Source organism: Emydura macquarii, unplaced genomic scaffold (genome assembly GCF_026122565.2).
Source record: "Emydura macquarii macquarii isolate MOO-44397 ecotype Brisbane River unplaced genomic scaffold, CSIRO-AGI_Emac_v2 contig_1363, whole genome shotgun sequence".
NCBI classification, from domain to species: domain Eukaryota; kingdom Metazoa; phylum Chordata; order Testudines; family Chelidae; genus Emydura; species Emydura macquarii.
The window spans coordinates 19,486,342-19,774,699 of NW_027131500.1; the positions used below are offsets into that span (position 1 = coordinate 19,486,342).

General features: G+C 40.0%; 1 protein-coding gene and 1 long non-coding RNA gene across 2 annotated transcripts; both read left to right on the forward strand.

Annotated features, from left to right (window-relative positions):
• Positions 1 to 8,140: 8,140 nt before the first annotated feature.
• DCHS2 (dachsous cadherin-related 2) lies at positions 8,141 to 176,114 on the forward strand. Its single transcript, XM_067551865.1, has 20 exons — positions 8,141 to 10,105; positions 80,361 to 80,552; positions 90,511 to 90,742; positions 107,294 to 107,530; positions 109,443 to 110,459; positions 111,829 to 112,016; positions 112,839 to 112,938; positions 121,449 to 121,606; positions 123,368 to 124,208; positions 127,035 to 127,274; positions 133,622 to 133,756; positions 134,827 to 135,051; positions 138,230 to 139,087; positions 145,065 to 145,175; positions 154,843 to 155,054; positions 156,599 to 156,750; positions 160,072 to 160,202; positions 161,771 to 162,057; positions 163,534 to 163,672; positions 169,666 to 176,114. The coding sequence occupies exons 1-20, from the start codon at positions 8,225 to 8,227 to the stop codon at positions 172,293 to 172,295; spliced, it is 9,966 nt and encodes a 3,321-aa protein (XP_067407966.1). The 5' UTR covers positions 8,141 to 8,224; the 3' UTR covers positions 172,296 to 176,114.
• An 82,589-nt stretch (positions 176,115 to 258,703) lies between these two features.
• On the forward strand, positions 258,704 to 260,845 carry LOC137155615 (uncharacterized). The gene is made up of 3 exons (XR_010920578.1): positions 258,704 to 258,865; positions 260,240 to 260,371; positions 260,722 to 260,845. It is a non-coding gene; the product is annotated as an uncharacterized lncRNA (long non-coding RNA).
• The last annotated feature ends 27,513 nt before the right edge of the window (positions 260,846 to 288,358 follow it).

Consider the following 288,358-nt stretch of genomic DNA (forward strand, 5'->3'; position numbering starts at 1 on the left):
GATTTAATGACTCCAAGTGACAGAGAATTTATCACATCCCTCAGTAATCTGTTCCTGTGGCCCATTATTCACACTGTTTGCATCTTTTTCCAGTCTGAACTCTGCTGACTACATTTTGATGTCCTGGCACCAATGGCACTGCACACAACATCGATCAAAAGTCAATATTGGCTATTCTAAATGGTGGCCGTAGGAGGGCCTGGGATGGTCCAAGCTTGTTGCTTCCAGGAGTTATTTTCCCAGCAAAGCATCTCCTCGGCTTTAGGATTATGGTGTGGATTTATCTGGGTCAGAAGGAAGAATGATCAGAAAAATCCATACATTATGCATTTGATAGCTTCTGCTTGTACTCAAGTATTCATACAGAGCTAGGTGGAAATTTTCTGATGAAATTTAGTTATGTCAGAAAACGCTGATTTGCTGGAGTGAAAAGTTTTGCTGAATCTAGCAGATTTCCAATAGAGATCTGCCAGTGGGCTGGGGGTGACAGTTTGCAGCAGAGAGCCTGGCAGCTCCTGGCTCCTCCTGGAGCCAGGTCTCTAGGACTGATCAACTTGCAGCAGTGCTGTGGGGAGCCTGCTAGCCCCTCACTGGAGGCTGCTTGGCTCCCAGCTCCAATCATGGCTCTCAGAACCTCCGGTCCTGCTCAGCAGTAGGTCAGCTCCAGCAGCCAGCTGGCCTGGGAGCGTCTGAGCACTAGGGTCCCCAGTCTAAAGCAGTACTCAGGCAAGGCTGGTCCTAGGACGTCTCGTCTCCCAGCTCTGTGGCAGGAATCCTGGAAGCCCTGAGAGCTCCGGCTCAAGTGGGGAGCCTAGCAGCCCGCAGAGCCTGCGGCTCCAGCAGGATCCCTGCCGCACAGCAACTGAAGGTCGATTTCACGCATGTCATTTCAAGAACACCGTCTTTTGGTGTTTCCAAAATGAAATGTTCAGGGATCTCCAGTTTGCTGAAATTTCAGTAATTTTGCTTTCCTTCCAAACTGGAATGAAAGCGAATTGGGAAATACTGAAATTTCTCCCAAACCCAAAACTCCTGCGTTTTGGCCAGCTCTGTATTCAAATTTGGAAGGACCAATTTTGTCAGCACAATGTTTACTCTCACTAGAATCTTGCTTTATGAGGCTTCACGATGATGACTGTCTGAAACTGAGTTTTTTGAAGTGTACCAATGTACTTCATGGTCTACCATTCTATAGATGTGTACTGAGCTCCCGGTCCTCAACTCACTTAACTGAATTGAGGGAAGGCATAAGGATGAAGAATGCTTACCACCTTTTGAGCCAAATTGTCATTGGCCATATGTAAAATTTCTTTGGAAATCAATAGGAGTTGCATGCATTTCCAAAGGCAGAATTTCACCCGAGTTTATTTCTTGACTTGTACCTTCTTCCCCCTTCCATCCCATTCTATCTCATGCATGCACAAATAAAACACAACAGAGCTCTGAATGGGCACAAGTGCACGAGTTAATCTGATTGGACCAGTAAGGGATAAGTCAAAACAAATTGAACAATCCCTTATCTAGGAATAGTAACAGCTTATCTAGTCACAAATGAACAGTTTTAATGTAGAGGATGAATGAGGTTGTGCTACTAGGACTAGTTCAGGAGAGCTAGTTTCTTAACAGACTTTCTGGTGTCCAAGTCCAACTTCATCAGAGCCACTGTACTTTGATTCCATCAACTGTAGCTAGGTGGCACAAGAGAACTTTGTGTAAAACAGAAATCATGCAGGCAAAGCTTCCTTTGTAGTTACTGCCTGATGACAAAATAAACAGAATATATAAAAACAGTTAACTCTTCTCAGAAAAATCTTAAAGGGATTGTTTTAAACTATCATTAATTTAATCCGTATAATAGGCTGGGGCAGAGAATGAAAAAATCTTCTCAAATGTCTGTCAGAACTTTTCATTGTAAATGATAAAAGGAATTTAATAATTAAATATCAGTGGTTTTGAACATGGTACTTTCTCTCGTTTTGATACTGTACATATCAGAGTGGTATTGTAGTGAACACTACAGTTAAAGTTGAAAAGGGCCTACCATTCTCTACGTTAAATTATGTTGTACTATTCAACATGAGTAAGAGTCTTACTTCATGAATGGCTCTACTCAGTTCTGACTTAAAGGATAAAGAAATATGCAATGTAAGTAAGGTTATCAGAATCTGTCCCTAACTATATCTGAGCACCACCGAATTCCTCTAACATTTATTTTCATATTTCATTTTACTTTAGTTTTCCAGAAGCATATTTTTATCAAAAGAAATCAGAGAGTGTGTATAAGTTATAAATCAAGAATAAACATTGTGATCTTGTTGGGAGAGGAAGGAACATTTTGTGTGAAATTATGAACCTATATTCAAAACACTTGAGCAGTGTATTCTGTCTAAGCTGGTTGTGATGACGAGGGTGAGTGACCATTTATCCTCCCTCTAGTTAATCAAGAAGAGTTCTGAGGAGAATCTAGTAGTTCAAAGGAAGACAGGTAGGAGTAACATAGTTAAGTGAGTGAGGTGATAATGATAGTCCAGATCATAGTGGGAGAAGGTGTGGGGTGAGAAGGTGTGGGGCAAAGAAAGCATGGAACAAGGTCTGCAGAAAAGAGAATAGGAAAGAGACATGAAGAAGGGGAAAAGAGTCTTGTGGCCATGGCTGATAATAGGCGCAGGTGAGCAGGGTGGTCTCCCTAAGGGTGCCATCCTGCTGCATCACTTTTTTCCCCTCTCCCTTGATTGGCCAGTCTTTCCCCTGCCCCACGGCTGCTGTGGGTGGGGTGGCAGGACGAAACAAAAACAGTTTCCACCCTGGCTAGCAAAATGGCTAAGGTCACTCCTGCTTGTAGTAGAACAAAAGGGCCTGCAAAGAAGGAGCAAAGGAGAGGAAAATAAGACTAATGGAGAAAATAATATGACGTAAGTATTCATTTGGGCAACCCTATTTTGACTGTTGTTATCAGAGAGAGGGATTCTGATAATCTTACTCTACAAATAGTCCCATTGACTTAATGAATAGGCTATCAATATCTGATCCTGAATGATCACCACATCCAGATGAATCTAACAGTGAGCTTTCCAAATTGGACGCATGCCTGCAAGGAAAATCTCTCTCTTCTGAGAACAAATTGAGTTCCACTCACATTTTACCTGCAGCCACATGGCATTCAACAAAGGTATAAATCTCCTTCCTGCCTTTGAAAATAAACAAAATCAAAGAAATTACTTCCAATCTGATTCTAACAATGAATTAGGGAGGACCAAACATCAGCTTCAGAAATAAATGAATTGTGCAAAGCAATCTGTGAACAGCGTGGAATGATCACCACCAACAGAATCACTACAGTCATGTTTTATTGTATCCCTCATTCAACCAGTTCAGTAAATAAGTTCCTAATAACATAGTAACTGTGACAACTTTCATTGGTTGCCACAACATCTTTAGTGACACTTCTTTGAAGAAGTCCTGTAAGAGGACCTATAAGTAACCAAACAGCTGAGGCTCTACATAGCTAAGGCATTTTCCATCCATCACAGCTTCCAGGCTGAATATCCATAGTGACTATGGCCACAAAGGGAGGCAGGTTAGGTAGGGAATAACTCTTAGTTGTGTGTGTATTAGAGACCTTCCCCTCTCAGTAATGAACATACTATAGACAAAATGTTCAAAATCTATTAAGAATGAATTGCACCTACTGTCACAGAGTGGTCTCCAAACTCCGCCCGTCATACTAATTTAGGAAGTGAGGCTGATATAATACTCCTCTGCTGCTAGTATGGCATGTCTTCATGGCAAAAGACATGTGTTTCTAACTAGATCAACTAACTTGAGTTAGCTAACTCAGATTAAAAAAGCAGTGATAGCACCTCTGCTTCTAACTCAAGTTAGCAGCTCGATTTCAAGCCTTTAGGGGAGCCTCAGGTTGAACTTGAGTTGCTAACCTAACTTAAATGCCAAGTTGCCATGTCTTCTTTGCTATTTTAATGCAGGAGCTAACCTGAGCTAAGAATACACACCTTTTTTTTTTTTTTTTTTTTTTTGAAGTGAAAACAAACCCTGAGTATCTGTGCTGCTCCTCTTCATATAGTTCTTGTGTCACTCTACAGTGAGTAATCTGAAGAGGTGGCTAAATATATCACACAGGCTTCAAGGATCTGCTCAAGGTTTTAAAACCTTTTACTTGTGCTTTGAGGGAGAAAAAGAAGTGATCATGGGGAAAATAAGCAAAGAGTGATTAAGAAATTGAGAGAGGATGGAAAGCATCAGAGGAAGAAGAGGTGGAGGAAGGCAAGTTTGAAGGAAGGAAGACTGGCAAAGGTGGGGGAGAAAAACTCCATGGGTAACACTTTAATAGCATTTAGATAGAACATTTCTACTGTAATTAGGATGCAGTAAATTTAGAAACATGTAATGCCGCAACAGAAAAATGTATTATTGGCCAGCTGGATTTTGTTCCTTACATAGGCAAGTTTAATGGATAAAAGTAGTGGGGAAACACCCAGCTCCCTGCAAACTTCAGGGATACTCATGCATGCATCAATACTGACAGATCCATGGAAGTTAGGGAAAATTAGATCTCGATGGATCCAGATATAATCCAACCAAACATAGCAATTCAGTGTGTTTCCTCATCAAATTGCTGTACATTCAGGCATTTCCACACTGATTATATCTGAATACAGACTATCTCCATTTATGCAGACTGTGCTTGAAAACAGCAGGTTTTGTTTAGTTCCACAATACTGCCTTGCTTGAACATGATTCATATGTTTCCTTAGTAACTGCATGGAGTGAATAGGACATGGCTTTTTTTCAAAATGTGCTGTGATTCAATAGGATCCAGGCATTTTCGTACTGAACATCTGTGACTTGGGAAGAATCCATGTGTTTTCTCAATGAATATTAGTGGAGCTGGCAAGGCTCTGAATATTTCCTTCTTGCTTCCATGCCTGGAATTATCACTATAATATATATATAATATTACTAGTGTGTTTTCTTGCATCCAGCAAGATGACTTAGACCTAGCTTTTATTCTGCCCCACCTTCTCTCTTCAAAAGACAGCATGCCATGTTATAAAAACATGGAATAAAACTAGGAGTAATTTTCAAATATTCTATTTTCCCCCTCCTCAACTAATTCCCCTGATATACATATTTATATATATATATATATATGTATGTATACATAGAGAGATGTCAGAAATGAAATACCTACCACATCTGGATACGTGGAACTGTAACAACACTGGGGAAAAAAACTCCTCTCTCCTGAAGCTGCTATTTTAAATGATGTTACAGCAATACTAGCCATTCTTAAGAGTAAAGTCATCCCCGGTGTGGTACTTAGGAATGGTGTAAAAAACCCCCCAAAAAAGTAGTTCTTACCATGCTTGAAAAAGAGGCAAGTAGCAAAACAGCCACTCTCCTATGGGCTTAGCAAACACAGAAATTGCATTCTTTCATACCATATGACCTATCTACAATAAGTCCTGCACCTTCTTTTACTCATCCTGTTCTTGTTGATCAATGCCAAATTTGCCTTTTCTGACTGCCAGAAATGGCGAGATTCAGCACAAAGAAGGACTAGTAAGAAGAGCAAGACACCTGGAAATGTTGAAGCATTGTCCTTAGCTTTCATGGAATGATAGATGACACATTACTTAGCATGTATAGAGTGCTGCATGTTCTCAGTGTCACTATAGAAACATTAACTAATTAATCCTCATGAGCTGTCCACTTAGGTAGAGACATGAAGAATGGGAAACAGACAAGGAGTGAAATTCTGGCCCTGTGAAATCAAGGAAAATTTTGTCACTGACTTGAATAGGGCCAGGATTTCACCCACAGGGAGTTTAGACTACTTGCTCAAATTTACTAGATATAATAATAAAAGAGTTCCTGTCTGATACAACTATGCTTAGTTTACTAGGCCTCATTGCTATAAAATTCTAAATGCCATGGTGTTTCAGAATAAACCATCTCTCCAATATAATATTCCTGAAAAAGATGCAGAAATTTCTGGAGACTAATGTGGCTTGTTTTTACCAGGAAAATGAGAAACTATTTTAGCAATAATCAATTCTGACAATTATTTTGTGACATCAGAAACAAGAATAGCTACTGCCAAGAGCAACAGAATTTTAGAAGTTGTGGCAAAAGATAATGTGACAGAAAAAAAGACTATATTGGATCTTAAGTTTCACTTAACTTGGAAGTTATTTTTGGTAAATGCTTCCCTGCAGTGTTTTTCACTATTTACTGAGCTAATGATAGGATAAAGCGCTAGCATGCACTTTATGGAAAATTTGGACCAGAATATTAAAGAGAACAAAAACTTGCTGAATGTAATAAAACTGTTTATTCTTGCAGATTTTTGCATGATTTAAATTCTCTCTCCTGATGAAGCATATTTCTGCATCTAAAAATAATCTGCACTTTATTTACCACTTTCATTGAAAAGCTCTTCCTCCAGCACCCCCCAAAAATCAATCTCCTAAAAGACATCTCTTGGTTCAGCTTTGCTTTTGATTACTGAAGCATGACAAAATTATACAAAATTTAACAATTCACAACAGCAGGACAGATCACTGGAGGATTCACAAAATGTAGTGATTTATTTATATGAGTAGAAAGCCCAGGAAATATATCACCCTTCAAAAGTGTCTGTCCCCTGGGCTTTTAAGGTGCCCTCATAACTTCCTACCTGGGAAATGTATTTTCCTCTTAGGTGGTTTGCACTGTTTTTTTGAGTAAATATAGTTACTCCACATTTACCTCAGAGTGCAATCTCCAGACCTTTGTGTGGTTTCTTTCCCCTTCTAGGAATTTCATAAATAAATTAGTAAAATATTTTTTACATTGATCACTTAAAAGGAGGCTGAGATCCTAACTATAGGGACTATAGCTGCAATTTTACCCATCTAATGGCCTTGTACAATTATATAAAAAAAATTGTGAAGTGCTTTGGGCTCCACTTGGCTGACAGGCTCTATAAAAATGCCAGCTCATTATAATCAATCTAGTCTAGAGTGTTACAATCTGCAAGCAAACCTCATTGCATTGAAATTATTAAGGCATGAGACAGGAACTTCTCCCACATTGTCAAATTTCTACGTTTTAAGGACCTCTAGTCTATCCTTCCCCCTAAATCACTTTCAAATGCAGGTACTGTTGTGACTTTGATGAAAATAAGAGCCCAAAGTCAACCCCCTTAGGCCTCTATCCAGGAGGCTCTGCAAGAAGCTTGTTTCCCATCACATTATTTAATAGCTGCACAAACAGAATTAATGTGGTTTCACACAGGGGTGTTTACTTACTTATTTTATCCTCTGTATTAACTCCACAAGCTAGGCAGTTGTTCTTTTAGCACAATTTGTCCTTCTATTGAGTTTGTCTCACTAGTGATTAGTCCTGTGTCTGATCTATAGGGTTATTCAAGCTAACGTGGCTAGAACCCTATTTCGCTCGGGATCCCAAATCACTACTTTGCATGGATCAATTGATAGAGGGCCTGCCTGCCTCCTCTAAGGTTAGGAGGATCTGGCTGGTGTGCTGTTTTTCTGGCTTACCGGCGGAGAGGAGAAGGGGACAACTCCCTGCTGCAGTGCTTGCTACAGCTACCCATAGGAGCGGATTCTGCCTAGTCTGAGAGCCCAGTCACATGGGAAAGACTGGGAGGGGGTGTGTTTGCAGCTCTGCTACTTCTGAGACGTTGTGGGTAGCAGCCTAAGCAGGAGTCTCAGCTGCTGCAGCAGAGCAGCCAGGGAGCTGTCCCCTCCCTGCCTCCCTCACACACACTTGTTATTCCCCGCACCAACTTCGGAGGGTGTGTGTGTGTGGGTTAGAGGATTTCCTTCAGCCCTGGCAATAGGAATGATGCACCTGACTCCGGCGGGGAGAAGCGGCCAGTCAGGCCCCCGGAGCAAGGCACGGATGCGACAGAAATGAAGGAAGCCAGAGCGAAGGGGAGTCATCCGGCAGAAGGAGCTGTGATTGATCGTGGAGGCGAGGGGCCCCCGGCACAGGGCTGAGCCGCAGGACCGCAGACCCCTCACGATGCTGAATTAGAAGCAATCCTCGTGTCATTGCACTGGGCTGTGAGCTAGGTGCGGCAGCTCCAGGGCGGGGAGGAAGCGGCGGCCAGGGAGCATCCGACACTATCGGATCTTCCAGCTGCGGAGAGACGGGGATCTCGGGTGAGAAGGGACTGGGGGGAAGGAAGCAACGGAGAATGGGGCACCGGCAGCTGCCCCCGGGGGCGAGCAGCACGTGCCAGAGACAGCAGGACCAGCCGACCCCCCAGGGGAGCTGGAGACGCAGGGGCCTGGGGGAGTCTCGGGCCGGGCTGCTGGCGCTCCTCGTGCCCCTGTGGCTGTGCGCGGCGGGGAGCTGCTCGGCCCAGCTGTACAACCTGAGCCTGGCGGTGGATGAGGGGCTCCCGGCGGACACGCTGGTCGGGGACATCCGGGCTGGGCTGCCCCCGGGCGAGGGGCAGCCGGGCGGCTTCTTCTTGTCGGAGGGGAGCGGCGAGTCGGCGGTGCTGGCGGATTTCCACGTGCAGCCGGAGACTGGCATCATCCGCACGGCGCGGCGGCTGGACCGGGAGCGGCGGGCGCGCTACAGCTTCGTGGCGGCCACGCTGCGCGGGGAGATGGTGCAGGTGGAGATCGCGGTGACCGACGTGAACGACCATCCGCCCCGCTTCCCGCGGGACTCGCTGTGGCTCAACGTCTCCGAGCTCAGCCCGCCCGGCACCACCTTCCGCCTGCCGGGCGCCCGGGACCCCGACGCCGGCAGCTTCGGCACCCAGGGCTACACGCTGCTGGCGGAGCCCGCCGGGGAGGAGGAGGAGGACGAGGCGCCGCCGCTCTTCCAGCTGCGCTACGGCTCCCCCCCGGAGCCGCTGGACCTGGTGCTGCTGCGGCGGCTGGACCGGGAGCGGGCGGACTGGCACCGGCTGGTGGTCGAGGCCTGGGACGGGGGCAGCCCGCGGCTGAGCGGCCGCCTGCGGGTGGAGATCCGGGTGCTGGACGAGAACGACAACGCGCCCGCCTTCAGCCAGCGCGAGTACCGGGCCCGGGTGCGGGAGGACGCGGCGCCAGGCACCGCCGTCTGCCGCCTGCTAGCCACCGACCCGGACCTGGGCGCCAACGGGGAGGTGCGCTACCTCATCAGCCGCCGCCAGAGCGACCCCGCCGCCTACTTCGCCGTGGACGAGCGGAGCGGGCTGCTGCGCGTCAATCGCCCGCTGGACCGCGAGGCCCGGGCCCTGCACCGGCTGATCGTGCAGGCGCGGGACGGCGGCGCCGAGCCCGAGGTGGGCAGCGCGCTGGTCTCCGTGGCGGTGCTGGACGTGAACGACAACCGCCCGGCCCTGCAGCTGCTCTACCTGACCGAGGGCGGCGGCGCCCGGCTCTCCGAGGCCGCCCGGCCGGGGGACTACGTGGCGCGCGTCTCCGTCTCGGACCCGGACGAGGCCGGGCAGGAGATCGGCCTGAGCCTGCAGGGCGGGGACGGCACCTTCGCCCTGCGGCCCGGCGGCGCCGCCGGCCTCTATTTCCTCTGCGTGGAGCGGCCCCTGGACCGCGAGAGCCGGGACCTGTACGAGCTGCGCCTGACGGCCACCGACGCCGGCTCCCCGCCGCTCTCCGCCCAGGAGACGCTGCTGCTCCGCATCGCCGACATCAACGACCAGCCGCCCGCCTTCCCGCAGCCCCGCTACCGCGCCGCCGTCTCCGAGGCCGCCTCCCCCGGCACCACCGTGCTGCGGCTCAGCGCCGCGGACGCCGACGAGCCCGGCTCCCCCAACGCCCAGGTGCGCTACGCCCTGGAGGCGGCCCCGGGCCCCGCGGGGCTCCCCTCCGGGCCCGAGCTCTTCCGCATCGACCCGCTGAGCGGCGTGATCAGCACCCGGCGGGGCCTGGACCGCGAGCGGGAGGCGGCGCTGGAGCTGCGGGTGGTGGCCCGGGACCTGGGGGAGCCGCCGCTCTCCGCCTCCTGCCTGGTGAGCGTCCGGGTGGAGGACGCCAACGACAACGAGCCCGTCTTCGAGCAGCAGGTCTACAACGCCAGCCTGGCCGAGCAGGCGGGGCCCGGCCACTGCCTGCTGCAGGTAACGGGGGAGGGCAGCGGGGGGGAGTGATTCGCCTGGGCAGCCCCGGTGGGGCTGGGGCCGGGGGGGAGTTTGGGGGGCTCCTTAGGCATCTTCTGCCCAGACACTTGGGTTCAGGGGTTCTCAGTAGGGTACCGCGGCTCAGGCGCTTTTGAATGGACCCTGAAATCTTTTTATTTACTTATCATTATTGTTGGGGTTTTTAAAAATTGTTTTCCCTGGAGTCTGGGCCTTGAATATGCTTTGCCCAAGACATTGGGACCTTGACAAAAAATAATTGACTACGGGGTCTGGGTTTGTTCCCCTGCTGTGCTCAGGGGCCTGTAGGTAGCAGCCCCTTCTCTGTGTGGGGACAGCTTGGGGAGGGATGGGGGCTGCAAGTCGCCTTGTCAAGGTCTGCATCCGGCTGATGGAAAACCCACCTGTTGTGACCGCTAGGCTTGGCTACCAGAGAGTATCTGAACTGAAATACTGTCAGCCTAACTGTAGTCACCAATTGCAACATCCCCCTCCATGCCCCTCCTTGTTTCAAAACATTGTGTACACACTGACTGCAAGGCGTAACATTTCTCTGCTTCTCTCTCTAGTGATTTGTAAGAAGGAAGCCAAAGAACTAATTTCCTTTTTGCAAACATGATCACATTTTCAAAACTATAAACATTTGGTAAATTATGCTGGTGATTTGGGGGAAAACAAGAAAATTCACTCAACCCTTCCAAAATCCTCCCTTCATGAGCCTCCCTGGAAAACTTCTACAGATCTTTATGCAGGAGGCACAGAAAAAGAGCATCTGCAGCATGGCACACTCTTTCCCCAAGTACCATCGAAGATATGCTATAAGAGTTAGGAAGGTATGCCTGGCCATGTGTTTATGGAGTGTCTGTTATCCTCACTCCTATATAGATTCCATAGCAAAGTTAACCCTGACAGTCAGTATTAACTTCCCTGTGTTTTTTCTGCTTTTCCTTTCATTCAAAGGGGTTTCTGGAGGAGTGGACTGGCTGTAGAAACCCAAGGCAGCACAATTCTATTGAAGTTGGTCTACTGTGGAGCCAAGGAAAGGCACAAGGAGCTCTTGAAGCCATGCAGGAGAACTGTGGGTTTTGCGGTGTGGGCAGAACCCTGTCCCCATTCCCTATGAGTGAGGCAAACTTTTGGCCCTCAGCAGAACAATAGTTTTTGTGCTCCTTGTGGTTTCTCTGGGGGAAAAGTCTTTCTGGTCCCAAACTCTTCTTCTAAACATTCCAGAGACCCATGGGATACATATTGTTCTTTCTCTTCTGCAGTATACTCTGTGCTTTGCATTATCATTTTGCTACATATGGTAGCAAATAGAACAGAACCACTTTTTATCACAGTGGTGGCTTCAAAACCTTTGTGTAGTTCTGGTACAAGGTGAACAAACAGAAAAAGGTGGGGAATGAGTTATTTGTGCACAGTCTTACAAGACTGATGTACAGCATGCAAGCATTTCAGTGTGGTTGCTTTCAAAATTATAATTGTTTTATTAGTTGCCATTCTCAGGATTGACTGTCTGGGTGATCTTGATGATCTAGTTTTACAGAGGATGGTGTAACAGAGTTGGCTAGTTTTTCAACACAGAGATAATAAAATATTAAGGCCTGACCCTGCAAACACTTTTACATGTGAATAACTCCTCACATGGTTTGAATAGGGCTGCTCACATGAGTAAAATAACTCAGACCTGTAAGTGTCTTTATGAGGTAGCCATTAGGATGCAACTAACAACAACAAAAAAATAATGAAGGAAGGAACGCTCACAATAAGTATACTTTTTATGAGCTTCATGTGTTGCAACCAGGATTTATTCACACCATATTTCTGTTAGTGGAATCCTTTTGCTCCAAAGCGTTGTGGGGTTTTTCCTAGTGTTTGGTCTCTTTACCAGGGAATTGTGCTTTCAATTAAATCCTAGTTGTAGCATATGGTTCACATGAGTGATAGATTTTCTCATGTGTGCTTTCTGTCAGCACAGTAATGAAGTATTTTGTATCTGGTCTTTATAGCATTCATTGTGTTCCTTTTAATATGAACTACAACCTTTGGAAAAATTAAAGGAATGTATTATTTGTCTTCAATAGTGCCCACAATGTGCTAGGCACTGCGATTAATTGATGCATTTTGTTTTATGCATGGTGAATACTCTGAATAACAAGGGCAATTTGCTGGCATTCAACACATAACTGACTTGAAACTATACTTATCCTCCAATACTCTTCATTTCAGCTCCTCCATAGTCATGCTGCCTGGCTTCTACTCTGCTGTGATGCCACCAAATACATTATTTTACAATGGCACCAGCATGTTTTTGAGCCCCTATTCAATGATAAGAGCTTGCCCCAAAAGGGCTCAGTGTATTTATTGTATTAAGTTTTGTGTAGTGTTTTAAAAAAGATTTAATTTGTATCTCTTGGCATATAAAAACTCTTTCCAACTGGTACTAGATAATAAACACAGAGCCCTTATGAGCTGGTTCTAATGGTAGTTGTTACTGAAAGATGGACTCTGGATATTTCCTGCAGGGAGGGATCCAGACAGTATGACTCCGTGGGAACTGAAATGCGGGAAAAAGGAGTAGTCAGCTTTGCAATATGATCATAAAATGTATCTGCCAACAAACAGGATCAATTCACTCATCCTTTACCTTGATGATTAATGCTAATTTTAAAAAAAGATGTTTTATGTGCTTGTCAAACAACTACTCCTCTGCAAGTGGGGCTGAGTAGAATTTTGCAAGGCTGCTATTTGCAAAATATCCCTGTCACCATAGTTTTTGGATCGTTTCGGCATATAAAAATTAATACATTAAAATGCGGTTTGTGTCTTAAACTGTTAGCTCATATTAGCATTGAAGTGTGCTGCAACCAGCTCTTTACTGAAGATAGTAACCCTTAAAACAGGTCAAATGATGAGTTTCCTGCTGGGTTCATGCTCTGAGAAGCAAACAGAAAAGTTGACAAAACCATTTCAGGAGTTTATCTGCTGCTAGTCAAGAAGTAGGTTTAGTCAATTTAGGTTTGTGACTGGTAGCATTAGTGAGGAGGATTTTAGCCAGCAGTCCATGGTGCTGAAGGAAAGGTTTTTTAAAAAAAAGTTGATGTGGTCTCTATCTACAGTGAGAATTGATTATTTCTGACATGTAAGATTGATTTTAAGTATGTATGTATTACCATCCTCAAGGAGGTGTGGAAACCAAAAGAAATGTAATACAGTTATTTTTTAAAAATAGGTTTAAATATACTAGTGGAGAATGAGGGTTTTCCAGCAGGTCATGGAGATGTCTAATGTACCGTACAATACACTTTAAGACTATCACTGCACTATTGCAATTTTGAGCAGAGCTTGAAAAAATTGCCAGATAGCTACCTGCTGGAGGACTAAACCTATTAGCCAGAGGTATACCTAAAAGATAAGGGTGGGGCCCAACAGCAATGTGCAGGAGGAATGCCCGATGAAGTCCAAACTGCTAGGAATGGGGAGGGTGCTGGAAGTTCTACGTGGTTCTTGACATTGGATTCTAGTTAAGGGCTACATCCCTCTCATCACCTTGCATATGTCTAATAAATTGTGAAGTTTCAAGCCAATCTAACAACTGGATGGGTAAAGAAACTTTTTTCTTTCTTTTCCCCCCCCACCCCTCCAGGCCCTTCTGGCTGTTGTAAGGAGGATAGGGCCTCTTTGCGCTAACTGCTTTTCCAGAGGTTTCAAGTTGCAGTAAATGGTGGGGAGGGAAAAAGTCCCTATTTTCCCACCCTTCTTCTAGCCATTTTCACAACTGTAGGAGCTAAAAATCTTTTTCAAATGAAAATTTAAATTCTGCAGAAATGAATGGTTTAATTCTTTTTGCTCATCAGGGAAAATTTCCCACTCTGCGGTGATGAGTAGGTTTTTCAACCTAGCTAGGTAAAGTATAGAAGTTCTCTTTCTTTCTCCCAACTAAACTGATAACTTATAATAGATAACTGTGTTCTAAATTTTGCCAATAGTCTCTCTGCTCTGCCATCCTTCTATTAATCTAGTCGGTCAATAAATGCTGGGCATTTTCTCATCTATGTTCCAATGACAAGATGTGGCCAAGAATTTTTGCCTGACAAGAAATTTTACTCCTATTTTGATTGCTATGTAGGTTTCCTTCATTTCTAGTTTTTTCCTGTTTGAAATGATGTCTCATAGACTAGTTGTGTGGATGGTACTGGATCACTGTGCATCTAAATCTGAATTTGATTAATTTCACTGGCTTTACAAATATCCACAGCTTGAGTGAACCAGCGCTGCCCCTCTCATGTAGAAATAACATATGCCTTCTGTGTTGCAGGACCTACCCCATGGGAAAATGTCATCGCCTGTGCTTTAGTGCTTTCTGTGCAGTGTCTGCGGCAATGAGAAAAAATTTAAACTTTGTTCATACTGATTCATTTTATTCAGGCAGGTTTTTCTTGCAAATCCAGCTAATTTAATAAAAGCGGTTGCTCCATCTCTTGGTTTGATATGGCTTTTGACAGAATGTGGTGTTCAGCAAGCACTCTGGTAGTTGACTTGCATCTCTATAACCTATTAACTGCGCAAACACTCAGATCTATCTGAGTTTGCATAGGCTTCTGGAAACATCTAGTTTACACTGGGTGTTCTCAGAGGCTCAGAACAAGCATTAGTATAGGCCATCCCATGCTGGTAACATGATCTGTCCTTACAATATCCCTGCTGCTCAGTGAGAGACAAAGTATTTTCTGCAAACTAAACTGAATTTATATGCAGCAGCTGAAGTAGGAACTTATTAACTCAAAGAAGCTGACAGCATAATGACTGCATCACTGAGAAAAACAACAGGTTGGAATAATTTAGAACCACGACCTGAAATCTAAACAAACAAATAGGAAAAATCCTAATGGGGGAGGGGAGAATCAAACAGAAATGAACGGGTTATTGGATGTTGTGAAGTGGAAGGGAAGAGTATGCATCAAAATGCACAGAATAAATGTGTTAGTTATAAATTTGGTGGATTTACTTAAAATTATGTCATGCATACTACATCCAAGCCATTACGGGGTATAAGCACACTTGTCTTAAACTCACTGTTTACTGGTGGGATGACAAAGCAGAAACAAAATATAGCAACAGACAGATGAGCTCAGTTGGAGAGGAACTCTGGAAACCCAGCGAGGTAACATAAGCAAAAACTGTTACATTAAACAAACAAGCAAAAAACCAACAATCCCAAAATGGTGCTCCTTAGCTTTGCCCTTAGAGCATGAGTAAAAAGGCCTGGCTTTTCCCAATAATACTCTTTCCCTTGTGTGTCTCAAGCAGAGATTTGTATAGACCTTCCTTTTTCACAGGTGTCCAGGAGAAGGACAAGGGAAGCTTGAGTAAACTCTTTTTGTGTACTGGGGACCCCTGCACTTTCTCCCACTCTGCCTAACAAATATGTTGCTCACAAAACAAGTAGCACAAGTCTCTCCTCACCCAGCACGTGAAAATGAATTAACATTCAAGTGTGCTGCAGCCATTTTTATGACACACAGTGAAAGAACAGAGCCAGAGACCAATGAAAGATCCTGGCATCGGTGTCTTCCATGGCTTCTCTCCGATTTGCAAGGGCATTATCAGCAGAACTGGTCAGTAATATATTGACTGTTTTTCCTCAAATGGCAACTGAAACTGGGTTGGGTTCAGCACATTTCCCAAATTATAAAAAATGCTTGGGGGTGGGGGGATGGGGAGCATTTCAAAATCAAACATTATAGTTTTCCAGTTTAAAATGACTTTTTGTTTCAAAATTTAAATTAATTAGACTGAAAGAAGTTTTTAAAAAGCTGCAATCAAAACAAAACATTTCAAAATTATTAAAACAAAATGTGCTGATTGACCAAACACAAAACAAAACAAAAATCAGTTTTTCAGCATGTGTATAATATTGAAAATTTGACTTTTCATCTTGATTCAAGATGGGAAAAAAATTTCAAACTGCCAAAAGTATTGGTGGGGCAGGAAACCTGTTTCCTGTACAGCTCGAAGGGTTAGGGTGGTAAGGGTAAAATGGCTCTGAGGTAGTAATCGCACACGACCCATAGCTCTATTGCCTATTGCATAGGCCTTTTTAGCTATCTCAATATATAATAGATGAGGCAGAATGGTAGGTTGTACTTCCTGCACAGCATGAATCCCCACTCTGGGAATATCCTGTGTATCAGTACACGGGGAGGCTGGGGATGGGGTGAAGCCAGAGGATCTGCCTCTGTACAGTTCCTCACAATTCCTCTCCTCATGGGCTGAAGAGGATCTCATATAAGAGCCTGCAGACCTGTGAGCGGTGGTGAGGATTCCTCCTTGCCTGTGCCCATGTGTCACTCGAGTGCTAGCTTGGTTACTTAAGCTGTGGGCTGGATTTGCCCACTAATGGTTTGTGCTGAATAGCTTTAGATGGTATGATATGTGCTATAGAATTATACCATAAGCATTCCATGTTAACATGAATGGGTAATTTGCAAAATACTCTACTAAAATTCCGTGGGCCTCAGTGTCATGGGTGATGATCCCTGATCACTATGTAGTGCAATGAGGAATGAGTTGGAAGCCTTACCTCTAAATTTTCTTGCCAATGTAGGTTTAAAACAGACTCTTAACTTTATTTTAAAGCTTTTTTGAATGCTTTTCAATATTCACTGTAGTGCTGCTTTTGGCATTCTAGTATTGTATATGTCAGGAATATAGTATTGACTGACATGCCACTATAGTTAAGGATATGTCAGTGTTTCCAGTCTTCACTGAGGGGGGGGCAAATATAACATTTGTCTCTTTCATACATAACAGGCTGAAATTTGGCCTGTGTGCTTTCATTTAATTTAATTCTGTTTAATTCTTCTTCTTCATATCTGAGATTAGAATCCATTTTCTGGACCATTAGGAACATAGTATATTTTGTAACCTAAAATGTAGGTGGTAACTGTTCCTTTGAGTCATTTTGATGCAAAACCTTTTCCTGCCAGGATTTTGCACAGAGAAATTTTTCAGTGTGTAGCAAGACCACTAAATCAAATCCTGACATAAATTTGTCATGGTAAGCTCTTCAGGGCAGAGGTAGTGTTATGTTTTATGTTCTATAAATATTTACAGTGCTATATAAAGGTTTTAGTTTTAATATTAAAATGTATTATTTTAAAATGTGTGTTAGAATGTATAATTATATCAGTAAGTGCTCTGAAAATGTAAAGGTCTATGTAAACATTATTTTATTACTATTATTAATTTTATTATTATTTATTGTATATTATATTGATGCAGTAAAAGCAGTGACTTTGAAAAGGCAGTGCCTAGTGTTGAAGAGTCAGGTTTGAAATACCTAGTCACCTGGAAGCTGATAGGTCAATTCAGCCTATCCTCCTTCTAAAGTAGACCAGTTGGACACTATGAATTTTACTGTGTGAAGATCTTTTTAGTGAGACTTTGAAAAGAGAAGTGTTGTCTGCTCTAAATGGACATTCAAATTCTATGAGACCTTTTTGTTTTTTAAAGCCAGGTGTTTCCCCATTACCTTTGCCCAAATGTCTCCTTCCCTCGGTGTGGTGCAGTATACAGGAAGTGGATTATTTGCCTGGAGGCTGGGTGCTATACAACAGTAGAATACTGTTTTTATTATGCAGTGTATGGATTTTAGTATATGCCATAGATGTATGTCTAGTGTATGATTTTGCGTAAGAGAGAACCTATGTGATGGACAGGTGCATTATATAAAGTTTTGTGTTGTATATTGTATTCTAAACTGTGCCCTGTACAATAACACAAGCACTCTTCCTGATTTTACAAGATGTATTGAGACGTTCTCCTTGATAGCTGAGTGGAGGAGATACTTCTTTGTATACACTGTACAATCTGTCTGCTTGGTAAGTAGTATGTGTTTCATTATCTAGTGTATAATCTTCACACATTCAAATTATATATTTAATGATAAGATTATGGCAATTAAAATACTAAAAATTCAATATATATTAAGTGTGTATTTCAGAAGTGTGTTTCCTATATGCAGTGATATTTTCAAATATATAACACAGTATATGCATTTTTGAGAACAGGAGATTCTGCTTGCTGAATCTTTCTTTCCTTACTCATACTAAATGTCTATTAACTTAAATGGGAGTTTTGTGTGAATAAGGTGAATATGTGTTGGTGCTGTATATATGTTTTCATAATATAGTAGTGTATGTCATTAAGGCCCAGATCCTGGACTGTAACTGACTGCTTAGTGCAACAAAGGAATGGTATATGCAACTGTGATGAGGAGGACTAGGTCCGGAGGCCCCCTGCTGGAGGCCTTGCCCTGTCCCAGAAAAAAGCGGAGGAGAAGTCCTCTCAGCAGCCTAGAGTGGCTTCAGGGGAGCAGCTAATTAGGACCAGAAGGGCCATATAAAAGGAAGCAGTAGAGGCAGAGCAGTCTGTTGCTGCCTGGAGCTTGAAGAGGAAGGACTGGGTGCCTAGTTGGTTGGAAGAGCAGCAGGACCATGGACAGGTCAGTGTGGGCAGGCCGAGTCCAGGGGACTGAGCTCAGAACCTAGCCAGATCAGGCAAGGGTACCATGACAAATAAAGCCCTGCAAAATTTCAGATATCTGCTTTATATCTGGGTATCATTTTTGTGGATCACATATAGGATGCAGATACAAATTTTGTGTCTGCACAGGCTCTAGTGATGGCCCTGCTGGTCTGGTTGAAGACTGAGCTCAGGGAGGGCTGCTGAAAGGACACCAACTGAGGGTACTGAGATGGGTCCCTGTTGGGCTGTTAAAGAAGGCAGTGCCTCTGGGAAGGAAGCCTTGGTGCTATGGCCCCTTCCAGGGCCGTGAGAAAGAACTAGAGATTATATACTCTGGAAAGGGAGACAGTGTGTGTGACGTGGCCGGAGGGCTGAATCACTGAAGACCCGCTGAAAGAATTGTTGGCTGGGGCGAGGAGTGTGTTTGCTTGCGAGTGGCAGGTGCCACCCCATTGTAAGAACTGAAAGAAAAGTAGACTCATACCCAATCAGAAAGAGGGTGCCCACAAAAGGTGGGTGCCGCCCCATTCAAAACTGAGTGATTGCAGGCACTATTGGCCAAAAAGAGGAGCGCTCGTGAGAGGCAGGGGCCAACCCTGTTACAACCACCTTTGCTGGGGTGGCATAAGTTAGAAGCTGCAGGCTGCTCTAATTTGTACCAGGTGCCAATGACCTCAGTGGAACAATATGGCAGTTGGAGACTGCTGGGGTATAGAGATAAACCAGCCATACTCCCTTTTCCCTGGGCTGTGCTTCCTATGTTGGCATCACTTGTAGGGTGGGTGTGGTCTAGGAACCACAACCTCAGCCCTGCACCCCAATGTATGAGAATCCTTCATCCCGCTGTTCAGGGATAGAGTGTGCTGGTGACTGCAACAAAACCCAGGATCTCTACTCGTTGAAGTTCAACATAAAATAACTAATTAGTGTACCTATTTTAGTATATTGTGTTGTACAATATAGCGCACTCTGTGGCTGTTCAGCATATAGGCCCAGATTTTTTTAAGTATTTAGCTGTTGCTGCTTTTAATGTTCCAATGCCTATCTAATTTGGAGCCTAAGGTTAAGTCTTCACTGCCATGGTGGCAGGCATCGATGCAGTGGCATCGATTGAGCGGGTCAGTGTAGACCCGTTCAGTTGATCGGAGGGTGCTCTCTGGTTGACTGAATTAGTTGCCCTCCTTGAAATGAGTAAGGCTGTGTCAGTGGGAGGGTGTCTCCCGTCAATGCAGTGTTGTGAAGACACCGTGCTATATGAACGTAAGTACATTGATGGGAGATTCGCAAGCTCCGTTATGTAGCTTGCATGTCGACCGCCACTGCCGGTGTAGACCTGACCTAAGTCTCATTTTCAAAAGGGAATTAGGCACTTAGGAGCCAAAATCCCATTGACAGCAGCGCCTAAATATCTTTAACTGGGCCATAGTGCCTGAACTTGTTTCCCCTGAAGGATCAGATTGTACTTTATAGTGTAGTTGAACATTGCAAAAAACATGCAGCAGAAAAGGAACTGCACATATTCTTATAATTCATTATACCTTTCATATATCTCTAACCATAGCTTGAAGGGAACAGTGATAAATTACTGTTGAAGGTTGCGTTAAGGTTAAGTCTTCCTGGTGTGATTTCCTTTCCATTAAGGATACTAGTGCGTTAAAATATTGGGAAATGAAAACATAAAACACCAATGGCAAAAATGCAAATGAAAAGCTGGCAGTGTAATTAGTTGTTTATTTTTCTAGAGGTTTATGTAGCGTACATTTTATTTAGCCACCAGTCCATGTTCATCTTCAGTCCCGGACCTCCCGTATTAATGGTTGATGAACACAGGCAAATTGAAAGAAATCCAATTCAGAAATATGTTTTTGATATTCACCTTTATGCTAAGAGATGACTTCCTCAGTTTTCACAATGAGCAAATTATTAATAAGTTGTAAATGTGTAGGTCTGGCTCGTGTGTCCATTTATCAAATATTAACGTCAGTTTATCATCCATGCATAGAGCTATAGACTGAAAAGTCAGCAGACAGTGAAATCTCAGTCTTTGCTGGAAGGTATGAGAGCATACGGGAAAATAAGAACTAGAAATGTTTTAATTTAAAAGACACAAATTAGCTTACCATGGGGGTGGACTGAGATGTCACCAAACAAGTCTTGATTTTCTAAGCTTCTGTAAGAACAATTCATTCTTGAACAAACCATGCTGGAAAGATATCAATGGTTTACAGTGTCTACATTTGACTTTTACAATTTATGAGTTTGATTTAAAACCTATTCACAAGTTTCATAAAGCTCAATTCATTATGCTTGTGGAAAACTAGGAGAAATCTGTGCAGTGCTTCAACTGCACAGCATATTTGGAATAATTCCTACTCTGCATTTGTTACAAAAGAGAGGTAATAAAAGCAGCTGCGAAGTCAGTAGATGGAAGGGATTCGGACTGTTTGAGAGAATAGCCAGCTTCTGCTGTAGGCATCAAAACCAAACAGTCACAGATAGCAGCTCACAAAACATGCTTTGGGCAAAACATAGTGAAATGCAGTAGCTGTGAGTGGGATAGAGTAATTCCATATTGGTGGCTGAAAAAGTATTGGTCCATGTACAGTGGCATATGGCACTTGAACATGAATAAGTGCTGAGATTTGCCAGTGTGGCCAGGGGATGTGTTTTGGTCTTGTTTAATCTATGCGCTGTTAGATGCGTTGCTTCCATACTGCTCAGGGAATTTGGGAGCAATAGAGATGGCAGATTCTGGAGAGAGAGGGGCTAAACATATAATATTGCAGAACAGAGGGTACAGGCACTTTAAGGTGCCACTCTGGATAGCCTGCCTCTTTAACATCTGTTATGGTCACTGGTGTAGTCCTCCTGAAATGACATCCATGGTTTTTCCATTGCTTAGTAAGGGACATAACAGTTTTCTGTGCAGTCCCAGTTACGCTGGGTTTGGTGCCTGGGGAGACTCTCCTGAACCTGAACCTCTGCTGTGCCTCTGTCACCATGGTATGAAATGCAAAGCAGGGGACATCACACCTGGACACTCAACAACTTCGTCTGCTGTTGTGGAAGAGTCCTATAGTATTTATAGAAAATGCTAATCTTCTATGAGGTTTTTTAACCATTATACAGTAGGTAATAGAAAATTCTATCCTTGCTATCCAGTTCTGTGAGTAGTTCAGTAACCTATAGAAAAGATCATTTTCTAGAGATGTTCTAAGTTTTTTAAGTAACTTTTAATAGAACCCTATTGATTTCATCCCTTTTAATTTCTGTAGGACTCTTTGATAAAGTTACCTCTGCAGCCAGGAGTTCTTTTATTGTAGTGGGCCCTACTTAGATGGTTTCACACTCCTGTGGAGAATGTGGAATTGCAAAGATTCTATTTTATATTGGAAAACATGCCCAGAAGCATTTAGCACTGCCCAAGGAGATGTACAAGTACTTTGTATGTCTCCGTATTGAATTGTCTCATAAAAATACATAGTATGTGCAGTAAAAGAAAAATCTAAACTAAATTTTATGCTGCCTAACACACATGGGCAAATTTAGTCCTGTGTGCTTGTAGTATGACCACAGGCACATATTAACTGCATAAAAACAGCATTTATTAGACCCTTATTCTGGCCAGTGACATGTGGGTGTAGAATCTCTGTTCAGCTGCCCTTGCTGATTACTTGGCCAGGATTATGGGGGAGGTGAGTGCTTAGGGTGTAGGAACTGTGTGATAAAATATATGAAATTTACCTCTGTGTGAAATCAGCACAAGGCCTAATAACACTTAAATCGGATTTAAGTTGTGTTAAGGCCTTATTTCTGTAGATGGATGAATTTCATCCCACAACCCAAAGCCTTGCCCTGCTCTGTAGCTTCAGCTATTGAGAACCTCATTGAGTGAATGGTTCAGGATTTTATGGGAAGATACAAAAGTTGCAACTCTTTCTTCCCCCTCCAATGATGCCAGATGCTGTGGTAAGCCTGGACTGAATCAAGCCCCCAAGTTTTGAAATGTCTTTTTGTTTAGAAATAGTTGTTTTAGGATAGTTCTCTAGTTTAAAAATATGGCAACAGACATGCATCTCTAGAATCTCTCTTTTCCATTCTCTCTGTTGGCTTGCCCAAACAAAAACATTTTTATGTCTATACCAGAATTCCCTCTCTCTTAAGATTTCTGTGTATGAACCAAGCCAAGAGGTTAAGATCAAGACAGTCTTAGGCCTATATACTTGGAATCAATGTCTGTACTTTGAAGTCTGGGTTATTTTAAGTATGAAACTGTTAATAATACCAAAAGTTCTCCTTCTACAGAACAAACAAACATACCAACTTCAGCTCTGAAATATGTTTCCTGCATTTACTTTGTTAGACTCTTATGTGGTGTTTTGCTCTCCCTCCTATGCAAAGAATTAGATTGTCATGCTTGTGTCTGCTCCACTTCCACTGACTGTACCTACATCTGGTACTGAGAAAGGGGTGACAGGAAGGGCAATTTTTAAACTAATGTCTGACTAAATACACTTGAAACAAACAACTTGTATATGCTTTATTTTTTTTTTTTTACTAATATAAATAAACACATATGGTTCAGTGTAAGGTCCAAAGTACTGCATGTACATTACCAGTCAGAGAAACTGTTTGGAGTTGTTATACTTTAGCTTGTCTTTTGCTTTTAAGTTCTAACAAATCTCTGAAGAGTAACTCTACAACTTTCATATCACATGGCACATGACTGAAATTCAGTTTCTTAGTGCACACTATAGTTTAATTGAGTAAGTACTTTAGAGTAATAGTTTTAGTTACTAATTCTCTTTGTCCTAGTGCATTTCTGGTTTATAAATTGAAACTTGAACAGACCTATCATTTGTTTGGGAAACAGTTTTTGTTTTCTCTTAATGTTGTTTCATTATCTTCATCATATATACATCCACATTTTTACTTGCTCTTTGTGAAAAAAGGGGTACATTTTCAAAGTGTTGAATAGGATGTTAGCTGAATAATTCTTGGTAGTGGGTAATACAGGACTGAGCTTTATACATCGTTTGAAAATTTACCCCATAGGGTTTTGCAGAATCTTTTTCTTTGGCAGATTTTTTTCTAAATTGGACATCTATGTGTCTAAGCTTGCATATAGATATTTTATTAATTTAGTACCAATGTTCTCCATGCGATGTTGATATGCTATCTTGATGGGAAGATGGACTTGATATACAGGCTTCTGAAACTTCTAATTTCCATGCCTTAAAGAATTTTCATGCAAAATTAAGTTGCTAACAAGTGGAAGAAAACAACCTCTCTGGGACATGGACAATCCCTGGGACATGGATACTAAAGTATCTTGCACAGTAGGATCCTGATCTGTGATTGGGTTTCCTAGGTGCTATAAAAATAATACAGAAAATATTTTTTATCTCAAGATCATTTATTGATGTACATGGGACCAGGGCTAGCCCTAGACCAAATTGCATCCCAAGCGAGGAGCATCTTTAGTGCCCACCCCCACCCCATTTGTTAAACTTTTGAAAACCTTATTTTTGTATTGCATTTGTAGCCCATTTCAGGACTTTGAGGCACGATTTGCATGCATAATTTATCCCTGTTATATAAGACCATAAATTTGCACACTATGATCTGTAAATCTGTATTTATTCATGCCATATATAAGCAAATACAAATATTTGTCTCTAAGCTTATAGAAACCTTTTTTAATTTTAAAAATTACTGAAATGTACTAATATCAAGAAATTGAACTGTGCACCAATATTGGGTGGACCAGTATTAAATAGGGTGACAGCCTTAGAATGTTAACCCTTAGTCCTTTAGTTCAAAAGGTTGCTTTTCTCGCCTTTTACCTCGTGAACTAAAGCACAGCATCAGAGAATCCAAAGACTGGTCAGTGCTGTTTTCAAGCAATATAATAGCAAGTGATGTCAGTCTTTTGTCGACCATCGTGGATCGAAGATATGTTTTAATGAGCCTGAGCTTTGAAAAGCTGCACTCACCACTCACCACTGTGACTGGCAGCATGAGCAGAATCCTCTTCGGAGTACTGCTTGAAAACAGCACTGGAAATAGTGTTCCTTTACCTTGATACAGCCCCTTATATACTCGCAAGGGCATGGCTGACAACGTTCTAGGAGGTCTAAGGAAAATGTAGTTCTCAAAGTCTGGAAGGTTCCACGAGAGTCTACAAAGGTCCAGAACGTTCTAGGAGATTAGTGAAAAATGAATCCACATTTTACTTCAAACATTTTTATTTTCATTTTGTCGCTAACAACAAGTTTCCCAAACTCAGCATCCCAGGCAGTCGCCTGCCCCTAAATCTGGCCGTGAAGATATAAAACTTCAGGACTGCTTGCATGGGAACCAGAAAAGTGGCGTCCCTTATTTGCCAAGTTGTTACTTGGCAAGTTTTACCAGGATACTCAATTTTGACAGGATGGCTCTAGTCTTGACTATATAGTGGACTGAATTAGTTTTTGTTCTTCACCAAGAAACTGAATGAAATTTGATTTTATACTCTTGTTTTTCCATGCATGAAGTCTCCTAAAGCAATTCAAGTTTGTACAGGATAGATTGATGTAACTGGACTAATTTCATTAAGACCTGCACATTATTTTTCTTTTCATTTTGACAAGCAGAACAGTTGTTCTGTTGTCATCAATAGTTTGCCATAGCCATGGATTTTTCAAACCTGTTGTATTAAAAGGGAACATGGGTCAGAGCATGGGGTTATCCTCTGCGCCTTTCAGAAACTGCCAAAGACATTTCAGCTGTCACTTGGGATCAAAGAGAAGCAGAAGGGACTTCAGTTCAACACTTGTGTTTACAAAAATATTTGCAATTTAAAAATGTGAATTAAGTGTAGCTGAAGCTATGCTGGATTCAGTCCACACAATCTGCTGAATAGATACAACATGGGTAGTTGTAGGCCAACCTTTGTTTTACTGTCTCAACCATATCTTTGAGCCGGAGCTGGAGGGACCACTTCTAAAGGAAAGATGGTAATTTAGTATTCAGGCCTTGACTGCTGCTGAGAAAGCTAACTAGAGTGCAGTTGCTGCTAACTGTAATGGTGACTTCTGTGATAAAGAATTGGCTGAAAGTTGGATGTAGCCAGAAAGAAAAGGGGTTAGGTTGGCGAGAAGCAGTTGTGACCACCTTCTCTAGGTATAGGCTAATTTTAAAGTTTTTCAGATATCCAATTTAGGATAACAAGTAGATTCTACTACATTTTACTGAAGAAAAATTAGTAAATATGGAAAGTAAATTAAATTTAAATATTTCTCTTTGTACAGTACTGACCTGATGTGTGTGTGTGTATATGTACCTAAATATCTACATATATAGCCCTGTGTTGCCTGTAACTCACTGATTCTCAGTCAATGGCCTGCAGACCATCAGTGGTCCATTATAGGCTTTCTGTTTTGTAAAGTGAGTCACAGAATGAAAAAGCTGGAAAACCTTCTTTAAGGTTGCAGCTGGAATGGTACTTAACTGGGTCCCTTGCATTCTTTACTGGTGCTTTTTCTTCGCTTGTGAGCTAACTGTAGCCCTTGCATAAACACATGCAGTGTGGTCTTATCTTTTTCTCATTTTTTAAGTTACTGTCTCTTATTAGCTGTGACCAAAAACTAAATTTGTCCTGGTTGTTATGTCTTAGCATGAGAAACTTGAGCCAATTATTTTATTATCATATTCAGTCCTTTTTTGAGGATGGGGTGGAGGATGCTTATGTCTGTCCACCTGTTTTCTCTTCTGCTCATCTTGTGTCTACTTCTGTGGTTCAGTAGAATGGGAAGTCTTCTGCTGATGCTGACCTTGGATTTGTTTCGTTGGGCCATCAGGGATAGAGGGGGATATGGATAGGGTTATGCTTTCCCCATACACAAAGACTAAACATGTATTTCTCAGTTTGAATAATTTATTTCCGATTTAGGAAGAAAGCAATAAAGAACAAAGGAAGTCTCCATATGGGGAGGTAGGGGCACGGGGACAGGGAGAGAGACAGAGAGAACATTGTGAATCTGTAACATCCTGCATTTGAACAGTAACCCAAAGTTGCAGCTGTCCCTACAGCAGGCAGGAACTCTAGATTTTAAAAGTGCACCAAAAGGAATGACAATATCTCATCTTAGGGCTTGTCTAAATAAGCAGTTAGTGAGCGGCAAGCTGGGGTGTAAATATACAGTGCTCCAGTGTGTCACACACTATCTGTCATTGTGCTCTAACGCATATTGTGCTTTTAATGCACAGTCAACATGGACAGTCAAGAGTACAGCATCCTGGAATACTGTAGATTTACACCCAAGCTTGCTGCTCATTAACTGCTCATTTAGACATGCCCTCAGTTATATTGCTACCATATGCCAAAGTAGCTTCCTGTCAGAATTGTTCTCGATATGTAACCTGGTCTGTTTCTTTCCAGTGTGTGTTCTTTCTGCGTGATATATTCAGAGCAATAACTCATGCTATTTCATATAATGAGATTGGTTAAAAAGCAACTCCTAAGACAGGAAAAAAAGAAGTAGATTAGTTAGTGTTTGTCTACATTTGTTCTACAAATAATGACTGAGTTCAGAAAAAATAAAATATTGCCCAAAGGTGAAATAGTTCCTGAGACACTTGAGGGTGCTTGAAGTCTGAACGGCAACGAGCATAGATAGTAAAAATCCCTCTCTGAATTCTTTATTTTTTCCATCTGTGCCCTAGAAACAGTTACTATATTTTTAATGTACTTTCAGATTTTTTTTTTTATGTTCTGATATATTTAAGGTCTTAGGAACATCATTAAGTAAAGTCTCTCTCTTGACTGGAAGATGTAAGGGCTGCTTGCTGGCTCCTCTTCCTTGTAGAACTAATTGGGATGTCCAGTTGGCTCCTCTTGCATAGGAGACACTGGCAAACCATCCAGCTGTTCTCCCTAATGGGAAGTTGTAGGAGAGACTTTTGATTCCTGTCCCCATCCAGAGACATGAGGGGGCTGACTGATATGATGACCAGCCTTTACAATGAACTTAAGTGATGAGCTCACATATAGCCTATTGTCTTCTAATATGTGCTGCTGCCTGTGTAAAAAGAAGCGAAGCCAATCCAGGCAAGTAATTTTTTGAATGAATGAATAAAATATCCACAAGATTTTTCATTCTCATCGGCCATCATAGTTAAGGAGTGAGAGTAGATTTTTGTGTCTGGATGGTAGACTTCCGTGAAAATCTTTTAAGGCTGCCATAGAACAATCCATTTTTCATCATGTGATCAATTTTTTAATGGCTTACCTCAGCTTTGCAGAGCTGAAGTGTCATGTCACCATTCAATGGAATCACATTCACCTTCAGTGAGCTAACTGTGAGGCTTAAAATTATGATGTAGATGCTCAGGCTGGAGCCCAGGCTCTGAGACTAGCTTGAGCCAGAACATCCACACAGCAATTTTATAATCTTTAGGAGCACGAATCTCATTGAAGGTGAATGGGACTCATGCGCCAAGTCTCCAAGGCAGCTCTGAAAATACCATTCTAAGGTCTTGTGTGGTATTCATAACACTAGAGGGAACAAAAGGGCCAAGAAAAATGTGACCTACTTTTCCAAAGTGTGGAAATGTCATTAATGTCCTATGTAAAAACAGCATGCTGGTTCCATCATTAGCAATTTTAGTATAATTGTATCCCTAAAAATTGAATCTGAAAACCAAATCAAACTAACATAACTACTTTGGTGGCTTTTCATTAATCCTGGTTTTACCCTGATATAATTTTAAAAACAGTTTAGAGGAAAATTTTCATGCTAGCTTGAAAAAAAAAATGCAAAAATGTATTTGGTCAGTGTTTTTGTTGGTTCCCTTTTGGTACCATTAAAGCAGAACTCCATTTCCTGCTATAACAATTTTTTTTCTTCAAGTTGTCTTTGATGCCTATAGCAATGGTTTTGGCAGCACTGTAGCCTCATAATGATTTTATGCTTCTACTAGCTCGCTCTCAGCATTCTCTTCATTTGAAAAAAAAAAAAAAAATCTTGCATTTGTTTTTGTAATTATAAAGTAAAGGTTTAAACTGAGTGGTGTTAACTAACAATTTTTTAAAACTCCATTTGAGGGAAAAATTGAGACATTTCAAACACTGTATTTGAAATGATTAAGCATTTTTTAATTTGAAAAAATGTGTCTTTGAAGTTTTTGTGGTTTCCTTTTTGTAGTCGAATAATTTAACTACTGACCCAAAGACTTTTCAGACGAGTTAGGATGTGACAGGTATTGCATTTCTGGAATTGCTATTGTGAAGGGCAAGTAACAAAACAACCTAAGAAATCCTTTCGTTAGAATGTCTTGTTGCTAATATAAAATGGAATCCTAGCACATAAAAATAAAGTCTTTGCTTGTACTGTGAGATTATTTATATATGTCTGATCTTTTTGACAGCCAGTTAGAATATGACAAATTGTTGTTTTGAGATCTTGAATACATGCAATAATATTATTTTTAACTCCTCATATCACAAACCATGTTATATGCCTATGGCCATATGTTAATAATGAGTATTTTTCTCAAGAGTTGAAGGAAGTTAGAAATAACTGCTGTGGCTGACAGGAGCAAATTATACCAGCCAGTATCCCATGAGAATCTCTGTGACATAATTTAACACAATCATCTTCCAGCAGATTTTTGGGAAATAAGGAAGTGTGGTTGTCTGCCTAGAAAAAAGGGGCATTTAGATCAAACTGTAGACTCTTAAGGGTATGTCTGCACTGCACTGTAACCCCAGAGTTAGTAGAACTTGAGTTATCAGACCCTGTGTTTGTTAACTTAGGACTTGAGCACCTACGCTCATTTGCAATCACAGGTTAGGAATTGTTGAACCCTGGGTCCCAACCTGGAGCTTCTCATTACGGGGTGCCTGATTCTGACCACCCATATTCCCAACTTCCTGGCGCCTTCCCACAATGTGACTGCTCTAGCCCTCTGTGGTGCAGTGTGGGGAAAAGAGTTAGCCATAGGATTGCGTGGTGCTTTTGGTGAACTCCCAGAGCATGAGTCCAGTGTGGCTGTGTCTGCACTGTGAAGCGGTAGGGCTTGAACCGTGGGTCCCAGCTGGACTCAGGTTATGGCTACACTGTAGTGTATACTCAGTGTTTGAACTCAGGCTCAGGCCTAACCCCCCTTCAGTCTAAACACAAATGGCACTAACTCATAGTGCAGACCCAGGGTCCCAGAACCCCATGAATATCGAGGGTCCAAGCCTGAGTCAAGCTGTGACCCAGGGTTCAAGTCCTATTGCTTGCCAGTGTAGATGCAGCCCCCCAGGACTTGTGCTCTTGGAGTACATCAGAAGTATCCCACTGTCCCACAGGCTAACTTTTTGTCCTCTGGATAGTCAAATTTTCCCACACTGCACCATGAACAAAGGGCTAGAGCAGCTACATTTTGGGAGAGTGCTAGGAAGGGAGTTGGACATAAGTGGTTGGACTTGGGCCCACATAATGCAGTGTAGACACTGGAGTCCTAGGTTGGGGCCTGGAGTTCAACAATTCCTAACCTGGGATTGCAAATATGTAGATGCTCAAGACTTAGTTTAACAGACTGCTTACTCGAATTCTATTCACTCTGGGTTTACATTGCAGTGTAGACATACTCTCAGGCTTGGCCCCTGCATCCCCATGGGTTCCTGGAACCCTGGGTCTGAGGTTAGTGTGATTTTTGTGTGTTGGAAATGGGGTTAGGTGTGAGACTGAGTTTGAACCCTGGGCTTAAGTTGCAATGTACATATACCCTAATGGTCTCATGAAGTGCCTTCAAGAGTGGGGTGTGGCGTTACAGCCATAAACTGAGGATCATTGGTGTAGAGGCCGTACAGTCTATAATTTATCAAAGTTCATGCAGCTGCTAAAAGCTACTTTAAAAAAATCTTGCTGGAGGAGCAAAAAAAAAACTTGGTGCTGGGGGAAGAAATTAAAAGAAACAAAAAACCTACCAGTGACTTTTAGTACAAAGGTTCCACAACTATTAAAATCTTATCTTCTTAACCGAGACCTACCACCAATCTTTCTTTTGGTTCACAGGCATGCACGTGAAGCCATCCCTATGCTTTATATAATGTCCTGGTTAATGGAACATTACCCTTTTACTGTACTAGATGGAATAAAAAATTCTTAATTGTATGTCATGAGCCCAAATACTACTCTGTCCCCAAGAGGCTTCTTTTGTGTCTCATATGGAAAGCGTCCTAGAGAATTTAATAAGAGAATGGTAACATATATATGTTTTTAATAATCATTAAATCAATCTCCAGCGCTCCACAGAGGGATATAATTCTCTGTTAAAATCCATACTTTTGTTTAAAAATATTATAGAAAAACACACTCTTTAAGTCCTCTAGGATTTTAGAATAATTTCTTTAGATTCTTATTGGTTTCATCCTTATTAGATTCTATAGGATAGGGAACTGTGATTTTGGAGAAAAAATATCTGAATTCAATCTGTGAAGATCTCAAATGCTACTATGCACAGTATGATGATTATGAACTCTTAGGTGGCTATGTATCTGTTATATTTCAGCCTACTCTATTTTTGTGGGCTGGACAGGGAGTGACATTTGCAGGAATTCTGTACTTCTGTGCAGAAGTCTTATAAATCAGAAAGAACTGAAAACATACAAGAATAGAGAAGGCAGGCAGAGGTAAAAAAACCACAAAGGAGACCCCAACATCCATTTCAGGCAAGAGTCCTCTGACATCTCTGGCTAGGCCTGAAAATACGGACAAAAACTAGTAGAGGCATCATATCAAACTCAGTGAGTACCATTCAGCCTTCTCTGGTCTGAATGATAAATTGGAAAAAATGACAACAAGAATTGATAATATAGAGTGGAAAATAGATGCCTCAAAAATAGTTTGGGATGGTAGCCAACACAGCTTGTAAAACAGAAACCAACCTGGAACACTTCACCCAATATCATCAGTGTTAGTGAAAGAAATGTGTTCTGATAATATTTGGAACTCCTTAATAACAAATCAGAAGAGGAATTATGTCCATATGCTGGGACTACAGGAGCCAGAGGAAGGTGAGGGCCGTTATTCTTTGAAAAGTAAATTCCTGCTAGTCGGTAATTTGTCGTGAAGTCTCAGCCACTATATGCTGTGAGTCCCTATTAAATAGTGCAAGGGAAAAATAAAGGAAAAACTCAATGTTCAAGCTGAATGATTGTTTCAGAATGGGGGATTAAAATAGAATCCTACAAATTGCCAAAAAGCAACAGGCGATAAGCTTCCAGAACAAAAAGATTCAGTTTTTTTTTCTTATGTGAGTAATGTAACACAGGCAAAATGGAGGGAACAGTTAGCTGGAAAACATATGTTATAAAGTAAAGGATTTGCTTATGTAATGAGTTGAGGCCACGAGCGCTCAGCATCAGAAACACAGGCCTCTAAAACTTGAGCTAAAGGAAAATTCTCACGCTTAGCTGTGAGATAGTAGCTGACTGCTTAGTTGTGGTAGCCACCCATTATGGAGAGTCATGATCACATGCAGTAGGGCTATATATTTGCTGAATTAAGCAAGCTCTTTTAGAGAGTATGACTCTGGGTGCCATTTTGTAACAAACTGGCCACCTACAGACACTACGGTTGGTAAAAATGACTGAACCTAGGAACTTCAGTGCCAAAAACATGCTTCTGCTACTTGAGCTCAGCATGAACTTCTTACGCCGTGAGGAGTAATAGACTGTTTTGGCTGGGGGAAAGGCGGACAGCCACGAGAGTGAGATAATCTCACAGCACTAGGCCAGTTTATTACACTTTTGGCTGCCGTTGTGTGGCAGGACAAATTTAAGAACAAATCATGTCCTGATGCCATATCCTAAGCTGCTATAAATCAGCATAGCTCCACTGAAGTTAAAATACACTTAGGACACTCTTCTTCCGGTAGGTATGTATATGCTTTTCAGCAAAACATAGCATATAGAAATGTGAGTTAAGTCAGACATGAGTACTACGTCTGTCTTCGAAGCTAACAAAAATGGGATTTAACCAAAAATGGGAAGTGTGCTTATGCGCTAATTATTTGGATACTGTTGTCTGAAATAGGAACTTCAGGAACAAATTTCATGAGTATAATTTATTCCACATGTTTTCTGGAATAATGCACATAGGCCTTCTGAAATGGGTAATCATTTTGGAGCTGTCTGCCTATTGTGCATGGGATTTTACTCATCTTTTAGCTAACTCAGATTTAAATACTGTACAACACTCTAGTCCTCAGGGAAATCATGTAAACTTGTATCATTTATTGGAGAGCTTCAAACAAATGAATCGTTTATTTTTCTACATATATAACTTTTTTTATCTGGGACATTGGTAATATGGATAAGCAATCCAAAACCAATTCCATAAACAACAAATATAAATTAAATATTGGCATTTCCTAAGTTTTGAGTGCTTGACTTTGCAACCTTAATTTTTTTAAATGTAGGCTTTTTAATGTAATTTCCTAATTAAAAAACAAACAGACTGGCAAAACAGAAGTTCAATCAGGTGGAATCATATTTATCCTAACCTGGGTCATCACTAGGGTTCAGAACTTCAGATCCACAGTGCAGTCTCCTCTACTTGAATTAATGAAGTCACTGGTAGCAGCAGGAGGGTCTTATCACACCCCCCAGGCTCCTGTCCCCCACCTGTGCTCCTATCCACTCCTGCAACCTGGGACCTGGCCCTCCCCACCACCCATTCCTCTCTCTTGTACACACCAGCACATGGAGGGTGTGGGCATTGAGAGTAGGGGATTCTCAAGCCAATCTGCTACCTTAGGCAAAACTTCAGTGTGAGTGCCCCTCTCCCCCAGCTCTTGAGAAGCTAGCATAGGGACATGCTCTCCATCTGCCCCCTGCAAATCTCCCCTAGCCGCCTCAGTCTTCTGGGGCCAGGGACTCCAGACCGCAACCTCATTACATTCTGTATCCCTTTCTCTCCCCCCCCCCCCACGCTCCCCCACTTTTCCGGATGAGCTGCTTGCTATTGGGCTTGTAGCATGGGGCAGCCGCATTGCTAACCAAGAGCGGTGGCAGCAGCTGAGGGAGCGGCTGGGGACTGCCTGGTTAGTAAAGCCCACTGGAGCTGAGCGTGGAGTGGCAGCTGCAAGCTGGGGGCTAACATGCAGCCAGGTGGGTCGCTCTGTTTGAAGCTGAATCCCCGACTGCTCATAATGCCCCCAGGTGCAGCCCCCAGCTGCTCAGTGCTTGGTCTTTGACCATGACCTTACCTATGCCAGGAGTGGGGAGTGGTGGAGAAGGGGTGGGAGCGCTAGCCCGGCAGTGGGCTGCTTCCTGCTCCTTGGAGCCTCTGGGGAGGGATGGGAGCCCTTTCCCAGCAGGCGGTTGCTTCCTGCTCCTTGGAGCCCCAGCTGGTGCCTGCCTCCTCCCTCCAGCAGCCCTGCCAGCCTCATACCCCACCACTGCCATGTATGCAAGAAACATGCTCCAGCTGTTCAGCCCTGGCATTTCACCTCAGTGAGACGCACACACAATAGATGCAAGCTTCTATTACAGATGTAATAAAAAAGATATTGCATTGGTGGTCTCTGGTGCTTTCCTTAATATTTTAGCATGGTGTGTCTGATCTAAAGCCTGTTGAAGTCAATAGAAAGACCTCCATTCGTTTCTGTAAGTCTTGAATCAGGCCCAGGATGAGAAATAACCCTTACAGAAAAATCTTATCGAAAGTACCTGGAAACTATTATCTTTCTGTACCATCCAATGGAATTGTAATACAGAAGAATACCCCTGCTATAGAATTCTATAAAATACTGAGAGGACATCATTTTCTGCTACAACCATTAGGCTTTTTCAGTAATTTCTATAGAACCCTTTTACATTTAAAGCCTACTGGTTTCATCCCTGTTAAATTCTCTTGAACTTTTTTCATAAAAGAAGGCACACAATTTATGTATGTTTGGTGGTTGTTTGTGTAGATTGGTTGGACCCTACTATTTCAGCCAATGTGCTTTTTTTAATCTTTTATATAATTTTAGTCAGGGTCACTAATCTAGCAGATAAAAAAATTAATAAAAAGAAATAACCACACCACCACCAAGATGGCACAGTGCTTGGACTAGATGAGCTCATGGATGAAGAACAGCTGGTTGAGGCTGATCCTGAGCAAGACAGATGTTATGTTGGTGGGCATACACCTGCAATTGGTCAATTCAGTCTGTAAATTAGGATTATAGAATCATAGGACTGGAAGGGACCTCAAGAGGACATCTAGTCCAAACAACTGCACTTATGGCAGGACTAAGTATTATCTAGACCAGTCCTGAAAGGAGTTTGTCTAACTTGCTCTTAAAAATCTCCAATAATGGAGAAATTCCACAATCTCCCTAAGTAATTTATGCCAGTACTTAACTACCCTGACACTTAGGAAGTTTTTCCTAATGTCCAACCTAAACCGCTCTTGCTGCAATTTAAGCCCATTGCTTCTTGTCCTATCCTCAGAGGTTAAGGTGAACAGTTTTTTTCCCTCCTTTTTTGTAACAACCTTTTATGTACTTGAAAACTGTTGTTATATCCCCTCTCAGTCTTCTCTTTTCCAGACTAAACAAACCCAGTTTTTTCAATCTTACCTCATAGGTCATGTTTTCTAGACCTTGTAAATATTTTTTGTTGCTCTTCTCTGGACTTTCTCCAGTTTATCCATATCTTTCCTGAAATATGGCATCCATAACTGGCCACAATACTCCATCTGAGCCTTGATCAGCGTGGAGTAGAGTGGAAGAATTACTTCTCCTGTCTTGTTTACAACACTCCTTCAATACATCCCAGAATGATGTTTGCTCTTTAGCAACATTGTTACACTGCTGACTCATATTTAGCTTGTGATCCACTATGACCCCCAGATTCCTTTCTGCAGTACTTTCCTAGGCAGTCATTTCCCATTTTGTATGGGTGCAATTGGTTGTTCCTTCCTAAGTGGAGTACTTTGCATTTGTCCGTATTGAATTTCATCCTGTTCACTTCAGACCATTTCTCCTGTTTGTCCAGATCATTTTGAATTTTAATTCTATCCTCCAAAGCAGTTGCAACCCCTCCCAGCCTGGTATCATCCTCAAACTTTATAAGTGTACTCTCTATGCCATTATCTAAATCATTGATGAAGTTATTGAACAGAACCAGATGCAGAACTGATCCCTATGGGACCCCACTCAATATGCCCTTCCAACTTGACTGTGAACCACTGAAAACTTCTCTGGGAATAGTTTTCCAACCAGTTATGTGCCCACCTTATATTAGATCCATGTAGGTTGTATTTTCCTGATTTGTTTATGAGAAGGTCATTCGAGACAGTAGCAAAAGCCTTAATAAAGTCAAGATATAACACATCTACTGCTTTTTCCCTATCCGCAAGGCTTATTACCCTGTCAAAGAAAGCTATCAGGTTGTTCTTGACAAATCCATGTTGACTCTTACTTATCACTGTATTATCTTCTAGGTGTTTGCAAATTGATTCCTTAATTATTTGCTCCATTATCTTTCTGGGTACTGAAGTTAAGATGACCAGTCTGTAATTTCCTGTATTCTGGATTCTTTGCTGACACTAAAGCAGCATCCACAAGTAATATTTTCTACCATCTCTGGTTGGTTAGGATCTGGTTGTTTAATTTACTATCTCTATCCCATCCTGGTGGATGATAACCTAGCCTCAGTTATTCGTGCTGTTGTCACTTTTCAGCTGGACTATGGACAGTGTGATACATGTGGGCATGAAGCATTCAACCCTTAGGAAACTCCAACTAGTATAGAATGCTGCAGCGCATCTTCTCAGCAGTATGGGCTACCGCAAACACATCAATACATTGGCTTTTCATAGAATATCAAGTCAAGTTCAGGATCTCAGTCCTTATCTTCAGGGTGCTCAATGGCCTTAGCACAGGGTATCTATAAGATCATCTAAAGTTCTAGGATGAAGACATTGAACATCAACTCCACTCCTCTGGCAAAATTAAACTTTCTGCAGTAATGGTAAAACACACCTGTCTGGGAGACAGAGCTTTCTTGAGGGCTGGTCCTAGACTGTGGAATGAATTCCCACAGGAGCCATCTCAAACTTCAGTACCTTCTGTTGTAACTGCAAGGTGCATATTTTTTAAACCTTGCTTTCCCTAATACATAGGAATATGTATATTTAAAAAACCTCAGCGAGAACAATGAAAAACCAACCCCCCACATCAAAATAAAACATTCCATTGCATACTCTTCTTCTGGGGAGAGATTGAGAGAAGAAACAACATGTCACAAATGGTCACATTGCTTAATATGCTCCTGGAAGGAGCATGCTGGAGAAGCATCAAATGCTGTGATGAGCGTGATATAAGAAACTATACAGAACAGAAGAGAAAGTCCACTCTGGTCACTGGGTAGCCAGAATGAGGCACATACTATGTAGAGAGTGACACATAGGTAAAGATCTGTACAGGGTCAGAAGTGCAGATTAAATTCTGACCACAATTTCCAAAAGCACACCCAGATCTGATTTCCCTTCCCACACCCAGATCTGCACACATGGATCTGACAGACTAGAAAGCTAAGTGTAAATGACTAATATGCAAACTCTGCTGCCTTGCCAAAGAGAGAGACTTTCTTTTTCAAATGGAAGTCACACTTTGTTCCCTGTTACATAGGTGTGACCACATTGAAGTAAGTGGGATTGCATGGGTGCAAGTCACATTAGAGTATGACTTTATGCAATCTTTACCCAATCCTGAAAGGACAGAGTTGAAGCCTAAAGACCTAAGAATGAAAATGTTTTCATTATAAACAACCAACCTATCTTGGGAAAAATAGACTATAATATTATCTATTAACACATAATCCAAGAACAAATCCCTTCCACCTCCCTTCCAGACAATATATGAGAAACAGGTGTTCTCCTTGATCTAATTTTAATTTTTCTGAGGGGGGGAAAGACAGAAGTGTCAGATTCCTTCCTCATGTTACCATTTGTTATGCTACAAATAGCACAGGCCTGGTTAAAACATAGATTCTGTTGTATTACCAGAAGCTACTTAGAAATGCCTTTTGGGCCTGATTCTGATCTTATTTATATGAGTTTTACACTGATGTTGCTCCACTGATTTCAGTGGAGTCCTGTGTGGTAAACACCAGTGGGAGATCGGGATTGGCGCCTTTGTCCTATAGAAAATTGTGTGCCTGGTTAGTAGTGTCGTGGTTAAGGTAGGTTCTAAGTATAGGTAGGTAGTGGTTAGTCTAGGCTAATTAGATACCAACTGTATGTCTGAATCTTGCCTTGTGGTGCACTTCCTGCACTAGTGTGTGCAGGGTCTTTGCATACTGTAACCCTAACCAGGCTATTTCCCTGCATAGGATACAGGAGTTTCCTGGCTTTAGTTCCAGAGGAGACATAGTGTGTGGATCAGAAAAAGGTGAAGTTTTGAAGCTAGATAATGTGTGGAATGCCGTTGGCAGCAAAGGCAAGCAGGCCATATGCCAGCTTCGCCCCTGAAAGGCAAAATGCCTCTTGTGTTGGATACGCAGCCAGAAATGTGCCTTTTCCTCTTCTCCCTCATGCTTAGCTAAGACTAGGCATTAACCCCAGTGCATATATATGAAAGACACCATATGGAATAATGGGACATACCCTGATAAGTTTATGATACCGAAGCCAAAATGTAGAATTTGCAGTTCAGAAGGAGCACCACAAAAGAGAAGAAAAAAGTTGGATTGTGCTTCAGAAAAAGAAGAGTGTTGTAATGTTTTCCCTGCCCAGTTACTTCTACTGGCTTCATTCCCTTATCAGCATCTTTGGTACTGGAAGCCTGACTTGCTTCTCTTGCATTTAATTATTTCAACCTTAAGTGCAAGGCAGTGACCATCAGCTGCTGACCTGAGGAAAAGACATGCATTGAAGTTATGGAAATGGAGTACAGATGTGAAAATCTTCAGGAACACTTTCCCCTCCCTGTACATTATGGTAAATCTTTCCAGACACTTGCTTTGGAATGATAACTAGTCACTTCAGTACCTAATTGCCTTGTCCAGATGTTAACAATCTTTAAGGGTACAGCCTCGGTCCTACATACTGTACTGGGACGTAACACTTAGTAAGTTAAATATAACACAGTTCGTTTCTGCACAAGAGAATATTACTGTATTCATTCCTGTTCCCTAGAAGTTTCACCTGTTCTGAATTAATATACCTTACTCCTTCATTTTCCAGGGGTATTATATCTTTGATCTCCATTTCATATTTCATTCCATTCTTTCTCTATTTTAGTATGTATAATAAAACAGAAAAATGGAGAGTTATGAAATAGTGATGTCCAGAAGCTTAAAACTATATATTGAAATTAAAAGTAAGATGACATGAATGACAACTGGAGGCATATTGAGTACCTAATTAATCACAAAGCTATGTGCCCTATTATGGAGGAGTACTGTGTAATGCACGTTTTTGTGATTTCAAATTATATATTCTATTAACTGGGATCATATTTCCATGAATTCTGTTTGACTAGAACCCACTGTTAGACGTGTATAGCCAAAGATGGCAGTAGAAGATTCTGTATCATAAATTGTTAGGCAATTTAAAACAATCAGACCCCAGATTAAGGCTCAGTGCAGCAGGAAACAGTACAGCTTTTAGAGCAATACTACTACAAAATAGGAAGAAGCCAGCTTTTTCCTCTAGAGATTCTGATCAGCTATAGTATTTGGGTTGGAAGTCCCTCTTCTCTCTAAACATCAGATGGGGGAATCTAAGAATCTAGAGGGCAACAGATTCAGCCAGTCCCCCACAAAAGATAATGGGAGAAGAGGGTATTGCAGCAGGCTATCTCCCTTCCAGAAGATGGCTCAAGGTAAGGATAAGCAAATGACCAAGGGACATTGTTTCAGGATTTGGGCCTACACCAAAAGTCTCAGTGCCAAAATTCATCCAGCCTTTATCAACAATGGTTTCACTTTTATTATGAATGTTTTTGCAGATATATGCTATTTATTTCTCTCTCTGTGTATATATTTTGATGTAAACTGATCAGAAAATTTGCACTATAAAATGAAATTGTGATTAAATGAAATTACTTTACAAATGTTTATTCTTTTTCTGTTTTCAGTCAACTCAGATAGTAAATAGCTACTATATTAAAAACCTTTACAAAACCTCTGATGTACATGGCAAGAATTTATAACATCAGAATTGGTAAACTATAGAGACTGGGGCTGGTAGATATGTAATGATAAGCTGACTTCTGCCTAAGGCATTTAATAATTTTTTTTTTAACTGTTGGGAGTTTAAAAAAATACTTTGCCTCACCACATCTTTTTGGGAGCTATCCCAAATGTTTGTGAGGCACTTTGAAAATGGAAAGTATTACATACTTATTAAATGTTAATATCATTTTGATATTACTTAACAAAACTGATGATCTCACATTCAAACACACACTTATATACATGTATACCCTCACGAGTAATAAGACTAGGACTTCACAGCTTGGAAAAGAGACGACTAAAGGGGGATGTGATAGAGGTCTATAAAATGATGACTGGTGTGGAGAAAGTAGTTAAGGAAGTGTTACTTACTCCTTCTCATAACACAAAAAACTCGGGGCCACCAAATGAAATTAATAGGCAGCAGGTTTAAAACAAACAAAAGGAAGTATTTCTTCACACAACGCACAGACAACCTCTGGAACTTCTTGCCAGAGGATGTTATGAAGGCCAAGACTATAACAGGGTTCAAAATAGAACTAGATAAGTTCATGGAGGATAGGTCAATGGCTATTAGCCAGGATGGTCAGGGATTGCTGTTTGCCAAAAGCTGAGAATGAGTGACAGGATGGATCACTTGATGATTACCTGTTCTGTTCATTCCCTCTAAAGCATCTGGCATTGGCCGCTGTTGGAAGACAGGATACTGGGCTAAATGGACCATTGGTCTGATCCAGTATGGCCGTTTTTATGTTCTTATGAGTATTCTTATGTAGACAAACTCAGATGCAAGCCAGCATCGTTAAGCAATGTGCCTAAGGCAATAAATGGGGTGGATGAGGATGGTCACTGTTAGTACTGAGATTACAGTTCAGGAACTCCTGACACCCAGTACTGTACTCAAATTATAAAAGTTCATCTCCCTTTCTTTCGCACTCTCTGTAATATTTCATTTTACAGAGGTTCACACAATTTCTGTTTGTTCAACGTAATCAGTTTACTTTCAATTCACAAATCAAAGAATTGAAATTCCTTGAATTTGTCTTGATGTTTTTCTTCCAGAACTACATCAAGTAGAAAAAGGTACTCTGTCGCTTTCAAAAATGATTCATACAATAGCATATACTGTCACTCTTTTTTTTGTTTCACATGAAACTTTTTCTATTGTAAGCTATAGTATAGGACACCAATAGATATATGAACTGTGAAGACTGGATCAAGCAGTGGTTTAATAGAATAACATTTCCAAATGTACGAAAAGTTTCATTTACATGGAGTTTCTTTTATTGTCCCTGTTAAAATGTTGGGTTTTAATATTCATCAGCTCAATATTTCTAGGTTAGAATATTTAATAGTATAAACTAAAAACCAACTGGTGATTTACTTCTTTGTTTCTAAATCTAAAGAATTTGCTCAAATGAAAAGTGTGCTTTTAATAATGCAGCTGGCTTCGGTGGGCGCTTGAAAAAGCTTTTATGTTTTTTGTCAGCAACATTTGCAGTTTCATGCTTACCAGTCAGGAACACTTAAAGTATGTCATCATGACAAATGCAGAACATTAATCCTGGTGTGATGTATTTTCGATGTGTTGCAGGGTTTTACCTTTTCTAATTAAGTCATCCAAACCTTTTTTTTTCCCCGTCTTTTTGTAACACTGCCCCAAATGCACTCAAGCACAATCTCTTTCTTGCTCTCAATCTCAGACGAGAGTGGTTCAGGTTAAATTTACTATTTTACCTGTTCCTTAAAAAAAAACATTGGCAAGCTTTATTACATTAAACTTTCATACTTTTCCTGTAATTCCTCTCCTGTCATTGTTGATTGCTAAAATACTCATGTGAAAATATGTTAAAATACTTGTATGAAAAGTTTTCTCCTTTCTCATCAACTATCCCCCTTGTGCACCCAAAATGTCTACTGACTTTGTTGGAAGTTTTGGATGGGTGAGATATGCAGGAATTGGCCCTGTGTGATGATTTCCTACCCACAGGATCTTATCACTGTGACCCTTATTGTTCTCTTCCTTCTTCCTCTTAGTGTTAAACCCACTTGTTATGTCTTGTCTTCAGATTAGGAGCTTAAAGATTGCCTGAAGATCTGGGATGAGACACAGTTATCACTTCCATTCCTCAGGCACAATAGAACTTTCTGGCATAAAGGCAAAGCTCATCTAGGCAAGAGACAGAGCTATCTTGGGGTAGGGTGGAGATGAGCTACCACAGTAACTAAGGATCATCTTAACCTTACCACCTGCTGCTGCAAGCATAAGGTGCACTTCTTCAGTCTTGCCTTCTCTAACATAAATACCTAGTGTGTCAATATATCTATATAAAAATTCTACTAAAAACACTATGCTGTACACATAGTTCTCTCCCTGTGGAGAGAATGAGAGAGAATGAACCCCTTTGCTTAATGTATTAGTGGAAGGATCTCAGATACTATGGTAATGAGGGCAGTATAAGAATCTATATAGACAGAAATAGAAGGTTCAACATTTACTGATAAAAATCTATTTCACCAAACACACACAACCCCATGAAAAAATATTTCCATCAATAGTGGAATTTACTGATGGACAAAGAAAGAAAAATGCTGCTTGAAAACTTATTAGACATTGATTTAAGAATATTTACTGTGTATATTTTGACACATGATCTTGATAATTTGTGTTTTAGTTGTTAAAAAGTTGTAACTTTTTGAATCTGTGTCTACTGTCATTAAATAACTATAGTCTGACCCTCCCACTTAATTTTCCACAACTAAAACTTAAAAAAATTGCTTAGAACCCAGAATTTTGTGCAACTGTGAAAATTTAAATTAATAAAAATAGAAAAAACGTTTAAGAATAAACATCGGTATTATCCATCAAAATTATACAAATAGAACTCTTCCCTGCTTAGATCTAGGTAAGAAGAGAGGCATATTCTGGGACCCTTCCTCTAACTGGCTATGACCTTTTTCTCTAAGCAGTCTTTTTAAATTATGGGCAGGTCTACCCTACAATATTACTTCATATAATGATGTCACTCAGGGGTGTGAATAATCCACATCCCTGAGTGATGTAGTTATGCCAACCTAAATGCTGAGGTAGACAGTGCTATGTCGGCGGGAGAGCTTCTCTTCTGCTAACATAGCTACCATCTCTCATTGAGGTGGATGAGCTACAATGAGAGGAGAGCTCTCTTCTGTTGGTGTGGAGCATCTTCATTCAAGTGCTACTGTGGCACAGCTGCACTGATGCAGCCTTTTAAGTGTAGACCTGCCCTCAGTGGGACTTCTTGTGGAATAAGGTGCTGTGACAAATGTGGGAATGCTGGTAATATTTTTTTATTCCTGTTCCCGCCTCAGTTTTCCTCTGGGCTTTGCACTGCTATGCACTGAGTGTAAAAGGAAGGGATGAGGTGTTTGCTTATATAGCTGCCTGGCTGGAGACCAGAGTCATTAACAAATTAAATAAAGTGTACGCATCTGAATGGGAAACTCCAGTGGCTGGGACATTCACACTTAGTGGCCACCAGCCAAGAGAAGGACATTTCCCCTACCTCTCTGCAGGGTAGCAGAGTAAAGGCCCTGAACTGGAGAACAAATGGGAAAGGTGTCAGGTGGCTTTGTTAAAAGATGAGCTCACAGAGATACATGACTCAGCCCTGGGACCGACAGACAAAGGGACAGAGACAGAAAGGGGAAGCAAAGATGGTTCCTACAGCAGCATGGGTCAAGGAAGCCCAGGAATCAGCAAGTCTAGACTCTTGTTTCAACCTTTGCTTCCTGGTGCTAACCTAAAGATTTCCAGATTCTGTGTACGAAGTGACTAATAAATTGTTACAATGCTTTGAAAAGGCTTTCTGGTGTCGCTGCAAATACTGGCTGAGATCGTTATGCTGAGGGATAAAGAACATGCCTCCTGCACAAGTCTGGTTTAGTGGGACTCGCAAGGGGCCACAGACAGAGAGAGGGGTTGCTGGCGCCCAGAGGCCCAGTTTTGGAGTTGTGAAGGTCATGGGACTGTCCCTGTGGAATTGTGTGGATCCTTGGGGTCCTGTACACTAGGGACTTGTTAGAGGCTGTGGCATAGACCAGACCCTGTGAGTCTGTGACAGGTACTAATCAGCATAAGGATTGTAGTCTCAGGCCCTAGATTGTAAGGTCTTCAAAGCAAGGACTACATCTTACCCTTATTGGCATATTACAAAGCACAAAGGTGTCTTAGTCCTGACAGGGGTTTCTAGGTGCTATTGTAACACAGATAATAAATAATAATTGTAATCTTATTAACTAATTCAGGGAGAAGTAGGTTGATTATAAAGGCAGTATCGTCCCTTAATACACAAAGGAATTTGCACTACAGATGTGCCTAAATTGCACCTTCTGGATCTAGCAGTGGTTCTTAACCTTTCCAAACTACTGTACCCCTGAAGCCTGAGTCCCACCCCCACGGGGCTGAGGCATGTAACTTAGTTTCATGGCGCCCCTGTGGCTCCAGGCAATTGCCTTTCTTGCCACCCCCAATACCAGCTCTGCACTTGCGACCCCTCTAAAACCCCAGGTTAAGAAACACTGATCTAGATAATGGGTTTCTACAAGTTGAGGGAAATGAAAATATGAAGTTATGGTTGGGTTCATTTATGTGTTATACACAATGATTAAAAAGGACATAAAAAGAATATGTTTAATGTTTTATTTAAATAAAATAAGCTTTTATGAAGTTGCTAGAATAAAGCAGTGCTTCTTTAATTCTGGACCTCCCCTTTCAGTTTTTCTTCATTCTTCCTTTCCACTACTCCTCACTTTCTTTTTTTGGAAAGAGAGAACCTCTTCTTAACCCTGTATCATCCTCTCCTCTATACTTGACCTGAGTTGGAAGCTCTGAAGAGTTTCCCATTACATATTGTTGTGTTGTTTATTAAACTGCCCATTCAGGAAATATTTGCAGTGTTGTTGTAGCTGTGTTGATACCAGGATATTAGCAAGACAAGTGGGTGAGGAGATATCTTTTGTCCGACCAACTTTTGTTGATGAAAGAGACAAGCTTTTGAACTATTCAGAGCTCTTTAGGTCTTCGTTTGGGAAACAATAAGCATAGTCTAAGATTTTAGCATTCCATCAATGCATCTTGCAGGGTAGTATTGAATACAGTGCACATCTGAAAAATGTGGCAGCATTAAAGGTGACAACTGAGTGTGTTTGAAAATAAGAATAAAATGCAGAGCACTCTGCTTCATGTGGGGAATTTGAGAAGTATATTTACATCTATTCTGCACTGTAGATATTTGTGCCTTTACTTGTGTTGAAGGAGTTGGTTATTTTAATTGGATAGAATCACTCGGTGTGGCACTGACTCAAAAACCTGGGAATTACATGCTAACGGTTTCTGGTCAACCCTCCAGTTTACATTGCAGTGGTTAGATGGGCAGAAAGGCCATTTAGGTGTTCAAAACATTGAAAAGCAAACTTAGTGAGACAAATTTATACAACATGATCACATCAGAAGTTTTTATAGCAACAGAGAAACTGTCTTACTGGAACGGTCCATTAAGCCCAGTATTCTGTCTCTGACAATGGCCAGTGTCAAATGCTCTTGAGGAAGGTACCCTCTAATGCACTTAGTTGTGCAATAGTATACATTGGGGAGAAGTTTCTTCCAAATCCCAGCAAATTATCAGTTCATATGCTGAAATATAAAGATTTTGATCCCTTTTAATTGTATCGATAGTTTAACATATCCTAGTGTAAATGCCATTTTTGTTTTCTTTAAGTCCAGATACTACTCATGTTGGGTAGCATGTTACTCTGCAAGCAGGCCCATTGACTTCAGTGGACTATTCATGGAAGGCAGACTATCAATTTGAGTAAGGTTATCTGAATCTGGTCTTAAGATTTCCTACTCTTCCTCCCGCCTCCCCCCTCAAACTTGCAGAGCTATTTGCCTCAATGTTATGCTGTGGGAATGATTTCCATGTATTGTTTTTGTGTATCTTAAGGGTTTTGGCTTTTTAATTTTTTTGTTGAGGAGTCTTCATATCCATAGTTGTGATTTTTTATGAAGACACAACTTATTTATGAACAAATTAGCTTGAATAGTTTGCAGCATTTCCTCAGATGTGTACGTGCACAAAGTTAATCTCCCTCACTGTCTGAAGCCAAGTCCCATTAATGTGAGAAACAAAGTGTGGAGCCTGAAAGCTTGTATCTCATCAGGACTTGAAAAACATTGTGAGGAGATTTATTTTATCTCACAGTAGCTGTCAGATTTTTCAGGTGTCTATATTGCTGGAAACATTCAGACCCAGCTGTGCAGGCTGTCAGGGTATCTCACAGATGCAATTACTCAGCAGTCGCCCAAATATAAATTTTCAAGTCACACAGTTTATACCTTTAGAACAAGCAAGGGCAGCATTTTATTACAAAATTAAATTTGCTGTCTTCCGGAGCTCAGCAGCTGTAGTGTGTCCAACTGCCTTCATCTGATGAGCTCCAAAACAAACAGGTCAGGTTCTGTAGTGAAAAAGAAACCAACCACCCACTTTCATTATAAAACAGGATACTAAGTCTTCACTGTGAAATCAGGGCTTGAAGGAGACTGAGAAATAACAGCTGCTTTTCAGTTTCTCCTAAGAAGTTTCACATGCCTCTGTGGGGCTAGCGTTCATTGGCCTTAGATACCAAGTAATTTGATCATGTGACAAAAAAATCTTGTTCTCTCTGGATATCTTTTTCTGCACTTTACCTGCATGATGACTGATTATATGGCAGTTGGTGCTCCATTCTGCCTTTGCATAAATTGCAACTGCCGATGTCATAAAAGAGGGGTTTTCACAAGCAATTTTGATACTGAATCTACATGACAAAAGTGAATATGGGTTTCTTTTAAAAACACAGAGGCAGAATTTGAAACAAGCAGCAATAAAGAGTATTTTTTTTGGTCTCTCTAGCATTAGAAACTTGGCAGATGCTATTACAGTAATGATGGAATTCTGCATGCATTATCTTTTTGGACAAAAGCAGTCTGTGTTGGCAAGTTCTTGGGCTAGTGTTACTGACCTGTTTCTTCTCTGGATTAACAAGTGTTTATGTAACATGACAGGCAGAGCTTTGGTGCCACTTTCTTGTTCAGACCATTGTATTGTACGCCTGGTACTACCAGATGACATACACAAAGGAGCTATTAAAGAGTGAAATGAGACACTGCTGTGTAACATTAATGATTAGAGAAGAGCATATTAAGTCTAAGTTACAGAACTAGTCAATGTGCCAGTTTTTATATGGTGATTTAGGAAAAGAATCTGTTTTTCCTAAGCGTCTTGAAAATAAGAATACATTTCTATGAAATGTTTTGTAGGGTTTGGTTTAATTTTTTGTTTGGCTAGTAGAAATCATTACATTGAAAAGATACATTTATTGCTTTTTAGTGTATTAAAGTAGTCATCTAAAAACACTGCACATAAAATTCTTCAAAATAGCATGGACAAAATTCTACCTGCGGTTACACTTGTGTAGTCCTATTAAGTCTATGGGATTGCATGAGTGGACGGTCACGTGAGGGAAGAATTTTTTGGCTCTGTATAGTTCAAGTATGGGAGTCTTTCCACATAATTCATCAACTCCTGTCTTTCTCCTGGGTGGGCCTCAAGAATACCCCACTTCTCCCTCCCTACCATTTGGTGCTCACTTGCAGTGATTATTTGTTGGTCTCTGTGTGTCTCTCTGGACCACAAATCATGGCTCGTGATAGAACATGTCACTGCTAGAGGAAGTTGACTGTTTTAGTGCTTGTAGACCAGCAAAGGACCAAGACAAGTCCTGAACTCAGATGCTTCCACTAAACCATCAGCTTGGTGTTTTCTTATTTTTTTTTAATATTGATATTATGCAAAATCTCAACTGACAATTGTAAAAAGAAAATAAATCCTGTAATCACCTGTGAGGAGCTTAACATTTTTAAAGGGAAGCTCTCTCTCTCTCTCTCTCTCTCTCTCTCTCTCTAAATATCTAGGATTAGATTCTTACACAGTACCTCTTATCATGGTATCTGATTGTATAGGTGTACACACAGATATGTTTCTTTCTCTCTCGGTTGTCAGGAGGGACTGGAATTTTGTGAATACATGTTGTTGGATTTTCATTTGTGGTTTGGGTTTTTTTTGCTATTATAGTAAGAAGAGTAGCTCATGGCAGTGGGTTTTGCGTTTTGTTTGGTAACTCTGAGGTTTATGGACATCCACATTGGGAAGTGTTGCAGGCACTTTAGAGGACTGGATTAGAATTCAGAATGACCTTGACAAAACAGAGAACTGGTCTGAAATGAAGTTAAAATTCAATAAAGACAAGTGCAAAATGCTAAACCTAGGAAGGATAAGTCAAATGCACAACTACAAAACGGGGAATAACTGGCTAAGTGGCAGTGCTGCTAAATAGGATCAGGAGGTTATAATGGATCACAAATTAAACATGTCAACAGAGATTTAGGTTAGATATTGGGAAAATCTTTCTAACTATAAGACATTGCAAAAAAGGCTAATATTCTGGGGTGTATTAACAGAGTGCCATATGTAAGATGTGGGAGTTAATAGCCTGCTCTACTCTTTGCTGGTGAGGCCTCAGCTGGAGTACTGTGCCCAGTTCTGGGCACCACACTTTAGGAAAGATGTGGACTAATTGGAGAGTGTCTAGGGGAAAGCAACAAAAATGATGAAAGGTTTAGAAAATCTGACATCTGAGGGAAGGTTTAAAAAAAAAAAGGGCATGTTTAATCTTGAGAAAAGAAGTCTAAAGGGGGACCTGATAACAGTCTTCAAATGTGTTAAAGGCTCTTATAAAGAAGACGGGGATTAGTTCTCCATTTCCACTGAAGGTAGTACAAGTAGTATTGGGCTCAATCTGCAGAAAGGGAGATTTAGGTTAGGTATTGGGAAAATATTTCTAATTATAAGTTTAGTTAAATTCTGGAATAGGCGGTGGAATCCCTATCATTGTAGGTTTTTAAGAACAGGTTAGACAAATGTCTGTGAGGGATGATCTAGGTATAATTGGGCCTTCCTCAGCACAGAGGGCTGAACTTGATGCTTATTAAGGTCCCTTCCAGCCTATATTTCTGTGATTCTATCGTGATCTCTTTTGGGGGTGAACTCTAGATTTCTGGGCCAGGCATTTGAAAAAGCTCTGTCTCTTGTCCACACAATTTGAGACTGACAGTTTCAGTGTTACAGGGAAGCAGTTCCTTAGATAGTTGAGCCATTTCAAAAGGAGGGTTTTGAAGACAAGGACTGAAATCTAGAATTTGATCCGTTATTCAATGGAGAGCCAGAGAAGAGACTGGATTGCTGGGGTGATGCACTCTGAGTGAACTGTATTGCTGAGCTGATGGGCTGCTATGTTCTGAAATAACTGGAGTTGTTTGGTTTGGAGGTTGGTGGTTTCATACCTAGATACAGTAAATTACAACAATGAAGCCTGACGGTCACATATCTGTGAATCAGTGTGATTAAATCTGTCTGCAAGAGTACCGGTGCTATCTCCTTGCTAGCTGTAGATGGAAAAGGGCATTTTATGTGGCTGTGGCTATGGCTGTTTGAGTATTCAGAAGTAGTGAGGAGTCCATGTGATCCCCGAGGCTGGTGGCTATCTTATGATTTGAGGGTATATATTCTTAATTGAGGGTGATGTTAGAAAAGTGTCGATTTCTTTGAAAAACTCCACTCTTTCCACCAACATCATTTCAGTATTGACAGGATTCAGCCAGTTGACCGAGATGTAGTTGTTGATTTTAACCAGACTACTGGATAACTGGGAAATTGCTCTTTGTATCTGTTGTAGAGCTGGATGTCATCTAAACATCATTGGCATTTCAATCCATGCTGTTTCACAATCTTCTCTAATGGCTTTGTATAGGTGTTGATCAGTGTGAGTGGAGAGGATGGATTCCAGTGATACTCCTCTGATAATGGCTGTGGAAATAGAGGAGCAAGTATTTATCATCATTCTCTGGGTATAGTCTGTAAAGAACATTTGATGCCATCTAAGTGAAATCCCACTAACTCCTGCTATGTCTTTAAAACAGCACAATAGGATTCCTGATTGGGAGGAAACGAGGATATTGTCTTTTCCTGTGTGGACTTGAAGGCGAGTCTTGGCAGGCTTCTCAATTAGCTTTTTTGGGAAATAGGAGGTTAGATACCGGACAGCAGATGGAGGGATTGGTTGTATCAAGTGAAGGTTTAAATATGACATACTTGGGGAGCCGGGGTGTGGAGGAAGAATCTCCCTCAAATGATTTGAAGAGGAAACACAACACAGTTTAAAAATAGGTCTTTCTCTCTTCATCTGTGTATTCTGTGATGATTACTGAGTTGTGAAATCTAACTCCACTGAATATTATTACCATCTGCTCCTTCATCACTTTTCTGGGGTGAACTAGAGGTCTCAAACCACTTACTGATGAGTATATATGTGCACATCACTGAAACCACCATTTAAAAAGCCATTGTTGTTGGTATCTAAGAGAACAAAGATTCAAAGGACCTGGATACTGAATTAGTCTCTCACCCCTAAAAGTGTCCTCTTCACATTAACTGTTGAGGCACATTAGCAGGAACTTGTACTAAGGATAAAGAGAGGGCTTTCATTTTTTGGTACCGTCCAATTGGCACCCTTTATGGGAACTAAATTTACGTTAAGAAAATATCTCCTTGAGAAGTTTCCCATAAAAATTAATAAAGCCCTGATTACATTTGTTTACATGAAAAGATCTAGATGTGGATGTTCACATGATATAGCCTAGTCACACAAAAAATGACTGCCAGGTGACCTTGAAAGTGTGACAAGAACTGTGTAATTGAGTTCAGCTTAACTCAGTAGACAAAAAATAATTAATAGCTATTTTACTCAAAATTAAGTCCTGAGAAAGAGGGAAAGTAGATATACTTACATATGGCCTATCCAAAGTAAATAAGGACCAAGACCTCACAGTAGCTGGGACTTATGGGTTTGTGATGCTAACTGTAAAAAAGAGCTTATATCAAATATACACTAGCTTAAAATTAATTCAACATTTGTAACTTTACATCTATATTTTAACTTTATTTATGTGCTTAAGCATGCTAATATGAGACAGCTGCTAAAGCTTTGTGTGGAGACAAAGTCCACATGATGAACCTTCTTTCATGTGATCTGCAGGATTTAGTGCTATTCATGCTTTAAAAATGCTGTAATGAAATGCTGTTTCGACACAGAACATTAGTTTGACATTAAACTAATACTTAGTTATATCTCATTCAAAAGACTCAAGGTTCTTTTCTCAGTTCCACTAGCTCACGATTAAAAAAGTAATCGATTACCATCTAACATCCAGCAGAGATGGCTTACGCTTCCAAACTAATCACTCCCCCCAAAACCTGTACATGGTTTCAGAAGGAGGTAGTTTCTAAATATGATCAATGTGGCATATGGATGAAATCAAATAATCTTTTGGTATAATATCTATAGCATTAGTCCTTCTAAGGGGAAAAAAGAGTTGTGTCCATTTTTTTTCTATAAAACTACAGTTTACTTTAGTGTCAGTGGGAATTGCACATATGAATAAGGACAGAGTTTGGCCCTCCAGCTGCATCAGTTATCTATCAGACATTGTGACCAACGTTTGTTGTCTTGTACACCAGGCTCATTGAAATGAATGGGTTGCATGCTTGTAACTGTGGGCAAAATTTGTCTCTTTGACTTCTGAGTTGACCTTTTAGCTGAGTCCATCCTGACTTATGCATTGAATGTGATCAGTAAAATCACTCACAAAACGTGTTATTCATTATGGGCCTAATCCTACATTGATTTCAGTGAGCGTTTTCCCTGCCTAAAGAACATGCTACTGAACTTCGATTTACCTCTCAACTGTACTTAATTTCAAGAGATATCACTCATTTTCACCCACAAGTTACATATGTTCCATCCAAAACTGGTGTGCCCTTCACTTTTATTGTTGGAAATTATTTATCTCAGAAATAAAGAACAAGTGAACTGAGGTTATAGAAAGAGAAATACTTTTAAGTTTACTTTAAAGAAATAAATCCAAAAGCATTTTAAAATTCCTCACGTTCATCTTTTTTTTTTTTCTTTCATGCAACATTGAGCTTTGGCAGGTTGAAATGTGGGTGACATTTTTCACCTGTGATACTATCACATTCTCATTTTATATCTGTCTTTTTATTAAAAGTTATCTATGGCTGGATCCTGGACAAATTAATTTATTAAGCTACTCTTTCTGTGTGACGTTGGACAAATCATTTAATCTTTTTGTGCCTCAATTCTCTTTTCTGCAAAATGGATATAATAATACCTACGTCACATATGTGTTGTGAAGATTAATACTTATAAAGCCCATTGGAATTCCTCTATTTTTTTTCTATTTAGGTTCTTCAATCATGGTAATCTCTATGGTTGCTGACACAATCCAGCACATAGTGATGATATAACTTGTCTGTCCTAAATTTATGTCCCTAATTAAGGAGACAGACCAGAGACTTATTTGGTCAGAAAATAAAAAATTGCTTCTGTGGTCAATTTAAAATATTTTGTGAATAAAACCCTCAGATATTAAAGTGCATTTAATTATTTTTAATGAATGAGAATGATGTGCCCCCAAATTAGAAGCAGTATATAATATATCGTATATAAGTAATTATATTATCTGGGGAATCAGTTATACTTTGATACCATTAAGGTTTGAATGGCCTTAGTCTATTCTTCTAGTGCTGGAAATATTATTTTGCTGTACAATATTTTCATGCTTTTATTGAAATTTGATTTGTTAAACCAGCACAAAATGTATGTTTAATAAGATGCTTCAAAAAGGTAAAATATCTCTTTACAAATAGTCCAGTTTTTATTATTTACAGGAAGTGTCAGTGGTTTAGGAAGACTTAGTCAATGTTTCTGTAGAGTTGTTTAGAGTTTGTTGGGGAAGGGTTTGTCTGTGAGTTAGGCAACAAGAATTTAAAAAAAAAATCCAGATGGGGAACCAAATTTTTTAAATCTATTTTCATAGCAACCATTTTGATTTTTTTTCTTATGGTTGGCTATACAGGGCTAATATCTATTCGGGGGTTGGGAGGGAAGGAGGAGTATTGAAGAGGAGCAGGGAAGAAAATCTAAGTCTAATGCAACTGCCTCTGACGTACCTTTCTAATATTTTAGACAGACCTGGTAGAAATAACCTTTAGCCCTGAGACTGTTACACAAGAAAAAATAAGGGTTAATTTGTAGGCAGTAACTTTAGTGTTTATTAAACTCCTAAAATAAAATTGACCAAATTTTCTTGTTGAAGTTGCTGCTGTTTTTATTATTATTAGGAATAATGTTTCTTAATCTAAATAGCTATAATGTGCTCAATGTATTTTAAGATGGAAATGCCTATCTAAGCTAGAAAAGGGCCCCAAAATGTAATATTATGCTGGAGGTTGAGTGATCCCTAGCAAGCTTGTCTTTGAAGCTGTTGGACGTGCTGGCCACTTTCAATTCAGGCTAAGGGACAGAAAAATTAAATATCACCAGCCAAAGACTAAACACAAAGGTAGAAGGGCTGTAGATTGATTTGATTGCAGCTGTGTTTGTGTGTCAGTGAGCAGAAACAGCCAGAAAGCAGAAGAGAGAAGCAGAAAGCCACGGGGACATCCAGGAAAGTACCAGGAGGCTGTGAAAGAGAACCTAAAGAGAGAGTTTTTGGGGCAGAGTGCAGTCTGGAAAGAGGCTTGGAACTGTGAGCAAAGAGACTTGCCTCCTGTTGTTTGATTTCTGTTGTGTTCAGGGAAAGAGGATTTTGTATATATTCTTTGCTAAATAAACAAGATTGCATCAAATAACTACCTGACTCCTTCATCAGTTTCTCCTTCTAAAAGAAACAATCCACAAGATACCAAATATTGGGTGACTGCTTGGATAAAAAGTGTAACAATATTTTATTACCTTGGACCTTCAGTTTAGCTCAACTCCTCACCCCAGGGCACAGCAGCAGTAAATGGACAGTGCACATAGGAAAGGTGCGGGTTTTGAGGGGATGAGATTCTCCCACACAGGCTATGCATTGGCAATGGAGCTATTCTGTGTGTCCTGTTGAAGCGTTGTGGATATAGTAGTGCCAGCATAGAATACTTGCAGAGGCAGGAAAATGAGTTGGTGGAATTATGTAATTGAATTTTCAATAGCTCCACCCGAATCCAAAATCTGGATCACAGAGAGCACATATGTTCCAGTGCATATGATGCATGTGGACTCTGTGGTGTATTGACAGTGTTATAATTGCGAGCAGTCATTTGAAGAGTTTGGGGCAGGGGAGGGCAGAGGGCTGGTCCTCCTTGCAGGCTAGACAGCTCTGTAGAGAGCACTGGCCTCCTAATCCAATCAATCAGTCAGTCAGCGGAGAGCCACTCTAGAAGAAGATGGGGTGAACTTTGCCTCTCTTTTTTAGGGAGCAACTTGCTTTGTTTCTTTCTGTTTTGGGTTCTTGTATGGTGTTGTTCTGAATTCTAAGTAGTGTTCTAAGCAGGAATACATTGTTTTTGTCAGACTTCTGTGTGTGTGTGCAGTGAACATAACAGATTCACTATATAAGCTTCCAGAATTCTCTCCTCCTCCCCTTTTATTCAGCAGATCTACTGCCAGTATTTAATAGTAATTTCTTTCTTTTCTTTCCCTTCCTTTTTTTTTTTTTTTTTTTTTTTTTTTTTTAACATCTTTGGGTAAGAGATTTGTTAGCATTATAGATTCAGTCACAGATACCAGGTGAATGCACACTACTAACTTCTGTCCACATTTTATCATTACCATTATTGTTAGGAGATGCTGTTATTTTCTATACCAGGTGCAGGATAAACCTTGAGAAAGGCATTGAATCTGCATTGATTTTCCTTGTGATATAGAAATAGATTACATTGTTAAAGCTCATTTTCACTGTGCACTAATTTCCCTGGCTGTTTTTAGCATGCTATAAAACTGTGGAGTTCTTTGCTAGGGGAAAAGCTACTAAAGGAAGTTAAATGTGCTGTCATAGCATTTGCCTCATGTTGCCTCTTAAGGTGCAAAGTACATTTTATATTCATTTTATTATAGTAAATAAAGGATCTTAAAAGGCCATTTATTTCTTGTAAATTTTGCTAGGGAGTTTTTCAATTTACTGGGGATTGAACTTGCTTCTACTAGGTTTAAAAGAGGCATTGAATGTGTATAAAGAAATAAGGGAAAATAGTGAGTTTTAATATCATAGTTTATACCTGATCACCAAACCAAACTAAGATACTGTTAGAGATTAGATGGAACTTCAGATGGAATGGCAGAGAAGAACATCTGAAAAGAATGCTGTGAAATAGAGTTTTCTTTTTGTGCTGGTGTAGAGAAGGGATTTTTCTTGTTTGGAAACCCTCTGGGCTTTGAACAGGTGGTGGCAGTGGGGTTAGTAGATTCCAATTGTGTTCAGGCACAGACATATTCAACTCAAATCATTCTCTGAGGCTTTGATATTAGTGAATACTAGGTACCTTGGAGAACTGATTGTGATATAGATTTTTACAAATGTGTGTGCTTGATGTCATGCTCAGATTATTAAAAGACTGAATCCCACACTCTGCAGGATAGTGGAAATTCATACCAGTGTTTTGATGACTTCTATCTTCTAAGCCCAGCTTGTTGTGTTTTTCTTCTTTCTCTCTCTGTGGTGTCATTTTATAGCACCTTGATAATAGGTTGTTGTTTCTTTTTTTGTCCTTTTCCTTAGCTTTGGGTGATTCAGACTCTTTCTCAATGTATTACTCTTCTGTCCTGTCTCATGTTTAAAACTAGTTTTTCCTTTAGGCAATTGCAATATGTTTTCTTTCCTTTCTATCACCTTTTTGGTTTTGGTCTGCTCTTTTGTCCCTTCTTTGTTCTCCTGTGTATTCTCCTGTGTGTTCTCCTCCTAAATGTATTGTTGTGACCATAGCATTTTTAAAAAATATAACCTGAACTTCTTTGTGGGTCTGTCTGTATTCCCTTCTTGTCGAGCTGTGGAACTGCCTTCAAAAACTCTGTTTGTTGGGGAATGCATGAACATTATTACACAATGGTGATGCCAGCCTCCTGCCCTCTGTAAGGGAGTGCACCCCTAATTTGCCTCGGTTCCTTCAAGCACCAATGCAGAGAGAAAATGGGATTTGTCATGTCCCTTTTTGACTAGATCATTCTCTAGCTTTTCTTATAAATAGTTCTTTTAACTTAGTTTAGAATAGTTTATGTAGTTAGTATCCTGTTTCCCCCCCTTTTTTCCCTTGGCTTGGGAGCCCCGAGGTTCCTTCACTGGGGCTATGCTGGGCCTTAAGCATAGTAAAGGCGTCATGAAGTGCACCTCTTACGTGGGCATTATACTGAAATCTGATGCCCATGTTCAGTTCCTGTTATGCCCGAATGAATCATACTCCATCACCCAGTGTAAGATCATTTGCACCTTTACTCCCAGGGCCAGATGGAAAGATAGTTGAGGATCTAGACTCATCTGTCTTCAGAATGCCTACTGTCCAGTGCTTTGTCTAGCGGGTCTGTTGCTGTTGAGGACAGCTTAAGTGCTGAAGTCAGTCTCAGCGCTGCTTTCCAGTGGGGACTTGAGACCAGGATCCTCCTGACTCCATTTACTTTGCCCAAAGCATTTTAGTTCTGCTGAATTTTCCTTTTCTGTTTGTTATGAAATTACACAGTGTATATTTCAGCAGAGTTCATTTATACATTGTACCTCAAGTCAGTTCTGTTCCTTGTGTTGATGTTCTCAGAGCCTGTATTTTTTTAAAAAATAAGTATCATTAATAATAATTTGCACTTGTTTAAGGCTTGGTCCTCCCATTGATGTCAAAGGGTACTCAGATGGTGCAGGAATTGTTCATCGTCAAAGTTGGTTGACTTTTTATTGAACAAAAGATCTTTAGTTAAAAGATGGCCTTTCCCCTCATAATGCAGTTTTCCATTTTTTCACAAAAAATTGTAGCTTTTTCAATATTTTCCCCCAAATGTTGTTATCAAAACATACTATTTGAATCAGCGTGAATTGATTTAATTCGAAGTGATTTTAATCATGATTTCAATCAGGAAGCAGGAAATATTAATTTAAATAATCAATTTTTAATCTTGTTTTGGTTTTGTACATTTTAGTTATTTTCCTAACTGTTAAATCATGTTGATTTGCAACTAAATATAGCTTTTACGCTAAATATGGTACTTCTTTTTGCTAACCAGGAGAATATAGTGTATCTATACACCTTTATTTAAGTTTAACTCACATTTATTCAGATTCTTAATTTTTACATTTTTAATTATGTTAGAAAATGGTGAATGAAGCATTTCTTATTTAGCAGATGATTAATTTTTTACTTGTGATTTGTGTCAAGCTATATTTGGATAGAAATTAAATTCAGTTAAAAGTGTACAAAAATGGTATTATAATTTATTTTTTAATAATAAACCAGTTTTTAATTTAAATTTAAAAAATCTGATTTAAATAACAATTTATTGATTTAAATGTATTGATTTATTGATTTAAAAGTCTTTTTACATTAAGCCCTCCCCCCCAAATTTATCCACCTTAATTTGAATAACAGTTTGGGAACATTTTCAATTTTTTTAAATTAAAAACAAATACATTACAAATGAACAATAGGTTAATTTAATCTCTTACTTAACTTACAGTTTTATACTGATGCCAGTCACCATGGTGACTGAGTGCTTTCATGTAAAATTGATAAAAAATAGCTAAGTCCCTGGTGAATTTTTATGGAGTTTTGGCACATCTGTTTTCAGGATAAAAGGTTTGTTTTAAGAAGGGGCTTTGTTTTCAGTTTTTTCAATTTTTATTAATTAGTTGATTGGATGGTGTGGTGTGTTGGTGTTTATTAGCTAAAAGGTTGCCTCAGTGTTGTGAGCACTATTTCTCTGATGAGAAGGCCGTTTCAAAGAACAAAAAAGGTTTTGCAATGTTATTTAAAAACCGTCAGACCCTGGATTTGTCTGCTTCTCCTCTGAAAGTTTGCTATATAGCCAGGTCTCCCTGATCAACATGAGTTTGATGAGTTGGGGCTGTCAGCCTTTAATGGAAGGTGGAGACAATGTAGTGGCTAGTTCTTAAAAGTGTTATCTCTTTCCAACCAGCGTCTCTTTGGTCTTACTGGATTCATCTTGAGCTAACTGCTTTTCATCCAAGAGCAGAACATTCTGAAGTAAAAACAACTTTGAAATTTGAAAATTTCACAGAAATATTGTTTTTCATTTTTTGACCAGTTCTGTTTAGCACCTTGCAAGATCAAAGGCCATAGTGCCTTTCATACCAAGATGACTTGTCCAAGGTTACAAACTGAATCATTTGGCAGAACTAGCTAGGGCTAGAACCCATCATCCTGTAGGAAAGAAAGATCTCATGTAGCAGAGAAGAAAGCAGGGTTGGTCAGAATAGATGAGGATGCATGTCAGATGGTAAGATACTGATATAGATCGAAAGAAGAGCAGACCACAAGTGACACCCACCTCTTCTCCTTTCCTTCCTGTCTTTGAAGGCAGGTGACCCTAGCAGCCCTTATCTGAAAGTCCTCTAGAATTTAAAAAAGATTCAATAAATAGAAATTATTGTAAAAACCCATCAAATTTAATGTAGAAAGGGATCCTTACATTAGGGTTTTGAACCATTGTAGAATAACAGGAATATAATTGTCTATTAAACTATACAGAATTGATTGAAAAAAAAAACCTAGATAAGACATAATTTTCTACCATGTTCTATAGGACTTTTCCAGAAGAGCAACCAGTTGTGAAATTAAAAAAAAAAAAATGTTATAACTGTTTTTATTCTCTCTTTTAAGTCAAATGTAGTGCAAACAGGCAGACCACAGTACTCTTATTATCGTATGTAACTGTGATTGAAATAATTGGTGACGCACACGGACGTTGTTATAACTAGTGTACCCAAGCAATTAAACATTCTTACCATTTTTCATAAGAAATTAGTAAATTCAATTCTGATAACAGCACAAATAAGCTGGGCTCAGTACTTTGCTGTGCCCTCAGCCATGCAAATTTTAATAACGTAGAGTGCTTTATAATCTATCACCATTAAACTTGACAGCTGTCTTATAACTGCATGCGTGTGTATACACCACCAGTGTAGCCATTGGGAGTTATGCAGACAATGTAATGAACCCCTTCCTCTTAACTGATGTGACTAAACTTGTAAAAGTAAGCTGAGTTCTGTCAGGGGGAAAAGAAAATGAGACTGCAGTTGGTATTTGGACAGAAGAACTTTGAACACTCTCTCCTGTAAAATGGATGGACCTCAGTTAAGAATTAGCTATGTTTAGCTAGAGTGTCTTCAATTGATTTACCCTGAAATTCTCTTTTGTCTCAGCTGGTGAAATAGAATCCAATCTGGAAAAAATCATCCAAACAACTTCCACTAGCAACAGCTCTCTGTGCCCCAAATTGACTCTCAAAGAATTTCCTTTTCAGATATTTTATTTCTGTATTTTACCGTCTGACATTTTGCATGGCAGAGGTTATTATTTACTGCCTTTAAATGCAGCAGTACTTTTATTCTTCTAATGTAAATTGTCAATAATGTTTGCACAGCCATACGATACTAGTAGATTAAATTGTTATAGGAATAGAAAACACAGTTATTACTGTGTACAAGCCTCACAAACATAGGGAAACAAATTCAAAAGGTTACTCCAGGGGGAATGACGACACAAGTACAAACCTTATTGTTTCAAAACATTCTTACTGAAGTGATTTTTTTGAGGGATGATACAGTAGCTTTGAAGAAAGCATGTGTTGCTCTTTGATACAACTTTTGGATGTTTTTGACCATAAATTTCTTTACTTTGCTGGTAGATCTCACTGAGTGTTGCTGTACAGCCCCACAGATAATTCCTATAATCCACAATTTGGCAACGGTGCCTTAGTATTTGGTGATCCTATTTATCTGAGCAGCTGCCAGGGTACAGTGATCTGTAACCTGTTTTCTATGATGCATGCTGCTATTTATATTTAGGCTTGGCAGAATTTGATGGATAATTTTGATGGATAATATTGAAGTTTATTTTTAAGCATTTTAAATTTTTAAAATCTGTTTTCACAGTTGTGGGAAGTTGGGAGGGTCAGGCAAGGGTAGTGTCAGACAATTATTTAATGACACTAGACATTGAGATTCAAAAAGAAAGTTTTATAACTGTTAAAACACCAAGTGTCAACATCATATGTCAAAATATACGAAGTAAATAGCCTTAAATCAAACTCTTAAATTTTCAAGCATCATTTTTCTTGTTTTTTCTATCTGTAAATTTTGGTTATTATTGATGGAAATATTTTTTCATCGGCTTATGTGTGTATGGTGAAATCAACGTATCGACATTTACCAATAAAAATCTAATCCATCCCAGCCTATTTATGTTGATGCATTTGTTATGATAAAAATAGGTCCACCAAAAATGAAGTATTAAGGTCTATAGACATTATCTGTGAACTTTGGCTGCCATAGACATAATGATCACGTTGGGTATTTCCAGATATACTTCAAATCTGTTTTGCATTCACTTAAAAATATGCTTGTGTTATATGACCACACCTGTGCTCTTGTAGATACACCATGTGTCATATAGCAGAATGTTTATGTGCAGACAGAGCTATCCGAGTATTAGGATACAGATGTGAAAGAAGCTCAAGTTACAGAATTCTGAATCTTAAGTAGCCTGGTGACAGAATGGAGATTATATTTCTATTTCCTTTCACAAAAATCTGAGTCTTCAAAGCTCAACAGTGGACAGCTATAGTGTGCAGAGTTCCCTAATTGTGGTGAGATGGAACAATAAAAGTGATCAGATAAATCACATTCACTGTGTGATAGAGCAGGTGTTATTGACTGTGTGTTCCCACCAGAAAATGCCAGCTCCCATGTTATTTATTCTGCCATTTATTTCAGTGAAATAGTTTTCTCTTAACATCTTTTAATGTAAATCAGCTTTGAATTAAAAACTCTTTTTATTAATCTCTGTTACCTTTATTCCCTCTTTTTCCTGTCTCTCACATTTCCTCTGTGTTTTTGCAGTTTCTAGTGCCCTTTCTTTTTCATTGCATTTTCTGTTTCTTTTCTGCCACATTCTAATCTCACTCCTACTTGCACCCAGTTTATTGGCTCCACCTAGACTTTCTCTTCAACAATAATAATTGAAATTAGATATGGAAAGATCTACTGGGTGATTTAGTTCACCTATCTGCCACTGCAGGATTGTTTCCTAATTTCTAGAGCTTAGTGATGTTTAAGTGTAAATGTCAAGCAGTGGGGCTCCCTTGGAGGCTAGTGAACAATTGAACAGATGTAAGAAAATGTGTGTTTGTATTTGGTCTAACATTTTCATCTTGGGTCCATCTCACTGCTCTTAATTGTAGCTGCTTTTACCAACTTAAAATATCTATCTTACTTACATCCTTCCAATATTTGTAGACTCATCTCATGCTTATACTTTTTAACTCTCCCCCCATATTCACCCGACTTTATATCTTGTTTTGCCAAATTATACATATTTAACCCTTTTAAACAAAATATTTTAACCTACTAGGAAATTATGAAGAAGCCATACAGTTCTACTGCATAGATAGAGTAGGCTTCCAAAAATACAGACAATACCCTATATTTAGAAATCCTGGTTATTAATAGTTTCCACATTTTTTCACATTCTTTTTCTAAGGTCAAATGAAGTCAGCATATACCAAGAAAAGAAAAGAAAAATCCTACTGTAGGACTTGCTGTATAAGTTTAAAATTAACCAGCACTTTTAATCAATCAAGTTGTTCGGGAAACCAATTATGTGTCAGCGTCCCCATTTTGGGGAGGAGAAAATACCTGAGCAAAGATTAGAGATACCCCAGAAAAAGATGATGATCTTATTACTCAAATATAACAACTTCTATCAGATGCATTAGAAAGCCTTAATGCAGACTTGCTTGTAAAATATAGCAAAGATGCACTACTTGAAAGAACATTGTGTTGTCAAATACATATAGTGAGGTCTTTTTCAGAAGAAGAAAGGAAACATCCTCAAAGGAATGAGTTACTATCTGTAATGACTCCTAGTTCAGTTCTTATTAGTATCTTTTGGGTCAAAGGCTATATCTCAGAGGATGATTAATTGATGTGGTGGTAAAACCTCTGGAAATTGCTGGAGCCCTGCTTATGTTTAGTAAAATTCCTTAGTGTAGATGAGACCTTGATCGCTACCGTGAACAATGTATTGTTATGTTAATTGATCCCAGAAAAAGAATTCCCATCAATAATTACTTTGAATTTTGTATAGAAAATTCCTTGTTCTTTGAGTGATTGTCCACATGGATTCCATTCTGGGTGCACACATGCATCATGCATGCGAGATCAGATTCTTTTGGCTAGCAGTGTCTGTTGGGACTGAGCCAGTGCTACAGATGTCCTTGTGTCCCCCCACTCCCTGGCAAGGACATAAAGGGTGGAGCACACCCAGCATGCTTCAGTTCCTTCTGACTGCTCATGGTCGCAAATGGAATCCCTGAAGTGTGTGTTAGTTATTAGTATGGCTAATTAGTTTGTTGTTAGCCTTCTTGCTAGTTGTTTAAAAAAAAAAAAAAAGAAAAACCAACCGGAGCGAAATCCCAGGAGTTCAAAATCTGCATCTCATGTGAAAATTCAATGCCACTTAACTGATGGGCATTCCGGGCCTCTCTTGTTTAGGAGAAAGATATGTTCTTGGGCTATGTTCCATGTGTTGCTCCTTTTCTAAGCAAACTCAAAAAGCTAGAGATGATCATCCAAAATTGTTTCTCCTGGAATGCTCTATGCAAGCTTCTATGGACGCTGAAATAAAGCATGTAGGTAGACCTCAGTCCTCTGGTAAGTCCCTCTCTGTGAGTGCCCCAGTGAGCTGAGATTCCATCCTGAGATCCTCTGCTATGTCAACCAAGAAGCCTCCCTATTTGTCTGCATCCGTTCCAGCATCTGACTGGGGAGGGGTGAGCTGGAAGGTAAGAAGGAGCGCTGTTCCAGTGATGAGCTGAGGTGTAGGTCATTCTGTATGGTGCCTGTAGTGTCAAGACACAAGAGTCAATAGGTGTCTGACTCATGTCAGGCTAGACAGCCAAAGGCTTGACAAAGGTCTCTATGGTGCCTCAGAACCATCTGTTAAATATGTGCCTTCATTATGCACTAAACCCATGGACCAGCTGTCTCTGTTTATGGTCAGGCTTCCTCTAGAACACGGATTTAAAATCTATAGTCAATGAGGGACAGCTATAGCTCACACTTCCCTACAGGCAGCACTAGATACATTTGATACAGCAGCATGCACAATAGCCTGATCTGTAAGTCATATCACCAAGCATCAGGGATATCCAGGGAGAACCAATTAATGATTCAAGACCATCTGAGTGCAATTAAGTGTTTAATTTAGAGACCAATCTCTACCTATTGAAGGACTCCATTTCTTCATGAATATGCTGAGATGTACTTGAGTTCTGAGCTTGGTGTGGGGGAAGAAGGGAATCAGACTTAGAATGAAGAAGAAACATTGGGGTGGGAAGCTGAGGTCTGTGGGCAGCAAGTATATGTCCTGTACTGTTACACAAGGGCATGTGTTCAAATGATTCATAGATCTTTCCATCATCATCTCAAAAAGGGTATTGCAGAATTAGAGGAGGTTCAGAGAATGATGATGATAATGATTAGAGGTAACTCTCATAGTAAGAGAGATTGAAAAGATGAGATTGTTTATCTTAAGATAGAGATGACTATGAGAAGACATAATAAAAGTATACAAAATAGTCTAGAGAAGGTAGATCGGAAGCTTCTTCATTCCTTGTCTCACAACACAAGATCAATGGGACATTAAGTGAAATTGAAAAGGTACCAGATTCAAAACTGATAAAAGGAAATACTTTTTCACTCAGTGTGTGAGTGCGAAAGTCATTGCTAGAGGATATCTTTGAGGCCAGGAATTTAGCAAGATTCAAAGGGGGATTGGACATTTATATGGATAACAAGAATATCCAGAGTTAGAACAGTTAATGCAAAAAAAAAAAAAAAAAAAAAAAAAGTTTTGAAAGGGTTAAAACTTCATGTTTGGGTTTTAAACCAAACAGTTAGGGATTAGGTTGAGATATTTATGGGGGTCAGATTATCTCACATCTGCCTATTGTGGGGTTTGTTGCATCTTCCTTTGCAGGCTCTGGTCCTGACCATTGTTGGCAATAAGATATTGGACTAAGTATTGGACCATCAATCTGGGTTAGTCTGGCCATTCCTATGATTTTATGATACATCTTTGAAAGAAATGGGTCAGTTTGAAAAAAGTGACACTTTATGCATATATCAGATTAGGGCAAACTGTGGAAAAACAGGAACTGGTACTATACATTGGAACAAGCCCTTGGCAGGAAAATATCAAAATATATTTACAATAGAACTGAAAGTCAATGACGCAAAGTGGAAAGAGTGCATTACAGCCCAGCTATCCTTTGTGGTGTGCTATATGCTCCTCTTTGTCTCTTGTGTGGCTGAATTGTTTTGTTGTGAAATTTTAGCTGCTGTGATTCCCATCTGTGAAGTTTGACAGGAGCCACATCCCTATAAAAATTGTTTATTTGATAGTTTTAATGCAAGACTGTTTCTGTGCGTCTGCTGCACAAGCAGCCAGCCAGCTGTGGAGGAGTTACCACCCTTTAATAGGAGTCGCTGGGCTGGATGGGACCTAGGTTAGGTATGGAATGTCACATTAAGGGAAAAACCCAGGTTATTTTTCAGTCATATAGTGAAAAACACAAAAGAAAGCAGCTGAGATTAATGAGCAGTGTGGAGAGGTACCAAAAATGTGTATGAGAGGTGAAATTAATTGAGAACAGAATCTCATTATTCAGCACTTCCCCACTCTGACCTTATGAGCATTCTTTAATTTCTCTAGAAAACAGGGTAACTTTACATAACTGAAAATTAAAGGATTGTGATTTTAACTAACATAAGTAATAGAATTACAGGCATTCTTTTGGCTAGTAAATAAGAATATCTAGTCTGTTAATAGCCATAACAAATAACATGCCACAAATGGTCTCATTCATCATTTCAAGACAAATGTAATGAGAAAATAGGAACTGGCTCATCTGAAACGTGTGGTATAGTGATTTCATATCAGAGACACAGGGACTGAATTTTCAGTGTGGCCTCAGCTTTTACATACACAACCTGTGCATGAACCTTTTATACATTGTCACCTACATGCTGAACACCCATGTGGGCTAAATTGTGTAGGCATAAAATCCCGTTAAAAATCAGGGCCATAGGGATCTCCCAGAAAGCAGGTTGGGACAATAGCATTATCTGTGTCTGTACTTTTCTCCCCCATATGGTGTATTTTGCATTCCTGTTCGAACCTAGAAGATCCTCCAAACTAAACTTTCCTCAGGTCTGTCTGCATGGTTGGCGTCCTTGAAACCAAAGAAGATGGATAGAACTGAGCTGTGAGATATTCACAACAAAACTCTGAGCCTCATGAAACTTACCTGAAACTCACATCATGTTTGGCTGAAGACTCCTTAGTTTGTGAACTAATCACTCTGAGCCTACTGTTGAATGAGCATAAACCTAATTTCAAGCAAACTCAGATTCATTTTGAGTGAACGTAAATCTAGTTCTCAGGGACCATCACTTCATTTATGCCTTTGTGTTAAATTCATGGGAATAATTCATATAACCAGTTTTCATTCCAGAAGTGACATTGATCTGACTTCTTGCCTAATTCCAAAGTACTGTGCAGCTTTTTGTTGAATTCTTCAGAGGGCCTGTGCTTTTCCCTTTCTTTGTGGAAAGAAGGATTTGAGAAGAGCTCCTACCCTTCAAAGTGTTCTGCTACACTACTCATTAATATTGGTATGACAGACTGACACCTTGAATGGTCCCTTGGAAGATGTTAACTATTTATTATGATAAATAATCAGTTCAAACCATGTAACTTTGAGTTAGTTTCCCAGAGCTGAAGAAGAGCTCCAAGTAACCAGAAAGCTTGTCTCTCTCACCAACAGAAGTTGGTCCAATAAAAGATATTATCTCATCTACCTTGTGTCTCTAATTTCCTATCATATCCTGGATAAACTTTAAGAAATTAAGATAAACTTTACTGAATTAAGTTAAACCTTATTGAATTAATGTAATTCCTCTGTTACCTGCCCTTTGAAGTCCCCTACTCCATTTCAGACTGGATTCTCCAGGGACTAACAAACAAAGGAAGGATTTTTTAATACACCTAAAAAGCTAGGTTGACACAGCAACATTGCTCAGGGATGTGAAAAATCCATACCTCTTAAGAGATGTGTTTAAACTGACCTAACCTTGGTGTAGACAGCATTAGGTCAACAGAAGAATTCTGAAGCAGTACAGCGGCGCAGTCACAGCTGTGCCACTGTAGTATTTTAAGTGTAGGCATAGTCTTAGAGCAAATATAGCTAAAATTTGTGTGTGCTGTGGGATTGTGGAAAAGTGGGAAGCAAAATGAATTTACATATATGAAAAAGGAGTTTAGAATAAAAGGGCAGGTAAAATCTCTCTTTTTTTTATTTGAATTGATCCTCATTTATGCTCTTTAGGCGATATATATACTACCTGTCAATTGTTTTGTCTGCAGTGAGCAAAATGTGAGTCTTTGTTTATTTATTTTTAAAAAAAGGCAATTTGGATACATTATACAAGCTGTGAGATTGCATCTTTAATGGAAAATGTAAAACATAGCCAAAGGACAACTTTGATTTCACAATGCTCCTTACTTCTAAATATAATGAGGACTGTAAAATTTACAGACTTCACAACATAGATGCTTTTGTTAGGGCAATAACTGGATTCTTTTCCTCACTTGTGATTATTTATCTTATTACGAGTGATTGAAAGTAGCATGGGCCATGTTTATAAGAATTAAGCCAAATCACTCAGGGACAAATTAGAAAATATTTTTGCTAATGTGATCTCAAATATAAGCAGTTATATTTGCCCAAGAGAAAGGCACTAGGGGCCAGATTTGTAAAGTTTTTGGCACATAAAGATGCTGATATGTGTCTAGGCACTTTTTAGGTACCTAAATAGCCTTAAAAATTGGGCCCTAGATCCCTTTATATTTCTTCACAACTGTCTGCCTTGTGCAAACAGTAAGTAAAACACCAGATATTATGTGTTTGAGAAAGAACTGTTAAATTGAAAAACATTTGTAATTGGTTTGTTCCTGTTTCTTTGCAAAGGTTCTCAATGGGACAAATCTTACTGCTACAACCAGTCCTGGCTACAATAGTCGTGTGAGAAAAGTGAACAGGATTTGGCCCTGAATAAATAAATATCAGTGACCGTGTTTTGTCACTCTAAAGTTTGTTAGAACAGACTATGGCATTTCTCTGAGTTATGCCAGGGGCCATGCCCAGAATTTCAGAGGTGCTAAAGTAGTTTTAAGAAATCTTCATCCACTCTGAGGCTCCTGCACTGTGATGCACAGCTCAGAAACAGAGCCAGAGGCTTTTCCAACTCTGGTCAAAAACCTGGTGGTGATGATGATGATATTATTTATTCATTATTTGTATTGTGTTAGTGCCTATGGACCCTGGTCTTGGTTAGAACTTCATTGTGCAAGATGTTGTACAAATACGTAACAAAAAGAAGGTCCCTGCCCCAAAGAGTTTATAATCTAAATGTAAACATCTTGCAAGCAGTATTTTTAAACTAATTATCCATAATAAAGGAAGTAGTCAAGTGAGCAGGAATAAACTAAGACCTGTCAAAATAAAAATATTTCATAAAATGTTTCCTTATTTGCATAACTAATACCTCAATTTATTAAAACCATAAGTATACTAAAGTGTACTTTTTATCATTTATCCTTTTTTACTTTGTGCATATAGTGAAACTTGAACAGTCTGTTTCCTAGTAAAATTCACTCTTGACTGTTTTGTGCGCTAGCACTTGTGTGTAGCATTTTGATCATGAACCCTGCAGGAGAAAGGTTTTTAAATTTTAAAATCAACAACAACAAAACCCCATATTTACTTACATTATATATACGAAAACACTTCTATAGACTGTATAATACATTTTATAAAACTAAAATTATACCTACATATTTGGCCTGAATTACTTGGTAGACAGATACAGTAAACACAGGGCTTGTCTACACAGTGCTGCAGTGCGGACTACAAGGTTTGAATTGCACCAAACAGTTGCACTATAACTGTCCCATGTGGACACTGCTGTCACAAGCTAAAAGAAGGTACCTAATTCTTGATAATATAGCCTTCTTCCAGGCAGGACTATGTTAACAATAACTAGGTACCTTTTAGTTTGTGCCGCCAGCATCCATAAGGGGTAGTTAGAAGCACAACTTTTGCTATGCTCTGCAATTCAGACCCTGGTAGTCTGCAATGTGGTGCAGTGTAGACGTAGCCATAATTGTAAGTTAAAAATATGCTCCGAAATTAAAGAATCTCTGGCACTTGGTTTCACAGTCCCAAAGACTGGCCCATGGGTATTTGTAGGGAAAGAACATGTATTATATCATTTCCTGTCATGCTGACCGATGTTCTGTCGTTGTTTTCTTGTACTCCCCTGTCTGTCTGTCTATCCATCTGTTGTCTCTTGTTTTATACTTACAGTAGAACCTCAGAGTTACGAACACCTCGGGAATGGGGGTTGTTCATAACTCTGTAATGTTCATAACTCTGAACAAAATGTGATGGCTGTTCTTTCAAAAGTTTACAACTGAACTGAACTGACTTAATACAGCTTTGAAACTTTGCTATGCGGAAGAAAAAATGCTGCTTTCCCTTTATTTTTTTAATAGTTTAACACAGTACCGTACTGTATTTGCCTTTTTTTTTTTTTTTTTGGTCTCTGCATCTGCCTTATTGCGTACTTCCAGTTCCAAAAGAGGTGCGTGGTTGACTGGTCAGTTCGTAACTCTGGTGTTCATGACTCTGAGGTTCTACTGTAAATTGCAAGCTCTTTGGGGCAGAGGCCATCTTTTTGTTATGTTTGTACAACGCCTAACACAATGGGGTCCTGGTATATTACAGGGGCTCCAAGGTGCAATGGAAATACAAATAATAATCATCAGTTATCTTCAGGAAAAATCAGAGTGATAAACTTTCAACACTAGCAGTAGGTTAACCTTTTCGAGATATCACAATGAAAAACAACAAGAAACGTGCATTTAAAAAAATGAGAAAGTTGTGATTATCCTTGAGATGTCTAGGTCCTCAAAAGTAGGAGTGAAGGACAGTGGCGGCAGACTTTGAAGTCCATGAAAGTCAGTTCTGAATTCAGTGGAGTTATACTGTGGCTGAATTTGACGCAAAATATTGTTTGCAGGGAATTCTTATAGCATGAAAAATTGATTCAGCTCTTTTCTATTGATTCCTGTTTGCTTGTGATAAGCAGTGACTAGTCATTAAGTCATTTGGCTAAACAATCTGCTGGACCATTTCTACCAAAGGGTTCATTACAATCCGTTTTTACAGGGCCAGACCGCACGGCTATGAAAGAGTGCTGGAGGGCATGTATATTAGCCCCAGGCTCCATAAAGCCCTCTTCCCTGGGTAACCCAGCTGGGGCTAATTTAAGACAGTTGGGCCAATTAGGCCACCTGGGGCCCATCAAAGAAGCTGCCCCAGCAGATAAAAGCCTCCACTTCAGGCAGGCCAGGGAGGCTGAAGGGAGTTAACAGCGAGAGGAGAGGAGGCACAGACCAAAGCGAAGCGAAGTAAAGCAGAGCGGAGAAGAGCTGCCCTGCCCTGCTGCAGCGACAGCCGCGGGGCTCGGAACTATCATCCGCTGCGGCTACCACACTGAGGCGGAGAAGGCTACAGGCCGGGGGGCCACGGACAGGCGACCCAGGGAAGGTAGTCGGTCTCAGGGACTGAGCAGGGTGAGACCACTCCTCACAGGGTCCCTGGGTCGGGGGCCCGGGGCAGAGGGTGGGACCGGGTCCCCCCCCCCCCCTGCACTCCCCTCCCAGCCGCACCACTGGCGTAGCCGGTGAAGCGCAGGATCCACCAAGCGGAGCAGGCGTACCCCGCCACACTGGTGTCAGGAGTGGGATACAGCGTGCGCAGCGGCTAGAGAGAAAGAGAGAGAGAGAGAGAGAGAGAGAGAGAAAAAAAAAAAGGAGAAAAAAACCCCAAGAGGGTGCGGGACTTTCCCTTTCTCCTCCTTCCCACCGCAATGGACGACGTAGTAAAGGCACTCATACAGGCCACGGCGGCCCAGCAAGAGGCCACCCGGGCCCAGATCGCCACTCAGCAGGAATCACTGAGGCTTCAACAAGAGACTAATCAGTTGTTGATCAGCCAGGCCAACCAGGACCGGGCCCTTTTGCGAGAGGTGGCGGCCCAGCTGAGGGCCTTGGCTTCTCAAACCCCAGGGCCGGATGGGGCGCGAACACTACGTGCCACCGGCTATCTACAGAAGATGACTGGGGAGGACGATTTGGAGGCATACCTCCTTACTTTTGAGCGGGTCGCCGCACGGGAGGCTTGGCCCCAGGCTCAGTGGGCTGGTATTCTCGCCCCCTTCCTGAGCGGGGAAGCCCAGAAGGCCTATTATGACCTACCCGCGGCGGCGGCGGCAGACTATGCCCAGTTGAAGGCAGAAATCCTGGCTCGGTCGGGGGTAACGACAGCCGTGCGGGCCCAGAGGTACCACGACTGGAGATTCCAGGAGGGCAAGGCTCCGCGGTCGCAGCTATTTGACCTCGTCCACCTCGCCCAGAAGTGGCTGCAACCAGAGGTCCACCGGCCGGAGAAGGTCCTGGAGATCCTGGTTATCGACCGGTATATGAGGGGGCTGCCGGCCGACCTCCGCGCTTGGGTAGGGCAGAATGACCCCTCGTCTTATGATGACTTAGTTGCGCTAGTAGAGAGGCAGGTAACGGCCAGGGGTCTCGCCCGGCCGGTCAGAGAGGACCTGCCCCGGGTCAGACGACCCACCCCAGTTCCAAGAGGCCGGACACCCCAGAACCCAGCGAGGACTAGGTGGAGGACAAAGGAGACTGAGGGCCCGCTGGAGGCCACCAAGGGACGGGATGACATGGGCAGGGAGGATAGAGCTAGACCCCCTAGCCCAAAGAACAAAGGGGTGCCTAGGACCCTCTACCGCTGCTATGCATGTGGGGAGTGGGGACACATAGCTGCCCAATGTCCCAACACCGACGAACCCATGCAGTGCAACCTGGGAACTTGGCCGGACCCCTGCAGCCTAATCCACCTCGTAGGGGTCGCCCTAACCCCCCACAGATACACGAGGCCTGTGAAGCTGAACGGGGTCAAGACCCTGGCACTGGTGGATTCTGGGAGCGCCATTACGCTCGTCTCGGGAAAATTGGTGAAGCACAGCCAATTAGCACAAGCTAAACGCACGGGGGTGACATGTGTCCACGGGTCCGTAAGCTACTACCCCACCATCCCAGTGGACATCGAAGTGCAGGAAGGTGTCACCAGAGTGACCGCAGGAGTGGTTCCTAGGCTCCCATATCCAGTTCTTATAGGGAGAGACTTTCCGGGCTTTGGGACCCTCCTTCCCCCAGAGGGGCCAGGGGGAGAGGAGGAACTTGAAACCACCAGGCGGGCCCTTCCCCGTGAAGACCATCCCCCGATGTTCTCTGAGATCGCCCAGGATCTATTCCCAGCCCCAGGGACGGGCCGGAAAACCCGGGCCGAAAGGAGGGCGGCTAAGGCTTTGGGCACGAGAATCCTGGCCCAGGGGCTGAAGCCAGCCATGGTAGGCCGACAGACCCGGGCGGCAGCTAGAGAACCGGCCCAGAGCGAAGAAGGCCCTGAAGCAGACGCCGAGCTGAGTCGTACCGAACCGGAAGCCGGGGTAGAGACCGGGCCCTTGGAGCTGGGACAACTAGAAACAGGGCGAGAGAACTTCGGTCGAGACCAGGCCGATGACCCAAGATATGTCAACGCCAGGACAGAAGTGGCCGAGATCGATGGAGTCCCAGTGGAAGGAAGAGCTCGAGGCCCGGGGCCGTACTTTCTGGTAAAGGGGGACCTGCTGTATCGGGCCACGGAGATGAGCGGGGAGCGGGTGTTGCAGCTCCTGGTGCCGAGGAAGCACCAAAACGCCGTGCTGAGCTTAGCCCACAGCCACCTCTTTGGGGGGCACTTGGGCGTAGAAAAGACCCTGGCCCGGATCCTGAGGAGGTTCTTTTGGCCAGGTATACACGAGGAAGTTCGGCGCTATTGCGCCACCTGCCCCGAATGCCAACTACACAGCCCCCAGCCTCACTTGCGGGCCCCTTTAGTGCCCCTGCCCATCATTGAGATCCCCTTCGAGCGTATTGCGATGGACCTCGTGGGGCCTTTGGAAAAAACAGCCAGGGGGCACCAACACATACTCGTTGTCCTCGATTATGCTACCCGGTATCCAGAAGCCGTTCCCCTGCGGAATACCACTTCCAAAGCGATCGCAACAGAGTTAGTGAAGATTTTCGCCCGGGTGGGGCTGCCCAAGGAAATACTAACGGATCAAGGGACCCCGTTCATGTCGAAACTCATGAAGGACTTGTGTGCTCTCCTACGGGTGCGGGCCCTACGGACCTCCGTCTATCACCCCCAGACGGACGGCCTGGTGGAGAGGTTTAATAGGACCCTCAAGGCCATGATCAAGAAGGTGGTGAGCCGAGATGGCAAGGACTGGGATACCCTGTTGCCGTACCTTATGTTCGCCATTCGCGAGGTTCCCCAGGCCTCCACGGGGTTCTCCCCCTTTGAACTACTGTACGGGCGTCACCCCCGGGGCATCTTGGACATAGCCAGAGAAACCTGGGAGGAGGAGCCCACCCCGGGAAGGAACGTTATCGATCATGTACTCCAGATGAGGGATCGGATAGCCCGAGTGACCCCCATTGTGCGGGAACACTTAGAGAAAGCCCAGAGGGCCCAGCAGGTCCACTATAATCGCCACGCCATGGTTCGACGATTCCAGCCAGGAGACCAGGTGATGATTCTCGTACCTACCGCCGAGAGCAAACTGTTGGCCCAATGGCAGGGGCCCTATGAAGTGGTCGAGCCCGTGGGAGAGACCAACTATAAAGTACGGCAACCAGGGCGCCGGAAGCAAGAGCAGATCTACCACATCAACTTGTTAAAACCATGGAGGGCCCGAGAAGCATGTATGACCTTCACCCAGGAGGTGATAGCACCAGAACAAGTGAAGATATCCCCCGATCTAACGCCAAACCAAAAGGCCGAGGCAGTGGAGATGGTAGCCCGGAACCAAGATGTCTTCACGACTAGCCCAGGCCGAACAACGGAGGTCGTTCACCATATCATCACCAGCCCTGGGGCAAGGGTCACGATGAGACCCTATCGAGTACCCGAGGCCAAGAGAAAGGAGATTAAGGCTGAGGTCAAAAGGATGTTGGAGATGGGGGTCATAGAGGAGTCCCATAGTCAGTGGTGTAGCCCAATTGTGCTAGTACCAAAGCCAGACGGCACTACGAGGTTCTGCAACGACTTCCGCCGGCTAAACGAGGTATCTCGGTTTGACGCATACCCAATGCCCCGTATAGATGAGCTTGTGGACCGAGTGGGCAAGGCCCGATTCCTGACTACCCTAGATTTGACCAAGGGATACTGGCAAATCCCACTAGCTACAGAGGCAAAGGAAAAGACGGCGTTTTCAACACCAGATGGATTGTTCCAGTACACGGTCCTCCCCTTCGGACTACATGGGGCCCCAGCCACCTTCCAGCGCCTAATGGACAAGCTGTTACGCCCCCATGCTGACTATGCCGCTGCGTATCTGGACGACATAGTCATCCATACCCTAGATTGGGAGACACATCTGAGGAAGGTGGAAGGGGTACTGCACACTTTGAGGCGGGCTGGCCTCACTGCAAATCCCGCCAAGTGTGCCATTGGTCTAGCCGAGGCTAGATACCTCGGCTACATTGTAGGGCGGGGCACAGTAAGACCCCAGCTCAACAAGCTGGAAGCTATCCAGAATTGGCCCCGGCCCAACCGAAAGAAGCAGGTCCGAGCATTTTTAGGGGTGGTAGGGTACTACCGACGGTTCATCCCCCATTTCGCTTCCAGAGCCAGCCCCCTAACCGACCTGATCAAGGCCCGGGGCCCGGACATGGTACGATGGACCGCAGGGGCAGAGGAAGCCTTCACAGACTTACGGACGGCCCTCTGCAGTAACCCCATACTCCTCGCTCCTGACTTTACAAAGGAGTTTATTTTGCAGACCGACGCCTCGGAGGTGGGGCTGGGGGCGGTCCTGTCGCAGATGGTGGGTGACGAGGAACATCCCATTATGTACCTCAGCAGGAAGCTCCTCCCGAGGGAGCAGAGGTATGCTGTAGTGGAGAGGGAGTGCCTCGCTGTCAAGTGGGCAATGGAGGCACTCCGATACTACCTGCTGGGGCGCCACTTTACGCTGGTGACCGACCACGCTCCCCTCCAGTGGATGCAGCGAAACAGGGAGAAAAACGCGCGGGTGACCCGGTGGTTCTTGTCCCTCCAACCCTTCCGGTTCACCATACAGCACAGGGCGGGACGTCGCCATGGGAATGCTGATGGCCTGTCCCGGGTTCACTGTCTGACGTCCCAAGTTGCCCAAACCTGGGGGCTTGAGCAGGGGGAGGATGTGTGACAGGGCCAGACCGCACGGCTATGAAAGAGTGCTGGAGGGCATGTATATTAGCCCCAGGCTCCATAAAGCCCTCTTCCCTGGGTAACCCAGCTGGGGCTAATTTAAGACAGTTGGGCCAATTAGGCCACCTGGGGCCCATCAAAGAAGCTGCCCCAGCAGATAAAAGCCTCCACTTCAGGCAGGCCAGGGAGGCTGAAGGGAGTTAACAGCGAGAGGAGAGGAGGCACAGACCAAAGCGAAGCGAAGTAAAGCAGAGCGGAGAAGAGCTGCCCTGCCCTGCTGCAGCGACAGCCGCGGGGCTCGGAGCTATCATCCGCTGCGGCTACCACACTGAGGCGGAGAAGGCTACAGGCCGGGGGGCCACGGACAGGCGACCCAGGGAAGGTAGTCGGTCTCAGGGACTGAGCAGGGTGAGACCACTCCTCACAGGGTCCCTGGGTCGGGGGCCCGGGGCAGAGGGTGGGACCGGGTCCCCCCCCTCCACCAAGCGGAGCAGGCGTACCCCGCCACACTCCACTCCCCTCCCAGCCGCACCACTCCCAGGCACCACGTAGCCGGTGAAGCGCAGGATCCACCAAGCGATTCACTCTCTTGCCATTTCCCTGCATCCCAACTCTTGAACATTAAATTTTTACTATAATCTACAATAATGGCAGCACCGCAACACTATTGTAAGCTGTCGTGTTTTGGATCATTACTATGGTATGTTTTTATTTGTAAATTGTGTGATGCCTTGTCTCTCCTCACCCATATCTCAAAATGTGAACATTAACCTATCATTAGCTCTCTGCCCCTAGCAGTAGTACAAAATCTCTCTCCCGTACTTCAAGAATTTCCATAGAATGGTTCCATTCAACCTCATCTCTTTGTTTTCCAGCTAATTTGTTGATTCTTCTTTAATGGCAATTTCTACATTTTTCATCCCCTTTCTCTTCAGAGTAAGGGTGCCTCATACTAAGCAGTGGCCATCTGTTTGGCAAATTAAAGAATCGTGTTGGACACAAAAAATGGATTTATATAAAACTGCGTTGGCTGTAACATAAGACATGAGTCAGAAAGGGAAAGAGCAGGGGGAAACAGAGTGACTTTTGATACTGATGCCTTTTACCCGTCAAGGCCCTATCTTCTTACCCATGCTACTGCTGCCATTGAAATCAGAGATATTCAAGTGACTAAGGTCGAGCATAATTAGGCACTCAGATTTGTATTGCTTTGTTTTGAAGCCTTTTATTTAAATTCCTCATTCATTATTCCTTTGCATGTACCATTAAAAATTTGAAGGACAGCGTAATGTGCAGGAAGGAAAATAAGTGGCTGAATGTGATGGGCTAACCTTCTAACAATAGCTTCTAATTTTGCACCCTTAATTAATCTTCCACAGTCAATTGCAGGCACACATTATAGCATTTAGAACTTTAACTATCTGCAGGCACAACCAGATAGAGCTACGTCTTAATGTTGTCACCCGCAGTAGATTGCAGGCACAAAAATATGTTAGTTTATCTTTAGCTTTGGCCCAACCTAATTAGTGTGGTAGTGGTAACAGAGAAATGCTATATCAACAGCATACAACTCTGATTTAAAAATTAATAGAAATAGCAAATTTAAGGGTAGGTAGAAGATCAAATGTTCCACACTTGTTTAATGCACAACTGTAAATCGTTATTAGTACCAAATCCTTGTTCCATTGAAGTCAGTGGGAGTTTTTCCTTTAACTTAAATGGAATAAGGCTTTGGTCCTTGGTCAAAAATTGCACTGAATCTTGTACTACAGTTGTGGAATGCAAACTACAGGGAAGCGAAAGGAGCATGAATTGTTCTATAATCACAAGATCCCTAGCAAATCTTTATGAATGAATTTTCTAAATTCAGGATCAGAAACTCCAGTATGATGTCTTTCATTACTATAATCAGCTGACTTGCAAAAGTGGTGCATCAGAATATTCAGTGCAAATCTAAATGACAAGAAGTGCCTCCTTTAAAATAGAGCAAATATTGAACATCCCAGAGATCTTTCAAAAGATTAAGAGCTCAACCTAAAAAAATCTGAGAGTAGAAAAGAGGAACTTTTAGGAATTAACATATACTCCTTTTTAAGTCTTCTGCCAATTTAGGATTTTGATGGAAGTGATTAGCCTAATTTGTTTTTGACCATTTTTACCTGCGTTCCATTTCCTCCAGTTCTTTCCTTTTCAGCCTTACATATGTCTAAGCTCCTTTGGGTACTAATGATTTTAAAGGATAAAGATTACAATATGTGAGACTGCAGATAGCAGAGGAGTAAGTACCGCTAATTATGAGCCACATGTCATAATAGGTCATGTGTAAATAAACAGTTGAGCTAAAAGCAGATCTTTCCTTTTCTCTTTCTATGCATGTGAAAAACATTTGAAAAGTTCATGCACACACAGGCACTCACACTAGCAGAGAGAAGATAGATCTCAGTAACCTTAAAAAGTCACATTTTCCTCCCATTTAATCTAAATTCAATCCCAATTCACCATTTGATACCAAACTATTCTTTGGAAGGGAAAGATAGGCTTGTGGTTAAGGTACTAGCTTGAGACTCGAGAGACCTACGTACAGTTCCAAACTCAGTTATAGACATTCTGTGTAACCTTGGACAAGTTTATAATTTATTTATAATAATTTATTGTTTGGCACCTCTAGGTATTACTGTAAAACAAATAACAATCCTATACCAAAAGGAGCTGATGTAATAAATTCAGGATTTAGCTTCTTTAAAAAACTAAACACAAAGCAAAACAGAACTGAAAGAGAAATCTTTCTTTAAAACACTTCTAATGATAGCAAAAGCACATACACAGAATGGTTCAGTTACCACACATTTCTTTTGTTATAAATCCTTTTTTCCCAAGTTTTCTTCGGTGTGAAAAGTTTTCATTTAATTTTACATACATCATAAAATAACCCAACTTAGATGCTAAGAAATTTATAACTAGCTAGCGAGATGAAGGCAATAAAATGAAGGTGTAATGAACATAACGTTTCTGTTTATAAAAAAAATTATTGAATTCATTCCCCAGTTGTCTCAAGAGCCATTGTTTGGCACTTTAGTGCTGCATTGGTATTTGGGTGAACGCTAACGTATCATAGTTTTTTGACATAGTGCTAATGTAGAAACATTTATTCTTGAGTCTGTAAATTGCATAGGCTAAACTTCTCAGTATTGTATGGTTAATGTATATTACAAAATGTTGTCTTCCTTTTTATGTTAAAAGAAGAACTTTAATATTTTGGGCATATTCAGCTGTGTCTGACTGAAAACTTAAAAGCCTTTGAAAAGTACATAAATTTAATATTTTTCTTACCACTTTGCTAATTACCAAATACATTATGTTAAAAAGCCAAGGCTTTCAGTTCAGTCAAAGACTCTCTAAAATAAAATTGGATGTAGTGAAGGTATGTTGCATCAACTGTACAAGCACACAAATCAGAGTGATTCTTTTCAGATTTCTGGAAACATCTTGTTCAAATTGAGCATGATCAGAGACTTAACTTCATCATCATTACTTGCATACTGGAAACGTGCTACCTGTTCTATGCAGCCCTTAACATTTTTTTGCTTGATATGTATGAAGTCCTAATACTAGCTTTTCTAACACTACAGAATTGCCAACGCAATAGACAATTCAACAGTAGAGAATAAACTGTTATACGATAACCTGAATGTTCTGACCCCACTGCAGGATTGCACAGAAATCAACATGTAGCTGAGAAAGAATCCTTATTACTGACACTGATATCAATAGTAGCAGAGGAAATGCAAAAATATTAGCCAAATACATTCTGATATTTTTTCCCTCCAAAGTTTTCTCAGGTGTGAAACATTTTTAAGTTTCTCCTTATTAATCCCTTCATGAAGTTTTTGTAGTACATAATGTTCCTAATTTACTGTAGGCTTTAATTCTTCGTTTAGGAATAGATAATTTACTAAAATGAAAAAAAAATCACAGCATTTCCCCAAGATCTAATTACATAAAATACACATTCAGATAAAATCAAATTTTGAATGCCACCTGTGATAATGTAATCTGTTGGCTTCAAGATACAGTTATGCTTGGGCTGCTGTGGTGATAATGGGGAGCGGGGAGAGAGGGCGTTATCAAAAATGAGGGAGCAGAGTTCTATATTTCTGCTTGAGGCATCGTCCATCCTAACACCCTGAGCAGCTTGAAACCATTTAGGTGCTATGTTGTGTTTTGTCAGCAGTGAGCTAAGTGGTAAGTAATAAAAACAAAGATATTAATGCACTTAAATGCACTGGCTGGCTGATAGATTCCAATATTTTTGTTAACACTATTTGAGAGAAATTAAAGATGTGGATTCTGTTGAAGAAAACACATAGAAAAGTTGGGCCTCTGCCTTGCGTCAATAATATAGCTGATTGCCTAAGTCTTTCACTTGAACAGACATTTACATAATCTTTCTAATTTAAGGGAGTTGCAAATATTTTAACATGTTTGAGATGTTAGCATGTGCCTGGCATTCACACTTCTGCTGAGAATAAATCCAATGGTGAAAACTAAGATAAAGGAGGTAAATCCTTTTCTGTGATTTGCATAGTCTTCGGGCCAAATCCTGCTTGCCTCATTCACGTAGGATTAAATTAACTCCTTTCCAGAGGAATAGCACAAAGCCTATGCATAACTTAGGTCTGGGCTGACCATCTGGCCATGGTAAATTTCACCCATGGTTTTAAGACTTTGAGTGATGCAAGCAGAATTTGCGCCTCTATGCAAAACTATCCCCAAAACCTCACAAGGTTTGTCTTAGGCAAAACTGTTTACCTCTTGGTTCAGTTCTGAAGGAAGCATTTCTGTGAGATATTATCTACAGAATTTGGTTTCAGATTTAGAGCAGAGTGGTTTTAAGTGATCAAGGCAAAGTGCTGGTGTCCTGGTTAGATCTACTTCCTACAGAGTGAAATGAAACACATGATTCTAGTTATCTTCTACTCAGCATTCTAACCATCTGCAAGACAGCACTGATGAAGGAATTTAGCCTGTGGCAAGAGTTTTTCCAGCAACTTTGCAGTTGGATGCCTTTTTATCATGCAGGCACAGAACATAAGTTTTGTTCAATTAGTACTCTTGCCTTTAAACTAGGAGGTCATGGATTAAAACCCACTCCTTGCACTTTTGTCAAGCACTGTATCATTAGCTATGCCATCAGTCACATGAGGTATTAAACTAAGTTCTAAGGATCCATTGGCACATTTCAGAACATACAGTAGATATCCTGGCCGATTTTCTCCCTCTCACTAATACAGTTCTACAGATGAGCTGCTGTTGGCTTTAAAGCCCCATCTTGATGCGAATTTTTAATCATGTTGGTTCAATTGAGCTAGCTTAACACGATTGAAAAACTTCTTCAAGACAGGCTAACACTTTTAAAGCAATATTGGGTAGCCTTGGTTTAGCTTCTGGAAAGTCTAAGTTAAAACACTGCCAGCTAATGTGGCTTCACAGCTGTTAGCTGGTGTCTTGACTAGTCTTTTCAATTGTGGTAAATTACTTGATTAAGTTGACACAAGTGAAGAACACATCCTTTTTACTTGTCAAGAGAGGGCCTAATAGATCTTTTATTTACCTATGCAATACCTGCACTATCACTATCTAACTCATTGCTTTGCAAAGTGCATTGGGATACATTAAGTATTATATGGAATAAATATATATATTTTAAAAACAATAATAAAGGCTGTTTGGTATCAAGTATCCCTAATAATTGAAATATTATTTGTGTGATAGTAGTTTACCTGGTTTCATTTTATTTTTATTGCTCCCCTGCAGGTCAAGGCAACAGATGCAGATGCAGGCCAGTTTGGTCGTATTGAGTATTTTCTTTATGATGGATTCCATAACTATGAAAAATCTAAAGCATTCCAGATTGATCCACATACAGGACACATCTGTGTGTGTCAAGACATAGACAGGGAAGAGGATCCAGCCACTTATGATCTTTTGGTGAAAGCTACAGATGGGGTAAGTTTAATCCTGGAATATTACTAGACTTATAAGCATGTTTTGTATTTTGAGTGCAATATATAGTTTTAACAAGAGAGGGAGGTTTTTCTATATGTTTGTATAGAAGTTGCAGAAATTTTAATTTGTAAATCATATTTTAGCTTGCTTCAGATGGGTAAAAATAGTGCTGCTGAATAGATATGAAAATACATACATATATATATATATATATATATATATATATATATATATATATATGCAGTATTGAGATTAGATATATTAAAAATGGATACTTGAGCTGGATGAGAGCACTGGAAGTCTTAAGAGTTTCTCATATTTTCCTCACATTTGGCTCAGAAAGTTTGGATTCTGCCAAAACCCTGATTTTCAAATAAAATATAGTAAAAGAGGCTCAGATGGAAATGCTATACGTGTATTCTGATCAGATTAATGCCCCAGTGAAAAAGTTTAAATCAGAATTCTGAGAAAACTGCAGGCCTGCCAAAGCTATAGATTATTTCATTTTTGGCTCAATCTGTGATTTATCTTCTTCCAGGGACCTTATCCTTCAACAGTAACATTTTCAAAAGGGATCACTGATTTCGGGTTCCTCAATTTTTGGCTATCCAATTTGGGACAGCCAAAGTGAGATTTTTTTCCCCCAGAGGTTCTGAGCACTTTGTTGACTTGACTTTGAATTGTGGGAGCTCAGTGCTTTTAAAAATCAGATCTGAGGTTTCTCAAGTTGGCACCTAACAGCAGTCTCTACTTTTCAAAATTTGTGCTTCAATGTATATCAGAGCTGGTTCCGAGACACCTTCCATCTCCTCTGCTGAGTTACTGTAGCACGCACCTTCCTCTTGGCCCCTTAGGTATGTCTTCACTGCCAAAAATAAATACATACATAAAAATGTGTGCTTAACGTGAGTTGGGTAACCTGTATTAGTTAACTCCAGTTAAAATAGCTGGAAGTAATGGCAACTGAGTCACCTCAATTTAGGATGTCTGCACTGCAGCTGGGAGGTGTGATTCCCAGTGCAGTTAAACAGACTCGTGCTAGCTCAGCTCAAGCTAGTGTGCTAAACGTATACGGGTGGACATCCTAGGTCTGCACAGAGATGGCTAATCCAAGCTGCTGCCTGTGCCGCAACGTCCACATCACATACCTCCTGCAGGGAAGCTGCAGAGTGAGCAGACATTCCCTTAAAGTGTTTAGGGGAGCCTGGGATTGAACTAAAGCTGCTAACATGAATTAAAAGCCAAGTTGCTATATCTTCACTGCTTTTTAATCCGAATTAGCAACCCTGAGCTAACAGCAAACTTTTTTTTTTTTTTTTTTTTTTTTGGCAGTGAAAACATAGCTTTATTGCTGATTTTCAATGCTTGGGGAGGAGCGTGAGTGATAGATGTTAGCTGTCGAGTTAGCTGTAGAGGAGGGGTTGGGCAAAAGAAGAGAGAAGTAAATGGAAAAAGATGGGAGGAGAGAGAAGGAAGGGTCATTTGGTAATGGCAAAAGGAGGGAAGGAAGGAAGGAAGAAACTCAGAAGGTTAAATAGACAGTGAAGAGGAAAAGAGGGAATTTTCCAGGTGTTATACAGCTTATCTTGCAAATGAAATGATGCAGTAGAACCATGAATTTCTTTCACCTGTTTCTTTCTGCTCTATGACATGATTTCTCAGCCTCTCTGCCCTATATGTGCCTTTTTAGAAGCAGCAATGGAGAAGCAGAACTGGTCAGAAGTGAGCACAGGGAAAAGAGTGTAAAAATTGCTTTTGTTAAATTGAGTAAAGCTGGGTGAAATTTTTCAGCTAGTTTTTTCCTCTGAAAAATGCAGATATGGGTTGACCAAACAATTTCATGAATTTGTGTTTATTTTAGTAGATGGTTTGTTGAAACAAACAAATTCAGAAATGTCAAAACTGATCACTTAGATTTTTAAGGCTAGCTTCATAAGGGGATTTAGGTGCTGTTTACAAAGCTGAGGATGATACAGTGCTGCCTTGCTTATAGCTAATAACCCAGTGGTTACGGTCTTCATGGAGACCTAAATGCCTGTGTGTATTCTGAATCAGGAATTTGAACCTAGATCTTCCCCTTTCTAGCTGAATTCCTTAAGCACCACACTATTGGGTATTTTGGGATGAAGCATTCTCAATGTCTCTAGTTGAAGCTGTTCCACTTTTTTATAGCCAGAGAATGTGAGAATGGCTCTATAGTCCTGTGGTTGTGGCACTTACCTGAGAAGGGGGGACACTGCAGTTCAAGTCCCTACACCAGTGAATATTTAATTATTTATAGAAAGTGGAAGAGCTTTGCTACTAATGCCATATAGATGGATGGTTAGGGCACTCATCTAGAAGAGGGGAAGACATTGGTTCAAGTTCTGATCTGGAGTAGGGATTGAATTTGGGTCTCTCGCATCCGAAGTAAGTGCTCCAAGCAGTGGGTAGAAGGGAGCCTAGGTCTTCATTTCCTTTTATTAAACAAAAGGTTTAAAATACCTGAAATTGAAATAAAATGTTTCATTTTGGGTCTAATGAAGCATTTAGTTTGATCCCCCCCCAATTTTTTTTATTGCTGAATATTTTGAAAACTGTTTCGGTTTGACCTGTCCCATTTTTAATTTTTTTTTTTTTTTTTTTTTTGGAACTGCCAATGAACCAAAAATCAGTTATTCAACCAGCTCTACTTATAAGGCTTAATCCTCCCTCCTGTAATAAAAACTAGTCACAGAACTGTAATTGATATCAGTGGTGGCAAGACTGGATCTACTGTTACTATAAGTTGAAAAACAGCAAAGAAATCCAACGTATGTTAATTGGGGTGAACCACACAATCCCCTCTTTTAATTTAATGAATCATTGAAGTTACATGTTTAAACATGTCAACACAAAAATTAAACCACACATGTGAAGTGTACCTCATTTTGAGAGAGGTCACTCATTTTAGTCCCAAAGTTACCTACCTTCCACACATTTGGTATCCCCCCATTTTTATTATAAAAAATTACTTACCTCAGAACTGTTGTAAGTAAGGTTATAGAAAGCTATTTACATTAAAGGAATGAATCCCTTGGCATCTGCATGAATAATTTTGTGTCCTTTATTTTGGGTCTTTGTCGCACGTTATGCTCCATATATGGACCTTGGCAGATTGAGAGTTATGTGTGCAGTAACATCAGCTCTCTCATATGTCACATACTGTATATATCCTTAAGTATACATTTGGGGTCAGATTGTACCAGTAAATCATAACGCTGAATACAGCTGTGGTATATAGCCACAACTTCCTAAGAAAGCTCCAGGAGGTATTGTGCTTTAATGAGAAACTATTTCTCCTGGAGTTTTTGTGGACAGCAGATGCTGTGCCACCAGTTAAGCTTACAGCTTGTTTCCCCCTCCACAGCTGGCCCTGCACAATGCTTAGCAATGGTTTGGCTCTAAATAGTTAAACAAGTGATCAGAAATAGAACATTTGTGTGATGTGGACAAATTAATAAAATTAGAACCTTAATTTCTTTGCATTTCCTGTTTTTTCTGTGCTTAAAATGCAGTGTTATAGTTGTAATTACCTTTCCAACTGCAAACCTCCATTTTTGAGGTGTTTTTGAGTTACCAGTAAACTAAAAACATCTTAAACTGCTGCAAGAGTGTAATGGTTTTCATTCTCAAATAACACAAAAACAGCTGAAGGCATTTCCCTCAGGAAATCTTCCAAAAATTTTCAGCCATAGGTTGAGACCAGGCATGGAAAATGTCAGTCTCAAAGGTGAGTTTTTCAGAAAGAATATGAAATTAAATGAAAGGTCTAACATAGTCTTAAAGGTGACCAAGAAAGGGGGACAAAATTATAAGCCTTTTTTGCTTTTTAAAGATGTGAGAATAAGGCCTGATGTATTTTAATGTACAAGTTTGGTTTTCCTTTGCCTATCTTTTACGATAAGAATGTAATGCAATAAGAAATTCCATGTTTTGTTGTCCCTGAGTTGGTTGGAGGTGTATCCAGAATGTTTACACCCACAGTTGTACACCTAGCAATACATGTTGTTGTACAGTGAGGCTTTAATATAAACTCAGCTGCACGTATGAAACAATATCACATTTTAAAGTGTGTAAATGTTTTTAATGTTGTGCAGTTGCACTCTGATCAAGACTTATTGCTAATTAAGATACATAGCTCCATCCTTTTGTGTGCTCACTTGCGTTATTTAAATGATGTCCAACAGCTCGGTGTTTTCCTTCATCCAAACAAACAATGGTCCATGCTGCTGCTATAGGAAACCTACCACAGTATTTAGAAAATTTAATTGTAGGGATGCTGAGACAGAATCTCTCTGCCTGCACTACTAATGCACCAATCACTGAAGTGCGTAGGCAGCAATTACAAAACTGAGAATCTTATGACTTCTGTGTAAAGGAGATACAAATTATTTCTTTTAACATATATTTATTAACATAAAAAAGTTTATTAACATTAAGAAAAAATTCTTTCCACCTCTTTATTTTTTTTAGTTCCAATTTAATTGGTTTTGTCTTCCTATTCCATTTGTAACACTTGTTCCTCTGAAAGATTGAAAAGATAAAATACAGGCCATTTTGCCTATATTTTAAAAACAGTTTCAATATCAAATCTATTCTGAAGAAATTACATTTGCAGGGAGTAAAAGACAAAGCATTTTAAGCACTGTGCTTTTAAAGAAATCACTTCTAATTACACATGCAAGCACATCTGCTGAATATGAAGGTACAGTTACAAAAGTGATTATGATGAAAATTGAGTTGTATGTTCAGAGATGATTACTCCTTTAGCCCACTCAGAATGGTCTGTTATCTTATTTATGCAGATGAAATTGTAAATTCTTTGCTATTAAGCACAATCTTTTGAAAATTAGAAGTAAACGCAATTGACTGTTTTTACACATGCAACATAGGTGCATGTATTTGAAAACTTAAATCTTAAAGAAAAAAAGAGAATGAGCCCTATATGTTGTGCATGATCTAACTTTAATGTCAGGGGACACTTGATTCATAACATTATTTTTAAAATAACAATTTTGATACTATCCGTTTATTCTGGAATTTTAGAAATATGTATTGTTAGCTTAATTGCACAAAATGGCTTTCATGATATATTGTTTACCTCACAGCATCTTTGACATGCTGTTGGACAAATGTGTACCCTCAACAGTTTTAAAATCAGTTAATTTTTACTAATCTGTGGCCCATCCCTCCACTGTTTTCTCAGGCCAAATTGCTATTCCTGAAATGAGGATTTCAATGGAAGCTTTATCTCAGAAAGGAGTAGAGGATTAAGCCTCAAAATTATCAAGTTAATAAAATATTGGTAAACATTATAAAATGTGTGTCATTTACCTGATAAGCTAAAATGGATCCAAATGGGGTGATTATATATGACACTTATACATGTTATTAAAAAGAAGTCATTTACCTAATAAAATGCAATGATGTCTTCTGAACTGTTACAGACAGCTGTATATCAAGTACTATATATAATGCAAATGTCTGTGAAGGGGCCTTAAAATATTGACTCCTTGTGACTGGTTAATTTTTAATCAAATACCAAAAGGAGTCGGATCAGTTCAGCATTTAAAACTTGCCCAATGCTCCTTGGTATTTAGATGGATTCTGATGAACGTGTGATACTGCTGAAAATCTACATGCCTTTCCTAGTATATGTTATGCATACAGAGAGACTCGTGCTTGATGTCTCTTTCTTCTGTTTTAGCAGTTACACCTAACTACTACCAATATTCTTCTCTTTTTTTTTAAATTAAAGCAATTACTGTAATGCGCAGCAGGCCCAGTTCAGCACTCCTTTCTCAGGCAAAACTCACATTGAAGTTAAAACTTTTGGAATTAGTGGCTAATTCTAGTCTTTCCTTGTACTACAACAGCATTACAATTTAACAACTGAATAAATGTATTTCAAAGAAAATAAAATCTGTGTTCAAGTCTTCAGAGCCTATATATAACTTTCCAATTTGGAACAAAATTTTAGTGGAATCCGATATCCCAGCAAGTTGGAAGCTGTAATTGAAATCCTGTTACATTCTTATGTAGTCTTACAATGTTAACAACAAGAAATGGAGCTGTTCTAAATAACAGCATAGGTATTTTTTAAGTAGTAGAATCTCTTCTGTCAAGAGAATAGTATTATTTATATTTGAAAAATGATTTAATTTTAATGATTTATTGTTAGCTTCATGTTTTTGCACAGATAGGATGTTGCTAGGGAAAAAGTAGCAGTATATCACGTTCACTGTTCCACAAGTAACAAAATTTCAGAATCACAAGAAGAAGACATCATCAATGTGACTTATACCCAACTTTTTTGCCATTCCATCAATCAGCACAATTGTAGTTAAAAGGTTATTTAAGCACTTGAGAGACATGAAGTTATATGAGTAATATTTCTAGAGTACAAGGGCAAAATGAACAACTGTGTTCTACTGTTGTTTGAAATATGTTTTAACAAATGTAATTTTCTTTCAACAATGGGCATGTTTAAATCAGTCTTCATTTCCTGGAAAATCTACTGTCATGCTTGTCTCTGAACAGATAAAAGAGCATATTTACGTGGTTAGAAATAGCAGCCATTTGTTCCCTATCTCTAGGGATCTTTCTCAAAATTACCACTGCCAGGGTAACCTTAAAGAAATTCTACTTTATAAAAACAAGAAGGGTTGCATGTTATCCATTATCCTGGTTGATGACAGTAGTAGAGCCTGTCTTCACGTGTGTCTAATGGATATGCTTTAGGGTCAGGAAAAGGTAGCACTGGCTCTTCAACAGCAGTGGTTAGCACAAGGATAGAGAGGAGTGAGGCAGACCAGCCGTTACACTCTCCCATCCCACATCCTCACCCTTCTAAAAAAATAATTCAGAATGGACTCTACCCCCCAAAAAAAGATTTTACAGTCCTGTCTAACTTCTTAAGATGAGATCCTTAGACTGGAGAGTGAGATGTTTTCATTTCCCCTTAGCAGTCAAGAATGCAGATGGGGCAAGTGGTTTAAAACTAATACCCATAACCCTTCGTTGTTTTTAAAACTCCTCCCACCTTTGCCCTTGTCCCTATTTTTCCTGCCCCTCACCCATCAAACAACCAAAAAACCCACCAACTGGTTGGGGAATATAGATTCCATTTCAACCTAATCTCCATCTATGGGCTAAATTCTTTACTGTGCTTATGGACTCAGGATTAGGTCTGTTTTAAGCATACTGCAAATAAGTAACTTTTCATAACTTTACCTGATATTCTTAATTTTCCTCATACATTTAAACTGTTTCCTCACAACAGTTTCATGACATTGTCAGTGCCAGACTATAGAGACAAGATGACTTTGTCAAAAATATGGAAAAAATGGAAACTTTCTCAGTGAGAAAGTTATGGTGATAATGCTGCTGATGGATTTATTTATTGTATCTCAGCAATTCAGTACAAGTCTATGGAGTCAACAGACAAAAGAGCAATGCAGTTTTTTTGAGATTGCTACTGCACCGTAGTGCAAATCCCGGATGCAGAACTCAGTCTGAGGGCAGGTCTGCACTACCGCTTAAGTCGATCTAAGTTACGTTGCTCAGGGGTGCGAAAAAGACACCCCACTGAGCAACACAAGTTGTAGTGACCGAAGCGCTATCCACACTGGTGCTATGTCGGCAGGGCTGGATATCCAATTAGGCACATTAGGCATGTGCCTAGAGGTGCCAGCATTCTAAGGACGTCTAAACAGTGGCAGATTACCGTACCGGCCCTGTTGGCCCATGCCCAGGGCCCCCTGGCCAATTTGGAGTCCCCCACAGGCGCCAGAACTCTGGCACTACCTCCTCTCTCCCAGGGCCCTACCTCCCTGCTCCTCTTCCCCCTGAGGCCCTGCCCCTGGCCAGGCTGGAAGCTGGAGCCCAGGGGTTGAGCATATTCCCCCTGCCTGGAGCTGCCTGAGCTGGTCACTCCAGCCCCTGTTGCGCCCCCCTCCCACATGGAAAACATGAAGATCAGCTGTATGCGGGGATGGGGGGTGCCGAAGATGCTGTGCCTAGGGGCACGTAAGGCATAAATCCGGCCCTGAATGTCGGTGGGAGACGCTCTCCTACTGATATAGCTTCCGCCTCTCACAGAGATGGAGTAATTATGCCAACGGGAGAGCACTCTTCCATCAGCATACAGCATCTTCACCAGACGTGCTATAGCAGCGCAGCTGCAGGGCTTCTAGTGTAGACCTGCCCTGAGTAACTGGACTACACTCTGAACAGATTTGTGAAGGCCAAATTTTTTTCTTAATAAATGAGGCACACAATTGTGCATGCAGAAATATACATCTAAATTGCACCCAAAGTTACTGTAGCACCATGAATAAATTTCAGAATTGTTAATCATAGCTTGCCCTTTGTTCATGCCAGTATCCAATTTGCATGTGTGCAGCCTCCATTATTACTTAACTTGCATGTGCACATTTTTGTGTGCCTAATTCTTTGAAAATCGAGCTCTGTATGTATGGAGCATCTTCTTCCATCCGTGTTGTAATGTACTGTCAAACACACGTGCAGAAATCTGGACACCCCATCATTCCACTGCCACAGAATTTGCCTCTTGCTACAGATTGTGCTCCATAATCTCAGTTTTGTTAAAGTTATGTTTCTAGCCTTTTTGGCTGCAGAGAGAACCTTGAAAATGTGGACCAAATCTAAACTGATGCTGCAGTGCTTTCCTACAACTACAAGAAGTCTAAAATAATAGCACTGAGAGGTGAGTGACCAGGTATCTCAATCGGGGGCCTATGGCCTCCATGATTCCACAGCTACAGAATTCATTTTTTTCCAAGATGCCACAAAATTCAGCATTTTTGCCATATTACCATTTTTCTGTAGTTCTGACTTGGTCAGACAGGTCTGCAGCTGCTGCTTTCTCCTCAGCCTTCCCCACAAGGTTGGGTTAATAACAGGTGCATGCTGCCTGTACTGTTCTATGGAGCCAGTGCGAGAGTTTGGCTGCTAGCCAGGGTGTGTGAGAGGCAGAAGTGTAAGCTAAGTGGGGAACACCATAGCAGCCCGGTCTTGAAGAGCTGGGGTGATGAGTTAGTGACAACAGTCGCAAGGCTCACCCCCCGCCTATCTCCCCACCTCCCAGGAGCACAGGGAGGAAAGGAGGGACAAGGTCCAGGATATGGAGTCAGGCTTCCTGGAAAGCATAGTGGAAAAAAACTGTGCTTAAAAGTAATTGTTTATTAATTGTACGTCAGTGAATATTTTCAACTATAAGCCATGGTTGTGTGTGTTTGTGTGAGAAATGGGAATGGATAGTATTTCATATCAGTAGACTAAATTAATGTTGCCATGGAACTTAGGGAATGGAATATAAAGGTTGCTGCTGCAGAATTTGGTCCCACTGTGCCTCTGAGTACCCATGGACCTGTGTGTGTGTGTACTGGATGGACTGTCAGAACTGCCCAAAAGTATGTTGCCCTCTAGTAGCTGCCCATAGAGGAAATGGGCCCTAATGCTAATACAACTAGTGGAGATTCTCTTTTCATTCCAGTATTAGAGGCATGTGTTCTTGGAATAAAAGAGTCTGTCTTTTATCTGTGAAGCTGCAGAAAGCTGAATAGGTGATGACTGTGAAATCCTGTGTGTGCAGATGTACAAGGGATTTACATGGATAACTTTTGTTAGTGTTAACAAGAGTTTTACACATAAACCTCATGCTCCTCCATGGGAAAATAGACCCCTTTCTGTACTGCACTAGCTAGCACAGTGGAGCTGCCCTAAAGATACTGTTAACCCTCTAAACTCAATTTTCTGGCTTTTATAGGTGCCTTGTACACAGTTACTTTAACAAATGCTTTTATTGTTTGATTACATTGTAGATTGTTTTATATAATATAGCAATATGTTGAGGTATGTATTTGTTTAATGGTAGCTGACTTTGATTTTTAATTTTTTCTGGTTTATTCAATAGGGTGGACTAAGTGCCCAAGCTTTTGTTCGTATTGAGATAGAGGACATTAATGATAATCAACCAATTTTCGATCCAGCCAGATATGTGACAAGCATCAGTAGTCATACACACCCAGGAACCGAGATCATCAATGTCGTTGCCACAGACAGGGATTCAGGAATATATGGAGTTGTGACATATGAGCTGGTTCCAGGAGAATTTTCTTCCCTTTTCACAGTGGATCCTTCTTCAGGTACAGTATGCCTGTGTGACACAGAAATTATAATAATAGATTTTTTACATTTTTTTCTTTGAAATTGGTTCCTTATAGCCTTCCAAAGTGTGCAAGCATGCTGACAATCACATGCTACCCACCTGCCCCTCTCACCTCTGGTTCTATGTCTCTGCTTGACTCCACTGTCAGCTTGATGAGTAGTCTTTCCTGCTCTTTACTTCCTGACATGATCTTCTCCCCCATTCTGATTTCTGGCTTAAGGGAAAGGTCTAGAACCAAACATCTGTGGGTTCTGAGTCACACTGGGAGTGGAAGTCAAGGCAAGAGGGCATTCTTGCTAGGGTCAAAGCAAGTCAGGATGAACTACTTCTAAGTGTCTTTAATGCACCTTGCCTTCACAGAACTCACTCTTTTATCTCTGCCAAAACAGCAATCCCTGATGGTTTTTTTGTAACCCTGGGAAACTGTCGGGTGCCTACTGGATTAAGCTCCAAGGTTATAACCAGTGCCCAAAGTTTTTCAGACTGGGGTTATCGACTTTTAATATTTGGGAACTAAACCAGAACTACAGTTCAAATTGAAATCTAGTATAATATGCTACTAGGAATATATCCTGATCATCAGTATTATTTCCTGATAATCTGTCATTAAGGATTAATTAGCTTTGACATAGGGGATTATTTCATGTTTTAATGATTTTGCTGTGTTGTGATGTGTGCATGTGTTAGCTGTTTGGCATGGAAATCATCATAAGGAAATACTCTGTTCTCTCAAAATAATGCCTATTTGCATCCTGTGACATAACACCTAAAATATTCTGATGAACAGAAGAAACTAATCTTCTTAGGAAGTTGGCTCGCTTATCTTGGCTATTTCGTAATTTGCTTTAACTGTGGACCTTAACTGCCTGTCAAATCAATCCCTCCAGGGCATAACTGATGCCAAAAATATATAGGTCAATCAATAAAGAGGGAACTGGATCTCCACAGTCATTTAACTGATTGTTTCAAAAGTGCATCAGTGGCCTTGTCAGAGAGAGCCCCTGTAGGTTACTCCAGAAGAATTGGCTTTGCAGTATTCTTGTATTTAAAGGATTCTTCTCCATTAGTTGTGGCCCTTTGACCGGATTTTTCCAGTTTGGGTGCTTTGTCTAAGATAAATGTCGTCTTTAATCATGAGGAACACTCAAGTCATCAGTATCTTGTGGACCTATTGTGGTATTTTATCAAACAGAGACCAAATTAATAATGAAGTAACCTGAGGTCATTATTTGCTGGCACTTCTAAATGAAAAACCATTTGGGTTGAAGACACTATTCCCAACCTTATAGCGCTTGGAATCTGATTGCATTTAATCAGGTCTCATGGATAATTCATGATATCTGGCTGTGTTTTACTTTAACCTATTAATATTAATGCTGATGTGTCCTTTTTGGTAAAGGATACCCTTTTTCCTTTTGCATTCTTTTCATGTCTACCTGCAGCAGTGCGTATCATTAATTACTGGTGAGCTGCAATTGTTTCTGGACTGTTGGCTATATCTAAGTGACAGTACCCTTTGTGACTGTTAGTCTACTCCACAGAAGTGCTGCAATCTTTTTGAATTAAGGAGCTATGGAAACCAATCAATATTACAAATAGGAAGCAAATTCTATGGCTTGCTCTGTGATAGCACAGAGACCGAGTTCCTCATCTTCCTTGTTTCTGAGAGGCAGGAAAATGACCAGTTGTCATTCAGGATTTTCCCTTTCTGTAAGAATCTCTCCTCTATTTCTGATACTGGGGTATTCACTGAGAACACTGTCCCTATTAACCTTTTCTCAAAAGATTGTAAGGGACTTACTCCAGCTGTCATGTGGGCTGCATTGACCCAGTTTTGTGGGGAGAAGGAGACACGCAGACCGTCAGAAATAAAAATTGTGTAGTGGGAACAGGTGGAGTGCCAACTTTTATAATCTCTCCTCTCTCATGAGCTATTTCAAAACATACTTCACGGTTGTCCTTTTTTTAGCCTTCACTGTGGACTTTCCCATGAAGCCACCATCTCTGGCCAATATTGTGAATTTATGCCATGGCAAGACCCATCTCATTTGCTTTTTTTTGCAAAGAAGGGATTAGGGAGATGGCATTTAATGTGATATGGGTGTGGTGATGGAGGTTGGGGTTAGAGGTTTCATGTGGATTGATTCTACTAATCCATTTCTTAATTTCTAAATGATAACTGTAATTGTTGGAAATTGCATTCAGAGATCCGGAAAGATAGTCAGTTAATTGAATCTTTTTGTCATATTATGTTGTCCTTAAGTAGTTTGGTTTCCTTTGATATGTACATGGGACAGATAATGGTATTTTTAGTTGTAGGAAAAGACATTATAAAAAACACATTTTTTACTAGCTGGGAATTATAGTAATATAACAAAATGCATGTACCAGATGAAGCTATTCTTCAAGCCAAATGAGATTTTTATTTTAGTGTCCAGAATATATGTTTGTGTGTTATTGTAGCTCAGCTCAGGGGCAATCTCAAATTGCAGTATTCAGGATTTATAGTACTCGCCAAAAACAAAAACTGTCTTTCTATTTTCTGAAAAAAAAGAAAAGAAAAAATAAGAAATGAATAAGGGAATTAACAAAAAACTCTGCTTGCTACAGATCACTTACTGCCAACTGTGGTTTTGCTAAGGAAACTACTATATTACCAAAACTGTAAGTTTTGCATAGCAAGTGTACTGTGTTCACAGTAAGATATCTTCACAATCTGTTGCTCATACCGCTTGGTCAGCAACAGGTTATTTAAAAAAAAAAATCAAAAACAAAGCCGCTTTGGTAGGCTTGGAGTTGGGCCTGATCCAAAACCTAATAAAGTCAATAGGAAGACAACAATTTATTTCACTGGGCTCTGGTTCAGGTTCATTGTGTGGCTCTTTTAGATCAATTCAATGGGAAAAAAAGTTTTTCATTGGATGGACAGACACCGATACATATTCCATTACAAGGATTAGTGGAATTTTAAAAGACAGGATCAGTGGCAGTTATGTGCTTTTTTTTTTTTTGTTTTGTTTAGGTTTCCCACGTTTGGAATATTCTTTTAGAAACCTGTACATTACATTTATTGTGCGTCTCTGCATGTAAATATTAAGATTAACCATTTTTCATATGGCTGAAGGTAGACTGTCTCAAAAGTAAATCATATGAAGATTGCATGTAGCTAGAATACTATTTTGATGTGTGATTGGTTTCCAGTTCTAAACTCTATGCCTGTTTTATTAACATTTATTTCTATTAATGGTGCAAATTCTACCGTGGTTCACTTATGTTTTACTTTCCTGGGTACCTTCATGATCCATGTTATCTAGGCTACCTGCTCTGTGAAAAGCACTGGTTAATTGCCTGGAACAGAGCATACTGAATAGGTATGCTGGCTAGTATGTTGTCTAAGCTGTATTTATCTGTTTTCCCCATTGATGGTTAAGAATACTTGATCTCAGATTTTCACGCTCTCTGGGTTGGCTCATCACTGTGAGTGCCAATCTCAGGTCAGACTCTCAGAAAACAGGGCAGACACTCCAAACTGGTGGTGTGTTCTATAATTAGATTTCACCAAGCCAGTAACAAATGTGCACTCCTGGATCACTATACCAGTTTTACCATGGAGAGCCCTTAGGCTCTCCAGCTCATCTTGCCACCAAGACAAACTGGACCTAGTGATACTGGTCACATAAATCAAAAATAACACCACATCAGGTTGCTACCAGTCCCAGGAGACTAGTCACTTACCCCAGATCAATTGGTGATCTTACACCAAAGACCACACCGGCAGCCAATTCTATGGTAAACTAACTATAGGTTTATTATCTAAGAAAAAGAATGAGAGCTATTGAGAGATTAAAGCAGGTAAAATACATCAACAGGTGAGGCAAAGTTTGTAAATCCAAAATAATAGCAGAGATGTAGTAATTTGCGAGTTTTCCAAAAGTCTTTTCAAGGCTACCCAGAATAACTTGGGGATCTCAGTATTCTCATTCAGTTATTCAATCCTATTAGAATCCAAACAGTCCAGAGATAAAGGATCATTCCTAGAAATCCATTTCATAGCTTCTTCTTACCGATAACAATGTAACAAGTGTTTTTACTCACTCCATGGCCGTTTGCTTTGAAATTAGCATTTCCTGTTACAATCCTTAAATCCTTCATTAGCATTTCACATGATTTTGTTGATGAGTAATTTAGATACAGGGTTATACATAAATGCAAATGTTTGTAATAGCAAGCAATAGGGTATTTCACTAGTTTTCATGAATTGAACACCTGAATCCATTCTCATACTAACACATACTTTAATCTAGGTTTATCTGCTTACAGGGGCATACATAAGTAAACATAACAAAATTACTGTAATAGCAAACAGGCTATAGATAGGTGAAAACAATACAGTTAACACCACCTACCTGATCTCTACTAACACACAAGTGAATTTGCCTGAATATCTACTAATACTTTTAACTCCTTTGATATTCATCCCCAAGTGAATTGGCCTATGGCTCTGGCCTAAGCTGATCTGTCAGCAGTATAGAGGTATAGTATATTTATAGGCCTGGTTGAACTAGTAATTAAAAGTGGTGGGCCCTAAGATGCAACCGGCAGCGTGGCAGTAAACCTAGGCAGTGTTGATATTGGATATTTAGTGATTAGTGTGAATACTAGTGAGACATGGTATGCTTTATTTGCAGATTAATAAGGTTTAATGTGCAAGGTTTTTTATAAACTAGTTGAATATAAAATTTAAAATTAATTATAATATGTTATATTTATTAAGTTTGGAGAGCTAAACAGTTACTTAGAAGGCTGTACACAGGAATTGCTTTTTTTATGGGCCCTGCCAGGGAGTCAATGGCCTCTGGTTCGACCGGCAGCATCTCCCGCAGAGTCAGGTGTTGATGGAGCGCGCCCCTTTGTTTAAGTAGTGATTTTTTATACTCTTTTATAAACAACTTTTACTTAATTACTTTTTTAATTCTTATTATATATGCCAATTACTTACTTTAAATTCTTATTTTTAATTACATTTTATTTTTATTATAATAATTAGTCATTAAAACAACATTTAATAATAATAAAAAATATACCCCTTAACAATAAAACAAAATACCCCCAGACATTCAAAAATAACTTATTATTCCCATCACCATTATCTATGTGCAGCTGCAAGCATACATGTTATGTATTTTGTCTTATTATATGCCATAATATACAAAAACTAAAGCATCTGCAGAATTACTCAATAGTCCTATTCCTTTTACCAAAAATCAAAATAACCAAGCAAGCAACTAAAGCTATGCTAAGCCTGTAAAACAATAATCAAACAACTCAAATTATACTAAGCCTCCAACAGGCAGCAGTATCTCAAAAAAACTGACATTGACACCTCAATTTATCATCTTTTGTCACGACAGCAGCATTGTTTCTGGGATAGCTGATGGAACACACCAAATTGTTTCTTCTCTGGTTGATTTTTATTTTTCACCCAAGAGCAAAGAGTCCATCTTTTAGTCTTGTAAATGTCCTTCTGAGAGCTGTACAAAGATGTAGGATTATCACCTCAGTATTTTCAAGATAGCCCTGATTAGAGGAGACTATCTCAAGTCTATGGAACTAGTAATATGTCTTGAAAATTATTTTGGCCCAGTGTGACATGTTGATGATGTAGATGTTGCAGAACTTGCTCTGGCCCAGACCTTCACACAAATGGTCTCTCCTTGTACTTGAATGCACAACTTTATTGACTACAATGAAATGCCTGATCTGGATCATAGGGAGACAGGTTGTCTCTCTCACCAATAGAAGTTGGTCCAATAAAAGATATCACCTCACCCATGTTGTCTCTCTAATATTCTGGGACCGAAACGACTACAACAACACTACATACAAGACTTGGATCATGACAACAGAGTTAAAGCAAGCAATCAGCAATTCATGTTTTCTTTTTTAGTATTGTATTCTCAGCATGAGCTAATATTCATCTTCTGGACTAGATTAAACATTTACCAGAACTGTTTCCACTGGTCTTTGGGAATCTTTTCATTGATTTCAGTGGGCTTTGGCCCTTTAATCAGAAGGACTTATTTCTTCGATCTACTCTATTCAGAGAAGATGTGTTAAAAACAGCAGACAAATAGTATTAATTGCTTTGGTTGGGAATTTTTTGTTCAAATGACTTTTCAATGTAAAATGGTCTGCAAAATTGGCATTTTCTGTGGGAAAATTTTGATTTTTGTGCAAAAAAAGAAAATTCAGTGGCAGAATTGAAATGAAATAGCTTATTTTTGGTCAAAACTGCTTCTGCCTAAGTCCATAGGTGTTGTAGTTAAGGTATATCACTCCTTGATTCTCCTCTATGATTTGGGCTCCTTGGCTGGATCATGTTCCTCATGATGCACTGTGGTATCCCCTCTGACCGAGCCACATGGTGTATCATGTAAGTAACATAGCTCTAGTGCATCATGGGAGATGTAGTCCAGTAAAGGAGCCAGTTCATAAAAAAGAATGAAGGCATGAAGAACTTGAACTACAACTGCCATTAATTACAGCAGCACCTTTGGCAAATATGGTTTAATGTCAAATGGACTCAAAATGAAACATTTAGGTTTGGTTCCATACACCGGAATAAATTATTTGAATTGGAGAGTGTCAAAAGTTTTATTTCCATCACAAATATTAAAGTGAAACGTTTTGGCATTTTTAGTTGAAATTTTTGGTAACATTTTTAGTAAAAAATTTGGTATCTCGACTTTTCATCCCAATTCAGAATGAAAACGTAGGACTATCAGAATTTGCCGTTGAACAGAAATTCTGATTTTTGCTCAACCCTAATTATTACACAGTGTTTAATAGGTACCAGATTGTAGACTACATCAAAGTAAAACCGGGGTGTTTTTCTTTTAAAGAAAATAAAGCTTTTTTATGACTGCTAATGATGTTTTCATACTATAATTTATTATAGGAAAGATTAGTCCCCTTAATTTTTAAACAACTCCTGGCATTTATATGGTATGCAATAAAATAAAATTGCTACACACATGAAGGAGTTCATTTGAGTAAAGACAGATTTAAAATTAGAAATGATTTATTTTGGAACATTCTAAGACCACATTTTTGCTACAGCCCCTTCAATGTCTCTTTCCTCTATTTTGCATTTTGCATAAATAATTGATAGCATATGTAGAATACTGAAAATCAAGGGACTGGGCGTTACAGTGGGTTAGCATGTTAGGCTTTCACTTCTGAAGACCTAAATCTGTATTAGGTCAAAGAGGAAGAATGGGTGGGTGGCTTTCACCTAGTTGTTAGTGGATATTTACCTCCAGCACAAGACTGCCCCAGAATTTAATACAACTGAGCTTGATTGGCAGTCTCAGCTATGGGGAAGACTAAGACTGGGAGAAGTAAGGACCATAGGATTAGGGCATAGGAACAGATTGGGTTGGCAGAATAGCTTAAAAATATATATATACCCCTTCAGCCCTCATTGCACATAGCTCTGTTTTTTTTCATGATCACTAAAATGCAATAGAATCGACCAAACACAGGGAGAAAAATGACTAAATCCATGTGCTGAAGACCCAGCAGTGCGATGGTAGGGAGATGTGTGTATTTGTGATGCATTATACTGCAACACACTGCAAACTGTTTTACAAAATATCTTGTAATTCATAGATGTCACATCTATGAATTACAAGATTTTGCCAGATGGCAGAAAGGATAGACCCCTACCCACTGCCCCTGTTGTTTGGTCTACAAGAGGCTGCTTACATGGCCTGACAGCAGCAAAAAGAGGAAAAAATAGACCACAAACTGCTTGTACAAAAAAGTTAAAAAATATGTGCACTTAACCAGCGTAAAATTCCATCACTCAATGTGCTTCTCTCACAGATAATATATAGGCAACTAGAACATAATCTAACTATTACATAAACAACCTTCAAGTTTTACTTTCTTCTCTCTTCCAGTCTGGTAGTATTGGACTAATTCTCCCAATCAACGGGTATGGAGATAGATCAGATGTGCATGTAAACTACTGTGCTCCAGAGCCTATTTTTACAGTCCCAAAGAACCCTAAAGACCTCTTCCAAGTTTTTGCCATGTTGTGTGTGGCTGACTGGCACCTTTGAGGGCTCCCTGGGTGTCTCTGACAGCTCTGGGAAAGCAGGGAGCACTAATCCACTGTGACTGAAAGCAGCAGGTCACACCAAAGGATAAATAGCCTTGGGAGAGTTCTCCCACTATGCTAGATTGTTGCAGATGAGCAAAGTGGACTGCACAGCAGAATAGTTGGAGGCTCAGGATGACGTACGGAATGCTGTGTGGTGCCCTCAATGAAAGGCAGGAGCCGAGATTTCTTTTCCCACTCTAATTGGGCTTCTACTTCAGTGTCTGTCTCTGTGCCTAAAAAAAGATACATCTCTTTGCGTACCTTGAACAAAATATTGTCTCTGGTTACCATGGCAGTGGAGTTTTCACCAGGTTGAGAGTTGAGAGCTATTTTATCATCTGCAAACCTGGCAGCTCACAAAGTTCTTTGATTGAAAAGATTGTTGATTAAATAGAGATGCTTTTGGAGCAATTCAATAAGTTAAGCAACCAGAAAGTGCTCATTGAATTCTAATGTCTTGCTGACCAGGTGGAATGCTTTGGCAGGTCAGGAGCCATGTATCTTAGCTTGGAAGGCTCTGTGGTTGTCTTTTAAAACACATATGACTGTTTCCTTGCCATGGAACTACGTAGGAGAGCAGTGTTTCTGTCTGGAAGATTTGCAGTTCATCATCAGCCTAGATTCCAGAACACTCCGTTGTCATGTGCTTTGGATTTTTGGTTGCCTGTTCAAGTCTTGTTTAGAAGTCTTGTCTAATTTTTTCCATACACAAAGAACAGCCAGAATGACTTCTATGTTAGTTAAGGGGAGCAAAAGTAAATGTCCATGAGAGTGCATATTGTTCTCTTTTGCAACATGCTGTGTAACTCTGCCTCACAAAATGGCAACTGTTCTTGCTGTCAGGGTCAGAATTCTTCAGAAATGTAAAGGTGCAGTATGGAGAAAACAAAGTTATAATCAGTTACATATTATTTATTAATTTGTATTGCTGTAGTGCCTAGGAGGCCAAGTCATATTCAGTGCCTCATTGTGCTAGTTACTGTACATATGCATAACAAAAAGACAGTCCCTGTCTCAGAGAACTTGCAATTTAATTATACAGCAAGAGACAACAGGTGGACACCGACAGACAGAGAGGACGAGGTAAGTCTGAGACAATGCTGGTAAGTATGATAAGCAGCTGTTTCAGTATTCCAGCCGCTTAACTCTTGTCTACAAAAAAACTTGACATCATAACAAAGGACAGTTTTATGGAACTGTATAGTCCACAGGAAGGAAAGTATGTTTAAGCAATCCATTCATCCCTAGTATTGCCAACCCTACAAGTAAAAAATCATGAGTCAGATGCCCCCAAATCATATGATTATAAATTATATATATTGTGGGTTTTGGTCTATCTTTTGATTTTTTTAAATGCTGCCAGTCGTGTGTGTGTGTGTGTGTGTGTGTGTGTGTGTGTGTGTGAGAGAGAGAGAGAGAGAGAGAGAGACAAGCATCGCAGTACCACTTCTTCCGGATTTATAGAATAAGGTGATTTTGGCCCCCACTGCAGGAGCTCTCAGTGGAAGACCCAACTGAGATCAGACTGCACAGATTTGTATAAAATCTGATTAATTTGCCCCAGCGAGTTTAATTAGACAAATTAGCAAAATTTCATGGTGTCTTTGCAGTGTCCAAACTAAACAGCTGCCATATATGACCATCCAACATCTTGACAGATAAAAGGAAACACGATGAAGTCAGTCAGTCACACTTGGCAGTAGTGTGGGAGAAGAGCCCAGTGCACGAGTGGCAGACCTTTCCCCAGTGGCTACAGATCCACTCTCCAGATGGAGGTTGGAGCACACTCTGCTTTCTGGCTTGCCTAGGGGCCTCAGTCTGGGCTCTCTGATGACTCTCCACGATGATTGCACCAGCTTTGATCCAGCTTCTCCAGACTGAGCAGTTGTGGGAAGGTTTTTCCCAGTTGTCAGTGAGACCCTGCTTGACCTTGTTGCTGTATCGGAGCTTTGGCCTTCCTCTGTGTCGTGGGTAATTCTTGAGTTGGCCGTAGAGCACAACTTTTGGCAGATGATCTTGAGGCATGCATTCACGTGTCCCAGCCAGTGAAGCCTGAGAGCATCCAGCATAGTCTGCATTGACTGTAGGCCGGTTCTCTCAAGGATCTCATAGTTAGTGATCCGTTGGTCCCAAGTGACTCCAAGGATTTTTCTGAGACAGTGGAGGTGGAAATTGTTCAATCTCTGCTCCTGCTTGGAGTATGTGACCCAGCTTTCATAGCTGTAAAGGAGGGTACCGAGGATACAAGCCTAATAAACGGACACCTTTGTATTCAGGATTAGAAGCTTGTTGTTCCAGACACGTGAAGTAAGTTTGCCAAAGGTGACAGAGGCTTTGCCAATTCTCACATCAAGTTCTGTATCAAGGTTAAGTGAGCTGGTTAAAGTTGAGCCAAGATAGCAGAAGTGATACACGTTGTCCAGAGCTTCAAACAACTGCCACTGTAAAGTAAACATGCAAATTTGAATAGACTTTGAACCATCAGTTGAAAAATCTCTGCTAAATGATTGTGATGTCATGAAGTATGAAAATTTTGGGCCAGGGATTACAGTACTTCTGGTGAAAAAGTTAAATTTAAATGCTGTTATTTAGTTTTTCTCACTTTTTAAGTACTTATAAAAGTTTATGGAAGAGAAAATGTTGGTGGAATTCAGAGAGTGCTTAGTGAATAGGTGTCAGAAACGGAGACATGGAGGGTCAGGCCTAATGGATAGAGCAGCGGTAGTCATGCTTAGTATGGTGGCAGCCAAGTCAGGAACTGGAGCCAGTGGTCACAACTGGAGCCAGGCGTCAACAGCAGGATCAGAATAAAATAAGAGTGAGGATGGGAGCCAGCCTGGAGCAAGGGCAGGGTGGAGCAGGACTGGGAGCCAGGTTGCAGTCGGAGCAGGAGTGGAGCAGGCTGAGGCCTGTGGAGCCTATCACCTTTCAGGTTAAGAAGAGTGCCAAGTCATGAAGTGACATTGGGCAGACTGAGCTGCTGTTTCTTTACATCTGAAGCTTATACATCTTCTCTGAAAGACCCCAGACCAGCTCCTGGCTTGTGAATTGGCTGGAGCCTAGCACAGGAATGAGTCACCATCGCTCCAGTTCAGGGATATCTCATAACGTCACAGTAGGCTCAACACCCAAATCCGGAAAGCTATCTGAAGTGTAAACCGATATATACAGCCGTATGTTTTAAAGTTCCAGCCCTTTGGTGCCAGATTGTGTCTGGCCATTGTGCCAGTGAACTGGGTGATGGGAAAGGTACAAGGAGACATCCTTCATTACTCCCTGATAAAAGCTCAGCCAAATCACTGCTCAAAGAAGTGCAGGAAAGGCTTGTCCCAGAGGCATATGGCTCCCTAAATGGGTCATTGAGGAGGCAGAGATCATACTCACTCTCTCTCTGGAGCAGGACTGGTGCCCCTCCCGGAGTATAGCAGCAGGGTTGTTCTAGGAGGCAGGAGGTGCCGCACCATATCACACACAGTTCAAATTTATGCCTGAATGGTACAATATTGCTCCCACTCTTGCCTTGCTTGAAAGGTTTACACACTGGAAGTGGTGTACTTTGTACCACCAGAATGTTAATGTATTGTGTGTTGATGAATAATATCTGGCTCCCTAATGTTTGTAACCCCTAGGAGCTAAAATAATAACGTCATTAAGACTAGGTTGACTAGGCTATGTGTATTATATATAGATGGGTATTACCTCCTTTTTTAAGCATCCAAGTATTGGCCCCTTTCAGATGCAGGGTGCTAGACTAGTCAGATCTGAATGGCATATTCTTTATCCCTAGTTTCATATTTTTTATTTTGAATGATTATCATAGCAAAAAACATTTTGATACAGATTTCCATAAATTAAGCACCTATTGTGGCAAATTTTATACATCTAGATGTTTTCCATATGTGTATTTGCTTTTTTTGATGGAAAGAAAATGTAATTTTAGCACAAGAATCCCAGGAAGAAAGGGCTGTAGGAAGCTTTCTCTTCATAGGTGTGTAGATGTTGGAAGGAAACTATTAACTGGAGATCAGTTTATAAGATATTGCCTGGTGCGACAGCAGCAGCAGAATACGCAGACCTTTCAAACTCGTGGTGAAATAATCCTGCCAGGGTTAAAGGGCCTCAGTGCCAAGCTTTATAAACCTATTTCTTTCAAGCTAGGGCCGTGTCTGTTATAGCAGATAGAATGTAAACGAAATTGTAATTCCCCCAAGAAAGCTTTTTTTCTTGACATTTATTAAACTAGATTTTTATAAACTGTATTTTGCAATGTCTTGTTATGGTGACTATCAAGAAAATTGCCTCAGTAAAACAGATGCATTTTGAATACAGTAGAAGTGATAAACCTGGAACCTAAAGTTGATTCAAAGATTAGAAAACAAGCAAAAATAGGCAATGAGTCAGATGGACTATTAAGTGAGATAAAAGGCCATCCTGCTCTGCAGCTATGCTCTTATGCTAGACAAAGGATCCCATCTTCTACCCAGTCTTCTGTTCAGAAATCTCCTCCTGTTTGCTCATCCTGCACATTTTTACCATCTAATTTCTCTAACACAGAAACTGCCCTGTCACATGTAAGAGCCAAAGCTGTACTTAAGTCCCATTGCTGATAGGTTAGAACACGTTAAAACGTACTCTGAATAGGTCATTGGATATGAGCATTGACCTACATAGTATCAAGTAATGGGTTCAGCTGCCAGATTTGAAGGTGAATTTGGGTAATGAACTATACATACCATTTTTGCCATCTGCCGACTGTCTGTTCTTGTCAGTAGATCAGTTCAAGAATTCACTGCAGAAATACTGCCTTGGTTAAACCCACCATGGCAGTCAATTTCATGGGAAAGATTGCTACTAATAGACATTGATCTTACTCCTTTCATGGTTATTTGTTCTAAACTTACTTTTTAGTTCTGTGAGCAATGAGAAAAATCTAGCAAGCTAATTGAATAATTAAATATATTATAAACACGATAGGATATGTTAGTTCAGTTAGATTAGCCAATTTATATCTTTGCTTTTTCAGTGGATGACCAGTGCCAAACAAATACTTAGCTACTGATAGTTGAAAGCATAAATGGTAATAATTGTTAGCCAGAGACCAGAGAGGGGCATTGATACTACAGAGTTTCTTCTTTTTTTGCTAGGTTTTTTTTAAGACATTAATTTTTCAAGAGAAATAGGTTGCTAGTTTCATAAACATGACAGTTTGCAGCTGTAGACAATGACCAAATGACTCAGGTTACACAGCCATTTGGATGTCTAAGGTTCTCTTGCCACCCTGTGTATCTGCACCAGCCTTGCCTAGATTGGGGCTCTGGTGGGGTTGGGAAAGGTGGAGGGCAGAGGCGGCACACATGATGTCCCCCCACCTCAGAGCAAGTGGACAAAGCTGTGGCTCTGATTCCTCATTCCCTCCGAATGCACTAGCCAGCAGGGGAGCAAGGAGGGAGTTAGTGCTTTATGTTGAAAAGGGCTGTAGCTAAATACTCTCTCCTGGAGCAAGGGGGAAGGAATTGCTCCCTGGGCTACTACTGCGTGATGTGGGTTCCACCCCATCTTGTACTCTTGGCTGACTTTAATGGATCATTCTAGTCTGAGATTTTGAACCTGATTACTTGAAGAGACCATGGAGAATTAGGATGAATGTCCAAAGTAGTCAGCAGGAGAAATATGTAGAAATTCAATAACAAATCAATGTATTTCTGCCATACAGAATATGCTCTTGGCTGGTGGCCCACTTTGGAAATCTGCCTCCATAACATTCTCACGGTAGATTTAGTGTCCAAAAGGAATGGAACAGAAAATCATGGTGAGGGATAAGACCCAAAGAATACTTTAAAGAGAATCATTATGTAGGGCCCTATTCTCCCACCTTTACTCCACAGTAATTCCACTGAAACTAATGAGACTACGGGTGGAGTAAGGTGCTGCTCAACAGGTGTAAGAACCGCAGTATCAGGCCCATAATGAATGGTATGTAATTGTCACAAGAATGGCCTGTCTCCGAGGGCTAGATTCTGCCTATCCCTTATTTGAGTTCACATTGTGGGGGAGGAAGTAAGAAACTTCACCCTAACTTCCGTAGCCTGTGTAAAGACCAGACAGAATTGCTGTGCCAGCACTCAGGGAAGTATAGGGACTCCTTGCTAATTAGTTCCCTTCAGCACAGAGAGAGGAAGGATGTAGTAAATGGGCAGAGCGCAGGCAGGGCCATGACTTTGCCTTCCCTCAGTACCAACCATCACAGTCGTCCTTTAAATAGATATAGCACTTTGCACTCTCTTTTAGGAGAGAGTTCACCCTCAGGAAACTCTGAGACAAAATACTGTCAGTGCTCTTTACTGCCCCTGAAGCAGAGCTGTGCCTGCAAGGCACAATCTAGCCCCAAACTAGGCTCTGTAATATTCCTCATTAATCACAGAAGATTAGGTTTGGAAGAGACCTCAGGACATCATCTAGTTCAACCCTCTGCTCAAAGTAGGACCAACCCCAACTAAATCATCCCACCCAGGGCCTTGTCAAGCCACGCCCTAGGCAACCCATTCCAGTGCTGCACCACCCTCCTAGTGAAAAAGTTTTTCCTAATCTCCAGCCTAGACCTCCCCCACTGCAACTTGAGACCATTGCTCCTAGTTCTGTCATCCGCTGCCACTGAAAACAGCCTAGCTCCATCCTCTCTGGAGCTTCCCCTTTCAGGTAGTTAAAGGCTGCTATCAAATCCCCCCTCATTCTTCTCTTCAGCAGGCCTACAGGCCTACATCACACAGCCTCTCCTCAAATCATTTTTGTAGCCCTCCTCTGGACTATCTCCAATTTATTCACATCCTTTCGGTAGTGGAGGGGGGGTGTCAAAACTGGACACAACACTCCAAATATGTGCTCATATGCTGAAAAGTTATTCTATAGAAATGGTTTCATGAACATCCCTAATTATTTTGTTCCTCTCTCTCAATTCTTTGATATTTACATGTAGAAATATTACTTTTCTAGTTGCCAGCCCTTCAGAATCCACCTAGGATATGACAGTCAAGTTGTGCGCTTTCTGGGCTGCGTATGGTCACTAAGAATAGTTTTTACAGTCTGGATTTTTTACTTCAATTAAAATTGTGCAAACCCATTAAAGAGAATGAGTATGTACAGGCATAAATGGGGTCAGAATTTAATCTTACAACTGGAACTTAACAATTATTTTGACCGCTTGTGAGCCAAAATAGTATCCAGTTCACTGACCTATTTCTATGTTAACTTTGCTGAGCTGAGAAGAGCAAAAGATAGTACAATTTATTAGAAGCAGAAGATATGACTTTCCATACACACTGGGATCTGATCTGTAAGAAAGAAGATGTCATTTCTACATAAAAATGTCTCAAAGTAGAACCACACTTTTATCTGTGTGGTCCTTGATGGGAACTTCCGTTGCAATAAAACATTTTCTCCACAGGAGATGAGCCTTTCTTCTAGGAACTGGTTTTCACAGTGGTAGGATATATCCTGTAAAAGAGCAACAAAATGTGTTCTCTTTTAAAATATTCTTTTTAACAACTGAAGCCATGAGTTCCAAACAACAAATGCCTGTAGTAATAATAAGAAGCTGCTGTATTTTCTCGATGACAGAAAAGGAAAGAGTGTAGGAAAATATAGAACGGTTTTCTACATTGTGATAAAGTGGAAAGGGGTTAAAAAGCTTCTCTTGGGGCAGAGCTGGAGACATGAGGTGTTCATGTCATGTAACTTTCTGAGGTGACATGAATGGGTCATTAAAGGACTGGCTGACACCCACCCATATCAATGGAGAATAACAAAGACAACAGGAAAACCAAGGACTGAACAATTGACACCTAACAACAGGAGACTCTGGCAGGCAGAATATGTGAACTCAGCATATGTCTGCAGGAGGAGGACAATGGACCAAGAGGTTCCAGAGACTCGGATGAGAGCTGGCCTTTGGAGAGAAACAGGAGCTCATCTGAGACTGAAGGGCTAAGGGACAGAGAAAGGAAGCCAAGATGGTTCTGTCAGCAACATGACTTAAGGGTGACTTAGCCAGTGTGGACTGTATCTTAATCTTTGCTTCTCTGTGCTTCCGGTTTACTAATAACCCTACTTTGTTTTTAAAAGGATGCCTGGTATTATTGCAGCTACTTGCAGAGTATTTTGCCCAGAAGATGGCAAAAAGTTACTGAACTGGAACCCAGCTCCGTTGGACTCACTGGGCAGAGCTCCCAGTGTGAAAAAGGAGTGCTGGAGCCAGAGGCTCAGTTCTGGAGATGTTGTGATCAAATAGTCTACTCTTAAGGAACTTGGTATAGGATTTCATGAACTTAGTGTCTTCATTATTTTTTTTTTTTTCTATATTTTCAGGAATTATTTACTTGATATCGACTCTCAGTCATTTGGATCATACCATGGTGTTCTTGACCATTTCTGCACGGGATGGAGGTGGCCTTACCTCTGTCGTTAATGCAACTATAACAGTAAACATCCTCCAGACCGCTTTCGCGCCAGCTATATTTGAGAGGTCGCGGTATACCTTTTCTGTTCCTGAAGATGTCCCTGAGGGCAGCCCTGTTGGAACTGTAAAAGCAAGGGAGCCTTTAAGTAAGTTGTCCACTTAGATAGCATTCAGACCGGTTATTGCATATTCTAATTGTAACTGGTCTAGAAACATATACAAATGATCTTTCTTTTTTAATTCACATTATTTTTTAAATATGTCAAACATGCTTATTGGGTGGTGGACTCAATCCACCCTGCCTGGGGAAAATAATCAGCCACACCCAGATCAATTCAGAGCCCTTTCCTCAATGGTTTACATACTGTCCAACACATGAAACACAAGTTGGGTGAGAACACAAAGTAATAGTTCTGTTCCTAACATAATCTGTGGGACCCTCTGGCCTCTGGCAGCTTAGTAGTCAGAGCCTCCACTCATCATAGGTGAGTTTGCAGAGCATCTCACCCCCTCTTAGTCCTCCACTGTAGTTACAGGAGTGTTCTCCCAGCCCTCTCCTGGTCCCAGGGTCCCTCCTAGAGTTGAAGCTCTCGTCTATGTCCCTGCTTGTTAAAGGTCAGATGATTCCCAGTACCTACCTGCCGAGCTTCTCTCAAGAACACAGCTAACTGTTCCCAGTCCCCTGGACTTTAAAAAGGACAGTTTTCCATTATAATACTATTTACACAAGAAGTATGCTTAAGTTTACAACTGAATCCCCTTTAGAACATAGATTCTCAACTGTAGTCCATGGAGCACTTTTTGGTGCTTTGTGGTAAGCTGGCAGGTCACATGGGGTACTGCTTCCACCTCATTTCCAGTTGTGAAATTGCACTAAAACACAGCTAAAATACATTAAATACTTCTGCAATATTACTTTTCCTTGTAAGCAACTGCTGTAATTGCAACTTAGATGTTATATTGCAAGTGGGTGGAGAGGAGGTCAGTGCAATCATACATGTGCAGGGAGGTGTCCAGATGAATCTTTATGGTAATGTTTGGTCCACGCTATGAAAAAGTTAGCAAATCCTGTGTTAGAGCAATAGTAAGGTGCAACCATTCAAGGAAATCTAGTTGTTGCTTCAAAAATTGCTTTTCCAAATTAAATGGAGAAATCCTGGTGATCTTACAATGTTTTTCTAAATCATGTCCATTCTTTATTTTCTTAGAGGAAAAGGCTCAAATCCTGCTACAGCCTTTATAGCTGCAAAAGACCCTAACTGGGCAGCTCTAGCGTGGCTCTTCTGTAGAACATTGTGGAGGCAGGATTTGGAAATCCCACAAAAGGAATCCAAATACCATGTTGCTGATAGAGCTCTCTACATGTAAGGAAGAAGGGGCAAGGGCTTTGTATGGGTTTGTGCGTACATGAATCTACCTGCCTTTCTCCCCCATGAAGGGACAGTGCATTGGCCGCAGGTGGTCCTGCCAGGACTATAGTTGTGCCCATTGAGTGGCTCTGCTAATGTCCTGGGCCTGGTAGAAAAGGATGGGAAATAATATTACGCTACAGAGGAATGTTTAACGGTCTTGGACGTAGCAAAATTCAATTTACAGAGAAACTCAGTGAAATGCAATTCTTTTAATGTATTGCTGTGTATTTCAGTTCTGGCTATTGTGAATCAGAGCTTATAGTGAAATTCTGTTAAAATGACCTAATTATAGGACGTTTTCACTTTGTTTTATATAATGAGAAGAAAATAAGAAAGCAATGACATTTTCTCTATAAAGGTTTATCATACCAGGGAGGTAAAAATCAAACATCTCATAAATGGACAAAATATATGCAGTCAGATGCAGCCTGTATAGTATTCATTTTATTGAAGGGCTCCTGGGACATGAACAAGGAAACATAAAGAGCTCAGGAAAGAAAAACATCTGTAAAAGGGGTTACATTTGTCCAGCTGACTAACAACACTGCAGCATATTCTTCACAGATGTTCTATGGTGTATTGTATTAAGCATTCAGATTATCAGTTGCATATTTTTTACATAAGTTGTTTTTGTTCCCACTTATAGATTCTTTAGACGTGATCTCTTACAAAATTTCATCTGGTGATTCTTATGGAAGATTCTCCATTGACCCTCAGTTTGGTATCATTCTCACCAAAAAGCAGCTGGACCACGAAAATCAGTCTCTCATTGTGCTTACTGTCCAGTCACAGCTGGGCAGCTCTCCTGTCTACAGTAGCACCCAAGTCAATATATCTGTGATTGATGTCAATGATAATCCTCCAGTATTTCTTACCGAGTCTGATAAGATAATTATATTGCATAGCACAGCACCCGGCACAGCTCTGTACATTGCTCATGCAGAAGATAAAGATAGTGGGCTAAATGGAGTAATCAAATATACTATTGCAAACAGGCAGTCAAATCCATTTACTATTGATCCAAGCCTTGGGGTGGTATACCTCACCAGGACCCTGTTCATAGATAAGCAGCATGAATACACTCTGCACATAACAGCTGAAGACCACGGAACTCCTCTGCTGAGTTCTCTGTTAATGCTGACTGTGATTGTTGAAGAGCAAAAGATGGGCTCCACCTTGACTTTTGAAAACTTGGTATATCAAGTGGAAGTCAGTGAGACTTCTTCACTGGATGCCAAAATTCTGCAAGTACAAGCCCACACACAAGTTCCACAGCACACTGCCTCACAGATAGTGTATTCCTTGGAGCCTAGCACAGATTCTGCTGCATTTGGAATTGACCCTGTCACTGGCTGGATTTACCTCCAGAAGCATCTGAACTATGAATTTACACAGATGTACAATTTTAGAGCCTCTGCCAGCAGCCCAGAGGACAGCTTATGGCAAAATGCAAGTACATCAGTAATTGTTAATGTCCTGGATGAAAATGACAATTCCCCGATGTTCATGCGTGATGTTTATTTTTTTGAAATTGAGGAAAGTCCAGTTCCCCAAGGGGTGGTTGGCACCATCACGGCATTTGACAGAGACTCAGGAAGAAATGGACGGCTTTCCTATTTCCTCTTGTCAGATGGAAAATTTTTCAAGATTAACTCCAACACAGGTAGCATATTATGAGTTGTAGTCTCCCCATGATGTCTTTTAGAAAGAAGTCTTCCTCTTAAAGAATTAATTAATTTGCATAATTCAAAGCCTCAAAACGTTTGGGATGGAATAATCAGTGAAAAATAGGATAACCTGGAGGATTTATTTTTTCACTCTCAATTCAGTCATGGCTTTTCTTTGCTCACTCACTCATGAGTTTGTGTTTGACCTTAGAAAATTCAGGAATATTAAATAATAGCTTCATGAAATGAGAAACTCCTAATTGTATAGTGGTCAAGTAAGGTTGAAAAGAAATGATCAACAAGAAAGAAGGGAATAGTGATATTTTAAGGGGAGCACATTTGTGAAAATCTTGAATAGTTGTATATTAAAACTGTAAGTTTAAGTTATCAGTAGCATTGCAAAAAGAAAATTGTCTCAGAAAAATTATGCACTGTAAAATGAAGCCCAGAAAGGTCTCAATGATATCCATTATCTCTGATATGTTTTAGCAATATAGAATAAAATACTGACCGTCATACAGAAGGGAAGCCCTTAAAAAACCACAGGTACTGTGAATAAGGTGACTGGCAGGAGATTGCTTTTGTTAACACAGATCTGCAATCTGGGATTCGACCATATAAAATGGTCTATAACCAGGAGTCACAGGAGCCCTTTTAGATTTTCTGGAAATGTGACATCTCAAAATAAAACTACTGTTTCAAAGCAAAGTCTTGTACAATAAGCTTATAAATGTTTAAAGGTAAAAAGAAAGAGGGGGAGAACAGGGAAGGTTTTAAAAATGCATAATACAAGTTCATATATCTGAAAAACAGGGACACTCAGACTACTCAGATTCATGTGAGTGCAGTTGAGCAGCTGTCCGGAAGCCTATATTAAATTTGTCCACTGGGATCTCCACTGTCAAAGTATGATGAAGATGAGGTTTGCTGGTCATCAGAGAGAGTCTGTATTGAGAGTTTCCTAACCCTGGAGCACAGTGAAGATAAGGCCAGTTGGCCAGCAGTTAAAGTCTGCACTTTCGGTTCTCCAACCTGGAATAAATACAGCGGAGAGAGGGCCAGATTGCTCCTTTAAAGCAGCCAGCCTACACAGGTGGCTGTTGTTTCATTGTGTGAGGTTGTGGGATCCAGAGTGCAGTGAAGAGTTTAGTATGACCCTGAGGTATGTAAGCAAACTTCGATTAACTAGGTGTTTCTATGGAGTTTAGAAAAGTGGGATAGAACTCAATATAGTAGCCATATCAAATGACACAAGCAGTTAGTTTACACTCTGTGGTGTAGGTTCTGTGGATTAGATACAGTCTGTTAAAATTTCACTAATACAGTACCTCAGTGCCTTTTCCCTTCATTTTCTTTCTCCAACAGGTGAAATTATAAACTGGGTTGCATTAGACCACGAGCAGCAAACTCACCATCGATTGATCATACTAGTAACTGACCACGGTGCCCCACGACTTAATGCTACAACAACTGCATATATCTTAATCACTGACCTCAATGATAACCAGCCTTACTTCCCTCAGGTTCCATCTGGAAAAGAAGTAACCATCAAGGTTTGTAGTAACTATTCAAGTAACCTTCTACTCTGTCAATCATAGTAGTATAGGATTTGTTTTGAGCACCATCTTGTGGCAAAAAGCTTGAATTGTAAATGATACTTCCTTCTAAAGCTCAGTTCACACACCACAGAGTGTTGTGTTTAATGAAATACATGTGCTCAGAATTCTACATGGACATTATTAAATCAAGCGTATTCTCTCAGTAAGAAATGTCTTTTATTCCATGTGAAAGTTCCATTGCCTGTTTCCCTCTAGCATGACCAAACTGAACATCTTATTCAGATTCAGTTAACAGCCTGACATTTTTAAGGTCAGTATCAAATAAATAACTTGTTAAAGAAAATTACTTCTAATATGTTTGTTAATTTTTCTTATAATATTTTTACATCATAGGGCAAAAATTGGGTAAGGCATTCAGGATTTGGCCTCAGGTATCATATGGGCAATGTGACTGTATGAACAATTGGACTTGAACTGTTTCAGAACTATCAGGAGCTGAAGATTATACTGGTGTTTTATTTAAATTTGCATCCCATATTTTACTTATGACCTCAGAAACATGAGGTATTCATGATTTTGTAGAGAAAAGACATGCAGACAAATTAACTTTATTGGAGATTTGCTAGAATTGTACTAACTTAGCAGTATCTCTGAAATGTGGCTTATTTGCATAGACTGTAGCCATTCCTAGATTGGAAAGTGCCACTAATATATAAGTACTAAAATTAACTATTTTGTGGTGTATCAATTCAATTATGACTCATCAATATTCTTTTTTAATGTATAAAGTGCACTTTTAAACACGTTGTTTGGCAGGTTTTGGAAGGGCAGCCAGAAGGTACTCTTATCACCACTATGTTTGCAAAGGACCTTGATGGTGGAAACAATGGTGTAGTGTTTTATTCAATATCGACAGGTAAGAATTTATAATTGTTGTGCCCAATAGAAAGTGTATTAAAATAATGATAGGGCTAAAAGAGCCAGTAAACATACAGAATCTGATTTCTGTTTGCACTGAGGCTCCTTTACGCAACTCTGGCAGTGTGAAAGGACTTTGAAGTGAGAGTAGATTATGTTTACAACCACTTTAAGGTCCCTTTACATTACTATAGCAGAGGCCTCACTCTTGGTAGTAATCAGGATACAGAAGACAAATATGTCATACCAAAATATGAGGAGGCATGAGCAGCTAGCTTCCTTCCCATCACCCTCTGGCTCTTCTTCACAGGGGTTTAATTGCTCCTATGGCAAGTCACAGATTCTTCAATTAAAAGCAGGAGCTCACCCAAGATAAGGACCATAATTATCCAATAGCATATGCAGTGCTGAGTTTCAGTTATTATGAGCAACTCTTTAATATCTCAGTGGAAAAATGATCTCCCCTTTCCCATGATGAGCTGAATATCTTCCTGCTATCGGAACAGTTCAGGACAGTCTGAGACAGGGATCAAAAGATAATCTGAGCAAACAATGAGGCATGTGATTTTTTTTAGTTAACGTTTTACCTTTTGTTTGGCAGTATGTTTACCAGATACTTTTTGGCGACATAAAAACATTTCCTCCCCTCCCCACCCCATAACTCCTACACACAGGAAATAGGATACGCCTTAGGATCTGATTCTGTTTCCAGTGAAATCAATGACAAAACTCTCTTAGACTTCATCTGGAGAAAGATTGAACCATTAATGCTGATCAGAGATACAGATGTGTTCTTGTCTGTGTCATACATAATATAAGGAGAGACCTTCTAAACAATGAGAAAAACATGGCAGTTCCCTTGGCTATATCACATTTATTCAAGAGTGCAAAATGTGTTAAGAATAAAACTTTATTTCTGAAAAACTGTTAGTAAGAAGTTCACATCAAAATGCCATAACATTATTTTTTATACTCTGCTTTGTTTCACAGGATTTATGGAGTCAATATCTTTCATGCTTAATATTTTAAATATGCAATAATTGACACATAAAATATACCATTTGATTGAAAACAGGCTATGCAAGAAAACAGCTCTGAAGTTTCCATCTGAGTTCTACAGTTTCTCATCTCTTCATCTTTGCTTAGCTACAGCTCTTATCCATGCCTCAGTCAGTTTATACTTGTCATGATTATTTGTCACTGCAGAGTAAAAAACCAAAACTGAAGTACCATAAAACTAAATTACCTCTCACTCTTAAAGAGAAAGGAAGGCAGTAATCCCTTCATGGCAAGGCTGAGGTCATTTATTATTATGGGCTATATTCCCCAGTACCTTCATGCACTACATTTGCCTTCTCTAGGAAGAAAACACACTAATCTCCATAAAGGCCAGGGGGTTAACTCTGCTCTTTCCCACCAACAGACACTTTTGAAAATTAAATTTTTACAGCTGGATTGAAAATGCTGCAGTTGTAATGTATTTGTGTAATAAGAATCAACAGTTATTATTAATCTGAAGATCTGTTTTTATTGCAGCTATTTCTCTATTATTTCTGCAAAAATTACAAGGTGTTAAGAACCCAGGTACACTGCTAAAAATATAGATCCAGATCATCACCTCCGGGGGAGAGGACCAAAAAAGACTGAAAACTCCTGTATGTTGAACTATAAAGAGTTGTCAAGAAATTGTCCCCTCTAGTGAGTCGGGAGTTAGGGAGCTGCAGAGCAGGTGGCTGTCAGGGCCTCCCAACCCCATGGACCAAGTCTGTCAAAGTAAAGGCCAGTCTGCATGAATGGCTATCCCTCTACATAGCTATGTAGCCCCACCTTTCCTCCAGTAGCACAACAGATTTCCCTGTAGGCTACATAGTAGCAGCCATGGAGAAAACTCATTGGGAGTGAAAATTACTAAAATGGTTACTACCCGAAAATTTAACTGTGCTTTTAGTATGTTACTGCTACAAATGTCAAAAGGTTAAATATGTTCTACTCTGATTAAAAACCTTATTTTCTCCAATAAAGTAAACTCAAAAAAATCCAAACCCTCTCAACTGTGAAACTAGATGTTTTGTCAGTGAATAAATCTAGAGACATCTGATCTACCCTGATAATAAATTTTTATTACCTGGCTAATGGCATTTCACATCTAGGTCCTTAATTTCACTGTGAAATATGGCATAATATTTAAAAAATTAGAAATCAAGAATCTAGTATTAAGATGTGTTCAAAAGCTGATCCAGTCCTAAAATGTAATGAAGAAAAATTTGTATTAATGGCCATATGGAGTACTCTAAAAACACCGGGACCCGTTTAGGATGTGCATATAGATCAATGCTCTTTTCAACAATTAAGGGACAACCTCAGGATCAAGAGTTAGGAATATCAGTGTCTGCAGTGCAGTTTTTGTGCTCCACAGGAGTGCCGGTCACTGAGTAATTTTTAATGTTCCTAAAATCCTTAAAGAAATTCCCAGCTAAAAATAGATTCACTTTTGTAAAGGAGTTAATTATAAACGTGCACCACTATATAAGGGAACATTGTAGTTTACTCAAAAGACACAAATGTTAGCTTTGAAAGTAAATGTTTTACTTTAAAATAAGAAATAAATCAAACCAAAACATCCTCCAACACTAAAGTCTGCAGATGTGCATGATTGTCCAATCATGGTTCTGCTTCATCACTCATAGAATAACTGATTATCTACACACAGTTGTATCCTCAAAAAACCTACATCTTTATAGCATTAGTAACTCTGAAAATTGATCTGTCTGGACTATTTTACTCTTGTTAATTATACTGTAGCATTTCCAAAACATGCACCTGTCTTTTCATTTACATTTGCTTCATAAAATACTCCTGTCATCTTTAAGACCACACAGTAGCACTGGAAAAATACAGCCTTTTACAACTCTGCGTAAAGCGATTCTGTTCAGAACAATTCCACTAAAGCATCCAGGATTTGAAACTTAGCAGTGTTCTCATACTGTGAGGTTTCGAATAGATATGTGGTTACCATAACTAGAGGAGTTTACATGCCAGAGACATGCAGAGTGGCAAAGATCACACCTATCGGCCATAGAGAAGTAAAAACACCAGACCTTGCTTTCTGTCTAGGGGAAGGAGGAGCCCAGACTTCAGAAGAGATGGGATTTACAAACTTCATGGATCCTATGGGGATTTGGAGGGCCATGCCACTGACTCTTTTTCTCTCCCAGTAAAGACAAGACCCTTACCTCTCCTCACCAGAGTGAATTTAAGCTGGCAAAAGTTCCTGAATTACTCATCCTCTTCCATAATCAGGATTCAAAATATCTGGACACTTAAATGGGGCTTTTATATAAGAATACCATTCCTCTAGAAATCAAATAGGAAAATAATTAAGATAGTTTCTGCACATGGAGATCACTTATATTTGAGAAAGATCTAGTGTCATTTTGTGATTAGTTGCTTATGACAGCTGGATTTTCAGGAACTTGTTGTGACAGCTTTGACATGCAGGGCTTGAAAACCAGTTGAGACTGCTAAATGGGCGTGGCAGCACCCTGAATGCCTGTGCTCTAATGGCTGGAGGAGCAGTTCTGTTGCAGTTCATGGTCTCGCACCTGAAGCCCTTCCACCTCCCCTTCATCCAAATTTGCAATCTACGCTGCTTTGTGTGGGAAAGAGCTGAGGAGCGTCCTGAGCATTGGAGCACAGCAGATAAATAAGAGAGTGAGCAGGAGAACAGCGAATGGATTGGGCAGCAGAGGGAAGGGAAGCACAGTGGGATGGAATACCAGGGCACCAGCAGGGAACTGGCCATGAGGAGAGCAAGGGCCAGCAGGGAACCAACCACCAGGAGGCTAGGGATTTCTCCTTTCCCCACTTCTTCCTTTTTCCTCAGTTTCTCTGTTTCTTTCCCTCTGGCTCCTTGTTCTCCCTTCCCCTTCATTAGAGTGTCATATTGAAATGCATTGCCTCAGCAGCAGCTGCCAGATGCCTAGTGCCTGTGAAGCACCAAGTCAGGCATATGCAGGGAGTATGCTCTCAAGAGCGTTAACGAACGATCAGAATAGCAATTCCAGAATAGCTCCCTGTGTGGACACTGTATTCCAGATTAAAAATCACTTTATTCTGGATTAATATTCGTGTGCTCCCAAAGCCCTGTTGACCACAATTGTTTTTTTCTGCAATAGCTATTCTGGTCAATTTCCTTGTGCAGACAGTCCCAAATATCTAAATGTTATATTATTTTATTCCTTTTAACTGAAGGGAGGGGGTTTTGGTTGGGAGGGGGTGTGTTGCTCAGCTATTTTTGGCTCTTGATGAGTAGGTTTATTTCTCAGGCTAGCAGGTGTCAGGTACATTTTTGGGTTTTTTTTCCAATCCCTGATTGCATTGATGTATCAGAACAGTAGAGGGCACAGGGAATTTTTTCCTTTCTCTTACGCAACCACTTCAAAGGTATCCAGAACGCTGGTGTTTTTGCTGCTCAAGTGTTCGTGAAAAGGGTGGACTAGCACGACTTGAGGCATTGTGCACCCAAAAGTGGAAGGCAGGCCCTCTTCTTCACTTCAACTTTAGAGGCTAATGATGGGCGCATTATGCTACAAGAGTGTATTATTTGCTGAGCATATTCTCTCTGCACCCCTGCAGGCATTTTAAAAGACTAAGTGCTCCACAGACAGCATGCACCTGCGCAGCCACCTCTAATGCAGTTGTGGCTATAACAGCCACACTCTTAACTTGGATTTATATTACTTCTGTTTAATTTGGGTGTTTTGAATGTTATATAGTTCTATGAAATGTTGCATGTAGAATTAGTACAGTGTTGCATATTAACATTAGATAAATGACCATGATGATTACTTTGTGTATGTTGTAAGTTTAATTGTTTGTAGTGTATGTGTTATGCATATATATTTACATTGTATATGTTTTTGTTCAGAGGTAACCCTTAAAATCTCTGTTTTAGGTAATGTCTTCTCAGTGTTTTCCATTCTTCCTCATATTAGTGGGTTCCTGAAACGATACCAGAACTATGTTAAGTAAATCAAAAGTATGAAGTTTTAAAGTATGACTTAGATCCGTATTTTTGTATTTTGTTATCCTGGTTTCTATAATTCATTAAATCAATACAAAAATCTAATTATCTAGGCATTACAATTCAGCTAATTGGAAACCACCTTTATAAAGTTGAAAAAGTTTGACTTAGAGTGGAGGGAAATTCTGTTTTGTGAAGGATTTTAAGATTTCAAAATTTGGCTTCATTCCAAGTCTTACGTGAGACTTGGAAATTTCAAAATTCTTTGAAAGAAAATTCCTCCCAATTTTATTTTTTGGATCAATCATAACATTTTTATTTATGAAATTGAACCATTTTGTTTATCTTTTTACTTTTTATAGTATATTGTATTACAATATATAATACTAAATAAAAATTAAAAAAAAATAATTTCAAAATCAGGGTTATTTCTAAAACAAAGTTTTGGTGAAATCCGCCCAATTTCATGAAGCATTTTAATTTCAACAGAACTGCATTCTCTGATGGAAAATGGTTCCATCTAAGTTTTTCTAATCAGTTCTAGTTTTACTGTACTTTATTTGTAAAAGTTGCTTTTGACTGGTTGCTTATTTTTCTTTCTCTTATCCAATAAGATCTCCTGTAGTTTTATGGCTAACACCAATCTCATGTAGTACTTCACACCATCTGTACAGCATTACTTGAAAGAGAAAAATAAACATAGGGTCCAGTTCTGAGAGCTGCTGAGCACTCTCCACTACCATTGAAATCAGTGAGAATCCTTGTCAGAGCTCACTCATGTTGGAACTACTATACTTGGGGGAGAGGAGGGGATATTTCTTGGTTTTTTTTATTTAAGCTTCATTTTCGTAGAACATGGTTATTGTATTTGTGCACATTTATTTATTTATTAGTTTCAGTTCTCTTTAGTTTTCATTGTCAATTACTTTAAAAATACATCATTTCTAGCAAATGTTATAAACATATGCTTATGGTACTTTTAAATATTTTTGCCATGTTTTTTCTGTCTCTCTCTTCCCCTAGGATTTTCTAACATAAAAAGTTACTTGGAATAATGGAGGGTAGCTGTGTGTGCTGTGACACATGCTATTAAGACCTTAAACATAGTCTTACCAAGGGTTATATATGAAAACAATTGTATAGCAGCATTAATTTTCTGAAAATCAAGTGAAAAAGTGCAGAATACAATATTGTTCCATTAGATATATTTGCCTGTTCACCTTGTGTCCCTTTGGTTGGTGATTTCCCAAGTACGTAGCACAATAAAAAGCAAGAATCAAACCAAAAGGGGATTAACTGAGGCATTAGAAATGTATATTCGCTCTAAAATAACCTTGAAGAATAACGGAAAAATCTTTCATGTTGATAATCAAAGCCATGTTTTTACAATAGTCTTCAAAATTGCATGTTCAGTGTATCCAGAAGCAAATATTTTGCAGACACAGATGGCGTAAGGTAATTGCATGCATAAATGGTCATTTGTGTGTGCAGCTATCTAATTTGCATATACAGATTTGGGGAACAAACCGCTTCATGCTCAGTTAGGTTCTTTATGGAAATGTAGCTCTTTCTGCATATTTTGTGTACTGCATCTGTGTTTTGATTTGTTTTTAACACAGTTGCTTATTAAAATGTGCTCATTCAGCTGTATGCTGTAGGTCCTTGGCTGGAAGAAAAAGGGTTTTTGGCCTTTAAGGGTTCCCTGTGCAACTGATAGCAGAGGGGGAGGAAGGGCTATACTGAGTTGGAGCACATAGGAGCAGGCAGTGGGTGGTCCAGGTCAGAAGAGGCACTGGCCTTCCCAGGTGACTAAAAGAGGGTGCTTTATTTATATCCCATGCAGCCCCACTGAAACCCTCTTTCATCTGGATCAGGCTGGCAGCATCCACCCTTCCACCTGTGAAATTTGGAAAAGGCTTGGGTTGCTTCATGGTGTGTTGTGGGCATTTTGCTAGTTGCCCCCTTTTCCTTGTGGGCTGGAAAGGAATGTTTCCCTCACTGCCAAATTGGCCGAGGAGAGATGAGTTTTTTTGCCTTACCCACATTGGGTTTGGAGCCCAGGGAGGTGGGGTGGGGGAGTTAGGCTATAATGTTGCAACTTAGTGCCTAAAACTTGTGCCAGATTTCCAAAGCAGACACTCATTATGGAAGGGTTATGGTTATTGGATGAAATGGATTGAAAAAGGATTTAAAGGAAATTATCCGTTAAGGATTTTATGATGTGGGAGTTGCGACTCCTGTTTCTGATACAACAGGGATCGGACCCTCCTCCTTTTATAGCCCCCTTAACCCTCATATGGGGGGAAGACAGCAAGGTCCCAGCCATTATGGATTATGTGGAAATGATTAAGGAAATGATGATGGCCTGCACTGTGTAATGTATTCAGGTACTCCCATATATTTTACGTGAACAAAGTTGCATCAGTCTTGCGTTCTGGCTGGATGACAGCAGCTATTATGCTATGCAGTTATATTTGACACACAAGCACACCTTATTAAGAGTGTGGCAATACAGTGTATGCACAATATTTTAAGGTGAAAATTGTTATAACAAATAAATTAGAATGTTCCAATTTCTTATAATGTATTTTAAGTAATTTTTTGCACACTCTGGTAAAATTGAGGAGGATTTCCTTCTAGGAAGTTCATGATTTCAAATGGGAGAGAGAAGGCACAAATAGCTATATGTGGTGTAGCAATAGTCTTATTAGTTAACATTTCCTGGCCAGTCTAGAATAAATACCAATATGAAGTGGCTACTACTGGTGATTTAAATAAGACTGTACCAGTTATTGACCGTGTGGCTTCTTGTATGAACTATGAAAGGGTAGTTTCTTATTATCGCATTTTGTTCTAGGGCAAATATGCATAGGATTTTAACTACCTTATACTACATGCAAAGTATATTTTTCCTGTTCGAAACAGATACAAGGCTAGATCATCATATTTACACTGCCCTACATGTAGATCAGACTTTGAGAGTCACAGTTCTGTTCCTGCTTCCTCCTTGCTCCATTGGGGAAGTAAGTCAGTCCTATACCTGTCACAGTTTCCTTCCCTCTCCATGATAGTTCAGCTGTTAAGGCTCCATCCACTCTGCTCCCAGTCTATCCACTCCCTGTCCATTTTCCTTCTTGAGCTGATCTACCCCCAGTGCACAGACCAGTACTGTAGGTAGGTTGGCCATGGAAGTAAGCAGGTGCCCTATACCTTGTAATCTCTCTGGACTGGCATCTTGTGATGGAACCACAGTTAGCAGATCATACTATGGTACTGTAATTATGAGCTTGATCCTCAGAGGTGTGGAGTACTCAAAACTCCCATAGAAGTAAATGGGATTTGCAGATTCTTATCTCAGGGTAATGCTTTCTATTGTTAATTACAAAGCATGGTAATATATGACAATGGAAGGTGTGCATTTGGGGAATTGATACTGTATCTTCAACATTTATTTTAACAGTAATTAATTTCTTTTTTTGCCATAGAAGAGAGTTTAAGTCACTTTCAGATTGATGCCAACAGTGGCGAATTAAGAACAACTGAAGCTCTTTCATATAATTGGAGACCTAACTACAGAATGCTGGTCACTGCAAGTGACCAAGGAATTCCTCCTCTTCAAGGACATGCAGTCATTAACATTCAGGTACCTATTTGTTTTTCACAGATTAGAAAACTGATACTGTATTTTCAGTGTCTTAAAAAAAATTATTTTAGCAGAGCCCAAAGGATGAAGATGTTGAAATATGATGTATATATTTTGATATAAAGAGCATGTCTTCTCCTCGGAATTCTCTCTGATCTAAATATTGCTTTACTGAATCAGGATATTAGAGGGTGAACACATTTTGCCTAATTTTGAAACCACTGCAGTATTATGGGTTCAAAAGTTTGACATGCAGTTATACAATGTTCATATCCTATTAGGAAGAGATTGTGAACATGGGAGAAGAGAGGAAAAATATCCAATGAAAAAGTTCAAAATGGAGCAGAGAATAGGCAAAGGGGAAAGCAAATACAGGGAGACTGAAAATAGGAGAGAAATTCTGAAGATAAAGTTCTTAAAATAGATGCAATTCCCTACTATATCATGCCTCTTCTCTGCCTGCCCTCATCCCTATGTGCTAGTTTATATGGAGCTGTTAAAGAGACCAGCTCTGCTAAGCATGGGGAGTGTTAAATCTATCTTCATGCCCTCTTTGTATCCACCCCCCCAATGTTCATCAGAACCATAGTGGTTCTGCTTTGTCGGGGCTTTCTAAAAACACTTACATTATAGGTTGAATGTCACCCAGAATATTGTTCGTGTATCACCAGTAGGAAGTTTACTTTTTGGTAGTTTTAAAAAATACACTAAACATTTCTCAGTCACTGATGGAGCTCAACTATTTGAAGAGTTTCTTCTATTCGCAGACCATTTCAATGATCTGTGGTGAAGAAAATTCTGGGGTGATTTAGCCAATCCTCAAGAAAATCAATTGCTTATTCAGATTTGGCAAACTAAATTGTGGATGGTGATTTCTGTGGCACCACCCAACCGTGCCTTAAGGAGGGAAGACAGCTCAAGAGTAAAGCTGGGTCAGAAACAGTTTTCCCATCTCATAAGAATTTGAGACTTAATTTCCAATCTTGAATTAGGAGGAAAAACCAAATGAATTTTCACAAACTGAAATTTTTAAAAAATGTTTGAGTTTAGGCTAATTGAAACATGTCGTTTCAGTCATTTTTAAATGTTTCATTTTGATTTTCATCTTTTTCGTCTTTTTAAATGTAAACTAAAGTTTTTAAACAAAAAGTCGTTTTGAACCAAAACCTGAAAATGCTGCATTTTGAAAATGTCAAAATGGGACACTTTGGCAATTTTGAAACCTTTTTCAAGTTTTTAAAATCGGGGGATTCATCAAACTGACCTTTTCCTACAAACTGTTTCTGCTTTGACAAGTTGACATTATCTGTCAAAAAAAAAAATGTGTCGGAGCATTGCTGATCAGCTCTACTGAGTAGCTCCACTGTGGGGAGAGAGCAGGGTGGATGGAGCCTTGCTGTGGAACTCATGAGATTCAGGGGCGGGAAGATTACCTCTTGTTCCCCAGTCTACTCCTACCTTGAGTGCAGTGGTGGTCGGAGGGGTAAATCTGGGTCGTGACTTGTTGGAGGATATTCTAAAATTGATTTTTATCTTTTGTTAAATTGCAGGGGAAGAAGGGGAGTTAAAGCTTTTCCCTCTTACAAGTATACAATTGCGAGGTCTGTTCTGTCCTTGATGCTAGCTAATGCTAATAGGAATTATGCATGAACAAGCTACAAATGACTAGACGCTGTTAATTAGTAAATAAAAAATATATGACAAAAAAATCCCAATAGGAGCAATGGAAAAAATATTGCCATCTTTGTGCTTTTGTTTCAGGTAATCCCACTTCCCAAAGGGAGATCTGTCTTTTCTCAAGATATCAGGCACTTTGTCATACCTGAGAATTTTAAGCCTGCACAAGTATTAAGCTCAGTGAAGTTGCCTAGTCATCATCTGCAGACTAACAGAAAACTGCATTTTAGTATCTGTGAAGAAGAGGATGATGATCATTTTGAAATCGATAGTTCAACAGGCGATCTGCTTCTTTCCAAGGAGCTTGACTATGAAACAACTTCTCACTTCCTCCTGAGAGTTCTTATGAAGGATTATAATAAGAATCCTCCACGGAACTACAGTATTTTCCTCAGTATTGATGTAGAAGATCAAAATGACCACTCCCCTTATTTTCAGGATGACTTCATAGTGATTGGTATAGAGGAGAATGTTCCTGTTGGCACTCTAGTGTACACATTCAATGCAAAAGATGGAGATGGCAGTTTTCTGAACAGCAAAGTACAGTATTCCATAGAAACAAGTGACTCTAATGAAAATCCATTTCTCATCCATCCTTCATATGGCACCTTGATCACAGCAATTCCATTAGACAGAGAGGTCACTCACTCTGTTTTCCTCACCGTGTCTGCATCAGATCAGGCAATAAACTTGACAGAGCGCAGGCTTGGTTCCCTGACAGCAAAAATTGTCATTTTAGACATTAATGACAACAGTCCCAGTTTTGTCTCTTCCCCTCTTTCCTATGTCATGGAGAATGCAGAGGTAGGCTCTCTAGTGCATCATGTAATTGCGAAGGATCCGGATGAAGGAAGGAATGGACAAGTTACATATCACATTCTTTCAGGCAATGACAACAATGCATTTCTGCTAGATAAAACCACAGGTACTGTATATTCTATATAGATTCTTTTACCATGCTCATCGCCATAGTATCTGCCCACCTTCCATGCGTGCATTAACCAGTGTGACTAACATCTGTTACATTTTTGTTTTATCAGCCTCTCCCCCAAGAAAATAGTTGCTACCACTTATTTTTGGTTTGCCAATCCTCTCTGTGATGGCGGGCCCTTGTATGTAAACTGTTTATCTGTGGGACTCCGATAGCTTTGGGACAAATTTCTGGAACAAGAAAAAACGTTCTCTCCCGCTGCTCTTTTACTACCATGGTCACAGAAATATTTTTTAAAATAACGATGCAGAATCCTCTCGGATGTAGATTAAACATCACATTTCCTATATGAGAGTAGGGTGGAAAAGAGGCGATACATACTGCAAACTGTCTGGCATTGGCATATGGATTTGGAGGAGTTTATATTCTGTACCACTTACCAAACACCTGCAGGGCCCTCTGGACAAAGAAAAGTAAAAAAGTTCCCTTTGGGCCTGACCCTATATGTTCAATAAGACAGCATTTCTTGTGAGATCACTGGGAGCTTTGTCTGAGTAAGCAATAGAGAATTGGCCCCTTTATGTCAAACTACTAAACAGTACCATGGATAATTAATCAGAAAGCAATAAGGTAGAAGTCCTCCCTCTTGTTAACGAGAGTGTTAGGAAGAGAGACAAGACATACTTGCCAGACTTTGGCCTAGAACCTTCTCAGAGCTTGGAACTGCTACATAGTAGTATAAGCTACAGCTGCAGGCTGATTTAAGAATAACTGAAATTGTAGGAAAGAGGGACAGCATCAGAAGAAGAAATATCCCAGGAGAGCACAGGTTTCATGATTCTTGAACAACTAGTGCATTTCATCAGTTGCTTACTTATATTTTCCCTAAGGGAGAGGATACTAATTGATGAATACTTCAGTATATGAAAGATGTATCTGAGTCACAAAGCTAATTGTTCTTATAAATCAGGGGTGGCCAAGTTTACTGACCCTCTGAGTCACATACGACAATCTTCAGAAGTTTGAGAGCCAGGGCGCACTTGCTGGGCCTTGGAACTTCAGCTCCACAGGGCTCACTTCACCGCCGGGCAGAAGCAGAAGCCCTGAGCTCCCCTCTTGCCAGTCTGTAGGCAGAGAATTGGGGTGTGTGTGTGGGGGGGACTCCGCAAGCTGTACTTTAACTGTAAAAGAGCCGCATGCAGCTTGCGAGCCAGGTTTGGCCACCCCTCTTATAAATAGACTTTCAGAACTTTACAGCAGTTGAGGGTTGGGATAAATGCTGATTAAGAGTTCAAGGTAAATAAATGTTTAAAAAACTACTGTACTAAAACCTGGCTTTCAGATCCTACTTTTCAATTAAAATGAGAAAAAAATGTGAATTCAAAATATGAATGAACACACAGAAACAAAGTAAAATATATACAAGTCTGAAGAAGCAACAGTGTGAGTGTGTGTTAATACCAGTTAACAGTTCATTGTACTTTGAGGGTTTTGGAATACCGTGGACACTATGTAGTACTATTCAAAAGATACACATTTTGTTCATGAATTCTAAAGTCTGACAAAGGGACAATAAACCAAAAGAAAGCAAAAAGGACTATGAACAGCATACTTGTATGCTTAAAAGACAATTATATTATAAAAATGGCACAATTTTATTAAACAGTTCCGATCCGTCATTGTATTCATAGTCACACCAAATGACTTCAGTGACAAAAATAAGTTTATTCCTGAGTTAGCACTGCAGAGACAGCACAGATAAGAGATAGGGAGTTGGATTCTCTTCCTTCTTGTACACCAACACAGTTGTTTACTAAGGGCTTGTCTACATGAACTTTATTTTGGTGTGAATTTACCCAGCCTGCAGTGGTCTAACTGTGTGAACCTTGCTGATGCGCATCAACAGTTTGCTAAAACGCTTTGGTCTAGTTCTTTTTTAAACAGGACTAAATCAAAGTGCATTAATGAACTGTTAATGCACGTCAGCAGGGTATACGTGGACAATTAGAGTGTGGCAGGCTAGTGTGGGGAAGATTCCCCAGTCAGCTGGCTGCGAAATAACAGTTTGTGTGGACAGACCTTATTTCTAACCAAGTACCCCAGTACAACTTCATTGGAAGCACCATAGGGTACATCTACACAGAGAGAAAAGACCTGCAGCAGACTGTCCTGGGTCAGCTGACTTGGACTCGTGGGGCTTGGGCTGTGGGGCTAAAAATCGCTTTTTGGGCTGTAGTCCACACCTGAATGTCTACACCATGATTTTTCAGCCCCAGAGCCCGAGCCCCATGACCCTGATTCAGATGACCTTGGGCCAGATGCGGGTTTTTTTATCCCTGTGTAGACATACCCATGGTGACTAAACTTCATGAATGAAATGTACCAAAGTCTTTAGCACAGTATTAAGAAAGCAGTGGGGTTACATGTGTGTCACTGAGGGCATAATTTGTCTAGAATCTTTGTTATGTGGTGATAATTCAAAGAAAGAACACAGCTTGACTCACATAGGGAACCCAAGGTTGAGTTTGCATGGCTGCCAGGAGGGTGTTTTGATATCACTGTGATTTATGGTAGATAGAAAAAAAATCATCTTACTTGTAAGTTGAACACATCTGATATGGAAATCAATGCCATATTTACAAAGTTATACATTTTCAGAGCAGAACATTGAGGTTATATAAATATTTGCGCTACTTGAGCTTCTTTTGGACTGCAGACGTTAAACGAAGTCACTGATTATTGTGATAGTGTAACTTCCTGTACTAAGGGAAGTGTTGTAATGAAACAATGCTCTTTTGACTGTTTTTTCCCTTCTAACAGGATTGCTAACCGCAGCCTTTCCTTTGGACCACGAGAGTCAAGAATACCACATTTTGACAATCCTGGCTCTTGATGACGGCACGCCGGCACTCTCTGCAACCCAGATTCTGACTGTAACTGTTCTTGATGTAAACGATGAGAGGCCAGTATTTCGAAAGCAATTGTATGAAGCAGCAGTCTCTGAAAACCGAGATCCGGGAGAGTTTGTCATTAAGGTGGAAGCTGTAGACAGAGATTCCGGTAATTTTTAACCATTGCTTTCATACTGGACATAATGTTAATGACCAGAACTGGCTCCTAATGTCTGTACATGTATTAGCCACCTTGTATTGCTCCAAGATTGTAGCTGGATTTGAGTTTGAGTTTCAAAATATGGCTCTTGATTCAGATTCTGAACCACCTTGTGAAGTATAGGGGTGTTTTGAGTTGGGATTTGAGTCAGGCCCATCTCTGTTTAACATGTGTTGTGTAAAACTGGTGCTCAGATGAGTTTGCAGAAATGGGTGGCACTGTATAGTGTTGTCTTTGAATGAAAATTGTGAAAATAGCTAAAGCACAAGGGGTACAGCTACAGTGCAATAAAAGATCTGTGACATGGCCGCAGCTTGTCCAGGGCTTGGGCTGCAGGGCTAAAAATTGCAGTGTAGACATTCAGACTTGGGCTGAAGCCCAGGCTCTGAAACCCACGAGGGGGTTGGGGTCTCAGAGCCCAGATTCTAGCTCAAGCCCAAATGTTTTCACTTAAAATTTTTAACCCCGTGTGCCCAAGTCAGTTGACTCAGGCTCTCAGACTCAGTGCTCTGGGTTTTTTTTTTTATTGCAGTGTAGACACACCCCATATTTCTAAACCTATGAATGAAGTTGGACTCCCCATGGAGTTTCACTCTTCTCCATGGAAAACTCAAGCAACGCAGGGAAAGTGAGAAAAATAGAAATAATCTTTCTTGTTTTGCTTAAAGTTTGCTGAAATCAGAATCCAGTTTTAAATATCCAGGACTGAATACCAGTACTGCATACAGTAGGTTGGTTTTCACTTCCAGATTCCAAAGTATAAATAATCCATCAAAGAAAAAGTGTAGAACTGTGTTGCTAATGACACTTAAATGATTGAGACTGTTTAAAGCATAATTTATCTTGTCATCCTTTATGCTGTTTAGTTTATGTATTTCCCTCAGGCATTCTGATCCACATGGTTAGACACCTGCACACGTGCGGAGCCCCCTCCCAGTGAAGTCTAGGGGCTCTGCCCAGGAATCCCTTTGCACAGATCATATTGGAGGGTGGGGTTGTTAGGTTTTGATGCTGATCTTATCTGATCAGGTTCAATTTTTGGCTCTCATGTACTAGTGTAATACTGCAGTGTTTGGGTTGCAGAAACTAAAGGCAAATGTTTAAATGTATTAAAAGTTGATATTTTAAGACTTCAAACTATATCTACTAATACTAGGTTAGGGATAACATTTACTTAAACAAAAGGCAGAAAAACTAAATGTTGCCTCAAGCTACGTAGCAATATCCCTTTAAACACACTTCCCAAATGTCAGATTTTCCCAGGAAGGGGCTTTTGCTTCAGCACCCTATATAAAAATGTTTACATTTAGGTGAGCTCTGAGTGTATTTTCGGGATGAAATCCTGGTTCCATTGACGTCAGTGGTAAAACTCCCTACTGACTTCAGGAGGCCAGAATTTCATCCTCTGTGCTTAAAGAAAGAATATTATGATGAAGGACTTGATCCTCCTGCTTTTAAGTGAATGACGAAACTTCTGTTGATATCAATGAGAACAGAATTAGGCCCAAATTTTGGAAAACTTATCACTTAAAAGTAGTTCTAGAATTGTGCAGGAACCTGACATGGAAGGCAGTTCAAATGATTTTTTTTCCAAACTTGAAATACTAAAATAAATGTAAACTGAGTTAAAGTCAATATTTGTGACTTTAGTTCATTCTAAGCAGTATACTTCTAATGTTTAAAAGTTAGTTTACTAGATAAAGATCCTTTTTTTGTAATGGAACCAGCAAATGTGCATTAATCCTTTCTGGCCAGAGAGGGGCACTGTCATCCAAGATTTTTGTTGTAATAGCACAGAAAAGAAATCTTGACCTAGAAGCTTCTGCAAATTTGTAACATGATGAAAAACAGAGGACATGAAGACTTTGTATATTTTGTAAAGGTAAAGCATTAATTTTTCTTTTTAGAGATGTACAAAATGGATGAGGAAGAGGGGTTCTTCGCATGCTCACTTCCTCTGTACCACATGCTTTCTTCCTCCACATATGTTTTGGAGTATAGTATAATGCTGTGCTATGTAAAAAAATTGTTAAAGAGCTGGTTACCAAAGCCATCCTCTGCACTCAGCAAGATTTACAATTCTATTACTGTGCTCACAATCATTATGAAAGGCAGGTCTGAGGTGAACAGACCAATGGAGATACCATATAGGAAGGACTCTTCATCCATCTCCATGTGTACCACATATGTGCACTGTTGGGCAACAGCTGTACCTAGGAGGGAAGAAGTAGTCAGGTAACCAATTGGGTCCATGCATGGTGTGAATCTACATGGCCCCAAGCCAGCATAAGAGCTGAGCAGCATCTGTGTCCAATCCGTTACCCATACCCCAAAATATTATTTTATTTATTTTTTGTTAATCAACAGTGCGTTCAAGCCTGTACTCAATATACAAGTAAAGACACTACCTGATGTGAAAAGTTTACAAGCTAAAAAAAGGGATGCAGAGAAGCATGAGAAATTTGCTTGAATTCCACCCCCACCCCATCCCTTTAATTATTTTTTACTCATTTCTTGTAGGCAGTGTAAAAGAAGTGAAAATTGTAAGAGCAATTAGAATGAAGAGGTGGTGGTGGAGGCTTGGGAAAATGAAATAGGAAGGACATTCCAAGCATAAGGGGTGGCATGGAACAGTAGCCAGCACCAGGCTGGCTGCAAAGACACATTGGGCTGGAGCAGTATGTTGTGGCTGAAGGTTCCTTCCTCCAGCTCTGTTATTTTTGAACACATTTTCCGGTAACCACAGTCCTGTTGGGGCTTTTTCTCACATTATCAGATTTTGGCCCAATGTTATGTGTATGTTACAGTATTATTCAAACCTCAAACAGAAAGGTAGAGAAATATACAAAGTAGTTAAATCAGCATACAGAATACTGAAATAAATGCTAATTGCTTTTTATGTATTTGGGAATAATGTCACAGTTATTTTTTGGAAATGGGCTATCACCTTGCTCTTTGAACTACGTCAGGTGGACAGAACTACATTTCACATCTGCAAAGTTACTTGTTTGCCCTATATATAGTTACTTGTTTGCCTTATATATAGAACTTCCTTTCCTCCCTTCACTGATTCTTTTTTCATCTCATGTGTTTCTTCACTGGAGCCACTCCAGCCACATGGAGGAGTCCTATTTTTGCCAAATGCACCTTCCACCTTTCTCTTCCTCTCCCAATTTGTGTATTCTTTCCCTTATAAAGAGGTAAAACTTGCAGCTGTAAACTAGATTCTGTTTCACTCAGGCTTTGAGTCTGACCATCACTTTGAAAGGTCAGTTGTGAAAGACCCTGCCTTAATGGCTGAGACCATTTTTCACTCATTCTGACATCCATTGGACATCCTGCTCCACTAACTCCCACCAGTGGACCACAGGCATTTAACCATTAGGCAAGCAACCACTGCATTTTTACTGGCACCCCAGACTGCCCCCTATTCCCTCAGAAGGAAGACCTCTTCACTGTATGAGGGCCTGTAGTCCTGTAAACTCTCCATCTCTCCCAGAGCTGTAACTCTACAGTCTTTCTTCTGGGCCATCGCACCCGTGAAGCTGTCTTGTCCTAAATTGGGAGCAGTTTCTCCTGAGCGTGCTTCCTGTAAATTGCTCAAGCTGCATCCTCAGAACTATCTGAGATATGTATTTCCTGCTGGTCCAATAGGACAACCCACAAATCTAAGCTCTCAGTCATGAGAGCAAAGATATCTGCAGAATCTTTCAACTAGGTAAGATACTAGGGTTGAGGAACCCACTTTATGGGAAAAATCTGGGGCTCTGAAATAGTTCTAAGTGTATCTAATAAGTTCCACCTTTAAGCTCCTGCTCACCATGTCTGCAATGCCACATATGAATATCATGAAAAAATCAAAGTATTAAAAGGGATCTCATTACGATAAACCTGGATGAGACTCTTTTTCAGCTTTTGATGGGCAGGAAGGGTTGTTTCAACTATAGGAAATCACTACTAAAGCTGGGGAGCTGTGCCATGTCCTGAGAGGAGTCCAGTGCTGAAGTCCCTGTTTTTTTTAAAAAAGGGAATGTTTCAGAAAGTTCTGAGCAACTGGAAAAGGGGGGTTGGAGTGGAAACACTTTAGCTTCCTTAGCGAGAGCTGTCCAAAATGCACCTCCATAGGTGAGTTAAGTGTAAATATGTCACTTGTTCTGCCCGGTGTGTGATATTATAATGAAGTGAGTGTATGATTACCATTTCCCTCTCTTAGGTAGAGTGTCAGACATGCTTAAGTGTTTATCATCCTCTAATGGACTTGTGGTCCAGTGGCTGGAGGCCTGAAAGGAGAATATTATAAGCACTCACACACTGGCAATTAATCAAGAATGTCCTCTAGCTCAAAGGATAGAAGCTTGTGGTTTTGATTTTAAAGGTTGGAAATATTATTTCCAATAGTGCATTTATGTGGTTAGCTGACTATTATGGTAGTTATGTGTCTGTGTAGCATTGGCTACAAATAATGACGGAGTGAAGAATCTGTCCACGAAGGCCTTAATTCAAGGCCCTTTAGTTGCAAAAGGACACAGGCTATTACCACTTGTTCATGTCATCTCTACCCCTAATTCAGTGGTTGTCTTTTTTCTCTGTTTATTGTGTTTATACTTTCAGATGTAGCTAATGATTGCTACATGCAGTTGATTTGTATCAGCTAATATAGCCATTTTTCAAACCGCTAGAGCTGCAGTAATGTTTTTATATTTAAGATATACTTTGGATGGGAAAGGGCTGCAGTGGGTTGTTGCCCTTTAATTTTGCATAAAGTTACTCCAGGTTTGTCTTTTCCATTGCATATTTTTCCTTATCTAGAAAGATGTAAGAATATTTTTAATGTATCCTCTTTCTCCTACAAAACTTTACTTGTATTTTTAATGAACATGTCATCATTCTGAATTAATAAGAAGCAAGTAGTAGTTAGTCCCCTAATCAAATAACAATAATTTCATTAAGGTGTATGCATCTGCTTGACCAAGGCTGATTAAATGAAAAATAAGGCCTTGGCTGGCATTTAAACTGATAGGGCCTTTTTTTTTCCATCTCACACTGACTTTACATGGATAAAACTCTAACTCTAATCGAGTTTATTCTGATTTCCACTGTTGTGTGTTTGAGCCTGAATAGTAGAGTTTCAGAATTTGCTAAGAACTCCATCCTTTTCCAGATGCACAACTACCTAAACTACTAAAAGTCTGATTGTTAGTTTAAAAAAACACAGAAAAATGATTGAATGGAACTTGTGAAAAGCTCCAAATATACTTGTACAATAGTACAAGAAGAGTGCTTATTACCCTTTGTGCTTAATATAGGATTAATCTCATTGAAGTTAATAGCGTGAATGATCTTACTCTATAACCAATGATGGAAATAACGTTATACTTTCCTCAGGAGAGCATTGAAACCACAAGAAAAATGGGAGAAATTATTTTGAATCCATAATAGATAAGAATGTGGAATCATATGTCTCAGTTTACACAGGAGGCAGGCAGCTTTGAAAAGAAAAAGAAAAAAAAAGTCTACATTTGCTAATCTCCTTATTCTCCAGGGACACCCAGGTGTGGTAGTTAGTGATCCCATACTGTACACCAAGTGATATGTCTGCATGTATAATCAGAAATTACACAGGACAAAAAAATAGTGAGCTTGTTAAATAGCAGTCAAGGTGTTCAAAGGAGTAATTAAGAATATCGCATGGAGTACACACTTGTAGAAGCTTATATCAGAGGAAGAGTCTTAAATAGTCACTTTTGGGAATCCCAGAAGGCTTTTCAAAACCAAATATTTCATCTTGGAGATTTCTCCCTGGCAGGATTAATTTAAGTAAAGATACTGATCTCTGTCATTGAAGTCATCTTGAGTTCCTTCTCCATCTTAGGCACACTTCTAAGATCCCCATAAGATACTACTAATAATAATTTAAAAAACAAACACTTTATTGAGCTGCCAAGATGTGCATATGCCAGGATTCTATTACTGTGTGATCTTGTTGCTCTGGTCCTTTTTTTGTCCTTAATCCCAACCCTTCTCTACTATGTTACCTACGCTAGTTGTGTTGCAACTAAAACTAGATTATAAATTCATCAGGGCAGGGACCATGTCTTTCAGCTGATTCTGTAAAGTGGCTAGCTCATTTTGTGTAATTTATCTGCAGACACAATGCTATTCCATTCATTTCATCCATAACACCTTCCCGAGCCAAAAGATCACAGAAAAAAAAGTAACATAAAGCAGTATCCAGAGAGTAGGTTTTGCAACTGGAACTTTTTGTATTTTATTAGATTTTCCTTTCTGTTTTTAAGGAATAAATTCCCTGCTTCAATATGAAATCTTACCAGGAAATGGGTATGAGATTTTCAGGATAAACTTTGATACTGGAGAGGTGATGACAACTGCCTCACTCGACAGGGAGACCCAAGAGATTCTCAGTATAAAAGGTAACAGTATAAGATGTTTGAGGTACTGTAAAATGGGATGTGGAGAGTGGGTTCACTTTTCAGTGTTATGTTTTCTCAGTGTCATTTGACTTACTCAGACAGAAGTAGCATGATGTCCAAGAACAGAAAGCAGCTGTATTAGCACATGTACAGTAGAATCTCAAAGACATGAACACCAGAGTTACAAACTGATCGGTCAGCTGAACTCCCTGTGAAACTGGAAGTAAGCAATCAGGCAGCAGCAGGTGGATGTGGGGGGAAGGGAGCAAATACTGTGCCTTTATTGCAAGGTCAGCATGCAAAGCAGAAACAGCCCAGGGTCTGCACTGTTCCTGTAAGCCAAGGGCGCTGTTTCACCCCCTCCCACCTCACCGGGAGGGAGAAGCTGTTTTCACCACCACTACCACCCCGCCCCTTGGAAAGAAAGTTCCCTGTTGATGCAAGGAACTGAAGGTTGCAGCTAGTGCCTGGCCTGGAGTGGAAGTCATCTGTGCTTTGGAGGCATTTTAAAGGGCCACAGCCCATGCACCAATGCGGCCCAAGCTTTGCCCGTGGTTGCACTCCTGGATTCTGCCAGCACCTCTGGTAGTGCAAGGGCTGGGGAGGGAGGGGCGCTGGCAGCTGGTTGGCACCAACCCCCTGCCATGTGCTGCCTCTGGAGCATGGCAACAAGTGCACTGAGCAGGGTGAGCCCTGGGGAGAGGTGGCTGAGGGCTGGGGCTTGTAGTGCCAAGGGTGCGGGGCAGGCCCCCCAAGTTCAGCCCAAAGGCAAGAAACAGGAATAGGGCAAGGGAGCTGCTTGCAAACCAGGCAGTGCTGCCAGGTGCCACCTTTGCAGAGATCTCTCCCAGCCTCAGCTGGAAGACACTGACTGCAGGGTACTGTACCATAATGTTTTGTTCAGAGTTACAAACAACCTCCATTCCCGGGGTGTTCGTATCTTTGAGATTCTGCTGTACTCTGATTTTCTGTATAGCACATGGACTCTAATTTTCTGATATTACTGATGAAGATTCATTATTACACTAACATCACTAATATAAGCTTTCTTTCTATGTGTTATATCTCAGTGCTGGTTCGAGACAGTGGAACCCCTTCTCTATCCAGCACAGCAACAATTATCTGCAAAGTACTGGATGAAAATGACTATACTCCTAAGTTTCTCCTTCCTGCCTCTGAGCTTCCTGCCTCTGAGATTCAAATTCCAGAGAATGAAGAGTCTGCAATAGTATACACTGCACGAGCTGTAGACTTAGATGCCGGCAATAATGGAACTTTACGATATCGAATAATTGGTAAGTTATAGTCTTTATTCCATATATTATTAATACCAAAAAAAAAATTGTCAGAAAATAGTTAAACAGCAGTTTCAGGACTGAAAAACTGAAAAAAATTTCTACATCCTTCATTGATAAATCCTTCCAACCCAAACCCAAGCCTAGCCATCAGATTTGGGAGAGTACAGAAGAGAGGAACAAAAGTGATCAAGGGCAGGAGGGGTGAATTTAGGAAGAAAGATTAAAAGACCTAAATATAGCTTGCTGACGAAGAGGGCATGGTAAGGATCTGCAAGTGTATGAAGGATATAATCGCCAAAGAGTAGACATTTTTTCAGGGTATTATAAATGGGATGAAATATGTAATGTTGCAAAAACTCTTTTGGATGAGGCTAATGACCTAAAGGAAGAGATGAAAGCTCAGGTTCTAGGCTGGACAAAGCATTACAAGAATATACAGCAGGAAAAAATCCTGTACTGGCAGGGGATGCACTAGATCAATGGTTTTGAAAACTGAGCCCACCTTCAGGAAAATGAAACCAATTGCACCCCCATTTCAGCTCCTCCATCGGTCGTTAAAGGCTGCCAGTCTTAATTTTATACTTCTTCTGCATGCCCCACCTTCGGGAAATGCTAGATTCTTCTTCAAGTAGATGCAACCATGTATTCCATTTATGTGTGCGGAGCCAGAAAATTTTGCCTAGCAGTGCCCAGAGAGAGGCAGTGCGCGTGCCTTGTGGTCTTAGCCCCTCCCCTGGATATATGAAGCAGCACCTCTCCAACCCTTCTTACGGTCCGTGGCTGAAGTTGGAGCTCTTTGTGGTCTTAACCTCACAATCTGTCACTATTTTAGTGTCTTGTTCTAGTTGTATGTAGTTAATAGTAGCCCTAGTGTTAGTTGGATTTAGTATTAGTTGTATTTAAGCACTGAAAAGTCAACATTAGTCCCAACTTAGAAAATAGCGTTCATTGGGGCCCTAATAGACTCTATGAGTTCAAGAGTGTTTTTGCCGACTGACCATTTCCAGACACTTTGCTGCTTTTATCTCGGTCAACAGTCTCAACTTTCCATAACAGTTTGCATGTGCCTCAGGCTCTTAGGCCACATGTCTGCATGCACACAGGCGGTTCAATTCACAATGTTGCATCTTTGCCCTCTTCACATGTGGCTCAGGACTGTTTACAGTCCAACCCTTCACCCTCTGGAGAGGTTGGTCTGCCTCCCTCCTTTTATCCTGGATTCCTTGCACTGGTGGATGGTTCAGGGGAATGTGTGTCAAGGCATTTCCTTCGCCCAGCCCTTACCAATCAGGACTATTGTCACCGATTCCACCCTGATAAGTTGGGTGGTGTACCTGGGGTCACTAAAGGTTCAGAATCTGCATCAAAACTGCATATTGGTCTTGGTCAGGCTTGGTCTACACTTACGCCGGCGATTCGGTGGCAGTCGATGGGAGTTACGCGAACTACGCAGAAAGCTACGCCACTTGCGGGGGTGGATTAATAGTGTCAACATCTGGATCGACTGAGTGGGTCTTCACTGACCGCTCAGTTGATCCAGATAAGTCGATCTGACAGCGGCAACTTTGCCGTCATCAGTGTAGACATAGCCTGAAAAAGCTTTGGCTAAGCCCCCTCTCCGGGTGCTAGCTCATTCTACGAGAGCACAAGCTACATCAATAGCATTCTTCAGTGATGTCTCAATATTGGAAATTTCAGGGCTGCCACGTGGTCGTTGATACATGCATTTATGCCATTATCACTACATCCAGAGCAGATACAGACTTTGGGAAGGCAGTTCTGCAGTTCTTGTTTAAGTAGACTCTGAACTCAACCTCCTGTGGGTATTGCTTGTAAGTCACCCAAGTGGAATGCCCGGCTGCATCTACTCAAAGAAGAAGAAGAAAGGGTTACTTACCGTAACTGTGGTTCTTCGAGATACGATGCTGATGTGTATTCCATGACTCACCCTCCGTAACCTCTGCGTCGGAGTCTAGTTTCTAGACATTAGATGTGAAGGAACTGAGTGAGTTCAGGGTGGCAGTGCCTCATATAGCCAGGGAGAGGCTATCACCACGAGGTGTGAGCACCACGTCCTATGAGTACTGCTTGGCAAAATTCTCTGGCTCCGGTGCTCTGGATGCACACATACCTTAGTCAGATACATGACTACATCACATCTGAAAGAAATGCAGCAACTGAGTAATCATTTCTTTTTAGATTAACTAATGTTTTTTCAATCTTTTTATCATTCTATCTTCAACCTCGTCCCATATCGAATGAGGCCCCCAACCCAATCCTCCTTTCACTTTCCAAATAGGTGTGGATAGATACCCAATCCATCTTCCAGTTGATGAAAGTTTCTTTCACTCACCAATGGTAAAGGCCTCCAACTGGTCTTCCAAGTTGCCAAAAAACTCTAACACAGCCCCTGCCCAACTATTAACACCCTCCTACACTACCCTCACCCCCAAAATGGCCAGACACCACTTACTTTGATTTGTGGCCCTCAGCAATATTAAAAAAATTAATTGATGGGTGCAGTGATAACTGCTGATTCTCCTTGCTTTACTCCCACTATGTTGAAGGGGCTATAGAGTCATCTTTGATTTTTATGATTTTAATTTGAAAACTATCTTGATCTGTTACTATAGACTTATTCTAGTTACTTTAAAATAAAACACCATAACTCCTTCTAAAATGCATTGCTCCAGATATTTAATAGTAGCTTTAAAAATGGAAGAAAAAAAAAGGAAATTTCCTCATTATTGCTCACTTCTCAGAGATAGGTTTGTAGATGAGCGCAAGGAGCAAATAACCACATTTGTTGTCAGCAATGCTTTATGGGTTTCTGGAATTTGTAACCAAGGTTGGAAAGAGTTCACTTTGTGCAGCAGCATAGTTGTACTAGATTTTATAAGGTGTGTTGATTTGGGAAAAAAGACATGCATCTGGCAAAATAGCTGTTCTGTAAAAGGATATGACATTCTGCATTTACTGTCTCTGCCACCCACTGATTTAAATGAAGTGCTGGTTTTAATTCTTATAAAAAGAGGAAAATATGCTAACGGCACATGAGTGCACCAGCTGTGCTAGCAATAGAATCATGTTATTACAATTAACAAAATGGTATTAGCAAAGGATTTTTTCAAATTGGAATTGTTTGTGATAGCTTTATTTTTATTGCATTTTAAAGGTGGAAATATTGGAGAATACTTCACTCTATATGATACTTCAGGAGAACTCTTGGCCACTCGTAGTTTAGACAGGGAGGATGCCGGCAGATTTATCCTCATTATTGAATGTTATGACCTGGGCAGCCCATCAAGAAGCTCCACAACACAGCTACAGATTACAGTTTTGGATGAAAATGACAACAGCCCTATATTTGCAAAGAAGAACTATCAGACCTCTGTGAGAGAAGACCTTGAACTAGGATCAGTAGTTCTTGAGCTCTTTGCTTCAGATGAAGATGGTGGCCTGAATGGTGAGGTCATGTATTCGCTCATTGATGACACCCTGGGAACATTTACTATTAACAGTACAACTGGCGCTATAGTTACTACAAGGGCATTGGACCGAGAGACCAAATCTCAGTATGCATTTAGAGCTGTGGCAAGTGACTGTAGCATCCAAGGCCCAAGAAGCACTACAGTTAACATTATGGTGCACATTGATGATGCCAATGACAATTGTCCAGTTTTTCTACAGAACCCTTTCAGAGTTTATGTGCCTCCTGAAACCTCTCTGAATCAGACAATAGCCACTGTGAGAGCTGAGGACATGGATCTGGGGCCAAATGGTGCAGTGGTTTTTAATTTTGTAGTACCTGAACCCATGTTTTGTATTAACATCAATACAGGAGAGATTTATCTTCAAGAGCCATTGCCTTCTGAAGGTTTCAGTACCCACCTGTTGGTAATGGCGTCTGATCAAGGTGTCCCAGCTAGGACAGCCACAGCTCTATTGGCCATTTCCTCAAGGGAAGAAGAGGAGGTGATGTCGTTCGGCCATAGCTTGTATGCAGTAACTGTGCCGGAAAACAGTGAAGCAGGTGGGTATCAAACTCTCTAACTCATGATTGACAGTGGCCAAAGTCCTGACCTCTTGGACACTACTGAGGATGAAGTGTGCAGGGAGCCTTTTTCAGAATATGCAGTATCAGGGTAAAATTGGAATTGGACTATACACAAACAGTAGGTTAAAAATCCAACAACTTCTCCCTGGCCAGTGCACCCTCGAGCAAAGGGGAGCATGCTATGCTGTGTCAGAGGTACTCAGGCTTCTGGCCCCTTGCACACATATAACAGTGTGCCACTCACATTAGTCAGGATGCTCCTTTTTCAAAGGAAAGAAAAGGATGCTGCACTACATGTTCCTCCCTCACACTGGATAACCCTTGAGCATCTTTGCTCTGTGTCTGCCAAATGGCTCTAATGTTGGATGCACAGTTTTTATCCTCGGCTGTTTTCCTTGTCAACATGCATCCCTTTGGAATAAAGGCAGAATTTATCTGTCTGTGTGTGTGCTTGGGCAGGTGTGTGTGCGTGTAGCAAACTAAACTGATTGCATAATATATCATTAATAGTTCACTTAAATAAGTGCAGTGAAAGCTCAGATGAGATGAGAACTCCACAAATGTCTGTTGCAATGTATGATTTTTGGCTTTAGCGAAATCCCTGGGGTATTGTAACTGCATTCAGAGATTTTTCCAACACTTTCCTCACAGTTTCAGACTTGCTAAAAGAATGTGTAGAAGTAGGCGGGGAATCCACAGAGGCTGCAATACATTCTTACTTAACAAGACATTGTGAAATTGGCAGACTTGTACAAGGAGCAAGCAAGAGATAGAAGCCCACATTACAGATAGATAAAGATTTAATATAGATAAAGGATTTAATCACAGAGTCCTTTCACGCTTCATTCTTGCTGGGTATGACTATGGAATTCACTACTCCAGAGTTAAATGCTATAAAAGTGGATTTTACAAGGGGCTGCATTGTTGCATCACAAAAAATATTTATAGTTATGCATACTGGTCCTTAGCTGTGGTAATCAACATTTCATGCTTCAGGGCATAAACAGATTACGAGGGTCTGGAAGGAAAACCCCTCTCACCTTTCCCACCTACATACACCATTGTGTAACTGGCCAGGTGCATTTGGAGGTATGATGTGTGCTGTATTCTTGATTCTGCTGCTGAGTCAAGGTATTTACCTTGGGCAAGTCATTTATCCTCTGTATGCCTCAGATTTTCCATCTGTAAAATTAGGATATTTGTTTATATCATAGGCTGTTGTGAGAGTAGTGAATTCTCAAGTCATGAGTAACAGCAGATAGAATTCCCAAGCAATCCATAAAGTGTGCTAATTTAAAACATTAATTGAATAATGTTGAATAGTAAATCAATAAAAATCAAATTATGTTCCCGGATGAGTAACAAACAGAATAAAGGACTAAATTTGTTGTGAAATTGTTTGCTACAAATGGTTTGATCAATTCTTGTCCTGTGCATCTTAGGAGCCACGAGTCAGATTCACTGCAGTCTGGGCCACTGTTGATTCTTTTAGGCTGTAGTGGTCAATAAAGTCTTTGGGGGAAGAGTTTGGGTTAGTGCAGCGAAGACACAATTTTGACCTGCTGGGAGGGGCTGTAAACTGGTCGGAGTAGCCCATGAGCTGTTCCACTGGCAATGTTCCTGCAGAGCACTGGACTGGAATTAATACTGTCCCTCTCCCCAAGAGGGAAACCCTCTTCCCCTGTGTCACCATTGCAGCAGGAAGATGCGATTCTCATCTCTTGGAGTTGAGCGTTTAGGGTTTCGGTTTATTTTTACTCTGGCCCCACCTCTCGTTCCATGCTTTAACCTAACAGTTGTGAATCAGCTGTGACATTCTAACTGATGGTCCCTAAAATTATACATTCAGGGGCAGTGAGGGGAAGGTATTCTCAGAGGAGAGTCCAGGACTCTTGATTTTTGCTTCTTCCTTGGTCGGGAAATAATAAATAAATCATAATAATAGCTCTTACATAGCACTTTTCTTCAGTGGGCATCAAGACCTGATGACCTACAGGGTATGTTCCAGGAGCCTAGTTATTAGGTTTTTCCATATGATTGTGGAAGAGTGTCTCATGGGGGTCTCAGTTTTTTGTGGGAAGAGCCCAGTCAGTGTTGTTTTTGGCATTGTGACAGTACAGTTTAGATATGCTATTGTTTTTTAATTATTATTTAAACACTAAGGTATGTGGCTAGGAAACTTGAATACATTTAAAGAAAGAAAATCAAAATAAGATCCTTTCAGCAATGGATAAGCTTTTGTGACCCTGCATGTGCCTAATTACAGATACATTGATGAGACAGGTTAGGCAACCCAGCCTGAAATTATGGAAATCATGCAAGGAATTGTGGTAAGAGAATACCATAGTCGATAGTCTCCCACTAAATATATTGCAAACATAAATAGGAGTAAATTTAAATTGTTTTGATTGAAGGAAGTTTAAGGAAGCTTCAGGGTAAACCGTAAGATTTCAGTCTAAAAGCTTACTGTGTATATGTAGTAAGAAAACTATAGTGTATAGAGGAGCAAATTCTTTTATGGATCTTAGATGTTCCTACCAAATAGTAGTTCTGTTTTTCTTTTAATTATTGTAATATTTTATGTGATTTCAATACATAAAAAAACATACTAATAATTTTGCTTGTCAGAAAAAGTTAAACTATAATCAAACCTTCTAAGTGATTTGGTTTGCTAGCTATAGTTCTGATTCTGAAACCCTTACTCCATATGAATAATACTTACTCTCCCACCCAGTCCCAGGGAAGTGTATATATATTATACAATTCACTATTAATGTAATCCATATTAACAAATAACATTTTCCTCATAATTTTTACTTCCATTTTGAACCATGCAGTGGAAAAACTTCACTGTAGTCAGACAAGAATCAAAACAATATAAACAATGATGGCCAAAGCCTAATATCCATGTTCAGTTTTTACTCAGTCTTTATGCAGACAAACTCCTACTTAGGTTAGAACCTCAGGATTTCTTCAAATAAAATGTTTGGCCCCAAGTTTGGTGACATTCGTATCATTCCCCTTGTTTAGTTTTTGCATGGTATTAAATATTTTATACACTGCATCATGACAGGCATTTTTAGAAGTCAATCAATAAATAATCAAGTCAATGCACTCGGTGAAGTGTAAGAAACCTTTTCATTATTCACCGTCTGCCTCCAGTTGAATTGTAGTTTGTATAGAACCCTCAGAGAGTCAGATTCACCAATAAAACATCGTCACAGCTTCTATTTCTGCAGGATTCTCTTTTATTTGTTTGTTTGTTTTTAATACATATACGGTATCTGGCCTAGAAATGTATTTAACCCTCCTTTATTCTTTGTGCTCAATGAGCCTTTTCTTCTCTATCCGCCCAAGAAATCCATCGTCAAAGACAAAGGCAAGGGTGGGACAAATTTAGAGGAAAAAGGAGCATCCCTGGTTCTAATGTACTGATTACAAAAGAGCAGAGAAAGGAGAGAAAATAATATGGGGACATGTTGTGGCTTCAGGATTAAACACAGGCCTCCCAGTGACTTGGACTGTAATAGTAAATCAGTTCTGAGTTGTGCATGTGTGTCTCAAGCCAGAATATGACCCAGGCTTTTTATGTCTGTTTTGCAACCTATTCTTTAGAAAAAGAATAGAAATACTATACAAACTGTCACATTCTAATACATTTCAGGTACTTTGTTGTTTAAAGTAGGTTGAGGTATTTTAACATAATGTTAGGATGCTTCCAATTTAAGTGACAGACAAAGCAGGGAAATTCTAAGTTAAGGCTCTTGCTCCAGTCTTGTCTTGCCCTGTTATGCGTGGCTTGTATGGAAGTTTCAGACATAGTTGGATATTGTGTCCCTTATTTGAGTCAATACCTATGCACACTGGACGGAGTCAAGTAAGTTTAGGTTTGTAACTCTTTGAGATATTTTTGCTGTATGTCTAGTTTTGCCTCATTAGGGACTTCAAGATTTGGGCTCATCTGTTTAAGGTACCAAAAGGTCCAAAGTGAAAATGAACTGTATGGAAACTGCAACATTTCATTGTTTAAATGCAAGTCAGATTACTACTACAGTGTGGTCAAAAATCACCAGAAACCACAGAACTGTCATTTATTTGCCCTCAAAAAAGGAATAAGCAATTTTAATAACGTTAAAGAAAAGGCTTCTGGACTGAGAATTTGCAGGCCCAGAGCAGGATTTTATTGACCCAGTTATATACCCTGAAAAACAAGAAGGCATCAAATGGAAATCCTGATACCTTCTCTTTTCTTGGAATTTTTTTTCTTGTTCTTTTCAAAAATCAGGCAGAGGATGTTGTGAGCACAAGACATTAGGGACTTGTCCTTCAGACACTGGATGTTTTCTTTTCTTCAGCACTGCTTTATGGATGCCATAAACAATGGCAATTATTGGCTGCTATATTGAATAAAAGTTGTATGGTTGTGAAAATGGGACCGGCTATCCTTGTGATCCAAAAAGCGGCCTGTGTTTAATTTCTACATACAACAGTGCACTTCTCATTCTCGCCTTATACACATACAAATCATATTTGTTTTCTTTTGCGATTGGTCCTATAAGTATCTTAAGTAGTGCAGAAAAGTCCATAAGCCACAATATGTGTATTTTCCACACAAGTGTTTTTGGCTTATGTTACCATGCTGAAGAGCAAATGACTAACCAGTTAAGATAGCATTCCCTTTGTTTAAAAAAAAAAAAAAAAGATTGTAGCAGAGTACTAAGCATGTGATTTTTGTAATTAAAGATAAATCATACTACTGTGATGGCACAGTCCCACCCAAAATCCAGGACATTTTATATTAACAGCATGCCTCCTGTAATGTAATAAAACAGTGTAAGTTTATAATGCCATTTGGAAGAGGTCAAGTTGTGCAGTAACCTGATTCCATCACAGTTTGTTAAAATCAATTGTCATATGCTAAATGACTTCATAACTGGCTTGAAAAGAACAACCATTTGGAAATCTTGATAAATGTTTTTTTAATTTGGTCTCAGTTTCTGTTAAGCATGATGCTTCTGATCAGGACGATGCATTCAAGTTTCACATTTATTTTCTGCTCCTATTGCAAACAGCATTTTTAGTTGATGCCTTTTCTGTGCTGTGTCAGATCAGTGCTGTTTTCACTGAATTTAAGATTCTTCATGAACTATAGAATGTCCATACTTCCTTCGATGCTTACAACAGACTGCATATCTTTGTGCATCCTGTTATGTCAGTAAAAGCTATTATGGGTTCTATTCCCCCTTTCAAATGACGTCTACTTAAGATTGATTGATTTATTCATTTAGAATTAGTGTCCACCCTTATAAAACTCTAGGTTACTGTACATAAGTAAACGGAAATTAAATAATCCCTTCCCCAGAGATACCTGTCAACCACATAACAACCACATAAAAGCCCTTTTCTTCTCCCCTCTCCCCCCCAAAGAGTTCATGAAAGGATGAGGGTAAAATGACCAAAGATGGATAAACCTGAATAGGAAGTACCTACACTGAGCCTGGAATACTGCCAGAGATAAACAACCTCAGGGAGAAAGTTCCATAAGTAGTACTAGTCTCTGAAATAAAAAGGTCTAGAGTCAAGCCAGTGAAGGTGTGACCTTGAAACAGAGAGGAAAGATCAGGGATTGTTGACCGTTAGGGCATGCTGCAAAGTGCATCATTTTGCCCAGGCAGCTGAATATGCTGGGGTGCAACAAGGGTGGTTGTTGATGGGACAATGGAGGGTTGGTGGGGAAGGTCCTATCTGTTAATTTGTGGGCAGAATTTTGCTGAGCGGTTGTTGCTGGTTTTGTTTTTTGTCGTGTGCTGTTTTAAATGATGTTCAAAGTACCCAGAGTGGTAGATGGGCACCTTTGCATGCATTATTATTAATCATAGTAAATATATAAATAATAAATTAAGATAAGATCTTCCAAAGCTGACTTTAATAAAAACTATTATTTCTTTTGTAGGCACCTCGCTTTTGACTGTAGACGCTTATGATCATAGTTTAACGGGAAGAGGCATAAAATACAGGATATTCAGTGACAATGAAGACATTTTCTCCATACACCCCATCACAGGTAAATTAATTTATTTAAATTAGCTTTAAAACACATTTGAGACTTTTGATATTTGAACAAATATTAAATTATATACAAAGTGTTTCTGCATTGGGATTGCTTTTATATCAAAACATTCTCATTAGTTGATGTTAGTTTAAATCAAAAACTAGTAGAGACGGATGATGGGTAGTAAAATGTAACAAACACCTATTACCACAAGAACTAGTTTTTTTATTTCATAGATATACACATGCATTTTGTTTACAGTTAATATAGAAAATAGGGCCTGCTTCTCCTCTTATATTGGGATAAATCATTAATAATTAATGTTAAGATTTTGTCACGGTTATTTTTAGTAGAAGTCAGGGAGGGGTCACGGGCAATAAACAAAAATTCACAGAAGCTGTGACCTCTTCCTGACTTTTACTAAAAATAACTATCTATGACAAAATGGGTCTGACTGAGGGATGCGGGGTGGGATGAAAGCAGCAGGGCCCACAGGAGCAGGGACCACACGCAGCAGTTGGGAGCCTCTGCCACCCATGGTGGCAGGGGGCTCCGGCGACCCTCCACCCAGCCACCTGCGACGGCAGGGAGCTCCAGGGTTTCCCCAGTGCTCGCTGCAGCTCTTTGCTCCAGGTCCACCCTCCAGCCCCCCGCTGGCTGACAGCTCATGCCCCACCCCACCCCCAGATGAAGCAGAAAATGTCACAGAGGTTGCAGGAGGTCATGGATTCTGTGACTTCTGTGACCTCCATGACATAATCTTATCTTTATTAATAATGTCACTGACATCAGTGGAGTTACACACTTGTAAAACTGATGTGAGAGGAAAATTGGGGACAAGAGTATTCGTCCTTAAAACTCTTCTGTTCTTCTTTGAATAGATGCAGCCATGTATTTCACTGAGATGTGTGTGTGCGCCCACAGCAGCAGAGCTGGAGAATTTTGCTAGCAGTATCCAGAGATGGGCGGTGCTCGCACTTCATGGCCATAGCCCTTCCCCTGGCTCTATTAGGTGGTGCCATCCCGAGCCCCTTCACTCGCTCCTTACAGCCCATGGCTGAAGTCAGGGCTCTGTGTGGTTCTTAATGTCACAATTTCTCACTATGTCTTCATGTCTTTTTCTAGTTGTATATAGTTAGTAGTACCCCAAGTGTTAGTTAGATTTAGCGTTAGTTGCATTTAGTTAAATATTCCCCCATGACGCTCTCACTGGGGTTTAAACATCGTCTGTTGTGTGTGTGGGGGCGCGATCTCCCACACACAGTGCTTGCTTTGCTTGGATAAGGCTCATTCATTCACAGAACAGACTCCGGTGGTTAGGGACCTTGGCCTGAAAAATCACCTGCTCGACCAAGCCATGTAGCTGCTTTGGCACCACAAGGCCCTCATCAGATCGGAGTTCACCCGCAGGTTCTGAGAGTGCTGCTATTCCGTGTTCTGAAGCTGCCTCTCCGAAGAGGCGGGGGAGCCATTTCACACTGAGTGCACCGAGGAAAATGTCACATAAGATCAATCGAGACCACTCCAAGTCTTGTGGGACTCCTCTGCCTCCTTCAGGAGGTGCTAGTGCTAGTGCATGGAATGGTGTAGGGAACTCTAACTGTTCTCTCCCTGGTACTTCATAGGGAGGTTAGAGACCCTAAACTGTCAACTCCAGTTCTGGCCCCAGGGCATCTGTTGAACCTGGTACCAACGAGGGTGATGCCAGCCCTGGCTGTTTGCATGCTGGGGGTATACCAGATGGCTACGGACCACCTCTGCCTATCCATCTCTATCTCTCTGTTGGTCCAGGACTTTGCCAGGGCTATGACGGTCTGCTGACATCTACTGTTAGTGCTGGACAGTCTACTGACTCTTTGTGTCTGTTGGTACTGTGCCCTTCCATACTCTGTGGAAGGAGACCAGTGCCAGGCTTGGTGCCAAACTTGGTGCCAGGGACCTCCTCACTACCAGGAAGCTCCTTGGCACTGTTGCATTCAACATTGCCAATGTTACCGTGGCAGCTCTCACCCCCTCCACTTCAGCACTGTCAGCTCCTTCAATGCTGCCTTCAGAGTCGACGCTGCTCCTGGCATCTGGAACAACGGAGATGTCCTCAGCGCTAATGGTGCCATGTCCACCATTGATGCCAGTCCCTCCTTTGTTTTGGGCGACAGATGAGTCAGACTGTTTACTCGCTACCTCATGGCTGGCTCCATCTTTATCCCCGGAAACCCAGGGCTTCTCAGCATCAAGGTCGGGATCTTCCTCCACCCTTTCTCCATTGCTTGACCTACATCAGGGGCAGTTTATGGAGCATCATGGGCACCAGGATTGGCACTTATCTCACGCTCAATGTGGAGGTCTCTGAGCCAGTGCCTTCTGGCCACCAGTGTCCTATCCTTGTGCCCATTGGCCTCTATGGCATCAATGGGACATTTCTTGGTCGCGATGAGATCACCTTGCAGATCAGTGGTGGGGATCATGGATCCATCACAGGTTCAAGCACGTTGAGCCTATTCTACTCCCAGTCCAGGAGCGGGAGCCAGCCTGGGCATAGTTAACTGACTCTTCTTCATCCCCAGACAATTTGGCAGTGCCTGGCTCTTCTTCTCTTTCAATGCCTAAACATTTCAAGGCCTATCATGATCTTTTGCAGCATGTGACTGCCCCCTTGGACATTGAGGCAGAGCTCCTGAAGGAGAAAACCTTGGTGGATATTCTGCAGTCTTCTGCACCTGGGAGAGTAGCCCTTCCTATCACCAATATGCTCGTAAAGCCTGCGAAGGTTCTCTGGGACATGTCAGCTTCAATACTACGGAGTGCATGGAAAAATGCTACTTTGTCCCAATTGCAGGAATTTAAAGGCTTTTACTGGCGTCTGGCCCCAAATTTCCTGTCTTAACTGCAGTGCATGATAGAGCCCAGCAGGTCAGGTTTAAGGAGAACAACTGAAAAAAGATGGACTTACTGGGCTGGAAGATTTACTCCTTCTCCTCTCTGCAAATGTAGCTTGTGAACCAGCAGGCATATTTGTCCAAATACAGCTTTGTAAATTGGACAGCTAAATCTGAGTTTGCTGGCCACCTGCCTGAAACCTTTGGAGAGGAATTTCGGGCATTCATCACCTAAGGCCGCTCAGTAGCCAGAACTCGTTGCAGTACATGCTGGACATCACGGACACTTTGGCCAGACTTATGGCATCTGTGGGGACCGTGAGAAGAGTGTGCTGGTTGCAGAATTTAGGCATTGCTCCCGATGTTCAGTAGGCCAGAAAGGATTTGCCCTTCAACGTCTGGGTGCTTTTTTTTGGACAAGATGGATGAGACTCCGCACTTGTTCTAGGATTCTAGGGCCAACCTATGTTCCTTGGGGGTATATATACTGGCAATGCAAAGGCATCACTACAAGGACCAGCAGCAGTAGCAATACTCTTCACACCACACCTTTGGGCAGCCTTCCTCCCCACACAAGACAGTGAGGCTATCCCAGAAAGGGGCATAGGTATCAGAGGAGGCAGTCAGGTCCCTGAGGCCTCTAAGTGTCTATTTTGACACCTGGGTCCAGAGCAGTGGTCTGGTCTTCACTCCCTTTACTCTGTCTGTGTTCGGGGACAGGCTGGCTTGCTTTTACAATGTTTGGGGCTCAGTTACAACTGACAGCTGGGTCCTAAGCATCATCAGATTGGGCTGTGCTATCCCGTTCTTCTCCACTTCTCTTCTCCCTTCCTTCCCATCCCTCTTCAGGCACCCCTCTCATGAGATATTGCTCCTCAAGCAGCTTTGCACTTTACTGCCATTGGGAGTGGTGGAGGAATTTCCTCTAGTACACAGGGCTACTATTCCCAGTACTTCTTGTTTCCTAAATCCAAAAAAGGGGTAAAACCTTTTCTCAACCTCAACAAATATATAAGATACATGAGGTTCCAAATGGTCACCTTATCAACTATCCTCCCTGCACTGACTCAAAATGACTGGTTTGCTGCGCTGGACCTTCAGGACACTTATTTCCACATGACGATTCTCCTGAGCCACAGAATATTTTTTGTTATGGCGAACCATCATTTTCAGTACACAATCCTTCCTTTCGGCCTGTCTTCTTCCCCCTGGGTCTTTGCCAAAAGTATGGTCGTGGTGACAGTGTACCTTCCCATATCCAGATGACTGCCTACTAAGGGGCAGATCCAGAGAAGAAGTCCTTTCGTATGTATGCATTTCGGTGCACTTATTCGACCATCTGGTTCTCATCCTGAACACTGGAAAATCAACGTTGTTCCCCACTCAGAAAAATGAGTTAGTTGGGGCCCTAATAGACTGTACGAGTTCAAGAGCGTTTTTGCTGACCAACCATTTTCAGACTATTTGTTACCTTTGTCTTGGTCTGCAGTCTCAACCTTCCACAACAGTTCACATGTGCCATAGGCTCTTGGGCCATATGTCACATGCATGCAGGTGGTTCAGTTTGCAAGGTTACACTTTTGTAATCTTCAAATGTGGCTCAGCACAGTTTACCATCCAACCCTTCACCCTTTGGACAAGTTGGTCTGGCTCCCTCTATTGATCCTGGATTGCTTGCACTGGACATTTCAGGGGTATATATGTCAAGGAATTCTCTTCACCCACCCCTTGCCAGCCAAGACTGTTGTCACTGCAGGTGGTTCCCTGGCTGATTGTGGAAAGCATCTGGAGTCTCTGAATGTTCAGTGCCTGTGATTGGAGCAGGAAGCTTCACTGCATATCAATGTCCTGGAGTTTCGGGCCATCGGCAATGCCTGTCACCCTTTCCTAGATTGCAATAAGGGTTCAGTGGTTAGTGACAATACCACCACAATGTATTATATGAACAGGTAGGAGGGAGCACACTCCAGAGTGCTCTGCCGAGAGGTGATCAGCTGTGGCAGTTGTTCATTGAAGAGGGTATCACTCTGATAGCTGAAAACTTGCTGGGATCCAGAATTATCTTGTGGACCATCTCAGCAGGAATTTTTCCTGAATCACAAGTGGTCCATGAAATCCAGTCTTCTGAGAGTCATCTTTGCAGTTTGGGGCATCCCGACAATCATCCTGTACACTACAAGTGACAACAGGAAATAATGTCTATTCTGCCCTTGGGGGCCTCAGTGCAGGTTCTCTGACTGACACCTTTCACCTCAACTGGCATTCGACTCTCTTATATACTTGTCCTCGGATCCTGTTCATTTCACAGGTCACCCTGAAGCTGAAAGCTAACCAGGCCAAGGTCATCCTCATTGCCCCAGCATAGCTGAGGCAATGTTGTTTTTCTGATCATCTTGCGCTGTTGATTCAGTCTTCCATATCCCTTCATCTTCATCCCAGCCTACTCTGACAGAGTCATGGTCATGCTTTACATCCCATGCTCAGCTCCCTGCATCTCACAGCATGGTTGAATGAGAAGGAAGAGCGATGTTCAGCAGCTATTTGACAGATCCTACTTACTAGTAGAAAATCCTATAAACCCCTCATCCCAGGATAGCCTTTTCAGCAAAGTGGAAGCATTTTTTAATTTGGTCATTGGCCTGTGGAGTTAAGCAGATGCTGGCTAGTATCAGAGACATCTTGGAGTATTTGCTACATCTTCAGTCATCGAGCCTTATGCTTAGTTCATTGAGGGTGCATCTAGTGGTGATCTCAGCCTTTCATCCTCCCATTCATGGAAGATCAGTGTGGTGGTGAGATTCTTGAAAGGAATCCTTCATCTCCATCCACTGATGCAGGAACTAGTTCCTTTGTGGGACCTTACCATGGTTTTAGTGGCTCTGATGGGACCTCTATTTCAGCCTCTGGCATCCTGCCCCTTTCCTCTCTTATGTTAAAAAAAACTATATCCCTCATGGCGATAACATCTGAAAAGAGTGTGAAGTGGGAAGTTTTGATCTCAGAGCTTCTTTACATGCTATTCTCCAAAAACAAAGTGACGTGGTCACACCCAAAATGTGTGTCTAAAATGGTCTCTCAGATTCATTTAAACCAGGTGGTATATTTGCTTGTGGTTTTTCCAAATGTTCATTTCCACAGGAGCAACATCTTCACACATTAGACATCAGATGATATCTGGCCTTTTATTTAGACTGGACTAAACCCTTTCAGGCTTCACCTTGTCTGTTTTTGTCATATGCAGACTATATGAAAGGACAGGTCATTTCCTCACAGATGATCTCTAAGTGGATAACTTCTTAAATTAAGACTGCATATGAAACAGCTTTGTCTACAAGCCCCTGTATAGGGGTGAGTTTGTGTTATGAGAGTGCAAGCTACGTCACTAGTGTTCTTCAGTGACGTCTTAATATTGGATATTTGCAGGGCTGCCACATATTTGTCAGTATATAGGTTTACGAACTATTATGCCATTACTACAGCATTCAGAGCAGATGCAGACTTTGGGAAGGCAGCCCTGCAGTCCTTTTTAAAAATAGACTCTGAGCTCCAATTTCTGTGAATACTACTTGTGAGTCACCTAAGTGGAATACATGGCTACATCTACTTGAAGAAAACGAAACAGTTACTTACTGTGGTAATGAGAGGTGTGTGTATTCCATGACCCACCCTCCAAGCCTTCCGCATCAGAGTCTAATTTCTGAGCGTTTGGTGCAAAGGAACTGAGGGAAGCCAGAGCGGCACCACCTCATATAGCTATGGGAGTGGCTATGGCCATGAGGTGCAAGCACCATTCCTCTACGGATGTTGCTAGGCAAAATTATCTGGCTCCGGTGCTCTGGATGTGCACACATTTAAGTAGGATACAAATCTGCATCACATCTCAAAGAACAAGTTACAGTAAGTAGCCATTTTCTCTGATGACCTAGTAAGCGCCAAACATGCAGAGTCAAGATCCAGTTATTTCATGGCCTAGGCAGAAATTCCATCACACCCTTAACTAAGTGGGTGCTATAATATTTTAATAAAAGGTAATTGAGATATTTTCTCCAAGACTTTACATATGAGCCTGATCCAAAGTATATTGATTTCAACTAAAGGAGTCTTGTTGAGTTCAGTGAGCTTTGTATCAAATCCTAAGAGAGAGAATTGAGTTTCCTGTTCAATAGAGAGACAAAGTGGGTGAAGTAATATCTTTTATTGGACCAACTTCTATTGGTGAGAGAGACAAGCTTTCGAGTTTACAAAGAGCTCTTCTTCAGCTTGGGAAACTAACTCAAAGTGTCTCTGCTCAAAGTGTTCTGTTTGATGTTACTCAGCCATTTTTGTTAGTTTTGTGATAAATGAGGCAAGCAGTTGACACCCAGTCTGAGATTAGATTAAGCATACATGTGAATTCTTTGGAGAGTTTTCATCTTGGATTTTTCTTATTTACCATGGAACATCTACATTGCATCTATCTATATTGGTACCAGGTAAGAATGGTGAAAAGTTTTCTATATTTTGGTAAAACCACATGCAAAAAGAATAATATTTTAAAATTACCAAATAAAATATGCATTCAGTTTTGATTTAGTAAGACCTTTGCTGTGTATTAATTGACTATTAAAAACTTACTTCCTTATTAATATGTACAAAATGCATATCTACATCTTACCTAAACCTCAACAATATTTTTAATTATCAGTTATTTTATTAATATGTAACTGTTTTATTTACTGTATATTAGATAAACATTTGGGAACTTTTGTGTAAGGCATTATCAAAATATGCTTTTATAATAAGAAATATAGAACCAGTGGCAGAATCCAGGTAAATTAAGGGATTATAGCCACCAAAAAAATCCAATAGTTTTCTACCTAGATTGCCTTCTGAAATGGTTTGTTTTTGGAGTAACTGTCCTGAAATGAAATGGATGTTCAGCACCTTTGAAAATCAGGCCACTCTCACCTAAATACTTAGAAGATTAGCTTTAATCATCCTTGTTTGAAAATCTTGGCAATAATGTTTTACATATACTCAGGGGATTTGTATAAATACAATCCGTAAAAATTCCACTGTTTTCAGTGTGGGTTCTTTTTGAAGTTGTTTACAATAATTATAAGGCAATTCACATAACAAAAGACTTCATCAAGACAATCATCATATGCACCTATTGAGCTAGAGGTTATATTCTCCCGATGTGTGCACACAGCTCCTTCTCACACTTATCAAGAGGACAACGTTAGTGAAAACTTCAGTGTATGATTCTCTAGCTGATTGCAGATACCTTCTTACCTAGTGCTGTGAAATACATCCACTGACATGAAGCTACACAGAGATGATAATATAAATTTCATACACATGTCAAAAGCTTACAGCACATTATATCACCACCAGCAAATACTTCTGTATACATGATGATTCCTTGTCTCATTGCTGGGTGCAAATAATCACATTTATCTTGGATTAATAGTGGTTGTACTGAACGTCACTTCTGCAGAAGGAATGCCAGGTGTGCCAACATGACATTATTTCATCGGCTGTTTATTATACCTTACATCAATCATTTTGCATCATCATTTTGATGAACCAAAAGTAAACAAAGAAAGCATGTGTTCCACAGAGTCAGTCCATGTGCAAAGTTCCAGTTATCAACATCCAAACACAAGTCTTTCATTAAGAATTCCAGTTAAGTGGTAATTGGTACATTTTTTTAGACAATAGTAATTTTATATTGCATATGGTTTTTCCAACACACAGAAAAATAATGCAGCGTTAATTATTCCCTTATTGCTGAAAACAAAGCAAGTTCTCTAACTTTTTAAGCCTTTGTGTCCCAGACCCACCTTAGATTCAAACTACTTGAATCTTGCACAGATCCATGAACAATAATCCAATTTGTCTTCTTGTTTTAAAAATTAAGAACCAGATTACTAATAGGCTTTTAATTCTATCTTGGAAAATCAGGAGGTGGTTCTGCTTCTATTGGGAGTTTGTCTACTGCTACAGTATTTTGGGTACTCAAAAGTTTGTGTTGATACTCTTGCTAAGAATTTGGCATTGTGAAAATTCTTCACAAAATTCTGATTTTAAAATTTTACTGAAATTAATATGCAGATAATAGAAGAAAGAAGTTGTTAAATATTTAATTTTAATCTAGAATTTTGATAATTTAGAATTAATTACAGTGCCGAAGCTGTAACCACAGAGTCTTCAAATGCAGATTATACCTATCTTTAAATTTAATATGGAAGTGCTATGTGTAGAGACTAGTGTAGATATAGCCAAACTTGCAGTGCTTCATCTTGATTTCAGCAGCTTTCATTGTTGGCTAGTGGTGGAATAATAGTTTACCTAGATGACGTTTCACCACCGGCACTCAGACGGGCTTCCTTGATAGCATAGTTTGGGCTGCTTTGTCACTCAGATTGATCCAGTCTGATGCAAATGAAGTCCAGGCCTTTTAGGAATTGTCGCATTTGACCGTTGATTGGACAAAGGTTGGACACCCTGGATTTGAGCCATAAGCAGCATGAGGAAATGAAATCTCCAGTGACAATATTAGGTGGGCAGAGGAAAGGAATGATTACATGAAGTGATCAGTGAAATAGCCCACATCTGTGAGAGATCTCTGATCTACATTTGTATTGTGGTTTCCTCCTTTAGTAATACATATATTTTCCTTTGTATGCCTTTATTTGATATATTGAGCAACTATTGTTTTCTTTATTGCACAGGTATGTGTCATCATTTTTAACATTTTATTTTTCCTAAATATGTACTTAACCTGTCCTCCTTTAAATTCTTTTTGGAAAATAAAAAAGGTGAACTCACAGTGAAAGAGCCAAAGTTTCTTGATCATGAAGTCAAGAGTGAAGTGCATTTTGCAGTTTTGGCTGAAAATGGCTTGAATTCAGCACTCGGTGGAGTGACAGTCTGGGTACAAGATGTGAACGATAACACCCCTAAATTTGAGCAAAGCTCTTACAAAACATCGGTGTGGGAAGGCCAAATCTACAATACATATGTCATGCAGGTAATGGTGAATACATTTGTACAAACCTATTTTCTACTGTTAAAGTTAAGAATAGCCAAACTCGGGCCACAATCCATCAGTGTGTGCACTGGGCTTCCACTTTGTACAAGATTCAGAAGCCTTCTTAATGTTGCTACCGCTTTGCCTGGAAACCTAAAATATATCATTATTTTGGCTGCATTGGCGCTCAAGGTTCAGTTCAGTTTTTATCAAGTTGGGCCAATATCCTTTAGCTTCTGACTGATTGTGGAAATAGAAACTACATTCAACTTTCTTGTTGTCTCCCTCTGCTTCTAACAAAGAGCAATTCTTGCTCCTGAAAAGTAGTCAGAGAATGATTATTCAAAGCTACGTTCCTAGTTTCAGTGTAGATAGATTCTTGCTACCAGCAATGTCTCTAGGGTTTGCCACTTTAAAATGAATCCATTCAGCTCCAGTCAGGAGTAAAATCCTCTTGTCAGATCTAAGCATCTGGTCTGAAATCTGCTGCTGAAAGAGTAACTCATCTCAGTGTATGTGTGAAAATGCTCCTTCCTCTGAAAATGTCCATTCTCCAAAAGTGTTTCCAGCTGTGTATGCACTCTATCCATGTAGGAGCAAAAGAGGGGATAGCATTTGGGCTAAAAAGGAGGACAAGGAGTTTTCTCCGTGCACCTCCTCCAATTTCTCCTATTGCCAGTTAAGTCAGAATGAAGGTCATGTTAGGAACTGAAGAATAAATGTTCCACCGCTGAGAATAAATACATGGAATGCAACAACTGCCTTGGATGTGAAGCCACTAGGGAGATGGATGAGCATACATGTGTTAGAGAAACATATGTCTGCTAATGAAAAAAAATCACAAAGCAATCAATGCGTCTGGAATAATCTGGATCCTGTACAGTATGTCTCATGCTCAACAATAGGAAAAGGAGCCACTGGGGACTCTCCAGGGAGGCTAGGGAAATGTTGTCTAACTTGAGACTCCTGCACTGGCATCTCCTATTGGTGCCAATTTTATTTTCTGTTTCTGCTCCTTTTCCACTATTCTTGATTTCTTTAGATTTAAACAATAATTCAGAATAGCCTACAGAAAGGTGTCTTAACCATTAATAATTATCATTTCATGTATTTGTAGTAGCGCCATGGGCACCTCCATGCAGGGCTTAGACCCCATTGTGTTAGTGACTGTACACACATAACAGAGACTGACAATCTCCTGATAGCAACCACACAGCAGCATAGAAATAATCATATACGAGAACTGATCAACTCAACCACCTTTTGTTTATGATTTGAAATTCCAATTCTGCAGCAGAATGTTTTAATTCAAGAGAATTGGAATTGTTTTTATTTTGTGTAAATATTTCTATTAATAGTGGGCTTGGTAACTTCACCTGGGCTCTCACACAAAATTTGGGGCGTAAATTATTTGAGCGTCCCTCTTAATGTGTGTCACCAAAATGCAGCTAGCTGGCAGAAATAGATGTATGTGATATAACGTTTTGCTTTTTGAAATTGCAATTTGGTATCTCAGATTGAGCATGCATTTTCTTCCTAAACAGATTTTTGCAACTGACCTTGACAGTGGGCTAAATGGAGAAATTGAGTATTCAATTTTATCTGGTAATGAAAACAAAGCATTCATGATTGATTCAACACGGGGGATTTTAGCAACAAATGTAATCCTGAATCGTGAAGACATTTCATCATACAGGTTGTGTACAGTGTCTGTATAAAATATATATTGTTGCTACTTGTGTTTACCTCAAGTTCATATTGCTGTCTTAGGGTTTTATTGTGCTGGCTATCACTGTGGTATTGGAGCGTCTGCCATGTAAACTAAATAGCAGCGGAAATAGTGATTGTCATGGAGTCTCTGGTACTTCTCTGTTTTTGGAGAACAATGTAACCTTGTTAAATCAGCTACAGCACACATTGACACCAAGCAGTGTAGAACTTTCAAGATATCCTGTTCACGGTGACATATGGCTGCAGGGGCAGGAATTCGATGTCAAGATAGCTAGTTCAGAATTACTCTTTTCTGTTGTTCAGCATTGTGGAAATTTTAAAAAAGAGAAGAAGCTATTTTTAACTCAAAAGAGGAAGACATTTTTAAGAGCCATTGTTGGTAGCTTTTTACAGAATGGCAGATATGTTTTTAATAGTGATTGATATAGTTTTGTAGAATTTCAGTGGGGTGTGATGATACAGCATTCCAGCAGTCCCCCCTCACTTTGCAGCTTTCATTTTGAAAAAAATAAGAATAACTTTTTAGCTAATATGGTTGCAAAGAAAACCTTGAAAATGTGAGCCATGTGGGTCACCAGCATGAACCCAACTGCTCATCAAAGCATGTAAGAAGGGAAAGGGAGAATCATATTAAGAAGGTCCACACAGTCTACTCTGAAGGAGTGCTCATTTTGGTACCATGAGTGAGTGGATGCAGGAGAGAATACCACCACTTACTTTTTCTCTTCAGTGAAGGAACCAAGCTCAAGGAGCCCCCGCAAGGTATTTGCACTATACTGAGAGGAAGCCAAGCCCAGGGAGCCATGCAGAGGCCCTGGGTGTATTTGCATCCTAGTCAGGCTGAGCCCAGCTCAGAGATCATACATGATACTGTTTTGAAGAGCTGTACCACCTACTGAGAATAGTGTTTTATCTTGGTATCTCAAGTGGGAGAAGTTTGGAAGATTATCACAACCTTTCTTTTTCCAGCTCAACCCCTCCATGGAAGTACCTTAAAGTCCATTGTGAAGTCCTTTCAGGAAAATTCCCACTGAGTTGAATAGGAATTTGCTTGCACATGGACTAAAGAAGTGATCCCTTACAGCAATAAGAACATTTCCCTGATTTCAACCTAATTAGCAAGAATTGTACATCCAGTTTCTCTGCATAAACCGTTAAATCAGTATAAACATAAGGAGCACACTGTTATTTCCCAGAAATAGCAATGTGTTCAATTTTACAGTTAAGGTTGAATTTGTTCTTAATTCTGCTTGGACTGTTGTTACCCATGTTCTATCCATGTCGAAGGTACTAGAATTTGCATCTCTTTAGTACTTACTTAGTTTTGTTCTTTCTCCTGCAACTCCCAGGTTCATAATCAAGTAAACTTGACTCTTACATTACCAGTCATGTCATAATTAGAATTACAAAGCATTCAAATCATGCCTTGAAGAGAAAGTAAAGATATGTCAATTGGTTAGCATACCAAACCAATTTTATATACTACAGTCTCTAAAAAATTAAATTATGGTATATTGTGTCATTGGAGTTGTGATATTTTTTCATATGGCTGACACACCAGCTAATTCATATACAAGTTCTGTTTTCCTCCCGGGCCCCAGATTTTGACTCATTTGACTCACTTTTGAGTCATTATTTTTAATGCTTCTGTGGTAGTAGAATGTATTTTGTTTGCTGAAATAATACTTTTAAAAATATTTGAAATAAATCCTCTAAAGGAAATTCACAGTTAATGAAACATTCAAGATCTTAGCATAAGGATACCTACTTGTATCCTTAATTGGGAATTTGTTTTTATTTAGTATTTAAATCAGAACCATGATGTTCTTTTAATATACATTTGTTTATTTTTGTTTATATATCCTTAATTTGTGGTTTATTATTTTTCATAAAGGAATCAGAAGAGGAACAGAAACTGTTTTAAAAAAATGTTTTACTGTTTAATTTCAAAATGGCCCAATTGTTGTTGTTGTTGGGTTTTTTTCAAAATTTGAAAACAGTTGCTTTATTTCAGCTAAATCAGACATTTTCATCCCTAGAATTTCTAAGTCCTTAGAAATAATAAAAGTGTTGACAGAACCTTAATTTTAGTGTCTTGACTAAGATGATTTTATGATACTTTTTTCCATTGAAACCTTAGGAAATTATTATTTTTAGTAAAACATTTCCATATGTACCTTTATATTCATTCTAGACCAGATAGGCCTTCTGTAGAATTATATAGATTGTTACCAATTGAATACAAGTCTGTAATTCAAATTACATGTTCTGCTGATGTCATAAATAGCAAGAGCACTCAGAGTACAGCTTGTGTGGTTCGTGATGGCAATAGAATCCACAGCTTGAATTACAGCTTTAACGTTCAGTATTGTCATTTGAATATTAAGAAAGTCACTATTTATTTGTCACTTTCATCACAAACGGCTTGTAAGATGAAGGAAGAGTTTAACTCTTTAAATGAACTACAAGGGAAACCAAGGAAAGTGCTGCTTGCCATTTAGATGTTTATACTATATAAAACATTTGGCAGTGTACCTTTGTTTAGCCTGGGTGACCCTCTCACTGACCTTTTGACCAGATTCATTTTTTTTTTAAAGAAGCTCTTGAACAATCCATGGAGTTGAACTAGATTCAACCCTAAATTTCTCTTCTGGAGAATTTTTTGTATCCATCTTCACTTATAATAAGCAATTTGCTCTTGATTGTGTAGAAGCTAATTCGGAGAAACAATTTCAAGAGCAAATTTCTTTTTATGATTTTTTCTTTGATTGGATCATTGCTTTCTTCGTTACATTGTGTATGGAAAGCAAAATAATGTTAGAATAATCCACAACAGTTTCCTGTACAGGTGTTTAATGAAGACCTAAAGGAAGACACTTGTTTTATATGGTGAAATCCTGGCCTTATTGAAGTCTATAGGAACCTATAGGACATTGGCTTAAATGGGCCCAGGATTCCACCCTGAGTTTTTAGTGTGAATGAAGAGCATATTCTCTAGTCAGTCCTACAGAAGTTGTTACATTGTTTCACTGGGTTCAGTATGTCTTTGTCACCGAGGTCCCATTGGACTTTATTCTTGCAATCTGTCAAAAAGTAAAATTCCAATCACTCATTTGTATATTGGAAATTAAAAGGTGATTTAGGAAAAGCAATGTCAAGAAGAAAGGGAAGACATATTAGCTAATCTCACCATTTTTCATTTTTGTTTTGTATGTTTGATATCAGTGTTGAATAATTCTATGATTTCTGGCTGAGGGTGAAAACTGTGACTTCCTTTAAATACTAGGTTGGTTGTGCAAGCTGCTGACAGAGGAACCCCCAGCCTTTCTGCTACAAGCATAGTAACAATACAGGTAGTCGACATTAATGACAACACCCCAACTATCCAACCATTAGGCAAAGTGGAGATCTCTGAAAGTAAGTGTGAAGGTGCAGAAAAGTGTTATTGAGTCAAGGGAATGTCAGACCAAGATAATATCTTTCATTGATTGGTTTTGTAACAAAACGTTATAGTGGAAGAAATCTAAAAAATCATGGCACTATTAACTCAGAAATATTGAAGCAAATATGATCTGCTTTTGTTTTCAAAGGCATGATTCTTAATCTTTGGACATTGTATTTAGGAACAGTTTGGAGCCAAAATACAGGAAATGTTTAAAAAAATACAGCTGTGGTATACTCTCTGTGGACTCCAGGGTCAAATTCCACAGATGTCTTAAATTTATTTATTTATTTATGTATTTATTTAAATAGAAGAAAATGACTATTAAAGCCAACTTTATGAAAAAATCTTTGGAATTTTATTATTTTGAAGGACACATTTTCTTTCCATAATATCAGAACTTTCTTTAGACAGATTCACCAGCATGGCCTAGTAGATGAGCATGGAGATTGAAACCTGGTCTTCTTGAGGTCCTAATCCCAGCTCAGCATTTTACTCTTAGGTTGACCTTGGGTAACTCAGGCCAAATTTTTCAAATTTGTTTGTGTCATGTTGGGCACTTAAATCCATATTTAAGCACCTAAATAAGTAGCCTGATTTTCAGAAATGCTGTGCATCCATAGCTCTTGTTTACAGTGTGTATCACAGTTGGTTGTACTTTCAGGTGGGTGAAAGTCAGGCCACTTATGTTTAGATATGAGTTTAGCACCCAAATTTGAGAATGTTGGCCTTAAACTGTCTAGTTCTCATTTCCCAAATTCATGGAAAGGCCTCTTGAGCCCTCAGGATCTGTACCCACTATTGCTAAAGATCTCACATCCACTGGCCAATACCTCATCCAGGAGAGCCGGAGAATTGCATGCCCTGATTTCACAAAGATGAAAGGATACCTATGCCTTACTCAAATATTCTAACAAAAGTTGTATCAGGGCTTGTCTACACTTGAAATGCTAGAGTGGCATAGCTGCAGCTGATGGGGTTATCCCATCATTGTAATTAATGCACCTCCTCAGGAGGTGGTAACTAGATAGACTGAATAATTCTTCCATCAACCTACCACTGTCTACTCCAAGGGTTAGGTCAGCTTAATTATGTCACTCAGGGATGTGGATTTTTCACACCTCTTAGTGACATAGGTGGGTCGACTTACATTTTTAAGGTAGACCTGGCCTCAGGTTTTCCTCTCAATAAGTCAGTATCTCCTGTTTGAGCAATTCATAGGAAATTATGTGTAGAAAATTACAGAATTTCCTGTTGCCCTTGGAAGAATAGTCCTTGTGGGGTACAATAGGGCTGAAAGTTTAAAATAAAATATAAGTTAAAGGTCAGGTTTCTGAGGGACAAAGCAGGGTTACTCTACCTCCTGATATTTGCTTTATGTAGCATGTTGCCCTGGTCTTGCTCTTATTCTATGATATATAGCCAAAATATGCCAAAATACTGTAAAAATATTACGTATGTAAAATCTAAAATTTACAAAATATGGCCGCTCTACCATATGTACTTTAACTAATTAGATTTATTTTGAACATCACTGTTTCAGATACCCCACCTGGTTTCATAGTGACTCAGGTATCTGCAAATGATGTGGATTTAAGTCCAGCTCTTCTCTACAGCTTTACAGAAGGTGGTAACCCGGGAATGAAATTTGCTATCAACCACCACACTGGCGTGGTCTCACTGGTGGAACCATTAGATTTTGAAGAAACTGCTCAGTATCAGTTGTGGGTCAGAGTTTCAGATTCTGTGCATCAAATAGAAGCAGAGCTCACCATCCATGTTTTGGATGTCAATGACAACCCACCAGTATTTACTCAGTATTCATATCAGGTAAGAAGGTGGCAAATAGAGAAACCATATGTATACATGCTCTTGAAAGGTGTATATGACCACTTAGGAGCGGGAGGTTCTCTGTTTATCCACCAAACCACAACAGCATCAGTGGGGGCAATGCCAGCTTCCACACTTGGCCCTTCCAGTACACCTCAATCCTGACTTAGATGGGCTAGACTGAGAGGGCAGTTAAGTTTCCATGCTCGTTCATTCTCTAAACTCATTGCTGAGACAGCCCATAAAGGTTCCAGTTAATGCTAAGTGTTTTTATGGTGTAAATACCTATCCAAAATAAATTTGATTGAAACCACCGTCCTCTGTTCATAGAGGCCACCAAGCAGCCAGCAGCTGGTAATACCTGCTGGTTAATATTGTCTTGTGCTGGATTTGAACAGCGATCTAGAGAGAGAAATCACTCTGGCCCAGTCACTTAAGCCCTCCCTATCCCCCTTATATCTTCGATTTTTGCAGAATGGTTTAGGCAAGCACTATGCAAGATTTTTAACTGTAGGAAATAAGCATTGCTTAATCAACTACATTAATATAAACCAACTGAGTTTCTGGCCCAAACATGCTGATTTTTGACGTGTTGCTTGGACAGTAAGATTACACAGCTCCCTTGCACTCAAAGTAGATAAGCATATCTCATGACTTATTCATTGCACTGACATTTTTATCCCTTGTATTCTCAAGTTTTAATGTTTATACTGTATATGGATTTACCTGCATGTAATCCATGTATGAATGTGATTTAAACTAAATATCTAACATCTGAAGTTATGACTCAGATAGCTGCTGTATCATGTTTACATTAAAACTTTGAAAGGGTGCAAGGAAATTTTTATCATAAAAATAATGCATCTGAGTTTCAAATAATGGAAACACGTAAAAGAGGAAAATGCTTCCCTTTTTTCCAAGATTCTGTGAAGAAAGAAAGCAGTTTTCACAAACTAAATTATAACCGTGATCTATTGATTATTAAGTGCTGTGGCACTTGGATTTTTAGAACAAATAATAATCTTTTACACAACCAGGAACAATTCAAAATGTGCCTCAGAACTCTATTCCATGTACTAAAAACAAGGTATCCACAGAAGCACAGGAGGGAAACTAAACTGAGCTGTAATATTCTGGGAAGCCTTTCTTCCATTAGTTTTTTGTTGCAGTGAGAGACATTTTATACTCTCTAACTCATTGAACTATTTTGGAAGAAATAATTGTCAGAATGAAATCTGAGGGATAGTTTTATTTAAAAATATAGTTCAGCCTGAATCTTGGGCTGCTTGCCTGCACTGTTTTAGTATCTCAACTATGCTCAGGCTTTTAAGCTTAAGGAAATCAGTAGGTGAAACCTTTACCAAAGCTTGGAACTGTATTTGTTTTCTGTAATCAAATCAAAGAAAATGTGTCTTACTATGACTATGACCTTTTCTCCTTACCCTTATCAAACATCTCATTTTGGTTACACTTCAGGTGACCGTGCCTGAGCTTGCTCCTGCAGGTACTTCTGTCCTGACCGTATCTGCTATAGACAGAGATTCAGAGCATAATGGAATTATTTCCTACAAAATCCTGTCGTCTTATGAGGGATTTTCAATTGATCACAAAAATGGTGAGTCTGTTGCACAGTTTATTATGAAGTAAGGGCAAATAGGATAGACTGAAAATTCATATTCCATTTCCAAACGTTATTACTGGTGATCACGGAGTTCTGGATGCTTCCTGTGCCTGCAGTCCTCTTTATCCATAAGTAAAGGGCAGCTGAAGAAGTGGAGTCACAGTGTACACTCCTTTAGTGCACCTCTGCCATGGCAGAGGGGAAATAAGTGATTAAGTGACTGCTTGTGAGAGCTGAGAAATGGATAGCACCTGGGAGTAAAGCACTTGATTTATCCACACAGCTACATATCATTCAGACAGTTATCCAGGGCAGCCATACTATGAACCTCAGCCAGAACATATGTGAAGCAGAGATGATGGAAGTATTGGTGCTGAAAACGAAAGAATTAATGGCGCTAAAGACTTTGTTTATCCCCAAGCTAGTTACTAGTCACAGCATCCTGTAGACTGTGTTCCTCTACCATGATTTAAAAGAAAAGCTATGTAACTCTTGCATTAAGTTTCAACTAATTTGGTGTTTATGCCACCTCAGGATTTTTCAATTATTCTCCACGTGGATGAAGAGGTAATGCTTCATCTACTAAGCAACTGGCAGTCCAGAGCTCCTTGGATCCGACTCCTCCAGATTCATGTGGTCTGTTCTTGCTTCTTGTCAACCTGTCTCCAAAGAAGCTGACAAGCTGTATCAGATACCCTCTAAGCGGTTTTCCTACTTTCGTACCTGTCTGATATACCTAATTCATTGGAGGTAGCTGTTGCCAGTAACAGGCCAAGATCTGAACAACCCCAGCCACCTAAGCTGATAGGGAGAGGGAAAAGATTGATTCCTGGAGAGAAAGGTGTTTTCTTCTTGTTCCTTGGAATTAGGGTGGCGAATTATCAGGCCTCATGGCTTGCTACCAATTCCATTTCTGGGAGAAGATGATGTTGTTTTTACAGGATTTACCTGATGACAGAAGAAGGTTGGCAAATGCCATTTTAATGGAGGGTCAGAATGTAGCCAAACGCTCACCCAGGGCTTCCCTTGACACTTTGACCTCTGCTGAGAAAGCATTGGCATCTGCTGTGACAATCAGGAAGCACGCTTTTCTTCATTCCTCCTCTCTAGAGCTAGACCCTAGACTTAACCTGGAGGGATCTCCCTTTTGAAAGGGGAGAGCCTTTTGAGTGAAAAGACAAATTACTAGAAAAACTAAAGGACAGCCTGATCTCTGGGTTTGATACCCTCTGCTGGGAGGAGACACTCTACTCCTTTCGGGTACCCAGGGGAATCCTACCCCCAAGTCTTCATTGTCATACATCTCATCAAGTCAAAGATGCTCACAGTGCCAGTAACCTGCCATTTTCCAGAGTCAGCATAGAAAGAAGCCTTTCTAATCCAGGTCTAAATCTAAACAACCCCCTTTCTTGTCATCTTTGTTGAGGAACAGCAAGATTCAGTTTTGACGAGACTATCAAGAGTTGAGAACTAGTCGTACAAGACCAATCTACCCCTTTCTGTGAAGATGGCTAGCCCACTTTATCAGTGCATGGAGGTAGATTACATCGGTCCTGTGGTCCTATAGATTGTAGAAAGGGGCTATGTCACAATTTGAACAACTGCGCCCTCTATGTTTCCCCTTACCCTTTCCTCTTCAGAGATTCCATTGATGAGGCTATTCTGCTTGCTGAAGTAGAAAAATTGCTTCTGATAGGAACAGTCCTCGAATACCTGAGGGATCAGGGCTTTTATTTCTGTTACTTGCTAGTGCAGAGGAAGGACAGAAGGTTTTGTCCAGTACAAGATGTAAGGAACTTGAACAAATAAATCTGGACATCTCATTTCTGTATGCTGATTTTGGCCTCCATAATCCTTTTGTTATCGGTCCTGGATTGGTCTATGACTCTTGAGCTAAAAGATGCATGTTTTCATATATCAATTCATCACACTCATCACAAGTATCTTCTTTGCTTGGTGGCAGATGCTATTTCCAGTACCAGATGCTTCCATTTGGTCTCTCCATAGTGCCCAGTTTTTATAAAATGCCTCTCTGTGGTAGTGGCTTATCCGAAGAATTAGGGTAGTTTTGTTTACCCGTTTGGATGATTGGCTACTGAAGGCTGCTGTGTGTGAGGATCTATTAAGCCATATTGTCTTTACAACTTACCTCTTCTCAGACCTGGGCCTCTAAATCTCCCAAAGTCAATTCTCTGTCCTACTCAAAAAATTCCTTTTATTGGTAGTGCACTGTACTCTATGGCAGGGAGAGTTTTTCTACCAGAGGACATGTTTCTCAAATTGAGCCAGGATCTATTCAAAATTCAGCAGAGTAAAATTCTTCTTAGGTCTAATGAATGTTATGGAGGCCACTACTTATGTGACTCATTGCATCTGAGAATGAGACCTATGCAGCACTAAATGTCTAGGGTCTAGAGACCAAGTCAGGACAGCCTTCGTATGTTGATCATTATGACTCAGAGCATCAGAATCTCTCTAGAATGGTTGTCAGACAGAGCAAAGGTGCTCAGAGTTGTATAGTTCAATCCCTGGGTCCATCTCTGATATTAAATTCACGTGCATCAAAGGTGGAGGCACATGTGAATCATTTGGCAGTTCAAAGGTCATGGTCTTATTGAGAGAGAGACCCCTACATCAATGTGTTGGAACTGAGAGCTGTTTGTCTGGCTATCAGCTCATTCCCCCCACACCTTACCTATAGGGGAAGGTTGTGCAGATGGTAATGGACAATATGTCGGAGATGTATTACATCAACAAACTGGGAGGTGCTCACTCTGCTCCCCATGTGCTGAGGCTGTAAGTCTATGAGATTGGTGTATCCATCACAGAGTTTATCCCGTGGCCTTACATTTGGCAGAGGAAAACAATATACTCGTGGATTGTCTCAGCAGAGACAGTTGTCAGATGCACAAATGGTCCCTAAAGGATCAAATGGTTCAGACCATAATCTCTAGTTGGGATCGACTGGATGTGGACCTGTTTGCAAAGAGGTGCAACAAAAACTGTTGCCTCTTTTGTTTCAGAGTGAGCAGGGGCAGTCTGTGCCTGTCAGATGCTTTCCTTCTGCACTGGGGAAGAGGCCTGCTGTATGCCTTTTCCCCCTTTCCATTGATCTAGAAGGTAGTGAAAAAGATATGTCAGAGAAGAGCAAGGATGATTCTCTTCTCTCCGGCTTGGCCATGTCAACAGTGGTTTACTGATCTCTTTCAATTCCGGTGGAGTCTTTATGCATCTTCCTCTGTCTCCAGACCTATTATCTCAGCAGGAGGGCAGCATCTTCCATCTGTATCCACAATCTCTTCAGCTGATGGAGAGGTGATTGGACTTTGATGCTGTTCTTGACCTGTCATATTCTTTGCCTGTGCAGAGCATACTAACTAACTCTAGAGAACAGTCTACTAGAAGCTGTTACTGGGAAATTACAAGCTGGTAAACCTAACTTCAGTACCAGGCATATTGGTTGAAATTCTAGTAAAGAACAGAATTATCAGAAACATAGATGAACACAGTGTGTTGGAGAAGAGTCAACATGACTTTTGTAAAGGGAAGTCATGCCTCACCAATCTATTAGAATAAAGGAGGTCAACAAACATGGACAAGGGTGATCCAGTGCATATAGTGTACTTGGACTTTCAGAAAATCTTTGACAAGATCCCTCACAAAAGGCTCTTAAGCAAAGTAAGCAGTCATGGGGTAAGAGGGAAGATCCTCTTGTAGATTAGTAATTGTTTAAAAGACAGAAAACAAAGGGTAGGAATAAATGGTCAGATTTTACTGTGGAGAGTGGTTAATAACAGTGTCCCCCAGGGATCTGTACAGGGACCAGTGCTATTTAACATATTCATAAATGATCTGGAAAAAGGGGTGAGCAGTAAGTTGGCAAAATTTATAGATGATAAAAAATACTCAAGATAGTTAAGTCCAAAGCTGATTGCAGAGATTTACAAAGGGATCTCACAAAACTAAGTGACTAGACAACAAAATAGCAGATGAACTTCAGTGTTGATAAATTCAAAGTAATGCATTTTGGAAAACTTGATCTCAGCTATACATACAAAATGATGGGGTCCAAATTAACTGTTGCCACTGCAGAAAGAGATATTGCGGTCATTGTGAATAGTTCTCTGGAAACATCCACTCAGTGTGCATCAGCAGTCAAAAAACCTAACAGAATGATAGGAACCATTAGGAAAGGGAGAGATAGTAAGACAGAAAATATAATGCTACTATATAAAGCCATGATACACTCACACCTTGAATACTGAATGCAGCTCTAGTCACTCATCTCAAAAAAGATATATTAGAATTTGAAAAGGTACAGAGAAGGGCAACAAAAATGATTAGTGATATGGAACAGCTTCCATATAAGGAAAGATTGAAAAGACTGGCACTGCTCAGCTTGGAAAAGAGATAACTAAGAGGGTATATGATGGAGGTCTATAAAATCATGAATGGTGTGGAGAAAGTGAATAAAGAAATATTATTTACCCCTTCACATAACACAAGAACCAGGGGTTACCCAATGAAAGTAATAGGCAGCAAGTTTAAAGGAAACACAATGAAGTACTTCTTTACACAATGCCAGTCAACCTGTAGAACACATTGCCAGGGAACTGGGTTCAAAAAAGAATTACATAAGTTCATGGAGGATAGGTCCATCAGTGGTTATTCGTCAAGATGATCAGGGTTGCAACCCCATACTCTGCGTATCCTTAAGCCTCTGACTGCCAGATAATAGGACTGAATGGATCACTCAGGGGATGGATCACTGGATGATGGGATGGATCACTCAGGGGATGGATCACTGGATGACGGGATGGATTGCCCTGTTCTGTTCACTCCCTCTATAGCATCTGGCATTGGCCATTCTGAAGACAGGATACTGGGCTAGGTGGATCATTGGTCTGACCCAGTATGGCCGTTCTTATCTTCTTACCTCTTTGGTGTTGACTTCTACTTGCAACCTCACTGCTGCAGAAACAGAGGCATGGCACATGATTTTATCAGCCACTCTGAGAAATGGCAAACTTATACTGGCATTGGCATTTAGAGCATTGCTTTTAACTGCCTCTTTCTAGTCACAGGCGTGCAACAATATTGCAAAATGCACAGTCTTGGGTAACTAAACCAGGCCCTTATTAAACAGATGGCAAAAAACAGAAGAATGGGAAAGAGAAGAAATGAGGTGGGGAGAAGGAAAAGGACCACAAAAGTAGTTGGGAGGAATAACAGTCTCACATCCCAAGTGCTGTTTGGGATTGAGCCGGTGAAGATGCACTCTTTCTAGCCCTGTCTGGTCAAGATATTTCTCAGGATTAGGAAGACCCTAAAGGCCAGTGGTGTCAGAGTAAATACCAGGGTGTCAGAAAATGGTGGGGGTGACAGCTATGATGGTGAATCTCACTCCTTTCCCTTCTCCTGTCTTTCAGTCAGCCAGAATTGGCATCCATCCATATTTCCCCCCAAAGTCTCTGTTTTTTAAGGATCTCAAAAGGGAGTGACGGGTGGAATAGCCCAACTTGTCATTATTTTGCTCACCAATGAGGCGTAATTTCTGACACACGAATTTCCAGTCTCACAGTTCTTTTGTTTACCAGACATAATTTTAACAGAGTCTTTGAGTTATATCAGGAGGCCTTTTTGTTTGGATTAATTCAATCTTTGTGTTCCTTTTGTACCTTTACCAATCATCATTTATTGTTAAAGGTTTTTTGTAACATTTTATAAACTTTCACTTTCCTTTCACAGTTGAGCTCACAATTAGGGTAAATTTGTAGACCCAGTTATCACAACGGTGCTTGACTTTGCAACCTTAACAATGTTTTTATTTTTGTCTTATTTTGTGTGTATAATCAATATAGAAGGTACATGCATGCAAGTCTCTACCTTTATATCAGATTGACTTTCAAACCTGGCTATCTATAGGTAGGCTCCTAAATCCATATATAGGTACCTAACTTATTGCATTTGTTTGTTTGTTTTTTCAGGCTCAGTATATACTGCCAAACCAGTGACACACCTGGGCAAGAGTTCAGTTATTCAGCTTCTTATAGAAGCCAAAGACAATGGAGACCCTGCTTTGACTGCTGTTACTTCAGTGGAGATACAAGTACAGGATGTAAATAACTATGCACCTCAGTTCACAATGTCACTATACAATGTCAGTGTGAGTGAAGATGCCTCAGTTGGAGGGACTATCCTCACGTTTTCAGCCACTGACTATGACTGGATACATGAAAATACATACATTGAATATTCTATTAGCAGCAGAAATACTAATAACCAGTTCCATGTGGAAACAAGTGTCATTGAGTCAGCAACATCTTACAAGCTGGTTGGCAACCTTGTACTGAGCAGTCCGCTAGATAGGGAAACTGCTTCCTCTCACCATGTGATCATTCTTGCGTCGGACCGTGGAACACCTCCCCTAAATTCCAGTGCCACTGTACTGATAACTGTACTAGATGTTAATGATAATCCACCAGTATTTAGCAATCTGGAGTATCGCATCCATGTCAGAGAAAGTATCCCACTAGGTAGCCCTATCACTGTGATTTCAGCAGATGACTGTGATGCAGGAGCCAATGCAGAGGTCACTTACACTATAATCTCGGGAAATGACAAGGGGCATTTTCAATTAGATGGGAAAACTGGCTCTGTGGATTTAGTCAGAGCTCTGGATTATGAGGAAACAATTAAATTTACTTTGACTATTCAAGCCTCTGATGGAGGGGTCGATGTAAGAAATGTGGCTTTTTCTGTTGTTTTTGTCAGTGTCCTGGATGACAATGATTATGCTCCACTGTTTTTGTTTCCCAGCCTGACCTGTGTTGTCCATGAAAATCTGCCTGCCTTTGCTTTTGTGTGCACAATTTCTGCACTGGATTTTGATACAGGCCCCTATGGACACCTTACTTACTCCATCCAGTCATCATGTTTGTCTGATCATGGATCTCCTCACGATCATGCCATATTTTTCGTAAATTCTTTGACAGGAGATATACAGACAAAGCAAATGCTTGATTATGAAAGTCGGAATAAGTATTGTTTCATAGTCCAAGCAAAAGACAAAGGTGACTCAATAGCCACATTAACAGTTCAGGTAGATGTTGAAGGAACAGATGAATTTGATCCTGTTTTTACCCAAGATCAATACTTTTTTGATCTCCCTTTGAAAAATGAAGCAGGTCAGCTGGTTGGTAAAGTGGCAGCATCTGATAATGATGGTGGATTGGATGGAGTTATTCACTATTCCCTGCTAAAACCTTCTCTGTTCTTTTCTGTAAATCAAACCAATGGAAATATCTACTTGACTAGAACTCTTCACAGAAAGAAAAGCAATGCCAAGAGGAACGATGACACCCTTGAATTGTTAGTAAGAGCTCACAGCCCCAAAGTGGATTCTAAATCCACTACATGCACTGTGTTGGTAAATATTTCCAACTCTCCTGAGAGTTATTTCATAGCATCTGCAAACATCCTGTCTCTTAGCCTTACTGTCTCTTTTGTAGTATTTCTGCTGCTTGCCATCAGCCTTATTGCACTTATTCTGAGATACAAACGAAAAGACGTGATAAACTCCTGTATGAAAAGAGAAACATCATCTTCATCAGCTGATTTGAGCTTGACCAATGAAGATAATATCCCTAAGGATTGCCAGAAACTCCACAGCACTGAGAATAGTACACTTCCCATGGGCTCCATAACAGAGTGGTTGAGTTTGGTAGGCATTGGAGAAAAGGATGATATTAGTAATCCCAGCAGGCACTCAGATTCTAGTGGTCATGGCTCAGCAGAAGGGGAAACTGCAGAAGACGAGGAAATCAAAAGGATCAATGAAGATTCATGCAGAAAGGGCATGGGTTCAGCTTTAAGTGAGCGAGGCTCACGCGTGCCAGACTCAGGAGTTCCAAGAGATTCTGACCAGTTATCCTGTCAGTCTGGAGAAAGTGATGTGGTGGCTGCCACTCAAAACGTAGAGAGCATCCACACGTTCAAAGATGAAAGTGGAGGAGAAAGCTGTGACCCAAACTATGTCCATAACAAAATGCTGTCCCAAACTCTTAAAAAAATCGGGCTAAAAGAGAGAGACATAATGACAGACATCACAAGAGAATACATCTTCATCTCTGATGGCCAGGATTCCCGGTACGGCTCACTTGCAACTCTTGTAGCCTCTGACGAGGAGCTTGGAGGTAGTTACAACTGGGATTATTTGCTCAGTTGGGAACCCAGATTTCAGCCTCTTGCCTCCGTGTTTAATGATATTGCAAAGCTGAAAGATGAACATTTACAAATTCATAGCTTTCCTAAGGAGAAGAAATCTTTTATTTTCCCTCCTCCCTTGATAACATCAGTGGCTCAACCTGGCATAAGGACAGTGCCACCACAAATGCCAGCTATAATACCTGGGCAGTCATTTAAAAAATACCCTCGTTCTCCCCTTATCAATAATCATAGGCACCCTCCAGTGGCCATGACTCCCAGTTTTTCTCCTTCTCTGTCTCTACTTACCATACAGACTCCTACAGCTTCTCCAGTTATGTCAGATTCAGGACTGAAGGGAACATACCGAACTGGCTCAATTCATGCAACAGAGGAAGAAGTTCAGGTGTAGGTGATTAACCACCGGTAAAACGTTAAAGAAACATTTGGCTTAAAACCTACTTGCTCATTGTTTAGTGAGCAAAACATAGCTCTGACATATGCTATATCATTAGTATTCATTTTATTTTTTTATGGTTTACAAAAGATAAGATAATTTAATCACAAACTTTCTAACTATCTTGTTCTTTGCAAAATACACTCTAACCCCTTGAGTCTCCCTTTACTTACTTTTTTCTAGCTACCAACAGCCCCTGGTATCTAATGTAAATCACATACCCAGGTATCTGAGAGCTGACGTACCCAAATGACAGGCTATGTTGCTTATCATTAAGGATTTCAATAACTGTTTGTTGTAATTAATGGTTTATCACTGAGGATTTCAATTTAAAATGCTGATTATTGGTGAAGTAAATACCTCTCTGCCTTCTGTAAACCGTTGAGGCAGCTGGAAAGTTGGCTACCTGCAGATTTCTCTTGTGTAGTGGAATCCAGTTGGCATATGACTGATGTAGCAGCACCGGCCTCAGGATCAGAGGAGTATAAAGGTTGTATAAAGCCATCTGTGCCTCTCACACTCATCACTGAGCCTCCACTGAGTACATCTCCGCTGGACCGGAGAATTTGGCCCTGTATGTAATATATATCATACCGTATGTCTATGTGTCTATATGTACACACAGACACAGACATGTATATGATGTTTCTGTGTGTGTGTATATTGTATCAAATCAATAAAACACGCACACAAATATTTCTACCATAATTTTAAATGAGAATTGACACTTGAGGAACAGGATAGGATGAAATACAGGAAATATGCCTTACAAAGGGCAAGGGTGGCTACCCTTTTGGAATCAATAAGTGTCTATAGTAAGTGTAATGGCTTCTGAGCAGCTTTGCCCACAGTTACATATTTGTATCCTTTCTGGATACAAACTGACTTTGCTCCTAAGTTTTCTGTACACAACATACTGTTCCTAAGAAAATGCAGGCAACAGCCGTTTCCAAGAAAAGAAACAGAAAGAAAAGAATCAGAAATGGAGTCAGCCAGAAGCCTGTGCCAGGAATGGGAAAGCAAAGGAAAGCAGTCATTTTCAATTAATATGTGAGCAGGGAATTATAAGCTTATGGGCATAGGGCCATGTCTGAGAATGCTTTTGGGGTCGTTAGATTGGCCACCTCGGGGTTACATAAGCTTCCTTGGACCTTTTTCCGAAGAAGGCAGAGTGTATTTTTTCTATTTTGTCTTGTTACAGGATGCATGTCTGGTTTTTGAAATTTCAAAGTTAATTTATGAACTTTCACACTAAATAATTTCGGGTTCTTCTGGATACTGTAGTTATTTTAGCACCCAAATGGGCAGTATTAATTTATGAACTATGTATTGGTGGGAAATTTATGTACATAAAAAATAACCAAAGTGTAATGTCATGCTAATAACATGTATAATTGCGTAGCTAAAAATGTAATGATATTTTTTAAAATAATTTTTATATACATTTTTTCTACTACTAAAGGTTAAAAATTATCCACATAACATACCTCCCATCTGTTAACATTATAATGTCCGCTACCTATTAGATTTTGATTCGTACTACATAAAGCAATTGTTGTTAGAATGGAATATGCCCATTGTGGACTTCAGTTATGAACAACTACAGTTTCAGGAGTTGTTAATGGCACACAGTGCTAAATTATCTGTCTGTTCAACTCCCAATTAATATTGTTTTTAATATTAGTACTCATGATCAAGTGAGAGCTTTTTGCTCTGAAGAGGAGCAGTCAATGTTTTTAATTCACATTATGATAGCAGGGATCATCTTTAACCATAGATGATCAGTGGAAGAATAAATATTTTGCATAGCATTATTGTGTTTGATTGTTCATGAAGTAAAAGTTAGGGGTATCCGCAGTGTACAGATGACCATATTTTTTCCACTAATATCACTTGTTACATCTGGAATATCATTATCTTTAGAAATGTCCAAAACATACAGTGACCACCCAGAAAGGCTAATAGTAGAGCTGTATAATAGATACTAGCAATTCAGTAATTAACCACCATCACAATGAGCACTAACTGATACACTATTTAGCTATGTTAACTGAGAGACCAAGTGAAATGCACATAGAAAATGAATTCATCAGTAAAATCCAGGTCAAATTTGAAGACCTAAAGTACATCCGTTTGCCTATAACCATACCAAATTGGGCTATGAAGAGCAGTGGTTTTCAAAAGTATTTGATCGTGCGCCCCCCTTCTTTGTGTCTGTTGTAGTTTACACCCCACCACCACACAAGTATGTATACCAATTAAAAATATTAACATGCAAGTCTCACTAAATATTAAAAACAGTAAAGCATTGATTCAAATAGAGCCAATGATCCATTGTAATAAGAGCTAAAGCAAAACTGCAATTGTGGTGGATACTTACAATTAAATGTGCACACTGTCATAGCAAACAGCTTTACATACAGATGGCAATGGCTTTATATAATGCTATGCAAGCTTAACAGAAATCATCAAAATGCACAGTGGTACCTAGAGTCAAATACACAGCTCCATCTGAGGACCTGATGCGTTGAGGAATCAGCTTAGCTAGGTATTCATTCCTGTGGGTAAAATGCATGCAGTACATTTTTTTCCTAGAGTGTCTCACACACCCCCAGAATACATTCCTCTCCAGGGGAGCCTTCCCCCCAGTTTAAGAACCTCTGGTGTAGAGGTAGTGACAGCTGATAGTACTAGCAGAAACAGGCAGACAAGTTACAAGAGTGGAAGGTAGAAAATTAAGTCCTGAATCAAAGAGAAGTCCCAATACAATTGAGGTAGATCAGTTATACAAAGAGTAGAAGGGCTAGATTCACAAAAGGACTTAGGAACCTAACTGCTGCACTCTCGGTGCCTGAATCTCAGAATCAGGCCCCACTGGGATTCACAAAACCCCCACTCAGCAGTCTCTGAACTCTGCAGATGCCCACATTTTTGCAGGAACAGCTTCTTTTTTTTTTCTGCCTCTTTGAAAGGATTAGATATGATTTTCATCCTACTTGTCAAATGCATGCTGTATTCCAGATGGGATAACTGGCCCAAGATATTTTGTTTTGCATTAAAGATCTCCAGTAAAATTTCTTCTTTATTTGTAGATTTACTAATTCTCTATCAAACAGAGAATAACATTAACCCTATGTATTGCTGTCTCGTGTGTGGCTGACTTTAAAAATGTGAATATGCAGGGCAAGTGTCTGCAATAAATCATGTGTCAGCTCTTTTAACCTTACTCTTTTTTCTTAAGTAAACAATATAATTTGTATAATTTATCATGAGTTTAATATTAACTTGCCTCAAACAGTCTACGTTACTTTGCAGCTCTGCATACCAGTGACAGCACTTTTGGAGGAGGCACAGAACTTGTTAGTGGAAAATCATATTCAGCTCAAACTGTATAAGCTATAAAATAAAAGACAGTTGTCTCTTCCGGAATTTTGGGTGCCTGCCATTCTGTATTTGCTTGTTGGCAGCCTTGAAAATACTGGTGTAAATCAGTACCAAATGGATACCAAAATTCCATATACAAGTAGTAATCATTGAATTGGCATTCAAGCGAATTCCTATGCAAAGAAAAAAACCCTCATATCTTTAGGGAATCCATCATTTAGGAGTTATAAAAATATACTAAAAAGCACCATAAAACACTGGCTACCTACATGCTTATATATTTAGTCTGTAATATATCTTCAGTTAAAGACAGCAGTTGTTCCTAAGATATTTTTGTCTAATTTCAGATAAAAATGTACCCTTGTTGCTAAAAATAAACCCCAACTTGAGTGTGCCACTAATTCCAAACAGTTTGTCGTTTACATTTTTCCCCACCTAGTCTCTTTTTTTACTTTGATTGACGTGTAGCTTCCTGAAGTGTATCAACATTTGTTCTGTTAGCCTACACCCTCACTGCTAATACATATAGACAGTGTGTGAATACTATGTTTTCAAAAGATTATAAGCCAAATACTGCAGTCCTTACTCGGTCAAAACTCTCGTTAAAATGTGAAATACAGGACCAGACTATTGACAGTCGTGCAAATTTAGCTTTATATTACTTATTGCCAACCACTCTACTAGCAGGGAGATGAAGACTATCACGTAGGAAAGATAGGTCCAAAGTTCCCCAGAAAGTTTTAAATACACTAGTTTCACATATTTAAGATTGTTCATGAGACCACTCTGATTCGACAGCCAGCTCTTTTTAGAGTATCCCCAAATATAAAGAGTACAGTTCTTTGCAAACACCACCCCTTCACATGCAGGACTGGAATGATGTCTGTGTAATGGGGGAACTGGTATGGTTTTGGTAAATGAGGACTGCAGCTGTTCAAGTTACTCAGGAGCAGAAGGGAATTGGTGGCACAATCGGTGAAAGCGCTAATGTTGCAGCTGGAGATCTATAGTTATATTTTGGCTTGTATCACAAGTGAGATGAGCTTGGTGGTGATCTCCCTGGTCCTTACAGGCCTACGTAACAAAACCTGAACGTTGGGGGAAACGTGTGACCTGATTCACCATTTATAATCAAGAGAAGCCCAGGACTGGAATAACAAAAGTGTTGTGAAGTCAGGCTATGATGCACTTGTAGAACTTTCTGAGATACTGAATATCTAACAGAACTGGCATCTGCAACTTTCTCCTGCACGAGGGCTGATATTTTCAAAGCTGGCTAGGGGGTTGGATTCACGAAATGGGTTGGAATCTGGCATCCAAATCCCATAGGTGGCTTTGAAAATCCCACCCAAAATTCACCCTAAATTTTAAAAATACACTGAAAAATATAGATGTCCAGGAGGGGTGCATTGTAGAGAGGAGAATCTTAGTTTAATGTTTTGTTACCCTAATAAAACTTTTTTACTATTTTAGTCTCACACTTTCCATTGCTACTGGATCCATTCATCCTAACTATGACTGCAAATGCTTTCCCTCCTTTAAAATGTAGGCTATATACTGGAAATGCAGCTGTCAAATATACAGCTAGTTACCCAAGACTGGAGAGGTTTCTGTTTTTTGTTACCTGTAGGTAACTTCAGGATTGAAAACATGTAGCTGATAGTCTCAAGAGTCTGCTTTGCTGTCATGTCAGTGCTTGGGTGAATCCGGAAACTCCTGGTGCTTGAGGCAGCACTAAACCAGAAACTTTCTTGCCTGAAAGTGAAGGTGCAATGATAAAGAGCTTCAAAGATTTACCAAAACTTCAGTTAAAAATGTCACTGCAATCAGAGCAGCTCTGATTCATTGAATATTCAGATGAAAATCAAGGGCGGCGACACCACCGAATGTTTTAAAATCAGGCAGCCGCCTAAGTGCCAGTGTCTCCATACTCTCTTGAAACTGAACCTTACAGTTAGTATCATTTTGAAGTTCAGAATATTCAACACCATCCCGACTGCCTGAGTTAAAATAGCATGTGGTTGTGAAGAGGCTGGCATTTGAACAGATGTCAGCGATCTTCGGAAATGGAAGCTGAGCTGTAGTTTGTGAAGTCTGGGCAGCTAATAGTGATGGTTATATAAAGAGCTACATTTGAAAAACAATGGGGCTGGTTTCAGCCCTCACATTGTAAATCCGAGGACTGCTCCTCATATCAATGAAGTTTTTCGGATTTACTTCGCTGTAAGTGAGAGTAGAGTCTGACCCCAATGCATTTTGTTAAACAACTTTCCAATGTTGAGACTAAAAGAGTTTCTAAAATAGCTTCACCGATGCCATTTCCATGAGAGTGTAATAACAAGTCAAGGCAGAATGGGGTTTGCATTTTACTGCTCAGAAACTCTTGTTTCATGTTCTGCACAACTGGGAACTGACTGGTTTTCTCCTTCTCTTCCACATGAGAAGCTGCAGGGTTCATTTAATTTTGAAAAGTCTAAAAACTCTGAGGCTCTGATCCCACCCCATAGACTTCCATTTACTCTGCAGGACTTGGATCAGTATGGGACTGAACCTGGAAGAACTAGGCAACATGCGCCTTACTGGAACTGTAGTAAGTATTGGCAGCAGAGAACTGGTTCCCTGAAGTGCAAGGGATATAAACCAGCAGGGAAGGAGATGAGAAAGAAGAGAGAGCAAGAGCCTGGAATAGAGAGTGGAACAAGGGTAGAGTTTTCCTTTATAATTCATAATTGACACAAGCCTTGCCTTAGGTTCTTATTTTGGACTACAGTTTAGGGACGTCTCCTGGGCCTTAAAGGGCAGCCCACTTATTACTGTTTTATTCTAAATTTAAATAAACTACAGTCTGTTGTTTCAACAGCCACTGAGCTTACCGGCCTTCCACAGAGGAAATCATGACTTTAAAATAGTAATTTCTCAATCCATCTCATATGGATGAGATCTCATAATGGGCTCTTAAAAACAAACAAAACAACCACCATTAGGAAATGTGCTTAAAGAACCGTTTCAACCATACTCACAGTTCATCCAGCCCTTGTACTACCCTGGCTATTGTTTATTTCACATTGTACAGTAGCCTGATCGATCACGACTGATTTGGCACCTCATGCCAAAGACTGACCACACAGCTCACTGGATGGAGAGTACAGAGGTTTAAGCAATCTGCTAAAAACTCACTGGCAGCAGAATCGCAGAAAACTCGAGTCCCTGTCTGTAACTACACTCCTGAATGCCATGTGGACAATACTTTTGGATTCTTGTTTTTTACTCCAAGTTTTTTCCATATCTAGCTAAAGTGTTTCAGTGTGCACAGTTTTCATCCCTCGTGAGTTTCTTGTTATTTTGTGTTAATAACTGAAGATTGGTGATTCTCATCCCTAATTGTTTAAGGTGTGAAATCAAAGACGTGAATGTTTCACATTAAAAGGATACAGTATGTTCCATTAGAATAATTACATATAAATAGGGGTTTAGCAATACAAAGTCTCCTCATTCCAATAGTATTTACCAGTTTCTGAGTGTGTTTTAATGAGGTATTTTGTGACTCCAAATAAATTGAATTAAGCAGCTATATTAATACCACACAAACAAAAAGCACCAAGCAAAAGTGGGTACTATTAAGTTATTGTAGACACAAAATTACAGGCCAAGCAGGACATTCATCTTTACTACGGCACAGTACTTGCATCTTAACTTCAGATTTAATGAGAGGTATTTCCATCTGCCTGCTTGAGATGTTTAGTACTTAAAAGGATCTAGTTTTAGTTCGATGGTTGGAAAATACTGTCAGAAACATAAAACTACTCATAACCATGCAGAGCAGTTCTTAGTCCTCTTTCTCATTTACACTAGGACTTCATATTACTACACCCTCTTTAAGGCCTCTTTACACTGTTAGCGTGTTATATTGTCACTGAGATCATGATGAAATGTCAAAACTCTTAATTGGCAAATTGGACACTATGTCAATTCCCTTATTCAAATATCCTTATACCATTATCAGTGAATCCATAAACCTCTTGCTCATAAATTGGAAAGAACTGCTCCTAAGTATGGGTAATACCCAGATACCTTTTCGAAGGACAGCCATTCCTTTTTTGAGGTATGAGCAAATATCTCCTTTGGAAGCATCCTTTAGACTGATTCCCTCCAACTAAGGATTCTTAGCAGATTCTTTTCTTTCAACAAGGTTTGTTAAAATGTGAGTATAATCACTGTCCCATGATATCTCAGCCACCTTTGATTTAAATTTTGTCTGTCTGCACGATCTTTTATAGACAATAGTCATTGTGTAATATATTGTATAGGGAATTTTATTAACAGATGGTTCATCAGTGAATTCTTTCATGGTCTGTCACTTTAAATTTAATGACATAGGAATATATCCCAGATTAATTCAAAATTTTGTTTAGATTACAGATTTGAAACAATGTATCATCCTGTGACAGGGTGGACTAGGCTCAGAGACCCACTGCTGGAAGCCTCGTGACCCTGCCACACCCAACCCCAGAAAAGGGTCGTGGAAAGAGTTCTCCAAGCAGCCTAGAGTGGCTGCAGGGAAAGCAGCCAATCAGAAAGGCTGCAGGGAGCAGCCAATCAGGGCCTAGCAGTTTTGTATAAAAGGAGCTGCAAGGCCAACATCAGTTCAGACTGCTGGCAGGATCTAGGGGAGCAAGAGGTGCTCCTGGTTGGCTGTAGGCAGGTCAAGGCAAGCAGTTAATGGCAGGGATTGGGAGAGTGAGGAAGGAGCTTTTGGCTGGCTATTTGGATTCAACTAAGATGGGCTATGGTGAAGTGGCCCAGGGAAATGTAGAGCAGCAATTAGTAAAAGTATGCAGTATGAGGCTGCTATAGTTAAAGGGTGAAAGGGAATTAGAACTGTATTACCTCAGGGAAGGGGGCTGCACTGGGACTGAGTTCAAGAAAGGTGACTCAGCTGGCGTCCCCAGGAGTGAAGCCCTCAGGGCATTGCTCAGTTGCAGAGCAAAAACCTTGTAACCTAACCAGACCAAGCAAGAGTACTGTGATGAGCCCTGTTGTACTGGTTAAAGACTGAGTCTGGGGCGGGCTGGAGGACATTGAGGATGTTTTGACCTGTGTACCCTGGGAGAAGTTTTTGTCTCGCACATGGACTGTTTGTGATTTGGTTGGAGAGCTGAGTCACTGAAGACCTGCCTGACAAGCACAGCAGCTAACAGGGCTCTGTGAGCAGAGGAAAATGAGAAACTGCAGGCATGAGCACACACTTGATTGGGGGTGCTTTAAGAGGTGAGTGCACCCCTTTACACATCCCCATATAAAACTCTTCACTTTTAAATTTTGCATATAAAACTCTCTAAATGTACAGTGTTTTATAGCTCAAATTCAAACTTCTATGCAGTGTCCTAGAAAGATTTTGGGCTGACCTCAATAACAAAAGCACTGAGCACCGGCCAGGATCAGGGTGGGTTTTTTTTGTTTGTTTGTTTTTGTTTTATTCCTGTGTCCTTCATTCTGCCCGTGATGCCAACTTTGTCCACTTGCTTGTTAGCCTCCCACAAAAACCTCTTTAGTATCTTGTTCCATGTTGTCCTTTATTTGTGGACTAATCCATAAAGTTGCCATTTTTCCTTCAGATCTCACCTCAAGACCAATCTCAGTAGTAACATCTGTAAGAAATCCGCCGATTTAGGGTGGCCAGTTGGAGGTACAGATGAGACTAGTTGTCACTTTATCTGAAATAATGATTAAAAATACTTTAGTAGAGATACCTACCTTAACTATAGAAGCTATTAATGTTCCTCATAATGAATCAATTAAAATATAAAAATTGTATATAGTTGTGTCCTGGGTCCAGCCAAGTCCTTAACCACTCACCAAACTACTATGTCTTGAACCCCAGCTGTTGTAAGATTCCAGAGTCTGAATGGAGCCCTGGCGTTAGCCCTATTTTAGGGCCTCAAACCACTCTTGGGGTGCAATCCTCTATTTTGCATGAACCTCTTCATAGCTGTGATCCTGCAGCTGCCTACCCAGTACTTGGAACCTATGCTAACCTATGCTTAGATTCTCCTTATAGCTTAAACACATCCTGTTTCAGAACTCCAGCAAAAAGTGCGAGCCTCTGGTTTAGCTCTTCAAGGGGGGCACATGGAAGGTGACGCATGAAATGCCTAGATACTTTGCACAGCACTCATGCGCTATCTCCTGCAGTCTTTAAAAGCATGAAAAATATACAGTTCTATTTGAAAATGATAAACCTTACTCACACTACTTTGGCTCAGTTTTTCACCACACCTGACAATTCATTTCTTGGATTCAGGGTCATCTGGGGCCATCCAGGGTCCTTCGGTGGCAGTACATGGCTTGGGTTCTGAAACCTAGAAACCTCTCTCCCTGCCCTGTCTCCTCCCCTCTCCCCCCCAATATCCCTGACCTTGGCTGCCTCATCCCCTTCCTTCCCACCCTTTGCTTTGTGTATAGCTCTCTAAGCCTTCCCCCTGTGAGTTCTTTTATAACCCCCTGTCTTGAAATCTTTGTCCTGCTTTGGGAATCTCCATTCTCTCTGCTTCCTCACTCTCTTCAGATAAGAGAAGGAAATATCTTCTCCCAGCTTGAGGAAACAAACCCACTTTCCCAACATGCTTCACCCTGGATAGATAGTCATTGAATTCTAGTGACCTGCCATTGTTTCAGGTCTGTCAGAAATGTGACAAGTCTACCAGGCCCTGTTGTCTTCATGTAGACAGAAGATTGTTCATGATACAGCAATTTTCATAGTAACAACTTCATAATATCAATCAGAAATCATAAGTCATAGGTAAGTTCCCCCGGTCATCACAATTTGATTATCCCACACATTTCAAGTGATAAGCATGGGATTTTTAACTTGTCACTCCTTGTACATACCCCTGCATCTTACAGATAAGAGGCTGTGGGATGTGTACATCTTCCATGTATAGAACACTCTTACATATGAAATACTTACACTCCCAATGAAAGATGGCTGAAAACCCATCATCTGTGATATCAATGAAGATTTTTCAGTATCTGTAGCTAATATGTCCAATATAACTTTAGTATGTGAAGAAATTGGTTATTCCAACACTTGCTTATTTCTATCATGAGACTGACCCTATACATGTGGCCTTCTGCATATTGATCTTGAATTAAACCTATTGAGACACTAGGGGGGTCAACAGTGAAATTAACTGTCCAGTGTGAAGGATCTTGAGGCCTGTATTGACTGAAGATATATTACTTATATGAACTGGATTTGTGGGGGGGACAGAGAAATCTATTTTAAATGAAAGAGAAGGAAAAATGTAAGAAAAAATGTTGAAACAAATCCATCAGTAATGGTAGCATTTAATAACTTTATCTTATAAAACTCAGCGTCGTCCATTTTGGCCTGTAATTCTGAGCTGTTAATTTCAAGGACTCTGTGTAGAGCAGTACATATAGGTAGGTTATATTTACCCAACCTTTCTAATGCAAACAAGGAATTCTTAAGTGAGTAGTTTCTAAATGTTTCTGACTCTTCTTAACAGAAAGAAAACTAATGCAGAAATAGGATATAATTCAGAACCCACTGAATTCAATGGAGTTTTTTCATTGACTTCAATGGGCTTTTGGATCACATCCTTAATGAAGCATATTATTTAATAAAAGCTTGAATAATCTCAACATACCATGAGAGATTCTGTAAAGTATGCCATAAACTTCTAAAATTGATGTTTCTTCTTCCTCCTATTTCAACGGCTGGGCCATTAGCTTGCTAGGTTTATTATCCCATTCTTACAGCTGTACTTCATGCAAACTAGATTAGACTTCTATATAATGAGAGGATTACATTCTTCTCTTAATTAGTTACTTGATCTCTTCTTCTTGGTCTTTAGTCCTTGTTTGTTTTGTTTCCAATTCCTTCATTTCCTTTTCTGTCTCATCTAATTTGTCATTCAGCTCCCTCTTTAGCTGAGGTAACCTCTTATTTTAATCTTTAAATGAGTCCCATACCCTCAAAGCAGAGGAGACTGAACTATGATTGCTTTACATTTTCTAACTGTATTGACTGAATCTCATAAATCCTGATTCAGTTACACATTTCTTGACATTATTGTGCCAGTCTCTTAGATAAGAGTAATGAGTATATACTCAAATATATATTAATTTTACTTACCTAATATACCTACTGTTTGGTGGGACCAGTAATGGCTGCTAGAATTAAGGTAAAGATGCAGCTGAGATTGTAACTCTGATCCACCCAACGTTTCCATTTGCCAATAACTATCTCAATTTTTTTCAAAAATTAATATTTTTGGAATGACACTTTCCATGTTGTGTCCATTCCCAGAGGCAAATTTATTTGGAATAGTTTCAGCAAAATCCCTTCAGCCACTTCTGAATTCCACATTTTTAGAAATGCATATGTGCACTTGTCTCAAGAGGTAGATCCCTGAGCAGAAACTTTGTTATGCGTATATCAACAATGGATAAAGTGATTTTTATTAACTGACTTGCTTGTGGATCTTGGTAGGATGTAATCAACAAATTAAATTTAAAGGAATTTGGTTCATTTGTCTGGAAGATGAGCATTGAAAGGGATCGTTTTTTTCACAGTTCAAGTTTATTCAGGAAGAACAGTATGAAAGGTTGTAAATAGTAACCATAAATTAAGACAACTAGTTGATAAAGATTAATGGAAAAATTAAAATCTGTCTGGAAGACGCTTGGGCAAATTTAAGACTTTGGGCCATATCATGCTATTAGTCTTGAACCATTACTCCCAGTTAATCCTGCCTCTCCCTAATAATAGAGCCCTTAGTGATTTTTTTCTCTTAATTGCTTGACTGTCTGCATGTGCAGGAAGCAACAGGACCTGAGAGCCCCCTTACTCCCCTGGTCTGACTACTATCAGCAGAGACTGCACAGGATGCACTGTTGTCAGGCTGCTACTACCCATCCCACAAAATTAGTTGGAAAAGAAACACAGGGATGGGAATGAGCAGACTTGGCTCCGCCCACACACCTCAACCCATTGACTAGCACCAGTGTAGGGGTCTGGTGCAATTTACGTCTTTCCTTGAGCAAAGGGGAAGCAGGAATCAGGTTTGACAAACAAAAGAAGTCTAGTTCCTGTCCTGCTCATAGGTAGTACTGCCCCTTACTCAGACAGGATTATAGTTCATCTCTAAATATCTATAAGGTGCCTTGAATAACAAACAGCATTGATTTTTAGCAAGGATTAATCCTGATGTGACTGAGTGCCTAGGATGGCCCACACTGAGAATACCACAGTCAGGGCAAACAGCAAGAAACAGGGCACACAATCCCCCAGAACTGATGGTTTATTTATAATTAGAGTCACCAACCCAGTATCAGAAGAGCTTCTATTAATACTATGTTGGTTAACAAGAAACCAAACACAGTCCCCTTTAAGCATTCCAGTTCTTGGCTCCTATCTAGGGAAACAGGTCTCACGGTGAGAGGTTATTGAAAGCCAGATTCACCATATGTGAGGTTCTACTAATTGCAAAGGATCAGACACTTACCCCAGATCAATATGTGGCTCAGATCTTACCCAAATATCATGCTGTCAGCCAATCATTAGTAAACTAAAGATTTTTTAATAGTTATCAAATGGTTAAATTATATATTACAAATGCTTGCAGAGTCCTAATATCAGATTTGTAATGCTGATGAATGAGTCCGCCAGCTTGCAAAAGGCTTTGTGGAATCATCCCAAAAGGTTAGAATCCAAATGCAGCCTAGATGTAGAGTCTTAGTCTTTCCATGCATTTCCCAGGGTATTACAAGTCACTATTTGGAAGATCGCAGTCCTGTGGCTTAAACTTCCCCTATTTAAAGTTCAGCAGACAAGAAACTCCGGATCAGGGCTGAGGTTTCACTTTAGCAGCTGAAACAGGCTGTCAAGTATTTTGAGCACAGCATGTGGTTGCGGATTCTTCTCTGAGCACTCACTGACCCACCTTTTTGAGGTTAACATTTCAATTTCCTATGCATACACAGGTAATCTAGTTATTTGTTTGCATAAGGCACTTAGCCACTCCTTCGTTATAATAGGGATAGATAAACTGAAGACAATATAATTAATTTCCTACATTGTCCCACATCTTTGCTCTTAACACTAACTGAACACTGTCTCATTCTTAATGTAAGGCAACTAAGACATGAAAAGGAGTTAGCATCTAAAAGCTAACTTGGTTGTATTGGTAAACGTCTAATAAGATATAGGTAAACATAGACCAATAAGCTTAGCAACCATTCTTTGATTCTTATCAATACAAAATTGATTTGAGGGATAGCTAGCCTAATAAAGATAAGTGGATTGTCTTTATTACAATTGCAATGCCTCTTAAGTTATGGGTCAAACACCAGTTATATGGTTTGCCAGCATCACACCTGGCATACACAATTGGTTGGTTGTTTTTTTTGTATTACAGAATTACCAAAATACTGGATGAAAAATACAGCAATGACTCTTTTATGGTGGGATGCTAGGCATTTATTAAAACATTTGATAGTCTCTCAAAATCTTATTAGAAAAATTAATTCATGCTGACTTGGATAGGCCAAGACAATGATGTTGTGTGATAAGGCTGAACACAGACGGTAACAGTGAATGAACTGAGTTAGAGGTGTCTAGTGGCTCCCAGCCTCTGTTTATTCCAGTATACTGTCTAAATCATCATTACTGCCTCACAATCTCACACTGAATTTTGGAACCAAAGGTGATTTTGACATTTTTTTCACAAACATCCAAAGACTGAAATATTTTGCTTGAATTTTCATCAAAATATTTTGAAATTACTGTGACGCTTTCCATGCCTAGGGCAGCCACCTGAGAATGCCAAGGTCAGGGCAGGCTGTAAATGGAGAGCAGATTCTTCCAGCCCTGGTGGGTGGCACTGAAGCCAGACTTCCCAACCAGCCACAAACTGTGCTTTTGATTCCCCACACTGGTTATCAAGAAGCCAGTATACAAATACACACAGTCCCCTTTCCTGCGTTCCAGTCTTCGGCTCCCAATTATCCACTAGGTCCAGTAAAGCGACCTGTTATTTAAACTTTATGCTCTTTACTAAAAAAGGTTCCCTCTGACCCCAAAGGGTCAGCCACAGAACCAGATCAATATAAGTTTGGATCCTACCCAAAATACCACGCTGCCAGCAATCCTTTAGTAACTAAAACTTAAAGTTTATTATAAAAGGAAAGAAACAAACCATAAGAGAAATGTTAAAGGATTAAAGCAATCAGATACATACAAATGATTTTAAAGTCTATGTACATCAGGTTTCTAGAAGAATTGTGGAGTTTGCATGCTTGTATAGTTCCTCTGGTATACATCTGTTAACAGGACGGGCGTCAGTCCTTTGTTTCACAGCTTTGGTTGCAGATGACTTGATCCAGAGGTAGGTTGGTAGCTGAAGCTGAATCCCGACTGAAGAACAAAAGATTTCCCAGGCCTTTGCCTTATATACCCTTTGGCCCTTCCCATGCTGTTTGTGGAATTTTACAGGATCAAAATGGAGTTCAGAGTCACATGAGCAAGTTCTGGTGACTCATCAGGTATACCTCTGGATTTTTCCCCTGGGCCCCTTGAATTTGTGGATGTCTTAATGGGCCATTAAGCAGGCTATTGTTTTGCTGCCACTCTGACTTGGGTGTGTCTCATACAGCACAATTTGAAATACAGCTATATCAAATATATCCAGAACTTCCATTACACATATAACATATGAACAAAAGTATTATCATCTTACTTAGCATATTGTAACCTTTCTAACAGTACCAGACATGGCATATTTTACATGAATTATGATTTTGACATACTGATATCAAACTATATACTAAATGCCCCCTACTTTCTCCCCCCAATCCAGCCAGCATGACAATTACATGGAACTGATTCAGTTTAATAAATAGCACCTGAATGCGAAAACCAGCACACTTAGTTAAGAACAAAACCAGGCCCTCTGACAATGGTTATTTCACCCAGCAGTATTGTACCTATTATATTTGTTGTATGTTAGACTATATGAGAAATCCAGTTCACATTATAAATTTCATTTTACAAAATGTATAATGCTATAAAGAAAAGACCTATACTAACATAGGTGTGTGAAGGGATAGTTTTCAACACAAACTGTTTCTAGATTTCAGTGCTTGGTTTCTTGATGTTAGCAATGGATTAGCAAAGCTTTGGGCATGATTTATTTTCAAGAGCATCCACAATGTGCTAATATTTTCTAAACATAAAAGGAAGTAGGATCCCTACCCTGAAGAGCTTACAGACAAACAGTAAAGGGGCCAGGCCCAGAATCTCAAAGGTATTTAGATTCCTAACTTCCATTGAAATCAATGGGAATTAATTGCCTAAATAACCTTGGAGATCTGAGTCCATGTTGCTAATTGGTGATGGTAGGCAATATGTTTGAATAACACAGTGCATTGTTGACATTTAGCACAATATAGCTATTCTGTAAATACTCTCAATCTTGTCATAATCACCCAGATAGAATGATCTAGGGGCCTTTATGAGGGATTTGACAGCCGAGAGAAGTACTGGGCTGGTGGAGTAGTCCAGTTAGGACAGTCTTTGCATAAGAGATGGTGTGAAAAGAAGCATGGAACACAATGTATAGAGAACACAACATGTAATAATGTGCTCTAAAAATGTCGTCAGTATGTGATTAGGATAGATGCATTATTCATGAATGAGTTATAGCTGTCATCCCCAACAAGTACAATAAACTCTTTTATACTATACCACACTGCAAAGTGTTACATAGATATTTTACAGTAACCATATTTTCAAAATATTTCTGAAAAGTTTTCAAGTTTTATTGGTTCAATTTTTGTCTGTCTGCCTATTCAGCCAAGCTGCCTTAGTGTCAACCATAATGGAAGAAAGGAAGGTATAAATACATTTTAGAAATCTCTAAAAATTACTTGCGGTAACTTCTTATACAGACTAATATCCATCAGAGGCCAGTATCTCATGGTCAGCCAAGGATGGAAATAAAAGGTCTTCTCCCACAGAAAATGAGGAGAGGTTCCTGGCTTTTTAATGGGAATGAAACTCCTGTTTATAACCTGGAAAGGTCATGAGATGGTGGATGTTAAACCTATCAGTTGTCTCTATTTCCCATCTTGTAACTCAGATCAGGGTAACAAGGGGAGAAAATCGATGTTTGGGAAGAAGAAGGAAACATTTCTCTGACAGGTCCTTCCATCCCTCCTCTTTCTCCCCAAAATTGTTTGAAACAACTCAGAGGTTTAGAATTTTATAAATAATCCCGGTGGAGAAAGATTAGTGAGAAGAATGCAGGTGAAACAATGAAAGGGCATGAAAAAAACATTTATTATGAGTAAATATTAGTCCAACTAAGAGAAATGCTAGGACTATTCTAGGTGCACCCAAACTGACTGCATTGAAGACACCAGAGTTCTATATTGGAATCAAGTCCCATCCTCAAATTAGCATCAGTGGGAAGGGTTTCTATAAATGAATTGTCCTCCATTTTGGGTACTTCAAGCAAACACACACAGATACTGGTGGAGAGAAGTAGCCGGAAAGAAAAAGGTACTTTTTTATGAATGACAATAAAGGGAAGAGAGAAGGTAGCATACAAGGGGAAGAGATGGCAAATGCTGGAATAAGAGTATGTACTTTCTTTCCAGCTATTTGCTCTTAAATTAAAAAAGAAAAGAAACAAAACTCACGTGTGAGGATCTGACCCATACAATTAAAGTCATATAATTTTATACTTCCCTCTACAAGAAATTCATGCATTCTGGTGTCCTTACATAACTTACAATTTTAAAGGGGATGCTCTAGCAGATCCAGTTAAGGAACAATGTAGAAATACTGCCCAGGGAGCAGAAATAGTTTAAAATGTAATCAAAGGCTAGACTTAAATCCCAAACAGTATCATATTTAAATTTTAAAGAGCGTAATTGGATGAAGCTTAGAGAATTTTCAAGTATTCCCTGTTAACTTTAACCAAAGGAAAAATAAAACCCTCATATTTTTATTCCCTTCTCATTCTCTCTTTCATTATAGACTCACTGAATCCCTTTCTCATGTTTTGGTCTGCCAGATCCTCAGTTTTCAACATTTCAGCACAATGGAAGAAACTTCTCTGCTCAGCCTGCCATAAGATGTTGGGGGTCAGACTCTGTTCTCAGTTTCACCAGTGTAAATTTGAAGTGATTTGATCAGTATGTGGACAAAGCAGAATCTAGCCCAAAGCATAAAATATTGTATGATGTTAAAACCTTGTGAAACAGGGTGACAAAAAAAGAACACCAAGAAAACAGTAGGCATGCCAGTTCCTAGCTTGAAAATCTTCTGAGTTTCAGATGGCTTGGCGCAACTGATTGTTTTCCTTGGTGAAATCCTCACATAATATCTTAAATGTTTTAGCAAGGTTCCTTCATTTCTAGCTTTGGGTCACAGTTTCTCTGGTCTGTTCCTGGGCAGGTGCATCTACAGACCACACTTCACTGAGGGCAAATTCCAGACCATTGTGGAACTGAACTCAACGCATCAGAATGATAAGAGCTCTGAAGATAAATTTCTTAGGTAGATTTTAAGCAGCAGCATGCTCTAACTGCTGTAAAAAAAATTAACATGTGATTAAAGATTTTATATGAGAAGGGAAAAGACCAAAAGCTAAACTAGTGGGATTAGAAGCTCATAAAACAAAAGATGGCTTAAGACTTCGAAACACAGAAGAACTACCTTGTATTGCAAATGGGTTACAAAATTGGCTCTTTTTCTTGAATCTGAATCAGTTCCTGTTTGGATTCAGATAGAAGCACTAGAAATGCATCTTTCCAATCCAGTTCTGCCTAGATGAACCAATGCTAAATTACTTAACTCAAAGTTAAAATATTGTAAGGATATTTGGGAAAGAGCATATTAGTTGATCAATTTTGTTCCATAAGTAACACATTTTTTCAGGGGGAAATAAGGCTAAAATTAATACTGAAGGCATTTATTGAGAGAAATGAAAACTGGAACAGGTTGTTTCTCTTTTGGAAATATATGGGGAGGGTTTACCAGTTACTATTACATCTTTGCAAAATTGTTTAGCTTGTGAAACAACCAAAAACTGAGATTTCATGTAACCTTAAATCTTCATTCCTGTTTACCTAGAGCACCTGAGTCATCTACTATAGCTCTTCTATAGTACTTTCAATATTAAAATGCTCCTCTCAACATAATTCTTTGTATTTTTTCTCTAATATAATCCCATCATGTAATACAACGTTATTCTGACATTTTATCCTATTTGCGCATTTCATTCTCTGAGTTGGGAATTAAATTATATACTTTGATTAGAGACAATAAACAAATATATTAGACCATACAAAAAATCTACTAGTGAGTTCAAAATGAAATTACAGCAAACTAAAATCATACAATAATTTATTGGGCTCCTTGTTCAAATGTGGCCTACTGGACGATGGTGTATGCTGGCAATGTAAGAAATGAAGGTAGCAGTCTGATACAAATCGCATAGCAATATCATCATAATAATTTGACCAGATGCTATACAGGCCACAGAAATAGTGAAGCATCATAAACTATCATACATAAGAATTATTTTTGTATGATCCCTCTTCAGTCCATAGGTTTACAATATCTATTAATCTATGGACTTCAGTTGTTTTTTGTTCAAGATTTTTCCCCAAAAAGATGGACTCTTGTGTCCTATTTTTAAAAGACTGGTGTGGTGACATGACAGAAATAATTTTATGACTTAATAAGATTAATGACAAAATAGAAGGATTTGAGGCCATGTAGGAAGCTTTTGTTTTTCACCTAAAGAAAAATAAAGATATGCAAAAATAGGTGAGAACTTTGAGGGGGGAAAGCTGGTGTAAGTATTGTTTCTTGATCTCTCCATATGGTATACTATGAGTGGCAGGTTATGTTGTTTCAAAATCATTCAAGCATTGAGAAAAAAATTCCAAGTCCTAACCATGTGAGTTACCTGTGACTGTGGTCGCCAGGGGAGGCAACGCTGAGATTGCTCAATCAGGGCAAACTGCAAAGAATGGGGTAGAACAATCCCCAAAACTGGTGACTATTTCCAGTAGTTAGATTCACCAGTCCAGCATCTGCAAAACCTTACTGGTTACCCAGAAGCTGCAAATACAGTTCCCTTAAAGCAATCCAGCCCTGGGCTCCCACCCAGACAGCCAAGTCAAATATGATGAGGATTAATGAAAATCTTGTTCATCATATAAAGTTCTACCAATCCTAGAGATTGGACATATTACCCACAACCAGGTCAATAAATATTTCTGATCTTACCCAAATATACACTTACACCCAATTCTTAACTAATTTAAGGTTTATTTAAAAAACATAAGAGGTAGTATTGGTTAAAAGATCACTATACTTATAGACGTGAATGAAGTTCTTAGGTCAGTTTCACAGGAGAGATGGTGAGCTGCTGAGTTGAGAGAAGTTCTTACCAGAATCAGTTCATCAGGTTATAGTCCAAATAGGCACCCCATGTCAAATACCAGGGTAATCCAGACTGGAGCTGGAAACCTCAGTTGTGTAATTTAACCTTCCCCTAACAAAGCTTAAGGAGAGCTGAGATGACAACCTCAGGCCCCTAGAGCTCTTTTATAGATCTCTGGCTGGCTCTTGACATCCTCTTGACAGCAGATGTTCCTTGGGTGAATAATAGGTGATCACTGTGGCTTTGAAGTAAAACCTCATATATCCTATGCACACACTGATAATTAGCTGCATTGATTAGCATAAGATAACTGCCCATCTCCATCTCCATCCATTTACAGATAGTTTACTACAAACTTCAAAGAGAAATAAAGACAACGATATTACTAAATCCAAGTTTCATCTAAGTGTTAATATCCCCTTTTGATCTCTGAATCAACAGAACATAGTGACAGACAGGAACCTCTAACATTATATATGTAAACACAGACCAATCCAGTCGTCATCTTCCAATTTTCTAACAATACAAATCTACTTTTTAAAGCTCTAGTTTGTCTAACAGGACTTCGTAAGGAATGGCCCTAATTACAATTGATATATTCTTCTAATATGTCTTTAAAGGCTGAGTTTGGGTCATTTAGCCTGCTAGTTGCTTAGCCTTTCCTGGCTCAGTGCCACACCACCACTTAAAAAAAGTAAAAGTAAAAAGCTTTATGAATAGGAAATGTGAAAGTTAAGCCTCCAACAGCATTGTTAACTCTGCTTGATTGTACACACTGTACTTTGTGGAAGGTGCTTTCAAATTTTTTCATAGTGTGGACTGCATATTAATAGAGAGAGTGTCTCATGAGCATCTTGCCTCCCATTCACAAGACATAATGTCCCTGTGGCAATTACAGTAGTTACTTTTTCATATTAGCAACATGAAGAAATTAATAAATGTTTATTTCAGCTGTCTTGTATGCTCTTTAAGTAGTTAAAGGGCCAGTGAGCTCTTTATGGACCACTAGCTAATGCTCCATGGATCATCACTGGTCCAGGGGCCAGTCTGAAAACTGCTCTTTTTATAGTGTGCATTTTATAAACACTTATAATACAGTAATATATTATGGTACATATTTAACAAGAAAGCAGGAATCCTAGAACCGTAGGGTTAAAAGGGACCACAAGGTAGTCAAACTACCTGCCAAGATGCAGGATTTGTTAGGTCTAAACTATCCAAGACAGGTGGCTATCCAGCCTCCTTTTGAAAACCTCCAGTGAAGCAGCTGGCTTGACCTCTCTAAGCAGTCTGTCTATTGTCTTACTGGTTTTACAGTTAGGAAGTTCTTCCTGAGATTTAATCTAAATCTGCTATGCTGTAGTTTGAACACATTGCCTCTTGTCCTCCTGCCCTCTGTGGCAAGAGAGAACCACTTTTCTCCACCTTTTTTTATGGCAGCCTTTCACATATTTGAAGACTGCTATCATCTCCTCTTTTCCAAACTAAGCATACCCCATTTTCCCAACCTTTGCTCATATGGCTTGTGTTCCATCCTTTTTGATCATCTTTGTTGCTTGCCTCCAGATTCTTCCCAGTTTTGCTACATCCTTTCTATATATTAGTGACCAAAACTGGACACAGTACTCCAGCTGAGGCCTAACCAGTGCCGAGTAGAGTGGTACTATTATTTCCCATGATTGCATGCTATGCCTCTGTTAATGCAACCTAAAATTGCTTCTTTTTGGGAGAAGAGTGGGGGGCAATATCATCACATTTTTGACTTGTTGCAGTTGTGATCCACCACAGTTCCCAGATCCTTCTCTGCAGTGCTGCTGCCAAACTAACTATCCCCCATTCTGTATTTGTGCATTTGGTTTTTCTTCCCCAATTGTAACACCTCATATTGTTTTTGCTGAATTTCATTTTGTTGTCAATAGCCCAGATCTCCAATTTATTAAGATCCCTTTGAATTTTAGCTCTATCCTCCAAAGTGTTTGCAACCCCCTCAGACCTTTGTGTCATCTGCAGAATTGATCAGTATACAATCTATTCCAACATCCAGGTCATTAATAAAGATATTAAATAACACTGGACCCAGAACAGATCCCTGTGGAAACCCACTTGAGACCTCCTTCCGATCTGACATCATTCCATTAATAGCTACTCCTTGTTTGTGGTTGTTTAACCAATTATGTATCCACTTAATGGTACTTCCACTGAGCCTGCATTTCTCCGGCTTACTTATCAGAATGTCATGTGGGACTGTGTCAAAAACCTTGCTAAAAGTCCAGGTATATTATGTCCACCGCATTTCCCCCCATCTACCAAACAAGCTACTTTGTCAAAGAAGGAAATCAAGCTTATTTGGCATGATTTGTTCTTAGTAAATCCATGCTGGTTGCTAGTGATTATTCCTTCATCCTCCAGGTATTCACAAATTGAATGTTTTATATATGTCTCTAGCAGCTTTCCGGATATTGAAGTCAGGCTGACTGGTCTATAGCTACCCTGTTCCTCCTTTTCCCCCTTTTTAAAGATGTGTACTACATTAGCCTTGCTTCAGTCTTCTGGGATCTCTCCTGTCATCCATGAGTTTGCAAGTATTATTGCTAGTGGCTCCAAGATTTCTTCAGCACTCTGGGGCAAATAGCATCAGGCCCAGCTGATTTGTATTCATTCAAATTAGTGGGAAGATCTCTGTCTTCTTTACTTATCCTGATCTGCATCCCTTTCCCTTTATTGTCTATGGTAAGTTCATTAGTCATCTGGTCGCATGTTTTTTTTGTGAGAAGACTGAAGCAAAATAGGCACTGAGCGACTCTGCCTTCCTATCATCTTCCGTTTCCAGCTCACCTTCATTGAGCAGCGGACCCAAACTATCTCTGATCTTTCTTTTTTTGTCTGAAGAACCCCTTCTTGTCTCTAACATTTCTTGCCAGCTGTAACTCATTCTTTGCCTTGGCTTTTCTGATTTTGTCCTTACATGCTTGTGCTATTCCAATGTATATGTCCTTATAGAATCATGGAAGATTAGAGTTGGAAGGGACCTTAGGAGGTCAACTTGTCCAACCCCCTGCTCAAAGCAGGACCAACCCCAACTAAATCATCCCCACATGTCCTGGTGACATGTTCCTCTTTCCATTTCCTGTCTGTATCCCTTTTTGGTTTTTTGGATAGCTAAAAAGCTCATTGTGCAGCCACATTTCCCCCTGTGGCTTTTATCTGTCTTCTCCATCAGAATAACTTTATGCTGAGTTCCTAGTGTTACATCTTTTAGGAACTGCCAGCCTCCTTCGACTACTTTTTCTTCCAAATTGGTCTTGCCTGATATTTCTGAGTTGGTCGAAATCTGCCTTTCTAGAGTCCAGTGTCCTTATTTTGCTGTTCTCATGTCCTCCTTTGCTTAAGATCTTGAATTCTATAAGATCATGATTACTTCCTCCCAAGATCCTGACCACCTTCCTGTTTGTAACTAATTCATTCCTGAAAATAGAATAAAAAACAGTACATAGGTGCATCCCATCAGATTTAATGTTGTCATTGGAAAAGTTAGCTAATACATTCCTTGACTCTTTAGGTTTTAGCTTTGCATCCTTCATTCCTGCTTCTGTACAGAAATGCATGCAGAGACCCCAGCGTCTCCATGTATCCCTAGTAAAGTTAATGGAGCTTTGTGCAGACACAGGAGATGAATTGCATACATCTCTTGCAGAATCTGGGCCATAATGTTCCATCCATGTTTTTTTTACTTTGAATTAAAAGTGAAAAGAAAGAGTATTATTGTTTTGCTTGTCGGACTTGGAAACTGCCACATTCTGCAGCAAAGCAAAATCAAACAATGTGCACTTAACCATCTGTGCACACTTGCACCTGTAGACATTTCACACTGTGCATGCTCCGCACACAATTTTTAAAAAGTCATAACTTTACTAAATTAAAGGCAATTCTGTTCAAAGCATGCAAAGGCATTAATCTTCATTGATTATTATGTCCAGGCCGAATTTCAAACTTCATCTGTTTTTACTGTAGTCGTGCTGGAAAAAGTTTGGTTAGAATCACTCACCCATAACCTAAATATGGTTGCAGGGCTTTTGTGCCAACATTCAAAAAACAAATTTGCCTTTAAGCATGGAAAACTTTAGTCCAAAAAAGTGGATTTTCTGAATGTATCAGAAAATTGGGGTCATGTGAAAACTGGCTTTTAATGAGATCTATTTTGGATATTTGACTAAGGTGACCAGTCTAAGAATTGCTTCTCCAGTGACATGCAGCCTCTTCTACGGCGAAACATACACAGAAACTCTACTCAGCAGTTTTTGGGAGGAAGTGAAAATGAATATGATACCAAATGAACAGATGGGATATTTTAGGAAAGTAAGACTGTACTGATAGAGACTGGAATTTAGTCAGAACATTTGGCTAACAACTTTGCTGTTGCAAGAGTGCCATGGGAATGTAAATCAAGGTATGATTCTCCTCTCATTGACTTTATGGCAAGCAGACTGAATCCTAGGAGAAGGAGTGAACTCTAAGGGCTAGATTCACAAAGGGATTTAGTTGCTTAACGGTCACTTTAGGCACCTGAGTCCCAAATTTAGATCTTCCAAACATCTGCTTAGCTGCCACCTAAATGTTTGCCTGAGCTGGGGCAGAGATTTGAACACTGCTCACTTGAGCAGTAGAAGACTGGAGTTCAAGTCCCTGCTCCAAATCAGGCAGAATGGGGATTTAAACCTGGCTCATCTACATCCTGGGTGAGTGCTCTAACCTCTGGGCTAGAGGGTATTCTGGGGGTGGGTTGCTCTCAATCACTCCTATTGAAGTGTATGAAATAGTTAAATATTCATTGGGTCAGTGAAACAGATGGCCTCAATAGCCAAGTTAGCACGCTCACTTGAGTGACCCACGTTCCAGTCTCTGCGTCTATGGCTGTTTAAGATACTTAAGTAAACAATTAAGAGGACAGTCACTGATACAGAGCAATCTGGATCACTAGGTTAAGCGTGTGCAATCAATGTATTTCAGTACAGCCATGCATCTAGGAACGAAGAACGTAGGCTATATTTAGAGGATAAGGGACTCTATCCTGGAGAGCAGTGACTCTGAAAAAGACGTAGAGTTCCTGGTGAGTGATCAGCTGAATATGACCTCCCAATGCAATGCTGTAACTGAAAGGGCTACTGCGATCACTGGATGTATAAAAAGAGGACTATCCAGTAGGAGCAGGGGAGGGTATTTTACCTCTCTACTTCGCACTGGTGTGACCACGGCTGAAATACTGTGTCCACTTCTGGTGCCCACAATTCAAGAAGGATGTCGATAAATTGGAGAGGGTTCAGAGAAGAGCCATGGAGACTGAAAAACATGTCTTAGACTATGTCTACACTGATGGCAGCAAATTCACCACCATCAGATCGATTTATCTGGATCGATTGAGCAGAAGTGGAGACCTGCTCAGTCAACCTGGAAATCGATGCTATTAATTCACCTCCACCAGGTAGAGTAAAGCTTCATTGACCGGAGCGCATTTCCCGTCAGCACAGCAAACTGAAGGTACTGCGGTAAGTAGGAGTTAGGAAGTTGACAGAAGATACGCAAGCTACTCTACATGGATTGCTTATCTCCCGTCAACTGCCACTGAATTTGGTGGATATTAGTGTAGATATTGTGCTTCTTAGGCTTATAGGGGTAGACTCATCTATTTAGCTCAACAAAGAGAAGATTAAAGATAAATTAATCAATTGTGTGACAGGGTCAGACTGGATGGCTATCAGAGAGTGCTAGAAGGCCAATATATATAGAAGGCCCCAGGCTCAGCAAGTCCCTTTTCCCCTGTTGTTGAGCAGTGGTTACTCCAGGTTAATTAACACACCTGGAGCCAATCAAGACCCGCCCAGGACTTGTTAAAAGTTTCCCCTCCAGAGAAAGGGTGTGGCTAGAGTTGTGAGAGTGCGGTGGGCTACCAGAGAGTGTGTGAGCAGGCAAGATGCTGTCAGAAACCAGGAGGATTTAGGAGAAGAACCAGAACATTGGCAGAAGAGAACCCTGCAGGTACAAAGACTGTGGGGGGGAGGGGGAAACCCTGCCCAAAGAGGGCAAAGGGCCTTTCCCAGGTCTGGAGACCTGAGGGAAAAGACCCTGCCAGAAGGGGAAGATAGAACTGGACATTTAGTTCAGCACTACCATGCCCAGTGGGGCTATCAGAGTTTCAAGAGCTTCTCCTGGCAAGGAGGCCAGGAAGGGCCCCTGTCTGAGCAGGATCCAGAGATTAAGTCAAGGGGCACAAGAAAGTAACCCAGGGAAGCTAGCAGCTTTCCTGAAGTCACAGCGCAAGGCTGCTACTTGTTGGGGCCTGGAATCAAGGGTAGGACTGCCCCCTCCCCCTTACAAGTCATTCACTAAAGGGGCAAGAGCCCCAGCGAAGATGCAAGGGCCTGTGAGAACCAAAGACAGGACCAGAGCCAGCAGGGAGCAGCCATCTTAGAGTGACTGTATTACCCTCCCTCACAACTAGAGGGTGGAAGAACACTAAGGGGTGAAGCAGTTCCCTGACCTACCACTAGAAGGAAGCACTGGTCCCACCGAGGTAAAGGAAAAGCTTTGTCACAATCTATAAGTACTTACATGGAGGAACAAATATTTGATAATAGACAAGAATTATTTTGGGAAAAGTTGTCTGACCTGTGTTATGCAGAAGGTCAGACTAGATGATCACAACTGGTCCCTTCTGGCCTTACAGTCTCTGAACTGCTGTCATTAGGTTTCAGAGTTAAACCAATGGAGATGAATGGGGCAGTTCACATCATTCTTAGAGCAACTGTTTGTATCTCTGCAGACTCGAGAAGAGACTTTGAACATTACAGATTTTTAAAGGCTAACTCTGCAAGTATGAAAAATAAAAACATTATGGTAAAGGTGGTAGACCTATATTCTAAGAAACTCCCAATATCAGGTCCTTTGTGAAGTACTGTTCAGTGTCAGCTAGAGGTGCAGTGAGTGATAGCTGGAAAAAATGAATAGAAATGAGTATGTTTCAATATGATGACCTCATCAAGACCATTTTAGCTACTAATGTACATGGAGCCCACTAACGGATAATATTTCATAGTATGTTTGTTATACCATATGTGAGTTTCTTATTGTGCATATATGTATATGCCTTTAGTGTGTGCTTGTGTTTCTTGATCTCTCTTTCATTCCTCTCACCATATAACTTCTCTTCTACCCAAACCTTAAAATTTCTATTTTTGCTGTCTAAGTATTCATAAATCATGGAAAGAATAGCAATGTGCTGTTTAAGATCTAGTTCTTTATTTGATGTAAGATTGCCAATTTGCCACCTGGTCTTTTTGAACTGGTGTAGATACTTTTTCTTTTTTTAATCTCATTCAAACTAAACAGGCGTCTTTTTATTTTATTTCTCCCTGGATATTTGTAAAGCTTCCAAAAACACTCCCATCTTGCCCGAGTCATGGCCGAAGTTAATGCAGCCAGATTTTCCATTGACAACACCAGTGCATGAAGGTGTGCACCAATGAGATAGTATAAGTATCTAGCACCCATCAGATGACACACTGGTGTTTCAGAGCAGGTGACTTTAAAACCAGTGGTGATCCTAACAAATAGGAATTATATTACATGATTATGTTACATGATTTAATTAAATACAACTTACATGGCTTGTATTTTTGACATATGTTTTAGTATCAAATTGCACAAAAATCATGTAGGAATTGATTTCACATAGAATTCTTCACAAAGAATTGATTCCACATGTCACATTTCACAAGTAACAAAACTTGCTCAAATAGGAGCTTAGTTCCTCAAACACACACAATGAGTAGCTTTGCTCATGCAAGGGCTTCTGTTGATTACAATGGGATGACCAATATGAGCAAAGGTACCAATATATGTAAATGGTTACAACTAGGGATCTAAAATTAGTTCAATTAAAAATCCATTTAAACGTTCTAAAAATAGACTATGTAAACAGTTAAATGCTGTGGGGGAGGGAGTCGTGCATGTCACAGTAGCTGGGCAGCTGTCACTCATAGGGAGCTGAGCCAAGCCCAGCTGCAACTCCTCCTCCACCCCGGTGCTGGGCTCTGCGCCTCCCCGCCAGCAAGAGCTGCCCAGCTACTTAAAACATTTAAACAGCTGATTACCATTTAAATGGTTAACCTTTTTTTGTCCCTAGTTGCAACATCAAGCCCTGATAGTGTTTCTTCCACCATTTTAGGCATACTGTCACCTTTTCCTATTATGTATCTGTTCATAGCTGTGGCAAACAACTGGAATGTCCATCCACAAAAATGGAGTTAGGGATTCATGTTAAAAATAACACCTAGATGGGAATGCACTGCTAAACTGCAGCACGAGGGACCAATAATATCTTTGACTGTGTCAATGGAGCATTATAAACAAGACAAGCAAAATTAGCATATAAGACCAGGATGAGGCTGCAGCAGAAAACGGCATCCACTTTTGAACACTTTGTCTCCAGAGAGGTGTAAAAATTTGGATGAAGGTCCAGAGGAGCACTGTTAAGCTGATCATGAGTCTTCTGTGATAAGCTGAGACGTTTAAGACCAAAGTTTTCAAAAAGTGTTTAAAGTTAGGTACCTTATCTGTATTTAAGTAGCTAAATCAAAGAGGTCTGATTTTTTCAAAGGTTTTGAGCACCTATATTGACTTCAGTGGGATCTGCAAAGTCTCTACAGTTTTATTGTTGTATTAGTTTGTTATCCTGGAGTTTGACTATTTAAATGTGTGACTATTTGATAGGCTACAGGTATAGAATGCAGCTGCCTACCTTCTCCATGATTTAGGCTACCATGAACCCACTAGGTCTGTGTTCAAGTCCCTCCCCTGTCGCCACATCAGCTTCTTATGCAAGTTTAAGGCTTGGGTTCTAATCTTCAAAGCAACTAATGGATCAAGCCCCAACTCTATTAAAGACTGATTTTTTTCAATCTGTAACCACTGCAACAGCTGCCCTCGTCTGGGACAATGCAGATCACAAAACTCAGGACAAAGCAGAGGATGCCCCAGTCCAGGGAATGTGGCTGCAGAACAAACTTCCAGAGGAGATTAGGTGAATAGAGTCTGTTTTAACAATAACATTAATAAAACTGACAGTCCTTTTACCAAAAAACCCCAAACTCTCCAACCACCCCCTCTTCTTCCCCACTCCCCAAATAATCTACCCAAGCAGAGTTGTTACCCCCAAAAAGCAAGATCTGCCAGAGATTCCATGTAGTCCCCTGTGGACTTCACTATTGTCCATGGAAGAGGCTCATATAGAACAATGGTGGGCAACAATATAAAACCCATAAATAGATAGATGATGTAGTCTGCATACAGTTTGTTAAAATGCATAAAGAAAATGTAAACAACATCTTTTAAAAAGAAACCCATTATTCCGCACAAAAAGTTGCCAATATATTTTCTTTATTACACACAGATGGAAGAGAGATGTTGCTGTCTAGTGGTTGGCCAGTCAGTTTTAAGAATCTTATATTAAGGAAGAGGAGCAAAGAGAATTTGTGGGTCTCTACCCAGCCAATTCTCTAGAGGTGGCTGTAATTCAGCACAGAGCCATCTCAGGGAACTGTGAGACACCTCAGTCATGTCTTCAAAAAAAATTCACACAGCTCGTACTGTCAATTAAACAAGCAGAGATGCAGTAACCTATGACCAAGTGAGTGAATCTAGCAGTTTTCAGAGCGAAGGCACCAGAAGCATACAGCTTGCTTGTAAAACACTTAAAGCCAGTAATCTCAGAATGACAGCTGGTTTCTTCCACTAATGAATAGTTATTGTCAAGAACATAAACATTCACCGTTAGTCCCCTGAATGCAAGGGTTGGGATTGTGTCTGAGCCTGGCACAGGCTTCCTGCACCTTGCCTCTCCTTGCATACCTGTGCCTACAGCCAACCACAATCTGGTCCAATATTTATCTTTAATGGTACTATAACTAGAAAAGATAGCACAAAGGCCTTCTGTCCTCAAGTGCACAACTCCCTACGGGCCTATGAAGAGTGTAATCACTCTACCCCAGGAGAATTCCTGCCTACCTGCTTGGCAGCTCTGGTGAATGAAGACTTTGAGCTGAGCAGAAAAGCTTGGTCTAGACATAAAATAAGAGTGATATGATGAGCAAAGATAAATACCTGGTACCACAGAAGGAAAGATGGAGAGGTTGAGGGTTATCACAATAAGATCATGTCTGACTTTTTGTTTCATGATTCACCCATCTCCTCTTTTGTTCTGGGGAGGAGGGCAGAAGGCAGGAGTGACAGCAGCTCTGGCAAGGTTGCGGTCTATTTCCTCAGTTGCCCCTGACTACCCCTCTCCAAGCCCTCCATGTTGACTTGCTCGCACACAGGAGTATACAGAGAGCAGTGTCTGTGCTAGACCCACAGCCAAGAGTCTGAGCAAAAGAAACGAGTGGGGCCTTGTTTCCTCCTTAATCCCACGTTTAGCCAAGCAAGGTGACGGGCACAGCCTAGCTCTTAAACTGTAACTTTCTGAGGACTGAAACCACAGGTGCAATTCTGCATTGTCTCTCCTGGTTGTGGGCAAAGGTGGTTTTTATGCTTCTGGCCGCTTCAGTGACTAAAATGGCCCCCAGAATAACTCAGAATAGCTCCCAGGGATGTTTAAGTTATGGTAGCCTCGCTGGCATGGTCTGTGTGCAGCTCCACACTGTGGAGTTGCCCTGGGATTTCCATAGCATGCTATGGTGTCACCCCCAACATGCTCTCCTGCTGGCACCAGTATCTCCACTACACCAGATCTTGCAAGGGGATTAGATCTTAGCATAGGGAAACCTATTGTTGTCTAACACCGAGTCTGCACCAGGGGATGGGCTTGTATGGCTTTTGTATGTTGTTGCACAGCATAGTGCTGTAGATGTAGGGAGAATCCTTCCATGTCTCTTTTATTTATCTGTTCAGCATCATACACATTTCTGGTGCTACCTAAATAACAATATTTTATTAATAATTGTTAGATGAGGAAATGATACAGGAATTGTATTAATTTATATTTTCACTTGTAAAGACTATTGGAATATCAGGGATGGAAAGTGTCCTCTTTGTTTGAGGCTAAATGGCACAAAGTTCCTTTTAATTTTGTGTTAGCGTTCTCAAACCAATCCAGATATGTAAACCTAATCTTGTGTGTCAGGCTGCCTGGAGTAGTATGAGTACCAACCTCAGAACAGACTGACAAGAAGCAGGCACAAATCCCAAATTGGCTGTGTGTTCTGTTATCAGATTTCACCAAGTATCAAGTGTGAACTCCTCAAGCACGAAACAGCCTTAACATGGAGTCACAGACAATCTCCTTGGGCATTTGAGTCTATCTTGCCACCCACATGAGCCTGTCTTTGTGATAGATGGTCCCTTACACTAAAACATAATATTCAAGTTAGTCCCAGTGATCACTCACTCACCCCAGGTCAATTGCACCTCAGATCTCAAACCAAAGCTCATAGCTAATTCTAATAATTAATTAAAGATTAATTATAGCTAATTCTATAGTTAATTAAAGATTTATTAACTAGGAAAAAGAAATGAGTTATTTACAAGGTTAAAGCAGGTAAACATACACACAAATGAGTTAGTTTTATGTTTCAAAAAGTAATAGATACTGCTGTAATATGCAAGCGCTATATGTCCTTGAGTTAACCCAAGCCACACAGCTTGGGGATACCTTGCTTATGCTCAGAAATATTGCCCTCTCTGAATTCCAAGCAGCATAGTAAGGATGATTTTTCTTGATAGGGATTTTTATCGCTTTCCACCAGAACTTAAACAGATGGGACGAGGGTTTGTGCACTTCTCCACTTCATTGGCATGGAGGGAGCAATCAACACAATGATGTTCCACAATGGTTTGTCTGATTGGATAGGAGATGACACCTCTTGTGGTGAAGTAGAATTTCACACTTGGTAATGCTTCCCTCCTGACAGCAGGGGTTTACAGTTTTGGAGTGAACACTTTTATAGTTACAAAGCAAACATTTAATATTACCTTATAACATAGGAAATAAATATTATAAGTGAGATTAGTGCATGCAGCAATTTACAAGCATTTCATAAAGTCTAAGCACTAAACACATTTCCATTAATCTAATATCTATTTAAACAAGTACTAACACACAGGCAAGCCAGACTGGTTTCCAGCTATGTGTTCAGTGATGCCTAGGGGCATCTGGTCTGTCAGCATCACATTGTGTCGACTGTCTTCATAGCTTTCTTCCTCGGAGTGGTGAAGTATCTAAACTTAAATAAAATCAGGAGGAAGCATCCTGGTCTTCAATGCAAGTCAGAAAGTTCTCACTCTTACTTCTCAGACCAGAGGCCTATCCTGAAAGGCACTGAGTGGTCCTGGAAGGAATCTGAATCTGTGGAAATAACAGCAAAAAAGCAAATTTTCATCTAGGGAACTAGAAATAATACACCTGCCTGCAGAGATGGATGTCATAAAGTGAACATCCTGTGGGCTAATAAATAATGTTACCACTCTTACAGGCTCTTTCTTTTCCTGATGCTTCAGTAAAAAAAATATATTTGCTAATCTTTGTTGTATTTCTGGCTTTATTTACTGCTCACCATCTGTTCTTCTCTTTTCCCTTTTTCTAGTCTGTTTTCATTTTTCTCTTGTTTGTCTTTGAACACTCCCCCAATTCTTCTCATCTCTCTAGGCTCTGCCTTTACTCCACTTATTTTGTTCAATGATACTCTTGTCTCCCCTCTGTTTACTTCTTTTGGAACATTTTTTATCCTTTTCTTCTATCTCTCTCCTTTCTCCTAATGTAATTTCTATCTTGAATTAGCTAGTACTTTTCCCTCTGTTGTTTTTGCTCTTTAAATTTTGTGTTGTTTATTATTTATATTGCAATTATGCTTGGATGCACCAACCAAGATTAGAGTTTTATTGTGCCAAGCACTGTACGGGTGTAAAGAAAGCACCTGTCCTGTCCTGACAAACTTACAGTCCAAGTGACACGTTCCGCCTACAAGACTGGCAGGGGAAACCTAGGCAAAGTGACTTGTCTGAAGTCACAGAGTAGCTCAGGTGCAGAGCCAGGAATAGTATCCAGGTCTTTTGAGACCCATGCCAGTGCCCTCTATTCATTGGACCACATATACATGATACTCCCTCTTTTAATTTTCCTTCTTTCCTTGGCTCCTACTTCTTCTAATTATGTGGTAAAAATAATATAATATGATATTTATTTTCTTGACTTTAAAAATACCATGAGAACTTTCATTATACTTTTTTTTTAAACTTGAGAAGGTTCCAAAGAAGATGCGGTGCCAATAAGCTGTAACTGCTTGATGTTTGATGGCAGTTTAGTCTGTGTCCTTCAGACATCTTCAGATCTAGGGCCTGGATGTGGAGAAGTACAGCTTCAGACAGTGCTAATCATCTTAACAAAATTGATGCAGACGGTTCTTAGAAGTATTTATTTTTAAATAAAATTTGATTAACAAGTATGGTAGACAAGAAATTGTATCCCATTTTCCTTACATTGATCACTTTCCAGAGCTGCAGCTTGAAAAACAAACACTTAACACACACACAAAGTAATCTGATCTCTCTGAAGAGAACCATTGCATATTTTCCATATACGTTGTTAATTAACAGTAAGAAAGGTGTAGTTTATTACTGTCCTACAGTCCAGTAAATAGCAAAATCAATTGTCTTTTCTTAAGGTAGTTACTCCAGGAAAGTCACAAGTACGAAGAAAAATAGGTCTTGAGTGTTACAGAAAATAAACTGAGTTCTGAGACAATGAAAACATTTTATTCACTAAATTAAAATAGAATGTAAGTGGCCTGTTTCTAATCCATGTTGTCCATGAAATTGAAACAGTATATTCATCTTGATTTTTCATGCTCATTGTCCCTATTAAAAATGATCTATATCAATTGCTCGCTATTTGCTCTAGTTGTTTACTGTTAAGTTTGTCTATGACTGCAAATTAAACAAACCTATTGAAACACCATCATATAACACAGGGTGACTTCAGTTCTGGCAAAGTCTGTTTTTCTCATTGAGCACTAGAAGACTGCCTCAAGTATTCTCTTTGCCTTGATATTGAAACAGTATTGTGTTTCAAGCCTCCTTATGGTCACATATTTCCTAGTAATGGAGATGAGTTTAAACTGTATTTTTTCAAAAATAAGTATTAAAAAAAACCAAGGGTCAACTGAGCAAAAAAAAAAAAAAAAGAAAAGAAAAGAAACCAACCCCAAACCATTCCTAAAATCTTCTGTATGTAATTGATCGTTATCAAATTTAGCTTGATAAAAGGAAGATGCTCATCCAGGATGGACTGTGCAGGTATCCAACAGATCTTGATAGACTCCTCATTAGTTAAATTATTCCCAGGCTATAGAGAGATTTATGGCCAAGATTTTAAAAAATAAATAGTCATTTCACATGGCTTAGTGTTCGAGTCTCTAATGTAAGACCTCTTCAAGAGGATTTTCAGAGGGTTGATGTTGATTCAGAGGGTTCAGTACTTTCTGAAAATCAGGTTCTGTTAAGTCCTATGCAGTTGGGCACGCCAAAAGTGAGGCACTCAGAATCACTTCTTGCCTATTTTTCTTTATAAAAGCAGTACCATGCTTACACCAAACTCAGAGACGTTAGAGATGGATAAGATCTGTTAGGTCATCATGTCTGTCCCCTGCTGATGGATTGTTTCCTATCGCTTAGGCATCAACACAGCAAAACACTAAGGCATATACTTAACCCTGTTGAAGTCTCTGGGACTTCTTGGGTGCTTCTAGTTCTGCACTTGCTTAAGTGCTTTGCTGGATGGAAGCCAGAGCTCTTTGTTCAATCTCGTAATAAACATTTTTTGAAGTGGAGCTTCCACCACTTCCTTTAAGATTACTCCATCCGTGGTCTAATAGGTCTCTCTGGCATGGGAGTTTTCCTTTTGTTTTTCTTCTCTCCATTTCAAACTGCTACAACACATTGTACCTCTCTAAAGAAGCCCCCTCTCTCTCTTCAGGTTATACCATTCAGATGTTTGTAGATTGCTATCAAGACCCCTTCCCTCCCCACCCCGAGCCTGATCCTGCAAGGTGTTATGTACCCTTAATTCCCACTCAATGGGAGTTGAGAATCCTCCACGCGTCTCCAGGTCAGGTCCAGAGTCACCATTTAATGAAGCTATTTTAATATTTTCTCCTAAATGAATTCCTCTAGTTTCTTCATTTTTCTGTTACTCTTCACTTTGAGTATTACTATTGTATTATGTGCTAGTATATGTGTGAACCAATTGCCATTTACTATGGGTTACTGTAAGCTACAGTAAGTCTTCACATTACAAGATTGCAATTTTTATCATGCCACTTGCCAATGTGCTGAGATTTAGTATTGTTTACCACTCATTTCTGTCTGCACAATAAATCATACAAGCAAACAACACAAAGAGAGGAATCCTATGTGCACTGATCGCATCAACAGAAATAAATCACAAAACTGAGCAAGTAAACGGTAAGTGCCAGATCTTGCAAGGTGCTGTGTACCCCACAGCTGATAGAACTGATAGACCCTATGAAATCACAATAAGAATGAAGCATACACAACACCTTACAGGACTAGCTTCTCAATCTGGACAGACAAAGCATAGCTGTGGAATGATTACATGGTGTGTGGCTCTTGGCTGAAGACAAAAAGGCCAATAACTGAATTGTGGGCATTGCTATTTTTATCTTTTCATGGAGATAAAAAATAAAATAACATTGGGATTTCTGTCCTGCAATCTGAGTTGTCCCTGCACAAAGAGGAACAGCATCATGGAACAAGGAAAATTATTAACTGAAGATGCATATGTACCTTTTCTTACATTTCTTAGTGATGCAAGAATAACAGATTTGGGTTATAACTAATCTCAAACTGTAATTTAGTGGGCTCCTGCAGACTAATCTTTAAAAACCTTGCCTTATGATACAGCCCTTGAATTTTTTTGTGTCTGCATTTCTATAATTAAACAATATCCTTAGAAAGAAAATAAAACACGGCCAATGATAATATAGTGCTGTTTCATTAACACTCTTATGGCCAGATATTCAGAGCTGTGGAGCACCCACAGCTCCCATTGACATCAGTGGAAATTAAGATTCTAGGTAGCTCTGAAAATAAAGCTACAAGTAACATTTTGCCAATAATAAATAATGCATTTACACAATGGCATGCATGACATGGAGATGAGCTTTGTTAATCTGTGCCACTATTAATGAAGGAAACAATGGCAGTTTTCACTTGCTAAAGAGCAATTATATGTAGATCTTGGGCCAGATTTTCAAAGGTATTTATGCACCTAAAGATGCAAATAAGAACCTAGTGGGATTTTCAAAATAGTCTAAGTGAACTGTCGTTAACTCATCAATGGGAGTTTGGTGCCTAGCTCACTTGGCCCCTATCTGCATCTTTAGGCATCTAAATAACTTTGTAAATGTGGTGCATGATAAAGAAAGATATTTTAAAAAATCAAATGCACTCTAACTGGAAGCATCCATGCTAGACATGTAGTACTGTATAAATACTTCTACCTTCTGTTTATTCTTAATTTGCCTAGCACGTCAAACTTTTAATACTTGTGACAGAAATTTGAAGCAAAACCTTAGACCAGAGCCACGGGCCGAGGTCTATGAAAACACAGAATCTTTCTTACTCTTTCAGGTCACCAGGAAATTCATTTACTGTTTTAATCTGATTTTTCAATTTGAAGGTCCACAATCCGGTTAATCTATATAAAAAAACCCAAACAAGCACAGGGCCAAATTGTCCCTGCACGGTTTATTCCCGTATAAGGGACTGGAAGCTCTGTGAATTCTCACTTGTTCAGACGTGAATTGTCACCATATCTTGTAGCCAGTGCCCCAGCAAAATGTTTCAGAGAATAAAGTGTCAGGTGCTCAAGGAGTCTTGGGGCCATCTGTTATTTTGATACTATATTTATAAATGAGAATAATACAGAGGAATATGTTAAGAGTTTTTGAAAAGACTGCAAAAGCAGGGATTTAGAATTTTAAAGTTAAAATAAAAATGATTTCTTCCAGAATTAAATTACTTACACGGAGGTGTAGCATACAGTCAGAGTGAATATATCATGAAAAGGAGAAGTCACATGTCTTTGAGAGCATAGTTGTAGCCCCATCCCCCACCCCGCCCCCTAGTGCTTCAGAGTTTAGGTCTCCTTTGGCAATGTGCATTCCAATTTGCCTGGATTGCAAAGAAGGAATTGAAATTAGTTTGGACTGAGAGACCATATAAAACATTTGAGGAAACACAAGCAAAAACAAGTTGTTCCAATGTACAGGTGCATTTTAATTCAGAGTTTTCCATACTGGGAGCACCCCTAATGGATGCTTCTCCAGGAGAGATGGTAAAGAAGAAACCTAAAGCATTCAATTTCAGAATGTTAGCAAAATCTTTCAGGAATTGCTGTCTGAGAGAGAGAAAAATTACCTTGATTTTTTATTACAAGCTCACACTAAAGATACTGGGCTAAAGGTTCTGCTGACAGACCCATTACAATCAATTTCCATCTCTAATAGCAGCAGCTAAATGGCAGGGATGAGATCTTAGCTGCATATTGGTACATCAAGTACAAGAATATTCTAACCCTGATGCACTTAAACAGTGAGGTCCCATTTTGTGTCAGTCAGCTTAGACGCTGAATATTTCAAGTAAGCACTGTATGGTGAATGAATAATCAGATCTATATACAAATCAGGTTTGCAAGAGCCATCTCTGTTTAAACAAGCCTTGTGTTATGCTGTGATATAGGAAATGGGACCCTGTGTATGCTTGATGTGAACTCTTTAGTGTCAGATGGCAGACATTCAAACATGGAAACTCACCTTTGAATAAGAAAAGAACACTTGAGCATAGGAACCCAACTTTGAATAATAAAATTAATGAATCTAAGTTGAAATCTCGTGAAAGGATAATTCATGGTCATGTTCGTTAATAGATAAAAATACACCAATTACATGGTCAAAGGTAAACTATATAGTAAAATACCACTGAGGAAAAGTAAACTGCCCAGGCGGTATATGAGGAACACAGCCACATAAAAGACGAAGAAGCAGTTCCAAGGCAGCCAGCACAATTGCTGGAGGAGTTTGCTAAGGAGCTAAATGCTGCTGATGGAAAAAATTAGCCTCAGTACATTGGCATCTGGAGCTTGTGACTGCCATCCAAAAAAGAAGGGACTGATGCAGAGAAATTCTGTAACTGCACTCCAGCAGCCTACCACAAGTCTGCTGTGGCTTCATCATTAAAAAAAATTAAGTGTTTTTAATTTTATAAAAAAACATGCTTCGAATGTACAAGAAAATATAAGTTGGAGGGGAGGGAGGAGAGAATGCAGCATTATCCTGATAAAAGGAATAATGACTTTTTTATATATAAAAAGCAGAAATTGCTTTTTTTGTGCTTCTGAGTATTTGTTTCTGTGTTAACTCTGTGCTCATTTCACAAAGAGTTATACACTCCATTTGCTTGAGATTCCAATGTATATTACTTGGAAAAAAAGCAATTTCTGAGTATAGTCCATGTTTTTACAATTATATTCTTTTTTTTTTTTAGTCAGATGTAAGTGATCACCCCCTGTTGTGTTCCCCAAGATGGGGGCATAGCTCAAACAATGGGGGTGGAACAGCCAATAAAGATAAATTACCAGCTCTAATGCTGAAAATGTGCTTATTCATAAAGGAAATCTACAAGAACGAGGAGATATTATCTCAGATGTTTCAGAGAATTTTCATGGGTTGATCTTCCTCTGATACATAGTGTTATAGTGTTGCACTAGTGACACTATACTTATGGTTGTGAAGGCAAAGGCTTCCTAAGATACTATTTACATTAGTTTATAGTTTGCCCCCCCAAAATTATCAAAATGTTCTCATACTTGTTCTGATCTCATAAGTAAATATTTTTTTAAACTTTGAAGAAAATGCATGTATGTTTTTGAGTTATCCAAGCAAGTAAAAAAAATCCCATACACTTGTTGCAGATGATTGACTGAAAGATGGTTTGGATTTAAAACATCAGACTAAGCAAGTACGTAGTTCTCAGTGAGGAACGTATGAATTGCTAAATTAAATCTTATAAAATAAAGAAGTTAGCAATTGATGCTAGCATAATGTGTGCACATAATATATATTTTCTTATTGATGTTTATAAAGCTCTTCACATATATTGAGCTCAGCTGTTACCTCCCAAAGTAAGTATCAGGTCAATAGGACAAAGCATGTTGACATTGAAGTCATTGGGACTAATCACATGCTTAAAGTTATGCAAGTGCTTAAGTGTTTTGTTGAATGGATGACATGCTGCAATAAAAAGATGTGAAAGGGATTAGTTAAGGATCCAGTTCAGATATAATTTAACTCAGAAAATACAGACTTTCTCGACTTCTTTCTGGCCCTTGGTGTTATTTCTCTTTTTTGGCATTAAACAAACCTGCACTTTCTATAAACAAGATGACAAATCACAGACCAGCTATATACTCTAATGGGCTATCTATGGACTGTAAAAAAGTAATTATACCTGCTATAACCCATTCCATACAATAAGAAGGTATACAGGCAAAGAAAACAAATGTACTGTATAAAGGTTTCCACTAATAAAGAACAATAATGAACATTATCTGAGCTATGGTATTAGAATTTGCTGTGTTTCCTATAGGAAATGCTACAAGAACTATAGTGAATTGTGATGTATTTTATTAGAAACTACTGCCTGTGCTATAAATGGTAGATAATAAATATTTTCTTAAGGCTAACTTTTTTCTTAACAGTTTTTAGTCGTTTCTAAAAAATGCTTATACCATTAAAATAAAGAGTGGTGAAGATGGAATAAGTATATTAAACATAGACACATAGACTTTAAGGTCAGAAGGGACCATCATGATCATCTAGTCTGAGCTCCTGCACATTGTAGGCCACAGAACCTCACCCACCCACTCCTGAAATAGACCCCCTAACCTCTGACTGAATTACTGAAGTCCTCAATTTGTGGTTTAAAGACTTCAAGTTTCAGAGAATTCACTATTTACATGATTTAAACCTGCAAGTAACCCATGCCCCATGCTGCAGAGGAAGGGGAACCCTCCCCCCTTTTCCCCATGGTCTTTGCCAATCTGACCTGGAGGGAAATTCCTTCCCTTTCCCAAATATGGTGATCAATTAGACCTTGAACACGTGGGCAAGACCCACCAGGCAAATACCTGGGAAAGAATTCTCTGTAGTAACTCAGAGCCCTCCCTTTCTAGTGTCCCATCTCCAGTCATTGGGGATTTTTGCTACTGGCAGGCGCCAATGGGCCACATGCCTTGACAATAATTAACTCAAACTGATGATTCTTATAATGCTAATGACAAAGGCCCTGTTTCAGGAAAACATTTAAGTGCCTTCCTAAATAGGGATGGACTTAAGCACACAAGTACATGCTTAAAGTTATGCACGTGCTTAAGTGCTTTCCTGAATAGAAATGCTTTTCTGAATCAAAGCCATAATTATAGAACATCATATCCACTATGATTTATGTTCTATGGGCCAGTGAAACATTTTTCTGTTCACAAAGAAATTGTACTAATCTGTCATGAAACATTAAGATCTCCACAGTTAAGGTTGTGAATCATGCTTTTTGTAATAAACACGATTTTCCTCTCTCTTTGCCCTCATTTCTTCAGCAACTTTCAAAAGGTCATTTCAACATTAAATTTTGCATGTCAGATCTGTGGCTAGAAGACAGCCTTTTTGCTCAAATGTCAGGTGATCTGGACAGATAATTTTAAAATACTTAGATAAAATAGGAGTTAAATAATCATGTTTTGAAATTTCTTCCAGTTTTTTTTTCTGGTCATATCTTATAACAAGAATGGCCTGAATTTTTACTTAAGATAGAGGTGAGGTTTATTCAAAAGAACCTGCTGAGATCTAGTGTACCATGCCAATTCAAGGACGGGGAAAGATTTATTCAAGATGTTATTCGCTAGCAAATTAGGAATGTCAGCAGAGTCCATCAGGCACCATGGGGTTGCTAGTGGCCTAAACTTTCACTTTAACAAATGTGCCCTTTTGCTTGTGGCTATATCTTTCACAATGGAAATAGATTGCTAGAAAGATTTGTGTCTGTCATTTTCTTACAAATACTTAGGATAATTTATGGCTGCCCTCTCTGAGCTTCCAACCTTTGTTTCTTGTACCTAGCTCCAGATTTGCTTCTCTGTGGACCTTTTCAGGTCCAGAACAGCTGCTATAGACCTTAGTAGCTTTACATGGGCCCACCACAGACTTTATTCCTGGCTACATGCCAAGGGCTGCACCCGCTACTGTGGACTTCAGAGGATTGGTCTGACGGTAAAACTAGGATGGGGGAAAATAATGAAGGAATGGCGCACCCAAGGCTGAAGGGAGGTGGGGAACTGACTCATGGAGTCCACTTGAGGACCAGGGGAACCCTTCAGAATTCCTAATTCCACAGAGTTCCCTATTCCCTCCCTCTCCCTGGCTCTTTGTGTCCTGAAGAGATCCTGGCTCTCCAAGTCTCTAGGTTTCTAATGGCTGTTTTTTAACATCTACAATTTTCTTGTAAGTACTTTTAACCCTTAAGTTACTGATATGTACTCTTAATCTAAACAGAATTTACCTTTAACAAAGAATTAACAGCTAGGATAAAGATGGGAAAAAATTGTTTTCAGCCTTATAGTCATGAAAAGACATTCTATATCCTCAATATATAACAAGAAACTGGACTGAGTATATTTCAAATTACATGTGGAAAGCTTCCTAATAACAAAACAAGTCATAGAAATCAGGTATCAATGAGTGTCCAGGGCATTCATCTTTAAAACTACTGACTGAATGGCAAATCAAACAGCACAAGCCTCTTTCTAAGTTCACTTTTGTCTGCTGGCAGAGACTCAGTAAATGGAAATTGTCATAACCAAATAAAAAGCAATCTAATTATTTAATAATGCAGCCACTTTAATAAATGGCAGAAGACTCAGTTTAGGCTACTTTAGCAAAGTGAGTCATCTGTCTCCAGCTGGCATTGAAGAATGCACTTCCCCAGCACGAAAAAATGATTCCTGTCAATAATAAGGTGGTAAGTCTCCCCTTAAGTACCAAAGTCAGAGAGGGGTTAGGTTACTAGTACAATTAATCATTCTAGGGGATTTCTCAGATTTGTTTTCCCAAAACCCAAAATCTTAAAATAAATCCAAAAGCAATGAATCAGTTTTTACTTCTTTTTCTATCAGATGCTGCTATTTTTCATCATTCATTGCTGGATTAAGACATAGACCATTTACACCTGTGCCTAGGTCCCATTTCTAGTCATACCATTGTTAAAATTTTAGCTTTCATTTAAAAAGTTTCTAGCCCTTGTGAATATAAAGCAAAGTTTGAAAATGGGACCTGAGTGTACTCAATGGAGGGATGTACACCTGAGTCTACAGACGGCCTGCAGCAATAGCTCTGAGAAGAGAGAACTTCCTCATGCATCTCGGTAGGATGTTATTTCCAAGATGCACTGCTCTGGGTCTTCCCCACAAAGACCACCCGAGAAATGGACTCTGCATGTGGTAGAACAGCACCATAGCTAGTCCAGGCCTTCCACCCTCACAGATATACCTTCGTTGCTGGGCTAAGTACTAGGAGAACCCTTGGTGTGGTCCTTTCCTTTCCTAGGGGGTGATAAGAAAAAGAGAGATGGAGAGGGAGCAAAGGATTTCATGCTGCACCCTTACTTCTCTCTCAGAAGGCAGGCGGTTCCCCTGCACGACCACTCCCAGTGGAGACAGTGTTATGGAATGAAGGTGGAGGCACAGGGGATCCCCACGTCATAGTGTGCATAGGACCCCTGATCACATTAATCTGACCCAACCTTTGTTTATTGATGTCAATGTGTGTTTCCCCTAATCCTTTCAAATTAATTAACATTGGCCCAAATTGTGGTGGTGGCTGCTTTGTGGACCAGTCACTACCCCTTGAACAGCAGCGAAGCATGACTGCAGTCCTGCGCTCTAGAGACTGCAAGGACTGCTCCTTCCATGCACATCTTTTGCAGAAAGACACTGGGCTCAGGAGGGCAGGCCATGGCCCCACTCGGGACTCCAGCTACCCCATGGAGAGTGCCCTGTGCAGAGGAAGTAGTAATCAACACTCCCTGGAAATGTGAAGCAGAGGGCATGTTACCCATTATGCCAGGCAGCTCTGGGAAGAATTCTATCTGTGAGACAGACTTCTTTGTGGAGTTAGTGCACCTCCTCAATTCCCCCTTACCACTAGTGCAGTGTTACCTCATGATACAGCCACGATGGGAAAGTTACCTAGTTCTACTGGCCACCATATTTGATGTGTCTGAACTTCAAAAAAATTCAGCATGGGCATAGCACAGTAAATGCCTTTTTAGCCACCTGCACGGTGTCTGACCTGCAATCCCTTTGGTGCATATTTGGAGGAACTCCATAGAGCATATTTAGGATAGATGTAACCCTTCTGTTCCCCCTACCCTTAAGCCTGCATGATTCTCACTAACTGTAAAAATTTGTTTCTAACCCCTCAAACCTACACTAACCCTATAGATCTCATCCTGAGTGATTTTCTGCTTTAAATTTTAAATGGTGTTTAAAATACTCTGAATTTAGGGGCCCATTCCCTATCTTTCTCATATTGAGTGGTACAGTCCAATAGAAGTTAATGGGATACCTGGAGGGAGTAATTGCAACTCAACATAAGGGATGCAGAATCAGGTCTTTAACAAATAAAGGCCTTAATATACTGAGAAGGATGAAACTCATAGACTAAGGTCTTTCTTTTGTTACAATTTTCAACACAGTTTTTTGGTAACCCATTTATTGTGTCTGGCACCTAGCACTAAAGTTCACAGCTGCACTAATTTTCTGAATGTTTCTGGTTTTTGTTGATGGACGAGAGCCCAGAGCCAGAGCTGGACTCTGACAAATGAATCATACCTTTCTGAACAACTATTTTGCACTATGTCAGAAATAACTTTGCATAACTCATTATTTTTCTTTTTTGACTCCAAATAAAGAAGCATGTTATCTGATGTTTTATGAAGTAATGCACACATGCTATTAATATGAGGAGCAACAGCATGAGTTTTTTATTTTGGGAATATCTTTATAGCAATTTTCATCCCCCCAAAGTGTTTGAAGGTGAGTAACCAAAAACAACTATAATGGTATATTGGGTATATTTTTTTTCTTTGGTGATGATGGGAACCCTACAAAATGCCTATTTTTGGTAGCATTTAATTGTGGATGTCTGCAAAAGAAGGGCACTTTAAAGATTCAGTGGTGGTAGATTATGAACGCTTTCTTCTAAACTTGCCATTACAATTTCCTATTATATTGTTGCAGTGGACTGAACATCTCAGCATACCAAATCCTAAATCCGTAAAAGCAGAAAATTAAACGTGGCTCCAGTGGTTTTGGAGTTTGATCAACAAGTTATCTTTATTAATACATGCAGGGAAAAAGTCTCATTTTATTACATTATTTTCTTAATGATAAAGGCAGTAATGGAATCTTAACAGAACATACCAGAGGAATCTCAGTTTGCTGGCAGTCAGGTCAAATTTTTTTGTGTGTGTTTGGTACAGGGTTAAGACTTGGCACTATCTAACTTACTGAATTCTGTCTTTAAAAAGCAGAGGTTTTTTTTTTTTTTTTGCTTCTTCTCTGTACTTACTAGTTGACATTTTCTTGGCTTTAAAAGAAATTTTTACACATAAATCCCACATGTCAAATGATATTGTAAAACAAGCATCCAAGTGTCAGCACATAGCCCAATAGTCTAGGGAGTATAGAATAGAATAAGGAACACCTTTATGGAGTCTTTCATCTACCTCCAGCCATCTGCAAGTCATCTGAAACCAGTTTCAAATGAAACTAGGTTGTTGGGCCTGCTAACACACACAAAGCCAGAGCATGAGGTTGGATTAATCATAGCTTTTATTGACTTGCTAATGAGTAGATAAAGGTTTTATTTATTTTAACCAGATAGACCATACATACAGAAACACTCACAAATCTTTTTCAGAATGATACCAAGGATGTCAAATAACGTGCTGGTATTTTAAAATTAGGTGACAACCCCTTAATTTGTTTGGTGGGCTTTGTGGCCATCATACAGTCTCACTGACCAACAAGTTATGTTAATTAATGCATTCAGGGGAAAAGTCTAATTTTATTACGTTATTTTCTTAATCACAAAGACAGTAATGGTATCTCAACAGGTCATACTAAAGGAATCTCACTTTGCCGACAGTCAAATTTTTGTCTGTGTTTGTGTGTTTGATATCTATCTAACTTCCTGACTTCTGTTTTGAAAAATCAGTCTTTTTGCTTCTTCTTTGTGCTCACTCTGTGTTTACTCTTTTGCTTCACACAGGAGATTTTAATGATATTAGAATTGCAGAGAAAGCAAGAACGAAAGGGTTGGAGCTAGGTCTTAAGGGCCCAACTCAAAGATTCATCATTAAGATGCTATAGGAAGATGTGTCCATCACAGGTGGTGCTTTGCCGAAAGGAACATTTACCATTTCTTCTCTATCTTTTCTTAAATCATACAATTTCAAAATGGAACTTCATGTAAACCATGATTTCACAAAGGTGATAAGGAGCCTCAGCCTTAGCCTCAGCCTCAGCCTCAGCCTCAGTAAAATCAGAATTTAGTAAAAATGAATAAGGGTTTCAATGTAATTTTTTGGGTATTGGATCAGATCTGAGTGCCAGGTAAGAGGTTTAGATACTCCAGCTTCAGTAAACCAAGGCTCATCTGTATTCCTGAATGCAGTAAAGAACCTGTAAGGCCTTATTTTATGACTGCCCTCAGTCACATAGGAGGGTACAGACATGATAATGAACTACTTTCTGCTAAAATGAACATATTGTTTCGTTTCTGTCATGTGGTAATTGATTTGTGAATCAGTCATGCAGAACTCAGTAAGCTTCTCATCTGATGTCAATCTGATCAATTTGCAAGAACAGCACAATTTGGGAAATAACGCTTGTTTATGAATTTAGCTCAGAAGGTCATTTCAGTTCTTAAGATTTGGAAAGACAGCAGTTGCCTGAGCTTTGTAAGCAATACAACCCATTATTCTAGAACACCAATGAACCCAAGTGTTTAAGAACTACTGGGTCTGAGTCTTCTCTCAGTTACAACAGTGGAAAGCACGAGTAATACCACTGAAATACAGAGGCTTGATTCTTCAGTTTGCACCTTGTATAATAATTTACATCTTTGAGAAGCGGGTACAAAATAGGAGTAAAAGTATTATTGGATAAGAATGGCAGTGCTTTATAACCAGTTACCACACATATAATTTGTTACAGAAGGTGCAAAACAGTGGAGAATTAGGCTTAGTAGAGTAGCACCCGTGCCAGACTAATGTTACCTGAGAGGACAATCAGACCTACCTCCTCAGATGTGCTCTAGCTCTTCATTTTGTTTACAATATCCTGGGAATTTGTTGGTATTCATTACAAAAAAATGTTTTAAAAGGTGAAAATTGGTGCAAAATGGTAACTTGACAGATTTCTGGGTTAGTGTCAGGGTTACTACGGGGGAAGCGGAGGACAGAAAAAAAGCAACAAATATAGAAAAGTAAGAATATTGAAAGTTAAAGCAGTTTAATGCTGCAGTTTATTTTGTGAACTGTACATTAAGAGACCATACATAGAACAGGTATGCCCGCACATGTGTGTGTGTATCTTCCACTATATTGCCTTTACACTTAGACTAATTCATTGCTTATCTAAACACATCTACCTAATGTAACATATTGGATTTTCTTAATATAATCACTTTTTTAATGTATTTGAGTGGCCTAAATTCCGGGGAAAATTGGTACAAACCAAATTATACCTTTTGTAAAGCCCAGAAATTTGTAGTAAAAAATCAGTAAAAAGCCCAAACGAAAAGCCTTAGGTATTAACTATATACAGTCTGGCGGAAAACAATCCAGAAATGGTGGAACTTGATAGCCCAGGGCACTGGTAGTGAAATAAAGATCCTTTTACTCAGGTCAGTGGTAGATAGAAATCACGACCATCTGTATGATTTGGTGGCCTATGTCAAACAAGTGGCGGATGTAGGGTCTCATTCCATTTCTTAATGGATAGAAGTTCACACCATCTTATTTGCCATCTCACCAGAGGGGCTGTGCTCTGGACTGGCACAGAGACTGAACTGCCTGTAAGGAGTGATTTTGGGTCACCTTCACCCACCTAAAAATAGACCCTCCTTGGGAGAACTGAGGTATAATAGTTGTGTGAGGAAGAGGAGTGTGAATGGATATTGCCTATGATGTTCCTATTATGTGGACAGATGGATGCTTTCACTCTCCAGGATAGTCAGACTGACCCCTTTTCCTCAAAATATGAGAAAAATCCCTCCATGCACAAGAAATTGAATTTATGGAGCATGTCCTATCACCTACTTCCACCTCTAGTTTTATGTCACTAGTGATATAACACGCAGGTTAACAAACGATTTTAATGTGCAACCTTTAAATACAGTGCGTTTGATCATCAGGACACCAAGGGAAAGTCATGCCTGACCAACCTGATTGCTTTCTATGATGAGGTGACTAGCTCTGTGGATGTAGGGAAGGCGGTGGATGTGATACACCTTGATGTTAGCAAAGCTTTTGATACTGTCTCTCACAGTATTCTTATCAGCAAGTTAAAGAAGTATGGGTTGGATGAATGGACTATAAAATGGATAGAGAACTGGCTAGAGCATAGGGATCAACGAGTAGTGAAGTAGTGATCAATGGCTCCATGTCTAGCTGGCAACCGGTCACAAGCGGAGTGCCCCAGGGGTTGGTCCTGGGGCCGGTTTTGTTCAACATCTTCATTAATGATCTGGAAGATGGGGTAGATTGCACCCTCAGCAAGTTTGCGGAGGACACTAAGCTGGGGGGAGTGGTAGATACCCTGGAAGGTAAAGATAGGATACAGGAGGACCTAAACAAACTGGAGGATTGGGCCAAAAGAAATCTAATGAGGTTCAACAAAGAAAAGTGCAGAGTCCTCCACTTAGGAAGGAAGAATCCCATGCACAGCTAGAGACTGGGGACCGACGAGTTAGGCAGCAGTTCTGCAGAAAAGGACCTGGGGGTAACAGTGGATAAAAAGCTGGATATGAGTCAGCAGTGTGCCCTGGTTGTCAAGAAGGCTAATAGCATATTGGGCTGCATTAGGAGGAGCATTGCCAGCAGGTCACGGGAAGTGATTATTCCCCTGTATTCAGCATTGGTAAGGCCACATTTAGAGTATTGTGTCCAGTTTTGGGCCCCCCACTACAAAAAGGATGTAGACAAGTTGGAGAGGGTCCAGCGGAGGGCAACAAAAATGATTAGGGGGCTGGAGCACAAGACGTATGAGGAGAGGCTGAGGGAACTAGGCTTGTTTAGCCTGCAGAAGAGAAGAATGAGGGGGGATTTGATAGCAGCCTTTAACTACCTGAAAGGGGGTTCCAGGGAGGATGGGGCTAGGCTGTTCTTGGTGGTGGCAGATGACAGAACAAGGAGCAATGGTCTCAAGTTGCAGTTGGGGAGGTCTAGGTTGGACATTAGGAAAAAGTTTTTCACTAGGAGGGTGGTGAAGCACTGGAATGGGTTATCTAGGGAGGTGGTGGAATCTCCATCTTTAGAGGTTTTTAAGCTGAGGCTTGACAAAGCCCTGGCTGGGATGATATAGCTGAGGTTAGTCCTGCTTTGAGCAGGGGGTTGGACTAGATGCCCTCCTGAGGTCCCTTCCAACTCTAATATTCTATTATTAATTTATGACCACTGCTTGGTGAAGTACCCCAGGGGGATAGAGACAAAGACAGTTGTATGCTGCCTTTATGCTTTCTAATTCTGGGGCATGCCATGAGCTGCTTTGGTTAGGCAAGGGCTCATTCCAGCCAAAGGTGACCATCAAAGTGCAAGGGTGCTCCTAGTTATATCTTGTGCATTGAGGGTGCTGGCAGAGGATTGCATAGTGCCAGGTCGGTGCTAGTTGGGGATTCTCATATGTTGGGGATTCCTTGGGTAGCCAGTTAAAATGGTTTTGCAGCATTCTGCACCAATGGAACGATGTGAAGCGGTCATAGAAAGGCCCATGCTTTGACCCACTTTGTCTGGCATTATTATTTCATGAGAACTGGGTAGGTATGTGAAAGGCTAGTGTGTAGAGCAAAGCATTGGACTGTTTAAATTTTGGCTGAGCCAGTAACTCACTGCAGTGCACTAATATAAACCCACTTAAACAAATGGGTGAAAAAGCAGGGACCACTTGCTGCATTTGAGTGCAGCTGGGTAAATGAATCACATGCAGAAAATGAGTAACCTAGACATATATATTCCATTAGTTAGGCTGATAAACATATAATGAATAGTATTTGTACTATCCATCCTTTAGGTCAAGATATACAATTTTATTGAAATGAATCGATCAATAGAGATCAGGAAGACAAATGTATGGTAGCTGTAGGGTTCAAGAACTGGGTGATATCCCTTTAAATAATCTGTGAGCTCTCCAGTGGCACTCACTGTATTCTATAGTTTAGAAGCTGCAAGAACCCAAACAGAGTAGCAGTATATATATGTAGCTAGGCATTGCATGTTGTGTCTATTCAGTAAACATGGTTATTTGGACCTCACTAGGCTCATGTGGTGTCTTCATATGATGCAAGTTATTTTTAAAAACAAGAGGTAAAACAGTAGCAAGTTTACAAACTTCTTAAAACTGATATTGATTTTGGGAAGTGTGAAATAATAAGACTAGACTGAAGTCAACGAAACATCTTCTGAGAATAAGGACTATTCACAGGAGTAACTGTCTTCAGGGTCCATTAGGTCTGATTCTCTCTTTTATTTGGTTTGACACTATTTGACACTAAGTCCATTGACTTCAGTGGTGTTTCTTTAATTAACATCTGTTTCAGTGAGCAGAGAATTAGACTTTTATTAAAATTAGAATTAAAAAGTATTTATTAAATTGTAGAATTAATGACCTGAAGAAGAGCTCCGTGTAAGCTTGAAAGCTTGTCTCTCTCACTGACATAAGTTGGTCAAATACAAGATATTTCCTCACACCCATCTTGTCTCTCTGGAGAATTAAACCTAGTTATTGAAATCACTGGGAATTGTATCATTGTCTTCTATGGGTCTAGCCCTTTGTTTTTTAAGCTCGTTAGTACAAAGATCTTGGGCTGTATTCTCGGTGTGTATCACCAGCTTTGTGCTCCTCCGGCAGTACAAAGAGGATGGCAAACCAGTTTAGCCAGGTACCTGGGAATTCCCCAAAGAAAGGGGGAACTGGGATGGCATAATCACTGAACACGTATTGTCAGTGTGACACTGTGGCTAAGAGTGCAATTGTAATCCTTGTATGTATAAGCAGGGGGAATATAACATAGAAGTAGAGAGGTGTTATTAATGAAATCGTTACTGGAATATTGTGTCCAACTGGTTTCCAGAAGGATGGTGACAAATTGCTAGAAAAGAGCTACAAGAATGATCTGAGTTCTGGAAAACCTGCCTTACAGTGTGAGACTAAAGAAGGTCAATCTATTTAGTGAATCCCAGAGAAGATTAAGGAGGTGACTTGATCATGGTTTATAAGTATCTACATGGTTAGAAGATTTGTGATAGTAGAGTGCTTTGTAACCTCAACTCGTGGGTCACGACCTAAAACTGGGTCGCCATAATATTTCAAAGGGTCACAGTCATCAGGAAGCTCATGTCTCACAGGGCTGGCTGGGCTCTCGTCTCTGCTCCAGCCACTGCAACCTCTGGGGTCCCAGCGCTACTCTGGTTTGGCCCAACCATCAAGATGACAGGAGTCCGGGTAGGCCAAATTTGAGTGAGTGGCACTGCAACCCCAAAAGTCAGGTGACAACTCCACTCACACAAATTTGGTCCAGTCAGAGGGGCGGGGCCAAACCTGAGCAGCACTGCAACCTTGGAGGTTGCAATGCCCAGAACGGAGATCCAAGCCCGGCCAGCCCCACAGCACAGAAATTGCAGGAGCCGCCACTGTGGGGTGAGAACCAGGTAGGACCCAACCCCTCTGGGGGCAAGATCTGACTAAAACCACCTCAGGACAGGGCCGTAACCAGGGCAGGGCAAGTAGGGCAGCACCCCAGAGTGCAAAGCCATGGAAGCAGCTCATGCTGGCAATGCCCCACATGGCAAGGGTTGGGGAGCAAGCACCACCTCCATCTCTTGACTCACCACAGTGAGCCACCCAGCCTGTATAGTGGGCAGGGGTCGCAACAAAAAAAACCGCTGGAGGATGTGACCCACTTGCCCCCACCATGCGTCACCTCTGGTAGGGGACATAAACATGCTTTCTCACCCCAAGCGCTAAAATGCCTAGAGATAGCTCTGCTGCAAGGTCTCTACTCCCAGACAATTTACTGGGTTGGGACAGGCCATAAAAATTTACAAACAGTTCCTGTGTCCAAAAAGGTTGAGAACCACTGATCTAGCAGACGAAGTCATAACAGAATCCAATGGCTGGAAGATGAAGTTCAATAAATTCAGTCTAGAAATAGGGTGCAATTTTTTAAGTGAGGTGAATTAACCATTGGAACAACTTACCTAGGGACGTGGTGGATTCTCCATCACTTGACGTCTTTAGATCAAGACTTGACATCCGTCTAAAAGATATGCTCTAGATCAGTTTTGGGGCTTGAGGCAAGAATCACTTGGTCAAATTTCCTGGCCTGTGTTACGCAGGGAGTCAGATGAGATGATCATAATGGTCACTTCTGAACTTAATATCTATGTCTTCTTCCACGTGCCATGCACACCGAAGAAGCAGCAATAATAATAGGAAAGTTCATGATTTGGAGTTTTGAATTCAAAACCTTTTCCCTTTTCTGCTCCATTTTTAAATACTTCGATACAGTTAAATCTCCAAAGTTCTTAACAAAAATGTGACTTTAAAATGTTCTTGCCTGGGCTCTCTCAGTACTTGTACACTATCTCGTTTCAGAAACATCAAAACTTAGTTAAATTAAAAAATAATGAATGCATGATTTTGCCTTGTGCCTCCGCAGTGTACCTGAGATGTTGCCTTGCTAATATTTAGCACAATGCACTGCCTGCCATTTTTTATAGTTGAATTTGCAAATTAAAATAGAACAAAATGGATATTTCTATGAAAGGCCATGTAAATACCTAAGCATACAATGTGGGTTTTTTATGAGTTACTTTTTTTAGCATATAGTGCCTGTTAATCCAAAAATAATGGGCCAAATTCATTCTTGGAGTAATTCCACTGAAATCCATGCAGTTTATTGAAAAGGAATTTGACCCAACATATTCCATATACACATAACATTTTTTATTAAATATGAAATTATGATCGACAATTATGGAACATCTGAATCCTGATTCTCTGATGGATTTTTCCATTGTGAGTCAACTAGAAACAGATCCCGACAAAAATCATTTTAAAGCATATATTGTTGGGCTTAAAATCTAAGACATCATGGGTCAAAGTCTTCCTTGGTGTAACTCCAGTGATGCCAATGGACTTATACCAACAGCAAATTTAACCCACTGCATATAAAACTCATGTGCAGCAACTGGGAAGTTTGTAATGTGTTTGGCACTAGAAAAATAAGTTGCTTTTTGAGAGCTCTAAACAGTAAATTTCCTCACTCCCCACCAAGAGTGTACGGGCTATGCACATGGCACAAAATTCTTCCAGTTCATAAAGAGTATTGTAGAAACAATGCTGATTTTATACATAGGTACAGTCAATAAAACATACTAAAGCACTTACAACAGTTTATTGTTGATGGCAGATATCAACAACATGGCAAAGCCAATGAAGCAAACTGTATATTGTGGAGTGTGACCTGTCCGTGCCTAGGGTAGCCACCTGAAAATGCCAAGGTCAGGGCAGGCTGCCAAACGAGAGCAGATTCTCCCAGCACTGGTGAGTGGCACTGAAGCCAGACTTCCCAACCAGCCACAAACTGTGCTTCTGATTCCCCACACTGGTTATCAAGAAGCCAGTATACTACTACACACAGCCTCCTTTACTGCATTCCAGTCTCCAGCTCCCAATCAGCCACTAAGTCCAGTAAAGAGACCAGTTATTTAAACTCTATGCTCTTTGCTTAAAAGGTTCCCTCTGACCCCAAAGGGTCAGCCACAGAACCAGATCAATATAAGTTTGGATCTTACCCAAAATACCACACTGCCAGCCAATCCTTTAGTAACTAAAACTAAAGGTTTATTATAAAAGGAAAGAAACAAACCATAAGAGAAATGTTAAAGGATTAAAGCAATCAGATACATACAAATGATTTGAAAGTCTATGTACAGCAGGTTTCTAGAAGAATTGTGGAGTCTGCAGGCTTGTATAGTTCCTCTGGTATACATCCAGTACTTGGATGGGTCTCAGTCCTTTGTTTCACAGCTTCAGTTCAGTTATAGATGAGCTGATCCAGAGGTAGGTTGGTAGCTGAAGCTGAATCCCGACTGAAGAACAAAATGGATTCCCAGGCCTCTGCCTTATATATCCTCTGGCCCCTGCCATGCTGTTTGTGGAATTTTACAGGAACCAAAATAGAGTTCAGAGTCATATGAGCAAGTCTTGGGAACTCATCAGGTATACCTCTTGCATCTGTAAATGTCTCAATGGGCAATTAAGCAGGCTATTGTTCTGCCGCCACCCTGTCTAGGGTGTGTTTCAAACAGCACAATTTGAAATACAGATATGTCAAATATATCCATAACTTCCATTACACATATAACACATGAACATAAACATTATCATCTTACTTAGCACATTATAGCCTTTCTAACAGTACCTAACATGGCATATCTCACATGAATTATTATGATTCTGACATACTGATGTCAAACAATATACTAAATGCTCCCCTGCCCCCCAATCCAGCCAGCGTGACACCCCCAAGGCATGACTAGTGTAGAACGGAGTAATCAGAGCTCCTGGATACACCTCAAGGCCCCCCCCGATTCAGCCATTGTGACACGGAGGTCTCAAAATTCCTTTTTGCCCCTTTTTTTCAGAGCAGTATTATACAAAAGAAAACATGACAAACAAATGGAAAGCAGCTAGCAGTAAAGTATGTTTCTTCACACAACTTTAATTGCATCAGGCCAACATCAAATGATAGATTGTCAAGTTTAGCTAGTTTCACTCATTTGCAATTAGAAGTTTCTTCAAACCAGGAGGGAAAATTTGCATTTGTTACCTCCCAAGATTTTGGCTTGTTTTCCATTATGTTGCTTAAGCAGTGCAGACAAAAAAATTGCTTAAAAACCATCAATGAGTTTCAAGGCATTAACTTCTGTGGCAAATTTCATTCCCCGCCTATTTCTCACATCATAGATCAAATAATCTGCTGTGTACTGTACATATTCGTAATATATAGAGTGACATTTACAAAACTTAGTTTCATTCCACAGCAATGCGTAACAACAAACCAGATGTGCTTTCAACAATTTATTAATCATCATCACTGACCCTCTTGGTCAAGAAAAGCAGAAAAAATATGAGAAGAATATAAGAGACAATAGATTGTCTGGAGTCATAACAAGAAAGCTTTCATTCTATATCATCTTGCAGATTATTACATTTATACACATGGGCAGAGTATGTTTTATACTCATTCAGATACACAAAATCTATTTTACAGTAATGTTCTACCATACATTTTCTTATGTGTGTGGTGGTGATATCCAATAAGTTACATGTATTTTGTATCCATGAGCGCCTCAGCTACATTCTTCACTAATCTGTCTCCACCAGAACTCCTGTTTCTATGGCAAACTTCAGAGCACTTTTCGAATAGTTGCATTTTTTTTAAAAACCTCTAGTTACAAACAATGTTTCCTTCTTTCCCCCAAATGTATAATTTGCTGCCAAATTTACTTTTTTTTTTTTTTTTTTTTGCACAGGATGAATAATATTTAGTCATGGATCAGTGACAAGGAGGGAATTCATACACAAGGTGTGTTTGGAGCAATAAATATGGTAAACGGGAATATATGTTAACATCCTCATTTGGCAATAAATGCACCAGACTATAACCAGACTATGCTCCTCACAACTAGGACACTTTATGTTAATGTTATGAGAAAACATTAAAATTTAAATCTGTAGGCAGCCAATAAACTTTGCAGCAACCTATTTTTTCTTGGAATGATGCTTCAGGCAAGGTTTATGTGATTCAGAAATGAAAAGGTTTCCAATTTTCAAAAATCCCCTAATCTTGATTATCTGCTACTTCTGCTGAGGCTGCTACTTCTCCCTAAGAGATTCAAAGAACAGCAACTTCTTCAAGTCTCCTGATTCCAACTGATATCACACTCAACTAATCAGGGAACATAAGCTGTGGTATGTGTTACAAGAATGCTTGACAGAAGAGATGTCTGTATATATGTAAATGGTTAAGAGATAATATGCCACTGGATGGCACTGAAATATATACATCATTGTTCATAGGTGTTCTAGGAGCAATAAAAGTTGTTGTGCACTACAACTGCCTTCCATCTTGCAGCTCTTAATACCATATGATTTATGTGAGCAGTAGTAGAATAGCGAATATCAAAAAAATTCAGGGCAAATTGCTAGTGATCAATCCATACAATAAAAACAAACTCATAAAGATTGTGGCAAATAAAGAACAAAGAATAATCTGAGGAAATCACAATCTTTTTGTGATCATACTCTAAGCAGCAAATGAGGCTAACTTCATCAAATAAAATTATTCACTGTGAATTATTCACCCAATTCTAACTAGACCTCAATAATTCCCAACTCTCAACTGTGTGCTCTGTCCTTCATCACTATGCTGTAATGATAGAAACTGAGATTAGTAATCCATTACCAGAAAGCAAAGCAACTGCAAAACAATAAACTATACTCTATCAATTAACCAAATCACATTAATTTGCATGCTTTATGTCCAGCATAACTTCATTGTCCACACAGCATGAGTACAGTATTTCTTTCCCCAAATCCAGTGTTCCCCAATGGCTTCATTTAAGGTCTGGGAACTCAAATTTAGAGGTTGTGAGTACAGGAAACAAAAGAATATTGCATGCTTAAACCCACTTCTGACTGAAAAATAGATCAAAATGATTTTTACTAGGATAAAGGATATAAGTAATCTTTTACCTATTTTTAAACAAGGCATTATAAACTAAAGGAACATCCTTGTCAGTCTACACTGTAAATCAAGTTAATCAACCAAGTTTTGTTACAGACAAATGCAGACACTGTCCAGATATTTTTTTTTACTTCTATTGTTTCTTTCTATCTTCAGTTGTCAATTGTTATGCAGTATGTCTTTTACTGTGTCTAGGCTAGGTTAATGTTATTCCATCAGTTTTAATATTTTTTCTCACTCAATTTCACATAAAACAAAAGATAACACACTAAAGTTTCACCCAAAAATGGACTTGAACTGAACTTTATTTGGGACTCAATGAAGTTCAGGGAACTTTTAGATCCATTATTTTTAGACAGGAGATCAGACTGCAAAGTTTGATTCTTGACATGATTTTGAACATCCAAAAGTTACGGGCTTTCAGATTTGGGGCTTTAATTTGGTCTGTAAGAGCAAAAATTGGATCTGGATTTTGAACACCCCATGATTTGGAGTGGCTCAGATTTTTGTTTAGTCCTTTATTAACATAGGTAGATTCTATTTGTAAAACCACATCTTTCTTTGAGTCCAGATCCAAGGATCATAGCAGAAGAACCGGCAATTTATGGAAAAGGCCAAATCTACTTAATCAGACTTAAGTGGTTCCAGTAGTGTTAGGTCTATGAACTTTTGGATGCTCACCTAAACTGAACCAGCTGAACTTTGTTTATCATTTTTCAAAGAGATAGATGTACTGAGATGACACATGTCCTCATACAGTACAATAGAATGGATGCTGTATATTACAACTGCCAGGTATTGAGTGACTCCATGAGTGAGATTTTATGCAACTTGTTCAAAGGGCTTGTAATGGGGGTGCTCTACTCAACGATGGACTGCACCTCCTGCTGATTATCTGGGGATCAGCTCAAGGTCAAGGTCCACGTCCACAGTCTGTGCACCGTCACTCTCTCACCGCAGGTGTCCTGTAGCCCTTCCTGCAGCTGTCTGGAACCACAGCATCCTCTTCCTGACTCAGCCTTCTTGCTGCGTTGCAATCTGTGTCCCCCCGCTTCCGGGAGAGGTTTGGCTCCTCGGTAGTCTGCCACTTTCCCATTGGCAATTGCAGTAGCTCATCCTGCCACTTCATCAGTGGCGCCTGCAGTCACTTATCCTGCCACTGCCCAGTGATGAGTAGGACGGACTTGGGCCCACCCACTACTCTGGGGCCCAGCCCAGGGACCCTGTGGATCACAGCCTTTTGCTGCACCCCAACTTCCTCTTCTTGTTGCTGTCTCCCTGAGCCACTTACCCCCTCAACCCCCAGCCCTAGCACCTTCTTCATCTGCTCTCAGGGCCTGCTACTACCCGCTTTCAGCAGCCTGCCAACAGCTCCTCTGGCAGTCCCGGTCCCTGTCAGCAGTAGTTCTGCCTTCCCTCCTCAGGCTCCAGGCCATGTCTGGTCCATTCTGCTCTGCCCCGAAGCTCTTATATGGATCTGCAGAGTCCTGATTGACTGTCACTTGCAGTCCTTCTCCTGTTGGCTACTTCCTGTGCAGCATCCCCAGGGCTCCGTTAACCTCTTCTCTGCCGATGTGGGGCAGTTGCCCCATCACAAAGCTGCTTTGCATAGAATCATAGAAGATTAGGATTGGAAGGATTTCAGGAGGATATCTAGTCCAATCCCCTGCTCAAAGCAGGACCAACCCCAACTAAATCATCCCATCTAGGGCTTTGTCAAGCCGGGCCTTAAGAACCTCTAAGGATGGAGATTCCACCATCTCCCTTTCACCAACCTCCAAGTGAAAATTTTTTTCCTAATATTGAATCTAGACCTCCCTCCCCTGCAACTTGAGACCTTATTATTTCATCTGCCCTCATTGAGAACAGCCTAGCTCCATCCTCTTTGGAACCCCCCTTCAGGTAGCTGAAGGCTGCTATCAAATCTCCATTCTTCTCTTTTACAGATTGAATAAGACCAGTTCCCTCAGCCTCTCCCATGTGCCCCACCCCTCTAATAATTTTTGTTGCCCTCTGCTGAAATCTCTCCAATTTGTCCACATCTTTCCTGTAGTGGGGGGCCTAAAACACAATACACCAAATGTGGCCTCACCAATGCTGAATAGAGGGGAATAATCACTTCCCTCGTTCTGCTGGCAATGGTCCTACTAATGCAACCCAATGTTCCATTAGCTTTCTTGGCAACAAGGACACATTGCTGACTCATATGCTGCTTCTTGTCCACTGTAACCCCCAAGTCCTTTTCTGCAGAACTGCTGCTTAGCCAGTCGGTCCCCAGTGTGGGATTCTTCCGTCCTAAGTGCAAGACTTTGCACTTCTCCTTGTTGAACCTCATCAGATTTCTTTTGGCCCAATCCTCCAATTTGTCTAGGTAACTCTGTGTCCCATCCCTACCATCCAGAGTATCTGCCACTCCCCCCATCTTAGTGTCATCTACAAACTTGCTGAGAGTGCAACCCACCCAATCCTCCAGATCATTGATGAAGATGTTGAACAAAACCGGTCCCAGCACTGACCCGTGGGGCACTCCGCTTGTTACCAGCTGCCAACTAGACATCAAGCTGTTGATCACTACCCATTGAGCCCGATGATCTAGCCAGCTTTCTATCCACCTTATAATCCATTCATCCAACCCATACTTCTTTAACTTGCTGACAAGAATACTGTGGGAGGCCGTATCAAAAACTTGGCTAAAGTCAAGGTATATCACATCCAAGGCTTTCCCACCTCCACAGAACCAGTCATCTCATCATAGAAGGCAATCAGATTGCATATGTGGAATAAATTTGCATAAAGTTCAGTTTATGGGCAACACACCTCATGCCAAGCAGTGGTGGAGATAGAACAGAGAGTTTCATATAACTGGCAGTTGTGGTAGGGGTATGTGTTTTAAAATGTCTGGGAGTTCTGAGTTGGGTGGTGTTTCGGCATCTGATGCAACCTCAGGCCAGTTATGAGTCCCTCACCTTCTGTTGCCACTGCCTTCTTTTCTGTTTGCTGTTGCTGCCACCACCTGCTTATCCTGGCTGCTCCTGAGCGGCTTGGATCCAGCAGGCAGAGCAGCAAGAAGAGGGGGAGAGAGGCCATTTGGCTGCTTGCTCAACAGGCACTACAGCAGTCATTTGTGGCCAGCAGCTGCAATTACAGCTTATTTCTTCAGTCCAGCCGGAGGCATGAGATTTCTGATGGAATCTGTGACAGGAATATGTGACAGGGCTACACAATATAGGAGTCTGAATATATGTAAACTGTGACATTTGGTCACCCAGGATTAGGGCCAAGAACACCCAAAAGAGTTTAGATTGTTGAAACCTTTAGAATTTTTTGAAAATATCTAAGCATTTAAAACAAAAATGGTTTAAAAAATGAATAAGCGTGTTTGCAATCGAGGGAACTTAGTCTAACTATCATAAAAAGTTCTAAAACTCAACGAATTAGCTGACAGCTTCCTTACGGCAAAAGTAAAATCTATTTTAAAAGTTCTTTTTTTTTTTTTTGACTGACCGCCTTCTCTATAGGTTGGATCCTTTGGTGATATGCTTTGGCCCATGCTTTATTTTTATAATCCCCTTGACTACTTCCTCTCACTGGGAAAAATCCTGCCCTCTGCTTGTGGCAGTTTGAGGAGGGGAGGTTTGGAGTGGAATAAAACCAGGTGCATGGTGACCGTGCCCTTATTGGTGAGGCCAGGCAAGATTGTTCAGGATGAGAGAAAGGGAAAGTGGGTGATGTGCTTTGTAGTCTCCCTTACTGATTCTCCAAAACAGAGCTATGAGCATTTCCACTAGTGTTTGCTTCTGATTTTAACTTATGAGCAGGACTTGGCCACATGCTTAAACTGCCAGATCCTGCCCCTTTGGGCCATGATGTGTTGATGAGCATAGTCAAGATACTTGGTTGTCCCTGTACTACTACTTGATTCATGGACTACTCTTTGAATGGCTAGCCAGAGATGGAATCAAAATAAAGCCAGAGGTGAAAACAGTCTGTCCCACCTATCTGTGTATCTACCTACCTTCTACTAGCATAGGTATTTGTAAAGTGATCAACACCAATATCATCTAGACCTCACTCAAGCTCCTTCTTTTCCAAAAGAGTGTAATAGGGATAATCCTATCCTGCTGTTGCTCTGTGCTGCTAAATTGCTATCTCATTTCCCCTCAGAAGTATCTATAGTTCACTTATGAGCAAAATACTTTTTATATATATGACATAGTTTATATAATCAGATTGTAAAACTTGTCCTGGGATCCATCTGGCTGAGAGGAACCAATATAATCATTATTATTAATACATGCAACTTGAATCTGAACCAGTGCCATCAAGAAAGTTGGAACCTATACAGCTAAATTTTCAGCATCAATCCATTCTGTAAAACTGCTCTGGTAATTTTTTTTAATTAATTAATATTTGTATTATGATAACACCCTAGGGGATTAGGGGCCCTATCAAGGATTTAGTGCTTCATTGTGCTAGACTTTTTCTGAACAAATAATAAACACAGTCCTTGCCCTTAAGAGTTGATCATTTTTATCATGTCAGGGATTTTTTGTGCATGAAATAATTCAGGCCTATTTTTATGTTTGCAAAAAATTGGATTGTTGCATGAAAATTAGCTAATTAGATAACTGGTTTGTATGCATAAAAACTTGGATTTAGTGAAAAACTCTGTAAACACAATTTTAGAGGCCACCTTTGAAAATGTGTCCAGAATATTTGACCAGATTTAAAAGTCCTTATTTTCCAAATATCCCTTTAGACTTGTCTCAAGGATGACAAAATGAATAAACGATAAGAAAGTCACACCATACAACATAGCTATAAATAATAAATTTTCTATAGTAATGAAGTTCATGTAGTAATAATAAGTGTTGGGTACTAAGATGAAGTAAAACCAGCTGTGTAATATATATATTTCTTAAATGTATATATGTATAAATATATATAAATGCACGTAAGTGTGTGTGTGTATATATTTAATCTTTATCCTCATTGCACTGGTAAAAACTAATTCAAACCAAATCCATTACATAAATTGCACACTTGAAATTATTTATATAAAAATTGATGTAGGTAGTTCCTACCGCAATGGTGATGTTTTAGCAAAGTGTATCTTCCTCAGATCACACACAGAGCTGGAAACGATGGGTCTTATTTTGCTTTCATTAATGCAAATCCAAAACAGCTCTGTTGACTTCAGTATAGTCTCAGGTATAACTGAGAGAAGACTCTGTCCCAATATAATTTAAAATAACATTTAAGAATTTTTGTGTGATTTATATATCCTCTAAGCCTATCAGAGAACAGTTTGCAGAAGCTCTGGCTTATATATAAATGCAGTTCTTATATGTTTGCCATACCCTATACTGCCATATATGGTATATGCTGTTGGCTTTCAAAATAAGTGGTAACTCCAGACACAATGTTGCTTTCTAACTGCTACTGAACTTGTTACTAATTAGCCAATTGATATTTTATTTTATTTTTTGGTCTAGATGGACTCATTGTAGCCATGTTCTTTTTTAGAGGCTTTTCCTCCAGTGTCTGCCATGTTGTAGCTTTTTATATGAATTCTCTTCTGTGGAAAAATGACAACCCCTTTCCCAGTTTCTCTCTTCCAGAGGACTGAATTACCTGCTTAGCTTCCATCATCCAAGGACTTGGGTTCCATGTCTGCTTGTGAAACCACATCCTCTACTTGGCAAAAGCACTGCAATAGCACTTGTTAAATATCTAAGCAATGTATTACTCAGGGGCTTTACTATGGGCATGCCTTTTCTCCATCTTCTTCCAGATGTATTTGCCCATTGCCCATCATAAACATTTATTTTTTAAAAAAACTGCAAAACATATTTGGGGGAGAGTCAGGTATGAACTTAATTTATTAAAACCTGTGCAAGGAAAAAGTATAATGGTGTGTGGAAACACAGTTATTTACATTCCGGTTACTTTTACATAATGATCACTTTGGCCTTGATCCTGCAAGTTTTTTACCTAGTGCATAGCAAGGAGAGCAAAGTTGTTGCACTTCACCACAGTGTAAGAAGTGACTATGTGTGAGGGCAAGTAAAATTAAGCATTATGCAGGGGCCTCTGCACTGAGCGCAGGAGTCTTAAGCCCCCTGCACACCCACTTCAACCACTTCTTTACTCTCAAGAGTGCAGGGTAAAACACGGGTGAGCTACATATGTGTCTGAGCAGACATAAACTTGAACACAATCACAACATGGAAATTAGATGCTTAGCTATACATTCCCCTCTTGGTTATTCTCCAGCTCATAGGCAAGTTTTACTTGGTTGCCATGCAGTAGTGTTTCCATCAGTCAGAGTTGGGTTCCTTTGTACATCCTGTCTTACTCATCAGTTTTTACCTGGTGCTTCTTTGTGCAATATTCTGCATCTCTGTTGTGCAGGATGAAGGTCTTTGTGACAAAGGAAGGGGCAGAGGAACCCAGAGCCAGTGTAGAGACACGGGATAGTATATCTTCAGCTGGTGTGAATGGTGCTTTGACAACTTACTGCAGCTTCAGATATGCCCCAGGGTATCAACAGAGAGGCTTCTTGCACTATCCATATGTCCAGGGTGGAAACCCCTAGTCATTCTTCAGGGAACAAAACCTGCCTTTTTACCAAACAGAACAGTTTGGGGAAAATCCACAAGGGCAACTTCACAGAGTTTTCCTCCTTCCTAGAGACTTATCCCTTGATGTGATCCCAAGTAAAAACTGAAAGTATATGTAGTTCTGATTCTAGATGTAACTGCCATTTTGTGTCTTTTACATAGTTGCACAACTGATGAGACGGCCATAGACTAACATATCTATCCCTGTTTGATGACAACTCAGCCATCTCTGTAGTTTTAACTTCTTCTGCTGGAAGATGGCAAAATTAAACACTCCTATTTGTGCCCAACACCAATCACATGCACATATCCCTTGTGGAATAAAACACACTCAGTGAAAACTCCCCCTTGGCCGCTAGAAAGGCTGTTGGCTACTTTCATGCTCAGAGGTGACTAATATCCCTTTAAGTTATTAAATTCTGTGTTCTCCTTCACACTTGCTATAACATGGTGGGAAAAAATACGGTGTTGGGTAACTAAATCATAATGGAAATTTAATTTACTGGTACTTTGTAAAATCTTTTGGAATGTCTATTAAAAAAGTCTTCCGCAAACGAAGTGTTAGTTTCAGACATTAAGTTCACTATGCACTAAAATGACAACAGAACATAACTTAAACAGTTTAAAATAATTCACAATGTATTGACTTTTTAAGTTAAAATGTATTCAGGATGGATTTAAAGGAAAAACATACTTCTTAACAGCCATTGTGCCCATGTGAAGTGAAAGGTGTTTATGCAAGGATAAAAATCCTACTGCATGTTCTTGGACTAAAATACATAAATCTTTCTGTAATATCTGCAGCTATCTTCTCTCTCCCCTCTTTGGCCTCTCCCGCGGGTCCCCTCCCCCCCGTTGTTTTTAAAGAAATCCAGAGATTACCACAATTCTCACCTCAATTCATGGTGCACATCTGACATTTTTGCAGTGCTTCCTGCTGAATAAAAAAATAGTTTAATTCCAAAGCTTTGGTATTACGTTTCGTGGCTCAACCTGCCTGGTTTCCTCAGCTCATGTCAAGAATTACTTCCCATTAGAACCATAACATTCACATCAAAATAACAGTGTTCATTTCTTCCACTTGTTGAAAATCTATGCTGTTCCTTTAAAAAATGTATCATAAACATGAACATTCATAAAATATGAGTCAAGTTTGCTTATACCTTAATCAAATTCTCAGAGGGACGGCACTTTCACTGCAGCTGTGCAATGTGAAGTTTGTTCCAGTGCTGATTGAAAGTATTTTTGTGCTTCCTTCATTTTAGCCAATCAAAACCCCAAGGTATTCGCTGCTGGCTGAACATTTCCATTATGCAGGGTGACAGTGATAGGTCACAGAGATGGTGCCGAGAACTAACTAGCAGATTCGAAACAACCAGAGTCCCAGAACTTATTGCCAGCCCTGTGTTGAAATCCTTTAGAGTAAAATGCATCTGTCTTTCTCATTGTCCATTTTTAGCCCACAGGGGCTTAGACAGTACCATGTTTGCATGCAAATGCATTTTAGTTTTTGTCTGTAAAAACAATAATATGATTGGGTGTTGGAGCCTTTAACTCTTTGTTGTATTCAAAGTATGGTTGATAGTCTTTTTTTTCCTCCTCTTTTTCTGTCGCCTTTGCCATTAAGGCTGCTCCTGAAGTCTATGCAGAAACTTCAGCTGATTCACAAAAGGGCATCCCACTGACTAAGTGGCATTTTTCACCAGAAGTACATTACATCCATGTGCTGTTTGAATGCCTCTGGTTTCCACTTGTTTTCAGGATAAACTTTAAAGAGTGGTAGTTCTCAGCCCTAAATAGTTTTGGTCCTGGCTATGCTGGAGACTAGCTCTCTCTTTCTGTGATGTCATAGCTTTGCAATCAGCAGGCAGGCCACACTTTGAATGGGAGACGTCTTGTGGCTGGGCAGTGGATGGTCTTCTACTCTGAATCCTTGGTCAGACAGAGCCCAGATTTGATGACCTTCATGACCTTGCCATGTTTTCCCTCAGGAGATGGGTTGAAAGGGGCACGGCTATGTTAAACTGGCTGAATTATATTTTAATTATGCTGGATGGTAGGGGTGTCCTGAGGTCCGTATTAAGCCAGTATAATATTTTGTATGCGCTTTTATGAATAATGTACAGGTCCTCGAGTTTTAAATAAATTAATAAGGAAAACAAATAAAAACAAAACCAAAAAGCCTGCTCCTGTTCCCATTGAAAATCAATGGCCAAACTCCCATTGGTTTCAAAAGAAGAAAAAGAGCAGTCCCAAACTTTTAAAGGGTTAGATTATGATACTCTACTAGAATTAGTATAAACATACCCAATTTTTCATATATGGGTGAAACAACCAGCTGATTGGTGTATCTTCGGTTTATTGAAGTCTATATGGGCCCAATTCAACAAGGTTCATGAGCACCTGCTTGCTTAAATTTAAGCATATGAATAGTCCTATTAAAGTAAATGGGACTATTCCTGTATCTAAAATTTAGACATGTGCTTAAGAACCTTACTGAACTGTGGCCCATGCATACACAATCACTTTCAGATGCTACTGGTCTGGTATTCTGCAGTCCTGGAGTCCAGACTCCAACAATCCATCACTCCCAAAATGACATCTCTGGTGGCTTTTCATAGAATCATAGAAATTAGCAGTGGAAAAGACCTATTACATAATCTAGCTCATCCCTCTGCCAATATAAGATTGTTCCTCATTCACTGTATATTTTCCAGTGCTTTGTCCAGTCCAGTTTTAAAGTATTCAAGCGATTAGGTTTCCCTGGGGAGGATATTCCACAGACTAATAGATCTCACCACTAGGACATTTTTCTTAATATTCTGCCTAAAATTTCCTTTATTGTTTTGCTGTCTGAGGAAAACTTTTGGGTTGTATGTCACTGTCAAATTAAATGAAAAGTCAGCGTTTTCAGCATCCAGGACTCCCCACCTCTCTAGTACTTCATTTGATTTTCGCATAGCTCTTTGGAAGATTTGTTATGCTACTTTACCATTTCTAGCCAGAATAGACTTTCTTCTTATGAATTCCAAAACCCATTAGCTTGTTATTACTGGCAGTAAGTAAGTTCCATCCATTTCTGAAAACATGTGAAATGATCCAATTCTAGACACCACCTGAACAAAGGCACTTAATAAAGTAATGGAAATTGGAATTAGAATCCTCCACATTTTTTGTCAAAAGCTGCTGGATATTTGTAAGATGAGAAATGATATGAAAAATGGACTGCACAGCAATGTCAAATTGTTAAAATTAAATTTGCAAGGGTTGATAATATCATTTTTCTTGGCTAAATTTCCAGCCATGGCCTCTAAACTTTCTTCCACAAAAACCATGCATGTAAGTTGTGCAAGAAAACAGGCATTTGCCCATGTGTGTGTGCACACACTCATTGAGTAGTTTGGAACCCGCCTTCCAAATTTGCACATTCGCAAGCCGTTAGATGCCAGAAGAAAATGTGGTCCTCGGTTCGTTTATTAAATGATGTACCCCATTAAAGCGCACCCTATGCCTAAAGTGAACATTAAATCAAAAGCAATAGCACAGGGCATTGTTCTCATACACTGCCTACTTTTTTCAAGTAAGAGTGGAAATTGTCTTTTTAATAGCTTACATATTTGATTAAGTACTGTGAATCTAACCCACTCAAAATGCATCTGACGAAGTGGGTTGCAGCCCACGAAAGCTTATGCCTGCAGAAATTTGTTAGTCTTTAAGGAGCTACAGGACTCTTGTTGTTTTTATTCAAAATCCAGTTTCCATTCAAAATGGGACACTAATCTCTGCATTCTGGGGATGATCGCTTGTGAGATTTGCATTTGTCCATAGCCTATGAATAAGAAAGTCTTAGAAGAAGCTGAAAGCACTTGAATCATGTACATTTTCCCCAGAAAAGTAATTATATCCAGATTCAGAATAAAAAGTGCTACTAAAAATTTATCTGCATGCACCAAATCTTGAGCAACTGTGTTAAAGATAGACAATTATGAGGATGGCATCCCATCTTTTGAAGTTTTAAAATGTTTGCAGTTAAAATACTTTAACTGTCCACTTATAAGCAACAGCTCTTAGAGCAAAAAGAAACAGAGAGAAAGAAAAAGAAAGAAAAGCATACCTGCAAAATAAATCTGGATTTCCCTTTTAATTCTTCTCTCAGAAGCCTTTTGGCAGCATAGAAGGCCAGCAGTGAATATGTTTTACAAGATTTACAGCCAAGGACTTAAAAGGGTAGTTTGGTTTTTTAGCATTTTGATGGCCATTTATGAAGAAAGTAAAATGTTCTGGTATGGTCTACATTCACAAGAATATAAAAGCAGACAACATTTTTATTTTAGATAGCTACAATACAATGTTTCATAGTGATCCACAAATTGTGCACAGCAGATAAGGCAAATTTTGCACCAAATCCCTCCATCCTTACTCAGGCAAAACTCCCATTGACTCATAGGGACCTCTGCCTGTTAGAGGAATGTAGGATTTATCCCACTGAGTTGGAATTTGAAAGCAGTTAGTGCTTTTCATAATACATGTGAACAGAAAACTGGTCTGACTGTAGAGGTCCTTTTTTAGCTGTTTGTCAGGGACATCACTTGACATGACAAAGCTATTAATTTATTGAGCTATTTGTTGTCATTTCAGTGGCCTACTTTCTCAAGGAGAGCAGGGGGAAGCCATTGTAAAGAGACTGAAGATCTCCCCCAAGTTGTGCCACCGGATGCTCCCATCGCAGCACCACTACCACTTGGGCATTCAGGACAAAGCCTTTAAAAACAGCTCCACCTTTTCAGCCAGAGTCAGTTTTGTATTTTGCAAGGGAAAGGCAAGGGAGTAGGTAAATGGTGGGTTTTGTTCAGTGGTGTCTTTTGGGCAGGAGTTATGTAGGGTACCGGGGGAGTTAAATGGTTTATTGATGGGAGACTAGGGAGTGGAAAGTGGTATGAATGAAGCTGGAATTGTACTGTTGGGAGGGTGGAGAAAGGGCATATTGTTTAGTTATCTGGAGAATGAGTCTTTGGGAACTTTTCTTTGGTTATCCCCATACTGCTTCTCAACCATCTTGATCTCAGTGGCAGTAGGGACTGGGTGTTTTGAGACCCCTTCATCTTTGCAAATTTGGAGTTAAGAAATGTACTGTAGGCTGGGGTATAATTCAAAGGCGCTTGGAGCATATTCTAACTTGTTGCAGGGGTGTGGTGGTTCTTTATTTTTGTATTATTAGGACTGTCCTATTAGGGACAGTTAATAGATTTAAGAGAGAAGGAAAAGAGATTTATGTGATCTCTCTCCCCTCATTGGGATTGAAAGGTATAGGGGTTAAGATAGATGTGATATGGTGGGAAGATAATTTTTATTTGGGTGTCTTATTGACTTTCTCGAGGTTTAGTGAATTGAGTTTCTCTCTGTTGGGAACACTTCCATTATTGAGGAGAGATTTGAGAAATCCTTTGTGACATGCTCTGTAAATTCTTACACAGCTGATGCAGCCATGATACTTTGATAGACTCTGTGAGGTATCTAAGCAGGTTAAGCATTGTTGCCATACTTTGGAGATATGTCAGGTTTACTTTTGGACTTGTCTTCACTGATCCCGATTGTGACTACAGAGAAAGATAAGGGAAGATAAGACTTGCATCAGATGTAGGCCAAAGACATTTGCCATTGATATAACTGATCTTGATTTAGGCCTCATCTCTGAACCATAGGACATCAGCAGGCAAGAGCCTGGCTCTTTTTCATGCTGTTTAATGCAAGACTGAAAGATAATAAAAATATAATCCTTTATGATATCATCATGGATTGAAGCCCCTGAATTTCACATAAAATCGAATCCTGGCTGGATGTTGCAGCAAAACCTTTGTTAACCCAACTCTCTCCAGGCTGGTATTCAGTTCAGCTTGAGCCTTGGGAGATTTTGGGACATTTTTGAAACATTAAGAGATATATTATTATTTTTTTATTTTTGCTGTTTAACTTTTGTAATATGGTAGCACCTCAAGGCCATGGTTAGATTGGGCCCCATTGTGCTGGAACAGTAAAAATGCATAATAAATGACAGACTCCACTGCAAAGAATTTACAGTCTGAAAATGGATTTGTCTGAGTTTATCTGACAGGATACATTTGGGAAGAATTTTGATTATGTCCTTCCCTTGCACCTTATACTCCCTAGTTGAATTGACTTAGTTTTATCCAGCCTGGTCTTGGATTGCTCAGGCCTATTTTCATGGATAGTATCAATATTCATGTAGGTAAAAGCTTTTCTGGGTAGATTTGATTGCCATGACCGCCAGGATAAACATTTCCATATCCCAGGTGACTTTTAGACACAGTGCATGAATCCAGGCACATCTGGTATCTTGTTTCTGGATTGAGATGGGAGAGGATGAGGATGACACCACTGCCGTGGCCTGCTGATCTCTGTTTCTGGTTTTGAAATAAGAGCTCACTTTAGCTACAGTCAGTAGTGGACCTATTTAATTAGCTCACAAAGGGATGGACCCAGTTTATCTTCAGATATCTTTGGGGGGAGCATGCTATATAGCCAGTGAACCACTCTGTTGATGGCTTGGAGGTATAATCTGACCATCTGTTGTCTACAGCTATCAATACAATTGTGCATGAATGTCTTCTTCCCTCATGTCATTTTCAGAGATCACATTGGTATACAGATAGCCTGTGACTAATTAAATGTTTATAGCAAAGGTTGGCTTGCAGGTCAGAGTTGTCCTTTACCAAGACCAACTGATTTTGGCATACAGAATATTTCAAATCCTGGAGGCATGGAGGCAAAGAAAATTTTGTTCTCATTCATCATGGCATCCACAAAGCATCATCCTATGGTGGTGGTCCTGGTGGTGGATAGCTGAGTGCTTCCAGGCTGCCATCACTTTTGAAACAGAGGGTTTGAACTTTGTTTGAAGATAAGACTGCTTTTGTTTGGACAGAATGACCATGTTGATATGAACAGATCCATGTCTGAAAAGGATAAACATCACATCTGGTCTGGTGGACTCTTGACCATTTTAGGTAGCTGAAGTTCTAGATGGGTGGATGGAACTTTCAGCTATTACATGATCCATGCCTCTCATGGCAACAGAAGTGAAATCAAATGGAAAGGTGTTCGGTCCATGGTTGTTGGAAATAGTTAGGAAAGGATATGTTGATTCTCTTTGAAATGAGCTGTCCTTGGACCTTTGCTCAACAAACCAGCTCTTGATATTGATGATTAGTGCCTCATGAGGTCTCTGAGGGAGACAGAGTGTCTTTTTTTGAGGTATAGTGCCATCAGTGTGATGATGAGAATCATTCTATGTCTCCTTTTTTATTTGGCCAAGGTGATGTGGCATCTTTGCTTTCCTGATGTCCTTCCTGAAATTGCTACTTGGATGGAAGTGAGCTGGATGAGGCTTAATCTGGGTAACAAGGGGAAATAGTGCTAGCTGGTTGGGGGCGAATCAGCCAGAAAATATGGCTCTTCATTCATTCGTCTACCCTTTTTCAAGGATGTCCATCTAGGGGTACTTTTGGTTGCTTCTGGAGACCCATAGAGCTTGGTGGCCAACAGTGCCTATTCCCCTTGTGCACAATATGATAATCAAGATTGTTTTTGTCAGATGTGGACCTTGGCACAATTATCCAGGCCATTGTCACCTCCAGATTATAATACTGAAGTACATTCTATATGGTGCTAACCTGAAGGGCCGCAGCAGCAGCCGCTTGACTGGATTGCTGCCTGAAACATGTTGCAGTGGTGCTGCAGCTTCCTATTTGCATCTGGGTGCAATTCAAGGCAGGTCTGTATCAACTACGTGGTTTGAATCTTAATTAGATGAGGCCTTTTCCTCATTGAAATATTAGCCCTTGGTATAGCTGCACTAGTTCAAACCCCTCATGTAGGTGCACTGTTCCAATGTAAAAAGTGACTTGCACTGGAAGTGCAAATCAGGCTAACGCATGTTGGTGCAGGTCATTTTTTACACTTGTGCAACATATCAACAGCAGGAGTTTGTATCAGTACAACACTGCTACAGCTGCACCAATGGCTAAAACCCCCATGTAGATCATTCTGGATAGACTGACTCCCTTCCCATGTACCACCATCAGCAGGTGCACTATTGCTAGATGTTCTAAGATTTGAACATTTGAAGGCTGCAGCAAGTTGTTCACAGCAGTGGGCCTGGAATCTGGAATCTACCTTCCCCTGTTGGTCCAACAAAATCCATATTTGGTTAATCTAAGACATGGTGCTCAACTCATCCATTTACTCAAGCTTCAGCCTGAGGGTGGTTTCGGTATGTTTATACTCAGGTTGTTTGAATTTATATACATGCCTAGAGATATAATGGACTGATTTAGATCTCCCACTGGCAGGAGTTACTTCATGGAAGTCAGTAGAGTTAAACTGGTATCAAACCAATGTAAATGAGAATAGAATCAGGCCCATATTCATAGGTAGATATTTTAAAAAATTGAAATGTTATAAAATAAAATGTGGTGTCTGATTACTTAAGGCCTGATCCTGCAGACCCCGTGCAGGTAAAGCTTTGATTAACTTCAGGATTGGGCCCTGTTGCTTCATAGGATTGATATTATTTCTGACAATTTTTTAGGTCTGTGGCACGGAACAAGGTATGACTTCATATAAGAATGAAGATGATGTAGCCACGTGGTAAAGATATGGAAATAATAAGTCCTTTGAAATGGTTTATTTGTGAACATTCAGAGCTAACCTCTGCAAACCTGCCCAATAGTGAGTTCATTTAATTGATGAGAAAAATTTGTGCCATTGAACTTGTTTATCTACTGTCAACAGACATTTAAGCACTTGCATTAAAAGGGAAGGTTTGCTGAAGCCTGCATTAAGATATATTTCAAAGTTGTCAAGGCAATTTGACGGGGAGGGGGGAAGAGTGGTTTTAATACTTTGGCAACTAAAGAGCCATTTGGAACAGTGTTAGAGAGACACACATGGAGGGGCATAGCTAGGAACTGGGTTACAGCTGTCTGCTGGATTCTTAACGTGGTGTGTCTTATCTATTAGTTATTAGTTTTATTTTGCTTTTGCCATCTAACATTTCTATTCAGAAATGTACATGATTCTAAAAAATTAGACTAGGACATATTTTATATATGTCTTAACTCATGTTTGTCAAGAAGGATATTCCCCCAATCCTGACATTCTGATCTTCCTGGTTACTTGGAAGATATAACAATGGTATTTGAAGCCAGTATTAACTGCCTTCACAGACATGACAAATGATGAAAACTCTTGTGCATATCCGTGTGTTATACATGAACTGTTAATGGCCTATGAAGCTCAGAAACATGTTTATGATATACTACAGGTGGGATTTTCAAAAAGCACTCAATGCAAGCCTAACTCTGCTTCCTCTGAAGTCACCATTAATCTTCAGTTGTTTAAAAATGCAGCGCAAAAGCTAATAAAATTAATATTTAATCCTCCTTGATTAACTCATTTGTGTTTATCAAATTACATTTAGAAATGTTTAACATAATTGGGTGAAATCCTGAGCCCACAGAAATCAATGACAAAATTCCCACTGACTGCAATAAGGGTAGGATTTCATCCACAGAGTATAATATTTTGCCAACATACTGTGTGATTACTCTAAACACAACTGCTTCTAAGGAAGAACTGTGCAGAATACTAAAATGTGCTATGTATATTTTTAATTTCTTCTTCATGGGCAAGATCACTTCAGTCTGCCTTTTAATTACCACCTGCTGATCAATGCTGTAGACCAATAAATATGTCCTAAAACAACCAATGTATATCAGAGAATGACCGACAAAGTATCACAAAGGATACATACAGTAATAATACAACATGGTATTAAAGCAGTCTGAGGACTGCCAGGCGATGGCAATGACATATCTGGCAGTTTACGAGTCTGCAAAGTGCTGCATCACCAACCCTGAGGCTGTTCACGTGCTTTTGAATTTGTGACTCACTTATTTCAATTAACACTAATGTCTCAGGGACTTCTCAGACTTCTATTAGACTGAAATTACGTTTCTCAGACTAAACATATTACATTAATTACAGCAAATTGGGCACTGCTCCCTAGTGGCTTGAGGCCTGCTAAAGGCTGCTATAGTAGCTACTAGAGATTTGCCTTTAACTACTGCTTTTTGGATTCAGGTTTTCTTGCAGGTTCATCTCTGAGCAGGAATGGATTCTTCCTTGATTGGTAAGGTAGTTATTACAAGATTAAAGGAACTGATAAAGCAAGTCACTATTACATGGACCAATAAGTGTGCTCCAAGGGGACCCAGAATATCTTTCATGGGTGTTGGTGTACTGCTAAGGGCATACAGCTGAACAGCATTAGACTTTCAGCAAGGTTTTGCCATGTGGAATCTGCTAGCAGCTTCATTAACACAATTGGACATAAGATTTACTAGTATCACTGTTTAAGTTGTTTACATAAGAGGTGCAGTAAGGCTATTCCCCCTGCAGCCCTCTTGCATTCTGAGAGTTCCCCAGTGCTGGAGGGCAATTGCAAGGGATGAGAATGGAGAAGACTGTCTATTATTGCTACTAGTCATAGTCTGGTAACACCCAAAATCTGCTGGCCACTACCCCCACATAGACAAACACACAAACCCTCATTTGAAGTGTTCACAGTCTAAAAGGACACACAAGGCAAGGCTGAGGGAGAGTTTTGATCTCCACTACATTTTTCATTTTTCATGGTTCAGTTTTCAAAAGATCATCTTTCATCTGTTGTTCAAAAGCTGATCATCCTAATGTCTCAGCTTGAACAGATGTAAAATACAGAAAATTAGCAATTGTGGGACTTGGTGGCTTCTGGGATTGCTAATGGCATTTACAGAGCCTTTTACCTTTAGATTACTAGTTCTAAAATGGCTGGATCAGTTGTAAACTTAATTAACCATATAATTACTTGTGTGAAATGAAAGTTGATCTCAGTCCTTTTCCCATGCCCACTTGACCACATCACAGAAACCACTGACAACAGAAAATTACTGCACAGATGCCATGGATTACATTGTTATGTGGAGGCTGAGTTACCATCTCAATTTTGGGAGGAAATAAGGCCTAGGGGAAACTAGCATAAGTTTTGCACTTCCACTGCAATTGTCTGTACTGCCAACCTGTCCTGTGTACTGATAGAAGACTTCAGTGTCTCAGGCTGTCAGTCCCACTCTGGCACTTTTCAGAAGCACTACGTTTACCTCAAAAGAATAATGAAAAGGTTTTATTTAAAGGGCTTTTCAAAAACATGGAATTTTAAATAATCAGGCCTCCATTTAGTACTGAAAAAAGTCTACACTGGAAGAAATTCTATGTATGGTTTATATATCTTGGCATCTATTTTCATGCCAACACAGCACTGCTGAGTGGTGACTCATTCTTGTCTGGTTTATTTAAGAGTAGGGGGCTAAAAGAAATAAGAAAATTAACACAGTATAATAATTTACTTTTTATTTTAGAAATAAGAGTCCCTGTGTTTTCTATTGACTAGTATTAAGCACAAGGTCAAATGAAGAGATTTGATTACAAAATGTCTAAGATGAAATATTGCTAGATTAGTATAGCTTAGTGAAAATTGTAAGAATATTGCTGCAAAATGAGCCTTACATTTTATTTTATAAGATGATGACACGAGTATTAGTGTTATTCCCCAGTGACTTCTGCTAAAGAAAACAAAAAGTGCTATATTAATGTAACTGTCCTTAGAGATTTCCTGAAACAAGACCTAAAGAGGTAGTTTAATGGAACATTTTACTCCTAAACTCCAGGATTTTTTTTCAGTTATTAACCTGAAAAATAGAAGTCAGATGTTTCCATTTATAAATATTTTATTGCAAATGCATTATGAGAAACTTTTTAACCCATTCTCAAGCAACGTAGTATGGCATTTACGTGCTCCTGGCTTTGTGAAACCTCAGATGTTTATCATTTTATTTTTAATATAGAAGTATAGCTGTGGTCAGTGACATAAATTTAGGGCATCATTGAACTGAGACTTATGGATTAAAATATTTCTCCTGAACAGTTGCATAATGTGGTAATTATAAGAGGAAATGGGACTCTGGTCATAAAAGGCCTCTAAAAATTTTGAAAAACTACATTTGGGGCTCTTGGGATAAGTAGGACCCAGCAGGTAATGCTCTTAGCAGCCAGGGTTCTGCTTCATATTGTGGTTAATTAGAAAAACAAGCTCTGGTAAGCAGACAGACGCCTTCTGCAACTGCCAGTGGCTTGGTTCACTGACAGCACTCAAGGCAGAACAGCCTCAAATGCATCTTGTGTTTCTCTAGATACCTCAGTTCTTTCTTATCTGTGCCCTTCTCATCTCCATATTCTTTCTAGGACATTGATTCCCAAGAATTCAGAATTGCTCATAAGGCATTTTTTGTTGTTGCTGGTGCTGCTTAACCTCTATAACTCATTGGAGCCCCACACATTCCTTTACATATCCTACAGGAATTGTAAAGGCTCTTATGGAAATTGAATAAGATCCTTAACAACTCCAATAAGTCATTTATATTTAGGCTTTGTCAGGGTAAAATGGTATATTTAAATGTGCAAATATGATTGGGTTATCATTTCTCCTCAGAACACGCTCCTCCACTCTTTTTTTTTTTTCTTTTTAAAGAGCTCTGTTCAGATCCTTGGGTAGGAAAACGGAAACAAGTCTCACTCAATAGATAACTTTTGTCTAACTTGCCAAAAGTGCCAAAATCATGGCATCAAAAGTATTAAAACAGATCTCAGGGACAGTGAAATTTCAGTACTTCTGATATTATTTTAAGAACTGGTTATATTTCTTTTAGTCATTTAAGATTCTGCTTTAAATATAATACAAGAATATTTCTTCAAATTGGAATATTTCCCTAATATTGCATTTGAATTTTTTTTGGTCTGTTTGCTTTTTAATTTCTGGAGGTAAGCAATAATTCTAGCTTCATTTTGTTTCCTATTAAACAATGACTCTGTGTAATAAGAAATAATAATAAAACTGTACTGTAGAGATCTGCTTTCGTGCAGACGGATTGATTATCCAGAACTGATCCTGGAATGTGAACACCAACACAGCCAATAATGGTTTGAGATCATGGTCCAGTATGTGCAAAGTAATTTACTTTATTCTTTGGGTGTGTTTCTTTGTGAACAATGTAGGAGTTCTGTTTAAGGGGGAGAGACTACTTTTTAGTATGTTTTCTTGTGACCTCAATATACTGTGTGTGTGTGTGTGTGTGTGTGTGTGTGTTAAACTAAATGCTTATTTAGCTTTCACTTAACACCCTTCCTTTTCATATATCTCACTGTGAAACTTTGTTATAGTTTTAACATGCGCCCTGAACTTCTTTCAGTGTGTGTAACTAATGTAAAACTATTATATATATTTAAAGTAAAAAACAATTTTGATAGGTTTTCTTGTAACCTAAATGTGTATACTGTGCAATTTAAAAAAAACTAACAAAAAAAAAAATCATATAACTGACAGAACTACACCAATCATCACCATTTGTTTGTATGTCACTTCCCTTCATCTGTTTGTGTCTTTTAGATTGTAAGAGCTCCAGGTTTTTAGACAACCCCTAGCACAATGTGGGCCTAATTCTCACTGAGTTGAAGGCTTTAGGCTGTACTATAAAATGTTTGCATTTTGCACGTATATGCACACCATGTATTATATACATGATAGTTTGTGACAGGTTTTAGCTTTTAGATGCTACTGCACTATAAATGTTGATTAATAATTTAAACTGAAGAGTAGATTCCCCCACATACCCCAAAAAAGAACAATCGATCCATTCAACATACAGAGCCACGTACTGGCTCTTTTGTCTTATGGCCCTCTGGAGTGTAAGAGGTTTCTGCTCTCCACTCTTCAAAGGGCTAAGTGGAGTTGCTAGCATCTGCAGGCCCTTTTAACTTATTTACAGTGGACTCAGGGAAAATGACCTGAGTTGGTGGGAAGGACCACTCTGTGTGAGTAATGGTTAGAGTAGGGGGCCTTGGAGAACCAGTCAACATCCTTCTTGGCAGAGAGGTCCTCAGATCTAGAAGCTTTAATACTATGTTTAAACACTTCTCAGAAAGGGAGGGGACATCCAAGCATGCTTATAGCTGCTACTTTCTAGAGTTGATTTCTAAACTTGTACTAAAGCAGGACATGAAGTTTAGCCCTTGCCAGAAAATTGTGTTCCAGAATTTCAACTCTCATTCCTAAAGAAATCAATGTTTGCCTGAGTCTGCAGACAGTTTAAAACCATAGCTCCTTAAGAGCCATGAACTTCCCCATTTCATCTCATTTGAGCCCAGGGTAGCTCTGCTGCCAGGGTACCAAAAAAGGCTCCCGTCCTCAAAACTTTCCACTGGGTCCAAAAGGGTTAAAAGGCAATACTGGACCCAGCTAGCCACACCCCTCCAGCCCTGCGGAGCATGCTCCAACTGGAGGAGCCAGTTAAAAAGAGCTCAGAAGCCAGGCAAAAGAGTGGTGGACAGGCTGCAGGAGAGATGAGCTCTTCTCTGTGAAGCCAGATGGCATGCTGAGCCTGAGCGGGAACCACAGAGTAGGTAAGACCCACAGGAAGTGTTTTCTCCAGCCACTGCCCCCCTTTGAGAGCCAGCAGGTCCTGTAGGACCCTGATCATTTGGGCTCTTGTCAAGTGATTGACTGTTTGGGCTGTAAAGGCCACACCCCAAACTGATGAGGCACATAGGTAGGAAGTAGCTCAGGGCAGCACGGTTAGACTTGCTGTAGTGAGGACCCTGCCAGTGTTGCTTGCCAAAGGACCCTAGGCTGGGATCTAACTGCTAGGCAACTTGCCATCTCCCCCCCAAATTAGAATGTTCATTATAAACATTATAGAATGTTTACACAGAAGCTGGGAGGCTGCTTCCCAGCACAGTAGATAGACCTGCATGAGCTCCCTTGAACTTGCCTGCTACAAATTGCAGTGTGGCAATAATAGTGACTCTAGCCAGCTACCCAAGTATAGTCCCACTCAATTCCCTGGGTATGTACTCGGAGGGCAAGCCTGATGCTCTAAGTATGTACTTAAGAGTTTTGCTGAATTGGGGACTGTATGAGAGACATGACAGGCTTGCAAATGGCTGCACTGTAATATATGCAAAGTGGAACACTGGCATCACCAACTTTTCTCTGGCAGAGGCCCAGAGGTCATACTGCTGGTTTCTGCAACAGAGGCTAGCTAAATAAGTGATTTGCAAGGGTAGCTCCAAAGGTGGTTTGTTTCAGTCAGCAGTCAAGCGCAGAGGTCATGAAGGCATGAATCACCATGACAAGGCTAGTGTCTGGAAACAAAAAAAATTTCAACTTTCAATTAGTTTGGAGATTGAAAAAAGCCACTATTGGCCACTGCTGAAACCTAGTCTTTTATATATGATATATGATTTTGGGTCTTTAAAATTTAAAACTAATTAAAATAAAAGTGAATGAAATTGATATAATAAACTTGCTATGATGGCTGACCTGGTGATCTAAGTGCCATTCTGATTTTCTGGAACATCAAGTTATTTCTTATTCTGATGTTAACAGGAAAATATTTTACAGACCTCTCTCAGTAGGTTACATTGGATTTGATTCCAGTGTCTCCTTGTGCAGTAGTGCTTATGGAAAAAGAAATGCACATCTATGTTGTTTTAGCTGCCGTAGAATAACAGGGAACTCAAACCTACAGTACACAATCACCTCGTCAACTGGCAAATTACTAAATAGGAATTTTATGAAATTACTTAATCAATATTTGTGTAGATTGCTTCCAGGAAAAGCACTTTTGTGTCTGTTTAACCCCATTGTATAATAGATGGCTAGATACCAGTTATTTCATTTCAGCCAGCCACACATTTACATTTTAACACATCTTGCTTTGAGCAATTATTTGTCCTTGTAATATATCCAGTAAAATTGACCCAATATTTTTTCTACATTGATTAAAATTAACTCCTCTGCAAAACCTTCAGGCAACGTTCTATTTTTGCATATGAACAAAGGAACTCATAAAGACATTTAGGACTTGTTAAAACTCATTTTAGTTTGTAGATTTTAAAATAAAAACCATTTGCTATTGTGATTCATTTTTATTGTGTTTCTGTAACCAATACTAGATTGGTCCAGGTCAGCTGTTTTTTCTGACTGGGGAAAAAACACTGAAAATCTAGATATTAGTCATATTTTTGACAGCCTGGTGTGTGTGTGTGTGTGTGTGTGTGTGTGTGTGTGTGTGTTTATTTTAATAAATGTCTCCTAGTTAGAGTTGTGTAAGTGACTGGCCACCAAATCAAAAATATCAATCTGGAAAAACTGGGTGGGGGAGAGGGAATTGTTTCAGGATGATCCCTAATGAAAACTTTTTTAATTTTCTGGCAAAAAAAAACCAAACTTGAATTTGATTTTTCTGGTCAAGCCATGTTTAGTTTGACCCAAAATGAAACATTTCATTTTTGAGCTTTTATTATTAAAAAAAAAAAAAAAAAAAAAATTAAACATCAAACTGAAAAATTGTTTCAAATGAAAAAATCAAATGTTTTGTTTCAAAAATGTCAAGACAAAATACTTTGGGTTTTTTAATCAAAGCCATTCAGCAAATTTGATATGAATTCAAAGTTTATGTTGATTCAGATCTGCATTTTTCAGCTAAAATTGTGTCTGAAAAAAAGTCACCTAACTCTACTTCTGGTCCAGCACATTAAAGCTTGTGGGGGAGAGTCTAAAATACAGGCTCACATACTGTGGTGATTGCTATATAACAGGGGTAACCAAATTTACTGACCCTCCAGACCTCTTATGACAATCTTCAGAAGTTCAAGAGCCAGGGTGCACCTGCTGGGATTCAGGGCTTCAGCCCTGTGGGGTGCGCCTCCCTGCTGGGCAGAAGCCCGTAGCCCCACTGCAGGGCAGAAGCCACAAGCTCTACTCCTCCTCCTCCTCTTCCCCCCTCCTCTCCCCAAGTCTGGTAGGCAGAGAATTGAGGTGCGGGTAGGGGGTCTCCGTGAGCCGCACTGTAAAAGAACTGCGTGCAGCTCATGAGCTCTGGTTTGGACACCCCTGCCATATAAGAACAAAAATAGACAGCTTAGAGAGAATGAAGCTGATTTCCCTTCCCTTCCCCTGCCCTCCCCTCCCGCCTCCCCTCCCAACTTTATTTTAGCCTGAGTTCTTTGGTCTATCATGGCACTACCAGCAAATCTCTTAATTCAAGATTAACTGTTGAGCTGTGCAGTGCCTGTGATTTTTAACACTGTGCCAAGGCTGTGCTGTAATCGCCTAATGACAATTCATGGAAAGGTGAGAGAATCTGTCACATGACCAATAGCCACACTCGTTCACCACATAGAGCTTAGGCATTTACAGGCCCAGCGCCAAGATGGAGGTGTGATGGGCGCCTGAGACCTAACAAATATTTTCTTTCTTTTGACATGAAACGCTTCCAGAATGCTCTCAGTTTCTCACTTTTAACTCACATAAGCATTACTTCTTTTCTTCCCTTCTTTACTTTCCCACCTTGCAGGTCAAAATTCTGGTTACAGATTTGATTTCTTATATTCAAGAGTTTTTTTTTTAATTTTTATGTAGTGAAATGTAGAAGTCAGTTTTACACTCAGGTCACCATATTTCAGAAATATCTTTTTCTGTCTTGTCCTCTTTTATTTTTTCCTCTTGCTTTCAAATCAACTTTACGTTCATAAATGAGACAGAATAAACAGGACAACATATTTCAGAAATTAATGACAATCAATGTATTGTAAAAATTTCACCAAATACTCCTGAACACTGCATTTCTGTATGATATGGCTGTTCTTAAATAATATTTTCAATCTGAGAATGAAATAAGATTATTCTGCTTTTTAAAATCACTGATTAAAAAAAGCTAAGGTACAGATGGAACTAATGCAATTTGTTCCAGATTAAGATCTGGCTCTAACTGTAGTCCAGCATTGTACATGGAATATCATGGTAGTTGGCTTCATATTGTTCTTGAGAGCAGTGACCGATAATACGTAGTGGGTGTGTCCTAAAATGACATGCTCTATTGCTTTCACTGCACATGTCTTTAGTCTACCTCCAACCATCAGTTCAGGTGGGGCCAATGGATAGAGTTGACATGGTGGTCCCCCTTATGGAGATGTTCAGCCTATTGTATGTTGGAATGACTGACATGATGGAAGGAGCATGAGAAGAACTCCCATGCTATGGACAGTAACTGAAAGATTGCATGGGGGTGTGAGCAGATGTTTCTTGTGATCCCATGGGAAGTTTTGTGTCTCAGAATCATACAGTTAAGTTTATGTATTTGGATCTCTGTCTTGTGAGTCTGTATATGTAGAGTACATATAAGAAAGAATGCACAGATTAGCTAATGGAGGTAGGAGATGGACCATCCTTATGCTTATCACTATGTGTAGTGTGGCTACTGGAGGAAGGAATGGGGTTAGCATAAGGGAACCAAGCAAGACAAAGAATGGCAGAGCAGAGGGAAGAAGGGGGAGAAAAGTAGGGGAAATGAATGTAAAAAATAGACTGTGAGCAAAGGGAGGGAAACTCAGTGAGGAAACAAGGGAAGTGAAGATGGAGACAGCAGAAAAAATGATGTTTGAGTAAGGCTGACGTATCAATATCTGATCTAATATTTTTCTGTCACTCTACAGCAAATAATTCACTGGCACTGCTTTCATAATTAATTATTGGGCCAAATCCTGAAGTCTTTTCTGCATCTTCCTTCAGACAAAACTTTTATATATACCTGTTTGTAACAAACATATCTAGACATTAGAGTGAAAATAGTAAGACTTGCCTAATACAGTAATAAAAACATAATTGTCCTACATATAATATACATTTCATGATAACATAAATAGCATTCACTAAGCAAGTAATGATATTGTGCAGCTGTGCATTTAACAAAAAATGTAATGATCCATTTGAAGACCTGACTCTGTGTGGCTCAAAAGCTTGTCTCTCTCAACAGAAAAGTTGGTCCAGTAAAAAATTACCTCACCCACCTTGTCTCTCCAATTTGAAAACAGTCATTTACCTAGTCACTTTGCTGATGACCAGCATATGTGGTATTGCTTGAAACACTGCTTGAATGGAATGAAAGTCAATGAATGTTATTGGTGGTTGATGTTACTGTGGTGCAGATGTTGTATTGCCAACAACTGTGGTTATCTCCTAAGGTATCATAGGCCTCTGAAGTTTACTTTAATGCATTTTTAATACCTTAAAGCTAAGGAATTTGAGCACACAATTTCCATCCGTAGAAATTCCTTAAGTAACTTTTTCTGTCTTAATATTTTTAAATGGCTTTGTTTTTCCAGTTTTTCACAAAGTAATTTTTAATTGGAGTTGGAATAACGATAAGGAGAATGTATTCCCAAAAATGTTCACAAAATGCAACTCACAATTTGATTCATGCCTTGTTTTATTTTTCCACTAATGTTCAAGCAATTGGTTCTTTTCATATGCATGTGTTGAGGTACTGTGTGTGAAAATTCATGTACAAAGAAAAATATTTGTCATTTCTTTATTTGTTATTCATTGTCACTAACTAGTCTCTCAAAAATGTCAGTCTTCCAGTCAGGTAACAGAAACAGCATCATGTGACACAGGTGACCAATCACACACAGTGGATATTTGTGGGTAATCTACAGAATGTAATTTATGAACAAGTACAAAAAACTGGGAAAACTGATTGGCTTGCAGATGGCTCACAAATAGGAGAAAGGGAAATTTGTCAAGTACTTTTTATGAACAGTACTCCTAAATCTATTTTTAATCAACACAGATAATGTTACCCTCCTTATTACCACAATCAGATGCCCTAGAGTTTTTATTCCAGTTTTGCAAGCAGGGCCTGATCCAAAGGACACTGAAATCAACAGCAGACTCATCATTGGATGGGTTCCTAACCTGAATGTGGGTTCATTGCACACATCATTGAGGTTTACTGCCCAATAGTGGTACATCCAGATGTGTACGTCTACTTTCTGGTGTCATTCTGAAAACAGCTGCTTAAGCTACAACAATTATCTAAAAGCCTTAGCTTTATGATAATTAATTACTAGTCAAAAACCTTAATTTTACATTACTATTTAGAGTACATCAACAAAGTACCATCAAAACCATTGTAGCTGCCTTTTTTTCACAGTAACTGCAACCTCTTGAAATTTAAATGAGTGAAGTAGTTGTCATGAAGGATTAGATTGTTGCCTGCTCCACTCATATCTGTGTTGTATTTTGTTAAGGGCTGGAGCATTAAAGTGCTTTTGATGTATTATTAAAACGATACAGAGAGGTGAACAGTACTTGGCTGAGTTACTATGTTACTCAGAAGATATGATTTTGAAAGTGAATTCCAGGCTGCCAGTTCAGAGGTAAACACAAGAGAGCAAGGCATGACTGGAATTAGATAAAATCAGTCTTTTTCTTCATTTGAATGATAGTACTAGATTAGTGATACAAATTGCATTATCTCTCCCAACCCCACCCCCATAATTTGCCAAATACCAGGACATGTTTTGCATACCAAATGAAATTTGTGCAAAGAGGCTCACATAAAAGTTTCTAAGTTTGGTTGCAGTCATGAATAGGTTGAGAGAGAAGTTTTTTTGGGGAGTGAGTGAAGTTTTACAAGTATTTGTTAACCAGAGCTTTTGCTGCTTTTGGAAAATGTCTGCAGAATTTTCAAAAATAGATAAACTTTGGCAATGTTTCACACCATCAAAATTATTGCAAAATCCCAGAGTATTTCATTGTCGTGACAGCTGTGTTCAGCAAATCATTTATTTATAGCTATATTTACTAAGTTTCTTTTCCATAATTTGGGTCAGGATACCCACTCCCCTTAATGAGGAGCACAAGCTGCTATAGACCAAGAGGAAGATCCTCAGCTTCTGTAAATCGTCATAGCTCCATTGATGTCAATGGTTCTCCAAGTCCTTACTGGTTCGCTCTTCCCTTTCCCCATTACCAACGAGCTTCTTTATGGAAAAGTGCTGGAAAATTTGATAAGATTGAAACTGATAACGTTCTATAACTATTGCTCTAAAACACTAACTAACCAAATAATTATCCTTCCTAAAAATTTTTTGAACCATCCTATAGCATTCTATGTGTGATATCATTCTATATAATTATCAGTCTCCGATGCTTCAAAAATTTATAGAAAGTTATCATTCTTGATTAAATTCTATAGGACATTTCCGTAAGGCCTTCTTGTATCCTATAGAACCCATCTATTTTGCAGATGGATTCAAGTTGAATTCTCTGATTTAACTAAGAAAGGCTTGCATTATGCATATGGCAAAAATGGAGGACAAACACATCAGTTTTCCCTGTCCTAGGCAACTGGAATCTGAATCTGTTCTTTCACCTCTTTTCTTCATAAGGAAGTGCTTTGAAAATAGCATTTTTGTGTCAGTAACTGCTGCTGCTTTTTTTTTTTTTTTTTAAACAGTCTGTTTTCATAATAAGGTAGTATACAGAAAAACAATTCACTAATGTATGTTAAGGGGAGGGGGGGAATACTCTACATTTCATGTAGTTTGTAAACAGCCATTGAGAAAAGGCTTTTATAACACCACTGCACACATTTTACATAATCCCAAAATTGGCTTTATTTATGTATGGCCTATTTAAAACCAATTATTTTCCTCATGTTCCAAAAATCTTTCAAAACAAATGGAACTTAATACCTTTTGGAAAAATGGCCAGTTTCAGCAAAATTAAAACATCTTTCTATTTCGTTGTCATTTAGGGGACAATTGAGCTTTGTAGGCACAGCCCATAGTAAGTGACTCTGTGGAATAGCCCTGTCCCAGAGCAAGCACAGGGAGACATTCTGCCCGACTATTTCCCAAAGCTCCTGACACAACTGTGGAATAAGCAGGGAGGGTCTGAAATTCTCCCCAGTCCTTATATAGACTACTGAAAGAGAAGGGCAGGCCTTTTACACCATTCCCTCAGCCACTGTGTACATATGACTAGGCTAGACAGAATCTAGTCCTACACAGAGTGGTTTAATGTGTCTGTTCAATTTATAGCAATTCCTTTACGTTCACTGCTTTTTATCATCAGCACATTTTAAAAGGCACTATGAGGTTATTATCCCATAGTACACTATTAAATCCTTATGGAGTATTCATTTAGTACCAGCAATCTGGATATTTCATTTTAACTGTTAATTCTTCATCTAACTTAAGTTCAGTAATATGCTACATGTTTTAAAAACCAATTATGATCAAACACTAACTGGTATTAACATAGATAGTTGCCCTTCCAAAAAAACCAAGAATACAACAATACTAGCACAGTACAAAAATCTATTCAGAAGATCTTTATTTTGCCCAAGGCACCACCTTGCTGAAACCTGAATTCTGCTCTGTACTAGCTGGAGATTCCTCTGCATCCAGGGAACTGCTCATTGTCCATATAGGGAACGTTTATGGACTTTTTGTGCCACCAAAGGGGACATATTGGAGCTGAGCCAGCATATAAGTGGAAAAATGAAGTGTACCGCTATTGCCTTCAAGTTCCTAATTCCATCATTCTAAGAAGAGTTCAAAACATAATGTGTGTGTGTTCTGCTGCTCAGCTATTAGATGGAACATAATGACTTGAGGACATTCACATACACTTCTGCAAACTATATGCCCTAACACTGTTAACTAACAGAGATTGTCCTTTATCTCTACTCGTGGTAGCTTGTGTTTTTAGGAGCAGAAGGTCCTGAATTCTGTTCATCTTCTCTTTTGGAGGGGGAGGTTTTGTTAAAATGATCTTGAAATCTGCATGTACATCATGTAACAGACAATAAGAGCAAGGGTTATCTTTATTGCCTTGAGGAGCAAAGGAAGCCCTTTGAGTTGGGAAACTCAAGTGGCTCCAAAAAAACAAGCTTTCATCTTAGCATCAAAATGTTTTCACTCCTATCTCTGGGTATATATGGGGAGGACCACAAATCCCACCGACACCCAGCTAGTATTCATAGTGATTCATGTTGGTGTATATATTGTTAATGTCTGTGTGTAGAAACTTAGAAGAAATATGTGCCAAATTAGATGCAAATTACAAGCTATGATTCACTGCAGTACACTTGATAAGAGTTTAAAATGGGATAAATGAGAAAAACATGTTTCCTTTAATGTGGTAGAGTGCAGAACATTTGTTAAACAGAGAATGATCATGCACCTTGAATGCATTCTAGAAAAGGAGACCACCCCTTTCTTGGTGCCAGTAAAACATTTCTATTTCCCATACTCCCAGCCTTGGGGCTTGTTTCTAGACAGAGAAATCTGTCCCAATGCAAACAGACTGCATAGAATGCTTATGTACACTACACTAGCAAATGGGATGTTTTTCATTCTCCTAGAAATGTTGCATTGTGCACTCATCAGATGGGCAGTAACTGCATCTTCATTGATCTTTCAGCCTGTTGTAGTAATTCAATATGTCATTTTGAACTTAAGTTCCCCACCCCACCTTTCAGGAAAACTGCACACATGTTTCCGATGACTGCGCAAAGCTGTCAGTGTTCAGTCACTGAAAACGGTATGCAGTATTTTCTGTTACTGAATGTTTCTATAATTTAAAAATTATGGATATTTCTAATCTCTGTAAATATATATCTGACAGCTGTGTATCCTGACCAGAAAAATGTCGATATGCATGAACACATTTTATGACCAACCTGCTGGGCCTGATCCTGCTGCCAATATGAAATCAATCTGAATCCCTGTATTGAAGTTGTATTCTCTTTCAAAGATCTGCATTTCTCATTTGGATGACCTAAATCTACATTGCACTGGTAAACATGAAATAAGCATTACTTTCTTTAAACTTTATAACAAGGAAGTGATCCTCAATTGTGGGGCAATGATCCGAAACAGTCTACTGGGAAGTTTAGGATGAATTCAGACTAATTCTACCTGTTAAAATCAGAAAGGTGCATATGATAAAAATATTGAAGCCTTTGAGCTAGATATGTAAATACTTTAGGTGTGATTGATTGGGGGATCAAATGGGGTGGGGGACAGTGGTGGTACTCCTGAGCTCTGCTCACAAACACAATTCCAATTGAACTCAAGGTCCAGCAAAATGAGACTACAAAATTATGGTGTATCTTCATAGTTTGATCTTCCTCTTTCTGTCTTGCATGGTCTGTATGCAGTGACATCAGGTTAACCTAGTCCATCTTTATTGCATATTTTTGTCAGCTGTGAAATATTTGACACTGGTGCCTTTCCATTATAATGCTTCAGAGTTAACACTCTGAGACAAATATAGGCAATTCACACTTCAAAGAGCTATTGTTTCAGGCTGTATGAAGACTCAGGCAGACCACACTGCATCACTCTACACTCCATGATCTGAAGATTTACTTTTCAATAATAGACTAATAAAATAAAAGACTTTTTTAAAAACCATTTAAGCACAAGATGGCATCACAAGATATCCTACTTTAAAAATAATCCATCTTGTACCATTTGTGAGCCATTGTCACAATGAAAAGATACATTTTCTTAGGTTCCAGCCTTTAAAAAGAGGTTAAGAAAGCTCACTCTTTCTATTTTGGCATATAGTACTCTATATCAGGTAGAGCTGATTGGAAATCAGTTTCTGTCCAATGGGAAATTATGATAATGTACAATACTTGTTTTCATTCCAAATGGGACAAAAATTTGAAATACCAAAATTTTTATCAGAAAAGTTCTGAAAACAAAATTCAGAAATGTTGAAATACCCTGTGATGCTGTTGGGAATAGAACTCAGGTTTTTCTGACTCTCAGGCCCATGATTAAACTACAGGACCATACGTCTTCTCCCATTTTATTGGAAGTCAAAAACAGGTTTTAATGAAAATATTAAGGTTCTTGTATTTTAATTGACACTTTAAAAGAGATTTTTATTACATTTTTATTGCTCAGGTTGATCACTAGGAATGAAATAAAATAGAGGATTCTGTTCCTGACATGCCTAGCTTTGCCTTCAGATGATAGTTTCATTGATTATTTGGGGTGCCAGATTGTCCCCTCTACTTCTAGAGCAGAATGGATTTCGGATCTGGTGTAGCACAGACATGTGCCTTCATGGCATCATACGCTTATTTTTTTCTTGATGAAATAAGAATCTGACACACAACTGTGCTGCTAAGGAGCTGGCCTTTATTTCCTGCCTCCAGGATAACAAGGGCCGGTGGCTGGACTTGATGACTTCTTAAGGTCCCCTCCAGCCCTACGCTTTTGATTCTACCACCGACTCTAGTGGCTGGTGTTAAATACAACACCACGGCAGCCAGAACATGGGACTCAAGGTGGGTAGCGTTTGGGGGGGGAGGGAGGGAATTGTCCAGCACAATTGGACTCCTGCCTGTAAATGAATGAGACAAGAACCAACTCTAGGGCTCCAACTCAGCAGAGATATTACATGCATAACTGCTCTGTTGAGTTAGGGTCATTGAGTGATTGCATGTCTGCATTAAAGAGGTTTTCTATGCAAGGACAAGTTGTATAGTCACTGGCATCACAGCTCCTACTGTGTCAGTACAAACAAGGCAGCACAGTGTAAATTGTGACACATAAACTAGTTTGAGTTTCATTTTTGGGAAGTGATGCTGCTTTTGGCATCTTGCTGTTTCTCTCACTAGCTATCTCTAATCCTTAGGATGCGGTTCAGCCCTGAGTATGGAGCCAGCACAATTCATTCCATCTCCAGGGATATCAAGCTGGTACCTTTCATGAGTAGTATAAATGCACTTAAATGTTTTAAAAAAATAAATAAATAAAAAGCAAATTAAATGTAGGTAGTGGATTGTAGAACACTGCTGCTTTTATCATCCTGGACTGTAATTCAAACCAGTGAGGTTAACAGTAGCATCTCATTGCTACCATTTGGTCTAATGGTTATTGCATATTAGAGTATTTGCCAATATTGCAATATCCTTATAGTATGCAATGATACAAATAAAAAAGTAAATATACTGCAGTTAGTTAGGGTGTGGGGGCGGGGGAGAGTCCTACTATAAGCTTGCAGATTCTGTAGCTATAGGTTACCTAGAAATTCCTGCAGAAAAGAGCTGGACTGAGTGTATTAAGATGTGTCTTAGAGTTGTGAACAAGGGGCTATATCCCTCTTGAGTCTTTTTAAAAAAAAATCACGAAAGGAGATAACCTATTTGACAAAATCCATAGTTCTTCTTGACCTGTGATTGTGCAGCATCCTCCCCTGGAATCACAAGGTTGGGTGGTCGTGCAGCTCTGGCATAGAGGCCCAAATCCGCAATGGTATTTAAGGAATTAGGTGCTTAAATACCTTTTGAGGATCTGGGCCTGAGTATTGCCTCAAAAGCAGGCCTAAACCAAAGAATCATGGTAAATTCTTAGACCTCCTCCCATCTCCACCTCCATCATGGCAGCACATTTAGCTTAAGTTTGCATAGTTGCTATATCTTTTGTGCAGCCTGTATACCAGGATTCACATTAAACAAATTGTAAATGGCCTGGATTGCCAAATCTATCAGGCTAGATTTTGGTGCAAGTTTACATTGGTGCATTCGCTGAGATGCATTTACTTTACTCATGAGTTATTCACTTTCTTTGACTTGAGCATGGGGGCAGCTCTGGCCAAAATTTGTCCCTATATGCAGAATGTCATATACACACACCTACACAAGTGAACTTCAATGCTTGTCTTTGTTATGCAAGCAGAAATTATTCAGAGTCTCACAGTAACCTGGAAGACTTAATAGCGCCACAGGCAATATTGATAGAGAACCATTATCTTACAATTCAATAATATTGGAAATGGGAAATTTCAGTAGCAGTGATCAAAGAAAATGCTGTCTGTAGGAGCTGTCTTTGGGCTATTTTTGAACAATCAGAGTACTGCAAATAGATGTTTAGGAAGTTCAAACATACAAATATTTGAAACAAGGCTGTATATTTTATTTGAAAACAGAATATTGCTTGGCAGGGAAAAGGAAATAATGACTCAAAGGTGTGGTAATGGTTGGTGGAACCATTTACCTCTAGGTCACTTTTTTTCACCTTCAGACCAGGTCAGTAGTAACCAAGAATCATTATCATTACCAGCTGGTGGCCCATAGAATGTGAAATAAACTGATAATGGCAGTCCAGTCCATATGAACAGACATAAGTATCTTAAATTCCATCTGGACTAGAACTCATTGAACACTGTGGTTGGCAATCTCTGAGAAGTTAAAAACTGAGTAATAGTAGAGACTTGACTACACTCTAATCCCTAGGGATGGTCCCTCCAGAACAATGTGTAATGTGGGGAAGTTTGCCTTGTTGTTGTCAGTGCTATGTTTGTTGTGTGGTTAAACATAAAACTTAATTCCCCTAGGCCATTGAGCCTATCAACTTTCATAAGCAAAAACAAAAAGGAAAGAAAACAGCTCTTCATTCCAAGAAGATCAATACAGCCAACAGCTCTTTCTTCACTAATAGTTACATACCACTGATTTTTTTTTCCATTGGCATGTACATCAATAATGCTCTCTTCACCCCTGCTAATGTTCCTTTAATTATAGGCACTACATATTTATAATGATAAAATGTGTATATGTAATTAGGGGGGCAGCAAATATTTATTTTTGTTTCTACTTGGTTTTATAAGTAAAATTAATCTAGCTACATATGTTGTAAAAACTTAATCAAATTTGAATTAAAGTCAAGAAATACAGGATTATGAAATAGGAAGGATTATAAAATTATTATTTTTTTCTTAATACCATCTCACAATCTCAATTTAATGTAATTAAACAAAGAGCTTCTGAAGACCTGCCTAAAGTACAAAGGCTACATGGTTCAATGGTATACAATTCTCTTGCATAACTGTTACAATTGGAGAACACACAATCCATGACAAAATATATAATATAAAATATTTCTTTCCTAGATGCTCAGAGCATGGGATTCAAAAATAAAAATGGAAGTATAGGGGTTAGTGTTCTTGTATGACAATCCAAATATTTCATTTCTTTATATTAATATCTGGGAATTTATTACACCACTAAGCTAGGAAAAAATTAATAAATAGGACCCATGAAGGGCAAATGCCAGAAAATAATTACTAGTTTTGGCATGGAAAATACAATTTAATCAACATAGTTTCTTGTTGAAAGCAAATGTTACAGTGAGAAGCTGGACTTTGAACCAGCTAAAAGACTAGTCACAAAATCAATGGGGAGAGAATATAAATTAGGAACAACTGAATGTACAATATCTAGCAAACCTTCTACATGAAAAATAGCTCTGTCTGCACATTTCGAGGACAGCTAGGGGGCAGGGGGAACTGAGGAGAGCAAAAAGGATGAATAGGACTTTCAAGTCCATGACTAGATGCTATTTGCCAAAAGATACAGTAACTATCCTTTCTGTTCTTTGTAGAAGTAGGGGGGTTATGATAGACATTTTTTTTTAATGCTTTCCTCATACATTTTGATATGTTAAAACTATTCTCTGAGCAAAGTTCACCAGATAAGCAGTTTGGCCTTAAATATAGGCTTAAAAAAACTCAGGAGAGACATTCCGTTTGAAGACACTTGTGAGGATGTAGCTCATACTTTCAGCTTCTCTTCCCTTTTATTTTTTTGTAATTACTAAAGTCACTTGCATAGATCTTTGTTCAGAATTTTGTCTCTCAGTCTGTGTAAAGCCTTCAGAGTCCATTTGCAAGCACTGGCAAGATAAGATGGACTAGAGATTCTGCTCAGTTCATCATCTCTAAAAGGAATCTTGTTGACCACAGCTGGGTTTCACATACACTGGATATGCTGTTTAAATGCAGTTTGCTAATCCTTTTAGCCAGAATGAAAGGCGAGCCTTCTTTCGTCTAACACTTTTTACTGATCACCACATATGCACTAAGCATCTCTCCATATACTGAAGACCAGTGGGGGGGAGGGGGGGGGGTGTGTGTGGGTGGTGTGTGTGTGTGTGTGTGTGTGTATTTTTAAAAGCACCTAAGTAGGTCAGTTGCCCAACTCAAATTGAAATAAAGGGGACTTAGTTGCCCCATCTGCATACTTTTGAAAAATCCCACTAGGTTTCTAGCTGTATCTTTCACCTAAATACCTTTGAAAATCTGGCCCTGTAATCCTGGGGGATGTGGTATAGGTTATAGTTTAATGTACTGGCATGTATACCACATCCCCCCGGATTACAGGGCCAGATTTTCAAAGGTATTTAGGTGAAAGATACAGCTAGAAACCTAGTGGGATTTTTCAAAAGTATGCAGATGGGGCAACTAAGTCCCCTTTATTTCAATTTGAGTTGGGCAACTGACCTACTTAGGTGCTTTTAAAAATCTCACTAGCTGCCTGTCTTCACTTACAGACATACACACACACACAAATCTGGCCCTATAATCCTTGGGCATGTGCTATATATTAACTATTACCTAACTGCTAGCGTTTACTTGAGTGCTATACTGCCTTCTTCACAAAGATGATAGGAAGAGGCTCTCTGCACCATTTTCTCCTTATTGTAGACCAGTGTAGTAGGGAACACCATTTACATATTCTGGCATGCTTAAGATATAGGAAGACAAATCTCCACAATCACTCTTTGGGCTCAAAATTACAGAAGAAAATGTCCTTTATTTATTCTACACCTGACATTCCTGCACACTATGACACTTAAAACATGGGCCTGACATAGATTCAAATATTAAACAGAAGTAGTGTGAAATATCACATCCACAGGCAACCCCATAGCACTTGGCCATATGAAACATGCAGTTTTCCTTAATCACTTGTGAGCAGAATCTGTACCTTAAATTAACTGTGCCACCCAATCAGGTAAGTGAATTTTCTTTTATGAACAGGAGTCTTTGAAATGAACCTTAATCTCATGAATCCCTTTCCATAAACCTTCCTACACTTAGCCACAAGCTGCAGCTAATATTCACACGTCTGCTATAATGAAAACTGTCTGGGTGGACAAAAGTTAAGGACAGGGGATTTATGGCCCCTGCTCTTCTTGTCTGACACAAGGAATTGTGTGTGTGTGTGTGTGTGTGTGTGTGTGTTAGCTGTATAATTTGTGGTTCAGACAGCCACACTGTTTCTCTTCCAAATATTTTTTTCCAGTGAATGAGTAATGTTCATCACCAGAAAGCTCAGGAAAAGATAAATGATGCCAAAGTGGCTCTGATAGAGATACAGGCTACTGTGTGCAATTAGCTGCTGGGCAACTAAGAAACCTTGTCACCCATTTTAATCATCCAATAATGAGTTGCATGAAAAGGCTACACAGTGTGGACCAGATTTCCTTCACTATTGGCAATTAGGAAAGAAAAATAAACCAAGGCAGAAATCCTCTAGCTGTAAAGGAGCTTTGTGCTGAGCACACTCTTCAGTCCCTTTCTGTATGAAACCAGGGGGAGTTGCTAACAGCACTGACAGTTCGTATGAGTGATTTATGAGGCTTTTCTTTTGTGAAAAGCTGGCATCTAGACAAACTGTCCCCTCTGCTGTTTGCTTACACCTCTGGTGAATATAAAACCTTTAGACTATTCTATAAAAGGATCCTTACGCCCAGGGAGTACTCTTTTTAAAAACTCCATTAAAAACCAAAACAACTTGATGCTCTTTAGCATAATAGTATGTTGTAGTCCTCCAAAAGAACAGAAGACCAAGAAATCTCAAGGTGCTTATAATTACACCGGGTACAACATAATATAACATTCATATTCCAAGTAACAAAGCAGAAATTCTCCACTGCCAATCACATATTGTAGGATTAATTCAATTAATCCTTTCGGGGGGTAGGGGGTGGGTGTGTGTGTGTGTGTGTGTGTGTGTGTGTGTGTGTGTGTGTGTAAAACTGCATATATGTTCTTAAAGGCATATCACTGATGAGTAAGGTATAACTGCTGATCTGCATGTGACTGAGGAATCCAGTAGTAAAGGCCAGTCTTAATGGCCACCTCTGTGAGTATATCTGAGTTGTTCTGCAATTTTGCTAACAGCAAAATCATGCAGAGATGCATACATTGAAATTGATTTTAATTGTTTTAAAATATATTCAGTAACTTCTCTCCCAAACCAAAACCAAAGGAAAAGATAGATAGATATAATTGTGTTCATTTTAGAATTTGCCTGATTTTGTATGCTACATTTACATTGAATTATGATATTATGCCAGCTTCACACTGGTATAATCCATTGACTTCAGCAGAGCAGCAATTCCTGATTTAAACCTGGTTAAGCAAGATTAGAATCAGTCCTTACATTATTTTAGGGGGGAAAAATAAAATTACACCAACCAGTGACACAAGATCATGTCCACCCAAAATGTGTAATATTAAGTCTGTCATTTTGAGAAACATTAATTGTAGCAACATACAGGGAATGCATGTTACATGAGATTTATCACGAGATCTTGTGATAACTTACAATACATACTTTTGGCTCAATGTCATGCAATATCTTTAGAGCTCGTAAGTTTTAAATAAGTTTACTTGGTAACTGTACAACTACTTTATGTGAATTACACTATGTAAAACTATATTTTGTAGAATTTTTTTAATATTTATTGAAAACTTCTAAATAAAAGCATTGACGTCTATCTGTGTATGACAGAAAGAATGCAATCCTGCTTCATGATCAGACATCATGTACCAATAAGCAGTCTGTGATCTGCATTTAAAAAACCCTTGCTGTGCAACAAAAACAGCAGAGGCAAAAGTTACCAGAGCATCAAATATGCTAATCAAGTATCTTGAGACTGGCCATCATCGGGATGAAAAACAGAAAAGAGAGCTTTAAAGAACATTACTTTTTTCTTATGTATAAGGGCTTTTTTTAATCAATAGATAACTCAGCAAAGGGTTTCCAGATTCTGTCATAATTGTACAATATATTTAACCCAATAAGAGACTCTTCATCTTTGCAGCCTCCACAACGGTGTTCATCCAGTGACCTTGGTCTCTTTTATTAGGTTAGATTCTGTCATAACTGTACAATAATATTAGTCAGAATGACTTTCTTTGTGGCTGCAGTGGCTTTCCAAAAACATCTTGGGATAGATTTTCCACCATGCCCAAGTTCTGTTCAGGTGCTGAGAAGTAAGGGGGCAGCTCAGAGCTGGTTATGGCATCCCAATCCTTCACCAGTAGGCCTTAGCATAAGAACAGTGGAAGAGCCACTCTAATTTATGTCACTGGCATAAGGTCTCTGAGTGATTTTTATGGCATTTATTGGGCATACCACAGCTGCTGCACAGCGCTCACTCCTTGCTAAATGCCAGAGAAAGGAGACTGGCACCAAGTAGACCTAGCAGGCTGGAAAGGCTAGCCCCTTTTGCTTTAATGACCTTTAGTTCACTAGATGACTAGAATAACTATTAAAAATTATATTGTACTTTGTATTGTAAAACTGAAGCAACTCTGCTCATGGTTTCCTGCCAGATCACTGGATTTGAGGGCATTCATACCAAAGCAGGATGAATGTACCTCTGCTATTTCATAACACTTCCAGTATTCATCACTTGGTATGAAGTGCATCTTAAGGAGCATTTCAGAGTCCAGTGTACCCTGTAAATTGACTAGTACTCTATGGCCATATGGTCTTTAGGCTTGATTTACCTAGTGCATAGCGAATACAAATTGCTACCTATCCAAGTGGGAATTGTGTGACCAAAGGGGATCCACAATGGAAGGACATCTTTAACTTGTGGGGAGGAAGCATAGCTGGCAGAGGCAGCCCATGCCTCCCACCTACCCAACTTTGGACCACTGATGATGGAGCAGAGGTTTGTGAACTGTAGCACTGTTGCACCCCAATTTGGACGGTCTTTTGGCTGGGGTTCTTTGTCTGCCAGAACTGGACCCACAGCTGAACTTTGGTTTTTTTCCTTTTCATAAGAAACACTAAGAATAGCTTTACAGAAACTCCCACAAGCAAAGTTGTAGTGGATTGCTCTCACAGGACGATATCAGATTGCCTTTAATTTATGGGTCTACTGTTATTTGATGCTCCTACTGATGACACTGGATGAAAGTGGAAGTGAATGAGGCAGTGCCTGCATCTCCATAATTTATAGTGACTACTTCAGAAAGGAGATCTAAGGGCAATCCCATTAATGAGAAATAGCCAGTTCATTTGAAAGAAGATAACTAGGATCTTGAACAAACCTCTCCAGCAAATGGTTTAAATAGACCTTAGAATAAGGAAAGAACACTTTGTTATGGCGCAAGTGGAGACAAAAGAAATATCTACCCTTGGGGACCTACTTCAGGAGGGCATATTTAAAAATTTTCCTACAGTAAAAAGGTTTTAATTCTACAATAAAATCAGATATAGAGACATACACAGCTGCAGAGCTATAGGAAGGAAGAAGTGAGCAAACAAGCTGGATGTTTTGGACCACATCCTTACAGGGATATTATGCTGTTTGTTTATTTTTGTATTTTACTTTTGTGGGACTTGCATATGCTTCTCCCAGAATTCATAGGGTAGAATTAGTAGATTAACACTGCGGAATTTAACCAGTACTCCAGGGTTCACCATGCTGCCAGAAATCTGGAGTGTTTCTAATCTTTACCTGCCATCACATCAGCAAAAACAATCTCTTCATCTTTTTTGGATCAGGGCCAAGGTTATTTAATTAACTGGCACTACAGAGTTCAAAAGTAAGAAAGGGCACTGTTGGAGGCCCAGTGCAATTTGAGTTGCTTGACCACTGTCCTACAGGCTTAGCATAGCATTCAGTTGCTTGCTTGGCTATTCTGACCCCTGTAGCATGACATCTTTCAGTTGGCAGAGACTGAATAACCTTATAGATGTCTCAGTTTCTGCATAGCATGGCACATAACAAGACAAAATACAGATACTGTGTGCTTGCAGCTGCACATAGATAACGGTGATGGGAACAACAAGTTATCCTTGAACGTCTGGGGGTACGCTGTTTTATTGCCAAGGGGCATACTTTTACTCTGCCCCTCCTATCACCAGATGTTGTTTTGACGACCCCAATTATTATGGTGAGAATGAAATGTAGTTAAGGGTGGAAACCCAATGTAGGTAATTAGCATATATAATTAGGTGAAGGTTGTTTATGGAAGGGTACAAGTAGTTATCACTTAGACAAAGGAGTGGCGCTCCATCAACACCTGACTCCATGGGAGGTACTGCCGGTTGGACCAGAGGATCCACTGACTCCCTGGCGGGGCCTCTGAAGAAAGCCGTTCCTGTATACAGCCTTCTGAGTGACTGCTTAGCTCTCCAGGCTTAGTGAGTATGATATATTGTAGTTAATTTTAGGCTTTGTATCTAACTAGTATATTTATAGAAAACCTTGCACGTTAAACCTTATTGATCTGCAAATCGGGCGTACCGCATCTCATTGGTATCCACACTGATCACAAAGTGTCCAGAACCAACAGGCACTTTGAGAGAAATGTTTTAATCATAATGAGGAGAAAGGTGGGGAGTGGAACTCAACTAACCAAAGTGCTACACTGAAACAAAAGCCTTTTTCTATATACAAACAGGCAAATTAATTTGGTGGCTGGAACGTGGAAGTGGGAGCCAAGCAGTCATGAATTCTCCGTGACTCATTGTGCAGTCTTGGGCGTGTTGTTTAACCTCTGTCTAATTATTCAACTTGTAAAATGGGGCTAATACTACCAACCCAACTCCTGATTGTGTGGTATTAACTAATGTTTGTACAGCATTTTAAAAATGTAAGAAGATATATGTGCTCTCTGTTATTACTCCCGATGTAGACAGCTTGCTGAATAATTTGTTGGACACATTTCACTTTTTACTGTTCCTAAATTGCTGAAGATAAAGTAATTTTTCTCTCATTCATTTTTAATTTTAAATGATTTATCAAATGATTTTGGCTGAGAATTATTGCATTGAAGCTTGTTGGCAAGCCGTTGATTGTAAGATTTTGATATTAAACATGTCAGCTCTTTTTGACGGGATGCCCAGGTTACATGGTATGTTTCTGTTTCCTGATTAGATGAGTGTACCTTTTGGAATCAGGCTTCTGGTGAAAATATCTGAAAATTCAAAACCTTGCTTAAAATTTGTTCTTGCAAGTGAAATTTAATCCATGTACACAGGGCCAGCAATAGCCAAAGAAGCACTTAAGTCCCGTATAGACACTGTTTTGAGGATATGAACAGAAGCCTTGACTTGTCTCTCTGCACAGGGTGGATTTCATTTTTGATAGTCATTTGACAGGACATTTGCAACAAACGCAGAGTAGGACTGTAAACACAAAAAAAGGGAATTTAAAAAAACTGCAAATGACTATTCATGTGAAAAGAAATAGGAAGCATTTCTCCAGTACTAGTACTCCGATGCTTCTCTATACAGAGATCTTTGTTTTCACTGCAGTCAGATGAACTGAACAACAGAAGACTTAGACCAATTTTTTTAAATGGATGCCTAAAGGTAGCTTCCTATATTTGTATTCAGGAGTTTAAAAGTGGCCTGGCTTTCAAAAGTGCTGAGCACTCAGCAGCTCCCTCAGAAGTCCATGGGAGCTTAAAGGTGCAGAGTGGTTTTGAAAATCAGGCTATTTATTCAGGTCCCTAAATACGGACTTGAGAGCTTAACTCTAGATAGCTTAAAAGCAGAGTTAAGCCAAGATTTTCAAAATGGCTAACTCCAGCACAGTACATTTAGACAAATCTGGTGACTTCTTGCCCGTTTGAGAGGCACTTTCATTTAAACATCATGTATTTGTCATCCACTGCAACATGTGTTGCTTTAGACAAGTTGCACATTATTGCTTGACAGTGTGATATAGAAAACATGAAGCAAACTGAGACCTAGATGCCACTTTTAAACAAAGACCACATTCAATATGAAAACCTCTCCACCAAACCACTTAAATTGTTTCCCACAGACAAGGACTTAAAATCATATCACATATTATTCATTTACAATCACGCTAACTAGCGAAGATCACAGAAGGTTGCTAAGGTTACTTCTTAACCAGCTAAGAATCTTTCTGCAGCTTTAGTCACTTTTTCATTCAATTTACTTCTGCAATCTGGCTAGTCTACTAACAGCTAAGCAATCATTGTCATAGCTTTTTACATTCTTGATTTCTCTTACTGTGCTTTTTTTTAAATATCTTTAATGTATTAATTTAATTAAAATCTAGCCAAGTAACAAAAGAATGAGGTTTCAATTTGTAGTTCAGGAGCGGTTCTGAATTCATGGCTGTATATGACAGCAGTGGAGATTGAAATTCCATAACCACTGAACAGCTGAATGGGTGTGATCCAGCCAGCACTAGTGCAGGGTTCCAATATACCTTCTGAGCATAGTTTAGTCTCCATATTCATTCACTTCTTGAGCTCCCTGATGAGATTGCCAACAAAGGGTCCAGTGTGCATCAAGAGGATTATTTGTCTTCAGTGAAGAGTTAGCCCACATTCTAACCCAGGTGTCCCCCCCTAAACCTCCTTCCATCCAGGCAGAAAAGCCTCTGCAGGTACAGCTGAGGGCATAGGCTTGAGTGTGGGTTTTGCTTCAGCCCAGGCTGGCAGCCCACCTAATTTGAGGTGAGAATCAAGGCCGGGTGCTATGAATCCTCCAGCACTATCCCACAATTCCACCTAGGTAGTACTTGTCTACCTTCTTTCTTCTGCACTGAAAGTAACCTACATTAGTTCAGCATTTTAACCTCATGTTTGCCTGCCCCATTTCTGCTATGTTTCCACAAAAGATGTCCAAGAAGTCCTTCCACTTGGGCAGAAGCTAGCATCAGCCTTCTGGTAAAGCTGTGGTGTGATATGAGCAAGACCAGTAATTTGAGGAAATATGCCCAAAATGATATTTTTATGCTTAGCGGACAGGAAAGAAACAGAGGCAGAGCAGTCAGTTGGATGAAATATGAATCACTTTGTGGTTTGCAGTCTGAATTCCTTAATGACATTCTCATTAAAAAGTTCTTGCTGCCAAATGCTGTTTGCTCTTGCCCTCAAATCTGTCTGCATTAATGAGTAATGCCATTTGGAAGTTATTTACATATTGTTCTCATGTCACTTTCACAGACAGTAGCTCCATGCTAGACGAAAGAGAGAACACCCTGCAAATAAATTCAGAGTGGCCTGGTTTAATGCACCACTCAGAACCATGGGATATCCCACCACTCCAAAAAACCTCAAGAATTCAGATTCTATTGTGCCAACCAACTGTATATTTCAGCTCAAAAAATTGTTAGCAGGGAATTTTTATTCTTTTTTTATACGTGAGTGTATTGATTGAAATACTGTCTAAAAGAAATGATTTCTGAAGTCTGTGGAAGAACCTTGATTCAGGATTTGTTGTGTTTTCAATGGTTGTGTTAATTGAGGGATGGACATCAATAATCTTAACTTCACACATTCTCACCGTCTCATCAACAGTTGAGAATAGACCTCATCTACTCTAACTGAACTGACTTTGTTAGCACTTGCCCTCCCCATTGTTGTTTCTTACCCTTGGATGTGTGTATATATATACACCTCCTATATGTGATTTCCATTTCATGCATCTGACGAAGTGGGTTGCAGCCCATGAAAGCTTATGCCTGCAGAAATATGTTAGTCTTTAAGGTGCTACAGGACTCTTGTTGTTTTTAATCTTAACTTTGTTAATGAAGTTTTTGAGTTGGAATATTTCAGTTGGTTGATTATAAAGTACGATACTTCTGGAGACCTCACTTCAAATCCTGCTTTAAGGCCCAGTTCTTCAAACATTAAGGTAAGTGAGTAGACCTATTGGAGTAAAGTTATTCATATGCCTGAATTTTTTCAGGGTCAGAGCTTAAGTTTGTAACTGAAGATGAGTTGGTGGCATCATCCTTCTTTTCGCATCACAAAATACTACACAGTTCGGCATGAAAATCAGTCTGCTCAGGAGAGGACAACTGCATTAGTAAGGGATTTCAGGAAATGAAGTGCTTTCACAAGGCTTTTTAAGGGAGTTTAAACAAGCTGGGCCTAAATTATCCCTGGTTAAAGCTGGCTATTATTAGCTTCTTATTTTAATGAGTAAATGATAACAAATCATTTCTTGTAAAACTTGGAAACCAGAACTTTGTTTTTTCAGCAATAATCCTTTTTCCTTGTTGGGATTTTAAACCACTCAGCCTTTAGCCTTGTAGTTTTTCTCCTTGGGAGCTGGATTCAGGCCACATAAAACAATGAGAGGTAGCTATTATCTCTTTATTATAGAAGCGTCAGGAAAAATGATAGACAAAAGAGGACGTTTCTCTTGCATTTGTTAATGATAGACCTCTGATCAGGTGCTATAGGTTTATTTCTCATCAATGATTTTGTGCCTTAGCTACATAAAAAGTAGACTGGGAGAAAAATACTTATCTGATTAATTGTATTCTCTTGTCCCTGGACATATATATATTTATATCGCTGGGCTTATGAACGGCATTTGATATGGTCGTCATGAAGTTCAGCCTCAGGAGTGATGATCCTCTAGAAATGCAACTCCCACAGATTCATGCATACAGACACACCACAAATTAATCAGTTACACCTGCCTGTAATGTGTTTTATTCTGCTGGGGTAGCCTATAAAGAAGGATAAGCCAGTTCAAATATAATAAAAACGGATCCCATTTTCACTCAGCACTCAAACCAAATCCAAACAGAACCTTTTCTGCGGCTTAGAAAATTTCAGAGAATATTGTAACTGAATTTTTTTCCCCCCCATTGGATTCTGCTTTCTCTATGATCAAATCTTTAAGTCCTTATTTAGGTTTTCCAGACCTTCCTCTGATAAAATTCCCATTGAGAATTCAATGGGAGTTTTCCTGAGATAAGGTGAATTAAAAACTGGATTTGGATCCATGTCTTTTTCAAACTAAGTTCTTTGGGGCAAGGTCTATTGTTATCTTTCTATCTTGCATTGAATTAAGCACATTGCTGGTGCTAAACAAACCATCAATTCATAATAATAATAAACTCTTTTTTTTCTACTTTCTCAATTTTACATACCTCTAGTCAGAACTCTAGGAGAAAGTACCAAAATTCCCATGAGATGGGCTTTTTTCTATTGTATTTCCAACCCATGTAGAAGAAGGAAATACAAGAACAGTCTTTCTTGTGAAATTTCTAGTAAGTAGATAGTTTGTCTTGCAGATCGAAGAGGCTGAGATGCAGTACTTTGGGTTTGCTGTGATTTTCTGATGCTAAACCAAGCTAAACCTCTTCCCTTTCAAAATCTGCAGGTCCTTTGTCGCCTAGGAGCTAGCTTAGATACTAAAGAAGTACTCCGATACTATAATAAGAATATACCATAATGGTCATATTGGGTTAGACCGTGGTCCATCTAGCCCAGTATCTTGTTTTCTGACAATGGCCAGAACCAAATTGATTCAGAGGGAATGAACAGAACAGGGCAATTGAGTAATCTGTCCCTTGTCCTCCCCATGCCAGTTTCTGGAATGATAAAATTCTATTCAATGGTAAATACTGTAGATAGACTATCATTGGGCTGTGATTATAATATATAGAGAGAGCCTTCTTCAAGGCTTACTAATGGATTTCTTTCAGATGATACTGTGATCTTAACTATACCAGTATAAATCCAAAGTGATTCTCACTGTTTTCAAGATACCTCTGTCTTTGTTTCTAGTTTTCAATCTAATCCATTAAAGTGGGTGGGAGATGTAACTATGGCATCACACAGAAGTGTGATTCCATCAAAGCACTTCCCCTCCCAAAAATAGTACACTGCCAAGGCATTTTATAACCATTTTTAAAATGGTTTTTATTAATTTTTGAAAAACTTACAGAAAGGCTGAGTATGAGAGGTGTGATAGACCCAAAACATAGCTCTTCTTTCATGTACAGAATTTAGAATAATAACTATTTTAAGAATAAAATCAAGACTTAAGCAAAATCCTGTTATACAATACTCCCTTGTCAGAGAAGGAAAATATAGCATAACCATATCCTATCCATTTACTTTTTCCATTTTTAGTCTCCTTCTGTGCTATAAACCTAGTGCATCCTTTGTGGAGAGACCAAACTGCCAAAGAAAGGAGCATACAAGAGGAATTTGATACATACCTTTCCAGCTGTGTGCGTTGCATTCATCTCACATTGTTTCATTTAGTTCTACTTTAGCTAGTAGTCTGTCAAAGTTCACAGATATTTTTCTTTTGCATTGCATTTTCTTCTGTCTTATTGTATTTACCTATGATGCTGGTTAGGATAAACAGGGAGCTGTACCACCACTTTTCAACATACTTGGACTAGACTCTCAGCGGCTATAAACTGGCATCGCTCCATTAACATCAGTGGAGCTGCATTTGATTTACCCAGCTGAAGATCTGGCCCACTCATGTGCATCAATAATTTTAGTTGACAACTTTTTTAGACTCCCTCTTGCTTGATTTCCTCCATTAACTGGAAAACAGATTACTTTCCCCAGAAAATATAGGCTTCATTTTGGCATGTTCTTCCCAGATTCATTAAATGTGTTACAATATTTTGTCTTCTTTAAAAGCTTTAACTGATCAGGAAAGCAATCTTCTTTTGGCTTTGGACACTAGGACAAAAATCTGTGTGTGGGGTGGGGGACATAGTCTAGATTAAGCCTTTGTTCTTAGCCCTGAGTATGGGGCAACATATAATCTAAGTGTGAAATTCAATACATTTATAAATATTAGGGTCAGAAATGACCATTATGATCATTTAGCAAGTGTGACCCAGTGCATAACAGGCCTGAGAATTTAAATTTAAGTAGCTTCAGTCAGTCAAAGGGAATGCAAAATTACCAATATGTTTTACATTTGTGTTGTACAAGAACCACCTATCTCTTCATGAGAAAATACACTTGCTAGTGATTACCCCCATCATAACAAGGAACTTAAGTCTCAGTGATAAAGTCGGTGCTAGGGCTGGGCAAATAATTTGGTATGAGTCATTTATTCAGCCAATTTAGCCCTTTTTTTTCCTATTGGTAAATTACCCACAAAGACTGAATTTTAATAATTTGAAATGGTTCAATTTATGTTGTATCAAAAAAAGAAAAGTCCGCTTTTAGCTGTTCTGTGCAAATATATTAGCTGAAATCCAGTGCTCAAGGTGTGTGATTTGGTCACCTAAATAATGTGCTACTGTTTTGGTTTGATGACCCTGCATTTTGCCAAAACCAACTTAGTCATGGGCCCAAAAATTTGAATTCTACAAGGGAGGGAAAACAAAGCTTTGCTCACATGAATGTTCACAAAAAGTGAATAAAAAGGAGGCTGAACATGGGTGAAAGGAAATTCTGTTTAGAAGTTGCCAAAATGTTTGCATATCGTTTTTCTTACTCTTTGCCCAGTACCTATTCTCAGGAAGCTAAGTTCTTCACCAGATGTACCATGTATGTTAGCTAGAGGAGCAATGATTCCAAGATTCCTCCTGAAGCTAGAGTTCATATACAGCTATTTCATCTCTATACTATTTCATCTCTATACTGCTATATTTTAGTATGTTCACGATATATAAAATGGCAACAGAATCACAATGGATCAATAGCATGGTCACTGCCTGGTGGTCTGTCAAGCAGGAGACCCAGACCTTAGGAGTGTCTATATAACTCTTCTTCTCCCAGTTGCTGTTTAGTTGAATGGAGGAGCTGAAACAATGTCAGGAGAGGATGGGGGGAAAGCAGGAGGTCATAATGATGGGGTGAGTTTTGCCTATACGAAAGTGCCTTAGGGTTAAAGGGGAACATTCATGTTTGCAAGTAGTGCTTTAAAAAGTAACATCTAACTTTGCTAGTATACCAGTATGGATATCTACATTTAAAATCCTACAGTGGAACAGATATGCCGCTGTCGTGCTTCAGTGCAGACACTATCTACGCTAACAGGAGGGGTTCTCCTATTGATGCCTTTAATCCAACTCCCTGAGAGGTGGTAGCTAAGTGAATTAATTTGTCAACTGTACATTTTTTACAACAGGGCTCAGGATGGCTCAACTACACTGGTAACCGATGTGGATTTTTCACACCCCTGAGCAAACTAATTAAGGTATCTTAATTTTCTAGTGCAGACCAGGCTCTAGATTCAAGTCTCAACTCAGGACTCTCTTAGCTCACACTAAAGGCTTGTCTTCATGTACAGCGCTGCAGCAGTACAGATGCAGCATTGTACGTGAAGACACTACTATGCTGACGGGGGAAACTCTCCTATCAACATAGACCTGTCTACATGTGGGGGTTAGATCAGTATAACTACGTTGCTCAGGGGTGTGGAACTTTCATACCCCTGAACAACATAGTTATACCGAGATAGGCCTGTAGAGTGCACAGGGCCTAAGTGCATTGCAGAGATGATCCTCTCAGTTTTGAAAAAGAGAAAGTGTAAAGACAGCATTAACTAGGAACTCCATAATAGGCAGCTAACAGTAAAGGAACACTTAACATTGAGAAGAGGAACTCAGCAAGAGCTGGACCCACACTGCAAAAAACTGTTTGCAGATCCTCATTCCATTCTTTAAAATAACTTTGCTTCAACTATGTTCATGTCCTTTTTTTGTGTTCCCTTTCCATAAATATTCTAATGAACAAATTTAGAGACTGAAATGGTTGTGGAAATTGCACATTGCAAGTGAATATTAGAGAATATTTGAGGAAAGAAATTCCCTCCTCCTTTCCCCCCATCTCATGTTCTTGAGCATTCTATAGCCCAAGAATTATTTGCCAAAATTGAAGGCCCTTGTGGGTGCCAATGAGGTGTAAAGATTCAAGGAGCCTTTTTACCTCTGCATGATTTGCATAAGGGATAGGAACAATTGCAAACCTTATGCTCAGGGTTTCAACAGGACTACTTCCCGACCTGCTCCTTCAGTGTTATGCACGTCACCCAATAGGGTATGAGACCCATGGCTCCATATCTTCTGCACAAGCGTGTGGTATGGGACCAATACAATGAGGGAAGTAAGCTGCACCTTCTCAAAGGGTGTAGCAGATGACAGGCTCCCCTTTCACACCAGGAGTCTCCTGGAGGAATTCTGCCTGTAAACTTCAGAGAATACGGTATTTGGTGACTTCTTTTGACAATAAATACATTATGGAAATATTCCCATCCACTTGGGGACAATTCACAGAGAAAGAGGCAAAAATTAGCTGAATAAGTAGTTCCTCACAAATTATTTCCCCAGCTTTAGTTGTAACCTTTTTTAACACAGGATTTATTGTTACAACTAGATGTTACTGACTCATCATCCTGTATGTCTGTCTGGGAGGAGACCGTCTACGACCAGCAGAGGAAATGGTATCTCCCCAACGAGAGACTAGGTGAAGACCCCTTAGCCCCACTGTGAGTGCGAGCACATTTCTGCAATGCATAGAGGCTATACTGTTTTGAGTGTTCTGTCTTTCAAGAAAGCCTGATAGGAAAAAGTCCTTGGATCACACGCAGATCTAGTCATATGCGTACCAAGGGAAACACACACAATCAAATTAAGACAGTTTGTTTTTATATCAGTACAATTTATAGTGATATAAAGTTGACAGTTTCTAGGCTCAGATATATCTTCCATATTTTTCCTGGATGTAACACATTGTTTTCTCAGCCAGAAAACAGCACTAGGGAGACTCTTGGGTATTGAGCAGTGCTCTGGGCCATCTTCTTTGGTAACGAGTAGTGGTTGTATCTGGTCTTAAATTGTGTTTCTATCTAATTAAAATAATCAAAAGTGCCTTCTTTAACCAAAGCCAGTCAAATAAAAGTATGGGGAGTGCAGAGCTGTGCTATCTGATACTAAGTGCATGCTAGTTTTATTGCATTTCAAATATGATAAAACATTTAATTGAAATATAAACTAAATGTTACATTTTGATGATGTGCTTCCTGTATCCTGAGGCTTTTGCCATAAAGGGGCAAATTTTCAACATGTAGCCACCTGAATTTAGGCATGAGCAATTTTGTGCATGTTATCACTTGTACCTACAGGAAATAGAGTGACAACCTGCAAGGATTATCCTGACCTTTAAGTTTACTAGCAAGGTTTTCTGAGTCTCGGTGCTTAAAGCTACAGTATTGTAGGGGTGCCTATTGTAGGGGTGCCTATTCTCAAGGAAACACTTGTGATTTTTCAACTAACCCAACATTCAGTCGGTGGCCTGTGGGGCTCTTAATTGTGGTCAGAGGTTTGTGTTATGTAGGAAAGTTATATTTGTACCCAACTACGAACAGAAACAGGGTTCTGAGCAAGAGCACCGATAGCTTTGTTTCACTGGAGGGAAGAGAGAACAAATTTGTAGGTGACTCCCTGATTTCCTTCCTACCCCGCACTTTCACCAGCCTGATCTGGCTCTACAGCTCAACCAGGGAACTCATGGCTCCCTCCTCCAGGGACATCCCCTCCTGAAGCTCTCAGCCCAGCTGAGCTCTCTTTACTCTTAGACCTCTGGTGTCCTCCTTAACTCTGGGTTCTAAAACTCTCCTTCTAAGCATGTGCAATCACACTCTTGGTCAGTCTCAGTATCTCTCTCTCTCTCTCTCTCTCTCTCTCTGACTTCTGAACTGACATTTATAACTCCCAGAGACAGCCCTAACCTCTTCAATTACACCACACTATGGCACACCTGGACTGGAACAGGAGCGCTGAGCCCAAATTCATTTAAGGGGCCTATTACATAAAGTCTTTGGGCCAAAAGATGTTCAAAAAAAATAAGGACGATTATGATAGTTTTCCCACTCAGTTCCTTGAAAGACTGCCACCCATGTTGGAAGCCCTAGTTATCAGAGTTTCACTACTTTGATATAGTGAAACTCAATCTGAGGTACGAGTCTCAATTTGTTTCAGTGCAGTAAAGTGTTGACATACCAATTCTGATAATAGGGTAGCTGACTACGCTATGAACTCAATTGTACCAGTAAGTAATTGTACCAGTACCATATTGGTCACAGTGTGGAGCCACACTGTCCACTGGGAAATTCTGAGGGGAGTTCTGTTTCAGCTAGACAAGCTATCTCCTATATTGACCAGAACATAGGGTGAGCATGGCCTCTGCTACATGTTGTCAGAGGATATTGTTGTTGTATTCCATGACCATCATATCAGGCCATAACATTTGAGAATGAATTCAGTAACTCTTACAGGGTCCTCTGTATCCAAGATGTCACATCTGAACAGCATCTCTTTCCTTCACTATTACATTCAGAAGTGTGGGCAGGTGTTTTAATCTGTTCCCAAAGCACCTTGCAGAGCGTCTCTCTTAGTTCCATCGCTATTGTTTTTCATTCCTGATGTGTGCCACCATCTCAAATCTCAAAATAGGGGATGTTATTTTCTGTGATGTTCTGATGTAATCAGAGGATATGTTATGCATTGACCATTTATTTCAGTTAAAACTTTTCTTGATATGGTGTCAATCTCTTCGATGGTTGTCAGTCCTACCTGATTTTCCGATCTTCCAACTTTGATCAGATCATCAGCTACCTCGCGCCCATATACATCAATGCATGATAGAATCCATTGAAAAGTCTATTTATTGCCTCACTCTCAGATCCTCCAAACCTTGTGAATGGCATTGATGATAATGTTCTGGTTTCTTCACAAGAACCCAAGGATTTCCACTTGTGAATCAACAAACATCACAACAGCCACTCTGTTTCTTTCTTGCAGTGCAGTGAGAATAGCCTTCATTTCAGCTATATAATTTGAGCTGGTATATCTCAACTAATGCTCTTGTAGTGTCTCCATTTGGCCACTTGATGAAGACACCACAACCACCATTCTTGAAGGATTTTTTTTTCAAACCATCAGTGTACACATGAAGCTATCTCGTGACTGATGGTCTTTTTGGCCATTTTCCTTAGTATAGCCAAATCTGTGTGGTTCTTTGAGCCCAGTTTTAACAGGGAGAGACATTTACTAAAGTAAATAGATTTATATGAAGGAATTACTTGGCATACAAGCGTCTTCTTGCACTCTACCTCCTATCAGGGTATGCACGAGGTGAGAAAACAGCTTCTTTCTCCCCTTACTGCCCCTCCCTACCCTTTTAGGGTATTTTGTGCCCCAAGTGTGCATGGAGGGGAGCAGTCCGTGGGCTTCCAGAAAAAGAGAAATTTTCAGTTCAGTGACAGAGAACCATTCAAGCATTATTCAGGCAGCTGCTCATTGAAGTGGTGAGGCAGAGCCCACACTGGCAGCAGAAATTACCCTAAAAAGGCAGCTAAAAACTGTCAACTGATGTTTAACAAACCCAAACATTCAGTAAGTGAAATGAATGCTTACAGGCCAATAAATGCAATAACTCAGGTGCACAGTTTACTTGGAGCATTTTAAGGCTGTAAGAATGGTCATACTGGGTCAGACCAATCCATTCAGCCCAGAATCCTGTCTTCTGACAGTGGTCAGTACCAGAGACTTCAGAGAGAATGAATAGAACAGGGCAATTATCGAGTGATCTATCCCATCATCCAATTTGAACTTCTGGCACTCAGAGGCTCAAAGACACTCAAAGCATGGCGTTGCATCCTTGACCATCTTGGTTAATAGCGATTGATGGACCTTTCCTCCATGAACTTACCTAATTCTTTTTTTGAACTTCTGGCTTTCACAGCATCTCCTGGCACTGAGTTCCTCAGGTTGACTGTGCGTTTGTGAAAAAGTACTTTAACCCTATTAATTTCATTGGGTTAAACCCTAGTTCTTGGATTATGTGAAGGAGTAAATAACAATTTTTCTCCACACCATTCATGATTTTATAGACCTGTATCATATATTTCCCCCCCAGTCATCTCTTTTCCAAGATGAACAGTCCCAGTCTTTTTAATCACTCCTTACATGGAAGCTGTTCTATATCCCTAATCATCTTTCTTGTCCTTCTATGAACTTTTTCCAATTCTAATATCTTTTTTGAGATGGGGCAGCCAGAACTTCAGTAAGGTATGAGAGTACCATGGATTTATATAGTGGCATTATATTTTCTATTATATCTGTCCCTTCCCTAAAGGCTTCTAACGTTGATCTAACACCGACCAGATGTGTTCAGAGGACTAACAATGATGACTCCAAGAACTCCTTCTTGAATGATGATAGCCAATTTAAACACCATTTTGTATGTATAGTTGGGATTATGTTTTCCAGTGTAGATTACGTTGCATTTATCAATATTGAATTGAATCTGCCATTTTGTTGCCCAGTCATGCAGTTTTGTGAGATCCTTTTGTAACTCTTCGCAATCTTCTTTGGATTTACCAAATTACTCTAGATAGTTGTCATCTGAAAACTTTGCCACCACATTGTTTACCCACTTTCCAGATCATTTATGAATATGTTAAACAGCACTGGTCCCAGTACAGATCCTGGGGGACCCTGCTATTTACCTCTATCCACTGTGAAATGTGACCATTTATTCCTACCCTTTGTTTCCTATCTTTTAACCAGTTAATGGTCCTTGAGAGAACTTTCCCTCCTAGCCTATGACTGCTTACTTTACTTAAGTCTTTGGTGGGGGACATTGTCAAAAGCTTTCTGAAAGTCCAAATACACCATGTCCACTGGCTCAGCCTTGTCCACATGTTTGTTAACCCCCCTGAAAGAATTAAGTAGATTTCCCTTTACAAAAGCCATGTTGACTCTTCCCCCAACATATTTTGTTCATCTGAGTCTGATAATTCTGTCCTTCACTATAGTTTCAACCAATTTGCCTGGTACTGAAGTTCTGCAATTATCAGGCTCACCTCTGAAGCCTTTTTTTAAAACATGGAATGATCTTGCCATTTTACCCACACTGTTGTGGCCACTAAGCCACTCAGGTCAGGCTGAGAAAAGTAGGGACTAAGACATGCAATGAAGGAGGTAATGTTTTCCCCCCACAACATCTTGCCAGACTAATAAATAATGATAAATTTTTGGTTTTATGACATTGAAACCCTAAAGGCCATTTAGTGTGTAATAAATAAATAACTCCAGTGATTTATCTAAAATCTACAATGCATAAAGTAAATGCAAAATAGGGTTAAGATTACAGCAAAAGTATCTCTCATCTTCTCATTAGAGTTCTGGACTTCTGGGGTGACTAACATATGTATCATATATCCCTGAGCTACCTTAGCTAGTTTTTTAACCAGAAATTTTTATGTAATAACAAATGAGAAGTGAATTGTGGTCAGAGATCTTAGATATGCAAAATAACTGGCATCACTATAAACAGTCTGTACAATACAGATATTTTGCTTAACTGTTACTGTATGTACTTTAGTTTACAAGAGCAAAAGAGATCATTTTAATATAGATTTGGGTAACTTTTCAAAAACACATTTAAATGGAAATTGGGTATCTAGATGCTTTGTGCTTTTGAAAACCTAATCCTAAATCTCACTGAAACTCAATAGGATTAGGTGCTTTTGAAAAAAAAAATTGTTAGTATTTGTAGCACAGAATCTGTTAACTACATTATGAAGACAGTTATTGAGTCCCTGTAGGAAGGTGCAGTGGTCTTCCTCAGAGCCTGGGCCCGAGGAAGGGCCACAACAACTAGGCTGGACAGAGATAGGTCCAGCAGGCCAGCCAGCCCGGCAACAGAGGGGCGGAGTTTCCTTCAGGGCAGGAAGTATAAAAGGCAGACCCACAGCTCACTTGGAGACAGGCTGCCACCAGAGGCAGACCTGCCGTCCTACTAGCTGCAACGTAGGCCTGACCCCCGCCGGGCCGCCGCCCCAAGCGAGTGCCTCCTGGAGCAAAGACGCCGGGAACAGCCCAACCTACTAGGCCCCAAGGACTGGATAGGGCCCCAGGGCCCCAGTGACTGGACCAGGCCTCCAGGCCCCAGCGACTGGACCAAGCCCCCTGAGGCTCAGGGGTGTGAGAGACCCTCGGAGGCCAGCCCTGACCTGGAGTAGCTGCCTGATGCCAGAGCCCTGCGACCTGGAGGAGTTGCCCTCAGCAGAGGAACTCCCCAACCTGCTGCCAGTTGATGAGGAGGGACTGGTGAGCCTGCTGCAGGCCAAGTACCCCAGCGACCCCGAGGACCCGGAGGATACAGGTACTTGGGGGCAAGGGGAGGAAGTGGCCATGGACAGCCATAGCTAGTGGCTGAGTCAGGGGTGAGACCCCATTGGTGTGTTGTGGCGGGACCCCTGCTGACTCAGTGGCAAACGTCTTTACCACTGCTAGGGTCCTGGGCTGGGACGCAGTGGAGACAGGTGGGCCTGCGTCCCCCTCCGCCCTTTCCTAGACACCCTGGGAGAATGTACTCTCCCCTGCTGCTACAGAGAGCCGACCCACTGCCTGCCTCGCCCTGCCTGAGGGCCAGAGGCTACAAATTACTTACCGGTCTCACCCCACCTGAAGGGTTGGAGACCCTAGACTGCTACCTGCCTAAGGGCCTGAGGCCACAGACTGCTCATCGGTCTCACCCTGCCTAAGGGTTGGAGACCCCTAGACTGCCTGGTTGCCTGCCTCGCCCTGCCCAAGGGCCAGGGGCGATAGGCTACTTGTTGGCCCACCCTGCCTGAGGGCTGGGGCTAAAACTCGTGCAGGGATGCTAACACATCCTTCTTTTAGGAAGTGCAGTGGCCTTCCTCGGAGCCTGGGCCTGAGGAAGGGCCACATCGACTAGGCCGGATAGGACCACTGGCCTACAGTCCCCAAGTAGGAAAAACAGGAGCTACTGTGTGTGTGTATATATATCTATTTTCATATATTGTACATAACATAGGAGGAATTTAGGGTGGAACTTTAGTTTGAAAGTATTTGCCCCTTCCCCCTCATTCAATCCAGAGATTTTGCTAATCCAGGCAGAAGAAAGGATTATTGTTCAGTTGAACAGCTTGGACTCCATTTGGTAAAGCCTATATCTGGGAACCTTACAAAAATGTCATGGTTGATATAATGGTTTGCTCACCTAATCCCTGATCCTGAGAGACCCTGGTTTGTCATTTGAAAAATCAATAAAGACTGTGCAAGCAGATTCAAGGCTTTAGGTTATAAGCAAGATGGAAAAATACAACGTTCAACTACCACATCCATCCCAACTGCACCAAAAGATTTGTTTGGTCTCATCGAATCAGGATCAACTCTTTTACTAAAGGCTTATTACCTCTTTTTTAGATGAACGCTGTAGTGCCACATTTTACTTTCCTCTTTGATTCACCCAGTCAAAGAATTGAAAATGTAATTCATTCTCTCTTTGCAGATAATTTGATACATAAACTATTTACATTTTGGCATGAAAGCATTACATTGTTTGCAGTTCTTCTATTCTCAGTGCCAACGTTTTTTGGGTAAAGTCAAAGAAAATTTGAGGCAGGATATATCAAGCCACAATCATTTGGCCGCCTAATGTTTTATAGTTCCCTCTTTTCCTATTAGTTTCTCTCTCTCTCTTCATTCAATGCTTCTAAATGCATTGTTCATCTCAAGCATAGAATTTTCTGTTTGATCTGTTTGATATAGATGTTGCAATTCCTTTTCTTGTCAAAGGAATTTAAACATTCTGCAAGGCATTGCTTCATGATAAGGTTGACTGTCTAATATTTGGAAATTTTTCTTTTTATGATGACATGTTAGAAAAAGAAAAATTAGGTGATTACCCATTTTTCTGTCTAGGACATAAAGAAAGGAAATTCATAAACTAAACCAGTTTGGAATTCCAATATTTTGATTATCTCCTCCACTGCAAAAATTGTCAAAGCTAACTCCTCTAGATAGACTCACAGCAGATTAATTTAGTTCCCTTCTGACATCCAGTGAGTGTTTGTGAGACATTCATTTTCTCGAGGTTTCCTAACTAAGATTAGGCACATGTGCATAATGAAATCCTATTGGAGAAAAAGACTGTGCAATTATAGTTATTTACCATATATCTTGACCTCATCTCTGCAATTGAATTCATGTGTGTGAAACCCCTCATGTGCATCTAGAACTCCTCAACAGATTCACCTGCATTGATTCATCTTCATGGCTAATGTGTATGTTAGAAGCTAGGTAAAGGCATGGCACATTGACACAAAGATTTAGGAACATACCTTATTTTTGTTTCCATGCCCTGTAAGTATTCATCATTGTTTTTACAAGGAAAATGATTGTGAATTTGATATATTTCACAATCATGGGTCATAAAAATAATTATGCACAAACATTAAAGAGCCTCTTCTGTGATATCGTCATTTCTATGCCCTTTCCAGCATGGCTTTGTGGGTGAATTCTCTGCTTTCCTGAGGAAAGGTTCAAGATTGTAAGGAGCGCAATCACTGCAATCTGCAGGTGAAAGGACAAGAGCAGGAGGGGACAGAGCTGCGGTGATGGGTTTTCTCTTCACATCTTTCCATCAAACCAGTGGAGGAAAAATGCGTAAATTATATAACACATAACATGAACTTAGGAGTTCCCCCCACCCCTGTGCTATGAAGCCTTCCTTCCCTGGTTCTTTAGGAGGTTTACAAAGCACCCAGAGGGAAGGACAGTCCCAGGGAGCATAAGGGCAGGGAATCAGTGCACAGACACAAGGCCTCTGTGTTCAGTGATAGAAGACCATACACTCCCTGAGATCCACTGGTTGTGTGGTCTTAACTGTCAAAAGAGACTATTGCCAGGGACATTCTACAGAAAGAGCATACGTGGGGCTTCCAGTGCTCTTCCTTGATAATTCCAGAAGAGGGGACAATCTGTCCTAAGGCCTTTAAAATAAAATAAATAAGGCTAAGTGGGTGCGTCTGTAAAAGGTGGGGAGTTGTGGTTGTGCACTGCAAAGGGCTCAGAAAAACTCCACACACTTTTTGACACATGATAAGGCTCTTCAATATAGATTCTGCCCTGTGTGTAGTAAGGTAGTGTTTCACTTCTTTGACAACAGTATGTGCTCAGATTTTCTCTCTTTATGGGCCTTTGAGGTCAATGGAGAGTTTACTATTGATTTAAAGAGGAGCTAGGCCCCACATGGGAGTTTCTAGTTGTCCACTGATGGTTATTTCTATTTTTTCTTGTGACTGCATGATACACATTAATTTACCCAGCTCAGTTTTATAGTGGAGTCTTACTACAATGGGCCACAATTCAGCAAAATACTTAAGCATGGGCTTAACTCCATCAATGTGCAGCATAGCATTTACGCGCATGCTTAATGTGAAGCATGTGCTTAAAGCCCACGGGAATTAAAGAGCTTAACGTTAATCATGTGGTTAAGGACTTTTCATACAGATGGCTTGCTGAATTAGGACCATGGAAAGTATTTGGCTCTACAGATTGTAATGTTATGCATTTTACAATGGCTTTTGTCTAGAAAGAGCTCAATAGAAAGAAGTGTTGACTTGTATAGTGTTTTCATATAGTTATTTGCCATGAAAAATAAATGGGAAAGTGCTGTACCAAATATTTTTTTTATTATTTGTCATTTTTAAAGGGCTGCTGTTACAGAACAGATTAGCATAAACTCTTTTGGGGAGAAACTGTGCTGCTTTTTGTGTTTGCATAGTGCCTAGCACATTATGGATGCTAGAGTTACCTTTATTAATAAAACAGTTATTAATAAAGGTAACTTTGGTAACAGTTCTCATGGAGTAGATGTCAGTTTTTAGTATCAACTGCAGATAAATATAAACTTATTCAAGTTTACACACTGGCATTTGTGAATTAGTGTGTTTTGTTTTTTTTAAATGGGACCAGTTCCACTTTTTTTTTTTTTTTTCCAGCCCCTGACTCCTTTTTGTCTTGAATTCTTTTCTGTTAAATACAGCACCAGCAGACTTGTTCTGTATGAATCAAGCAAGAGGATTTAATTACTACAACATTGATGTCTGCATTCTTTCCATGCAAATAATATAAAACAAACATAAGTGTCAACAGAGCACAAGTTGTTGACAATTTAAGATTTCTAAGAATGGCATCTCAATTTTCTTGGTACAAAAATTCCTAAAACGTCGTCATAGCTAAAACTAAGGATCTTGCTTCATGTTCAATTAACTGTTGTATGTAGTTTTATCCCATTAATAAAATATTATTAAAAGCAGACACCTGGCTACTTATGTTTTATGATTTTTACATTTCAATTACTGCTTTTTCAAACAAAAGCCATATGTTGCCCTCTATGTAGCCTTTGGTTAAAAGGAACAAGAACAGGGAGTGCACTAATGAAAGAAATACACACACTGTAGAACCTGTCACTTTGAGGCCATAGCCTTAGTGTTGGCGGAATGAAGACTTCACCCTCTTTGTAAATATAGGAGATTTATGAGAGAGAGGTGGTGATTTCCTACTACAATGGGATTATAGCTGCCAAATTCATGCAAATTCAGGTGGAAAGGCAAATTTAATGGAGTTGCATGGCAAATTGCAACCCCAGTAATTCATGA

Coding starts and splice junctions, on each gene's coding strand:
- DCHS2 (XM_067551865.1), top strand. CDS start 8,225: ATGGGGCACCGGCAGCTGCCCCCGGGGGCGAGCAGCACGTGCCAGAGA. Junction 160,203..161,770: donor CAAAGTGGAGATCTCTGAAA/GTAAGTGTGAAG, acceptor TCACTGTTTCAG/ATACCCCACCTGGTTTCATA. Junction 163,673..169,665: donor TTCAATTGATCACAAAAATG/GTGAGTCTGTTG, acceptor TTGTTTTTTCAG/GCTCAGTATATACTGCCAAA.